The sequence below is a fragment of the Hylobates moloch genome, unplaced genomic scaffold (assembly GCF_009828535.3).
Source record: "Hylobates moloch isolate HMO894 unplaced genomic scaffold, HMol_V3 SCAFFOLD_3, whole genome shotgun sequence".
NCBI lineage: Eukaryota > Metazoa > Chordata > Mammalia > Primates > Hylobatidae > Hylobates > Hylobates moloch.
This window is the reverse complement of record NW_026652278.1, coordinates 37328700-37572548: the sequence shown is the minus strand read 5'-3', so window position 1 is coordinate 37572548 and position 243849 is coordinate 37328700. Positions and strand designations below refer to the sequence as shown.

Sequence of the window (243849 nt, the reverse complement as noted above, 5' to 3'; positions counted from 1 at the left end):
AAGCCAACCATATTAACTGTCCAGCCCTGTTGTCAGGTAGAGGAAGTATTCGTTTGAGGGAGATGCGAGCCTCCCTCATTGTAAAGACAGTTTTTGATCAATTATTCAATATGTACATGTTTGGAGTTCAGTATGTCTTCTAGAACTACTGGCGGCAGCTTCTTTCGTTGACATGGGCTACAACGGTTGCTAAAACCTGCGTGCCAGAAGCCAGAGGTGGGGAGGCGCCATTTGCTAAACCGGAACTGGTTAAAATCTCAGGGTGGAGACCATTCCCAGTCAGCAAGGGCTTGCGAAGTGCATACAGTTCCTGCTCCTGGTGTCTACTCTGAAGAGCACAGAGTAGACGTTTGTCTGCCATTTCACCGGCAGTAGGATCAGCAGCTGCTGGTGAGCAAAGAGGTAGTAGTGAGTCACTGGAGTGGTAGGCGCCGGGGCCGCGCTCTAGGTGGAGAGGTCAGCGGCGAGCCCAGCTCCACGGCCTAGTCTCGTCAGACCGAGCGCGGACCCTGCCGGCCTCCGTTCTCTTCCGCTTGTCTCAGGTAAAGCGCAGATCCCTCCGCCGCAGCGTGCGCTCCCGGTAGCGCTGCGATCAGCTTTTCGGCAGTACCCGGATGGAAGTGTAATGGCCGCCATCAGGGACTCGCAAGCAATGGGGACTACGACAGGTATTCCCCGTGAGCGGGACTGTCCAGACCTTTTAGGATGTCAGAACTTATAGAGGGCCACCCAGCAGGCAAATGGCGAGTTCGTGGACCGTCAGGGTCCCCCAAACAGGTCCAGGGATCCGCCTCTTGTGAGAGGAAGCGCGAGTTAAATAGTCCCGGCCATTCAGCGCTTCCGCTTAACTTGCCGCAAAGTTTTTCTGGAGAAGTCGGGTTTTTTTTTGCCGAGCGCTTTTGCCGACTGCTAGAGTTGACCCTTACTTTCTTAACCTGGGGTTGTTTTACGTCCGGGCTTTTTGAACTGTACACTCTCCTACATTCTAGGAGCTGGGTGGGAGTAGGAGACGGTGTGCCTCCGCGCTCCCCGCGGGGCAGCCGAACCCCGGAGGAAGGGGCGGATCGGGCGCGGTGTTTGGGGCGAAGCTGGGCGCGCGGCGCTCGAAGCATTCACTCGGCGGGTTTCGTGGTTGGTGGAGACAGCAAGGGCGCCCCGCAGACCGCACCCGTCGAGCTATAGGTTGGCAGGCCCGACTCGACGGCGTCCCTATTGCTGGCCCAGCCTATGGTCATTGGGGGCCATTTCTTGCAGAGATGCCCTGCTCCCTGACGCGCTCGCTCTTCTCCAGAGTTGGCCAAAGGTGCTCTTCCCCGCAGACCCTAACCACACCCAGTGGTAGTTGGATTTCTTTGTAACTGGCTTTCTCACATGTAGGGTTCATTTTGACTCTGTTCTTTACATGGTGTCCTCTTTGTCAAGTAGTCTCTTTCTAGGTGGCTGTGGTAATTGAAAAGTACATAGAGCGAATGTATATAAGGAAAAATGTTTTAACTCTTAAGCGGACCGATCAAACAGATGTAGCTTTAAAGTTCAGAATACAACAGTTAAGACTCAGTTTTCTTTTTAGGTTTAAATTTGAGAGCAAGTAGTGTATGTGAGCTGTTTTAGTGCAAACATTGTTGAGTATGTTGTCAAACGTCTAAAAAACCCTAGAAAAATAAAATAAGTCAATGTTCAAGGAATTCATAAGAATGTTGGAATTTGTACGGTTGTCACAGTGATAAAACATGAAGACACCAAACTGTCAGGATAGGAATTCTATTAACTTGAAAGTGTGCATGTTAGATCTAGTTACTGGTAATTGTCGAATTGCTTTTTCTGCAGCAAGGGGTCTGATAGGAGTGTACTATAAGGTTGGTATCCTCAGGTTTAATTTAAAACATTTAAATTGATTCAGTGAAATTTCCTAACATTTTCAGAGTTTAACTGCAAATTTATAGAAGTGCATTCACTACCTTTCAGCAAAATTATCTTTTCTGAAATTTATAAAGAGACATTGCGTTCTGTTAACACTTTGAGGGTGTTGGGATTTCCTGGGGAAGGTAAGCATAGTAAACGATGTTGATTTTTGCTATAAAAACTATAAATTAGATCATCCCTAGAAACAGAAAATTGTCAACAAAAGGGGAAGGAGAATAAAATGTAGGTATGTTACACAACCAAATGTTTCCTGTTTGTTGCAGTGAAATTAAGTATGATTACCCATTAAAACGTTTTATATCTGGTTTTATGGAAGGACAAAAGACAGTAACCACAATGAACACCCACTATGTGCATTGATAATGTATGAACTTGTAAATGCTTCAATTTTTTGCCATGGTCACACTTCGGATTCTGTTCTAGTCTCTCTGGTAATAGTATGCTGTAATCCCAGAAGTTTCTATATTTTGAAATATTACAGAGGGACTATACTTTAGCCTAGATCTATAATTTGACTTCAAGATACGCTTTAAATGCCCTTTAAGTGTATTTTTATTGTTTATTTTTCTGTTTATAGTTGTTTAGAATTGTTCTCATTGAGGCATTGTGACATTGCATACTTCAGAGCACTTAATACAACTTTTTTTTTTTTTTTAATGATAGGAGACTGAATCTTGCCCACATTCCTTCAGGTATACTACTGAAGGTTTTGTGGCAAAGTGCTATTAGCAGAAGAAAAAGGTTTTAACACAGTCTTGAGATTTTTATTATCTGGTCCCAGGTGTGTAGGCTGTGAGTATTTCAGTTCTATGTGGGGTATTGGCTTCTCGTGGTGAGCAGTTCTCATGGCATGTTAGATACCAGAAATGAGCATTAAGGGTTAGTATTGTGGTGGTAAGATAACTGAGTTGGAACCAGATCCAGATATTATTTCTAGTTTTGTGACTTTGGGCAAGGCTCATTTTCTTTTTCTTGTAATAAATGAAGATACTGAGTTAGATTGATTCTAAGCTTTAGGTTGTGACTTTTGCAAATTTATGAGATGTTATCACTGGTCATCAATGATGTATGCTTAAGTGTATAGAAGTTTTTTGTTAGTTTTTTTTTTTTTTTTAGATTTCTTTATACACCTAAGTTGAATGTGAAGTGTAATTGAACAGTTTTTGTAGTCAAAAGTTTTAAAATCTTGGTCTTCATTTCCAGATATCATCTCTTCTTTTGATCACTGTTCCTGATTGTGGCATTGTGCAAGTGTTAAATTGTGTGCCTTTTGTTCCTGAGGAAAGAGGTATGGTAAAGATTGAAATACTGGAGTATATAGTCTGTTAAGTAGTAAGTTGGTGTGCTTTAATATTGGACTAAATAAAGTAAAATACAGGTTAAGTATCCCAAATCCAAAAATCCAAAATGCAAAATTTTTTGAGTGCTGACATGATGGTCAAAGGAAATGCTCTTTGGAACATTTTGGATTTTGAATTTTTGGATTTGGGATGCTCAACTGGTATAATGCAAATATTCTAAAATCCTAAAAAAGAAAAAGAAAAGAATGAAACCCTTCTGTTCCCAAGCATTTCAAATAAGAGACACTCAACCTGTAGTTTACATATACATGAGTTTTCATAAGTTATATAAGTTATAGTTCTATTTTTTGGCTAAAATAAAATACTTAAACATGAGTTTTAATTTTAATCTAAGCAAAAAAAGTAATTTTTGGTTTCATAGTTTATTACTTAACACTTTATTAGAGATCCAAATATGATTTTAACTGTATCATCCTTCTAAATAGAAAAGTGGCATTAAAGCCTTCTGGATAATGAACAGTGGAGATAAAGGTGGTAGACAGATGTTTCAAAGCTATATGAATGGCCAGAAGAGTGTGGTTTTGGTCTAGTAAGTGCAAAGCAATGTACCTAAAGAAAAATTATCTGATATGTGTTTGTATTATGACTAATAGCATCTTCATTATGAATCAGGAAAGGGACTTGGGAATCACTATAGTGTTATGATTGGTTTCTTGAAGACAATCATGTGAATGTCTGGGTGTAGACCAAAAAGGAGGAAAAATATGCCAACAGATCTATGGTATTATAAGGAAAGCTTTGGAAATGTAGTGGAAAATATTGTACCCATGTAAAAAAACATGTTTTTTCTACCCTCAAAACACAGATGTCTCTTACTGTTTGTGTTGGATAGGTCCTGGGATCTTTGAAATCCTAAGATTCTTGGATACCACAGTATCATAAAATTCCTCTAACTGCAGTAAGTATACACATAAGTATAATCGTAAATTAGGAATAAGATTATTTGTGTAACTGCTGAAATAGCTGACATAGACTATATCACGGTATTGCTTTAATTATCATCATAACCGTGTTCTTCCCTGAACTTCACCAGCAAATGGATTTCTGTTCAGGGCCGTTTTTTACAAAGGCATGAATTTTTATTTTGTCAGAAAATAATGTACATTGAGTAGAGAGCAGTAGAGCTGAGTTGAGGTACCACGTTATCGTTTATGTCGTTAAGTAACTTTTTCCTGTATAACATTTGTTTGACTTCCTACGACGAGATTCACATGGGTACTGTGTTATTCCTGAAGAGATGAAGTATTCTGAATGCTAAGAATTTTCCTAAAGGTTGAGCATCCCAAATCTAAAAACCTGAAATCCAAAATACTCCAAAATCTGAAACTTTTTGAGTGCTGACATGAAGCTCAAAGGCAATCATCATTAGAACATTTTGGATTTTGGATATTCAGCCAGTAAGTAATGCAAATATTCCAAAATCCACAAAAATCTGAAATCTGAAACACTTCTAGTTCCAAGCTTTTTTGTTTTGTTTTGTTTTTGTTTTGTTTTTTTGAGACGGAGTCTCATTCTGCCATCCAGGCTGGAGTGCAGTGGCGCGATCTTCTCGGCTCACTACAACCTCTGCCTCCCGGGTGCAAGCAATTCTTCTGCCTCAGCCTCCCGAGTAGCTGGGACCGCGTGCCACCATGCCTGGCTAATTTTTTTTTTATTTTTAGTGGAGATGAGGCTTCGCCATGTTGGCCAGGCTGGTCTCGAACTCCTGACCTCGAGTGATCTGTCTGCTTTGGCCTCCCAAAGTGCTGGAATTACAGGGCTGAGCCACTGGATTACAGGCATGAGCCACTGCTCCCGGCCTACTTCCAAGTATTTTGGTTAAGGAATATTCAGTTTGTACTATTCGAGCCAGACTACTCAGAAAAAGTAATGTAATGAATAGGGAAAGCTTTAGTTGTAGTGAAGTAAATAAGAGACTGCTATGTGATGACTGACCAAAACGATTTGTATTAATTTATCTTGAAAAGTTGTGAGTAAAGTCTGACTAAAAATTTAAAGTTGTGACTGGTATGGCTGCATGAAACAAGTGTCAGAATATTAGAATGAAGGTACATGATGTGAAGTTTCAGAAAATTAAGTGGGCTTCACATAGGTCTCATTTCATAAGGAAAGTCAAATAATTTCAAAATGTAGTAAGCTTATTGTCAATTCCTGATTAACATTGGTTTGTTGAAGGTTGTGGCTGGTGAAAGACATATCATATATTGTTTTTGTCAACTCAATATCTCTTCATTTAGAGAACCACCCCTCCCCTATTCTGAGTGGTTGGTGGGCTGTCTGTCAGTCCTACTGTCTTATAACCTGAGCTTGGTCATCCCTATTGCAACAGTGATTGCTGTTACTCATGCAGAGCCAGTCAGAATCCTTTTTTGAAATTTATGGGTGAATGCTAGGACAAAGATACTACCTTTTCACTGAAATTGTTAATCTGGGAAGGTGCTGGTGACATTCTTTACCACGTGTATGAAAAGCGCATCTGTGTAGTGGGAGAAAGTGAAGCCATAAGGAGATGGGAGATGGATGGTGGTAGTGCCAGTTTCAATCTCAGGGAACATGGTAAGTGGTACCTACTTTTCTTTTGATTTTGTGAACTATCCTGGTGTCCTCAGTCCTTGTGCCAAAATTCTTTGTGTAAATTGGTTTGAATTGGATTGCAGCAGAAAGTGTTCTGATGAATATGTGGCCCTTATGAATTTAAGGTCTAAAGTTTCAGGTTGATCATTCACATCCTTCGGTAGTTTGCCACTTTCCTATACCTTATAAAAAGTTCCCTTTATTTATTCATCATTTGTGCATGCATTCAATCTACTTTCACTCAACCTACAAACATTTTTTTGAGTGTCCACTATGTACGAGTATGTGCAACTGCCTGGATAGGCAAGATTATGTGTACTAGACTGAGTGTATGGTGGATATATAGCATATTTTTATTTATTTCTGGTGCACAGATCAGTAAGTGTGTGTTGAGAATAATGACTATGGTGCTTGGCATCTAAGTAATATGTAAGAACAAGAAGAATTCCTTGTCTTGGAAGTGCTTCTAGTTAAGGAATTCATATTACTATACAGCAAACACAACAGAAAAAAACAGATAAATGAATGCACAGTTTTATTTTAAGTCAGTTTTGATGGGAAGGAAGTGAGCAGGTTGGCCCATTTAGGAAGATTTCCTGAAGAATATACAACTTTAAATGTATTTCTGCTTATGAATATGGCTTTGATAGGCACAGAGAATAATTGAAGAAAGGATGGAGTTAAGAATGATTGTAGGCTGATCCAGGTTGGAGTGGAGATTGGTTTCACTGTAACAATCTGTGTTCTTTGGAAATGAGCTAGTGGAAAATAAGCTGACTGTTTTAGGTAAATCTATGTATGAGGCATTTGGAAAGCCAAGCAGAAATTTTGGGCCTTTCTACTAAGATGGAGATTTCTTTGAAAAAATGTGTGTATTTCTTTTCATATAATTTCATTTTTGTATGCTAAAATATAAATTTAAGTGTGATAAAATACTGTAAAATTACTCATTATGGCAAAAACCTTTGTTTTATTCATCTGTCTTGAAAAATTTTTAAAAATACCAATTAACTTGGAATGCCAATTTATAAATATGTATGTATAACCTTTCTCAAAAAGGGAAAGGTAAGAAGAAATGTTAGATATATTTATTTATTTCTTCTTACCTTTCCCTTTTTGAGAGATCTCTTAGTAATAGTCAAAGCCATACCCTATTCCTTAGTGATAAAGCTAGTTTGAAACGAATGTAGCAATAGATGTAAAAACATTTAAAGGCTGGGGAGGTGGCTTATGCCTGTAGTCCCAGCACATTGAGCAGCTGAGCTGGGAGGATCGCTTGAGCCCAGGAGTTCAAGACTAGCCAGGGCAACATAGTGAGACCCCATCTCTATTTAAAAAAAAGTTTTTAAAGATAAGGAACAAACTTAAAGTGATGATTGATTGCTCAGAGAATGTTCATTTTGGGCTCCAGAAACTAGGAATGATGTAGAATTTATTGTTGTGTCATTGTCTCATTAAATGCTGTAGTTTTCTATGTCCTTGCCTACCTTCTTTCCTCATAGCCTCGCATCTGACCCTCAACTCAGAGAGTAGCAGTTGGATTATTCCATTGTACCAAGGTTGGCAAGCTTTTGCTATAAATGGCCAGATAGTAAATATTTTAGGCTTTGTGGGCCATATGGTTTCTGGTGCAACTATTGTAACAAAAGAAGCCATAGGCAATATGTAAATGAGTGAGTGTGGCTGTATTCCAATGAAACTTAATTTACAAAAACAGGCAACCGGCCAGATTTGGCCCGCAGGCTGTCATTTTCATTCCACAAACTCTCTGAGTCACATCTGCGCACCTGCTAGCATCTTTATTTATCCTCCCCTCTAGTTACTATAGATGGATCATGTTTGCTCCTTTCTAAGTTCACGTCTTCAACTCATTCACTAGATTCCGTCCATTCTAACCTGAAGGGCTTCACTGCTGCATTTCTTTCCTATCCTCCATCATCAATTTTTTTTATTTTTACTAGATCATTTTAATAAGCATGCAGTCATACTGTAATTTCTCCCACCTTTAAAAAACAATAAAATGAAACAAAACAAAACAACTCCTTTATCTTAAAACTCCTTGAAAGAGTTGTCTGCACTACATCACTACTTCCTTTCTTCCCATTTTGCCTGACATCCAAGCTTGTCAGCCTTTCTCCTCTATAACTCCACTGAAACTGTTCTAATCCATGGTACCAGTGATCTTCACATGAAGTCTAGTTAGTCGTCGTCTTACTTGAGAGGGTTGTTCAATCCCTTACCCAGTAAACATTTTCTTCATTTTGCTTTGAGGATACCACATTCTTGATTTACCTTAAGTCTTATTGGTCATTTCTTTTCTGTCTCACTTGCTGGTTCTTTTTAATCTCTTTCTGTTGAATGTGTTATAGAATCTTGAGGCTCGGGCCTTGGACTCCTCTTTTTGTTTATTCCCCCTGGTGATTTCATCCTGCTCCAAGTACTTAAAGGTACATACGTACATATACACACACCGATAACTCCCCAAATTTCATCATCCACCTAGCCCTCTGTATTCCATATCCAGCCACACAGTCCACATTTCCTCTTGGATGTCAAATAGACATCTCAGATATTACATGCCTAAAATGGAACTTTTGCTATACTTTCCTACTACTTTAACAATCTTTTATATCTCGGTAAGTAGCAACTCAGTTCTTTCTATTGCTGTCAGAACTTCTAGAGTTATCCTTGACATGTCTCTTTCTTTCAGAGAAAGCATGTCAGGATATCTTGTAGGTGCTAGCTTCAAAATATATTCAGTCTGACCATGTCTCATTGTCTCAGCCAAACCACCATCAACTCTTACTTGGATAATTGTATTGTGTTTCTTTGTCTTTACTCTTAATCCCTCCTGAATACTCTGTTCTTAGCATAGCAGCCCAAGTGATAGAAGTAATTCAACTCATGGTAATTCTCTGCCCACAATGCTCCGGTAGCTTCCTCTCTGATTCAGAATAAAACCAAAGCCTTTACAGTTTCTATTAGGGCCTGTTTCTGTCCCCTTGTTACTTCTCTGACCTCATCTTCTAGCTTTCCCTCTAACACTTTCTGTTGTGGTCATACTGATTTTCTTGCTGGTCCCCAAATGTGTTAGGCACATTGCACACTCAGGGTCATGGCACTTACTGTTTTCTTTTCTTGGATGTTGGCTTCCTCAGCTCTTTAACATATTGACTCCAATAAGACCTTTTCAAGTGAGGGCTCCCTGACTTAATATTTAAAATTACAACACTCTGATTCTGCCTTTCTGTCTTTGCTTTATTTTTCTCTGTAGCAATTGTTGCCTTTGAATATACTTTATAATTTACTTACTTTGTTTATTACCTAAATAATCAGTAAAATGTTATCTCCGTGAGGGGAGGGATTTTTGTCTGTTTTGTTTACTGCCATATTCCCAATGTTTAGAACATAGATGTGGTGCTAGCTACAAGCCTGGCACCATCCCACATGCTGGTGATATAGTAAAGAACATTACAGATGTAGTTCTCACCCTTACGCAGCTTATATTCCAGTGGTAGAGACAGATAGAAAATAAATTGGCAAATAAATAAAATATTGCCAGAGATATTAAGTGTTACAAAAAAGAAATAGAAAAGGATAATGTGGCAAATAATTTTTTTTTTTGAGGAAGGGATGGTTTATAGGGAAGGGCCCTTCTGAGGTGGTGGCATTTGAGCTGAGACCTAAAAGATGAGAAGGATCTAGCCTTTTGAAGAATGGAAGAAAGCACATTTCAAGTAGGGAACAGCAGGTGCAAAGGCCTGAGATAGGATGGATAGGAAGAATATTTGAGGAGCTGAGAATCTGTGGCAGCTTGTTGGAGTATATGTACAATGGGGAGAGTGGTGTGAGATGAAGTTGAAGAAAAAGGCCCAAGACCAGATAACGCTGTTTCTTGCAGGCCTTTGTAAAGAGATTAAATTTTATTTTAAGTGCCTTGCTGCTATAGACTGAATGTTTATGTCCCCCTTCCCCATCCTCAAATTGATATATTGAAACCTATTCTCCAGTGTGATGGCATTTGGAAATGGGGCCTTTTTAAGAGATGATTAGGTCATGAAGGCAGAGTCCTTATGAATGGAATTAGTACCCTTATAAAAGAGACCCCAGAGAGCTCTATTTTGTCATGTGAGGACACAGTGAGAAGATGGCCATCTGTGAACCAGGAAGTAGGCCCTCCCCAGGCACCAAATCACTAGTGCCTTGATCTTAGACTTCCTAGCCTTCAGAATTGTGAGAAATAAGTCACCCAGTCTATGGTACTCTTTGTTACAGCAGCCAGAACAGAGTAAGACACTTGGGAAACTACCAAAGAGCTTTAAGCAGGGGAGCTTTGTGATATGTTTTATTTTAAGAAGAACATTTGCTCCTGTGTGGAGGATGGACTCAGAGGAGGGTGGTGGACAAGGTGGAAGCATGGATGCCAGTTAGGAGGACATTTTCATTTATGTTAGAAATGATGGTGGCCTGGACTAAGATGATGACAGTGGATAGGAAGAGAGGAAGGGAAATACAAGATCTGTTGGTTTAGTTTTTGTTTTTGTTTTTTCGAGACGGAGTTTTGCTTTTGTTACCCAGGCTGGAGTGCAATGGTGTGATCTCGGCTCACTGCAACCTCCACCTCCCGGGTTCAAGTGATTCTCCTGCCTCTGCCTCCTGAGTAGCTGGGATTACAGGCGTGCACCACCACGTCTGGCTAATTTTGTGTTTTTAGTAGAGGCAGGGTTTCTGTATCTTGGTCAGGCTGGTCTCAAATTCCCGACCTCAGGTCTCAGCCTCGCAGAGTGCTGGGATTACAGGCGTGAGCCACCTCGCCCGGCCCAAGGTCTAGTTTTGAGATAGAATTGACCAGGCTTGCTTATGGATTAATGTAGGGAGTAAGGGATGGAGGAATCAAGGATGAGTCTTGATTTCTGGGTCGTGAAACTGTATGGATTTTAGTGCCATATACTAAGATGGGGACATCCAGGGAGTGGAAATTCTAATCATGGAGGCAGGTGCTGTATAGACTTAGAGAAAAATTAAACCATTTATATTATTTTGTGAAGCTGAGTAGGAATGGATCACATAATAACATGTTCTCCCAGCAAACAGCAGTACATCTTTTGATTTTCTTCCCTCCCCTCATGTATTCCAAATCAAAATCTGCCTATTCTAAATCACTGTCGAAGCGAAATGACAAACAGAAAAAGAAAAGAGCAAGAGATGAAAATAATCCCTTTCCTATACTGAATTCAATGGTCCTTATGTCACTTTGGACAAATTAGTTCAAATTTTTCTCCCAATTCCTACCTATTAAAAAGGTGATTTCTGCCAGAGTGTGGTGGCTTATGTTTGTAGTCTCAGCACTTTGGGAGGCTGAGGTGAGCAAATTGCTTGAGACCAGGAGTTCAAGACCAACCTGGGCAACATGGTGAAACCCATCTCTTAAAAAAAAAAAAAATTGGAAAAATTAGCTGGGCATGGTGGTGCACACCTGTAGTCCCAGCTACTTGGGAAACTGAGGTGGGAGAATCAATTGAGCCCAGGAAGGCGAGGCAGTAATGAGCCATAATTGTGCCATTGCACTTCAGCCTGGGAGACAGAGTGAGACCCTGTCTCAAAAAAAAAGATGGGGGGGTTGTGGGAGTGATTTCTGACTTTGTGTTTTAAACCAAGTTCCAAATTATTGCAGCAAAAAAGTTTACATGCTCTTTGAAGTTTGCTAGAAAGTGGTTTAATCTAAAATCATAGTCATATATTTGATTTGAAAATGAGAGAATGAATCACTTAAAAATATATGGGTTAGCTACCGGTGTACCCAGCCTTCTGGTTTTTGTGAGAGAAAAATGAGAAATATTAAGTAAAACTTGCATTTAGGAAGCTTATAAATTATCTGGGGAGGTAAAACTTAAATAATGAAATTATGTAATAGTATAAAGCAATTTGTAATAAATGGTGAGCACTGGCTACTCTTTAAGTGGATACTCAGAGAAAGAGATTTAGTGTGTATTGTAGAAGGTTACATGTCCCTATAGGAAGCAGAATTTGAGAGGAAGTTTGAATAGTATTGAATTTAGATAGAAGGAAGGAGATGCCATGCCTGGTGACCGAAAACTGTATGAACAGAACAAAGGTAAATAAAGGTGTATGTGTGGGTAAGCATCTTTTATATTGGGCACAGTGAGAAGTCATAGTTTCAGGGAGTAATAAAGAATAAGGCTGAACCAAGAACTGCTTCTGTATTTTAATTTTTAATTTTAAACTCCTTTATAATTGTATACCAATATCAATTGCATACCAGAATGGTATGTGACTCACAGATACACTAGAATTTTGAACGTTTCTATATCTGTATTTAATTACTTTTGCATATTTAACCCTACATTTCTTTTTTTCTTCTTCATTTTTTTTTTTTTTTTTTTTTTTGAGACAGGGTCTAGCTCTGTTGGTCTGGAGTGCAGTGGTGCTTGGCTTGCTGCAACCTCTGCCACCCAGGTTTAAGTGATCCTCCCACCTCAGCCTCCTGAGTACCTGAGAATACAGGCACATGCCACCACACTTGCCTAATTTTTAAAATACTTTCGTAGAGATGAGGTTTCACTATATTGCTCAGGCTGGTCTTGAACTCCTGGACTTAAGCAATTCTCCTGCCTCTGCCTCCCAAAGTGCTGGGATTATAGGCCTGAGCCACCGTGCCCAGCCTACATTTCTTTTTCTATGTTTAAGTTGTTCATTAGACCACAGTGATTTGGAAGGAGCTAGCTTTGGTTACATATGTAAACTGTATACAACCATTTCTTGCACTCTTAAAATGTGACAGGCATTAGTTTCTCAGGTAAACTTTTTGAAAACTTAAAACAGCTACAAAAAAAAGTAAGCCCAAAATGTTTGTTTCAAGTCATGAATAGATAATGGTTATTTTGAGGGCACTAAAATAGATTCTGCTTTGAAAGTAATATTCTTAGGGGTGTGTGTGTGTGTGTGTGTGTGTGTGTGTGTGTGTGTGTGTGTTTCTAGATTCCTTTTAGCAGAACCTTATATTTTTCAGTAAGCTTTTACTGTTACCTGCTGCTTTGGTTTGATCACTCATGTATTCATTCATATGACTTTTTTGCCTGTATTTATCTGCAGAAAAAGGATTGAATGACTTAAGGAATGCAGTAGTTTTTTATGTGATGAGACAACTTACAGAGCTACATGCTGAGTCACGAATATAGCTAAGCTAAAACTAGAGTTTTTTAGTTTTTTTTAGTGTTTAAGCAATTTGAATATAGTTAAGTAGCAGATAGATTCTTCCTTTTTAGACTCTATAGAATGCCTTTGACTTTTAATTATTTTAGAAAGCAAATATAACTGTCTAGGAATGTTGCCTTTTGATGAACTCTTCAAATCTTCCTTATCTTTGGCATTTTACTTTGGGAATTATCTTTTAAAAATCTTTCTGGACCCAGTGTGTGATTTCTCTTTTTTTTATTGCGACAGTCTCACTCTGTCACCCAGGCTGGAGTACAGTGGCGTGATCCCGGCTCACTGCCAACCTCTGCCACCAGGGTTCAAATGATTCTCATGTCTCAGCCTCCTGAGTAGCTGGGATTACGGGCACCTGCAACCATGCCCTGCTAACTTTTTGTATTTTTAGTACAGATGGGGTTTCGCCATGTTGGCCAGGCTGTTCTTGAACTCCTAACCTCAGGTGATCTGCCCGCCTTGGCCTCACAAAATGCTGGGATTATAGGCGTGAGCCACTGCTCCCAGCCCTGATTTCTGACCTATGTATGTTAACATTACCAGTTCCTTGGCTCCTCACTTTTTATTTGGATTGTCACTCTAGTCATTTAATTTCCTCGTTTCTATTTTTACTCTTTCTCCAGTTTATCTTGCTGTCTAGTACCCTTCTGGTATTTCTAATGTACTGCTTTTATAACTTTTTTCTGTTCTTAAATTAACAGTTGCTTCTGTTTACCTTTCATTTCCAGTTCAGATCTGTCCACTATAGTCTGTTCTCACTTAACCTCCCTATCGTGCATTCTCTTTTTGATCTAGACCCTGTGGTACCTTAGGAGAAAAATACTTTTCTTCCATTGTTTCTTTATTCTGTTCTTCTGGTTTAGATTGCCTTTGCTCCTTTCTTACATGTTTAAGTCCTGCTACTCTTTAAAGGGTCCTCACAAAACCTACCTTTCTGTGAAGTAAACACAGTCATCGTTGATTTGTCGACTGTCTTCTTTTTTTTTTTTTTGAGACGGAGTCTCGCTCTTTCACCCAGGCTGGAGTGCAGTGGCGCGATCTCAGCTCACTGCTGGCTCCGCCCCCCCCGGGGTTCATGCCATTCTCCTGCCTCAGCCTCCCGCATAGCTGGGACTACAGGCGCCCACCACCTCACCCGGCTAATTTTTTGTATTTTTAGTAGAGACAGGGTTTCACCGTGTTAGCCAGGATGGTCTCGATCTCCTGACCTTGTGATCCTCCCGCCTCGGCCTCCCAAAGTGCTGGGATTACAGGCGTGAGCCACCGTGCCCAGCCAATTTGTCGACTTTCTGTAGTACGTAAGAAGCCTTTAATTACAAGCAGTAGAAACCAATGTGAGCTAGCTTATGTTGAGAGGGGGAATTATTTGAAGGATACAGGATTTCCTGGAATTCAAGAGGGGGAATATATAGGCAGACCTCATAAAGGCTTGTGGTGGTGACATTGCCCTCTTGGTTTCAGTCAGAGTTCTTAGGAGAGCTGATGTTTTTTTCTTATTGATTTGGTTTTCTGGTTTGTTTTTTGCTATATGCCATGCTGTCATTTCTTTAAAAAAAAAAAAATTAAACAATTGTCAGTAGTTTGGAGGATATCCCTCTGCAGATCTGTGCTTATACACATGTATGCTTACAAGATCTTTCCTCTTAGCATGAAAACGAGGATCATTTCTCCTAATTTAAAAATGTATTCTGTGCCTCAGTCTGCAGCTTCCTTCGTTGTTGTTTTTTTAGACAGGGTCTCGCTCTGTCACCTAGGCTGGAGTGCAGTAGCATGATCACGGCTCACTGCAGCCTTGACCTCCCAAGCTCAAGCAATGCTTCCATCTCAGCCTCCCAAGGAGCTGGGACTACAGGCGCATGCCACCACGCTCAGCTAATTTTTGTTTTTTTTTTGTAGAAATGGGGTTTCGCCATGTTTCCCAGGCTGGTCTTGAACTCCTCAGCTTAAGCCATCTACCCGCCTTGGCTTCCCAAAGTGCTAGATTATAGGCATGAGTCACCATGCCTAGCCTACAACTTCCTTTTTAAAAATTAAAAAAAAAAATTACTTAGAATAAATACTATTCCAAGTCAATTCAGTACACATACTTCTTTCTGTATAACTTCATGTGAATGTTCCGTAATTTTATAATTTTCCTATTCTGGGCATTTAAGTGATACTGATATATCCATATTTATATGTTATGCTTTTTTGGTTGAGGGGGAGGATATTCTTAAAAGTGAGGTTTTTGTGAGTATACAAAATTGAGTATTTTCAAGGAAAATATAAATTACCAAAGTGCCTCAAGGAGTAGAAAATCTGAAGAGCCCAGAAACCATAGAAGAACTTGCAAAGATTGTAAGGTCTAAAAATCTGAATCGTTACTAGGTCCATGTGGTGTTCTTGGTGCAGTCTGTATAATTTTAAGGAAAGAACAAAAATTAAACTATTGTCAGTAGTTTGGTTAGTGAACTATTTCAGAGCAGATGAAATATTGGTAAGTACTCCAATTCATTTTACAAACCCTCTGTAATACCACTACCAAAACTGTTATAGATAGCAAAAAAAAAATTCTAAGTACCATTTTGTCAGACGAAATTCAGCACTTTATTAAAGAATAATATGCTGCATATTGCAAAAATAGTTCAACATTATAGTTGCTATTCATTTCTTTGTATAGCATATAGAAATATATAGGCAAAATTAGGTTGGTGTTACAATTTTTAGTATTTCTTTTAACAGTATCAAGATCAGGAAACATATTATTAGTTGAATACCATTTGTTTTTGTATAAAATACATGTATCTTTTTATTTTTTTATTTTCTTGTTGAGATGGAGTCTTGCTCTGTCGCCCAGGCTGGAGTGCAGTGGCGTAATCTCAGCTCACTGCATCCTCCACCTCCTGGGTTCAAGCAATTCTCCTGCCTCAGCCTCCCGAGTAGGTGGGATTACAGACATGCGCCACCACACCCGGCTGATTTTTGTATTTTTAGTAGAGATGGGGTTTCACCATGTTGGTCAGGCTGGTCTTGAACTCCTGACCTCAGGTCATCCTCCCACCTTGGCTTCCCAAAGTGTTGGGATTAAAGACGTGAGCCACCGCTCCTGGCCGCATCTTTTTATTTATATAGCAACACTGCATACATAACTGCTATTCTGGTTGTACTAATTCCCATTACTTTTTGGGTAGCCTCATTCCTCACAAATTAATTGTTAAATAAACCAACTAAAAACACTTCTCTTATAGCATGAATTTATATAGCATGAATGAAATTCAGTAACATAATTCATCATTCTCTTGAGTGTTTACCATTAACTTTGACGCTTGTGTTAAAGTGTTCTCTGCGGTGGTATGACTGGGTACGTGTGTGTTGATATGGAGAACACAGAATTGAATGATACCTATATTGTTTTGATCTCTTCTTCACCTTTAGTGTCAACATTGATCTATTTTATACTGGCAGCAAGTATATTATTTTGAGTTTGTTTAAGAAAAACTCGGTTTACCACAGAAATCACTTGCTTTGTTTGAGAATTTGCATCATGCCACTTTTTCATAAAGTTTCATAAAATTGCAGTCTAGAGGCAAAAAGATTGCTGTTCTCACAAAGTCCAAATGTAAGGTGTTTGCTCGTGCTATCATAAGGTGGTATGCCAGTGTGGAGGCCATGGTGATCTAAGATAGCATTTTATGAAACACTGACCTAAGAGTAACCAGTGATCACTAGAAACATTTTTGTATGTGTATTCTTCTTGACTTTTAATTTTTTACGCATTTGTTTATCCATTCTCTATCCATCTATCAGAATTTGAATAAATTAAACTCTATATGTCTACTGTTTTTTTTTTTTTTTTACTTGAAGTGTGTTAGATATCATTGTGTTAATAAATGTGAGTTTACAGTATTGGTTTTTAAATTGCATAATATTCCTTTAAAATACTGTAATTGATTTAATCATTATTTATTGGTGGACACTTATTTTTAATTTTGTGATTTTATAAACAATGGCACAAATAATATTTCTGATTATTAGCTTTAGGATGCATTTCTAGAAGTGAATCAGAAGTTGTATGCCTTTTCTCCAGACTTTTTATGTATGTATTGCAAACTGTTCTTTATAAAGGTCATGCCAGTTTTTATCTCCATCATTAGTATATCATTATGCCTTTTTTCCCTCACTGACCAACACTAGGTATTAGAAATATGTAACATCTTTTGCAATCTGATTGGCAGAAGTTTTCTTATTTTCATTTGTTTTGAATTCTAGTGAAGTTGGGCATGTTTTCACTTATATTCCTCTGTGACTTTCTTCTTTGGGTCTTTTGTCCAGTTTGTAACTTGTTTTTATTTTTATTATGAAATGTGTTTGTGTACAAAATGCACATTATGTATGTGGTTTAAAAATAAAACAAATATCTGCATACTAACTATTTAGGAAACAGAAGCTCCTTTCCTCTACCCTCATTGTGTTCTGTCTGGTCATATCCTCTTCTCTGCTCCTAACGAATATGAAACTACCATTCTGACTTTTGGTATTTTGGTGACTATAAACACCAAATTGTTTAGTTTTGAAAATTTGGTAGCAAGCCTAAATCTGGCTATACAGTGAAAAGGTAACAGTGCCACTAGTAGATGAAGGCTCCCAGGAGAAGTTAAGGTAACAGCATACCTGGATCATAGTCTGGTTTTAGCTTCTCTGGAGTTTATCAGAGCCGCTTTTGGGGAAGTCTGGGTAAATCATGAGTGAATCCTAGCAACCTTAGGGCTCACTGTAAGCAGAGAATCTGGCAGGCCCAGAGTGTAGACCAGATAGTGGATGTCTGAGAGAGGCTGCTCTGTAATTTTGGTTTCTAAGCTCACCATGCAGCTGATCTGGATACAAAGGTATGGAGGGAAAAGCAGGAACGTCATGAGTTTATGTCAGCACAAGCCAAATACAGATGAGAATCTGGGCCAGGCTTACCTGGGGATTCTGTCCAATGGTTGAAAAGATGGTAGTATCAGTGACGTTTTTGGTGATGGAAGTCCTCAATGTGTCTTTTGATGTCAAAGATGTCTTGTCTTTGGACTGACAGGAGCATGTGATCTGTGGTCCAACTGTTTGTTATCCTGGTATTTCCCTTTACTGTCATCTTGGGGATATTATTTATTTCTCTCTCCTCCATTTGATCACCCAATGCATATTATGTCATGTCTTTTTCTCTCTTGGTTGATTCTTTTATTTTGCTGGAGTATGTCTTATAGTAACAACTTGGGGAAGGATATCTGGCAGGTAAATTTTGAGATTTTGCATGTCTTCATTTTACCCTTATACTTAGACCCTTGGCAAAATGTAGAATTCTCGGTTGAAAGCTTTATTCCAGAATTCGAAGGTATTGCCCCTTTGTCTTTGTCCATCTGTTATTGTTGCTGAGAAATATAAAGTCATTTGATTTCTAATCCTTTGTTTTCTGACCTTTTTTGTTTCTTTTTAGAAACTGGATTTTGTCTCTACTGTTATGAATCTTTGCAATGATATGCCTGGGTACATTACACTGAGCACTTGGTGGACATTATCATCCTGGAAACTGATTTCCTACAGCTCAGTACTTTAAAAAGTTATTTTATTGATGATTTCCTTCCCCTTTTTCTTTGTACTCTCTTCCTGCCCTCCTGTTAGTCAAATGTTAGACCTCCTAGATTGCTCCTCTAACTTTCTTACCTTGTTTCTCCTATTTTTCATCTCTGTGTTTTGTTTTTTTCTGAGAGGTTGTTTGACCTTTACCTTACAGCCCCTCCGTTGCCCCTTTTTGGTTCTTTATGTTTTCTTATTTCTTAGAGTTCTTTTTGTTCTTTTGATGTTCGCTTTTTGTGGCATCCTGTTCTTATTTCTTATATCCCTAGAAATCAATGAGTTTTAAAAAATGTTTTGTCTTGGCCGGGTGTCGTGGCTCACGCCTGTAATCCCAGCACTTTGGGAGGCTGAGGTGAGTGGATCACCTGAGGTCAGGAGTTCGAGAACCAGCCTGGCCAACATGGAGAAACCACTTTTCTACTAAAAATACAAAATTAGCCTGGCGTGGTGGCACATGCCTATAATCCCAGCTACTAGGGAGGCTGAGGCACGAGAATCGCTTGAACCTGGGAGGTGGAGGTTGCAGTGAGCCGAGATCGTGCCATTGCACTCCAGCCTGGGTAATAAGAGTGGAACTCCGTCTCAAAAAAAAAAAAAAAATGTTTTGTCTTAATACATAGTCTCAGTTTCTAACAAATTACTTTTTTTGATTTAATTGGTCCGGATCTTGAACTAATATTAGAGGGTTTTCTCAGATGTCCAGTAATCCTTGGTTGTCTGCTTGTGTCTCAGAAGCTCATGGAAAGCCCTGTCTGAACCCATAGAAGGGCTTGTAACACAAGGTTTTGACTCTCACTGTGGGGAGCTCTTTGGGCTGGGCCAGGCACCAGAATCTGGCCCAGTGCTTCTCCAACTGGTGAAGCTCCAGGATTTTTTGTTTGTTTGTTTTGAGACGGAGTCTCGCTCTGTCGCCCAGGCTGGAGTGCAGTGGCATGGTCTTGGCTCACTGCAAGCTCCGCCTCCCGGGTTCACACCATTCTCCTGCCTTAGCCTCCCGAGTAGCTGGGACTACAGGCTCCCACCACCACACCCGGCTAATTTTTTGTATTTTTAGTAAAGACGGGGTTTCACCGTGTTAGCCAGGATGATCTTGATCTCCTGACCTGGTGATCTGCCTGCCTTGGCCTCCCAAAGTGCTGGGATTACAGGCGTGAGCCACCGTGCCCGGCCTGATTTTTTTTTTCTGTTACCTCAATCTATTACAGCTGATAGTTTTAAAGCATAATAAAAATAAATTGCCAGAATAATGAAATTTTTAAAATGAAGACACACAAAACACAAGTACATATTTTTATTATTAGATTCAACAGATAAGCCTAACCCTGAAAATTCCTGTAATAGTTTATAAATGTTTATTTTCGGTTTCGGTACTTACCTTGTCATGGACTGGTGACAGATGGCTTATGGACCATCAGCAGACCATAGTTTAAGGAGCATTGCTGTTGCCTAGGAGCCAATTAGAAGCAGAAAAAAAAGGGATATGAGGTGAGGGTTTGTGTCTCATGTATATGGTCATTTAATCCTCTTGGTTTTGGCATAGTGCCTACACTCTCCCCTGTGCCTCATCTCCCCTAAAACAAAGATTCTGTTTTACCCACTATAGAGAGTAAGCTTCTAGACTTCTGTAGTGGGGAAACAACAGTAACCGATAGCATGATAGAGTGGGGAAGAGAATCTTAGCATCTAACTAAAAGTCAACCAGCTTTCTCCAAATTTCTTTCTGTTTTAGCTTCCCCCTCCCTCCTTCCTCCCATTTCAGAGTTGCTTGGTGCTGCCAGTTCTTAGGCCTCGTAAAGATTCAGAATGTAAAATGTGTTAGTTCCTAGCTTTCCCAACTGTCTGCAGGGTCATTTATCTGCTTTTCAGTATCCAAAATTTTGTTGCTATTGCTTCCTCTTCTGTTTTCCATTGTGAATTTTGCTGTAAGGGATTCTAAATATTTGATGTCACAGGTGTTCTTTTTCTCCATCCAGTCTTTTCTGCTTTCTTAACTATATTAATAACAATGTTTATATTCATTTCTATGTTGTAGGTTATGTTGTTCACAGATATTTCTTCTATATTACATTTTTTTGGTTTTCTTTGTGATTTAAATTTGAATTTGCTGAAGTATTTACTCAAAACTTTTTTCCTCAAAGAGTACATATGTAGTATGTTTTCTGAATCTTTGCATATCTAAAATTGTGCTTTTCCCTCACATATGGGAGCTTTTCTGGATGTGAAATTAATCTTGGGTTACCTCAGAACTCTATATAAATGTTATTCCATTGTCTTTTCATGTTTAGAGTTGTGAATAAAATGTCTGATTAATATTGGTGTCTGGGCCGGGCGCAGTGGCTCACGGCTGTAATCTGAGCACTTTGGGAGGCTGAGACGGGCAGATCACGAGATCAGGAGATCGAGACCATCCTGGCTAACACAGTGAAACCCCGTCCATCTCTACTAAAAATACCAAAAAAAAAAAAAGGTTAACCAGGCATGGTGGTGGGCTCCTGTAGTCCCAGCTACTTGGGAGGCTGAGGCAGGAGAATGGTGTGAACCTGGGAGGCGGAGCTTGCAGTGAGCCGAGATTGCACCACTGCACTCCAGCCTGGGCGACAGAGTGAGACGCCATTTAAAAAAAAAAAAAAAAAATTGGTGTCTGATTAAAGGTGGTGTTGCTGATGAAAAATCCCTTTTTTAAAGGTAACTATCACCACCTTTTTGGATAGCATTTCATTTTTATCTTTTAAGCTAAAAATTTTTACAAGAATAAATTGTAGATACTGAGCTTGTAATCTTGCCTGGTATTTGGAGAGCGTTTGATTTTACAAATTCAGATCTTTTTGGAAAAAAAAAACCCTAGGTACAATTTTTTCTCATTTTCAAAATCATTATTCCTCCTGCATCTGCTTTGTTCTCTCTTTTATGACAGTCAGTATGCTCTTTTTTTCAATATGCTAAATCTTACTGAGATTGCTAGTTATTACCTGATTTTTTTTTTAAGTTTTCTCTTTTTTTTATTGCAGCACCTTTTTTTTTTTTTTTGAGACAGAGTCTCACTCTGTCACCCAGCCTGGAGTGCAGTGGCGTGATCTCGGCTCACTGCAGTCTCTACCTCCACGTCCCAGGTTCAAACAATTCTTGAGCCTCAGCCTCCTGAGGAGCTGCGATTGCAGGCACCCAACACCATGCCTGACTAATTTTTGTATTTTTAGTAGAGACGGGGTTTCACCATGTTGGCCAGGCTGGTCTCGAACTCCTGACCTCAGGTGATCCGCCCCGCTCGGCCTCCCAAAGTGCTGGGATTACAGGTGTGAGCCAGCACGCCCAGTTTTACTGCAGTAACTTTCATTATGGTCATTGCTGGATGGGAGAACAGGGGAGAGGTTTCTCTGAGGGTTCAGATTATTTTCTCTTTTTAGAGCTGCTGCATCCAGTGATGTTTCTGCCCACTTATCTTTTTTGTTGGCATTGGTGGTTGAGATGAATTCCTAAATAATACACCAAGATTTTCTCAGTGTTTTTGTTAGGAGAAGGGGAAGTTGAGGGTTAACCACATTTATTTTTCTTACAGTGTAGAGATAATTGAGTTATGTGGCGAAAGGACAGGGCTCTTAAACAGAGGAAGATAGCCATGGGTGTAGGAAGATTCGTCTTTGGTCAAAAATAATATCCTCTTTACATCTCTCCTGACAGTTGGTGCTAGCAATCCCCTACTCTGGCCTCTGGACCTAGCTTGAAGTTCTGGATTCATTTCCTTCTTCCTTGTACCTCAGCCTGAGCCTTCTGTCACCCAAAGGGCTCCAGCTGGTTTTTCACTCAGGCCTCACTTTATCTTCCAAGGTATGTTTAGGGGAAGGAGTAGGCAGAATTATGTCTCTCACTTCCTTACTTGGGCATAATGGGCAGATCCTCATTAAATACTGATTGGATGAATGTTCCTAGTGAACTCCCTCTTTAAAAATGGTGGTTGGCAGTGGGTCGGCATTTTGTTTTTACTCCCCTCTCACCAGACTGTTTCCTGTCAGACACCTTGCCATATGTATATGGAATGTTTTTCTAGTTCCCAGCCATTTTGTAGGAGTTTTTAAATTATATTTTTTGGTTGTTTCAGTGGGCAGTTAGGAGAAGGAGGAAGTCAGATATTTTCAGTTGCCATGTTCATATAGGAAACTACAGATTATTTTAATACTTTTACAAAATTGTATTATTTCAAGACTTTCTGAGATGTTGGTCAAGTCTTATGCTGTAATAATACATATATAGAAGGCAGTAGTTTAAATAGCACATTTAAAAGCAGTAATCTGGGCTGGACGTTGTGGCACACACCTATAATCTCAACACTTTGGGAGGCCAAGGCAAGTGGATCGCTTGAGCTCAGAAGTTCAACACCAGCCTGGGCAACATGACAAAACCTCATCTATGCAGAAAAATACAAAAATCAGTGGACTGTGATAGTGTATACCTGTAGTCCCTGTTACTTGGGAGGCTGAAGTGGGAGGATTACTTGAGCCCGGGAGGTTGAGGCTGCAGTGAGCTGAGATCAGCCACTGCACTCCAGCCTGGGCAACAGCGAGACCCTGTCTCAAAATAAATAATAAATAAATAAATAAATAAATAAATAAAACCAGCAATCTTTGTTGGTGGGTAGAGATTGGACTGTAGTAAAAAGAGCATTAGCTCATAGGTTGGAGGATTACAACTGTAATAAAATTTTTCTTTTTTTATGTTGAGACGTTCACAACATGCCAACATTTTTTGTCCATACGTGGCAACCTTAGTATAAATTGCTGTCAGATATCATGTTTGTGTATTAGTCAGAGTTCTCCAGAGATGCAGAACCAATAAGATACATACACAGTCATACCTTGTTTAACAATGGGAATATGTTCTGAGAAATGAGTCATGAGGTTATTTTGTCATTGCGTGAACATCAGAGTGTACTTACACAAACCTAGATGGTAAACGTGTTACACACTTAGGCTGTATGGTATAGCCTGTTGCTTCTAGGCTACCTGTATAGCGTATTACTGTACTGAATAGTGTAGGCAAATGTAACACAGTGATGAGTATTTATGTATCTAAATGTAGAAAAGATGCAGCAAAATTACAGTATTATAATCTCATGGGACCACGTTTATTTGGTTCATTGTTGACCAAAACATAATTATGCAGCATGTGACTGTATATAGATTGATTGATAGATATATAAATACATGAGAGGAGATTTATTAGGGGAATTGACTCATGTGATTATGGAGGCTGAGAAATCCTGTAACAGGTTGTCTGCAAACTGGAGACCCTGGGATGCTGGTAGTATGATTCAGTCCAAGTCCAAACCCCTCAGAACCAGAGAACCCGATGGTCCAATTCTCAGTCTGAGGTTAAAGGCCTGACTAAAGCAGGGCTGCTGGTCTAAGTCCTGGAGTCCTAAGGCTAGAGAGCCTGGAGTTCTGATGCCCAAGGGCAGGAGGAAGAGAGTATCCGTTGCTCCAAGAGAGAGGCAGGGGAAATCCTTTTCTCTCCTTTTTTGTTCTGTCAAGGCCCCTGGCCGATTGGATGGTGCCCACCCACACTGAGGCAAATCTGCCCCACTCAATCTACTGACTCACATCCTGGTCTCTGGAAACACCCTCACAGACAAACCCAGAAGTAATGTTTTACTGGTTTTCTAGGTATTCCTTAATCCAGTCAAGTTGATACCTAAAATTAACCATCACGGATTGCTTCACCATGCAACAAGTTGAACATAATTGAAGACATAATAGACTCTCTAGAGAAACTTAAAATTTGAGGGCAAATAACAAACCCAAACTACCTAAAATACAAACTCCTCTAATGCCATATTGTATATGCCATACATTACATACAAAAAAGATTGACATTCAGCTTTATTTAACAGTTACCAAGCTTAAGTAAGAGCTAAGTGGATTTCTTAATAAGATGGCCTCTTTTATCCTTATTGTTATGCCATTTTTTTGACTTACAAAAATGTTCCCAATGAAGCTCTTGAACCTCTTGTATTTGAAGTTGAAACTAGTGAAAACACATGAAAACCCGAGTAGCGCAGAACAGGTTTCAAATGTGAAATGGGACATAAGCAGTGTAAATACTGAGTTTCCATCTCCTAGGCATCTAAAATCTTTTGATACTCAGAAACAGAAAAAGTATGTATTACATTTTAATAATCCTATTCTCAAGGTCTAAGTGAGGCATTATTAGAGAAGGAAGCCAAAGCTGTCTGTTATATTTTATTTCACAACCATTTTGACTCCTGAGTCACATATTAGAGTATCTTACGAGATTAGACAGTTTGATTTCCTACCTCTTCATATGTTCCATTTCCCCACTCTTGCCCTAGTCCCTGAAGGAGAACTGAACACATGATTTAGTAATACTGTTTTCTTTTTAATCAACTCATATAATTCTTTCTACACCCAGCCTGGGCAACATGGCGAAACCTCATGTCTACAAAAAATACAGAACATTAGTTGGGTATGGTGGCGCACGCCTGTAGTCCCTGCTGCTCTCGGGAGGCTGAGGTGGGAGGATCACCTGAGCCTCAGAGGTCAAGCCTGCAGTGAGCCGTGATGGTGTCACTGCACTACAGCCTGAGCGACAGAGTGAGACCCTGTCATCAATCTTTTCTTTCTCTTTCTCTGTTTCTTTCTTCCTTTCCTTTCTTCTTTTGTTTCTTTCTTTCTTCTCCCTCCCTCCTTCGTTCCTTTCTTTTCTTTTTTTTCCTTCCATCCTTTCTTTTGTTTTTTTTTTTCTTTTCTTTTCTCTTGACAAAGCAGTGAGTTAAAACCTGACTGTTGGATTGTAGAGCCTTCAATTAGTGTCTAGTTCATTCTCCTAGAAAGACAAGTGCTCTGCTTGGCTAGTCATTCTGAAATCATCTGTAAGCCCCATCTTAGTTTAAGAATAGCCGTCAGATAATTCTTCTCAGCCTTTTCTCCTGGTTTCCTGACAGTTCCAGTTACTTTTTCAGCTTTTCTTCTTTTAGGGCCCTAAAAATCCTTTGTGAGGCCTTCATCTTGTATTACCTTTTCTTTGTAATACTAAAGTTTTATGACAAACATCCCATTCTGGATTCACATTTTACTGTATTAGTCATGGCATGTAAAACAATTCAATAATTGGTACCCTTCTGATTAATTTATTGTAGATCTCTTAATATGTAAGTAATTCAACTTTTAATCATTCCCTCAGTAAAGGATTTCTAAAACAGTAAAGTTCGTAGGTATTTAGATTAATTGAAGTTTAAAGCTGAGACCTTTGGATAGACATTATGGATGAGGAGCTTAATGTGATTTGTACTATGTTTTGTTTAGCTTATCTGATTTTGTCTTCATATATACATATATATATATATAAAGCACAAAATTAAAAACATGTAACTTTTCTAATAATACAGTTTGATATATTAATGACTGAACCTTCAGTATTCAGATTCCTGTCTCAGCAATATATTGTTATGTCCCATACATGGTAATCACATAGAGTAATAGTGGTAGCTGTGATTTATATAGCACTTTAAAGGATATTTTTACATATATTTTCTCATTTTGTCTTCACAACAACCTTGTGAAAGACATAGGGGAAGTACTAATTTTTCCCCCCATTTTACAGATGAAAGAACTGAGACACAGAGGTTGAGACTTGTCTAAAGTAACATGACCAGTAAGTGCTTGAATTAATGCAGGTAGGTAGTGATGGGTATGTTCTAATCTGCCAAGGTCTTTTCGTTGCTGTCATCTGGCTTGAGTTCTAAGGATATAAATTCACATAGCCAAAATGGCAGGGAACCAGAAAGGTAATGAGTAGATGGACTTTAGGACTACACTAGAGAAATGGTGCCGCTGTTCTTTTTAATTTCTTCCTTTTTGTTCTTTTTGTTTGGTTTCTAACCTGTTAGTAATGATAAGCAGATACCGTCTTTGGTTGTTTCTGTTAGATGAATGAAGCTTTTGTTTTAACTATAGATTATCCCTGAGGAACTAAGGAAATAGAAAATCTGGAGAGAAGTCTGTTAGGATTCTCACAGGGAATAGCTATTAGATAACTAAGCAAATGAAAAAGTTAATAGTATATGGGTAAACCACATGTGTGTAATTGGAACTTTTTAGGATTCTAAGATTTTTAAAATCTTGTTTAAAAACTGTATTATCACCTTAATATAAAAATCTTAGCGCTTGAGCGTACTTACCCAACTGTGGTTTTCTTTAGATGAGGAAACTGAGGTCCAGAGAAGTTGAAGCTTTCCCAAGGTCACACAGCAGAGCTGGAACTAGAGCTTGCATTTCCTGACTTCCAGATTAGTGTTATTTTTACTTCAAACTATTACTTCTTGGTAAGCTGTTCTTAAAATACTTAACAAGTCTTTTGTATATTTAATTTATGTTTTTGATTAACGTTCCTACTTTATGCCAAAATGAACTTACAGATACGAAATTTACTATTATTTTTGTGATGAGAATTTCAATTCTTTGTTTAATTTTAGGTGAGTTATTGTGGGAAAAATCCTGTATATTGAAGATGTCTCTACACAGTATCGTTTCCTGTTTAAATTACAGATAACTTCAAGAGTTTTCAGAAAAAAAGAAATTGGGACTTTTTTGGTTAAATCATGCCATCTGAACAGAAACAGTTATTTTGTGATGAAAAACAAACTACTTTAAAAAAAGATTATGATGTGAAAAATGAGATAGTTGATAGGTCGATACCTAAACCAAAAATTTCAGAAAGTATTCATTATGAACTAAAAAATGTGAAAATTGATTTGCCAAAAATAAATATTCCAAATGAAGTCCTATTGAAACATGAAGTTGACAAATACAGAAAATTATTTCAGAGTAAACAGCAGACTGCAAGAAAATCTATCAGTATAAAGACTGTAAGCTGTGTAGAGGAGTGTACATTGCTTCATAAGTCTGAGAGAGCTGAAGAAGAGGGTATAAAAATGTCTGCAAAAATACTCAATTTCAGCTGTTTAAAATGCCGAGACAACACTCGATATAGCCCAAATGATTTGCAGAAACACTTTCAAATGTGGCACCATGGCGAATTACCTTCATATCCTTGTGAAATGTGCAACTTTTCAGCAAATGACTTTCAGGTATTTAAACAACACAGACGAACCCATAGAAGCACTTTAGTAAAATGTGACATTTGTAACAATGAGAGTGTATATACTTTACTGAACTTGACAAAGCATTTCACATCCACACATTGTGTTAATGGTAATTTTCAATGTGAAAAGTGTAAGTTCTCCACCCAGGATGTTGGCACATTTGTTCAGCACATTCATAGACATAATGAAATTCATTATAAGTGTGGTAAATGTCATCATGTATGTTTTACCAAAGGAGAGCTTCAGAAGCACCTTCATATTCATTCTGGTACTTTTCCCTTCACTTGTCAATATTGTAGCTATGGTGCCACCAGGAGAGAACACCTTGTAAGACATGTTATAACTTTGCACAAAGAACATTTATATGCAAAAGAAAAACTGGAAAAAGACAAGTATGAAAAAAGAATGGCAAAGACTTCTGCAGGACTTAAGCTAATACTGAAAAGATATAAAATAGGTGCATCAAGGAAGACATTCTGGAAACGTAAGAAAATTAACAGTGGAAGTGACAGAAGTATAGAAAAGAACACTCAAGTGCTTAAGAAAATGAACAAAACACAGACTAAATCTGAAGACCAGAGCCATGTTGTTCAAGAGCATTTAAGTGAGGAAAAGGATGAAAGACGACACTGTGAGAATAATGATAAAGCCCCTGAATCAGAGTCAGAGAAGCCAACTCCTCTGTCCACTGGGCAAGGTAATAGAGCTGAAGAGGGACCAAACGCTAGTTCAGGTTTCATGAAGACTGCTATACTAGGATCTACACTGTTAATGCTGAAAAGTAATAAATTAGCAGTTCCCCCTAACTATAGTGCTAAGTTTATGGGCTTCAAGATGATGGATGGAAGACAGCATATTGTATTAAAATTGGTGCCTATCAAACAAAATGTATGTTCACCAGACTCACACTCAGGTGCTGCAAAGGACAGTACTGCTAATTTGCAGCCCCAGACTTTGGACACTAATGGATTCTTAACAGGAGTAACAACTGAGTTAAATGACACAGTTTATATGAAAGCAACTACTCCATTTTCATGTTCATCTTCTATACTTTCAGGGAAAGCAAGTTCAGAAAAAGAAATGACTTTGATATCTCAAAGGAATAATATGCTTCAAACAATGGATTATGAGAAAAGTGTATCTTCTTTGTCAGCAACGTCAGAATTGATTACAGCATCAGTGAATTTGACCACAAAATTTGAAACAAGAGATAATAATGACTTCTGGGGAAATCATCTCACTCAGAGTCACCCCGAGGTATTAGGTACCACCATTAAAAGTCCAGATAAAGTCAACTGTGTTGCCAAACCAAATGCATACAACAGTGGAGATATGCATAATTATTGCATTAATTATGGCAACTCTGAATTACCTGTTGAATCCTCCAACCAAGGATCATTACCTTTTCATAATTACTCAAAAGTGAATAATTCCAATAAACGTCGTAGGTTTTCAGGAACAGCAGTGTATGAAAACCCTCAAAGAGAATCTTCATCCAGCAAAACAGTTGTCCAACAACCAATTAGTGAATCATTTTTATCACTAGTGAGGCAGGAGAGCTCAAAACCAGATAGCCTGTTAGCATCTATTAGCCTTTTAAATGATAAAGATGGAACTTTAAAAGCAAAATCTGAAATTGAAGAACAGTATGTTTTAGAAAAAGGACAAAACATTGATGAACAAAACCTGTACAGTAATGAAAATCAAAATTTAGAGTGTGCGACTGAAAAATCTAAATGGGAAGACTTTTCTAATGTCGATTCACCTATGATGCCTAGAATCACATCTGTTTTCTCTCTCCAGAGCAAACAGGCATCAGAATTTCTGCCACCTGAAGTAAACCAGTTGCTTCAGGATGTACTGAAAATAAAACCTGATGTAAAACAAGACTCTAGTAACACTCCAAATAAAGGCCTGCCACTTCATTGTGACCAGTCATTTCAAAAACATGAGGGAGAAGGCAAAATTGTTGAATCTTCGAAAGATTTCAAAGTGCAAGGCATCTTCCCGGTTCCACCTGGCAGTGTGGGTATTAATGTGCCTACAAATGACTTGAATTTGAAATCTGGAAAAGAAAAACAAGTGTCATCAATGCCACAAGATGTGAGAGATTCAGAGAAGATGCCTAGAATTTCAGGTTTTGGCACATTACTTAAGACTCAGTCAGATGCGATAATAACACAGCAGCTTGTAAAAGACAAACTACGAGCCACTACACAAAATTTAGGTTCTTTTTATATGCAGAGTCCACTTTTAAATTCAGAACAAAAAAAAACTATAATTCTTCAGACATCAAAAGGATTTTTAATACCATTGAACATTACTAACAAGCCTGGGCTACCGGTTATTCCTGGAAACACACTTCCAATGGTTAATTCACAAGGTATCCCTGCTTCTCTTGTTGTAAACAAGAAACCTGGGATGATTTTAACACTTAATAATGGGAAATTTGAAGGTGTTTCTGCTGTCAAAACCGAGGGTGCCCAAGCTCGTGGAACTATGACTAAGGAGCCTTGCAAAACACCTATTTTGAAGGTAGAACCAAACAATAATTGTCTTACACCTGGACTGTGTTCCAGCATTGGCAGTTGTTTGAGCATGAAAAGTAGCTCAGAAAATACTTTGCCATTAAAAGGCCCTTACATTTTAAAACCAACAAATTCTGTGAAAGCTGTTCTTATTCCTAACGTGCTATCTGAGCAACAGAGCACTAAGTTGAATATCTCCGATTCAGTAAAACAGCAGAATGAGATTTTTTCAAAACCACCTCTTTATACCTTCTTGCCTGATGGCAAACAAGCTGTTTTTTTAAAGTGTGTGATGCCAAATAAAACTGAGCTGCTTAAGCCCAAATTAGTCCAAAATAGTACTTATCAAAATATACAGCCAAAGAAACCTGAAGGAACACCACAAAGAATATTGCTGAAAATTTTTAACCCTGTTTTAAATGTGACTGCTGCTAATAATCTGTCAGTAAGCAACTCTGCATCCTCATTGCAAAAAGACAACGTACCATCTCATCAGATTATAGGAGGAGAGCAGAAAGAGCCAGAATCTTCTAGAGATGCCTTACCCTTCTTACTAGATGACTTAATGCCAGCAAATGAAATTGTGATAACTTCTACTGCAACATGCCCAGAATCTTCTGAGGAACCAATATGTGTCAGTGACTGTTCAGAGTCCAGGGTATTAAGGTGTAAAACAAATTGTACAATTGAGAGGAACTTCAATAGAAAAAAGACTTCCAAAAAATTTTTTTCAAAAACAAAAACTCATGAAAGTAAAGACTCTGAAACTGCCTTTGTATCTAGAAACAGAAACTGTAAACGAAAGTGTAGGGATAGCTACCAAGAACCTCCAAGAAGAAAAGCAACATTGCATAGAAAGTGTAAAGAAAAGGCGAAACCTGAAGATGTCCGTGAAACATTTGGATTTAGCAGACCTAGGCTTTCAAAAGATTCCATCAGAACTTTGCGGCTTTTCCCTTTTAGTTCTAAACAGCTTGTGAAATGTCCTAGGAGAAACCAACCAGTTGTAGTTTTGAATCATCCTGACGCAGATGCACCAGAAGTAGTAAGTGTAATGAAAACTATTGCTAAATTTAATGGACATGTACTTAAGGTTTCATTGTCAAAAAGAACTATAAATGCTTTACTGAAACCAGTTTGTTATAACCCTCCTAAAACAACTTATGATGATTTTTCCAAGAGGCACAAAACATTTAAACCTGTTAGTTCTGTGAAAGAAAGATTTGTGCTAAAATTAACACTCAAAAAGACAAGCAAAAACAATTATCAGATTGTGAAGACTACCTCTGAAAATATTTTGAAGGCTAAATTTAACTGTTGGTTTTGTGGTAGAGTATTTGACAATCAGGATACTTGGGCTGGTCATGGGCAGAGACATTTAATGGAAGCTACTCGGGATTGGAACATGTTAGAATAGTTTACCATAATTACCAAGGAAAAGAAAAGTAAAATTACCTTAGAAGAAAACAATGGGTTGAATTACCATAATGCAGACATTTTCTACTTCATTATAGTACCTGAAATCAAACATTTTAAAAGTTGATTATATTTCTGTGGAAGAGTAAAAGTTGTATGTATGATATTTGAAAATGCTATCCCTGCACTCAAAAGTTTTGAAAGAAACTAATCACAGCACAGAAGTACCTTGATTTAATTTTTTAAACATGTGTTCTTGGGAAGTTAGGGCTAAAGAAAATTTTGATAAAACAATTTTCCCACTTTAGTTCTTTAGTGACTCTTAGTAGAGGGTAATGGCTGACACCCCCATTCTCTCTCTTCTTCCACCAGCCTTATGCATCTAAGTGTAGCTGGAGATGGAGAGCTCTTTCATCATAGAACTGAAGGAGTTTCTCACATTTGTGAACATACTTTGAGAGAGCTTGGGTAAAGAAGTCACTCTATATCTGCTAAATAATAGTTATTTTGAAGGATATTAGGCTCCTTGAAAGTACATTTAACTCACTACAGTTACACCTCATACAATGCTTGAAGAGTTTTTGGCAAGTACATTTTTTTTCCAGTTGAACTCTGTCACTTGTTAGAGATTGGGAACACTCTCCTAAGGTGATTTTCTTTTTCTAAATGACTATGTCAAACGTTGCAGTAGATGGGCAGCTTCAAGAGAAGAATTTAAACTCTTTGTCTCATTGAAAGTTTGGTTAAAGAACTTGAACATAGTTCTGAATTTGATTATATTCTCTGATGATCCTCTTGCACAGAACTATGCTTATCTCATTTGTTTGTCCTCCATAAACAAATGGCCATTTTTTTCTTCTTGGTTCCCATCCCTTTAAAAAGGATGGAACGTAGGAGCACTTCCAAGGGAGTGGCTTTTCTTGAAAGTTAAAATTTTTTACCAAAACAGTATTTTGAAGCAAGATCATATTTTTGTCTGTATTCACTTTATTATTTGAACATGTCCAAATTAGGACAAAGCATTTCTGTTAGCTGCTTCTCAGTGTGAGTGACAACCCAAAACATATATACAGGTTGTTGGCATTTGAAAAAGGAAGCATCAATAGTGGACCCAGAGGCAGTGCATAAAACCTTAGGATAGATTCCTAAGGGATATGCCCAACAGAGTTTTAAAATGGATGTTTTCATGATGACGACAGAATCATAGATTTAGATTTTTCACTTTGTAAGTTTGGATCAAATTTTGTTGGATCTTTGGATAATGGAGTTCTTGTGTTAAAAAATTACGTGCTATATGATTTTTTGTTAACATTGTTACAAGTGTTAATGACATTTTCATTAATTGGATGAAAACTTCAGGGCTTCTTTTCTGTATATAACAAATTAAGTCTGTACATATTTTTGTACCTTTTATGTAAATTTTGCACAGAAAGTTTTGGCATAAGTTTATTTTCTTTCAGTTTAGTTCAGTGCATGCACTAATAAAACTGGTTGTTTAATTTAAAAGGAATATATAAGACTTTACCCATGTTATTTTCTTGGTTTTTATTTCAGATGTAGATTTTGTTTTTGAGGTAAATTCATTCTTCAGGGATTGAACACTATTGTTAGCAAGTGCCTAAAAAAGATGTGAAACAGTTTACATATGTCAGCTGTAACAGTAGGTCCCAAATGGGCCCATTCCCCTAATAGTTTTATTTTAAAGAAAGCCATACATAGAATGCTTCAAGCTATCTTGCTATGCACATTATACTTGTACTGTTTTGTGCAGTTTGTCTACTTTCTTAGTGAAGTATTTTTTGTATAAAATGTTAGAATTGTGTTTCTTAAATTGAGCCTAAGAATGGAGTTAATTGGAAATATACAGTATATATTAATAATGTATATGGTGTTTAAAGAATGGTAAGCATTGTTAATTTCTGTAATGAACATTTTCAATTAAATTTATCTTGTTTGTGTTTACACAAGAATTTTTTTACTGTGCTAAAATCTAATGGAAATTTTATTCTCTAGGAAATACAGATTTTAAAGTGTATGTGTTTTTTCAATGCTCGTTAACTATACAAGATAGATAAAGTGTGGGATTTTTTTTTTCTTCCCAAAATCATAGATGATATATTGTTTAAGAAAGGTAACATATACCATAATTTTACTATGGTTATGCTGGCAAGGTAAGCCATAGAGTGGCTTATAGTCTTCAGTACCCTAACAGCAATAAAATTAAAATGCTGTGTTTGTTACATATAGATCTGTTATGAGGCATCACCTGCTGTAAATAGCGAGGAGAGAGAAGGAACTTTCCTGCTAATATTCACAGCACTATAAAATTACATTTCAGAATAGCCATATCAGGAAAATAATGTCGAGATATGTACTTCTTGCCTTAAAGTTTTAACAGCCATTTAAAGTAAGCTTTGTGCTCCAGATATTCTAGTTGGAACTTTTTCTGATTTTGTGAACTTAGGTTATTCTGAGGGAGGCAAACCTGCTTAGAGCTTCGTTATTGCCATTGCAGAAAATCCAAAACAAAAGCCTATATCCTTTATTTTATTTTTATTTTTTTTTGTGGCTTTCCAAAGAGGGCTTTCCAAAGTATATTCAGTAGTTCAAGGTTCTTATTACAATTGAAGAGTTAGTTTTAGTTTTGCAGTTGAATTTCTGGGTCAGGAATTTGTTTTATTTTTTCCAGTTTGTCCATCTCCACTGAAGTGGGTTTCTCACTATTTGGCAAGTACTTAAAAAACATAATTCACTTTTCAAAGAATTTATCTTGTTAAGTATTCAGTAACACAATTTGAAATGTAATAGTTTTTTTAATGGAAAATATTTTCATCGAGGGATTAGCACATTTTTTCAATAAAAGGTCAGATAAATAAGCTTCGTAAGGCCTTCTAGTTTCTGTCCTAACTACTCAATTCTCATAATGCAGAAAAAACCATAGACAATATATAAATGAATTAGTGTGGCTATGTTTTAATAAAACAATTTACAAAAACAGGAAGTGGGCTGAATTTGGCCCACCAGACATAGTTTACCAACTGTTGCTTGAATTCCCTAGAGTCTGCTTTCAGAATGGGATTTTTATTTAAAAAATACAAGCTTGGTAAGTTTCGTGATGTACCTCACCTGTGTAAAAGAGCTACAAAGTACGAACTAAAATGTATGTATATAAAGTTTCCAGTATAGATGTATTTGTATAACAACGAAGAGACTGTAAATGTAATGAAAATGGTTAGTGGGTAAAATAGGTCATTTGTGTGCTAAGAGTAGTGCAACTTATGAAGGGATTAAAAATGAGATAGCGCAGAAATGCTGTGAGAATTTATGTCCAGGTTAGATGGGAAAAGGACTTAGATATTCTTTTAGTGATTTGAAATAGCTGTTAAGAAAAAGTAATAGACGTTCTTGGGATGGGAGAAAATGGAGGTGAATTAAAAACAGAATATTACATATTAATTCCATACAGCTTATCTTGATTTTTTAAAAATAAGATTCCTTTTCACCGTTGACATCTACTTCCTTCCTTAACTTTCTTAACAAAGCCATTTGGGGCATTGGCTCTGTTCTTTACCTTAGCAACTTGTTAGGATCCTGACTGTCAGCATACTACCTTGACCCATTGGGGATCTCATCTAGCAAAACTTACTGGGGGGATTTTTCAGGGTGGTATTTGTTGCTAGTTAGCAGAGTATGGCATTAGTGGAAACTTTTCCCTGTAATGGAGAGTTGAAATGGTTGAGTTTGATGTTTGTTAATTTATGTATGCCTCTCTTAATAACTGGAGAATTGAGAAGTAATTAGTATCTTGGAGGAAGTATTTCATGAAGTCATCTTTGAGGTGCTTTTTGACTAGTTTAACAAAGCTTCTGTTAATGCCTCCAAATTTAGGAATCTTTTTAAAACGAGAATAATTGTTACAAGAGTGGAAACTTTCAAGTAAATAGTGTGGAAAAAATATAATGTACATCAATTTTAGAAGTCATGAATTTAGGAGATGCCAAGAATGTGCTTAATTTAAATACTTATTCCTAGTAAAGAAATTTCTAATGTGTTAAAATAAGAATTTTTCCATATACTTTAAAGTGCTTAAACCAAAAGTGAGGGTTATGTTTGTGTGGCAACTCTTGAAATAACATCTTTCAATTAAGAAGTGAAATGTTACCTGCGATCATCAATTACATCATAAGCTATTGCTAATGTCAAAGAATAGGAAAGCAAAATGAAAGTTAAATTTGGGAGAGAGACCAAAATACTCTTGTAGATGACTTGCTTTTAATATCTTGAAAGTTTAAAGGAGTACACTGAAAATTAGTTACTTTCCTGAACAATTAACAGTAATCAACTGGGAAACAATAAAAGAAGACCCATTTATTTACTTTGTGAGATGGAGTCTCACTCTGTTCCCCAGGCTGGAGTGCAGTGGCGCAGTCTTGGCTCACTGCAGCCTCTGCCTCCCGGGTTCAAGTGCCGCTCCTGTAGTGGGATTGCAGGTGCCCACCACGATGCCCAGCTAATTTTCATATTTTTAGTAGCGATGGGGTTTCACCATGTTGGCTAGGCTGGTCTCGAATTCCTGACCTCAAGTGATCCACCTGCTTTGACCTCCCAAAGTGCTGGGATTATAGGCATGAGCCACCACGCCCAGCCAATAAGACCCATGTATAATAAGAGGCACAAAATAATACAAGCCTGCCAAAAAACAACCACCACCAAAAAAAAACCAGACACCAAACCAAACCTGTAAGATGTAACTGGGAGATACATAGTATTTCTGAGTGGAAGACTAAATATACCCACTTGGCAGGTTACATTTTTAGAACTTTGTCCCCCACCCCCACCCCCATTACCCTCTTCCTCCAACAGAGCTGCTCTACAGGGAGGATTGTGGTTTGGGCATTCACTGAAGAGCTGATTTCCCATTCTTTCTATCCTCCAGCTGTTCCATAGCATAAAGGTACAGAGGTTCTGTTCAGTGGAGGGTTGGAGTAAGCTTCAAAAACTGAACACATCATTACAAGAGGCCTGAATTAGGGTTTTTCAGAGATACAAAACCAATGTAAGAGGGCATGTCTTGAGGGAATTAGGTTACATAATTATGGAGGCTAGGAAGTCCCACACTAGGCTGTCTGCAAGCTAGAGACGTAGTGATGGTGGTAGCATGACTCAGTCGAAGTCCAGAAGCCTCAGAACCAGGAAAACTGATGGTGTAACTCTCAGACTGAGGTAGAAGGCCTGAGAACCAAGGAGCCACGGGTGTAAGTCCTCGAACCCAAAGGCCTGAAAGCCTGGAGTTCTGATGTCCAAGGGCATGAGAATAAAGCTGTCTCATCTCCTGGGGTATGGGGTTAGGCATGGGGGGAGAAGATTAGGGGAGAGAGAATTAGCTTTTTCTCTTTTCCTTCTGTCCAGGCTCCTAGCTGTTTGGATTGTGCCTCAATCACATTGAGGGCAAATCTTCCCCATTCAGTCTAATGGCTCACATGCCAGTCTCTGAAAACACCCTCACAGACACACCCAGAAATAATGTTTCACCAGTTCTCTAGGTATTCCTTAATCCATTCAAGTTGGCACTGAAAATTAACTGTCACAAGGCCTGACTTTATTTGTAACAGACTTCAGAGTATTGTAGAAAACAGTAGAGCAATCAGTAACAGTGGAGGTTAAACAGTTGCCAGGTCATTCCAATAGATAACCAGAAGCTTAAAGAAAGGATCAAGGAGGCCAGGCGCAGTGGCTCATGCCTGTAATCCCAGCACTTTGGGAGGCCGAGGCGGGCGGATCACAAGGTCAGGAGATAAGACCATCCTGGCTAACACGGTGAAACTGCGTCTCTACTAAAAATACAAAAAAATAGCCAGGCGTGGCAGCGTGCACCTGTAGTCCCAGCTACTCGAGAGGCTGAGGCAGGAGGATGGCGTGAACCAGGGAGGCAGAACTTGCAGTGAGCTGAGATCGCGCCACTGCACTCCAGCCTAGGTGACAGAGCGAGACTCTGTCTCAAAAAAAAAAGAAGAAAGGATCAGGGAAAGAGACAAAGGACCTAGATAAAACTACAGACATCGCTTGTGATTAGGAAGACTGTGCATGCTGAAGGCTGCCATCTCAGAGGAGTGACCAGAGAGAACTTCTAAACTACAAGTTCCTGGCCAAATGCAGGGCAAACTTGTAAACTCCCTAAGTAGTGAAAGCAGTCTTCAAGCCATACATTAATTAGTCAAGCCAAGTCACTAAGGGAAGATGATCAGTATGCAGAGATCTGTGTTACCTAAAATGGCCAGTTTCAACACAAAAATTGAGATATGCAAAGAAACAGGAAATTATGTGTCGTATATGACAGAGAAATGTAGGAAGTATAAAGTTGTTTTGAGGGATACTAAATTTAGGATAAATGCTAAGCAGCTGTTATATGTTCAAAAGGCTGGGTGCAGTGGTTCATGCCTGTAATGCCAGCAGTTTGGGAGGCTGAGGTGGGTGGATCGCTTGAGGCCAGGAGTTTGAGACCAGCCTGGCCAAAATGGTGAAACCCCATCTCTACTAAAAATAAATTGGCCAAGCGTGGTGGTGGGCGCCTGTAGTCCAGCTACTCAGGAGGCTGAGGCAGGAGAATCGCTTGAACTCAGATTGCAGTGAGCCAAGATCGCGCCATTGCTGTCCAGCCTGGGAGACAGCGAGACTCCACCTCAAAATAAGTAAACCCAAAGAACTAAAGGAAGCCAGATGTAAAGAATTAAGGAAAGTATTCTAATGTCTCACCAAGTAGAGAACATAGAGATAGAAATTTTTTTTAAAGAACTAAATGAAAATTCTGGAGTTGAAAAGTACAATAACTACAATTTTGAAAGTTACTAGAAAGGCTCAATACTAGATTTGAGCTGGCAGAAGAAAGAATCAGCAAACCTGCAGATAGACTGATAGAGGATATGCAATCTGAAACAGAAACATAAGTTTGAAGAAAAAGTGTTCCTCACATTGTGTACCCAAAAATTAACTCAAAATGGATCATAGACCTAAATACAAGCAAAAACTGTAAAACTCTTACAAAAAATGTAAGTAATTATTTGTGATAATTCTCTAGGCAAAGCTTTCATAGCTATGACACCAAAAACAAAAAAGTGCAATAGATAATTTGTTTTAAAAGACAGCATTTTTATTACAGGAGATTGTAAAACTAGTCTTGTTTTATCTGTTTCAGATTAATCTCAACTTAATTTCAGTAATGAAAAGTTTGCTCTATATGCCTTCATTCTGCCCATGCTGTTATTGTCACAAACCACATCTTTATAATAATTATGTGTCCATCAACATAGTTTTATAATTATGCAGTTTTAAAAATCAGGTAGGAGGGAAGAACAAGAGTTACAAACAGATATACATTGTCTTGCTGCTCCAAAATCTGCAATGTAAAAGGCCTCATGCACAAGGGCGATGTGCTAATTCTGTTAGAGTCATGAGTGAGAGGCCCAGAGGTTGCGCATCACTTGGCTGCTCACTGGGTCTTGGATGCAGGGTTCAACCACTTGGCCAGTGGGAATGGTGTGCCACGATCTGCTCCTTTATTTTATTTTTTGCTCACCACACGGGAATTGAGATGCACCCTTAAATAAAGCATTTGTGTTCCAAGTTAAAAAAAAAAAAATACATTGTCTTATGTTTATTTGTGCTGGTGAATATATTTACCTTTCCAGTGTTTTTTTTTTTTTTTTTTTTTTTTTCCTTCATGTGAGTTTGAGTTACTGTCTAGGGTTCTTTCATTTTAGCTTGATTCTCCCTTTAGCTTTTTTTTTTTTTTTTTTTCTTGTAGAGCACTTCTGCTAGCAACAAACTCAGTTTTTGTCTATCTATGAACATCTTAATTTTTCTTTTTAAAAGAATAGCTTTGCTGGATATAGAATTTTTGGTTGACAGTTTTGTTTTGTTTTTTTAATTTTCCATTCAACACTTCTAATATGTTATCCCATTGCCATCTGGCCTCCGTGATTTCTGATGAGAAATCAGCTGTTAATTCTCCTGAGGACCTTTGGATGTGATGACTCACTTCTTTCTGTCTTGCTGCTTTCAAGATTCTCTTTTTGTCCTTGTCTTTCAACAGTTTGATTATGATGTGCCAGTATCCATATCTTTGAGTTTATGTTACTTGGAGGTTCTGGAGCTTTGTAGAATGGTAGATTAATTTTCATTAAATCTCATTTTTATTTCATTAAATTTGAGCGGTTTTCAGTTATTCAAATATTCTCCCTGATGAATTCTCTCTTTTTTCTCTCTTTCTGAGGCTCATCTTATGGGTATGCTGGTACTATTACTAACTTATCTATTTAGAGAGGCAGGTTCTTGCTCTGTTGCCCAGGCTGGAGTGCAGTGGTGCAGTCATAGCTCACTGCAGCATTGAACTCCTAGACTCAAGCATTCCTTCCACCACCACTTCCCAAATAGCCCAGCTAACTTTTAAAAAAATTTTTGTAGAGATAGAATCTTACTGTGTTGCCCAGTCTGGTCTTGAACTCTTGGCCTCAAGGAATCCTCCTTCCTTGGCCTCCCAAAACACTGTGATTACAGGTGTGAGCCGCTGTGTTTGGCCATATGCTGATATTCTTCATGGTATCTTACAGGTCTTTCAGGCTGTGTTCGTTTTTTGGTTTTCTTTCTGTTTCTCAGACTGTATGTCAACTGATCAATCTTAGAGTTCACAGATCTTTGTTTTGCTAGCTTACATCTACTGTTGAGCCGCTTTATTGAATTTTTATTTCAGTTACTGTGCTTTTCAACTGTAGAATTTCAATTTGGTTCTTTTAATAATTTCTATCCCTTTATTGATGTTCTCTATTTGGTTGAGCTGTAATTCTCTTTAGTTATTTAAACATGGTTTCTTTTAGTTCTTTGAACATATTTAAGATAGCTGAGTTGAAGTCTTTGTTCAAAATGTACAATGCCTTAGGGGTAATTTCTACTGAATGCTTTTTTCTCTATGCATGGGTCATACTTTCCTCTTTGCATGTCTCATTTTTTTGTTGTTGTTGAAGAATTTAAAAGTACAAATTTTGTAATGTGACAACTGAAAATCAGATTCTCCCCTCCAACCTCTCAGGTTTGTTATTCTTACCGTGTTTTGTACTTGTTGTCTAGTGACTTCTCTGAACTGATTTTGTAATGCTTGTATTCTTTGCCATTTGTGGCCACGAAAGTCTTTGTTCTGTGAGTTTAATGGTCAGCTAATAAGTAGACAGAGATAAACACCTGGAATGAATAAATCTTCCAGTGTTTGCTAAGGGACTTGTGTGTTTTCATGACACATCAACATTCAGCCAGGTGGCTTACAACTCTGCCTTCACCTTCAGCCTCCAGGTTGGCCATTGTGAGAGTTTAGTGCCTTCTCACATCTTTTTAAGCACACATACAGTCCTGGGCATGAGTGTGACCTTCTAGATTCTCAGGAATATGTTAAAGCTTTACAAAGTCCCTATGGACATCTCATTTCCCAGGCTTTTCTTCCAAGCTTTTTGGTTAGTCTATCGCCTGCCCCAGTTTTTATCTGTCACCCCAGGCAGCAGCAAATAAAGCATTTGGCTGCTTATATTTTAAACATTACCCCTAGTTAGCAACTTTAACTCTGGACCAACTCCAAGTTAGGCAAAATAAAGACAGCCCTTCTGAGCTGGCCTTCCAGGGAGCCACCAGACAGGTCAGTAGAAATAAAGTATTTTGTGATTGAAGACTGTTCTTCCTCTAGTACTGGAAATGAGGGCTGTTATTTTCAGTGCTGTTGCTGAGGTGAGTGGAGAATGAGACTAGAGTAACTTAAAATACCACAAAGCTGTTCTGAGATTCAGCCATTTTTCTTGGGTAAGCACTTCCTGGGATGCTAAAAACTTTTGATTAGTTTCAAAAGTTCCAAAAAAGTTGATTGTGACAGTTTCTTTGACAGACTTTTAATTGCTTTTATGTTAGGGCAGAATTTCAGAGTCTTTGCTATTTTCACTGACACCACATTATAGATAAATTTAACTTCATCGAAATTTGAAAAAAATTATTGCTTCAATGGATATCATCAAGAAAGTGAAAAGACAACCCACAGATTGGGAAGAAATGTTGTATATCATACATCTGATTATGCATTTTAATTTAGAATAATGAACCCTTACAACTTAGAAGATGTAACCCAATATAAAGTGGGCAAAAGATCTGAATAGCATTTCTCTAAAGAAGATATACAGATGGCCAAAAAGCACATGAAAAGATGCTCAACATCATTAGTCATTAGGGAAATGAAAACCAAAACCATGTGAGATACCATTTTATACCCTCTTGGATGGGTATTAAAAAAAACCCAGATGATGAGGCCAGGAAGAGTTTGGAACCCTCATACACTGTTGGTGGGAATGCAAAATGGTACAGCCATCTCGGAAAACAGTATGGGACTTTCTCAATAGGTTACATGTAATGTTACCCTGTGGCCCAGAGCTGCTTCTCCTAAGTATATACCCCAAATAATTTAAAACAGGTGTTCACACAAAAATTTATACAAGGATGTTCATAGCAGTATTATTCATAGTGGCCTTAAAGTAGGAACAACGCAAAGTCCATCAACTGATGAATGCATAAATAAATGTGATACATCTATACAATTGAATATTATTCAATCATAAAAATAAATGAAATAGTAATTTATGCTACAACTTGGGTGAATGTTGGAAACATTAGGTTAAGTGAAAGAAGCCAGTAACAAAAACATGAGTCCATTCATATGAAATGTCAAGAATAGGCACATTTACAAAGAATGAAAGTAGATTAGTAGTGGTTACTTGGAGCTAAAAGTGTTTAAAGGAAATACAGAGGGAACTGCTAAAGGACAAGGAGTGATAAAAATGTTCTAAAATTGTGATTGTTGTGTAATTCTGGGAATTCACTAAGAAACCATTGAAGTGTACATTTTATATGTGTGAATTATATAGTATGCAAATGATATCTTAGTAAGCACACATAGACACATGTATAATGTGGGACACCATTAAGGGCAACATATGTGTAATGAAAAATTTTTTAAGTAGTCAAATAACGACTAGAAACTTCCCAAGTTTGGTGAAAAACGTATTTCCAGAAGCTCAACATACTCCAAGTAGGGTAAATGCAAAGAGATTCAAAAGTAGACATGTTATTATCATAATGTTGAAAGACAAAAAAAATCTTGAAATTATCATAAGAAAAATGATGCATGGAACCCCCAATAAGATTAATAGCTGACTTCTCAGCAAAACCAAGAAGGCTAAAGGGAAGTGGATAACTTATTCAAAGTTTTGAAATAGAAACAAAACTGTCTTTCAAAATTGAAGGCAAAACGGATATTCAAAATGAGATAAATAAGCAAAATGAGATAAATAAGCAAAATGAGAATTCATTGGTTGCAAACCTACCTTTCAGCAAATACTAAAAGTTCTTAAGACTGAAAGCAAATGACACCAGAAAATAATTTGAATTCACAGGAAAAAAGAAAGACATTACACGAAAGTAATTAAGTAAGTATAAAAGAGAATATAATTGCATCTTTATTTTCCTTTCTCTTAAAAGGCCATCAAATAAAACATTATGCATATAATTGTGTTTTGGGGCCAATAGCAGAAATGTTATAACAACACAAGGAAAGTAGATGGGAACAAAGCTATTCTGCAGTAAGGAAATGACACCAGATAGTACCTCAAATCCACAGGAAGAAGTGAAAAGAACCATAACAGTAAATAAGGCTCATATGAAAAACTCTATAAATATATACTTGTTCTTTTTAAATTACCTTTAAAAGACAAAAACTTATTAATAAGTATAACAGTTTATTCTCGGGTTTGTAACATGTAAACCTATTGTGTGTAACAATAATAAGGTGGGTGTGGGAATAGAGCCATATAGTAGTAAAGTTTTGATATTTCACTGGAATTAAGTTTGTATTTATCTGAAATAGATTCTGATAAAGATGTATATTGTAAGCCCTAGAGCAACCACTAAGAAAATTCCTCAAAAATAAAACATCATTAAAGGGATTAAAATTTATTTTAGAATAGCCAAAGAAGACAGTAAAGGAGAAACAAATTAATAAAAAAGGAATGAAACCTATAAAAAACAAAAGCACACTGATAGACCTAAATCCAACCATATTAATATAACATTAAATGTGAATGGATTAAACAGTCCAATCAAAAGGCAGAAATTTTCAGACTGGATAAATAAGATTCATGTGCAGTAAACTCTCCATATCTGTGGGTTCTGCATCTGCAGATTCAATCAATCACGGATCAAAAATGTAGTTAGGCTTATGATGATTGTGTCTGAACATCTACAGACTTTTTTTTCTTATTCCCTAAACAATACAGTATAACAACTATTTAGATAGCATTTGCATTGTATTAGGTATTATAAGTAATCTGGAGATTAAAATATACAGGAGGATATTTGTAGGTTATGTGTGAATACTATGCCATTTTACATAAGGGATTTGAACATCTGTAATTTTAGTTTCCACAAGAGCTTCTAGAACCAGTCCCCCATGGAGGCTAAGAGACAACTGTTTATATTATGGAAATTGGCAACAGATACAAACCAGGGCTTTTTACAACCCCTGACCAGGAGAGCTGATTTCACCAGCACCCTCTGTGGAGATCACAGTTCTAGTTTTTGTCCCATGAATCTGAACAAATCATTCTGTCAACAGGAGCTACATTTCAGACTCAAAGATATTAATAGGTTGAAATTTTAAAAATGGAAAAACATGTTGTCTCAGTCATTTTGGGCTGCCATAACAAAATACCGTAGACTGAGGGGATGAAACAACAAAAATTTATTTTCAAAAAACATTACTAACTATAAAGAGGGAAATTTTATGACAGTAAAAGTGTCAACTCATCAGGAAGCTATAACAATTTTAAACATATATGCACCTAATAACAGAACCACAAAATCCATGAAGAAAAAACTGACAGAATTGAAGGGAGAAGTAGACAAGTAAAGAATAATAGTTGGAGACTTTGATACTCCACTTTGCATAAATGAATAAAATAACAACAAAAGTTTGGCAAGGAAATAGAAAACTTGAACAGCACTACAAACTAGATCTACTATATCTATGAAATCCACCCCAAAACAGCAGAATAGATATTCTTTTCCAAAGTACATGGAACATTCTCCAGGATATACCATATAAAACAAGTCTCAATGAATTTGAGAGGATGGGAATGATACAAAGTATCTTCAATAGAATTAAATTAGAACTTAAAAACAAAGGAAATTTTGAAAATTCATAAATATATAGCAATAGAACAATACTCATAAATAATCAATGAATCAAGTAACAAACTCTCTTGAGGTTAATAAAAGAAAAAACATAACCTACCAAATCTTGTGAGATGTGACTAAAGCAGTGCTTAAAGGGAAATTTATATCTGTGAGTACATTTAAAAAATAAAAAAACTTACTGCAACAGAACTGTACAATTAAAAATGGCTAAAATGTTAACTTTTATGTATATTTACCACAATAAACAGGAAGAAAGATTTCAAATTAATAGCATAACTTTATACTTTAAGGAACAAGAAAAAAAGAGCAAAGTAAACCCAAAGCAAGCGAAAGGAAGAAAATCATAAAAAATGAGATGGAAGGAAATTGCATTGAGAATAGAAAGACAATAGAGAACATTAAGGAAACCAAAATTTGGTTCTTATCAAAGGTCAACAAAATTGACAAGCTTTAGCTAGACTGGCCAAGAAAATAAGAAGACTCAAATTACTAAAAACAGAATGAAACAGTGGACAATACTACTGCTCTTACAAAATGAAAATGAATGTAAGGGAATACTATGAACAATTGAATGCCCAATAGTTAGATGACCTAGATTAAATTGACAAATTCCTAGAAAGACACAAAAACTATTTTAAAAAATGTCTTAAGAGGAAATATAAAATCAGAAGAAACCTATGACGAGTAAGGTATTGAAATGATACCACAAAAATTGTAAGAAAAACCCAGGTTTAGATGGCTTCAGAATACATTAGTAAACTCTACCAAAAAAATTATAGAAGATAGATAGATAGATAGATAGATAGATAGATAGATAGATAGATAGAAGATAGATAGATAGATAGATAGATAGATAGATAGATAGATAGATAGATAGATAGATAAATAGACTTACAAACTTACAAAACATGGAATAGATGTTATATATTGAATGTTTGAGTCCCCCACTCCCCCAAACGCATATGTTGGTGCTTTAACCTCCAATTAAGTTATTAGGATGTGGGGCCTTAGGGAGATACTTAAGTTTAGATGAGGTCGTGAAGATAGAGCCCTCACAATGGAATTATTCCCTTATAAGAAGAGTAAGAGACAGCATAATTTTTTTTCTCTGCCATGAGGATACAACAGGAAGTCCCCATTTGTAAGGCAGGAAGAGTGGCCTCACTAGAACCCATCTATCCTGGCCGCCTGGTCTCAAACTTCCCAGCTTCCGTAACTGTGGGAAATAAATGCCTGTTGTTTGAGCCACTCAGTCTGTGATATTTTTGTTACAGCACCCAGAGCTGACTAAGAAATGTACACTTCCGAGGTCATTCTATGAGGCCAAAGACATCTAAAGTAAATTTCCTTATGAATATAGATGCAATAAAGACCAGTAAATCAAGCCTGGGGACATATAAAACAAATCACTGCAAGACATTAGTATCTGGGCCACCACTTTAATTGGGGCAATTCATGCCTTACATACCCACAGGATGGGTCCTGGTTGCCAGCTGGGTGATGAGTAATCTGGTCCCCAAACCTCATCTTTACTTCCTGCTTTCTTGGACTACTTTAGGTACTAACTCTGTCAGTTGAGTCTTCTGGATAAGATGCTGACATGGAGTTTGGAATGCAAGAAGTTTATTGGGCAGTAACGCTTGGGAAAATTTAAAGGAGAGGGAGGAGAATTGAGTAAGAAAAGCCTGCAAACCATAAGGCAGGTCTGATAACTGGAGAGAGAAAGGGGTTGGTGAGTGGAAGCCACATTGGTTATAGAGAGCCTCAGATTGTCATGCATCTCATATACAGTCAGCCAACCCAGTGGGTATTTCAGGTCAAAGTCTGTCTTTTAGAAAAGTTCCATGTTGGGCAAAAATGTAGACTGAAGGGTGCTCAGGAAGACCATATATTTGTCTTGAATCCTGAGACAGATTCTGAAAGCCCTAATAGCTAGTGGCTGTCAACCTAATTGCACTCCTTGCAGCTGAATTACAAGTATTCCCTCCTTCCCTTCCTCTCTCCCTCCCTCCTTCCCTCCCTCTCTCCCTTCCTTCCTTCCTTTCTTCCTTCCTTCCTTCTTTTCTTTCCTCCTTCCTTTCTTTTGTTTTTTAGAGATAGGTCTTATTCTATCTCTCAGGCTGGAGTGCAGTGCAATCATTGTAACCTCAAATTCCTGGGCTCAAGCAATCCTGCCTTCTGAGTAGCCAGGACTTCAGGTGCATGGCACCCTGCCTGGTTATTATTATTTTTTAAGTTTTTGTAGAGACAGGGTCTATGTTGCCCAGGCTGGTCTCAGACTCCTGGCCTCAAGTGATCCTCCTGCCTTGGCTTCCCAAAGCAGTGTTGTAGATGTGAGCCACTACACTCAGCCTATAAATTTTTTCTTGAAGGGAGATCCAAGCTGTACACTTCCATGAATGCCACACTATAGGGCAATATTGAGTAGGAAAACATTTATGTAACTTGAGTCCCAGAAAAGGAGGAGAAAAGGGAGAAAAAATATTTGAAGCAATAATAACTGAAAATTTTCCCTAAATTTTATGAAAATGATAAACTTAAAGGTCCAAGAAGCTACGTGAAGCCCAAGCAGGAAAAGCATGAAGAAAACCATCCCAAACACATCATAATCACATTTCTGGCTGAGTGCCTATAATCCCAGCATTTTGGAGGGCTGAGATGGAAGGATCACTTGAGCCAGGAGTTTCAGACTACTCTGGGAAACATAGTGAGACCTTGTCTCTATGAAAAACAAAACAAGGGTGGGCACAGTGGCTCATGCCTGTAATCCCAACACTGGGAAGCCAAGGCAGGCAGATCACCTGAGGTCAGGAGTTTGAGACCAGCCTGGCCAACATGGTGAAACTCCATCTCTACTAAAAATACAAAAATTAGCTGGGCGTGGTGGCAGGCACCTGTCATCGCAGCTACTCAGGAGGCTGAGGCAGTAGAATCACTTGAACCTGGGAGGCAGAGGTTGCAGTGAGCTGAGATCGTGCCACTGCATTCCAGCCTGGGTGACAGAGTGAGACTCTGTCTCAAAACAAACAAAAAGCAATAAAAACAACTTAGCTAGGTGTAGTTGTGCATGCCTGTAGTCCCAGCTACTTCAGTGGCTGCAGTGGGAGGATACTTGAGCCCATGAGGTTGAGGCTGCAGTGAGCCATGATCATGCCACACTGCACTCCAGCCAGGGCAACAGAGTGAGTCTCTGTCTCAAAAAAAAAAAAAAAAAAAACACACATTTCTGAAAGCAAGTGATAAAAAATGTAACAGAAGCCAGAGGAAGAAAGTATACATATGTGTTGAGAAACAAAGATAAGAGTTACTGCAGATTTACATCAGAAACTATGCAATCCAGAAGATAGTGGAATGATATTTTTAAAATATTGAAGGGAAAAATAAGTCATCCTAGAATTCTATATCTAGTGAAATCATCTTTCAAGAATGAAGACAAAACAAATACAGTTTAACATAAGAGAAATCTGAGATAATTCAGCACAACTGCGCTATCTTAAATATTAAGAGAAATTTTTTAGATAGAAGAAAAATGGTATCTACACAAAGGAATTAAGAGCACTGGACTTTTCCCTCATTGTTTAATTTCTTTTAAAGAAAATCATTGAAAGCAAAAATAATAACATATAGGGTTTATTACATGTAGAAGTAAAATGTATGACAACAGTAGCACAAAGGCAGGGAAGGGGAAATGGAGGAGTACTGTTGTATTTGAAGATAGACTGTGATAAGTCACATATATGTATTGTATAGCCTAGAGGAACCATTGTAAAAAACATGTAATTACTAACAGAATATTGAAGATAAAATAGATTTTAAAACCTGAAGCCAACAGAAGGCACAAAATGGAAAACAAAAGCTGGTGAGAAAATATAGAAAACAGAGATGGCAGCTTTAAACCCAATTATATCAAAGTTATAAACACTCCAATTAAAAGGCAGAAATTTGTCAGGATAAAAAAATGTAGACTTCAGAAAAAAATGATACTAGGGATAAAAAGAAATACCTCAGTGATAAAGAGTTCCATTCATTAGGAAGATATAACAATCCTAAAAGTCTATGCATATAATACCAAAGCTTCTCAATACATGAAGTAAAAGCGACAGAACTATAGAGAGAAATTGACAAATCTACAATTATAGTTAGCTATTCCAATACTCCTCTCTCAGTAATTGATAGAACAACTAGGCAAAAAGAAATCAGTAATGACGTAGAAGACTAGAGCCATATTATCAGTCAACTTGAACTAAATGATTTTACAGAACATTCCATCTAAAATTAGCAGACTATGCCTTCTTCACAAGTCCATGTAGAACATCCACTAAATTTACAATTTTCAATAAATTTAAAAGGATTGAATTCATGCAGAGTATGTAATATCCTTAACAGAATTCAATTAGAAATCAATCTCAGAACAATCCTTGGGAAATTCCTGAATGCATGGAAATTAAACAGCCCTTTTATGATTAACCATGAGTTAAAGAAGAAGTCACAAGGGAAATTTAGAAATATTTTTAAGTGAATGAAATTGAGAAATCTATAATACAATTCATTGAATTTTACTAAACCTGTGTTTGGAGGGACATTTTAAGCTTCAAATACTTGTATTAGAAAACAATAAAGGTTTATAGTCAATTATGTAAGCTTCCATCTTAAGAAAGTATGTAAAGAAGAGCAAATTAAACCCGAAATGAGCAGAAGAAAGGAAATAATAACATTATTTATGGTAATCAATGAGTAGAAAACAGACAAACAGTAGGGAAAATTAATGAAATGAAAACTTGGTTCTTTGCAAAGGTCAATAAAATTGATAAACCTTTAGCTAGATGAATCAAGAGAAAAAAGTTAAAGAGGGGACATTACTACAGATCTGACATATCTTAGAAGCATTATATTAGAATATATATTAGACTATGTTATACAAATCAATTTGGTATCCTAGTTGAAATGGACAAATTCCTTGAAAGACAAATTAACAAAACAAGAAATAGAAGATCACAATAGCCTATATCTATTAAAAAATTGAAATCATAATTGAAAACCTTCACACGAAGAAAGCTCCAGCCCAGATGACTTCATTGGTGAACTCTATCAAATGTATTAGGAATAAATAATATCAGTGCTGCACAAATTCCTTCAAAAAATAGAGGAGAACATTTTTATGTCGTTTTATGAGTCCAGCACTATCCTGGTACTAAAATTTGATGAAGACATTGTAAGTAGAGAAAACTACAGACCAGTGTTCCCTGTGGATGTCTATGTTAAAAATCCTTAATATATTAGCATTAAAAACCCAGCAATATATAAAATGGATACTGTATGTTAAATAGGGTTTATTGCAGGCAAGAAAAATAAAATATTCACAATACATATGTCTGCCAAGGGACTTATGTCTAGAAAATATAACGTTTTTACCATTTAATAAAAAGACAACCTAATTTTAAAAATAGACAAAGGAACAGATTCCTCAAAAAAGAGGATATATGGGCACATGAAAAGGATACTCAATATCATTAATCATCAAAAAATTGCTAATTAAAGCCACAATAAGATACTACTACACAGCTAGTAGAATGGCTAAAATTAAAACTGACAATATCAAGTACTGATTAGGGTGTAAAGCAACTGAACTCTCATACATTGCTGATGTCCCCATAGAGTTTATGCAAAGTACATCGACTTTATAAACATTTTGGCAGTTTCTTATAAACATGTACTTTCTATGTGACCCAGGATTATACTCCTAGATATTTTTTCTAAGAGGAATGAAAACACGGAAACTTCCACACAAAACCCTAACACACATACTGACAGACATACAGCAGGCTCAATAAATGTTCGCTGGTTGAATGAAAAAATAACACTTTTGAACCTTTTACAATTCTTTTTCCTCCTCCTCCTCCTCCTCCTCCTCTTCTTCCTCTTCTTCCTCCTCCTTCTCCTCTCCTCCTCCTCCTTCTCGTCCTCCTTCTTCTTCTTTTTTTCTTCTTTCTTTCATTTCTTTTTTTTTTTTTTTGACATGGAGTCTCACTCTCTAGCTCAGGCTGGAGTGCAGTGGCACAACCTCGGCTCACTGCAACCTCTGCTTCCTGGGTTCAAGTGATTCTCCTTATTTGACCTCCTGATTAGCTGAGATTACAGGCACCTGCCATCACGCCTGGCTGATTTTTTGTATTTTTAGTAGAGACGGTTTCACCCTGTTGGCCAGGTTGGTCTCGAACTCTTGACCTTAGATGATCTGCCTGTCTTGGCCTCCCAAAATGCTGGGGTTACAGTCATGAACCACAGCTCCCGGCCTTTTTTTTTTTTTTAATAGAGATGAAGTGTTGCTATGTTGCCCAGCCTGATCTCAAATTCCTGAATTCAAGTGATCCTCTGCCTTGGCCTCCCAAAGTGCTAGAATTACAGCTGTGAGCCACTGCACCCAGCCTTGAGCTTTTACAATTTTTTTCATCTTTTTTTATACATATACTTTAAGTTCTAGGGTACATGTGCACAACATGCAGGTTTGTTACATATATATACATGTGCCATGTTGGTTTGCTGCACCCATTAACTCATCATTTACATTAGGTATTTCTGCTAATACTATCCCTCCCCCATCCCCCCACCCCACAACAGGCCCCAGTGTGTGATGTTCCCTTCCTGTGTCCAAGTGTTCTCATTGTTCACTTCCCACCTATGAGTGAGAACATGCGGTGTTAGGTTTTCTGTCCTTGTGATAGTTTGCTCAGAATGATGGTTAACATCTTCATCCATGTCCCTACAAAGGACATGAACTCATCCTTTTTATGGCTGCATAGTATTCCATGGTGTATATGTGCCACATTTTCTTAATCCAGTCTATCATTAATGGACATTTGGGTTGGTTCCACATCTTTGCTATTGTGAATAGTGCCACAATAAACATACATGTGCATGTGTCTTTATAGCAGCATGATTTATAATTCTTTGGGTATATACCCAGTAATGGGATGGCTGGGTCAAATGGTATTTCTAGTTCTAAATCCTTCAGGAATCGCCACACTGTCTTCCACAATGGTTGAACTAGTTTACAGTCCCACCAACAGTGTAAAAGTGTTCCTATTTCTCCACATCCTCTCCAGCACCTGTTGTTTCCTGACTTTTTAATGATGGCCATTCTAACTGGTGTGAGATGGTATCTCATTGTGGTTTTGATTTGCATTTCTCTGATGGCCAGTGATGATGAGCATTTTTTCATGTGTCTGTTGGCTGCATAAATGTCTTCTTTTGAATAGTGTCTGTTCATGTCCTTCACTCACTTTTTGATGGGATTGTTTGATTTTTTCTTGTAAATTTGTTTAAGTTCTTTGTAGATTCTGGATATTAGCACTTTGTCAGATGGATAGATTGCAAAAATTTTCTCCCATTCTGTAGGTTGCCTGTTCACTCTGATGGTGGTTTCTTTTGCTGTGCAGAAGCTCTTTAGTTTAATTAGGTCCTATTTGTCAATTTTGGCTTTTGTTGCCATTGTTTTTGGTGTTATAGTCATGAAGTCCTTGCCCATGCCTATGTCCTGAGTGGTGTTGCCTAGGTTTTCTTCTAGGGCTTTTATGGCTTTAGGTCTAACATTTAAGTCATTAATCCATCTTGAATTAATTTTTGTATAAGGTGTAAGGAAGGGATCCAGTTTCAGCTTTCTATATATGGCTAGCCAGTTTTCCCAGCACCATTAAATAGGGAATCTTTCCCCATTTCTTGTTTTTGTCAGGTTTGTCAAAGATCACATGGTTGTAGATGTGTGGTGTTATTTCTGAGGCCTCTATTCTGTTCCGTTGGTCTATCTGTTTTGGTACCAGTACCGTGCTGTTTTGGTTACTGTAGCCTTGTAGTATAGTTTGAAGTCAGGTAGTGTGATGCCTCCAGCTTTGTTCTTTTGGCTTAGGATTGTCTTGGCAATGCAGGATCTTTTTTGGTTCCATATGAACTTTAAAATAGTTTTTCCAGTTCTGTGAAGAAAGTCATTGGTAGCTTGATGGGGATGGCATTGAATCTATAAATTACCTTGGGTAGTATGGCCATTTTCACGATATTGATTCTTCCTATCCGTGAGCATGGAATGTTCTTCCATTTGTTTGTGTCCTCTTTTATTTCGTGGAGCAGTGGTTTGTAGTTCTCCTTGAAGAGGTCCTTCACATCCCTTGTAAGTTGGATTCCTAGGTATTTTATTCTCTTTGAAGCAGTTGTGAATGGGAGTTCACTCATGATTTGGCTCTCTGTTTGTCTGTTATTGGTGTATAGGAATGCTTGTGATTTTTGCACATTGATTTTGCATCCTGAGACTTTCCTGAAGTTGCTTATCAGCTTAAGGAAATTTTGGGCTGAGACAGTAGGGTTTTGTAAATATACAATCATGTCATCTGCAAACAGGGACAATTGGACTTCCTCATTTCCTAATTGAATACCCTTTATTTCTTTGTCTTGCCTGATTGCCCTGGCCAGAACTTCCAACACTATGTTGAATAGGAGTGGTGAGAAAGAGGACATCCCTGTCTTGTGCCAGTTTTCAAAGGGAATGCTTCCAGTTTTTGCCCATTCAGTATGATGGTGGCTGTGGGTTTGTCATAAATAACTCTTATTATTTTGAGATACATTCCATCAATACCTAGTTTATTGAGTTTTTAGCATGAAGGCTGTTGAATTTTGTTGCAGGCCTTTTCTGCATCTATTGAGATAATCATGTGATTTTTGTCTTTTGTTCTGTTTATGTGATGGATTATGTTTACTGATTTGCATATGTTGAACCAGCCTTGCATCCCACGTATGAAGCCAACTTGATCATAGTGGATAAGCTTTTTGATGTGCTGCTGGATTCGGTTTGCCAGTATTTTATTGAGGATTTTTGCATCGATATTCATCAAGGATATTGCTCTAAAATTCTTTTTGTTGTGTCTCTGCCAGGCTTTGGTATCAAGATGATGCTGGCCTCATAAAAAGCATTAGGGAGGATTCCCTCTTTTTCTATTGATTGGAATAGTTTCAGAAGGAATGGTACAACCTCCTCTTTGTACCTCTGGTAAAATTCGGCTGTGAATCTGTCTGGTCCTGGACTTTTTTTGGTTGGTAGGCTATTAATTATTGCCTCAACTTCAGAGCCTGTTATTTGTCTATTCAGGGATTCACTTCTTCCTGGTTTAGTCTTGGGAGGGTGTATGTGTCCAGGAATTTATCCATTTCTTCTAGATTTTCTAGTTTATTTGTGTAGAGGTGTTTATAGTATTCTCGGATGGTACTTTGTGTTTCTGTGGGATTGGTGGTGATATCCCCTTTATCATTTTTTATTGCATCTGTTTGATTCTTCTCTCTTTTCTTCTTTATTAGTCTTGCTAGTGGTCTATCAATTTTGTTGATCTTTTCAAAAAAACAGCTCCTGGATTCATTGATTTTTTGAAGGTTTTTTTATGTCTCTATCTCCTTCAGTTCTGCTCTGATCTTAGTTATTTTTTGCCTTCTGCTAGCTTTTGAATGCGTTTGCTCTTGCTTCTCTAGTTCTTTTAATTGTGATGTTAGGGTGTCGATTTTAGATCTTTCCTGCTTTCTCTTGTGGGCATTTAGTGCTATAAATTTCCCTCTACACACTGCTTTAAATGTGTCACAGAGATTCTGGTACTTTGTGTCCTTGTTCTCATTCGTTTCAAAGAACATCTTTAGTTCTGCCTTCATTTTGTTATTTACCCAGTGGTCATTCAGGAGCAGGTTGCTCAGTTTCCATGTAGTTGAGCGGTTTTGAGTGAGTTTCTTTTTTTTTTTTTTTTTTTTTTTTTGAGATGGAGTCTCGCTCTCCCCCAGGTTGGAGTGCAGTGGCGCGATCTTGGCTCACTGAAAGCTCCACCTCCTGGGTTCACGCCATTCTCCTGCCTCAGCCTCCCGAGTAGCTGGGACTACAGTCACCCGCTACCATGTCCGGCTAATTTTTTTGTATTTTTAGTAGAGACAGGGTTTCACCATGTTAGCCAGGATGGTCTCGATCTCCTGACCTTGTGATCCGCCTGCCTCGGCCTCCCAAAGTGCTGGGATTACAGGTGTGAGCCACCGTGCCCGGCCTTGAGTGAGTTTCTTAATCCTGAGTTCTAATTTGATTTCACTGTGGTCTGAGAGACAGTTTGTTGTGATTTCTGTTCTTCTGCATTTGCTGAGGAGTGCTTTACTTCCAACTATGTGGTCAATTTTGGAATAAGTGCGATGTGGTGATGAGAATAATGTATATTCTGTTTATTTGGGGTGGAGAGTTCTGTAGATGTCTATTAGGCCTGCTTGGTGCAGAGCTGAGTTCAAGTCCTGGATATCCTTGTTAACCTTCTGTCTCGTCGATGTGTCTAATATTGACAATGGGGTGTTAAATTCTCCCATTATTATTGTTGGGTGTTTAAGTCTCTTTGTAGGTCTTTAAGTACTTGCTTTATGAATCTGGGTGCTCCTGTATTGGGTGCATATATATTTAGGATAGTTAGCTCTTCTTGTTGAATTGATTCCTTTACCATTATTTAATGGCCTTTTTTGTCTCTTGAGTTGGTTTAAAGTCTGTTTTATCAGACTAGGGTTGCATTTTTTGCTTTCCATTTGCTTGGTAGATCTTCCTCCATCCCTTTATTTTGAGCCTATGTGTGTCTCTGCACGTGAGATGGGTCTCCTGAATACAGCACACTGATGGCTCTTGACTCTTTATCCAATTTGCCAGTCTGTGTCTTTTAATTGGGGCATTTAGCCCATTTACATTTAAGGTTAATATTGTTATGTATGAATTTGATCCTGTCATTATGATGTTAGCTGGTTATTTTGCCCGTTAATTGATGCAGTTTCTTCCTAGCATCTATGGTCTTTACAATTTGGCATGTTTTTGCAGTGGCTGGTACTGGTTGTTCCTTTCCATGTTTAGTGCTTCCTTCAGGAGCTCTTGTAAGGCAGGACTGGTGGTGACAAAATCTCTCAGCATGTGCTTGTCTATAAAGGATTTTATTTCTCCTTGACTTATGAAGCTTAGTTTGGCTGGATATGAAATTCTGGGTTGAAAATTCTTTTCTTTAAGAATGTTGAATATCAGCCCCCACTCTCTTCTGGCTTGTAGAGTTTCTGCCGAGAGATCTGCTGTTAGTCTGATGGGCATCCCTTTGTGGGTAACCCTACCTTTCTCTCTGGCTGCCCTTAACATTTTTTCCTTCATTTCAACCTTGGTGAATGTGACAATTATGTGTCTTGGGGTTGCTCTTCTTGAGGAGTATCTTTGTGGCGTTCTATGTATTTCCTGAATTTGAATGTTGGCCTGCCTTGCTAGGTTGGGGAAGTTCTCCTGGATAATATCCTGAAGAGTGTTTTCCAGCTTGGTTCCATTCTCCCCATCACTTTCAGGTACACCAATCAAATGTAGATTTGGTCTTTTCACATAGTCCCATATTTCTTAGAGGCTTTGTTCATTTCTTTTTACTCGTTTTTCTCTAAACTTCTCTTCTCACTTCATTTCATTATTTCATCTTCAATCACTGATACCCTTTCTTCCCTTGATCGAATCAGCTACTGAAGCCTGTTCATGCATCACATAGTTCTCATGCCATGGTTTTCAGCTCCATCAGGTTATTTAAGGTCTTCTCTACACTGTTTATTCTAGTTAGCCATTCTTCTAATCTTTTTTCAAGGTTTTTAGCTTCCTTGTGATGGGTTCGAACATCCTCCTTTAGCTCGGAGAAGTTTGTTATTACTGACCTTCTGAAGCCTACTTCTGTCAGTTCATCAAAGTCATTCTCCATCCAGCTTTGTTCAATTGCTGGCGAGGAGAGGAGCTGCAATCCTTTGGAGGAGAAGAGGCACTCTGGCTTTCAAATTTTTCAGCTTTTCTGCTCTGGTTTCTCCCCATCTTTGTGGTTTTATCTACCTTTTGTCTTTGATGATGGTGACCTACAGATGGGGTTTTGGTGTGGATGTTCTTTTTGTTGATGCTGATGCTATTCCTTTCTGTTTGTTATTTTCCTTGAACAGTCAGGCCCCTCAGCTGCTGGCCTGCTGGAGTTAGCTGGAGGTACACTCCAGACCCTGTTTGCCTAGGTATCACCAGTGGAGGCTGCAGAACAGCAAATATTGCAGAACAGTGAATATTGCTGCCTGATCCTTCCTCTGGAAGCTTCGTCTCAGAGGGGCACCCGGCTGTATGAGGTGTCAGTCGGCCCCTACTGGGAGGTGTCTCCCAGTTAGGCTACACGGGGGGACGTTTAAGTCTGCAGAAGTTTCTGCTGCCTTTTGTTCAGCTATGCCCTGCCCCCAGGGGTGGAGTCTACAGAGGCAGGCAGGCCTCCTTGAGCTGCAGTGGGCTCCACCCAGTTCGAGCTTCCAGGCTGCTTCATTTACCTATTCAAACCTCAGCAATGGCAGATGCCCCTCCCCCAGCCAGGCTGCTGGCTTGCAGTTGGATCTCAGACTGCTGCGCTAGCAGTGAGCAAGGCTCTGTGGGCGTGGGACCCGCTGAGCCATGCACTGAATATAATCTCCTGGTGTTCCATTTGCTAAGACCATTGGAAAAGTGCGCTATTTGGATGGCAGTGTCCCAATTTTCCTGGTACAGTCTGTCACAGCTTCCCTTGGCTAGGATAGGGAAATCCCTGACCCCTTGCACTTCCTGGGTGAGGGATGCCCCACCCTGCTTTGGCTCGCCCTCCATGGGCTGCACTCCAACCAGTCCCAGTGAGATGAACCAGGTACCTCAATTGGAAATACAGAAATCACCTGTCTTCTGCATCGATCACACTGGGAGCTGCAGACCGGAGCTGTTCCTATTCGGCAATCTTGGAATGGACCAGCTTTTACAATTTTTAATATGCTCATGGAACAATAACATAAAGTAGGTTGCTTTTTTTTTTTTTTTTGATGGAGTCTCTCTCTGTCACAGGCTGGAGTGCAGTAGCACGATCTTGGCTCACTGCAACCTTCGCCTCCTGATTCAACTGATTCTTCTGCCTCAGCCTCCTGAGTAGCTGGGACTACAGGCACGTGCCACCATGCCCAGCTAATTTGTGTATTTGTAGTAGAGACAGGGTTTCACCATGTTGGCCAAGATGGTCTTGATCTCTTGACCTCATGATTCGCCTGCCTTGGCCTCCCAAAGTGCTGGGATTACAGGTGTGAGCCACTGCGCCTGGCCTAGGTTGCATTATTATCTTCATTTTACAAATGGAGAAACCAAGACAAATAACTTTCCCAAGTTCACACAGTCTGTTATTGGTAAAGCTGGGATTAGAATTATTGCAACTCACACCAAATAACTTGCGCTAAACCACAGCAATATCCTTCTCGTCTAATGGAGGAGTTACTTTTAGGGTCATTCACATATTTAGTAGAATAATATGTCCATCTTGATGCATTAAAGGTTAAGAAAAATGTTGAGTCCTTAGTTTTGGATGTTTGGATCTTTTGTCCACGGATAGGCCCCAGAGGCCCAGGAATCTCATGATATTTGCTGTGAGTTTCTGTGTATATACATAAATGAATTTTTCCTCAGGCCAAAGACCCATAGTTCTCATCAGATTCTCAAAGAATTTTGTAACTACTAAAAGATTAAGAACCACAAATGTAGAGAAAATATTTGAGATTTTCCTAATACACAATTATAATTACTAAGTGTTCTAAAATATTTATAGATGGGTTCATTTGAAGAGTTATCCACAGATCACTTTTTATGTCTGCAAAGAAGATTTTGGTTAGGGGACTAGGAGGTAATGTTTATCAGGCACAAGTAGCTTACTTTAGCTCTTGAATCATTACCGGAAAAATATTGTTTACCCTTACCTAGAAATAGAGGCTGAGTTATATGGTGTCTTAAGACCATTTTGAAGGAGAGGAATTCAGTCCTGTTTTAAGAACATGTCTCAGGTGGTGCTGGTTTTGCCTCACATCACTGAATTCTGTTCTCTGGGACTTCCTTTTAGGCAAGACTATCCCAGCTACTACAGTAAGAGTAGTTTAGCTCCCAGAGTGCAAGGTCTCCAAACCATTGCCCTGGCTAACATGATAACACAATTCAGGCTTGTGCTGGACACAGGCCTAGCTTTTTCATGTCTATTGTCCTTTTGAACAAACTTGAACAGCCTTCCTACTACCATAGCTGCAATCTAATTTGCAACAGAAGACAAGAACTGGGGTGTGTTTATTTTCCTTCTTCAGCTGCTACACATGTACTTCTTGACTAATGTCTCCTATTCCACCACCTAGCTTGCCTGAAAATTTCTTTATGCAAAACCGTTTGTTTGTCAGCCATTAAGACATTGAGATCACAGACAGGTGTTTTGAAATTTCTTATTTATTTTGAAACAGAGTCTCACTCTGTGGCCCAGGCCGGAGTGCAGTGGCATGATCTTGGCTCACTACAACCTCCGCCTCCCGGGTTCAAGTGATTCTCATGCCTCAGCCTCCTGAGTAGTAGCTGAAATTACAGGCGAGTGCCACCATGCCCAGTTGATTTTTTCTAGTTTTAGTAGAGATGGGGTTTCCGTGTGTTGACCAGGTTGGTCTTGAACTCCTGGCCTCAAGTGATCCACCTGCTTTGGCCTGCCAAACTACTGTGATTATAGATGTAAGCCACCATGCCCAGCCTCTTAAAGACTTTTCTAATCTCATCAAGAATACCACCTGCAGAGGTGGGCTTTAGAGAAGCAGGTAGGATCACCCTCAGTGGACTCTTCTGCAAGATGAGGGAAAAGACTGGCATGTTGGATTGGGTATTTCTCCCAGCTTTGGGGAGGAGTAGAGCCCTTAGCAGAGAATGGCCTGTCTCTCAGAAATTCTCCCAGCCTCTGCTCCAAGAAATCCACCACACAGTACTGTATATCAACCAACTGAGGATTAGTATAATCTTAACAGCTATGCTGATCACCTAGCTGGAGTAGGACACTTGGAGGAGGAGAGGAAGAATGAAGCAGAAGAGGTTGTTATAGAGCCAGGGTTGCTGTGGTAGCAGTGGAAATTAATGAGGATTTACTTAAATAGAAAATAATTCCATGTAACACTGAGGAAAACTGAAACTAGAGAGTTGATACCACATACTACAAACAGATGCTTTGCTTTACCAAAAAATTACCCCAGTTTCCCAGTTTAAATTGTGAGTCATCCTTTCTAGTACATTCAAAATGATTCAATGGTTTTCCTAAAAGGAGAAAAAAAACCTTTCCATACGAAGTTTCCCAAACCCCTATATACCTGAATGTAAAAAATGCATATAAATTTTATTAGGTTTCTATGGCCGCCATAATAAACTGGGTGGCTTAAAAAGCCAGAAATTTATTGTCTTCAAGTTCCGGACACTTGAAGTCCAAAATCAAGTTGCCATCAGGGCCATGCTCGCTCTAAAACCTGGAGGGAAGTCTGTTCTTGCCTCTTCCTAGCTTCTGATGGTTTGCAGGCAATCTTTGGCACTCCCAGGCCTACAGATGCATCACTCCAGTCCCTCATCTTCATGTAGTAATCTTTTTTTTCAATAGAAACTGTGCTACTTTATTAAAATGCCGAGTTTTAGTTCACATGTATATTTCATCTCCCCACCATTTCCATGTCTGACCACTGCTACTACTATGTCCTATCATAACATTCCATAAATATTTAAAACCAAGCAAAGGGTGGAGTTCCATCTTTAACAATGAAACAGGCATTTTGGACAACACATTCTTGGCAATGGAACCTGGACAACATTTATTAAATACAGTAGGGAAAGTTCTCACTCTGCATTATAGAAAGGACAGCCAGATATTGACTGTTACAGAAATGAAATAAGATGGAAAACTTTTAACAAATTGTTAACTATTTTCTTAAAGAGACTTCCTCCACTGCCAGGATCTTGAATAGCCTCCTGGTCAGTTGTCCAGAAGCAATTCTTCACATAATTGATGAACTTGGCTTCCACTTTGGGAAGAGAACCACCTTTTTCTATACTTGCTTGCATTTTTGCTTTAATGTCTTCTACAGAACTAGACCCTTTTGGTGTTTTAGGAGTTTTTCCTGTTTTTTGAAGGATTCTTGTCCTTTTGATCTTGGTGTTGATGATGGGTTTGAGTGTTTTCCATTCTGATTTGACTTTTGTGCATTTTTGGCTGGAGTATCTCATATAGATTTCTTCACTGGTGCTTTTTCTTCAGTTTCCTCATCATCACAATCATCATCATCATCATCATCTTCATCAGCAGCAAGTTTTACTTTTATTCTCTGGAACCTTGCTACCACCTCCAGAGACAGATCACTTTCTAGATATCCTTAAGAGTTTCACACCCTCCTCCTCTTCATCTTCTGACTCTGCATCTTCCTCCACAGCTACTAAGTGCTGTCCACTAATATGCACTGGCCGTGAACCACACTTCAATCATAAAAGCACTGGTGTTATTTCAAAGCCCCCAAGGGAAACCGTTGGCTGTACAGACATTTTCAAAGTTGCCAGTGTTACTTTAATTGGACTGCCTTCGTAATTCATTGCCTCTGCTTCAACAATATGCAATTCATCCTTTGCACCAGCCCCTAAACTGACCGTTCTTAAAGATAATTGGTGCTAATTTTCATCATTATCCACCTTAAAGTGATAATCTTTGTCAACCTTTAGTTCACAACTGAAAAGATAGTTCTGGGCCTCAGGGGGTCCACGTCCATTGAATCTTCCATCGGGTGGCAGCACACACTTAGGTGGGAGAGAAAGCAGACAGAGATAAACAACCACTGCTCAAGAGAACAGCCATACAGGATGGAATCACACCAGTAGTATTATTCCTGTGTGTCTCTTCATATAGTCTTCTCTCTGTGCCTGCATCCAAATTTCCTACTTTTATAAGGACACCAGCCATTGTATTAAGGCCCACCCTACTGACCTCATCTTACCTTGACTACATCTGTAAAGACTTCATTCCCAAATAAGGTCACATTCTGAGATATGTGGCCTTATGGATTAGGACTTCAGCATATCTTTTTGGGGGGACCACAATTCAATCCATAACATAGGTGGTAATTATGAAAGTGTATGACATTTAAATATACAATTATCTTTCCAAGTGAGTCATGAGTTACTCTGAAATTATTACCTTCTGGCCTTTCAAAATACTTTCATAGATTTGATATCTTATGCAGTGGCCAAGTGTGTTCCCCATTTAATTATTAGACTTAATTAGCTGCTTTATCATTTCAGTGCTGTCTGAAATACAGAGTAGAAATATATGACAAAGTATGATACATTTCTGGGATGATCTAAGACCTTGGACCTGATTCTCCATGATGGTATCTCTTTTATTCCTTGGTGTTCACCAATGTCTGCTTTTCTGCTCTTGTTTTGTGGGATATTTCTCTAGGAACTGGCTTTTAGTCTAGCTTTGCTGTCATTCCACTTTGAAACTTGATGTGGTTTGGCTGTGTCCTCACCCAAATCTCATCTTGAATTGTAGCTCCCATAATCCCCACGTGCCATGGGAGGGACCTGGTGGGAGGTAACTGAATCATGGGGGCAGGTTTTCCCATGTTGTTGTGATAGTGAGTAAGTCTCATGAGATCTGATGGTTTTATAAAGGGCAGTTTCCCTGCACATGCTCTCTTGCCTGCCATGTAAAACATGCCTTTGCTTCTTCTTCACCTTCTGCCATGATTGTGAGGCCTCCCCAGACATGTGGAACTGTGAGTCCATTAAACCTCTTTTTTTTTTTTTTTGTAAATCACCCAGTCTTGAGTATGTCTTTATTAGCAGCGTGAGAATGGACTAATACAAACCTCATATCAAGTTTAGGTTCTATTTGATAGACATACAGATCAAAGAGGGTATAATTATCTTTAGTAAGCAAAACTAACAGCATAATCCTAGACATGAACTTATAGAAAGTTCACATCCATATATATCTCCCATGGTTGAGAGTGCTCACAAAAAGGAACCATTACATCCTTCTTGCCTATACTTACAGATATAATACATTACCTGTAATACCTTATTTTCTACAAATTAAAATTTTAACTAAGACTTAATTGTCAAGCATTGGCAGTGGAGAGCCCAGCTACATTAGTGTACCAATGATCATTGTGGAGGTTTAAATTTCCAGCCACTTTGTTTTATGCAAGAGAATTATTTTCTTATTTTGATAATATACTTTACACTTATTTTTAAAATAAAGATATTTATTTGGAAAATATTAGTAGCATGATAACTCAATCTCACCAGATATTAACAGTTCATCAGGTCAGGCAACAGGTAGAACAAGTCCATGTGAGCTTCTTAAAAAGAAATGGATGACCACCTCAATAGCTGACTCCACCTTCCATTTTATTACTGGATGATTCATAATCCAAAATATGAAGTTTTGGGACTTTTTCTCAAAAGGAGAAACTTGGGGAAAGTGTCTGAAGCAATGGTATTGATCTTTTTTTTTTTCCTTTATGAAACTTTAACTGCATACTTCAGTCTGGTGGAATCTTTTGTGTTATTCTGACTGTCAATAAGAACCAAAGGACTATGTTGATGATTCTTGATGATTTCAGCAACACTTCCAAAGTACTAGAGGAAGAAAACATAGATGAATTATACACTGGCATTTGTGTTAACTTTGAGCTCCATTCCTCCCATCTTCTCTCATTCTCAAGTTAGTAAAAGTTATTACACCCCAGCTGATATTCTGCACAAAAAAATCTAGTTTAACAAAGCCTGTAACCTTCAAGGTGGCAGACTTTGGACTTTGCTGTATTAAGTATGAAGAAAAACACACTGACAGCCTCAATTAGCATAGCTGCTTAGAGAGATTACTTCACTGTTATGATAAAATATTACAGTATATTGCTTTTTATTTACTGTTAAATGTAAAACTATCATACAACGCATTTTTCTACATTCTTTACAAAACATAGATCATCTCTTACTTTGCACAAGTCTCAGATACAAGAACTGATGTAATAAATTAACCTTAGAATTTAGTACAAGGAAACAGTCATCTCCTAAACAAAATTATGTTTTGTTTTCTTTTTTAAACAAATAAAGCTTTATAAACCTTCATATTTCCATTTTTACTTGGTTTCTGGTAAGCTTAGAGTTAACTTAGTGCCTAATTAATAATGAAATTTCATGCTAGGCTCTCTCCATACATACTTATTTTTCCAAGTTTTGATCCTTTTTGTCTATGGGTTCTAATTTAAAATTATCACAAATTTTGTTCTGAAAAATAATTAAAGTTTTGAAGGAAAGATAAAAACAAATGTAACACAGATCATGAAATTAAATTCATTGAGTATACAAAAGTGCTACAAGTTCACACTCATTAAATGTATTTAGAATCACTTTTTAAAAGTGGTGAGTGTTTTACAACAGTGCCATGAGTTTAGCAGTTACTATAAATTGATTTTACTTTCTCGATGTTTTTAGATAAAGACAAACATCTGCAGTAAAATTTTTAAATGTTCATTAATTGTTTGGATGACTTCCAAGTATCTACATATTGAATAAAGTAAAATATTCAGAATATTGGCCAACATTTTCAAATGAAATACCAGTTGTCTTTTAGATAATTGGCTAGCTGAATATTCAGTCAGGAGAGAGGTAAGAGACAGGGACTTTCAAATACCTTTAGTCTTTATTCTTTACTTCCTATTCAATCATTCCGCCATCTTGCAATTGCCAATGAAATTCTTTCATTATAAATCCCATAAAACATTCATTCTGCTTGTTTGGCATAATATGTTGCTAAACCAAATGCAGTTGAAAGTTAAAGTTATGGACTCAAGGGCCAGAAAATGAAACAGCACAATCTCTTTGAAGTGGATTACAAGGGAAAAAGTGTGTCCTGAACCTAGGAAGCATAGGAGAGGATTGCTGTACTTATACAAACTAATATCTCATTCTGTCCCTCTAGTCCCTGAATATTTGTGAGTATTGCCTTGTTGTGGTGTTTGGGGATTGAAGTGTTTGCAGTAGGGAGTTGAGCTGAGTTGAAACATTTGAAGTAGGGAATGAAGTTGAAGAATATTTGTGATTTAATTTAAAAAAGAATTGGGCATAACATAGTTACAGCTTCCCCGCACTCTCCTTTTTTTCTGTTTTTATTAATTCAGTGTATTTGAGACAGATACATTCAGTGTATTTGTGGACAGAAAAACAACTTATTGGCCAATAAGATAAAGCAGACAGTTGTCAAACTGTAAAATTACTCAATGTTGTACCATACAATGCCAAAATAGCTGCATAAACAGTTAAATAGTTAATGAATTGGTTACTTTTTCTGGCCATATACACACAAATACACACAGACTTTTTAAAAAACATCCACATGATTGACATAATGTAACCAACACTGTAATTTTCCATTCAGATGTTCAGTGTATAGGGGACATAATCTTTTTATTATAGATACTTTAAGTAAGAGTTTTAATTGGCTGTCAGTACCTCCAGATGCTATTATAGTAATATATTACTTATTTTGGAATCCATAGGCTGAATATGTTGGAAGTGAGGTGAAGCTCTAGTCTATTCATTCTAAAGTGGAGATGAAGATTCATTAGGCCAAGAGGAATTCCTGTTTACCAGAGTTTCCTAGCAGGACAACGAAATCCAGAGCCCCTCAGGGAGTTCAAAATTTGTGAGAGAATTTCAGGACCTCGAAATAGGACAGCTTCTTCACCCACCCTTAAGCCTCTTATAGAAAAGCTAGACTGCTGGAGAAGCTTTAGGATGTTAAATGATAATGCAGTCTACATTTTAAAACCAAAGCTTGGTCTTGATTAGTGCTCTCAGATTCAAGAGTTTTGCATTTTAAAATTATCTGAGACTTCTTTGTTAAAAGCAAAATAAAATTCCCCAATATAAAAATTCTAGAAGAAAATGTAGGGGGGAAACACCATGACACTGGATTTAGCAATGATTTTTTGGATATGACATTAAAAGCGTAGGCAAAAAAAGCAAAAATAGACAAGACAATATCAAGCTTAAAAGCTTTTGCTCAGCAAATAACAATCAACAGAGTGAAAAGGTAACCTATGGAGTGGGAAAAATATTTGCAAATCATTTATCTGATAAGGGGTTATTATCCAGAAATATAAAGAACTCCTAAAACTCAGCAACAACAAAAATCAAATAACCTGATTATAAAATGGAATAAACATTTCTCTGAAGATGACCTACAAGTAGCCAAAAAAGCATATGAAAAATGTTCAACATCACTAATCATCAGAGAAATGCAAATTAAAACCACAATGAGTTATCACCTCACAACCATTTGGACAGCTACTATAAAATAACAACACGATTCAGAATGTAACAAGTGCTGGTGGGGATGTGAAGAAGTTAAACCCTCGTGTGCTGTTGGTGGAACTGTAAAATGGTGCAACTGCTATGGAAAAAAGTTTGGGAGGTTCTCAAAAAATTAAAAATAGAATGCCCATATCATCCAGCAATCCCACTTCTGGGTATATACCCCCAAATAATTGAAAGCAGTGTCCTGGAGAGATTTGCACACCCATGTTTACAGCGGCACTATTCACAATAGGCAAGAGGTAGAAGCAACACAAATGTCCACTGATGGATATCAGACACACAAAATGTGGTATATAGATACAATGAGATACTATGCAGCCTTAAAAAGGAAGGAAATCCTGAGACACGCTACAACATAGGTGAGTCTCAAGGACATCATGATAAGTTAAATAAGCTGGTCATAAAGGACAAATACTGTGTGATTCCACTTGTATGAGGTATCTAAAGTATTCAAATTCATAAAAATAGAACATGGTTGCTAGGGGCTGGAAGGAGGGGGAAACGGGAAATTGTTGTTCAGTGGGTATAGGGTTTTAGTTCTATAAGATGAACAAGTTCTGGAGATCTGTTTTACAACAATGTAAATATACTTAACATTACTGAGCTGTACTTAAAATGATTAAGATGGTACATTTTATATGTGTTTTTTTTTGTTTTTTGTTTTTTGTTTTTTTGAGACAGAGTCTTGCTGTCGCCCAGGCTGGAGTGCAGTGGCGCGATCTCGGCTCACTGCAGGCTCCGCCCCCCAGGGGTTCACGCCATTATCCTGCCTCAGCCTCTCCGAGTAGCTGGGACGACAGGCGCCCGCCACCACGCCCGGCTAATTTTTTTGTATTTTTAGTAGAGACGGGGTTTCACCATGGTCTCGATCTCCTGACCTCGTGATCCGCCCGCCTCGGCCTCCCAAAGTGCTGGGATTACAAGCGTGAGCCACCACGCCCGGCCTGTATGTGGTTTTTTAACCACAATTGTCTAAAAGGCAAAATAAAGAATACATATGACTTTTTCAGTTTGTTTTGCAAATGCTATTCTCCTGCCTGTAATCACTCAACCAAATCAATTCAGTCGCTTAATAATTATTTATCAAGTGTACACTGAAGCCAGTTACTGTGCTCTGATTCTGGAAATACAGAGATGAAAAGACATTGTCCTTGGCTTCATGTAGTGGGGAAAACAGACACTTCAGCAATCATGACACTTTCCAACAATTCAAATATTTTCTAACAGGTGCTGGGTTTGGAATGGTGTACCTTTTTCTGAAGGAAACTTGAAAGTAAATATTTCTTACCTTGAATTTTGTTTATGCTGTTTTCTCTGCATAGATTGTTCTTCCCATTTTTCTCCTTCTCCTTCCCTCCAACTTACATTCTACCCATTCAAATTCAACCCATAATTCAAAACCAGAATAAGTATCACTCCATTTCTAGACCATTCATGGGTTACTCCAGCTCATATTTCAGGGTTCATTTATAGGAGCAGGCTGGCTAAACTGAGATATGGTAAGCATTGAGTTTGATCCAGATTAAAGAGGCATTAAAGTTAATGTTTGGTTAATATTTAAGACCCATGTGATTTTTTTTTTTCTTGCTCCAGGCCCATAAGCTCATTCTGGTACAAGGGCTATAGTCTAATGTTTTAACTCAAGTTTCTGCATCTCTTCTGGATCCTTCCCTGGTAATCTACCTTGGTACTTGAGTTGAGATTTTAGGTCTTGACTTTGGAGGTCTGAAACTTGACCTTAATTCTTACAACCTTAATTCAACTTGACATTTCAACCTTGATTTATATTTGCCCCTGGACTGAAATCTTGGGTCAGACTGACCTCATTAAATAACTGAATGAAAGGACTAGGATGTACATCACATGACTTTTTCCTTTTCTGTGTTCTTGTAGGATATACTGCCTAAATATAGTATTTTATCTTGCTCTCTATGAAATTTATGCAAGCATTAGAACAAGTACTTTTGTATCCTTTCTCCTCATCTCTAGCATCTAATACAGTATTTGATGTCATTATACTCAATGCATAGTTACAGAATTGAATTTAAAAAGAAATCACTGACCTCTTCACCATTTTTCTTTCTGCCCAAGGCATATTGTTTCGTTGCTTCAATAAATCGCACAGGAATATTATATACTCGCTTATTAAAGAATACAACTAGTGTATATGGTTGTTTGGAATCATGGCCAGAGCTTTTCCGAATAAGAAATGATCCATCCTGTTTAATTTTTTTAAAAAAACATAATTACAGTTAGTATTAATTATATTTCTACAGGTTCAAAAAATCATTTTGTGAAGAACACCTATATTACATTCCAAAGGTAAATTATTTAGCTACATTATTTTTACTATTGATTAGCACTTGTCCTCTTATTTTCTAAGAAAATAGTCCAGGAAAATATATACTCATGGAAAATCCTGAGTGAGATCAATGCTTGCCTTTTTTGAAAAAAAGGTAATAATTAATTAATTATTTTGAGAAACAGTCTTACTTTGTTGCCCAGGCTGGTATGCAGTGGTGCAATCACAGTTCACTATAGCCTGGAACTCCTGAGTTCAAGCGATCCTCCCACCTCAGCCTCCTGAGTACCGGGGACTACTGGCATGCACCACCATGCCCAGCTAAATGCTAGCTTTTTAATGTGCTAAATAAGGTTTTATGTTTATAAAATTTAGAAATATGTGAAGGGACACATTAAGATCAAATCTAGAGGACTCTCTTGAACTGGGAATCATAGCCACCAGTTGTCTATGAAAAAAATATATCAAATTCCATTCATAAGTACTATAAGAAGAAAACAGAGGTTGGGAATCAAAACTTTCCTTTTATATTTGCCCCTGGACTAAAATCTTGGGTCAGACTGACCTCATTATGAAAATTCTCTCCTCAAAGAACTTTTATAAGAAAAAAATCCCTCGCCGGGCATGGTGGCAGGCACCTGTAGTACCAGCTACTCGGGAGGCTGAGGCAGAAGAATGGCGTGAACCCAGGAGATGGAGTTTGCAGTGAGCCAAGATCGTGCCACTGCACTCCAGCCTGGGTGACAGAGTGAGACAACATAAAAAAAAAAAAAAATCCCAAAACTGTAACACAGTAATTCAAATTTTATTAAATATTTTTATAAAAATATTTAGAATCATAAAATAAAGAATTACAAACAAAAGATGGACAAAAAGCAGAATGAAATGCAACAAGAGTTGATCAAACTCAGGAAAGAAATTGAAGAAAAAGACAAACCTATCTCAACAAAGAAAAAAATTACAAGATGTCCAGGGACGAGAGCTTCAAATGAAGATTTAAGAAATGACACTTGAAGGAAGGTGTGGAAACAACCAGGAGAGAAAATGGGATTTAATAAAATAAGTACCATAGAATCAAAGACAGTGATGGGAGAAAAAATGACAAAAAAAGATCCAAAACGCATGTAAATTGAGTGCTTACAGAAGAAAAACAAATAAGGGAACAGAACTACCCTTTAAGACTACGATCTAAGAAAACTTATTGAATATAAGAGAAAACTTAAATCTACATATTGAAAGGGCTTCTGTCTACTTCAGAAAATTGATTTGGAATTATCAACTCAGAGATACATTCTGGTAAAATGATTAGATTTTAAAAACAAAAAGTCTGCAGAGCCACCAGACTAAAGTATCAAATTACATAGAAGGGCAAGAAAGTCACAATGGTATCAGACTTCTCAAGAGCTTCATACAGAACAACACGATCTAGTGCAGCAACACTTTTCAAACTCAAATTAAGGATTTTATAGCCAGCCAAGGTTTCTCCCAACTACTAGGATATGAGAAAACAGTTTTTTAACTCTTTCTCTTTTTATTCCCCCACAGCAGTCTCACTCTTGTTGCCCAGGCTGGAGAGCAGTGGCACGAACTCGGCTCACTGCAACCTCCGCCTCCTACACTCAACTGATTCTCCTGCTTCAGCCTCCTAAGGAGCTGGGATTATAGGCGCCTGCCATCATGCCTGGCTAATTCTTGTATTTTCAGTAGAGATGAGGTTTTGCCATCTTGGCCAGGCTGGTCTCAAACTCCTGACCTCAAGCGATCCACTCACCTTGGCCTCCCACAGTGCTAGGGTTACAGGCATGAGCCACTGCGCCTGGCTGAGAAAACAGTTTTGAATGTGCAAGAACTCAGGGAATAATGTAAACACGGTTTTTCCTCAGAATCTACTACAGGTACACTTCATCAAAGGAAAGAGACAATGGTGGAAGTCCACCAAAGGACTGACGGAACACACTAATATATTTACTTGTAGAGCTAGGACTAAAACAAGGGTGAGGGAGAACAGTATGTAAATGCTATATATTCTGACAAAGTAGGGTGCAAGAAAACAAACAAACAAAAATGGGAGGAGAAGAGAGAAAGAAAAAGTGTCACTTTAATCTTGAATTGTCCAAGCTGTCCCTGGTGTTCCTACATGATTGAAGTTGAGCTCTCCAAACATTTACTTCCAGGTATTTTTTGTTTGTTTGTTTGCCATCTTGACTCAAATTTTTAATCCTGCACATTGATCCAAAATAGCCTGTCACTGTTCACTCCTCAGTGGAGCTCATGCAGCACCAAGCCTTCCATAGACCTCCCCTGGAGCTTTCTTCTCTCCCACTGTTTGGAGGGCAGTGGAGGCTGTGGGTCCTTGAGGAGATGAAAGGACAAGTAGAAATGAGATGGAGGAACTTGAAAGAGAGGAGGGGATAGCAGTTTCTCTTGAGTAAGTAAAGGAAAAAGATCCTTGCATCTACACTTGTTGCAATTATTCAATTACCCTATCATAAGGACGACAACTGTGTCTATTACAGGCTGAGGGCAAACGTGTGATTTAAAAATGATCAGACCTTGGCCGGGTGCGGTGGCTCATGCCTGTAATCCCAGCACTTTGGGAGGCCAAGGCTGCCAGGTGGATCAACTGAGGTCAGGAGTTCGAGAGCAGCCTGGCCAACATGGTGAAACCCCATCTCTACTAAAAATACAAAAATTAGCTGGGCATGGGGGCACACACATGTAATCCCAGCTACTTGGGAGGCTGACGTATGAGAATCGCTTGAACCCAGGAGGCAGAGGTTGCAGTGAGCCGAGATTGAGCCACTGCACTCCAGTGAAACTGTGTCTCAAAACAAATAAATAAAATAAAAATAATAAATAATAAAAATGATCAGACCTTGTTTGATCTGTGCAATGCCTCTTCAGCAGACTTTCGATCACAGGCACCAGCATACCATGGCTTGCAGAGAACGCCAGCTTCCTGTGAAATGGAGGGCACTGGTCAGCATGGGCTGGTCCCTACTTAACTCTAATTTCTGTGTACTAGAAACGAAGACCCATTTGCATTATCAAGACAGGCCTCTACATTTAGACCAATAATTCTAAGATGAGTTTTATTTTTCCTTTGATCAAACACAAGGATTATACCGTTAACTTGTTTTTTGTGTTTTTTTTTTTCATTTGGCCTTAGCTAGGTTCCTGAATTATTTCTTTCTTTCTTCTAAGTAAGTAATAATCCCCCTTTCCATTGTGCTCTTATTGCTCTTACTTTGTGGAGTGCTTTATAATTTCCAAAGCATTTTTACAAATATTATCTTATTTGATTCTTGCAAGAAAAGATATATGCCTTCTTTGAAGGCAAGAAGGACACATGCTATTATCCGTATTTTATATTTTTACATATATTTTTATGGAAACTTAGAAAGACTTGCCCAAGGGCATGCAGAGTCCTTTCTCTGTCCCTTTATAAACTGTGCCATCTTAAATGTGATTTAATGTCATCAGCCTCTACAGATCTATTTGGAGGAAATCACAAAGTATAAATAAAATCTATGTGAGAACAATGAAAACGCATTTCCTTGCTAGTTTTGAGGAAACATTAACTGGAGCAATGTCTTAGTCATTGAAAAAAAACAACAACTGGGTATTCTGTCCCTATTACCAAATGACAGTTCACATAATGATGTAAAATACAGTCTCTGTTCTCAAGGTTCACTCCAAATGCCCTCTTCCCAGAAGACATGCTCTTTCCTGCAGTTTCCTGGTAACAATTTAGTGACATCAAGAGTTCATTTCATACCTGTTCTGAAATAGTGGAATTAGATGAAAAGCTGGGTAGGGGCCCATCCACAGTTGGGTTTCCCCCTTCTGTAAATCCTGAAAGGGATCAGAAAAGTCCTTCAATTAATCTTCATATTTCTTGAACTCTTTCTATGCCTATACCCTAACACTAGGTGCTGCCAGGGACACATGCACCAAAAAAATCCTTAAGGCAATGGTTCCAAAAGTGTGGTCCAAGGACCCCGGGAAATCCCAACAATCCTTTCAGGTGGTTCAAGAGGTCTTTTCTTTTCCAATTACCTGTCACTACGAAACCCAATTTTCTTCATGTAGTTCCACCAGAAAAACATTGCAACAGATTAAACATAGAAACAGAGACGAGAATCCAGCAGTCTCTGTTACGCTGCAGTAACATACATTAAAGAGATTTACAAAATGTAAACTAATGCCACTCTTTTCCCTAAATTGTTTTTGTTTGGAAAATATAGTTATTTTTCATAAAAATATTATTTATGTTAACATGTAATGAGTTTAATATTATTTTTAAATGGATTAATAAATGTTTTAAATGTCTCAGTTTTAATTCTTAAAATACTAGGTATCAATAGAAACATGTAAACTTAAAGCTCTTTGGCTCTACAATTATTTTAAGAGTGTTAAAGTGGTTCCGAGACCAAAATGTTTGAGAATTGCTGTCTTCAGGCATCAACTCCCTCAGAGTTTACAGTCTAAATGTGGAAACATGTGAAATATGGAAAAGACTTATCTGCAGTCATTCATTCATTCTTGTTTCTCTGCCATGGATCAAAGGCAGTGGGGATATACAGCAGTTAACAAAACAGCAAAATGCCCTGCTCTCCTGGAACTTAAATTTTAATGGATTGAGATTGGCAATAAGAACATAAGTTAAAAAATATATATATAATATTAGAGGGTCATAAATCCTATGAAGAAAAATAAATCAGGAAAGGAAGAATATTTGGGTGAGATCTGCAGGTGGAGAGGGAGGAGGCAGTGGACATCCCAGGAAAGAATGTCCCGGGTGCAGGGAGCTGTGAAGGCAAGGTCTGGCATATTTAAGGAATAGCAAGGGCACCACTGTGCCTGGAGTACAGTAAGAAAAGGGGAGAAGAATAAGAGATACAGTCAGACAGGAGGCAATGAAGGGACCAGATTTATAGGACTTGGTGGACCCTTAACGTGACTCAAGAGCTGTAATGAATATGATAAGGGAAGCTTTTGGAGGGTTTTGAACAGGAGGGTAACATGATCTGCCTGTCTTTTAACAGGGTCATTCTGGCTGCTGGGCTGGAAACGGAGGGTGGCAAGAGCAGAGTGGGGGAGGCCAGTTCGGTGTTCTTGCAGGAGATGACAGTGGCTTGGACAGATCACAGCAGTGAAAGTAGAGAGAGTGGTTGGATTCTGGATCTATTTTGAAGGAATAGCTGGAAGGCGTGTAAAGAAAGCAAGTGAGAAGTCAAGGGTGACTCTAAGGTTTTTGACAAGAGCAACCAGAGTTGTCCTTTATTAAGATGGGGAAGTCTGCAGGAGAAAGAATTCTGGATAAACTAAGTGCTTCAGATAATAGTGCCCTGGATGTTCAGAGAAAGCAGCCACCATTGTAAGAGGAGGGGGCAGTGAGGGCTTGGCAGGCCCAACAAAGATGGGCCAAAAGGAAGGATGTATTCTAATAGGAGGGGAACAGTACTCCCAGGTGAGAGCAACAAACGTGAGTGAGCGAACAGACTTTCCCTAGGTGCACAGTGCAGGGCGGTTGGTGGTTTCTGCAGTTCTGGCAGTTGGAAGAGTACCCATGGCTAATATTTTCTGACACCCGAATGTGCTAGGCCTATTCTGTTTTCAACATGTGCGCATCTCGTCCTTTTACCAGCTCTTTGTGGAAGGAGCTATTATGCCCATTTTATAGACTAGGCCTTCTCAGACCACCCTGTCTACAGCAGCAGCCCTCCCTGCCTCCGTTACTCTCTGCCACCTGCCCCTGCTGCTGCGCTGTATTTTTCTTTATATCACTTCAGCATTTACCTGATATGATATTATTTGTGCGTTTATTTTTACTATCTGTCTCCTTCAATAGAATATAAGCTTCATGAGGACAGGGTCTTCATTTGTTTCGTTCATCCTTGTATCTCCTGTGCCTAGAACAGTGCCTGGCACACGGCATACAGTCACTAACAACTGAATGAATAACTTGGTTTGAAAAATGGTAAAAGGTATAATAAAGCTTTTTGAATAATGAAAAATACATTTCTGTAGCTAAATCATTTTCACTTTGTGTTGTCAGAATTTTTTAAAAAACTAGTAAAAGTTGCAAAAATTTTCTCCCATTCTGTAGGTTGCCTGTTCACTCTGATGGTAGTTTCTTTTGCTGTGCAGAAGCTCTTTAGTTTAATGAGATCCCATTTGTCAATTTTGGCTTTTGTTGCCATTGCTTTTGGTGTTTTAGACATGAAGTCCTTGCCCACGCCTATGGCCTGAATGGTATTGCCTAGGTTTTCTTGTAGGATTTTAATGGTTTTAGGTCTAACATTTAAGTCTTTAATCCATGTTGGTGGGACTGTAAACTAGTTCAACCATTGTGGAAGTCAGTGTGGCAATTCCTCAGGGATCTAGAACTAGAAATACCATTTGACCCAGCCATCCCATTACTGGGTATATACCCAAAGGACTATAAATCATGCTGCTATAAAGACACATGCACACGTATGTTTATTGCGGCACTATTCACAATAGCAAAGACTTGGAACCAACCCAAATGTCCAACAACAATAGACTGGATTAAGAAAATGTGGCACATATACACCATGGAATACTATGCAGCCATAAAAAATGATGAGTTCGTGTCCTTTGTAGGGACATGGATGAAACTGGAAAACATCATTCTCAGTAAACTATCACAAGGACAAAAAACCAAACACCGCATGTTCTCACTCATAGATGGGAATTGAACAATGAGAACTCATGGACACAGGAAGGGGAACATCACATTCCGGGTACTGTTGTGGGGTGGGGGGTGGGGGGGGCGGGGACAGCATTAGGAGATATACCTAATGCTAAATGACGAGCTAATGGGTGCAGGAAATCAACATGGCACATGGATACATATGTAACAAACCTGCACATTGTGCTCATGTACCCTAAAACCTAAAGTATAATAAAAGAAATAAATAAATTAAAAAAAAAAAACTAGTAAAAGTTTCATTTAGGATGAATATTATTAAAAATCTAAAAAGCCAATTTATGTTTAGTAAAAAAAATGCATATAAATTTTGCATGTGGACAATTACTGTTTATTTAAATGGATTTAAGCTTGGTTATTTTGGAATATATCCCAAATTATCTATGTAAAGCAGAGTTTTTTTTCTTCCTTTTTTCCCACATGGAGTTGAAGGCAAATTAAGGTTTGGGCAGCTATGTTCTGTGAGCCTGACTTACCCGATTAATATATTTTTAGGGTGATGTTTGCCTTGGAAAAATTATCCAGATATTCGCCGTATCTTCTTTTTAAGGTACCTTTTGTAGATATATTTTGTGATCTTTAAAATGTATTTTAGACTTAATTTAAATCGGTATTGTTTGTTTAGAACCAAACACTATAGCTGGTGCTTCCCATATGTTGTTCTACTTGATCTTATTATTTTGAAAACAGCTGTATTGTTTTTGTAAAAAAAAAAAAGTTAGAAAAGGATGCATGACCAGTAAAATATTAAATCGCTACTAAAAAAAGTAAAAATTGCCTCAAATATATTTACTTTTCAAAACAACTCTGTGAAATAAACACTCTTGGCCCCATTTTACAGGTAAGGAAACAAGTGGGAGAAGATGCCAGGATAATGCAGCTGGAAGTGCCAGTGCTATGTTAGAATCCAGGCCTATCAGACTCTAAGATCCAGCCTCGACCACACCCTGATACACTACATGGCTTCGTTGTACTTACTTGGCAGAGGTATGGGTTTTTGTTGGATTTGTCTGCAAGGAAGAATTTCAGATAATTAAAGGACAAAGCACAATATGAGTAAGTTTGACTTTTTGTTTACACTGATGATGCTGTGAACAGGCACATCACAAATAAATCAATACAAATGGCCAATAAAATGTATCTAAAGATAAAAGAGGCAGCAGAAACTTAAAGATAAGTAAGACTCTTCCTTTTAGTTTTGAAAAAGGAGGAAATCTTGACTAAAGTATTGTATTTTAGTCAAGTTCAATAATTAACCCAATTAGTAGGTCTCTGCAACTCTACACAGTTATTTTAAAGTTGCTTAACACCTTTTAACATGTAATTGCAAAGCAATGAAATGTTGGATTTTTACCTAGCACTACAAGTCAGTGTCACTGTGCAGCAAAACAATGCACATGTTAATTCCTGCAGCAACAAGAGGAAATCGATTTTTAAAGGAAAGGATTCTTACTTCTGGGCAGGAGGAAACACTGGTGACTGCACAGCTTCTTGTCTGTGACTTGACCCTCGGTGGCGTTCAGCAGGTATAGGTTTTTCTGGATCAGGAAAATTATCATATTAGGATTAGAGTGAAATGTCTGTCCTCATCCCCAAACCCAGCAACATCAGCTGAGAAGAACCAAATTTGATCAGTAGTCTTCCCGGGAACATGTCTTAGTTACTGAGATGTCATGGATCTGTGCACTTGCCAGTCTGTTGATGTGGTTGTGCTGTTAGGACCAGGACTCCCTCCCAGCAGTGTTACATGTACATCCTACCACCTCTGCATTCAACCACTGGCAATGTACATAGCGACTGAACCCACGGGCCCTGACACTTTAAGTGTGTGAGTATAGGTGGAAGCCAGAAGATGAGAACATTTTAGCCACCCTCTAAACAACTCACCCTCTACTTTCCATGTGGCCTCCACACAGGTGGAGACAACACCCTGGTGGGTCTTGATTAGTCATAAGATGTGGTATAAGCAGTGTGTTACTGATAAGAGGCACACTACTGAGTTCATAAATGATCTCTTTTTGCAAAATTAACTGGATCAAATTCAAGGTTATCCCTATAATAATGTAAATCTCACTTGCATTTCAGTGTTTTCCTGAGCATAAGAGGAAAGGGTGGGAAATGAGCATAAACCTGAAGTGTAAGAAGTTTATGTTGAAGCCCATAGTGAACTCTACTGCTGAACCATTAATAAATGTGATCACAAATTCTTTTAATACTTTACTCTCCCTCAAATTTGTCCTTGGGGGGTGGGGTGTGTTAAAATCTTGGTATGTTCATGTGTGAGTCTGCATGGAAGAAAGGCTGAGAACTATAGAAACCTCAAAGAAATAAAAGTAGTAAGAACTCAAAGATTCAAATAAATGGTAAGATAGATGTCAGGGTTTCTTACCGTTCAGTGGTACACTAAAGCTTGGGAACCTTGAACCTCTGAAGATTGTATTTTCAATTTGTGGCAAGCTACTTCAAACCTCTATGTTAGACGTTTTGCTCATGACATTAAAACTTGGTAATTTCAGAAGGAGAAACAATGAACACCTTAGGTCTTGCCAGCCTATAAGCTTTGACCACACCTGCTCTGCCCCCGCCATCCTGATTCCTTCCTAGGCCAGTAGAGGCCACTCACTCGCTTTGCATTTGGATGGCAATTGCCTATGCTCTTGAAATAAATAACAAAGCATGCCTGGCAGGCTCCTGTACTGAGAGCCCTTTGAGAATGAAGACAACTAAGCAGCAGGGGACATGCCTTGGACCCCGCTTCTCTCCTGGGTTTTGGAGGCTCTTGTAGCCATGAAGTCTGCACAGGGTTGTACTTACTTCCTACAGATGCTCAGAGCCCCTGAAGTCACTATCACTCCACAACCCGGATTCAGCAGGTCTGAGAGGCTGCAAGGAACGGAAGGACAGAAAAGACAAAAGCCTCAAAGGGAAGGCAGAAGAAAGCAATACAGCAGAAAAGGGGTGATGCCTCAGAAATAGCCTAGGGAAGCAAGATATGGGAGACAGGATGAAAAAACCTAATGGCATCATTAAAGCAGAGAGGTGAGTTGTAGTGCATGCTCAGAAAAGATCCACTGTCCATCATCAGAGAAAGGAGAGTGCTTTATGTAGATATATGCACATCACCTCAGGGAAGAGGGAGAATACTCACTACATTTTTAACCCTGGGTATCTTCAAGTATGGAATTAAATGGGTACAGGGCATGAACTTCTGTATAATGTTTTAAGTGCTGATATTATAGATGATTCTTCTATTTTTTTCTGGTAATTTCCAAACACAATTTTTTTTAACATGAGCAGTTTCTAAAAATATATATAAGATTTTTGAGTGATGATAAAGGAAGAAATTCTAAATTACTCAGGAGGCTGAGGCAGAAAGGCAGCTTGAGCCCAGGAATTTGAGGCTGCAGTGAGCTATAATTATGCACCACTGCACTCCAGTCTGGACTACAAAGTGAGACCCTAACTCAAAAAAAAAAAAAAAAAAAAAAAAAGGAAGCAATTGAAGATGTACTAAGAAGACAGACATTTGAATTTTGAAAACATTATCTTGAAAACTTAGCCAAAGAACTTGTTCAAATAAACAGATTTTTAAAATTTTCATTACTTTAAGTAAGCTAATAGTTCTAAAACATGTGAATGGCCCTACATTAGTTTTCACATCTATGTAAGGTCCTAGCACTGTTTCCTGGCAAGTCATATCTGTCTGCCAACAGGCAGGTTTTTGCATGCATTCTGTAGCCTACTCTAAAGATACTGAGGTTCTCCGCTAGTTTTGCTGCTGTTCATTACTCATTGCAAAAACTATTTTGTTTAGAAAATTGAGTTTTATGTTTACAATTGCCCCAGAAATAATGTAATAAATGTGTATATACAAATCCTTAATTAAAATAACTTTTAGAGGACATGCTCATCCTTCAAAATAATAAGACTTTACCTTCACAAACACTTGAGGCATTCTGTTGAGAGGCAACTGGAGTCTATGTGAAAGAAAAAAAGGCAAGGATATTCGATATAGCAGAATGTGGAAATAAATGTCAGAGCAATGTTATTAAAATAAATATTTTCGGAGCACTCTTCTTTGATGCATTGCTATTCTTTCAATCACGACAACAATTACAAACCCACAGTCCCTAGCCCAACCTTTGCATTAAGCAACAAACAGCCAGAAGTGTCTTATGAAGGAGCAATGTCACTGTGATGCAGAAACCTCCCTGCCTTGTTAACAGGTTTGATGGAAATCATGACTCCCCAGCAGCTGCCACATAGTAGCCCATGTACAGCAGGCATCTGGCATCTGCTTTGGTCTCATGACCCCTCCTTCTGTGTGTTTGCTAAATGATTGTAAATGTCAGGCTTCACAGTAGGGACTAGGTCCAGGTGGGCTCCCTTACGTAGTGTTGTGGCCCAGGTTCACCGTGTTCCAGCCAGAATCTGAGTTTAGTGAGGCCTATGTGTGCCTGATACGCAATGGTCTACCATTAGCTGTGGTGGGGAGTGGACACAGGGGCTTCCTGTGGGGAGGGCAGGGAACCTGGCTGCCCCTCTGATCTGCTGCACACACTCAGTGATGCTGCTGGGATCAAGTGAGGATGAGCTCCTTCTATGCTCCAGGGAGGAGCATCCTCCCTGGCTACCTGAGGATTTGAAGCTTCTCTTGGACTGCTTGGGCAGCAACTTCAGTTGCTAAGATTGCTGTGTTCACCATAGCTGGAAGCATTTTCAACTTTAAATAAATGGATAAGAATAAATAGTGCAGGAAATATGAAGCACTTTTAAGTGCAAAATTAACTTACTGTCTTCAGTGGTTTCGTTGGCTTTTTCCTGGGGAATAAAAAGAGATGAGCTTTGTTAAAACATAACGAAGACAAAATGGAGCTATTTACCAATTTTAGTCTCAAATTTAAGCTAGAATTATGAAAGTGATACGAGTGTGTAGAAGACTATCCTGGCAGGGTGGAGAGGGATGGAAGTGGGATTTAGTTATGATCCTCCTAGGCTCAGATGGAGTCTGTTGACAGATGGGGAAGGGGTCAACTGGGGATAAAGTAGGGCACCAGTTGCCAGGGAACCGGCAGAACTGGACTCTTGCACCAGTTGCACTAATTACTCCGCGGGTGACCTTGGGCCTCTTTGTCTTGGGTGTGAGGTTAGATTCCTCACCTGTCAATTGAGAACCAGGATCAGTATTTTCAGTGTTTCTGTGGAGTCCCCTCTTCCCCAGCAGCTCCCTGTGGGGGTTACTGTCCAGGACAGAGGGTAGAGGTAAGAGGGTGGTCCAGCAGGTGAGGTTGCAGCCGCACTTGCCCACTCCAGCTTCCTCCCTGTCTCTAGGGACTATTCTCCACTGGTCTTCTGTGCAGGCTTTCTTTCAGAGAGATCCGAGACCAAAACAGGTTTGAAAACCACTGATGTGTGGTCCTGAAGGTACTTGCCTGCACTAACATTCTAGTTTGCAAAGTGATTCAGGTGCTGGAGCTTCTGAAAGTCGGGGTGTCTTGTGGAACACTGTAAGTCAAAAAGAACACTAAGAATTCCTGAGCACCTGTAAGATGCCTGGCACTGGGTTAGGCTCCTCACATGTTATTTAAACCTTACAGAGACATTTTAAGGGGAGGAAACTGAGGCTCAGAGAGACGAAGTAATTTGCCCAAAGTGATACAGCTGAACTAAGACAGACGTGTGCAGAGTTTTGGTTAATAAACCTTCAACATGGAGGCTTTCTTTGGTTTACACAGAGGCAGAAATAAGATTAGAGCCATGCAGGCCAGTTTAGACATATTTAAATTTGCTTTCCAAATAACCTGTTGAGCCAACATAATTTTACGGGGTGACGTTTGTAATATGAACACATTACAATCCTTACCTGACTGTTTACAAAGCCCTTCTAAATTCAATAAGAAAGAATGACTGTCACTTTCGAGAGGAACTTCAGTCGTATGGCTTTGAGGGAGTGCCCTGGTATGACCAGCACATGGTATATATCCACACACTTATTTACAGACCGTAAAACTGAGCAGTAGTAAGTAAAGACAAAACCTGCTAGAGGCTCTGAAAATGATTCAGGTGCTGGAGCTTCTGAAAGTCGGGGTGTCTTGTGCAACACTGTAAGTTAGTGAACTCAAGACTTCACTAAAACTTCACAGGAGGAAATACTTCTAGATTTATTTATTTATTTATTCATTTATTTATTTATTTATTCATTTATTTATTTATTTGAGATGGAGTCTTGCTCTGTTGCCCAGGCTGGAGTGCAGTGCTGTGATCTCAGCTCACTGCAACCTGCAGAGGTTCAAGTGATCCTCCTGCCTCAGCCTCCCAAGTAGCTGGGATTACAGGGTGTGTGCCACCATGCCTGGCTAATTTTTATATTTTTAGTAGAGATGGGATTTCGCCATGTTGGCCAGGCTGGTCTTGAACTCCTGGCTTCAAGTGAGCTGCCCGCCTTGGCCTCCCAAAGTGCTGGGATGACAGGCCTGAGCCACCATGCCTGGCTCATCTGATGTTAGCCGGGCTCCTTACTCTTGGTCCAAGTTGCAGCCTGCCATGGGGAGAACTTCTAATGAAGTCAACAGGGCAGTAGGGTATCACCATCCTCACTCCCCAGATCTCAAAAGCTGCTTCCTGCAACAGGTACTTACCCGGCCCGTGGCAACGGGGATGGTGCAGCTGGTGAAGGTGACTTGGTTTCCCAGGCCCCACTGTTTCGACCTGCACAAACATATACACTACTCAGTCCCCAAGTCCTGAACCGGGGGCTGATGGTCACAGTGAGGCTGGCCTTTCTGGCAGGCTCAGAAATATTTGCACGTATTGTGTTGCTTTCAGTTAAGCACATATAGGTAGCTATACTGAAGCTATTAAGGAAAACCTGTGGGCAAAGGTGATGACACATTTTAAAAGTGTCAGTGTATAAGCTCAGAGCTGGGATAGGGGTTAGGGACTCCACCTTAACATTTCTAAAGGACCTTCTCCTTACCTGACCCCTGCCCCGTGGGGCAAGTCCTGAGCCCATTGATTCTGAGGACTCAGTGAGGACCCCCACAGAGGTCCTTCAGGAAGTGAGCCAACAGCTCACACCTGCATCTGTGCACGCTGCACAAATGTGCACGGCAGAGGTGCCCAGAGACAGAGGCTCCAACCCACCGCTCCTGACACAGACCTCAGACACTGCTCCTTTACAAGCACACTTAAATACAGTAAATGCCTCTAACTTCACATTCAGAGGATATTTACTCATTCATCTCTGAGTTCTCAAGGGCTTTCGCCAACAGGTTTTCCTTAATGGACAAATTGAGACAAGTGCAGGCTGCTGCCCAAATCTCATCTTCTCAAGTCATAGAAGGGACCCAAAGGGTCTTGTCCCCTGCACCCAACCTCCCTTCCTGTACCTGAAGATAGATGCCAGACAGTCGTTATGAGGGAGGAAGTGAGAGAGAAGCAGGATGGATCTTCACTGTGGGACAGAGGGCAGGCCAGGAGGGGAGAGGCCAGAGCTGAGCCAGCCCCCTCAGCATCCCCTGGCTGCCTCAGACATGATGCTCACCTGCTTGGACACCGTTACTCAGTGAGACCAAGGGGGCCCTTCATTAATTTAACTGAACTGAATAAATGTTTTGTTAAGAACTTACTACACATACAAGTCCACAATTCCCTTTTTTTTTTTTTTTTTTTGAGACAGAGTCTTGTTCTGTCACCCAGGCTGGAGTGCAGTGGGGTGATCACAGCTTACTGGAGGCTCCAAACTCCTGGGCTCAAGTGATCCTCCCTGCTAAGTAGCTCCTGAGTAGCTGGGACTACAGGCGCGCACCGCCACACCTCGCTAATTTTGTGTCGAGATGAGATTTTGCCATGTTGCCCAGGCTGGTCTTGAATTCCTGGACTCAATCCATCCACCTGCCTTGGTCTCCCGAAGTGCTGGGATTACAGGCGTGAGCCACGGTGCCCGGCCTACAATTCCTAATGTATTTATAGGGCATACTCTGTAAGTACAGGCTGGACCTGCTGCCCTCGGTCTGTACTTTCTTAGTTTATGAGATCGAGCACAGATAAGCACACATTGGAGTAATGATCCATTACCAAGGATTATTGAGGACTTGGTACATGTAAAGCACATGAAGGCACCATGTTAGGGGCCGAGGAAGAGGTGAGGAAGCAGACATAGGCCTCTGCCCTCTCAGAATGTATCACAGGGAAGATACATGCACCCCCATATCATCTCATCCAAACACAAACAAGAAAAAGAAAAGGCCTCAAAAAATACTGAAATAGAGATCAGGAAGTTCCTTCCCATGTATGTCACTGGAGAGAGGCCCCCAGGCTTCCACTCAGAGCCCACTGACTCTTTTCCTAAACCCTCAAGGGTGGGAGCAACAGCAAAGAGTGGGTGGTGTGGATTGTACCTGGCGGCCTTCCCCAGCACCCTGGGAAGCAATGCCCCCTCCATGACAGCTGTCTTCCATGGTACCTGAACTGGGTCTGATTTTTTGAAACATTTTGGAAAAGAGATTGCATTTGGAATGTTTACATTTCATGTGACAACATGAAAACAATAAACTGAAATGTCACCTGAATGTGTAGTAGGAGTCTCACTGTGTTTAAGTAGCTGGTGTATCAAATTGAATACTTAAGACTGACACTGTTAAAGTACCCTTGACTACTCATAGAATTTGATGGAAGATCTCGGGGAAGTGGAACAAAATCTTGTCTGAAAAATAAGGAAGTAGAAAGAAGGTCTAAGTCTGAATTTCATCCCAGGGGTTTTCCCTCTTCTGAAATGTTAAGGGCTCCTTTGGCCACTGTATTATCTTTGTCAGACCTTCCGCCTGGCTTTTCTACTATGCTTCCTTTTCTTGAATATCTCAAAATAGTCTGTCAAAACCTTCCTTTTCCTTTCCCTCCCTATAAATAACTTCTGGCAATCAGAGGACAGCATGAGCACTGGTGGAAAGCCTATGGTCTTGCCTCAGGAAGACAGAGTTCTAGGGAAGGATGGAGCATGACTCCTCTATTTCATGGGCCAGTAACCCGTGAAACAATATTGTTCCCTGATAATATCTGCCAGAATGGTCATGGATCAAGGCAGGTTGAACAAGGGATTCTGAATAATAACAATAATAATAACAAAGCACTAGCATTTTATGAATGCAAGTTGTCTATATTGAGTCACTTAATTCTCATGATATCTACTCATGATACCCCTAGGCATAGGTGCCATTTTTTCAGAGGAAGAAACTAAGAAACAGAGATGACTTCACTGTTCACAGTCCAGCACCTAGCAAATGTCAGAGCCAGGACCTAAACCTCTGGCTTTGAAGTCAGCTAAATCCATTCTACTGGTTTCTCAAGCACAACAGGGAGGGCAGAGGCTGTCACTGCACCAGATTTACTGTGTCATCCTCAGCAGGCACCTTGCTGGCTATCAAAGGACCAAGAGCAATATTGACCAGAGGAAATTGATGTGGTGTGGTGCCTTGACAGAAACACCAACTAGGCACCTGATGGACACTTTTGTGATGCCCATTGGGGGACTATCTGAAGCCTTTAAAGGGGAATGGATGGTTATTCAAAGACACAGGCTAGTAGTCTGATCATTTCTTTTGTAAAAATAATCTCTGAAGGTTCCACTGTTTGCACACTTGGAAACTCACTGTTTAGGCTTGTCCCTTCAAAACTATTTCACTTCTTCCCCCATCCTGTAGGTGCTCCCACCTGTATGTGACAATCACATAACCAGGACATTATTTTCTTGTTTAGATTTGCTTTCTTCATCTGATGTCTCTAGTATTAAAATACAGCTATACCAGGTTAATAGCAAACTTATGAGTAATAAATCCAGCTGGCTAATGCCCCCTTGGTGATTCTTTAAATATTTAATACAACCAGTGTTTGAGGATTCATTCATCCTCTCAACCAACTGACCCCTCCACAGTCTCAGCACCTCCCCTGAGCCAGATCCTGGGGTAGGCCCTGGAGACAGCTGTGAGCAAAGAAAGAAATCTCAGGGCATGTGCAGGGCACTAGAGGGATCTGTCCCAGCGTGGGGCCAGGTAAAGCCTCCTGAGCAATGATATTGAAGGCAAGGTCTTCAAGGAGCTTGCACTGTACTTAGGAAGCGATTAGACTGAGACACAAAGTAATTAGGGAATAAGTACGGGCTAAGTGTAAGGGGGGAAAGAGACTTCCTGCAAAGGAGAGCTCTCTGAGGGCTACAGAAACCAGACGAGGCTTCCTGGAGGTGGAGACCTCAAGCTGGGCCTCGAAGGATGGGTAGGATTAGGTGTCTTAAAAGTGAAAACACAAAGACCAAGAAGCAAGACCCGTGAAATACAGGCTGATTGGAGTCCTGGGTGTGTTTTAGGAAGAGGAGGTCCTTGCAAGGCAAGTAGAGCTTTGTAAGAGGCAAACACCAGATATTAGTAACCTATTTCTCTAAAGGAGGGTTGAGGTCTTCATTAATTTATTTGTTAAAGGTTTTCTCTTCCAGTAACAACAGCCCTCATCCTGAGTTATCGGGAGTTAGGAGTCTCCATTTCGGCTGGGGCATAAGCAACCTGGTCACAATGTTTTAGATTGGCATGTTGGCCTTTGTCTCTCCAGAGGGTAAGATGAGCTGGCTAAGATGGCTCTGAGCTCCACTCCCCACTTATAAAGCGCTTGTGGCTTCTGAGGAGAGAATAAGTAAAACCAGAACTTGTGAAGAAAGTGAATAATTTCACAAGAAATGAGTCCAGAAAAGATTTTTAAAATTCTCGACTCTTCTTTCATTTTCTGTCAAGGAACCTGTGTCTGGAAGCAGAGCTCAGCCTCTCAATGACTTGTGTTCAGCTCTGTGAGAGAAGAGTGTGTGTGTATGAATGTGTGTGTGTGTGTGTGTGTGCGTGCACACACATATGTGTGCCTAGGGGAGAGGACAAGGGGAGAGAGGGAGAGGAAATGCCCGTGAGAATGCTGGAGAGCAGGCTCCTACACCGCTCTGTGCTGTTAATGGGGGTCATAGGCACCCCTCAGTGTCTTGGGCTCAGCCTTGGGGGTTGCCAAAACCTATAGGAGCAACCAGGAACATTCATGGTTTGGGGGTAGGGGTGACATGGCAAAAACTAGCTTTGTGGTGAGATGAAACTGGTAACATCTGGAGGAGTTCAGCGGCTCAGTCCTTGTCACTGAGGAGAGAGCCGAGAGGCAGAGGTGTGGCTGGTGGACGAGAAGGTGCAAGGTGGCTGACTAAAGAAAGCCTGGACTAGGGTGGTCACAGCTAAAATGGAACAGCAAATTCAGGAGAAAAAAAAGCAGGATTTGGAGCATGTGGCCTAGAGGCTCTACGCATTGAGAAACAGGGGTGCCCGCATGGGAGGGAGGAGTGAGTTTAGAGTCCTGCGTGGGAGCATCAGGGTGTTCAGAAGGGAAGTCAGGTCGGGGTTGGATGCCAGGGAGTTACCAGTGTAGACTTGAGACATGAAACCAGATTAATCGATGAACGCTACAGAAGTGAAAAATCATTCTCTCTCCTCAGCACTCAGTGTGTACCAGGCACTCATTAAGAGTTTCGCATTCACATTTGCAGAATTCTCCTGTCACAGAGTAGGGGCTATGAGCACCATTTACAGACAAGAAAATCTGATGCTTGGAGAGGTGAAGTACAAGCCCAAGGTGGCATAGCTGGTAAGGGGGCACACTGGGGTTCCAACCGAGGTCTGTCTGGCTCAAAACCAAGCTTGTAACCATCATGATGTTCTGAAAGAACTGTGGGTTGAGGGCTGAGGGCTAAACTCTGGGACCCCCTCAGTCAAGGGAGGGGACACGGAGAAGCCAGCAAGGTGCCCAGGAAGGTAGGGTGAAAACCAGAACTTGTCTAGCAGATGCCAAAAGGCCTGGGGAAATGGCCGCTTCCATACACGTGCCACCAGACAGTGCATGAGGATGAGGACTAGCTTTCTGTTCCCATTATTAAGACATTTGGAAATACAAGTGATTACTTCTTCATAGTTGATCTGAGTCGTTTTTCTTATTTGAAAGAGACATAAAACCAAACCAAATCACACATACACTTTACCTGAAGCTGTTCCTGGAGGAGAGGCAGGCGTTGACGAATTTGGCTTGGTTGATCTATTCACCATGGGAGCTTAAACACAGAAATGTGTGTGTGTATATATATATACACATTATTTTTTATATATATGTATATATTTATATATGTATATATTTTATATATATATAAAACCATTACAGATACATGCCATTGAGGGAAATTCACACTCAGGGAAAAATGATGACCAGACCAGAGAATTTGCAAAGAATTGGAGACACACTTATTAGACACACAAACCAATAAAAGAAGTCTTCTCAGAAGAAATATCTTTAGAATGGAAATATCAATGACAGATTCATAATCTGATATATTATTATTTGATTATTTGATGATAGAGATCTTGTTAAAGTGAATAATGGCTTCAAATTTCATTTGCCAAATGGGAGGTCTAACAGATAAAGGAGTTTTATTGTTTTTGTTTTTCATCAAGAGTGTATTGAATACTGGAGGGGCCCAATTAATAGCTCCACCTCCCCTACCAGATGCAATACACACCATTGCTCTGGGATTTCATGGGTTCTTTTTTTTTCTTTTTTGTTTTTTTAAAGAGGGATTGGTAAGGAGGGAATGTGTATTTGTTGTTTTGTGGTAACGGGTGGCTTGGGAGTTCAGGTGGGTCTTGAAGCTGTTGGTGATAGGTACGGAGTACGGGAGAGGGTTGCTACATGATGGCAGACTGAAACCTGAATATGGCTACCATGGAGTTGAGAGTAGTAGATGAGTAATGTTACCTGAAGAGGTATCACTTGTACTGGATCATATTCTCCATAGTGACTATATTCAGAGTGAACTTACCCTGTTTCCATGCCTAATCTTATGTAGCACTGGCTTTTTCAGGTAATTCATTTGTCATAGCATTTGTTGTTCTGTGAAGGGTTTACGGACGAAATGTTTCATAGGCCTAACATACTACTAAATTTAAAGAACCAGGACTCAGGGCATATTTCACTCTTTCATTTTTTCACTCCTCTGCAGAAACTGTTCTTGGTGCAATGTTTACAAGGCCAACATGGTGGCTTGCGACATTGTATTAGGTTTTATGAGAAATCCATTTGAAGCAAGGGCAGCTGAAGAGAACTACCCAGGTGCTTTCATAATGTGAGATGGGAAGATTAAATCATGGAAGAGGAAGGGGAAGGCAGGGAAGGGCTATGACACACAGAGATGGCTTGCCACTGATGCTGTCTGCCCAACCAGCCAAAGAAGCACACACTATGGCCCAGAGGAGAAAGTCCTGGGCACTGTCATTTCTGAGCCTCTTAGTGCTTACTACCAAATACCCTTGTACATCCTGATCAACTGCTAAAAATTTTCAGGTGCTTAAGGCGACAAACTCTTACCTTTCTCAGGTGGAGGTGAACTGCTTTCTGTGGGATGAATATAGTTTTCATCATTGTCTTCCACGGGGACCACATAATCAGCCTAACAGAAATATAAAACTGAATGAGAAGAATGCTGTACATTCATAGTTGACTGTACGGGAGGGAGTGATTTTTTTAAAAAGCATTATTGAGATGCAATTCACATACCATAAAATTCTACTATGTAAATTGTACAATTTGGTGACTTTTAGTGTATTCACAGACATATACAACCATCACCACAATCTAATTTTAGGACATTTTTATGACCCCAAAAAGAAACCTTGCACCCATTAGTCACTCCCCATCCACCGCTCCCTTGACCTAGTCGACCACAAATCTACTTTCTTTCTCTATAGATTTTGCCCATTCTGGACATTGAATATACACAGACTCACACAATCTGTAGTCTTTTGAGACTTCTTTCACTTAGTATAATGTTTTCAAGGTTTTTCTGTGGTATAGTATGTATCACAACTCCAGTCTTTTTAATGGCCAAATAATATTCTATTTTATGAGTATGCCACATTTGTTTATCCATTCATCAGCTGATGGACATTTGAGTTTTTTTCCACTTTTTGGCTGTAATGAATAATGGTGTCATGACTATTCATGTACTAGTTTTTGTGTAGACATGCATTTCTCTTGGGAATATCCTAGAGGTGAAATTGTTGAGTCATATGGTAGCTCTAAGTTTAACAGTCGGAGAAACTGCCAAACTGTTTTCCAAAGAGGCTGCACCATTTTTCATTCGTGCCAGCAATGTATGAGGGCTCCAGTTTTTCCATATCCTCACCAACACTTGTTATCATCCTTTTTATTACAGCCATCCTTGTGTGTGCAAAATGATATCTCATTATAGTTTTGATTTGCATTTTCCTGAAGACTAACGATGTTGAGTATCTTTTTATATACTTGTTGTCAACTTTTGTATATTCTTTGGAGACATGTCTATTCAACTCTTCGCCCATTTTTAATTGGGTTGTTTATCTTTTTATTGAGTTATAAGAGTTATCTATATATTCTAGTTATAAGTTCTTCATCAGATATACAATTTGCAAAACTTTTCTTCCATTCTGTAGGTTGCTTTTTTACTCTCTTATTGGTATCATTGGCGGCACAAAATGTTTAAATTTTGAAGTCTGTTTTATTTATTCTTTTATTGCTTGTACTTTTGATGTCATATCTAAGAAACCATTGCCTAACCCAAAGCCATAAAGACTCATACCTGTGTTTTCCTCTAAGAGTTTTATAGTTTTAGCTCTTACAGTTAGGTCTATGCTACATTTTCAGTTAATTTTTGTGTATGGTGTGAGATTAGAAGTCCAATTTCATTTTTTACCTGTGGATACATCTAACACCATTTACCTAGCACCAATTTGTTTTAAAAAAATATTTCTCCATTGAATCATCTTAGCACTTTTGTCAATAATTAAATGATGATAAATGTAGGGAGGGAGAGATTTTATATTGACAAGACACAAATGAGGTAACCAGATCTCAAAACTGGTTTTTACCACCTTCCCTGGTGGGCAGCCAAGAAGGGTACTGGGAGAAACAAAAACAAAAATTCATTGCTAGGTGTTCTTCTAAGTACTTTACATGTTTTTTTTTTTTTTTTTTTTTTCTCATTTAATCCTTCTAACAACACAGTAAGAGAGATACCACCATCGGCTCCATTTCCAGATGAAGAAACTGAGGCACAGAAAAATTAAGTAGTTTGCTCAAGTTGTCAAGTTTAAAAGTGGTAGACCCAGAAGGGCACAGTGGCTCGTGCCTGTTATCCCAGAACGTTGGGAGGCTGAGGTAGGTGGATAGATAGAGTCCAGGAGTTCAAAACCAGCCTGGGCAACATGGTGAAACCCTGTCTCTACAAAAAATATAGAAAAAATTAGCCAAACATAGTGGTATGCACCTGTAGTCCCAGCTACTCCGGAGGCTGAGGTGGGAAGGTTGCTTGAGCCCAGGAAGCTGAGGCTGCAGTGAGTTGTGATCGCGCTTGGCAACAGAATGAGACCTTGTCTCCAAAAAAAAAAAAAAAAAAAAAAAGCGGTAGATCCAGGATTTGAACTCAAGCAGTTCAATAATTTAGCACCCATACTTTTATCCACCACATTCTAGTACCTTCCATCCTCCCCCTCCTCTTTCTGTCTTATCTACCCTCTCTTTATTTAATTGCTATTTCTTATCTCTTTCTTCACCTCTGAAGCTGGCCAAGAGGCACCAGAGAGTTCTACTCACACATCTCAATCTGCAGTTATATTTAGAGATGATCTGGCTGAGGGAGATGAGGCTTTGGAATCATGCAGACCTGGGAGGAAATCTGTGCTTGGGTCTTTTCTAGATGTATGACCCGTGGGGGAGTTAATTGCTGAATCATCAGAAGTTCTCCTGGATTCTGCCATTCAGAGGTGGGCACTTGCACCTCTGTGGCACAGGGAACCTGGTCCTCATCTCTGCTTCGTCTCTGGCCCCACAGTGTCAAACTATGAACTCCTGAAGGACAGGGCCTTCTCCTTCTCTGTGTTTGTGTTTCCAGTGCCTGGCCAGTCAAATGCCTCACTGAATTGAATTGAAGTTGCCTAACCCAATAGCCAAGGCTGGGATGGGCTGACTTAGCAGCTTTGAATAATGGGATGTTGAGTGGCTGCGGTATCCCTGCAGGACCTTTTTGGTTCTATGGGTTCACCTTTCTGGATTCATTATTAGCCAGAGTGACATGCTTTATAGGAACCCAACTTCTCTTCTAGGCGTTAGTTCCTATAAAAGGAGAGGCTGAGCCCCCAGGAGGCATGCCACCCTCTTAAACCCTGTAGTCAACAAAATCCTTAAATATCCTATATCTGAACACAGAATATTGGTATTGACACTCGGCAATGATGCCTGAATGGATATAGGGAAGTTGGAAGCTCCAGGCCCTAACCCAGTCCTACTTAACCACTTCAAAATTTATTCTTTCCTCTGTATTCTTAATTTTGTACTTGTTTTGTTCTGCAGTGCTTGATTACAGAAAATGTTTTTATCTGCAGTGTTTAGAATCGAGCTGTTTAGAGTCATGATGATATAGGAGTTAAGAAAAAATTACTTACTCAGATAGTGAGGGTAAGATGTCCTTGGTAAGGTTTTCCTTTTAATAAAAAGCAGCCCCAAAATCATTTTCTTTTCTAACAAAGAGCAGCTTATAAAATCAAGCTGCTGGTATAGACAAGCAAGCTGGAAGCTTGCATGGGTGAATGCTGGCAGTTGTGCCAATAGGAAAATGCTACCTGTGACTAGGCATGATCAAAATGGTGGCTCTGTCTTCCCCTATCTTTGCCAGCCACCTGTACAGTAAGGAGCAGACAAGATGGCACTGGCCAAGTAGAAAACCCATTTGTATAATAAGATTAGGGTGGGGCGACCAGCCTCTTCTGCACCATGTAAATGTCACTCCTGATCGAACCAATCTGTGGACCCTATGTAAATCAGATATCACCTCCTGAAGCCTGCCTATAAAATCTGCTATGGTCCACTGCAGGCCTGGTTTTCCCTTCAGATTCCACTGTCTTGCAAGAGAGGGAGAGATGCTCTCCTCTCTCCTTTCTTCTGTCTATTAAACTTTCTGCTCCTTAACCTACCCACAAGTGTCCATGTCATTAATCTTCTCAGTGCGAGACGACGAACCCCAGGTATTTACCCCGGACAACGATGCCACTTCAGTGATATTTCTGGAATGGAGACATTTGTATTCCCAAAGAAGAATGATAGGAAAAAAGACTTGATCCAATCTTAACAAATTCTGTTTGTAGTGTCTGCCCAACTCTCTCATCTTTATAGGGTTTTAGGAGAAGGAATATACAATGTATATTCCCAGCATTGCAATTCAATGCTTTAACGTTGTTATTGCTGAAATAAGTAAATGACCAAGAACCATCATATTTTATATCCTTTATTAGGACATAATGTGGTCTTATTGACCACTTTGACATTGCTGCAGTGTTTAATATCAACCCCCTTATTTCATGAACAAAACACAAAAACTTGACTTTAGTGAATCAGTGATTGGTCTTTTGAAGCCAGGTAGATTATTATACTACCATGACCTACAGGTATTAGAAATCCTTCTTCAGTTATTACAATGACATGATTCAAAATTAAAAATAGATTAAAAATCATCTTAGATCAACTCCAATGTTTAGATGTTTCAGTATTAATAAGACACTTGTCACAAGTGTTTACATGTTTGCCTCCCCCTAGGACTACAGACTTGAAAAACAGGAGTAGCGTGAATTTATCTTATTTTCACTTTCCTATTGCCTCATACCCTATTACTTAGCAGGAGTCATTTCGATTAGCTATTAAATGCCCATACAAGCTGCATCCTCATTACCACTCATATGAGCATTTAAAAGCTTTCCATTCATTATTTTATTGAATTCTTATAAAAATACCCTCTAAGTATATTCCCTCTGTGACCTTGGACAAGTTTTTTTAGCCCCTTTACACCTTCGTTTCCTCATCTGTAAAGTGGGGCTGATGATAGACTTCATAGGGTTAATGTGAGGATTTAATGAGATAATGCATACAAAGTGCTCAGAACACCAGTGGATACACAGCATTCACCAAGTGTTAGCCTGTCTCATTATAGCACAGATGCTTCTTCCCCCTGAATGTCTTTGCCCCACCTCCAGCTCTCTGTTTAGCCTGTATCTCTATATTTTGCCTATAACCTGTAGAGCAGGGTTAAACACTTTTATTTATGCTTGTACTTGACTTCTTCTTTTCCCAACTAATGGTTCAGCCATATCTTAATGTTGGCCTCTGTTTGTTTGTTTGTCTATTTGTTTTTACACCTCTTTCTTATATTGGCTCTCTATCTGCCCATTCCAGAATGCCCCCACCTTTATACTTCTCTTTTTCCCACTGGTGCAGACTTGCCTGAGCCACCTCCATAAGGCTGCTATTAGCAAACCTCTGCCCTGCCTCCCTAGGGTCCATTCTCAGTTATTTACAGAAATGAAGAGCCTTACATAACCCACAGTATTCATTTGCATTCTATATCTGAATTTGTGCCTTCATGTGGAATTGCCAAATGCTGAAATAATTTACAGTGAGACCCTAACAGCTGGTCTTCCCGTCCTGTCCCCTCCCCTGCTCAGCTTCTCTTTGCCACCCTATTCCCACCCTTGAAAGGACAACATCACCTCTCAGATGGGTAGGTAATAGTAGGAAGGAGTGTGTGCAGGGTGAGGGTGTGTACATGCACTGTATATTGTGGGAGCTATGACAAATCAAAAAAGAGACCAGGATTCACAGCTGAGAGAGAGGGGGATGCCCTGGGGCCCAGTTGCTTTGAGGCCATGGCTGGCCTGGTGTTCCCAGATCTTCGGTTTTCAGAAGAAACTAGAAAATTGGATTTTGTCAAGACTCTAGAATATGGTAGAAAGGAATCTGACATATATTAAACCCCTCTGTGTGTGAGGCACTGTATTTAGTGCTGTACATGTGTTCTCTTATTAAATTCTCAAAATAACAGAGATGAAAAACAGACTCAAAGAAGTTGTCTAGCTTGCCCTAAATCACACACCTAGAAGTGCCAAAGCAGGAATTTGGGCCTAGATGCTGGGTCTATTTTGATTTAAAAGTCCATCTTTTCCATCTCCTGCTGGGCTGCAAATTTTATAAAGGCGGAATGAAGGTCATTTCACAACATGTGTGTAAGCCATAAGTTTTATCCTCTATAGGCAAGTTATTTCTTAGAGAAGCTGCAGGCTGGTCTCTGTCCTTATTTAAAATGCAAGGACCTCTGGGAGCCATAACACATTAGGCTTTATCGGTTACTACAACAGTTTGGATGAATTTACCTATTCATTTTCAAATAGGAGCTATTTCATAGGGAAAACGACACACCAGGGCTAGGTGCTGAGGGAGGGGAGATTGAGGAGGTAAACCCAGAGTTGGATGCTGGGCCATCTGAAAAAGTGGGTCTCTGGACACCTGGTGGGGCAGGGCAGCTGTGGGGAGGGAGGAAGTGAGAAGCAAGAGCTGTCAAAGGGAAGTGAGGGATTAGCTCCTCCACAGGTTGTGGGGGGTACCTTACAGACTAGCCATCTCCATTGTACATCCTGGCCCATGTCCCCTCTGCATCTGAGAAGAGGAAAGTGGAGGAGCAAAGAGAAAAGAAGGTGGAGGAAAGAAAGCAAGGTGGCGACAGTGTTACAGTGGGTATAACATCTAGTCAGGCATGAGCAGGGCAGGAGACGGCTCCCCTCCCCCAGGAATGTCAAGAGATCATCAGGTGATTGTCAGGTGGTTGTTAATTGTCTCTCTAAAATAATAATTGGTTACAGCCAGCGCCAGGGAAAGGCAGTCTCCCAATAGATAGAAAAAACCTGAAACTGGTGATGAGCCGTTTCCTGATAAGATCTCAGGAGTTGGGCAAGTGGGCTCAAGCATGCGCATTAAGAGGCAAAATGGCAGAGTTTAACTGGTATTTGACCTTCTAGAAACATTCAGCTGGTAAGGCAAGAATGCTTCAAGGGAGCGTGCATACAACTCCGGTAAGCACACTGCACATGCTCACCTCCCAAATGCTAGCAGGGCACTGCACAAGTGGACAGCCCACACAAAGGAAGAATCAGGGGAGAAGGGACACGAGACCCCGGCAGTGTGCCAGTGTATAAAACCCCAACTCAAAGGTCAAACAGCGCACTGGATCTCTCAAGTCGTCCACTTGGCCCTCTTCTAAGTGTACTTGACTTCCTTTCATTTCTGCTCTGAAACTTGCCTTGGTCTCTCCTTCTGCCTTATGCCCAGGTGGCAAGAACTGAGGTTGCTGCAGACCCGTATGGATTTGCTGTCAGTAACAACAGGACAGAGAAGCAAAGGAGAATAAAGAGAGGGGAAGAACATCTTAGGAAGGAAAGAAGAGATTCACAGGAAACCACAGGGAAGGAGGGGATAATATGAGGGTCACAGACTCAGTATTGATATTCTACCATACACCTCTAGTAAACTGACATATTTACAATAAGCCATTTTGGAGAAAACCAAGTCCCTTTGGTATAATAGTGGAGAGTTAGAGGGGGCAGTCAATAGCAGGTTGTAAAGAAGGAGGACAGCCAGCGGGCAGGCTGTCCTGGTCGCTTGCCCCACCCCCCTCTGTGTCCTGGGAAGCCTTTGGCACAGATTTACTTTACCTCATCCTCAAGGAGGCCTTTGGGTTTGGGTGGGACTTGAGGTTTCTGCAGAGCAGTCAGGGCTGGCAGGGTGGAGGTGAGCCTTGCTTTCTCTGAAGGCCAGCTGGACTTACTGGGAAGTGTCTTGCTGAAGGGTGGGGAATGCCTCTGGCTTGATCGATTGTCTTGAAAGGAACAAACAAAAAACATAACATAAAAGAGGCTCTGGATCATTTCCTGGGTGGAAGCCATAGAGATCTAGAAAGTATAAAACCACGGGTGTCTATGTAGCCACAAATGATCCACGGGGCATTCCTTGAAAGAGTAAAGTGAAATGTTAGGCCAAAAATTTCAACTGCTCATTGACTTAAACGACAAAAACTGGAAGAATGTCCTCATTAAAAACATCCTTCCGGGGCAGTGATGGACACCCAGAGGTTCAGGAGAGCCAACAACCCAACACTTGGCCACACGGAGGGGATGGAAGCAGCACTGGAGGGCGCAGGGTGGGGGTGAGGTGCTCCTGGCTTTTAAAAATGCCAAGGCCTAGGCTCCACCCCAGCCTGGCAATGTTTGAACTCCTCGGGAGGAGCCTGGCATTACAGGTTGGAAAAGTTCCCCAGGTTATGCTAAAGTGTATCCAGGTGGTGATTACTCATGTGGATCAACTTCCATGCTCCTTCCCTCAGCGATTGCGCTCCATTCACAGGGAATCTGTGGGATCCCTTTGGTTCAGGACTGTCCTTCTCAGCAGGTATCAGAAAAGGAGTCAGGCTCTAAGGCCAGCTGGATCTGAGTTCTGTCCCTTGCTCTGCCACTCACTAGCTGTGCTCTTTGGGGCTGGTTATTCAACCTCTCTGGGACTCACATTCTTCATTGTTATTTTTAATTTTTTAATTTTTTAGTTTTTTGAGACAAAGTCTTGCTCTGTCGCCCAGGCTGGAGTGCAGCAGCATGATCTCTGGTTACTGCAACCTCCGCCTCCCAGGTTCAAGTGATCCTCCTGCCTCAGCCTCCGAAGTAGCTGGGATTACAGGCACCCACCACCATGCCTGGCTAATTTTTGTATTTTTAGTAGAGATGGGGTTTTACCATGTTGGCCAGGCTGGTTTTGAACTCCTGACCTCAAGTGATTCACCCACCTCAGCCTCCTGAAGTGTTAGGATTACAGGCATGAGCCACCACGCCCGGCCAACATTCTTCATTTTTAAAATGAGGATCCTAATATCGATCTTAGAGATCTTGTGGGGATTAGGAAGATGGCAATGAAGGCAGGAGGTACGGTGTGTCTGCCTAATAAGTAGAACTTATATCACCTGTGCCATGTGAGCGAGGCCTTGGGCAGCCTCAAGTCTACCCAGCGATTCAGTGAGCTGAGCATAGATTCAGACTGATGTGTTTTAGGAAAATCTTAGCATAGGAATAACCTGGCGTGTTCTTCATACTGGGAGCAGCACAGGTGCTAGCACTGGCCCCTGGATTGCATCACTGGCTTCTTGCTGCTTCTTCCTGTTACAGCCCCACCTCACCTGGTGCAGCTGTCCTTGCTTGTTAGGCCCCTGCCTCTATGCTCCTGGTGCCTGCCACTGCCCTCGGCCCTCACTCCTTGTTGAAGGTATGTGGTTAACTTCACCTCCACCGCCTCCTCAGAAGCCTCTTTCTGGTGGTGTGGCTGTACTCAGGCCATGAGGGCATCCTTCCTTCTGTGCCTATAACTCTTGTCAGTTTTATTTGCAGCTCCTGGAGTTTACTCAGATTTCTGAGTAAACAAATATTTAATGTAATATTTAAGCCCATCAGAAGTAGCAAAACACAGGAGACAGGCTTTGAAGAGTCTGATTTTTGTTTTGTTTTGTTTCGAGACAGAGTTTCACTCTTGTTGCCCAGGCTGGAGTGCAGTGGTGCAATCTTGGCTCACTGCAACCTCCGTCTCCCGGGTTCAAGCGATTCTACTGCCTCAGCCTCCCTAGTAGCTGGGATTACTGGCATGCACCACCATGCCTGGCTAATTTTTTTGTGTTTTTAGTAGAGATGGGGTTTTACCACGTTGGCCAGGCTGCTCTTGAACTCTTGACGTCAGGTGATCCATCCACTTTGGCCTCCCAAAGTGCTGGGATTACAGGTGTGAGCCACCGCACTCGGCCAAGAGTGTGTTCTTGAATGAGCCACTTAACCACCCTGAATTGCAGTAGCCCTTTCCTCCCCAGGGTTGTTGTGATGATTGAAAAAGGTCATTCACCAAGTACAGTGGGTAGTGCATAGAGCAGAGTTGTGATGATACCTGGCTTGTATCCCAGCTCCATCACTTAGAGAATCTTGGCCCAGTCAGTTCACTCTCTACTAAAAATACAAAAGTTAGCCGGGCATGGTGGTGGGTGCCTGTCGTCCCAGCTACTCGGGAGGCTGAGGCAGGAGGTTGAACCCAGGAGGCAGAGGTTGCAGTGAGGCGAGTTCATGCCCCTGCATTCCAGCCTGGGTGACAGAGTTAGACTCTGTCTCAAAAAAAAAAAAAAAAGCGTACTCGGCCAGACCCAAGCTGTGTCCATTTAACCCATTAGGCTGATTCCAGGCTTGGGGCTCCTGAGCACATGTACTGCCTGGTAAAACCCCGCAGACTGGACTAGGCATGGGAGGAAGGTAAGGCAGACACTGGGATCCTCGAAGATTATTGTTCTGTACAGACTTCTTAAGATAAATCCCAGAACCTTGAGCACACAAAGCCCTAAAAGTGGGACTAATCTCAGGGTTGCTTTCCCTTGGAGTGTTGGGCGGGGGCGCAACCATCAGGGTATGCTGGGTTTGTTTGTTTGTTGGTTGGTTTGTTTGTTTGTTTGTTTATGCCTGCTTTCAATGTTCCCGATCTAGGAAAGACGCCTCTTCCCCTGGAATGGGAAAGCCCTACAGCTTGGGATCCTTTACCTTGGAGCCCAGATCCCCTGCTTGGAGGTGGTGGGAGCTGGAGGCACGCAGAGGCCCGCAGGCAGAGGCCCTCAGGCAGCAGCCAGGTTTGTCCCCACCCTGCAATCTTGGCCACCCCCACCTCCCCATGGGCCTGGAAGGCAGAGTGCCCGGGTCTGCGGGGGACCTCACCTATATACTCGCCCCTGGCGAAGGGCAGGGCTGGGTGAACCGGCCTGGTTTCCTGCTCTACTGGAGGCGGCTCATAGCTGTCATCAGCATTCTCCTCGGCGGGCATCACGTACATCTCTGAGTCCGAGTGCTCGTCTGGATTTTCATAGTCGCTGTCCTGCAAGTGCAGATGCAGACACTGTGCTCAGCGTCCCTGTCTGTGCTGCCTGGCCGTCAGGACCACTCCTGCCTTGGGAGGCCAGAGCAGTGACAGGAGACAAGGCTTGGAGAGGTTGATTTCACAAGGCTAGGCAGCCGATAAGAGGCAAAGGTGGGGTTTGAAGCAGGCCTTTCTGCCTCCAAAGTTTATTGTCTGCACCACTGCCCTGTCCTGGGAGTACACAGGAACTACTTAACGCTAACGGGAACGGACACTCTGTAGATCCACAAAGAGTAACAATAGGAGATAATAAAACATATTTTTAAAAGATAGAAAAAGGACCCAATAAAATAGAATAACCAATGGGTTTTATCTATTATGAATGCTGATCACTGAAGAGAAAGTAGGTTTAATACGAAGAGGGTGAGGAGACACACAGGGCCAGCTAGATAGCTTTCAGATGAGATTTTTTTTTAATTTCAAGCAGAGTTGGTAAGCTGCAGGGTCAAGGCTTCAAACGGACTCTTTGTTTTTGTTTTTTTTCTTTTTTTGAGATGGAGTCTCGCTCTGTTGCCCAGGCTGGAGTGCAGTGGCGCAATCTCAGCTCACTGCAGCCTCTGCCTCCCGGGTTCCAGTGATTCTCCTGCCCCAGTCTCCCAAGTAGCTGGGATTACAGGCATGCACCACCGTGCCTGGCTAATTTTTTTTTTTTTTGAAACCGAGTCTTGCTTTGTCACCCAGGCTAGAGTGCAGTGGCAGGATTTCAGCTCACTGCAACCTCTACTTCCTGGGTTCAAGTTATTCTCCTGTCTCAGTCTCTCGAGTAGCTAGGATTACAAATTGCACCACCACGCCCGGCTAATTTTTGTGCTTTTAGTAAAGATGGGGTTTCACCATGTTGGCCAGGCTGGTCTCAAACTCCTGACCTCAGGTGATCCGCCAACCTTGGCCTCCCAAAGCGCTGAGATTACAGGCATGAGCCACCGCGCCCGGCCTGTTTTTTTAAAATCCACATTTTATTTAAGTCCACACTGAAAATACATCGTCATGGTCTGAAGTCCAAATGGCTTAGAAGGATATAAAGTGCAATCTCCTTCTCAGCCCCTCTGCTTCTCACCGCAGAGGCAAAAAGAGTTACTAGGCTTCTTGTGCATGTTTTTCACATACATTAATGTGGAGGGAATATTTGACTCAGGACATAAGAGGTCCTCTGGCCTCTGTGTCCACCGCCCCCACACTCTGCCTATCACATTGCATGATCTGTACATGACTTTCCACTTGCTCTTTGGCCTGTCGCCTTTCATGAGCAATTTTATATGGCAGGATTCTTTTTTTCCTGTTCGTCTTTTAAAAAAAAGAATTGTAGGGGTACATAGTAGGTAGATATATGTATGGGGTATATGAGATATTTTGAAACAGGCGTACAATGTGTAGTAATAACATCTGGGTAAATGGCGTATCCATCACTCAGGCATTCATCTTTTTTTGTGTTATAAACATTCCAATTATATTCTTTTAGTTATTTTTAAATGTACGATAAATTATTGTTGACTCTAGTTACCCTGTTGTCAAACACTAGGTCTTATTCATCCTAACTATATTTTTGCACCCATTAACTGTCCCCATTTCCCTCCCCCACCTGCTGCCCCCTCGACCACCCTTCCCAGCCTCTGGTAAACATCATTCTACTGCCTGTCTTTATGAGTTCAAGTGTTTTAATTTTTAGCTCCTACAAATGAATGAGAACATATAGCAGGATTTTTTTTTTTAAATCAAGAAATCCTGGAGGCTTCATTAACAAGCCTGGATTTCATTCTGCATGCAGTGGGGATCCATCTACTGAAGTCAAAAGAGTTGTGAGTGAATGCTTATTCAGTCTTTAGTACAGCTGGTATCTTCATTTTGGTTGTTTGATTTTGGGGCAAGTCATTCCCTCCTCTCCAGGCTGATTTTATTTTGTGCTTTCTAAGTCCCCTTGTGTGCTCTTTTTCATCCAGCCAGCTTGCTCAGTTTTCTTCTCTTACCTCTGGATGTGGAACCAACCAATTTCTTTGCTTTACATGTGGCCCTGTGTGTGTGTGTGCAGCCAGCAGGGGGCGCAGCTGCAGTGCATCTCAGGGAGCTGCGGCTGCTGGGCCCCAGGAGGAGCTCCATGACCAAGAGATGGGCAGAAAAGTCACCACTTCCCCTCATTTTTCTTTTCTTTTTCTGCAGTTGAGGAAGGAGGAACTCCTGTCTTCTGAGACTCTGTATAAACTCCAGGTAGTGTGCACAGCCCAGGGCTGGGCACAGGACTGGAGGTCTGAGTCCTGGGTTCTCATTCCACTGAACTGGGTGATTTTCATTCTCTTGGCCTCAGTTTTCTTACCTGTGAAATGGGTAATTGGTTGTATAGAAGACTTCTTGGGCCCCTTCCAGATCTAAAACTCACAGGTTGGAGCAGGCTAACATTCTGGATGAATTTGATGTAAGTGAAGAATAATTATTGTGAAGAAAAGTTTTTAGGATATCGGGCCTTGCAGATTTCAGAGCTACCTCAAAGAGGTAATTCTGATACAACATCCCCAGTGTCATCATGGCCAGGTCCCTCTCTCTGTGGCTCTGGAGCTCTGCTAATGTTCTCTTGATCACAGCAAGCACCTTGGTGGCAAAGAGCCTGGTCCTGAGATCTGAGGGCCTGAGTCTGAACTGTGGAACTGCAAATGACTGAAACTTTCTATACCTTGGTCCTGGAGGCCCCGTGATGTGCCAGACACTTATTCTTTAGTTGTTGGTTTGTTTAGGGCTCCTGGGCAGGAGTCAGGCAGTGATGGGCACTGGGGAGTTTAGGGCAGAGGCATTTGCTAACTGATATGGAAACATTTAAACATTTTTACACCTGTTTTGGATGTGCTGGTGAGTACTCTGAACACCAGCACTGAAGGTGGGCATAAGAACACCTACCTCAAAGGTTTAAATGGGGTTATGTGTGGAAAGCTCTTAGCCAGGCACACACTGAGTGCCAATCAAGTCAGCTGGTATGCAGTATGCCTTGCCTGTAGTTGACCTTTCCGAGTCTTCCCTCTTGGGACATGCGGCTGACCACCAGCATGTAATTCAGAAATAAGACCGTCAAAAGGCCTCCCATAGGACCCTGATGCCCTCCTGGTCCCAGGAGCAAATACTTACAAAGTCATCGGACCACTGCTCCTCTTCGTCAGCGGGGCTCTCTGCAACAGCAGGGGAGAAGCAGAAGGCACAAGTGTGAGCCTCAGCTGGCCAGCCCCAGCCCATCCACACACACTTTGCACCTGCCTTCCCTTCCCTTTGGGCTTTCTGGTGCCATATACTTGACCTTGGGTTGGTTACTATAATCATATGTTCACTTGCTTTTGACTTTTTAAAAAATATTAATTCTCAAAGCATAGAGAGAAGTCCCACTGGGCAGAGCAATGTGCGTCTGATCCATGTGTGGGCTTTGTTAAGGGACATTTCTGGGTCCCCCAGTAGAGACCTACAATTCATACTATGTGGCTTCTAAGGACTTCAGAGGATGGTGTAGTAGGAACAGCACCGGACAGGGAATCAGACAGACCTAAGTTCTTACCCAGGCTCTGTTCCAAATGCGTTGGAGTGTGGGCAAGACCTCTAACATCTCTGAGCCTCAGTTTCCAGATCTACACAATGAGGGGATCATTTCTGTGATCCTCTCTGGCTCTTACTTTGACTTTTCTTGTTAAAAAAAAAAAATTATCCAATGCCTTAGTATGTGCCAGGCAATATTATCAGAGCTTTGCCATCTTTTAGCCCTCTCAAAGACCCTGTGAGGGGCTGGGCATTGGGGCTTATGCCTGTAATCTCAGCAATGTAGTCCCAGCACTTTGAGAGGCCAAGGCAGGAGGGTTGCTTGAGCCTAGGAGTTCAAGACCAGTCTGGGCAACATGGCAAGGCCCCATCTCTACAAAAAATAAAATAATTAGCTGAGTGTGGTGGTCCACATCTGTAGTTCCAGCTACTTAGCAGGCTGAGATGGGAGGATTGCTTGAGCCCAGGAGGTCGAAGCTGCAGTGAGCTGTGATCGTGCCATTGCTCTCTAGCTGGGGTGACAGAGTAAGACTCTGTCTCAGAAAAAAAAAAAAAAAAAAAAAAAAATCACCTAAACTTTGTGAGAAAACTGAGGCCTAGAGCAGATAAGTCACATGCCCAAGGTCAGATAGTGTAATAAATGGCGGAGCCAGGAGTTGAACCCTACAGGTTGCCTTCCACGGGCATGCGCTGAGCCCCCACATGGTGCTGCCTCGCTCCAGGGGCAGGAGGTGCCGTCCTGGGCTCTGCATGGGCATAGAAAAATGTATATGACAGGTTGTGGCCCTTAAGTAGTTTATAAGCTTGTAGAATAAAATAAGTCTGAATTATGACAGCCCAGGCGAATATATGACCCCTTTCCCTCCAAAACACATTTAGAATATGAGAAACTTAGCGTCTAGTCTATCACATAAACTGACCTTAGAGGTTAAACGGGATTCACTCTGCTGTGTAGGAATCAAGCAGACACAGGCCCATGTGGCAGAGTGGCTCCACGACAGCACCACAGAGGGTCCCAGCTCCCTCCTGCCCCGCTGAACAGCCACTGCCACAGAGGACCCAGTAGATGTTCCTAAATTCCCAGAACCTAACAGAACCTTTTCTAGTTTTATTTTTCTGTTTTTGCTATTCCCCACTGAGCAGCCACTGCCACAGAGGACCCAGTGGATGTTCCTAAATTCCCCAGAACCTCAACAGAACATTTTTTAGTTTTATTTTTCTGTTTTTGCTATTTCTACCCCTGCCACAGCAGACCACCAGACTCCAGAGAGTCAAACATTTGGGGTCTCCAGAGGCACTAGCAAGGAATTGCAGAGGTCAGGAAGGAGACTGTGGGATCGGAGTGGCCACATTTTAAGCAATGGCGGCAGCAGCACCCTCTTTTGGGAAAAACATGATAGGTGCCAAGAAAGAGCCTCACTCTATAAGCCAAACATGGGTCACACTTTGACGTGAACAGAAAAGAATTCTTACATTATTCTTTGGGTTGACTAATGCTGAATTAGAGTGTACTGCAATCATTGGTGTTGGCCAAGAAACTCTAGAAGTTTGGGTGAATAAATCCTCTTCCCAATATGATTACCTGGCACAATGGGGGAGTACATTTCTTTTTCTTTTCTTTTCTTTTTTTTTTTTTTTTTTTTGAGACAGTCTCACTCTGTTGCCCAGGTGGGAGTGCAGTGGCACAATCGTGGCTCACTGCAGCCTCAACCTCCTTGGTGCAAGCTACCTCAGCCTCCTGAGTAGCTGGCACGTGCCACCATGCCCAGCTAACTTTTGTATTTTTTGTAGAGATGGGGATTTGCCATGTTGCCCAGGCTGGTCTTGAACTCCTGGGTTCAAATGACTCACCCTCCTCTGCTTCCAAAAGTGCTGGGATTACAGGCATAAGCCACCACATCTGGTCAGTGTGTTTCTAATACCTTAAGTCTGGGGATCACTGAAGATCAACACTTAAGATGGCAAGAGTTTTTGTAACAACCATTTAAATAGAAACCTTTATAAAATGCCTTTATGAAACCCACTTCCCTGCGTGGATAACTGCATTTGCTCCACCCTTCCTCAGTGAGTGGGGGCCTACTTTATGATCAGTCACTGGTGAAAGTAGCACATTAGCTATCTAACTAGTGTCCCTATCTCCATTATCTTTCTTCTCCAATCCATCCATCCTACTGTTTGTAGTTATTTTATTAAAATAAAGTTTGGATTATGCTGTTCCTTTCCTTAAGAGTCATCAGTGACTCCCTATGGAATCAAGTCGAGGTTCTGTGTCAACACATTCCAATGCCTCCACCTTCTGTCCCACCACCGACTTCTTGCGGCAGGCTCCCACGCTCACTGGCAGTAACATCAGATAGCTTCCTCCTCCCGTCGTGCACTTTGCTGATTCTCTGCTCTGCTCGTGCCGTTCCTGCAGCCCATCTTCCTTCTTCCATGGAAATCCCTATCACTCCTCCTCCACAAAGTCTACCACAGTCTCTTGTCATAATCAATCACTTCTTTGTCTGGGCCCTCGTGGAAGCTAGTGGCACCGTGATGTCACATGTATTTCGTTCTGTCCTGTGCTGTGATTAAGTCGTTCATGTCTCTCTGTACTGAAAAGTAGGGCCTATCTAATTTATCTTTGCATCTGGACAGAATTTTGCATTTGTAATTAATGTATTAATAAAAGTGTGAATTAATAAATGACTCAAATAAAGGAACATTAGGATAGCAACAATAGATTTCATTTACTGAACACTTGCTGTGTGCTGGGTGCCAGGCTAAGTGTTATAAAAGTATATTCTTATAACAGCACTATGTGGTAGGTGTTATCTTTATCTCTATTTTACAGTGGAGAAACTTGGTTTTGAAAGAGGTTGTAAAACCTGCCTGAGGCTACTTGGCTAGTGAGTCTGGGAGCTGGGTTGGAAGCCAGGCTGTGTTGGCTCCTGCAGCTGAAATCTCATGTGAGCCACTTAGCCCTCTGCTGAGCACTTAGATAAAACCTTGGTGAAACGAGAATGACCTAATCCAGACATCTTGGCACATGGAGACAGAAAAGAGAGAAAAGCATCATATGGTATGGGATAGAGGTTGTTTGTTGGTGCCCCATCGATCCCTAGCTAGACTATCTACTTCAGGTCCCAAGTGCAACTCACAGCATCATATTCATAAAGTTACAGCCTTGCAGGCAATTGCCAAGACTAAAAAGCATGGGAGTCCAAGGTATTAGGTCCAAAACAGTAGTCAGTTTTCCAGTATCTCAGGGAGCTTCCCAAAGTGCACAGGTGATAGTCTAGAGCCAGGCTTTCTAGGTTCAAATCCTGGCTCTGCCCTTTACAAGCTGCTTGGTCTTGGACCAATAATTTAATATTGTTTAAAGCTTCATTTCCTCACCTGTAAAGCAAGGATAAGAACAGTGCCTGCATCATATTTTTGTGAGAATCAAATAATAAAATATATCTGAAGCTCTTAGCAAAGCCTGGCACACAGTAATGCTTTAGTAATGTTACCGTCATCTTAAGCATTGCAAAGAATGCCTCAATTAACACTGAAAACACCACTGATTCTAATTTACTCCCACGTCAATCACACACTCTGGCTACCACAAAGGCATGGATCCAAGAAAGCCTCTATTGTAGTGAGTAAAATTTGGGGGAGGAGAAGTTCAAGCTTCACGTAGGCCAGGTGGTTTGATTTTGTGTGTGTGATTCCATGGTCTCTGCCAGGAAGCTGAGATCCTGGGCGGGCCCTCTTGTCAGGTAAAGCCTTTCCTATGGTGTGGTTTACCTGGTTTGGGGCTTATGCTCCATTTACCATGTCACAATCCCATGCCACACAATAGAGGGACTCCTCCCTTTGCCTGACCCAAGTTTTAAGATTCATGTAGCCCTCCCCCGCCTGTGGCCACAGCAGCAGACGTGAGGAGATGTGAGAATGGCCACAGTGGCCTACATTTGGGCTTAGGCTCTGGGGTCAGACTGCCTAACTTAGAATCCTTATTCTGCCATTTTCTAGGAGTGAGATCTTAGCTGAATTGCTTCACCTCTGGGCCTCAGCTTCCCCTTTGCTAAAATGCACATTATTAATCGTGCTTAGAAAAGTATCTGACACAGAGTAAAGGGCTCAATGAATGTTAGCTATTACAATGAACTTACAGTCTCTGCAATTCTCAGAACAATCTAAAGGATAGGTATTCTTATCCCCAGGTCAGAAATTGTAGGCTCACTGAAGTTACAAAACTGTTCCAGTTCACACAGTGCTTAGGGAGCAAAGCCAGGATTCCAACCCAGGCCTAAAGGACCTTAGAGTCCAAGGTCTTCTCACCAAGCCACGTTGCATAATATAAATAAAGACTAAGGGCCAGAAGAATGACCACATGAGACTGAGGACAACTCAGGGCCATGTAGTTTTCTGAGAAGTGTCCCCACATCTGGAATTATTGCCAGGAGCAGGGAAAGGTCAGAGAAAGGTGTGCCCAGTGACAGCCAAAAATTTGCATGAGGCCATGTGCCCGAGGTGGGGCCGAATGGGGCCTTGAAGGATGAGCAGGATTTGGGTGAGAGAATAAGGATGAAGGAGTGTGTCCTCCTCCATCATCTGAGAGAGGGGCTTATGTGTCAGCCCCAGAAGCAGGGCTTAGAGGCAGATGTGTGCAGAATGAATGTGCTGGGCTGGAGAGGGACAGGAGATTCTGCTGAGCGCTCACACAAATCTGATGTGCTGCCGGCCAACGGGGACTCCAGCCATAGTGGACACCACAGGCTCCAGTGACAAGCTGAGATGGGGAGCTGATGAGCTTGGTGTTTAGGAACTCAGGCATGGAGAGACGAAAGCTGATCCAGACCAGGGGGTCTGGGAATGGGAAGGGATGGCTGGAAGGACAGTACAGGACTCTGTGGTGGTGGCTGGGGCAAAGGGAGTATGAATCCAGCCTCTCAGTTCTGAGTCAATAGGAGCACCAGAGCCCCTGGGGCAGATGCTGGTGGCATCACAGCATGTCTGACATTCTGCCTCAGCTGCAGCCCGGGTCCTGCTCTGGAGGCTACCCGGCTGCCAGACCCTGCCCATCTCTCCCCCGAAAGAGCAGGTGGTGGCATGCAGGGAGCCAGCGGGAAGACTGCAGCGGGACACAGAAGGAAGGAAAGAAGGAGGGTGGGCCGGTTGTGGTGGTGGGGACAGACACAGAAAAGGAACAGAAAGCAGAACTACAGAGGCTGCAGGGGAGGCGGTGGGTGGCCAGTCCCACCAGTGCCGCCCTAAGAGGAGAAAGGGACATGATTTAATATGGGGAACTGAGGACAAGACCCAGATTCAGGCTGGCTGGGAGAGGTGTTCTGAGTCTAAATACTTAACATCTTAGGCTGAGCACGGTGGGCTCACACCTGTAATCCCAGCATTTTGGGAGGCCAGGGCAGGAGGATCGCTTGAGCCCAGGAATTTGAGAACACCCTGGACAACATAGTGAGACATTGTCTCTACAAAAAAGATTTTAGAAAATTAGCCAGGCATGGTGGCACATGCCTGTGGTCCCAGCTACTCAGGAGGCTGAAGCAGGAGGATCACTTGAGCCCAGGAGGATGAGGCTGCAGTGAGCCATGATTATACCCCTGGACCCCAGCCTGGGTGACAGGGCGAAAAAAGAAATACTTATCATCATAGAAATTCCCTTTGTCTGTATGTCTATTCATCCCTTCACAGGATCATTAACAGAGGGTTGGGGGTACAGCAATGGCAGACATAGTCCTGGCTCAGCCATCACCTCACTGCATGACCTCAGGAGTCACTTTGCCTCTCTGGTCTCCAGTTATTCCTAAAATGAGAAGCTTGGGTTGGACAATCCTTCAGGACATTCTAAGCTTTAAAATACCTTTGAGCCCAAGTGTCATTCCTCTATTCTTAGTTCCCTGTGGCAGGACTGATGTTGGATATAGCTCTCCCATGTCAGCGTAAGACCAGTACCTCCAGGGGAATGTGAACAGGGAGACAGAAAACTAGGTAAATGCTGGCTGCACTAGGAGCACCAGGCCCATGACAAAAGCAATGTTAAATCTCACTTCTTTCGTGGACAAAGGATCGTTATGCATACCCCATATTTCTGTGTGGGCATTTACCCAAGAATCCCTGTCCAAGTGCCTTCTTTGCTCTGGATTTTTATTTTTTCCATGTAAGTGAGTTTCCCGCCCCTCCACCACATATTTGCTCTGATCTCCTCCCTGCGTGATAGCAGAGCCAGAGGAGGAGTCACAGGTGGACCTCCCAGGGGTGCCACCCCATCAGAGCCCTGGACATCAGAGCCCAAGGGTACAAGAGAGGGGCTCTGTTCAGTTCTGACTCCTCAGGGACTTGTGGGGTAACCAACGGGGCATCTGCGGTGATCCCAGTAGACTCTCGGGCACCATGACTGGTCTCCCCCTGACCTCCATCCCCAGCCAGACCTCAGACTTCAAAGATACCGAAGGCTGTTCAACTGTGAAAGCTCAGGAACTGGGAAGCGTGTTCTTGCGTTAATGTCAGGAGCTCTAGTGCCTTCAGAATAAGAAAAAAATTTCCCCCAAAAGCATAAACACTTGAGCTTCGATCAAAGCAAGGAGCTGCAAAATGGGAGTCTGGGATGGGTTTTCCTCTTAGTGGCTGCAGTCACCTTGGACAGGATACTTAATGTCCTTGAGACACATTTTCCTCATCTGCAAAACCGAGATCATAATTTCTATATAACAGTGCTAATGAGAAGATTAAATGAGATATGTCTGTGAAGAGCTTAGCTTAATGCCCAGAACAGAGTCAATACTCAACAGATTTTGGATATCTTCCCTTCCCACAGCAATGCCAGCTGCTTGGGGCAATGCATTCTGCCCAGTGGGCCAGCAGTTCCTTAGCGGCGATGTTTCCTCCTCAGGGAAGGACTGAACTGGGATTGCTGGGTCTGAACTGAAGGCAGCAGGCTCCACACTGGCCTGATCTGCATCCCTGGAGGAGACCCAGGTCTCCATGCTTTGTGTAATTCAAGCTTTGTCCTTCTGTACTCTAACTAGGGAAGAGGGTATGGTGACTCTTTGACTGACCTCCTGCAGGGCAGTTGCTGGTCCTCTCTATCCTCTGCTCTCTGAAGGTCAGCATCACCAAGGTCAACGCACTCTTGGCTTAGAGGGTTTTGGGAAGCCATTTGTTTCCAGAACTGGAAAGAGGACATAAATCCAACGTGTGGGGGGAAAATAGCTGGAGCATTTCAGGAGGCTTTGGTGGTTCAAGTGCTCCATAGGACACATGATTGGCCTCCCAGGCTCAGGAGGTCTGGTGGGCTCTGGCCTCCACACACTACGGTTTCCAAGATCCTAAAGACTCCCCAGGTTCGGGAGGAGCTCTCAGGGCTGATTTCTGAGGCCCTGGACATGCAGCTGCGCAGAAACCTCAAGGCTCAGGGGAAGCAGCTGGAAATGCTCCTGGGACGTGAGCTAGGGTGGGGGAGAGAACGGCAAGGAAGGATGCTAACTGCAGGTGGTGATGGTGGTTTTGGACCATTTCCGGGGATTGAGTGTAAGAGCAGGGGAAACCGGGCAAGGCCCCAGTCATCTGGCAAAGCAATAAGATGCATTTCTGAGACCCTGGAACATCAATGGATTTGCAGGGGTCAGGGATTGAGGGAGTAAAATCTACTTGTCTTTTAGTTCAGGAAAGGCAATAGGGACAGAGATGGTGGTTTATAGCAGGGTTTCTTAAGTGTGATTTACATTCAGATCCCCGAGAGATCTTGCTCAAATGTAAATTCTGATCCAGTAGTTCTAGGGTGGGGCCAAGATTCTGCATTTCTAAGAAGCTCCAGATGAGGTTGATGCTGTCTAGCTGGGAACCAAACTTTGTGTTGCCAAGGCTTAGAAGATCCTGTTGGGCCACACTTCTGCATTCCAGGAGGGATTAAATGTTCTGACATCAAGACTATTTGATAGGGAGCAGGTGTCTGAGGACAAAAAAGAGAACACTTCAGAGCATCAGGGAGATTGGAAGATGTGAATTCCTAAAGCCAGGGAATGTTAGGAGAGGCTCACTTCATCACTGGGCCCTGAGCCCCAGAGATCTGTGTTTCTGCAGGAGTGCAGAACAATTAGTATTAGAGGGGACCTGACAGATCTTCTAGTTCAGGCCTGCATAATATAGATGAGGAAAGGAGCATGAGATGCCCAAGGTTACACAGCCAGTTAGTGGCTAAGCTGAAAGACCTTGTATGTGGGCTCAGTGGTTTGCAGTTCCTCTTGTTGGCAATGTAGAGCCATGAAAAGATTTAAAAAGAATTTTATTTCAGAACAATTTTCTGGTGGAATTTGAGAGGACTACATGCAATCAGGAATTAAGCAGATTACTTAGAGCCTTCTACCCTAGGACAAGCAAGAGATGATGAAGGCCTTAGCTGTAGCAATGGGAATAGAGAGGGAAAAAATATTTAAGAGGCATTTAAGAGCAAATCAATGAGATTTGAAGATTAATTTTTGTAGAAGGTGAGGGAAAAGGAGGCATCAAGGTTGATCCCAAGTGTGTGCGTTAGGCAAAAGGATGAATAATAGATGGATGCTACCTCCCTTTTCCCTAAGCAGAAATAGATGGAAAGGAGAGGGCCTGGGTGGGTGGATGAGCAGGCAGACAGGTGAGTGTGAGGGGACAATCAGGAGAGATGTCCGCCCTGAAATCAGATATGTCAGTCCACTTAGGTTTCCAACAATTGACTCTGAACTCCTGGCATCTGTGTCCAGTATCTCTGATGCTGTTGGTTCATCTAAAAGTGGCAAATATTCCTGCACATTTGTCCCCAAATCCTCGAATTAAATGTCACCTTCTCAGACAGACCTTCCCAGACCACCTAAGCTCTTCTCCTACCCCACACTGATTCCCCATCATTGCACCCTTCCATCTTCCCTCACAGCAGGTACCATGTTTGCTAATTTATATTTACCTGTTTGCTTTCTTGTTTCTTATCTGACTCCCCACTAGTCACTCAGCACTGTAAGGTCAGGGGTTGTATTTTGTTCCCCACTCCAGATCTAGCACAGTGAGAGTCACACAGGACACACTCATGAAACACGTGTTGAATGAATCAGAAAATGTGCGAAAGAGCTGAAGCACCTGGAGATGTTTATCCCAGAGAAGAAACCACTCAGATGGCCTAACTTCTTAATTCTCTCCTTTGAAGTTGCACAGGACAACTCTTTCCATTTTTCTTAATATTTTTTTCTTATATTTTAAGAGATGGGATCTCACTATATTGACCAAGCTGGTCTTAAGCTCCTGGCCTCAAGTGATCCTCCCATCTTGGCCTCCCAAAGTGCTGGGATTACAGGTGTGAGCCACCGTGCCTGGCTCTACTTTTCTTAATATTTAAAGGCTTGAACTGTGTGGCCATCAGGAGAGACATAGGAAGCCATAAGGAAATGGATTGTATCTATATCCAGCCAGGGCTGTCTGTCCCTTGCTAGACCATGGGAAACCATCACAGAAAGTGTCCAAGCAGAAGCTGGGCCTTGTGTGTGGAGGTGCATGGTGGTGGGATAGGGGTTAAGCCCTGGATCAGATATTGATCTACATGACCTCTGAGGTTCCTTTTAAACCCAAGACTCCATGATTTTATAATTTTCCCATCAAACTTCTTTAGTTCTTTAACAGGTTGAGTCTGCTTTTGTTTCTTTTCTTTATTTAGAACTTGGAAGGAGGAATGTGTTTGTTCTCATGTAACTAGGAAGCTTCCTTGACTTATTGATTAGGTAGATATTAAAGCCCAGAACAGGGTCTCTCTTTTAGTGCCAGACTGTACTGGCATCCCCTGACCGACTGTCTAAACTTGCTGACTGATTGGCAGGGTGATGCCAATAACTACTCTGTGAATTAGTGAGTGGTCCAACAGGCCTGTAACCAGACTTGGGCAGGTTGGTCAGCATTTCTCAGTGTGATAAGATTCCCTTAGGAGGAACTGCACTATCTGACTTATTGCTATCTTGATCAGTGGCAGAAAAAATAAAATAAAATAGTAAGCTTCATTTAAGGTTATGGTTCGGTTTTAGGCTGTTGCCCTGTTGAGAATCATCAATGATGTCTGTAGCTCTGTGGTTTTCACTAAGGGATATTCAGGAAATCTTTATAATTAACACTATAGAAAGAGATTTTAAAACTATCCTCCAACGTATTTGTTCTAATAAAGAAACGTGTATTGAATATTTTACTTGGCTCACCACTGCCAGAAACACTACAAATCTCAACCTTTCTTTCCTGCCAAAGTTGATCCTAGTTGGAATGAGGTTGCAGGCTAAACTTGGAGAGGATTGAGTGTCAGGATTGAGTGTCAGCAATGTGCCAGCAATAATTTATTACCCCCACCCCTTCAACAATCCTCAAGTATCAATTTAAACAGCTTTTGATGGAGGAAGTAGTCTCTTCCCCACTTCCCCCACACTCCCAGCCACAGATTAGATTCATTAGTGCTGCTGTGGAATTCCACAGAACTTTGTGCTTCCCCTATCACTGAATTGTAATTACTTTTCTTTTCTTTCTTTCTTTCTTTTTTTTTTTTTGAGACAGGGTCTCACTCTGTTGCCCTGGCTGGATTGCAGTAGCATGATCACAGCTCACTGCAGCCTTGACCTCAGTGATCCTCCCACCTCAGCATCCTGAGTAGCTGGGACTACAGGTGCATGCCACCACACCTGGATAATTTGCATGTTTTGTAGAGACAGGGTTTTGCCATGTTGCCCAGGCTGATCTCAAACTCCTGGGCTCAAGTAATCTGCCTTCCTCAGCCTCCCAAAATGCTAGGATTGCAGGTGTGAGCCACTGCACCTGGGCCTATAATTACTTTTAACATAATTGATATGGTTTGGCTTTGTAACCCCCAAATCTCATCTTGAATTGTAGCTCCCATAATTCCCACATGTTGTGGGAGGGACCTTGTAGGAGATAATTGAATCATGGGTGCAGTTTCCCCTATACTGTTCTGGTGGCAGTGAATAAGTCTCACAAAATCTGATGATTTTATCCAGGGTTTCCCCTTTCTCTTGGCTCTCATTCTACCTTGCCTGCTGCCATGTAAGACATGCCTTTTGCCTTCTACTATGATTGTGAGGCCTCCCCAGCCATGTGGAACTATGAGTCCATTAAACCTCTTTTTCTTTATAAATTACCCAGTCTCGGGTATATCTTTATAAGCAGTGTGAAAACGGACTAATACAATAATCTATCTTCCCTTCTAAACTATAAATTCCTCAAATGTAGAGTCTGTCTTTAACTTTTAGCACTGTATTCCTGCCTCAGATCTGCATGTGCCTGGCACATGGAAGATGTTTAATACGTAACCAATAAATAGGTGGGTGGATGGATGGATAAAAAAACTACATCTCCACTGTAGTCAAAATGCCTAATAGATTTAGTCATTCTTGAAATTAGAAAAGATACCTTTTGTTTCCAAATGAGGATAGCATATTTCCCTCTCCATAAGCATCAATGTAAATATGAACATTAAATTAGTCAAGAGTCAGTTAAAGTATCTGAGAAATACCTTACCTGAAGCGTAGTCCCTTCGAGGAACACTTGGAGGTGCTTTGACTTTTAGCCTGGAGGTAACAACCGTAAGACAAAAGGTCAGTGAGCAGAACAATGATTGTCAAAGCCGATGCTAGAAGCTGATATAGAGAGAATAGATAGACAACTAATAGCATAATGGCTTCTCTTGGACCCATCAATGCACAGATCTGATGTATTGTAAATGTAGTGAAGCCATTAGTCAGGGGTTTTCCACCTCTCCCCATCTCCCCAGTGCATGCACAATGTGGCTAAGACTTGGCAAAGGTGAAGTCAGGTGGAGAAGGGCTCAGAGAGGTCAGAATATGATAATAGTAAGCACTGAGTTCAGAGGTTCAAGGAAGATAAATTGGTTGGTAAGGTAAGTGTTGATAAGAAGGTTAGATAAGATGAACTACATTTTAATGACTTACAAATGTTTAACAGGAAAAAATCAGCTACAGTAAGCATTTTGGTTGTAGGTTGGGCTAAAATTACGTTTGCACCATTTTAAAAATGCAAGTAAGCCAGACACACTGGCTCATTTCTGTAATCCCAGCACCTTGGGAGGCCAAGGCAGGAGGATCACTTGTACCTAGGAGTTCAAAACCAGCTTGGGTAACATAGTGAGACTTCATCTCTACAAAAAAATAAACAAAATGAGCCAGCCATGGTGGCATGCACCTGTGGTCCCAGCTACTTGAGGGGCTAAGGTAGGAGGATCACTTGGGCCCCAGAGGTCAAAGCTGAAGTGAGCCATGATCACGCCCCTGCACTCCAGCTTGGGCGACAGAGCGAGACACTGTCTTTAAAAAGAAAAAAAAGCCGAACAAGTGAACAGTGAGTGTCTCAGGATTGGAGATTATGAGACTTAGCATATTTGGTATTCAACTTGTTTTAAGCACTCTCAAAACTTTACTAAAATAATGCTCATATGAAATGTGCTAAATAGTCACGATCCTTCTTCGTTCAATAAAAGAAGAAAATTGAAATTACATTTTAGAAAACTATTCCAAGTTTTGTAAGTTCTGATACCTCCCTTTCCACTACTTGAAATGAGTAAGGTTTATAGTCAATTATTTTTGAATAATTATTACCCATTTTAACTAAGAATTATTTGCTTAATGAAATTTAAAATATACATAAATAAAACTTATATCCAGTAGCCTTTATTTACTAAAATATCATATCCTTCAATAGAAGCAGTATAACTGCTATTATATACAAACTTTTCATGTTTTGAAAAAAAAAGCATAGAAATTTGTGTTTGATTAAAAAACGCACACAAAAAGAATTTACAAACCAAAATTGTAATTTGCAAAAATATACATATATTTACATAGAAATTCTGGTTTTCTTTTTCTCATTGGCTCTCAATATCTATTATTTCATTCAATTCTCCTCACAAGCCAGCAGGGTGGGCTGGGAAGATACTATCATTAGGCACATGATGAGGCACAGAGACAGAGATCATCCAAGGTGTTGCAAGGAAGAAAAACAAAAACAAAACTGGGTCTGGTGCCCAGGTTGGTTCAAGGAATAGTAAAATTTCCAAAAGCACAAACCACCTGTTATCCATTATTACTATCATTTCATAAAAGAAAAGGAAGGGTATTTTAACACCCCCAAATCATCTCAGAATGAAGGAAAAACTCACTAAAGGACTGCTGGCCACTCAACACTAGGAATAAAAGGCGTAGTTGAACTTTGCTCTGTAGCTGGCTGCTGCACACAACCCCCAACACTTCATGGTCCTTATTTTCTCACGCGGCCGTAGACCAGTGAAAACTCTGTCACAGTCTTGTGTTAGGGAACCAGCGTGTTCAAGCGTGCTTCCTCCATTCAGGGTAGCACCTGTGGCCTGGCTTCAAGTAAAAGTGTAACTGCAAGTCACTTTGAGCTAAAGGGCCCCTGACGTCACCCGGGGTAATGACTATGGTGGCCATAATTTCCAGGCTGAGAAGAAACATGATTTGTCATGTAAAAGTGCTTTGGTCATCCAATGGGCAGAACGTTTGAAATAGAGGCTGTTAGAAAAAACTTGAGCTCCACAGCTGCTGTAAATATGACTGGCCATGGAATAGAGAGACATTTTATGCAGAGGCTTCATGTTACTGAGAACTGGTGTATTGTAAAACTGGCAACTGGGGGCCATGGAATAGAGAAACATTTTATGCAGAGGCTTCATGTTATTGAGAACTGGTGTATTGTAAAACTGGCAACTAGAATTGCTAGTGATTGTAACAAGGACTGTCTCATAAAGAATGAGATTCTATCTGTAGCAGAAATAATAAGCGAAAATCATCACACACCTCTCCCACTCATCAGACAGAACATGAAGCCAAATTCTCCTCCTCTGTAAGACGACCACCACCTCACAAGCAGAAGGCCATTTATGTTTTATGATGATCACTTATGCATAGAGACTCATTTACATTTCATAGCCTGGAAATACCACCAAAAGTGATTTCTTACTTTTAATTTTAGCATAGATTAAAAAGAATAAGGATGCTCTTTTGAATGCATAGAGAAATGAACTTCTATAAACTATTTTTTGGTCCAAAATTTGGGGAGAAAAATTTGGTAATAGCAATCAAAACTTTAAGGACACAACTTCTTCCATTTGGAAATTTCATTTTAGGAATTTAGCCTACTGGTATATTCAAGGTCTGCAATGAACATTTATTAAAGTATTATTCATGACATTTAAATTGGAAGAAACAACCAGAGAATTTTGATTGCTATTATCAAATTGCTATCCAAAAATGTTGTACCAGTTTAAATTCAAATCCCCCCTTAAAGATGGCCACCAATATATAGCTAGTTAATTGAATTGTAATACATTTAAGGTAGACTATTTTTTTTTTTTTTTTTTTTGAGACAGAGTCTCGCTCTGTCGCCCAGGCTGGAGTGCAGTGGCGCAATCTCGGCTCACTGCAAGCTCCGCCTCCTGGGTTCACGCCATTCTCCTGCCTCAGCCTCTCCGAGTAGCTGGGACTGCAGGCGCCCGCCACCACGCCCGGCTAATTTTTTGTATTTTTTAGTAGAGATGGGGTTTCACCGTGATCTCGATGTCCTGACCTCGTGATTCGCCCGCCTCGGCCTCCCAAAGTGCTGGGATTACAAACGTGAGCCACCACGCCCGGCCTAAGGTAGACTATTAAATCATCTGTCCAGAAAAGAATATGGTTAATTTTTACTTACTAACAAATAAAGATGTCCATGAAATAGCTTAAGTAAAACCAACAAAGCAAGTTGGTAGAATGGTGTATGCACTATTATACCATTTATGACAAAAATGTATGTGTATAGTATGTACATGTCAGTGTATGTATGTATGTGTTTAAGCATACACATACATACATATATACATACTTATACACACATACATACATATATACACACATTGAACTTACCATGACAATGTCCCTTTCTGGGGAGTGGGTTAAGATGGAGATATAAGGAAATGGGAGATTTTGACTTCATAAAATTCTGGCCTGTTTGATTTTTTTTCCCTGGTGAATATGTATTAGTTTTATTTTAAAAATTTAAAGACTTAACAGAATACCATTTCCCATTTTCTCTTGAAAGAGACTTACCTACTAAGGTATATAAGACCTACTAAGGTACGTCTACCTCAGATTTTGAGTGGCAAATGCAGATATGTACAATTTTTATTCTCTTTTTTAAAAAAAAGCTTAAGAGTTTTTGATGTACAAGAAGTTTTGAGATGCTAGCTTTCCCTCTCCAAGTGCCAACCGAAAAGTTCATTTTCAGGTAATAATTCAAAAAGCAGAAATCAAAATATGGAAAACTGGCTGAGGGCAGTGGCTCACACCTGTAATCCGAGCATTTTGGGAGGCTGAGGCGGGCGGATCACCTGAGGTCGGGAGTTCAAGACCAGCCTGACCAACATGGAGAAACCCTGTCTCTACTAAAAATACAAAATTAGCCAGGTATGCTGGCGGGTGCCTGTAATTCCAGCTACTCGGGAGGCCGAGGCAAGAGAATCGCTTGAACCCAGGAGGCGGAGGTTGCGGTGAGCTGACACTGTGCCATTGTACTCCAGCCTGGGCAACAAGAGTGAAACTCCGTCTCAAAAAAAAAAAGAAAGAAAGAAAACCAAAAAAGGAAAACTTACATGGCATCTTGAAGAAGCTAGGGCTGTGTTTTGTAACTTTTCATTTGGATTTCTCCATACGTGTTTTCATAGCGCTTAGCTGAATGGTTATATAAATGATTTTCCTGCTTTGACATTTGTTAGGTACCTTGAATGGGCATAGCTCACCTTCCCTGCAGTGAGAAGGAAAATCAAAGTCCACTGAGTACCACCGTACTCACTTGTCCTGTTCCAGAATGTAGACCCGGCCACCATGGATTCCAGCCAACAGTAAAGAAGGGTTACATGCTAAAGAGGCTGAAACTTCTCATCCAGGTAACAGAGAAATTTGTTTTCTTCCATGTAGCACATGTTGACTTATTTTATATAATTATTTAAATAGAGTCGAACTTACTTTTTAATTTTATTCATTATTCCACCTTCATTGTTTTTAATATCATGGACCATCTTTTGAAGCTGCCTGTAAAAAACAAAATTAAACATAAGATATTAATAACCGGTCTGACTTTTTAAAAAAGTCTTCTACTCTTCTCGAATACAAAAAAGAAGGGGAAAAAACCCTACCAAAACAACCTCCAAATAGGATGAATTATATTGTATTTAATTAAATTGACCATCTGCTACTTTAGCAAAGGAGAAGCATGACTGATTCTATAAGGAATGTGGTCACTGGGCTGTGTCCCCCTCCGTTGGGATGTCTGGACCAGTCTCAGGCTGTGACGAAAGATATTCTGATTCCTTGCTCATTGTCTTAGAGCATCCACATTACGAATATAGATGCTACTCTGTGGACACAGCAGAGGCTTCAATCAGGCCCAAGGTTCTTTTTTGTTAAATGTTAGTAGGTAGCATCTATTAAAACTTCCATTTAAAAGTTACTCCTTACCTAGGAGTCATAAAGAAAATGACTATTAAATCTGGCTGATATTTGAAACTTCTGTAGCACAAAAAGTAATATTGAGGCAGGAGAATAGGGTCTGGAGGCAGGGAACCTAAGGCCAATTTGCACTGACTTTCTAGAACTGAATCAAATGGAAAACCCCACCTCTCCATGCACAAGTAACAAAAGGATCAGAGGCTACTACCTTTGCACTGTGTTATAGATGAAAAATGGAAAGTGCTTCTGATTGATCCCCTCCTGTAACCAATCAGACTGGTCCCAGGCCAAGTCTTCCTGTGTAACTTTGTACCTTAACTTCAGCCTCTGATTGATCAACTTCTGCAACCAATCGGACTGGTCGTAGGCCACTCCTTCATTTACATAGGATGTAACCAAGTAACCAATGGGAAACCCCTAGAAGGAAAATACTGTAACCAGCGCTCTTGAGCCACTTGGTCAAGCCCATTCCCACTCTGTGGAGTGTACTTTCATTTCAGTAAATCTATGCTTTCATTGTTTCATTCTTTTGTTGCTTTGTTTGTGCATTTTGTCCAATTCTTTGTTCAAAATGCCAAGAACCTGGAAGACTCATAGTCAAGACCCTCCACTGGTAACAATATGTATCAAGACCCTCCACTGGTAAGAATACGTACAAAATCAAAAGATAAATGACATGCTGAAAGAAATATTTGCAGTATATAGTAATAATAATAAGAACTACATATGAGTTTGCTACAAAAGTAATCACGGTTTTTGCCACTAAAAGTAATGGCAAAAACTACGATTATTTTTGCACCAGCCTTTCTTGATTTACAAAGAAATCTTACCACTCAGTAAGAAAAAGAGAAATAATTCAATAGAAAAATGAGCAAAAGATATGAACACACAGCTAACAGAAAACAAATACAAGTGGCCAATAGACCAATGAAAAGACATTGAACATCACTTATATTTAAACAAATCTAAATCTAAACAACAGTGAGATGTCTTTTCGCCTGTCAGACTGGCAAAACATAACAAGTGTGATAATATCCAGTGTTAAGAAGGTAAATTGTTACAACCAAATCTGTCAAGATTTAAAACATCCATGACTTTTGACCGAGCAATTGGACTGCTAGGAATTTGTCTTATGAAAATGGTCACAAAAATCAGTATATACATATAAGCATGTTTATTGCAGCATGATGTGTAAGAACTCTCTAATCTTCTCCCTGCTTCTTCTGCCCTCCCCCCACAACCATTAACTCTGAAAACAACCCAATGCTCATTAATCATTAAAAGGGAACTAGTTAAATAAATTCTGATAGATCCATGCAATGGAATGCCACAGAACCCTAAAAAAAAGAGGAATATACATCTATATTGCTGCCTGGAACTTCTACTTTCTAAAAAAGGGATTATTACTTTATGATGTTTTAAAATATTTGAATTTTTATAGCATGTGTAGATATCATTTGTATTATCTGTGTTATATACAAATATGGAGAAAAATATTAAATGGGAGGATAGGGCCATGTTATGTTTTCCTCATAATAATTTTCTGACTTAAAAAATGTATAATAAAATTTCACATGGTTCTTCCCTGAAAGAGTAGGATGTTTTAATTCACCTTTCAGGTAAATGCTTCCTTTGTTCTGAGAAAACCATTTGACTGGACCCTTGAGATAATGAGCTGTACACAGCTATTGTTCTTGTAGGAAATGGTGATTTTCCCATAATCCTGAAAGCAGATTTCTCTGACTCTGGGAGCTAGGCCTTGGGTTAGGTAGTAGAAATAGTTTAGCATAGGTCTAGGAAACTGTCGGTTGAGGACATCTGGGAGAAATAATACCTTGGCCCTTTGTGAATTTAGAACGCCCGTGCGGCAGAAGGGTTACTTTTTGGTGCAGCAGTGGAGCAGTTTAGAGGGTAAGAGGACAGCTTCTCAGAAGAACTCTGCCTGGGCAGGCCTATGGCTGTCCTCTACCAAGTGTTAATTTAAAGCTAAACAGTGCAGTGATGCTGGTGCTCTGCTGGGGCTGCTCTATTGAGGGCAGGCCATCTAGCACTTAGGGAGTGGAGTGAAATTTACTGGATAGGGAATTGGGAAAAGGGAGATTGCTCAAACGTAAAATGGGAACTTAAGCTGCGGATTTTGGGGCGATCTCTCTCCTTCTAGGGCTAATGGCTGTTAGGCGCTAGAATGCTGAAGAGCACAGACAAACCTGAGGGATTTTCAGTGGTGGGGGTTGGGGCGATGGCAGGGGGTGATATCCCTGAATCTGAGGCTGGGTCTGCGCCTCTGCTCTGAGAAAAGCCATAGCCAGAGCCATCGCTAGCTATTTTCAACCACATAATCCCTCTCTGCTGTCCCTGAATCTTCAGTAAGATCTTGTAGTAGCTGCAGCCCGGCCTCAGCTGGGCCTTGGGGAAGAGAGTGTTCCACTGGCATGGAAGGGTGGAGGGAGGACAGGCTGGAGTGTGAAGTAGAAGGATAGGAGAAACTTCTTTTGGGACAGCCGTATGGCTGCATCTTGGAGAATTATCTACATAAGTGAGGGACCCACTGAGGGGCCCACGTTCAAATGTATGTGTCAGGGGTCTTGTGCCAAGTCATTGTAATTTGGGTAACAAAGGAAATGAGACCACATCTTATACTCCCTAGCTAGGGAGGCCAGGCACACTGATGATACAAGTGTAAGAGCTCAGGAAAGAGCCAGGCACATATTATGGGCTCAGTAGCAGAGAGAAAAGGATGGTTGAGAGACACACAGAGGGTCCCTCAGATGGGCCCTTGAGTTGCCTCAGAACGCTACAGTTTTCTAGAATTTGTTCACATATACTGTATGCCAAACCCTTTTCTCCTTTTCCTGAGGAATTATAGAGAATCTTCGAGATAGAGGAAAGAAGGAAATGAAAACGGATCTGGCAGTGGGGAGAAAGAGAGATTGAGAGACAGACAGAGAGAGAGGGGGAGAGAGAGAGAGAGAGAGGAAGAGAGAAAGAGAGAAAGAGAGGTTGAAGTGGATTGATTGGAAAAAATTCAATAATTTCATATGGAGGGCAGAGGGCAGCTCTGGTTGTAAGCTGACTGTAACTGGATGGAGTATCTTTAGCCTAAGTTAATGCTTAACCAGGTTGAGGAGCAAAATGAGCCAGCAGTGAAGAATCCGATCAGAAATTTGTCAAGAGTGGGACACAGGCAGAGTAATAGGGAACCAGGGGCCAATTTGCATAAGTGATTTTGCTGTGGATGTAAATAAACAGATGCAAAATGTTGCAAAAGAATTGGATGCAATTTTGTCATTTGCTCAATTTGGCATTTGGTGCTTCTTGGCATTTCCTAATTACTTTTTATTGTGTATTATTATAACAATAACAATTATACTATGTAACTATATAATTACAGTAAGTTACTGAAGTGTTACATAAACTATACTTTTTAAAGTTGATGCATAATAGCAGTAGATATTTATGGGTGCATGTGATATTTTGATACATGCATACAATGTGTAATGATCAAATAAGGATAATGGGGAAACCCATCACCTCACCTCAAACATTTATCATTTCTTTGTGCTGAGCACATTCCAAATCTTTTCTTCTAGCTATTTTGAAATATACAATAAATTATAGTTAACTATAGTCACCCTAGATAAATTATACTTTTTATATTTTAAAGTTTTCTTTTCTCTCTGTATCTCATTCACACAAATTCTGATGTCTATAGACTGCTTTGTTACAACTGCCAAACTTCTGTGATCTGGGAAGACATAGTGGCCCCAAACCAAGATTTACTGTGATGCTGTTAGCTCATTATATCAACTGTCCATGCATCTGGTGACGCACAGCTCTGCTGCTCTCTAGCATTGGCCATTTCATTTTGAAGTGCTTTTTGCTCCTTATTACAACTTATAGCACATGCCATAGCAAAAGAATGCACAACTGGTCTGTTCCAGGAGGGGTTGTTCTGGATTCAAACAGCAATCCTTTTACTGAGATGAGTTGTGTGTAGGTAAAGATAGGTAAGGCATAAAACAGCTTCACTTTGATTATCTCATTCAGAGATATCCTTCCATGGTGGGGAGATGGATAATAAGGTCACAATGTCCTAATCTTCTAAAGTCATAGAGAGACAGCCATGCTCATGTAACAAAATAAAATGAAGAACAAAGCTTATCTAATACATGTTTTAAAATATATGTTAGTATTGTAATTTTAAGCAGTATGGCATTTTGGTATTTAAAAATGGTGAGCAGGTCATATAAATAATTATAATACTTGTGTAAACCAAATCAAATTTTATATTCTCTCTTTTGTTTTTAATTTTCAAGCTTTTGAATTAAGACATGTAACTTAGTCACACTGTAGTAGTGTGACCCTGGGTAAGTCTGAATCTTGAGAGATTTAAATTCCAGGATGCACTGAGAGTAGAAAAGTCACCATTTGAAAGTTACAGCGGTTTTTTTGCCTTTAAAGTGCCTTACTTTAGAATCCGATAGACCTCAGGAGGGCTATTGGATCACAACTGGCTGGGCCTCACCCCTGGAGATTCTCATTGGGTTGTCTGTGGTGCGTCAGAAAATCTGCATTTATTTTTTAATTTTTGTTATTATTATTATTTTGAGACAGAGTCTCACTCTTGTTGCCCAGGCTGGGGTGTGATGGCGCAATCTCGGCTCACTGCAACTTCCGCCTCCCGGGTTCAAGTGATTCTCCTGCCTCAGCCTCCCGAGTAGCTGAGAATACAGGCGCCTGCCACCATGCCGGGCTAATTTTTTGTATTTTTAGTAGAGATGGGGTTTCACTATGTTGGCCAGGCTGGTCTTGAACTCCTGACCTTGTGATCTGCCTGCCCCGGCCTCCCAAAATGCTGGGATTACAGGCATGAGCCACCATGCCCAGCCCCTGCATTTCTAACAAATTCCCAGGTGGTGCTGATGCTACCAGTTGGGAGACCATCCTTTGTGCATGGCTATGATAGATCATGCCTTTTTCTATTGTGGGCCTTTTAGTTGTGCGCAAATAAAGCAAATACCTGTTTGGGGGAAAAACTAAGTTCTCATTAACTCAAGTGCAAAGTTTCAGACAAATAAGTTGGGTGGTCAATTGGAAGCATAATTTGGGTGTGTGCTTTTCAGTCTGCAGCTTCTTTGCAGGACTGCTGACTTTTCTCTGTATGAATTCAGACAAACCTATGCCTATATATTGTAATTTATTTTATAGTCATGTACTTTCTTCTTGAGCCACAGTTTGCAAAAGCTGTAGAATGGAGATGAAGTGACTGCAGGCAGAACGTGCCCCTCTCCTTGCGTGACAATGGAAAAGGGACTGGCCCTTCTTGGAGCAGAGTGCCACGGTCGGGACCATTTTGCCATTGCTATTATAATATCGTGCTCTAAGTGACCAACACAGAATGCAGTGGCAGTGGCACTAAGACTCGACCTCATCCCTGTTGGTGGGGGGTGGGCTGTCTTTACCATCACTCATCCTGCAAAGACTCCAACCTAGAAAAAGGATGTAAGAAAATGAGGATGTGGCAGGCAGGCCTCAGGCTTGGTACTGTGATGTTTCCTGTCTTCCCAGGGCCTCCTGGTTGTTGGTCCCTCTGCTGCAGGTTGAATAGAGGAATCTTCTAGAAGGATTCCCATTGAATAGCTTTCCAATTTTTACTACCCATGCATAAGATGTACAGATTTTACACAACTAAGATCACTCTTGATATTTTGAAACCTGTGTGTTCCACTTACTACTATATTGTGAATATTTTCATAAGTGAGCACCATCCTTAGGCTTTACCTGCATCTTTCCTTCCTCTGCAAACTGAGAGGCTTTTAAATAGCTGAAACTCTGATCCAAGTAGGCGTGACAAGAAGCGGTGAATCAGGACCCCTCAGCTTGAGGGAGCAGAGAGATGACCAGACCACATGGCAATCTGAGACCAGGAGAAGCAAAGGCTGTGTGAGAATAAGTGCCGAATGCCTTGCTTCTGGGAGCCTGGGATCAAGAGGCTTGGACCTGAGGGGCAGGGAGGGAGGGGACAATCTCAGGTTCCCTCTTGTGCCTTCAAACCCAGCCTCTCTTCCAGATCACGCTCAGAAACAGTGTTTTCTGGAGTAAGGTCTAAAGATTGCCTGTATTTATTTATTAGAAATTCAGATTGCTGGACCCTAAACCATATCAATAGAATAAAAATTCCAGGTAGGGCCCAGCAATCTGCATTTTAACAAATTTTCTAGGCCTAGTGACTCTTACGCACACAGAAGGTTGAGAGCCATTTTTAAAGGATTAGGCCAGGCTGGTGCAGTGGCTCAAGCCTGTAATCCCAGCACTTTGGGAGGCTGAGGCGGGTCGATCGCGAGGTCAGGAGATCAAGACCATGCTGGCTAACACGGTGAAACCCTGTCTCTACTAAAAACACACAAAAAATTTAGCCAGGCGTGGTGGCGGGCACCTGTAGTCCCAGCTACTCAGGAGGCTGAGGCAGGAGAATGGCCTGAACTCAGGAGGTGGAGCTTGCAGTGAGCCGAGATCGTGCCACTGCACTCCAGCCTGGGCGACAGAGTGAGACTCTGTCTCAAAAAAAAAAAAAAAAAAAAAGGGAAAAAAAAGGATTAGGCCGGTTTATCTCCTTCTAGGCTAAGTTTAAATGGAAAGAGCAAAAAGATGACTCCCCAACCTCCAGAGTATCTTCCCCCATCCACCATAGCCTGGAATAGCTTCAACAACAAATCTTACTCTTTTCTCCATAATGAGTGGCCAAAGGCTTACCCAGGCATTTTCCCAGGAAAGGAAAGACTCTGGCAATGGAATTTTAGTCAATGGTATGATGTCTGCTTTCAACAAGGGGAAGACAGCAGAAGGAATTGGCTGTAGTTGCCAATGGCCAGGCATTCACCTTTACCTGGACTCAGATTAATACAAGTCGGGCACAGTGATGCTTCCAGCCTGCCTGCCTTCTCTTCCCAGGCAGCCTGGTGGCAGAGCAGGGACTCTGACCCCAGGAGCTGAATGTATACAGCCCAGCCTTCTTCAATGAGTCTTTTTTTTTTGAGACGAAGTCTCACTCTTGTCCCCTAGGCTGTAGTACAATGGCGTGATCTCGGCTCACTGCAACCTCCGCCTCCCAGGTTCAAGCGATTCTCCTACTTCAGCCTCCCAAGTGGCTGGGATTACAGGCACTTGCCACCACGCCTGGCTAACTTTTGCATTTTTAGTAGAGACGGGGTTTCACCATGTTGGCCAGGCTGGTCTCGAACTTCTGACCTCAGGTAATCCGCCCGCCTCGGCCTCCCAAAATGCTGGGATTACAAGCGTGAGCCACCACACCTGGCCCTTCAATGAGTCTTTTATGAATTGAAGTTTAGACCTTACATCAATTGGTAATCTTTCTGCATCTCCTTCTTGGATGAAAAGGTAGGTTAAAGAAACGGTCTTGACTTTGGCTGCACATTAGAATCACTTAGGGGACTTTTAATAATCTTGATACCCAGGCCTTGCCCCCGACCATTTAAACCAGAATCATTGGTTCTCAGGGGATCCGATGTGCAGCCAAGGTTAAGAACCACTGACAGTGTTATCAGGATAGGAGAACTTTGTACATACCCCAGGGAAGATCGTCTGGCCATGAGAGCACAAGAGGAATCCATAGAGAGAATCCACAGAAGGGTATCTGCAGGCTGAGAACAGCCCTAGGCACGTAGAAGAATAAACAAGTTCAGGAAGGATGGAGTTGAAGGACAGCGAGCTCTTCCAGGGCCAAGAGGGCATGGGGAGGGCAGCTGCATGCAGATATTTCGGCCAGATCACAAGAGGTGTCCAAGAAATTACATATTTGACAAAAACACTTTTCCAATAATTTTTATTAAATACAGGAGATGATTTAACAGATGATATTATCTGTAAGAAGTACTTTTTTAAAAAGTTTAGTAGAAATAAGAAGATCAGAAAACATCTTGTTTTCCTTGTAGCTCTTTAGTGCTGTCACAGAGGAAAATGAAAGGCAGGTTTCAGGATTTTTTTTTTTCATTTGTCTTTCAGAAAGGGTGGAATGCAAAGCATTGCTAATCAGAGAAAATCCCTGTTTAATTTGAATGTAGGAATGGATTAAAGAGTGTCTCAGGTGAAAGTGACTCTTTGTAAACAAACAGAACAAATAAATCCTTCCTTCTTCATCCCCGCATCTTAACCTCAGGTCCAGTTCTTGAGTTTCATCCTTTCAATGTTCATAGGGCTGGTCCTCCTCTCTGAGCCAAGACCTAAGCCTACACTTTCCCCTTTACAACAGGCAAATGCAGCAGCTGGCAGCAGGGCCCTCCCATACATGCTGTGAGGGCTTGTTAGGGCCTCTTTCAGCGAATGTTTCTAAAACCTGGATTTCAACAGATCACTCCCTCCTCAAGAGTGCAGCAGCTCCCCGTCGTCTACTGAATCAAGCCTAAGCTTTTTGTCATGGCTCAGAGTCACTCAGTCTCACCCTGAGCTCCATGCTCATATAGAAATTTTACTTTTGTTACTAAATTTTAAAACAGCTCGATGATAGAAAATTGAAAACTGCCAATAAGAAAAAGGAAAAGGGCCGGGCGTGGTGGTTCATGCCTGTAATCCCAGCACTTTGGGAGGCTGAGGAGGGTGGATCACTTGAGGTCAGGAGTTCAAGTACTGCAAGAACCCCTGGGAGCTGCTGGCTCAGCCCTTTGCTTTATCCACATATACTTGGGTATCCTTAGAACATCTGTGCTGGTACAATTGACCTGGTATCTCCAATTTATGTGTTTCTAAAATCAATTTGGAGTAGAAATCTCTGTAATGTTTTCCTTGGCCTATATAGAAACAAAAATGCATCCATGAATACTTTTTACTATGAATGGATTTTTAAAAACACTTTTTTAAACTTAAAATTTAAATACATTTAAATGCATTTAATTTAAAAATAAAAAAATTAATGTTCCTCATTAGGTCTGCTGATTCTCTAGTTGACTTCCTCCTTTTTTACGTGTTTAATATAATTGACTCTGGGTTTCTTTTTAAGATGCTACTAATATAGTATATTTTATTTTTGTTACTAAATTTTAAAACAGCTGTATGATAGAAAATCGAAAACTGACAATAAGAAAAAGGGCTGGGCGTGGTGGCTTATGCCTGTAATCCCAGCACTTTGGGAAGCCAAGGAGGGTGGATCACTTGAGGTCAGGAGTTCAAGACCAGCCTGGCCAACATGGTGAAACCCTTGCTCTACTAAAAATAGAAAAATCGGCTGGGAGTGGTGGCGTGTGCCTGTAATCCCAGCTACTTGGGAGGCTGAGGCCTGAGAATCACTTGAACCCGGGATGCAGAGGTTGCAGTGAGACAAGATTGCGCCACTGCACTCCACCCTGGGCAACACAGTGAGACTCCATCTCAAAAAAAAAAAAAGAAGAGGAAGAAAATGGAGTTTATAAGCTGGCATCCTTGGATCTTCAGGCTTGAAACTTCTGAATGTTCTTTAACCCTTTCTCTTTCTCTTTGACTCTTCATCTCACATCTCCAGTCACATCAAAAGGGTGAGGAACAGCAGCCAGGTACCAGGAACAGCAAGTGCAAAGGCTCAGAGGTGAAACTGTCTGAGATGTTTTAGGTCCAGTGAGCAGCTGAGAGTGTCAGGAAAGTAGGTGTTGAGCGGACGTTTATAAGACAAAGATGGGAGGAGAGACAGATAGTCAAGGGACGTGTTAGGCCAAGGAGATGGGGGGTTACAGGCTTCCTGCTGGAAGCCCTTGGAGACCTTTCCTCGGGGTGTGTCATGATGAGGGTGGAAGAATGGAGGAGGACCTCAGCCTGGGACAGTGGTGGCTGGGACACCAGTATGGGGACAACTCTGCCAGGCCCAAGCCTCAAGCTCATGACAGCGTGGTACCAAAGGCAATGGAATAACGCTAGGAGTGCCCTGTGGGCCTCAGCTGTGTGAAAGGACCAACAACTCTCAAAGAGGACATTACTGAGACAAAGTGCCGTGTTGACCATACTGGGGCCTGAGACAAAATAAATCAGCAGGACTGATTCTGTCTTCCTTTAAAATTCCAGTAGTTTCTTCATCATGGATTTTTGGGCATTCATTTTGATTTTTAAAATATTATATTAAATACTATTTGTATCAATTTATTAATGAGGGTTACCCCTTAAAATTTAATATCATGATTTGCTGTTTTATACATGACTCGTTTTGTTTTATTCCACAAATATTCAGTGTGTGCACACTGGGCATGGCACATGCAGACGACAGAGCTAACCTGAACACAAACCGACCCTCTTGTAATGCAGGAAAGGGGCCCCTTTTACCACCTTATCACATGACAGAAACCTTCTGGCCTATGTGAAGCCAGAGGACAGATATAGGCAGACTGGAGAATTCTCTGATTCACACAAAACATCCTCCTGTCAGGTCACTTCTGTCTTAAAGCTGAAGTCTTTGGCCACCAACCCATCGTTTTGAAGCAGCATGATACTTTTTAGTGACTATCCTGTTATTTGCATGCAGCAGGACTCCTATGACAACTTCTCCCCCTCCACTCTTTCTAAAGCCTTGTCCATTTCTGGCACCGGCTTCCTAATGCTCACTTCCTCCAGCCTAGCCTTGCTATGAAATAACAAGAATTATATTTAGATTTGCAAATTCAGCACTAGAGGCTGCTTCCTTCTGGTGAGTGAGCTCATGGTGGAGCTGGCAGAGTTTTGACAGCTTTGGCAGTCCCTTCCATGGTGTGATAATATGAACAAACCCCTCAAGGTCGAGTTAGTGGCCTTCTCCTCCATTTCACAGATGCAGATACTGAAGCCCAAAGAGATCAGAGATCATGAGTGTCTCAGACTATACAGCTGACTCTGAATTTTGCCTATAATTAAGGTAGTCACAGCAATTTGGAAGTGAGAGAGACTTTGGGAATATCCTGGGTCAACCTCCTCTTATACCAAGGGAGGAAATTAAATTCCAGGGAAATTTTGTGATTGCCCTGAGGTTAATTTAGTTGAGGACTCCTCCAACTCTTTTAGTCATACTGGTTCCTTCCCCTTCCACACAAGGCTTGAGCCCCCTGCTAGAGAAGGTGGGGGATACCTCCATGGCCAGAGATACCCCCCACCTTCTTATGCCATAGTTCAGAGCTGTGATTATAGTACAAGCCCAGTAAGCCATTGTTGAAAGAAGCATCATGCATGCCAGTGATCAGACTTGGAAAATCAATAACGGCAAAAGCCAGCATTTATTGAGCATTAACTATGTACTAGGTACTTTGTGAGCATTATCTCATTAACCCTCACAACTACCCTGTGAGGGAGGTCCTATTATCCCCATGTTTATATTGTGATAAAAAACACATAACAAAAAATTTACCATCTTAACCATTTTTAAGTGTCCAGTTCAATAGCATTAATATATTCACATAGTTGTAGTTATCCCTGTTTTTATAGATGAGAAAATTTAACTCAGAGAGGTTAAATAATTTGCCCAGATCCTACAGCAAATAAATGATAGAGCTGGAATTCAAAATCAGGTCTGACTCCAGAGCCCATGCTCTCAACCCACTCTGGATGATACAGGCTAACTTGTTTCAACTTGGCCCCTCACCAGGGCAGGTGACTGGCTTCAGCACCTACGTACCTCTCTGTATACCTTCCTCTCTGTCCCTGGAGACAGCATTCATTCCCTCTACCAGCCCAGTAATCTTTACTGTGACACATGTGCCCCCACCCCTGCCTTGCTATTGGTCCCCAAGGTTAGACGTTTTTCTAGAGGGGAGCGTTGGCTCTTAAGCGCCTGTTTCAGACTTTGGGAGGAAGAGGGAGAGTAAAAAGAAGAAGGGACAGATGGCAGGGGAAATGGGAAGGAGAGGGGGTAGGGCACGTGGGAGTCAGGAGGGAAAGCGGTAGCAGCCGTCTAGGGTCTGGAATGTGCTCAGAAGTAGGGTGGCTGAACAGAGCAGCTGGAAGGACACCACCATAATCCATGCATCCTTTCTCAACACCTGAGGCAGAAAGGCCCCCTGAGGGTCCTGGAGTGGAGGGGCTGTGTTCCCTTACACACGAGCATCTTGCTGCCAGGGCTGTTTCTTACTATCCACTTATTAACCGTATAAAGTAATTTGTAAGTTTCTCCAAGCAGTTCACACCCTACCTTTTTTTTTTTCTTGTTTCTTTTTTTTCCTACTGAGATCTGCAGATATTTTGTGGTAATCTTTGGCATGTCTGAACAGCTGAGCTTGGTTATAAGCAGTCAGAAATTGGGCTGACTTGGCACAAGCAGGAGTAGGGATGATTCCACTAATACCCTGTGTCCTTCAAAAACCCTGGTAGGATTTACGCTATCAGAGGCAGTTAGGCGTCAGGCACACCACCCTGAGACTGATGAGATGGCAAGGAAATGATGCTATACCTGCCTTAAGAAGTTCTTAGAAGCTTTGCCACTTGATTTGACAGCTGAAATTGGCATGGCCCTTCCCCTCTCTGACTTCAGGGGCCAGTAGTCCTTGGGGCCTCCAGGGATACAACACCTTCCTTTCCTTTAGCACATTGGAATGCTTGCTGGACCCTGCTGCCACCACCCACTTTGCAGAGGTCTTGGATAAAGGGAAACTTCCTCATAACAGCAGATTGCAAAAACCAAAAAAGTTAAGGGAGACTCCCGTGTTCATAGATGACACAGACTCTTAGGTTTGGAAGAACGCTAAGAGGTTATGTCATTGAGTCCCTTCACTGTGTCTGACTCTGATGTGCTCATTGTTCTGATGAGGGGCTGACAGCTGCACTGTGCCTGTGTTCACTGTCTGTCCTCTACCAGCATAAAAATGCGAAACTGACGTCTCTTAAATCGAACCAGCTGCCAATAGGTTTGTAAAACCAAGCGACTGATAAGTAGTTCTAGTCATGTTTCTGAAAATGCAATTCTACATAATTCCAGAAAATAAAAGTGTCTTAAGAATTTGAATATGTTCTTTTAAAAATTAACTTAATGGGGGAAAAAGGAACTTTGGCTATATCTACATGGCATGATATATATAGTATTGTCCTCTACTTGTCCTGACATCCATTTCTGCAGGTAAAAGCAAAGATATTTTCAGGAAGTAAAGAGTGATTTTGAGGGATGGCATTTCTTATCTATTGAAAAAGTTTGACCCAGTTAAATTCTTCTTGGCTCTGAGAAAACAAAGATATTGGGAATGTCTTGTATGTAGGGGTAGGGGTGAAAGGAAGCATTGTAATTCATTAAAAGCATCTACAAATGTTTGTCAATAATACATTTAAATAAAAACTTTGAAACAATATCTTTTTTTTTTTTTTTGAGACAGGGTGTCACTCTGTCATCCAGGCTGGAGTATAGTGGCATTATCTCGGCTCACTAAAGCCTCAACCTCCCTGGCTCAAGTGATCCTCCCACCTCAGCCTCCTTAGTAGCTGGAACTACAGGCGTGTGCCATCATGCCCAGCTAATTTTTTGTATTTTTTGTAGAGACGGGGTTTCGCCATGTTGCCCAGACTGGTCTCAAACTCCTGAGCTCAAGGGCTTTGTCCACGTTGGCCTCCCAAAGTACTGGGATTACAGGTATGAGCTACTGTGCCTGGCCAACAATATCTAGTGGGTCAAAAAAATATATAATCATGGGTCCCCAAAATACACTCATTTATGGTAAATATAGGAAATTGTTTAATTATCAATTTTTAAATTGTGATAAAACATACATAATGTAAAATTCACCATTTCACCCATTTTAAAGTGTACAACTCAGTGGCATTTAGTAAATTCGCAATATTGTGCAATCACCACCACTACCTAGTTCCAGAATATTTTCGTCACCCCTAAATAAAACCCCAGACCCATGAAGCAGTCATTAGCAATTTTAAAGCAGATTTTCAAAATAATTTACTTTTGAGGTATTTTCATGAATAGCTTTTGTTTTCATCATGCTACAAGGTTGTTAACAGAATTTACCCTAATAGGTAGCATCGGGTATATTAAGCCCAATCATCTAAGATTGGTTTGGCAACTGTGATGATCTTCGAGTATGAAGATGACGTGAAATCAGAAGTCCTGCCATGGTAAAAAAGAGAACTTTGACCCTGAACAGGCTGTAAAGATCATCTAAAAGCCGAAACAATCATATATATGTAGAGAGTTCATTTTTTTCCATGATTTTGTATTACATTTGCCATTTTCTTTTCTGAAATTATAGTTCTCATGTTTGTATGTGATTCTCATAGTTATTTGCACTAAAATGAAATACTCTTTCCTTCCTGGTATGTTCAATATTGAGTAGGGACATTAATACACTTTTTATGCTTAAAAATTATTTTTCATACTGAAGCTTTTTATACTTTGAACCAAGTTAGGTTGTAAAATGAAGGGGTAAAAAAATGGAATGGGGCTGGGGGTCATTTCACTCTAGGTATGAGCTCAGACTTTCTTGTCTTCTACTCCAAGCGCCCTTGGTCATAACCTCCCTCTGGGGAACTCCCGTTTACTTAGGTGTGGTCTCCCACCTCTGGCCTTTCCCTCCTTCTTATCACCATGTTCTTGAACAGTGTTCCATTTATCCAGCTAGACTGTTGATTGAACCACCTCTGTGAGTGGGTAGGAGAGCTCTCTGCCCCCTTGGTCTGAGTTGGTTATCAGATAAATGAGTCCTGCGTGGGTGCTAGTGACAGATGACTCAGTGCCTGAACCTATTACACTTAATGATGTTTAATTTTGAACCAGAACATTGAGACACTGCCGTATCCCACGTAGATGCCTCTCTAACAACACAATCCAGGGCACCAGGGAAGCACAGACCAGGAGGAAGTGGGCATTCACTGAGCTCTTACTCTCCAGTATACAGAGGTACCGTTCTAATACCCCTGCTTTATGTTATATATTATTGAGATATTATTATTCCCATTATTCAGATGAAAAACCTGAGGCTAAAAGGGATTAAGTGATCTTCTCAAAGACCATGAGCTGGTAAGTGCAGAGCAAATGTTCAAATCCACATCTGCCTGATTGTTTCTTTTCAGTAAGACAAAAACACCTTCCAGGGGCACCTCTTAAAATACCACGTTGGTGCTGTATGCCTGGTCTTTATATAAGACCAGCTCTGCTCTTCATAATTATAACTCACTCTCAGATTACATGAACAATTGTGGGAGCATTCTTTGCAAAATATATAGCAGTAGGATACCAGACACGCCTGAGTCAGTGTGGAATTCAAGTTTGGGCCTGGAACACACAATTGCCTGAAATACTGACAGCAGGAATCCTCAGAAGGCTTTCTGACTAGTTAAGTGACTGCTTTTTAAATTTTAAAACAAACGTCTATGAAAAGTAAAGAACACAGACAAAGCCTGAATGTTACATTGGCCAGTAAATTACACAGGCAGACATGGAGGGGTCGTTCTAGAGCTTGAACAGGTGACCTGGCCTCTGTGGGCCTCAGCTTTCTCACCTGTGGAATAAAGGAGCTGGAGAGGTGTCCTTTCAGTCCTCGCAAGGCGAATCTCTGTGCTTCTCCATGGAAGCCTGTGTCTCTGCACATTGTAGAAGCAGGCAAGGCCCGAGTCCTCATGGAACTCCCGACCAGCACTGCCTGCATAATTTCTGGGGCCCAATGTAAAATGAAAATGCAGGGACCCTTGGTTGAAATTGTTAAGAATTTCAGGACTGCAACAGCAGAGCACTAAACCAGGCACAAGCTCTGAGCACAGGACCCTGTGCGACTGTATGGCCACATGCCCAGGAAGCTAGGGACCTGTGCTGCATGTTCCCTACAATGTATGAAGGAAGGGAATCTGGAGTAGGTCTGGGGCCCCCAGCCAGCATGGGAGGCAGGGATGCTCCTGGGGTAATGAGAGCCTTCCTTAGGAAATGGGTCAACAGAGAAGTGTGGCTCAGCAAGCAGTCACCCCATGTCCCTCAAGCTGGCTTCTTTGTCTTGCTTTTGAAAGAAGCATTGAAATAGCCATGCTGGGCTGAGGGAAATGGTCTGTTTGGAGGCCTAGACCATAGTGCTGCAAAAGTGTTGTGAAAACATCAGGTTAAAAAATAAGGCTGCAGGTGTAGCTTCCGGTGGACTCCCTTTCAGAAGGGAGGTGAAGGCAGGACAGGTAGGAAAAGGTGGCGAAATATGGAGGAGGAGGGGCTTGTGGGGAGGGCTCTTTATGAGGCAGCAGATAGCCCTCAGCTGTGGAACAAAGCACAGGGAGGAAAGAGGTGAAGTCAGACTTTCTTGCTCATTGCTAGATGGAGACAAATACACCAGTAATGAGGAGGCTCAACACACAGTGAAGAGGAGCAACCTCCTGAGAGAGGGTTTCCGCCGCAGCAGCCAACCCCAGTGTCCAGTGTCAGCCCAACACAAAAGCTGCTTCCCTACAGCTGTGCTGGGGAACCCTGAGGTCATGTGGGACCTAGAGGACGGCAGCCAGCATCACACTTCAGGGTTCTCTGCTCCCTTGATCTGGAGCAGGGACTTGGGTAGGAGCTGGAATTCCACCCCATAAGCAGCTGAGGCCCATTTCTGGAGCAACAGGTGAATCATACTCTTAATTCTTAATAATGTGCATGGTTCCTAGGGGCCTAGGAAGCCCAGCACAAACTTGGAATGAAAAAACTAAGGCTGCCTTTGAGCGCTTAAACCTCAACATCTGACAGAGCAAACACAGAGAAGCAAGGTCACCCTCAAGAAGCAGAATGGTCCCAAGTCTGTGAGATTTAAGGGGGACCTGATGGAATGTAATCACCAATCCAGAGACACAGGGTGTCTCCCACAGAGACACAATGGGAGGCAGTAGCAGTACCTCTCTGACCTCCATTCTGCAGAGACGGAGTCTTGGTTAGGTGGACTTAAAAGGCCTCCTTAGTGAGGCTCTGTCTACAGTGGGCAAGAGCACCACAGCCCTGCAAGCCTGGAGGCAGGATTACCCAAAAGCCTTGAGCATCTGACATTAGAACAGACAGCACAGGCTCTTCTGAGCACAGGACCCTGGGTCCTTCACATAGACCTCCTCTCATCATTCCTAATATGCAGAACAATCACACAAAGCGTTTCCTGAGATCCAGATACAATCAAAACCAATTTAAAGAGTTATTTTGGAGGGGGGCAGGGGAGACATAGAAATGCTTAATAGAGCTGGAAAAAAGTCTTTAATGAAAAAGATTGAACCCTTAAAACCTACCCATCGGTTTCAAAAAAATATATACACACTGGCCACAGGGAGAACAGACAAGACAGGGTGAATCCTGCTCCAGAAACTCTCCCAGCTCATGGAAGAATTATTCCAAATACATGCCTCTTGGATACTGCCACAGAATTTTCACATATAACCAAGAAGATTAAAGGATGGACAAGCAAACGCATTTCGTCTCTCCTCCACCAGCTGCTTTGTCTTTTATCCAATGTCCTCAGGCAACATATTCTGCTCTAGGACAAGCACAGTGTGTGCACCTCTGTCCAGAATTCAGCCTTATTATTATTATTATTTTTGAGACATGGTCTCATTCTTTCACCAGGCTGGAGTGCAGTGGCATGATCTTGGCTCATTGCAGCCTCGAACTCCTGGGTGATCCTTCCATTTCAGCCTCCTAAGTAGCCAGGACTACAGATGCATGCCACCACACCAGACTAATTTATTTATTTATTTATTTTTGTAGAGATGGGTGTCTCATTATGTTGACCTGGCTGGTCTTGAACTTCTGGCTCCAAGCAATCCTCCTGCCTCAGCCTCCCAAAGTTCTGGGGTTGCAGGCACGACTCACTACACCCAGCCAGAATTTGGCCATTGGATCAGACTCACAAGCCCTTGAACTTCTTAATGGCTTATTATCACATAATATGCTTTTTACCTCAACATTAAGAATTTCCACTCAAGATTTGCTCAGTCTACTTGAAGAAGTGGAAACAGACTATTTATTCCAAGATGACCTTATGTCTGGAAATCTTTTCCTGCTCTCACTTTTCTACCCAGGAGAGAGCAACTTATACCTCAATGGTGCATGTAATTCATGGGATCTAGTTTTGTTTGACACAACTTTTTAAAAGGAACATCAAATTGAAAGGCAGGCCTAAGGATTTATTGCCCCTCCTCTAGGCAATCCCTCATCCAAACCATCCCAGACAGGAAACCCAGTGTGATCTGAGCAAAGACCACAACAATGGCAACGATATGTATTGCCTATGCTGAACTTTAAATACATATTGTCACTATAAGCAAATAGAAATGAATATTTGCTTATTGTTCTGAAGAGAACATTCCACTTAGTCTGAATCAGGGTTTCTCAACGTGGCAATGTAGACATTTTGGGCCAGATGATTCTTTGTTGTGGAGACTGCCCTGTACAATGTACGGTATTTAGCAGTATCCTTGGGGACTAACTACTAGTGTCTGTAACACTCCCCAGTTGTGACAACCAAATGCTCCCTAGGGGACAAAATTGTCCCTGATGGAGAACCATTGATCAAAATGATCCAGCTATGTCTTGCAGGAGGCTGGGGAAGGATGCTTCCGTGGAATCTATTAAGAAGCCAAAGAAAGCCAAGTGTTTTAATTTCCCTAGAATAAGCTATCCTTTAATTTTTCTCTCCCTTTTTTTCTTGCTCATGTAAGACCTTCTTTGAAAATGAACCAAGCTGATAAATTCTCCCAAGAACAGATGGGGTTAAATCACCTGTAGGGAGAAAACAAGAGATGGTCTGTAAATACATGCCTGAAGAGTTTGGCACTAGTCCAGTTCTTTTCAATCCAGTAATCAGGAGGCAGGGCTGGAAAATAACTGTGATTTGGTCCTTGGAAACCAAATCGATTGTATCATAGTCCATTTGGAAACATATTGTGTGAAGAGGAGGGTGTTTTTCAGCCATGGTACACAATCACTGGGTCCAGAAGAGAGAGAGGTTCTTCGGACATGTGGACTCTGGTTTAGGGTTTTCTTAGCACAGCCATGCCCATAGTGGGTGAGGAGGTTGCCTTGCATTTTCTTGGCTGATGACTCTGAAGTCCACTCGCACTAAGCCAGTTTCTGATAACGTGGCTCCCATGTGGCTTGCGCACAGGGAGAAAGAACCCTTCTCAGCTGCTCTGGGTAGTCCAGCCATTGGTGTGGTGCAAGATGGCCCAGTTAAGTGGCTTCTCATCCAATGGGATGCAGATAGGCAGTGTGAGGGGATGGGAAACCAGACTGTCCAGGAAGTGGATCTAATCTCCACCACTAGATGCTGCGCCTCCTGCCTGCAGCTCCTCTGAACTTTGCCACCCCAGTTAAAAGGAGTTGGAACCACAAATATGAAGAGCAAGAGAGACAGCAAATGCCACTCAGCATGGGTGGGTTGAGGTACTGGTGGTTGTGTTTGCTTTTTATTGACTTGGTATACTGACTAAGGGGCAAATACTGTTCTGGAAACTTCAGTCCATGTTGTCTCATTTGGTCTTCACACAAGCCTGTGAGGAAGGCATCTCTAGTTTCGTTTGGCAGCTGGGAAAACTGAGGTGTAGAGAAACTGAATGGCTTCAGCTAGTAACTGGCCATGAGAATCAGCCCTGTTGGGCCCCAATGGCATGGTCCTTCTAAATATATCAAGAAATGTTTCCTGAGAGTCCTGAGACAAAATGGTAGCCTTCGAGAATGTAACATATGTCAAACGTGGTCTCTGTGCTTAAAGGATCACAGCATCAGAGCTGAGAGGGACTTTGGGAAATGTTCTCATTTTGTAGTTTGAACCAAACAAACATAGGGGACATGGGGGAGCTAAGAACCTATCCGGGGTGTTGTGGAAGAAAAGGAAAGAAAAGGCATATATGGAAGAGCCATAAAGAAAACCTGCAGGGTGTGGTACGTGAGTGGGTGTCAGCTGAGGTGGAGAGGGAAGGGTGAGTCTGTGTGAGGGCTGACGAGGATACCATCGACCAAACAGGGAGGATCTGAGAGGCAGCTAGTTGTGGAAAGGTGAAAAGAAGGTGAATTTGTTTCTGAAGAACTGAACCAGAAAAATCAAGGAACTAAAAACTCCAGTTGAAAACTCCAAGCCCTGAGAAGAGAAGGCATGTCCCAGAATCCATTAGATAAGGTCTCAGTGAGACCCCTACCAGGAAGACCCAGACACCCACGGCAGGGCTCTGTCATGCTTAATATTATCAGTCACTTAGATGAAGGCAGAGAAGGAATGTTTGTCACATCTGCAGTCCGTGCAAAGCCAAGTGTCACAGATGTCAGAATCGATAGACAAAATAGTCAAAATAGCCAGAAAGAAGAAATGGAACCAACATGAAACTTATCGGGGATCAATGGAAAGCCCCTGTTTATCTTCAGAAAATCAATTACACAACTATAGAATTAGAATAACAACAGTAATGATATTAATAGCTACTATTTTAAAAATCCTATAATCACTATGTGCCAGTTGCTTCACAGAAAAATTTATTTAAACCTCACAATAGCCCTATGACATTGGTACTGTTATTATTATCTTTATCTTACAGGTGAGGAAACCAAGGAGATTAGGCAGTCTTGCCTAAAATCACACAAATCTTGATTTTTCTAATGGAAAAATGCCATATTCTTTAATCAGTAAGATAACTGGGGAGACCCAATTTGACCGCACTTGTGTCAAAGACCTTTTCTAGTTGTAAAAATGAGGAGGTATGTGTTTGTTTATGCTACAAAGAAAAATACACAAGCACAGATGATGAGTCAATTGGGAGGTTATTAAAAACTAAACATGTCATTTTCAAGTTAGTTTTACTAATTTGAAAAGGGATACTTGCAAAGTGATTCAGGATTGTAAATTTTGAAATGTTCCCCTAGAAAGGTGAAATCTTTATGATCATAGGAATGTTTACTGTGGAACGATTGAGAACCCAGGTCTAGCTGGGTTTCTGATGATATCTTTACCTTATACAATTAAGGGAAAATCATGGCTAAGAATCAACAAAAAGACCCTAAGTGTCTATGGACTCCTACTAACAGAGAAGCCTACTTTAGCAGACCTCGGTGGGAGCAAAAACATGAGAATCTGTGCTCACACCTCTCTGTGGTCACAAGCAACTTAGCCATCTCACCTATCTCTATTCTTATACAGCAGAAACTCTCAAGGTGATGACCTGTCCCCAACTGGGTTCATCCAGAACATTCCCTTTCTTCTTCATTTTGAGAATTCCTTGTCTCCTTCCAATCCTGCATGCCCTCCTTTCCTTGGACGACTCTGCTTCCCCTCTCCTCCTAGTAATTCCTTCTGCTCCACTTTCTTGTCAGTCCTGGGAATATACTCCCTGGATCAAGGTCATTATTTTCAGTCCTCTGGTTAGACACTCACCATCTTTCTATTTTTGTGGCTAAGAATTTGAGCAAATTCTCACCTAAGCCTAAGAGTATAAACATAACTGTCCACTTTTATGGTCATCTGGTGCCAAATAATTACATGGTTAATCAACGTTCAGAATTGATGTCAACCAGTCAGCACAGAGGACACAAATCACAGGAGGCAAGTATTTCATCTATTGACTCCTCACCATCCCATCTATCTGATTATGGAAAAGAGTTAAGATGGTGCTTTGAGCCCATTGAGTTTACAATTTCATTTCTTTGAAAAGTTCCACGTCAACAGTACATTTTACCACGACAGGATGATTCTATAAAGACAACTGAGTAATCAAGTGGAAAAAAAGTTACTTTTATGTAAGCAGATGAGTGTAGTGTATGATTATCCATGGTATAATTTTGGTCGTCTATCCCATAATCTATGGTTGTATATTGCCCATCAGCTGCTCTGTGATCAAGCTGGACTTTGTCCCAAAGGGAGGAATCATAAAATGAGTTTAAGTTCTAGCACCTTTACTTAAATTCCCATCTAGATTCCCTGAAAGAGAATACGTTTCTGTATAGTTCTACATTATGGAATACGTCTGAAAAAAAAAAACATTTGGAATCCTCCTGTTCTTTCAGAGGAGTGTGCCTAGTTAGTTTCTTTGCCATGTCTTTCTGCCCTCCCTTTCCCTCTTCCTTCTCACTGCCATGTCCCAAGTCCAGGCCTAGAACCCTGGATGCTTGGGTTACTTAAGCGCTCCTCCCTCCCACCAGATCCCTGCCTCCAGTGTCCCTCCCACTCCAACACATCCTACCAGGCTCTTTTAAGCCTACTGTCATGACATCGCTAACAACATAACCTGTTCTCCAACTTCCTTTGGTTAGGGCACTCACCATCCATTGCAACCTGGACCCACCCTATGTGTCCCATCATACCAGGACCTTCAGGTTCCACATTCCCTACTCTTTAGTTTCCGCTGGACAGAAAACTCTCCTCACCATCCCACAAATGGACCATACTTGTGTTAAGCTTTGAGTGACAGCCTCTGTATTTCCTCCCTCCCAGCACATGTTTCCTCCAATTCTCCGGTATTTTATAATTTTACCCACCTCTCAAAGCCTACCCCTTAAAAGTATCTTCTCTATGAAACCTCTTCCCGCTACTCTGTCTCTTCTTATATTTCTTCAGTCACTTACAGCTTCCATTGTATCACCCCCACCCCTCATGAGGGTGTAGCTATTTGAGACCAAGGGCAAGAATGAGGTGCCTTCTTGTCCCGTCAGTGCTGATCACACAGCAGCACTCAACAGAATGTTCTTGAAATGGTTGAACGCAGCTGATGTTGCCTACTGATCCCAGACCATTGGTGCATTTCACATTACCTTTTACCAAGCACCTCCTACGCATAAGACCTGTATTCTACTGTGAAGGGCTGTCCCTCTGCCAATTCCAGACTTTCTCTTAAATATTGTCTCAAAAGCTTCAATTCTCTGGCTCCTTGTTATCTGTGATTACTTGTCTGCTACACGTGTCACATCACCCCCTGAACATTTGGCTAATTTCCAATATGTAGTCAGAATAGAAAACACTCCCTGAACGGAGGGGAACATCACATACCGAGGCCTGTCAGGGTGGGGAGCTAGGGGAGGGAGAGCATTAGGAGAAATACCTAATGTAGATGATGGGTTGATGGGTGCAGCAAACCACCATGGGACATGTATATCTATGTAACAAACCTGCACCTTCTGTACGCGTACCCCAGAACTTAAAAGTATAATTTTTAAAAACTGTTAAAAAATGTGAAAAAAAAAACAAACCACTCCCTGAACTTTAAAAGTTCCAGTCTCTGAAAGCCATGATGCTATTACAATGAGACAAAAAGAAGACCTTCAAAAGCAAAATTTGGGGAAGTTGTCTTTTCCATAGCTCCTTGACTCACACCCGTGGGGCCGCTTCTGGTTTATTCTTTTTGAGAGGCTTGTTATAGATCCTTGTTACATTGACATGAAGGCGTTGGAAAGACAGATCTAATCCCCCCAAACACACTTGTAATATACACCCACAAAATAAATGAGACAATAAAACAATGAATAACAAATGATTACAGCTATCCTTAAAATTAAATAGTAACCTGCAATAAAATGGGTGAGGACTCAGTTTAGAGAAACCCTTCCTTAGAAAAGTTGGTTGCATTCAGATTCTAAAAGTTGACCTTCAGTAGAATCTAAGCCCTTGGCATTTGTTTTATTGTCTTTCCAGAGCTTTACACTTTATTGTAAGAGGCAGCTAAAGCAAGTCCCTTTTGTTCCTACACATTCCTTTAAGAACTCAGTCCACTCCCCTATAGCAAGTGCCACCCAATGCTTTTCCCAAAAGCTCAGTCCACTTCCCTATAGTAAGTGCCACTCACTGGAAACTAGCAAAGCATGCCAGGATTTCAGTATTTCTGAGATGCCATAAGAGCATTGGGGGAAAAAAAAGGAGATGAACAAGGGTAAGTATTGGGTGGGGAAAATCTTACCTCAACTTCTGACTGGCGGGGACGGTTATTTTATTAAGCTTGTCCATTCTGTTTGGTAATTGTAAGAGACACGAATAACTGTCCAGTGGTCACGTCAGCAGTTCCTGGCCCTCCTAGGGAGCAGCATGGTAAGCCTCTGGTCTTAAGGGTTCCGGCCACTCAAGTCTGATTTCTGAGAGTGCAGGCTGCTGGCAAACACCCCTGCTCTAGGGAGAAGTAAAACTTGCCCGAGCACATAATCAAGTTTCATGTTTCTACATAATCATGTGATCTGGATAGCCAGCCTGCTTGGTGATTACTCCACTTTGTGTAAACTTTAATAATGAAACCTATTGGGCATGCAAATTTCTTTCCAGCTGCTTTCTTTTACAATCAGATTTGTAACCAGGTTAGGACAAGTTTCTGGCTGGTCACTACTTCCTGTTTGTCCCAAACACATATAGTCTGTTTCCAGCAGGTGCGTGCTATAACTGGGAACTTCCTGGGCTCAAGGAAAAGCAGAGTAATCAAGTCCATCTGAACCTCTCTTGGAGACTTTCTGCTTATTTGCATAAAGTCATGGATAAGCTTTTTCTACTTACAGAACCATTACATTAAAATGGCATTTTTGTGCTTTTTCCTACCCCCCGATGCGGGCAATACGTTTAAAAATAAATATCAGGTTGGCAGTGGCATGGTGGTAACAGTTTACTCAGAGAATTAGAGTCTCTCTTTTTCTGGAGCTCTATTTAAAATGGGATGGGCAATTCTCTGTTCATCTGGGGGTAGGGATGGATGACTCAGGAAAGGGGAGATGAACTCCATTGTAAGATATGCAGCCTCCTTATTGCCTGATAGAGTCAGGAGTTACCTTGCCGATAGCCAGTTGCTTTCAAACAAACCAGGATGTACCCAAAAGTCAGATGAGAACAAATCTAACAGTTTCACAACGCAATTCCTACATCAGGCCATTCTGAAGTCCTAAAAGCAGAATGCCACTCCCCTCCTTGCATTTGCCTCTTCCTGTCCTGTCCATCACTTGCTCATCACACCCAGTGACACGCCAGACACGAGGCCATCTCGAGCTCGGACAGGTGGGGTGAGGCTGGGAGGAGGGAGCCATACCTGTAGGGGCTGAACCTATTCACAGAACTCTACTTCCCTCCTGGAAGACTTTGTATTTCCTTCTGCCTAATCTGAAAAATGCTGATTTATCTGTTGTTTAAAGAGCAGCCCGCAGTCTAGGCTCAGGGAGGAAGAAAATGGGAGGGAAGGGACCTTTTGTACCTGGACACACTTTTCTGCAGCCATCGAGAATGCCCTGCTCACGCTTGTGGAATAAAGTACACATTTCCAACATTTATCAAGGGAACCAGTCTTCTCCTGGGTCAGAATACACAGCGGGACAAAGTAAAGAGCTCTCAGTTACCTCTCCTGTTGCAGACCCAAGATCTGGCTGAAGACAGTGGGGAAAGAGGAGAAGACAGAAGAGGAGAAGGAGGTGGAGGAAGAGGAGGAGGAGGAGGAAGAAGCGGAGGAGGAGGAGACAGAGGGGGAGAAGGAACAGCTGCAATGGTAGAGGTGGAAACCGTGGATGGATTTCTTCCCTCCTGTGCCTCTTCTTTGCACAAATGGATGTTCTGTCTTTCTCCAGGTAACCTTGATTATTCACATTCATCACTGCCTATGAATTTCTGGTTTGACCAGATGTTTAGGAGCAGAATCTTCAGAGCTGTTGAAGGGTGGGGCCCTTCTGCTTGGCCAGGCCGCTGACTTGGCCAGGCCAGCAAGAGAGCAGACAATGTTGCATGAGAAAAATGCAAGTGCTTGTCTCCTGCCATCATTCATTTTTCCCCAATCTGGCTGCTCAATTTTCTTGCAGTGCATCCTGAAGGAGCTCTAGACCCTGCCTCCTCTTCCTCTCCCATAGTTCCTAACTGAAAGAAACAAGTAGACTAGGATGGTAAAAGCACATACAGTGTCATCAAAGATCAGGAAATTCAGGCTTCACTGAATGAGATGATAATAGTCAGCTCGTTCTTTCTGAATTATTGTAAAATGCACCCCATAAGTCACTTGACTTTTCTCTCCACCAACAACTTTGCTCAACACCTGGCTGACAACTTCATATTTCCCCAGAGAAAAAGACCAGAGGCAAAGGTTACACTTCTGCTTTTTCTTTTTACAGCCACTTGTCTTTCTTCTTTTTACTGTATTTAGTCTAACATGATGAAAATGAGAGACCGCGTTTCCAGACTGGACATTTTGCCTCATGTGAAGTACAGTGTGACAGCCTAATGTTCCAGGCCTGCCACAACTGCTTTGGCTTCTAAGTTGCTCCATGACTAAATGAAAATTTTAAATTATTTGACTCTAATTTTGAAGTGCAGAAAACCTTTTTTTTTTTTGGGGGAGGGGGACGGCCCAGGCTGGAGTGCAGTGGCACGATCTTGGCTCACTGCAAGCTCCGGCTCCCAGGTTCACACCATTCTCCTGCCTCAGCTTCCTGAGTAGCTGGGACTACAGGCACCCACCACCATGCCCAGCTAATTTTTTGTATTTTTTAGTAGAGACAGGTTTTCACCGTGTTAGCCAGGATGGTCTCGATCTCCTCACCTCGTGATCCGCCTGCCTCGGCCTCCCAAAGTGCTAGGATTACAGGTGTGAGCCACCACGCCCGGCTGGGGAAAACCTTTTTAAGCAAAACACAAAAAGGAAAAACAGTGATAAATCTAGATATATATAAATTTAAACTTTTATGTGACAAATGCACCATAAATGAAAGTCAAAATACAAATGACAGGCCCCCATAACTGGATTACCAAAAAGGTTAATGCAAAGATGGAAACTGATGATACCAAGTCTTAGTTGGTAACTTATGAAAGGAATGAGACCACACAATGTGGTTCCACAGCACACACAGAACAATACACCATGATAAGCCTTCAAGGTAGGTCTACATAGCGCAGTGGACATGGAAATTAATGAATCACTAGATTCACAGATGAGAAATTGACAATCCCAACCTTAAAGAAAATTTGGAGTGCCTATACACTGTTGCTAAAAGTATAAGGTGCAATCACTTTGAAAACAGTTTGGTATTTTCCAATAAATTTGATGGCATACATACCTATGACCCAGCATGGACCACAGATGTTGCGGAGCACTCCTAACTGTGTATATCAAAGGCATGTGCTAGAATTTTCACTGAAGCACCATTTCTTTTCTTTTCTTCTCCTTCTTCTTCTTTTTTTTTTTTTTTTTTTAGACAGAGTCTCGCTCTGTTGCCCAGGCTGGAGTGCAATGGTGTAATCTTGGCTTACTGCAACCTCTGCCTCCCAGATTCAAGCAATTCTCCTGTCTCAGCCCCCCTAGTAGCTGGGAATAGAGTTGCATGCCACCATGTCTGGCTAAGTTGTGTATTTTTAGTAGAAACGGGGTTTCACCATATTGGTCAGGCTGGTCTCGAACTCCTGACCTCAGGTGATCCACCCGCCTCAGCCTCCCAAAGTGCTGGGGTTATAGGCATGAGCCACCGCATCCAGCCTAGCCACTGTGCCCAGCCACCATTTCTAATAAGGGAAAAAAATGGCCCTGGAAATAATCCAATTGTCCATCAACTGGAGAACAAATAAATTAATTGTGACATCTTTTCATAATGGAGTACTATTCAACAGTGAAAATGAGTGAACTCCAATTGCATCAGTATGGATAAATAACAAAAATAATTTGAGCAATAAAGGAAAGCTAAAGAAGTGTATGATCCCATTTATATTAAGGTTAAAGACATGTAAAACTAAGTAATATGTTATTTAGGATAAGTACATCTATGGTAAAACCAAGCAAGGGAATGAAAAATGAATAAGTCACCAGGGAGCAGGATTGGAGCAAAGGGACATGCAGGGCTTCCAAGCAATTGTAGTATATTTCTTAAGTTGAATGGTGGGTATAAATGTTCATTTTATTGTTATTCTTTATATCTTATTCATATTGTAGGTATTATATACTTAACACAAATTTTAAAATATCTGATCTATCTTTGAACTTGTGTTGTAATAACAACAACAAAAAAAAAAAAGAAAAAGAAAAAATATCTGGTCTAGAATTATGGGGCAAAGTCAAGATAGCATGCCTAAACCTAAGTCAGATGGTGGTGATCCACCATCTCTGTGAGATGATGAGACTTGAGAACAAGAAGTCGGATTGTACTGCTTCTTGGGGTTGAGACCCAACCAGCCCTGGTTTTTCTTGGGCTCTTTGCCTTGCATCTGTGCATGACAACTACAACACCATGTTTATTGAATGCTTTCTGTGTTTCCTTTACTATGATGACATTCATTTTACATGTGAACAAATTGATTCTGAGAGAGGCTAAGTAAACTGGTCTAAAGTACACCACTCATCAACGGAAAAGCTGGGATTCAAACCCCAGTCTGTTTCCATAGTCTAAGCTACTAATCATAGACTCTGCCACTGCAAGAGAGATTTTCTGTGATTCAACAGACAGCCCTGCTCTGGCATCAGGCACCAACTTAACCATGACCTTGGGCAAATCTTTTAGTCTCCCTCACCTCAACTTCTTACCTCTAGAGCAAGGGATTCAAAGAGGGGCTGGGGATCCATCTGACTTGGAATGTGGACATTGCCAATGTGCACAGAAACTGGTTAGTGCCAGTGGAAACATTCTCAGAGTTTTTAGAAGAGAAGTCTTGAATTCTCTTTACTAGACTGCTTCCCAAAGAAGGGCTCAGTGGCTGTGGAGTTTACAGTGCCTTGGAGGGAGTCCAAGTCCTCACTGGGACTGGAAAGTCAGGCACAGTTCACTATCTTCTCTGCTACCCACGCACTGATGGCTTTTCCCTTGCCAAGGCCTGTTTAGGCAAACTGCCACAGGAAGTTGGCAAGGTGTGATGTTGGTGCTATGCAGTCTGGTTCTGTGCAGAACTATAACCTGTTTCCAAGAGGCTCAGCTTCACAACAACTCCATGGGGGCAAAGGGTACTATGGTCATTCCCGTTTTATGATGTGAAGTCTGATCCTCGAAGGGGGACAAAACTTACTCAAGGCCGCCCATCTTCTTGACATCTGAGCTAGGGCCTTTAGCCCCCAAACCATTCACCCTCCTTTCCTTTCTTGTACTGGCCTCCTTTCTCAGGGTTGGGACAGGGATGCATCCTGCAGCAACCACAGACCCAGTAGCTTTCTCACACATGCGGGCCAAAGTGGCAGGAGCTTGCGGATGGTCAGGCCCATGCCTGGTTTTCTCAGCCAGTGCCAGTGAAGAGCCAGAGGGAAAAAGGTTGGGAGGAAGCTAAGGAGCCTGGGTAAACCAGTGGAGGAAAACAGCAGAAGAGACTAGGGAAAGGCAAAGACAGACAAGGAAGTGTGGCAGATGCTGGCAGTGGTTTCTCTGTTCTTCTTTTTTGTGGAGACAAGGGGTAGGAAGGGAGAAAGAAGGAAGAAGAGAAGACATCTGAGACTTGAGCAAATGGGCAAAGGCCTTTTAGGCTCAAGGCTTTACTTTCTGTGAGACAAACTGGTTCCCTATTTTATCTGTTCAGTAAAGTCAACATTCCATACATCAGATTGGCATGGAGTGAGCATCTGTTTTATTAAGAGAATGGCTCAGATAAAACACCGTTTACTCACTGCATCCAGCCCAGCCTCTATTGGCAAGAACATTACAATAGCCTAATATTGGGATGGACAACTCCTGGCCTGTGTGTCATCTTTACCTCCTCCCTTGCCTTCTGTCCTCAGAGCCAATCTGCCAACAAGATTCTCCTTGGAAATATTTCCACATTGACTCTGCTCTCACTATAGCCCAGGCCCCCACTTGGTTCATTGATCAGCCTCTTGCTACTTCTCGGTAGTGAGATCCACCCCCAATCTCATCCCCATGCCTCCAGCTACTGACCCTTCTTAAGGACCTCAGAGGAATTTCCTTTCTTCTAGAACCAAGTACCAATGTCATTCATGCCTCACTGTGACTGAGTCTCCTCGATGGTCCATCTTATTCCTCACTAATTCCCAGCAGGTAACCATCCCTTTAGTCAGACGGGTCATCAAACACTCTTTTCTCCTCATCAGTCACATGGCCCAGCCGCTAGTCAGAACCACCACCCAGAAGTGAAGAAGCAGATACACAAGGCCTTACGAAATCAGGAGTCCAGGTAATTTCCATCAGTCAGGGCCATTATGGAGCCAAAGAGCAGGCAAGGGTGGAGAGGCAGTTTTCGGTCCAAGGAATGGGTGTATCAGAGATGAGGAAAGCTGAGATAACACTCATGGCCTCCAAGAGGTGAGGGTCTATGATATGGTTTGTCTGTGTCTCCACCAAAATCTCAACTTGAATTATATCTCTCACAATTCCCACGTGTTGTGGGTGAGACCCGGGGAAAGTAACTGAATCATGGGAGCTGGTCTTTCTCATGCTATTCTTGCGGTAGGGAATAAGTCTCATTAGATGTGATGGGTTTATCAGGGGTTTCCACTTTTGCTTCTTCCTCATTCTCTCTTGCTGCTGCCATGTAGGAAGTGCCTTTCGCCCTCTGCCATTATTATGAGACCTCCCCAGCCATGTGGAATTATAAGTTAAATTAAACCTCCTTTTCTTCCCAGTCTCAGGTATGTCTTTATCAGCAGTGTAAAAATGGACTAATACACTCTATCTGCCCTATGTCCTCAGTAGCAAATGCTGTGGCTGTTGATTATCATTTTCTGTTACCTTTTATTTGATGAAGCTTGACTAGTCTCCCAGTCTTTCTACTTAGGCAGTCCATCTGGATTCAAAGGGTCCCCAAACAAAAGCAGAGCAGGCTTGAGCAAATATTTTATGTTCTTAAAGATTCCATTGTCTCCAATTCAACATATATTTGTGATCCCAATCCCATCATAAAGATATCATAAAGATTTCCCTTATTTCCAGTTCAATATGTAAATTTAACGTGATCCCAATAAAAATACCAAGAGGATCCTCTCCCTCCTCCCAAGCCAGATCTAGACAACTTGGTTCTAATGTTTCTGTATAAAAATAAACAAGCAAGAATAGCCCAGAAACCCTTGAAAAACAAAATCAAGGAATGGGAAGGGACTAGCCTTCCTAGACATTAAAGTACAGTATGAACCCTCTCTAATAAAAACAGCATGGTATTGCTGCATGACCAATGGAAGTAATGAGAAAATATGTAGATAAATAGAAGATTATAAGCAAATTAAGTATATTATGAATGTGGCATATCTAATGGAGAAAAATAGGCTTTTCAATAAACAGTACAATTGCACAGCCATTGGGAAAAGTACAAAACTTAGATTCATACCTCAAATCACTTGCAAGAGTGAACTCCCAATGGATCAAAAATCTAAATGTAAAACATGAAGCCATAATATACCTGAAGAAACCACAGTTAAATTTCTTTATAACCTTATCTATGATTTAAAATCTTAATAAATTTAACCGGAGAAACATAAAAATTTTTTCATAGCAAAAAACACCATAAGCAGTATCAAAAGATAAAAGATAAATTGGGAGTCAAGAGTTGCATCATATATCACAGAACCAAAGGCTAATATCTCCTTAATAGGTAGAGATCCTAAAATTTGAGATTAAAAAAAAAACCGACTAGACAAAAAGTGGGCAAAACCATGAACATGAAAGGCAGGAGGCCTTTAAATGGATGAAAAGTATGCTTAACCACACTCCTATTAAGAGAAAGATTATTATAATCATGCTGAAGAAATATTTCAGATAAGCAAAAATCTAAAAGTCTGATGATGCTGTTGTTAAGGCTGTGAGGAAAAGACACCCTTTGCTTGCAAACTGTTATACTCCCCTAGGAGGGGATTTGGCAATGAAGTAGGAGGTGGGGCTTGGACACCAGACCAAATTGAGGACTAAAACAAGTCAGGCTGGAAGCACCTCCCCATAAGACACACCCACCAGTGTGCCATGTCAGTTTACCATTGCCATGGCAACACCCAGAAGTTACCACCCTTTTCTGTGGCAATGACCTGACAACCTGGAAGTTACCACCCTTTTCCTAGAAATTTCTGCATAAACTACCCCTTAATTTACATCTAATTAAAAGTGGGTATAAATATGAGTGTAGCTCTGCCTGTCAGCTGCTACTCTGTGCACACTGTCTATAAGTAGTCCTGCTCTGCAAGGAGCAGTACTTCTGCTGCTGCTGTAGGCTGCCGCTTCAGTACAAGTTGCTGTTTAACACTATTGCTGGCCCTTGAATTCTTTCCTGGACAAAGCCAAGGACCCTCTGGAGCTAAGCCACAATTTTGGGCTTGTCTGTCCTACATCAGCAATACCTAATAAAATCACTTGAATTTACCTTATAACCCAAGCAACCTCAATTCTAAGAACCTATCCTGAAGATACAACTACATATGCAACATCTGCACACATTTATTGCAGTTTTATTGCAAGAGCAAAAGATCAGAAACACCTAAATGTCTAGCAATGGGAGACTGGTTGAATACATTTTGTGTATTCACACACACACATACACAGGCACTTGTTATTGCAACAATAAACACCAGAAGGGTAAATCAGAAGCTAATGAAAGTAGTCACTCATGGGAGGCAGAAGGGAGCTGGAAATAGTGGGGACGTGATAGGGATTAGATAGATTCTCTGGATCTATCTGGATCTATCTTTTTTTTTTTTTTTTTTGAGACAGAGTCTCATTTGTCACTCTGGCTGGAGTGCATCAGGCTCACTGCAGCCTCAACCTCCTGGGTTCAAGCGATCTTCCTACCTCAGTGCCCGAGTAGCTGGGACCACAGGCAGACACCACCATGCCCAGCTACTAGTTTGTGATTTTTGTAGAGATTGGGTCTCACCACGCTGCCCAGGCTGGTCTCAAATTCCTGGGCTCAAGTGATCTGCCCGCCTTGGCCTCCCAAAGGTATGATTACAGGCATGAGCCACCGTGCCCTGCCTGGATCTATCTTTTTATTAAGTTTTGTCTTTTAAACTAGGTAACCGGTTGACATAAACTAAAAAAAAAAAAAAATTAAGGCAAAGAAAAAAAGGCAAATCTTAAAGACAAAAATGAATTTAGATGGTAACATATCACAGAGGAGAGAATTATTTCAAGTGACTCTTGAACACAGTCCTGTGAGCATTCTCTGTGAGACTTATTCTAAGAATAAAAATAACTGCAAAGAAATCTTGAACTTTACTCAGTATTATTTTTATTTTTAGTAGTAAAACTGAGTTTTGCTGTTTGAAGTGAAATTTTGTATATGGTATGAAAAATTAGTAGGAATGAAGATTTTTGGTATAGGAGAAAAAAGTAAAAATATAAAATTAAAGAAGAAAAAAGTGGTAATTTCAAATTTAATGGAAAATGTCAATCTGAACTTATGATTTTTCTAGCACTAGACACTGAAAAGTCCTAGAAGTAATGATGGTCCAAATTTTACATACATCAAATATGTTCAATTACAAATATAGTAAGAAAAGGATTCTCCACTAAAAGGAACCAGGTTCTCCTTGAAGAAAGGGTTGATTTCAGGGAAAATAGAAGGTGAACCTGGACTACCTTGTGCCATAAAAGTAATCACTCATGGGAGGGAAAAGGAGCTGGAAATAGTGGAGAAGTGATAGGGATTAGATAGAGACCCTGGAATTTTTTTTTTCTTTGTTTATTTTAAGACAAGTTCTCACTTGTCACTCTGGCTGGAGTGCAGTGGCGCCATCATGACTCACTGCAGCCTCAATCTCAATCTCCTGGGCTCAAGCAATCCTCCCACCTCAGTAGCTGAGTAGCTGGCACCACAGGCACGCACCACCATGCCCAGCTAATGTGGTGCAGATCTTTGAAAGAGGCACATAGGAGCAGATCCTTGAAAGAGGGTCCAGTAGACAATTTGGGGACAATTTGAGCATTTATAAAAAATGACTGTAATTTATTTTAAAACATGGAACAAATAAAAATCCACCAGTCCATAAAAACATAACCCAAAACCAAAGTCATTTGCCAACACTGAAGGTCACTATTCCATCAACTTTTTAATTGAAAATTTAAAAAATTAAACCAGTTGGAAATTAAAGAATAAAGCAATTTTCTGATGTTTTTAGGAGAAATTGAAAATCCTCAATTTTCACAGAATACTAGCTAATAAATGTAGAATGAATGATAGAATTAGAAAACTACCATTTTGCAACCCCAAATGAAGAATTTGTTTAGGCAAGGATCATCAATTAATGCTAAAACCAGTAGGTAAAATGTTGTTGGGGAGCATCATATCCTTATGACATCACAAGGTATCAAAGTCCCATGCCCGAGGCTGCTGGCTGATTGCAAAGCTGACCTTTACAGAATTGACAGCTGACTGATGATACGTGATCAAATTCAGCATTGTCCATATTGCGTCCTGTTGCAAAATGAAGTACATCTCATCTATGAAATATCTCAATTTAATCAACTTTTAAATCTAACTTCCAGCTTATACAGAGTGAACATATAATGAATTATCCAAAGTAGGGCATCTCTGGGAGTGAAAGAAGACTCAACCAACAATTATAGCAGGACCGCAGGTGTAAACAGAGAGGACATTCCTAGGCAAACTGGAATGTGAGATCCTGCCAGGTTTATAGGAAATAAAGGGGATACAGGAACAGGTTGAACAGCATTAAGAGAAAACAATTATAATAATTTGAAAATCCAGATGTAGAAATTCTACAAGACTACCACTTGGTCTTCTTAATGTTAGAAGATCAAGAATGCTAGATGGTATTAGGGAATTGTTAATGTTCTTAGGTATGGTAATGGTACTATGGCAGTGTAGAGGAAGATCCTTATTCGGATAGTTTTGGGAGGTGCACACTGATGAATGTAAGGTTTAAGTGTCATGATGTCTACAACTTATTTTCAAATGGTTCAAAACAATGTTAGCAATGATCAAAGTTGGGTGATGAGTGTATGGGTATTCATTGTACCAGTCTTTCAACTTCGCTACATATTTGAAAATTTCATGTAAGAGTTTTAAAAATGGCAGGACTTGAAATGTCTCTAACCTTCAACCCTTTCTAGAGAGCCATCTGGGATATTGGAACTGCCTGGTGCCCCAGGCCTCCTCATCAATGCTGTTTCCATCAAGGAAGAATCCTGGCTGGGGCTCTCGTGTCATAGTCATCTCATCTCCCAAATATTGTTCCAATCTTGACCATTTTCTTATATCTCGTGGAAATCTCACTCACCATCAAGGCTCACTCTCTTTTGGAAGCTTTTCCTGTTTCCATCTAGTCCACTTGGGCCTCTACTCTGATCTCCTCTATCTCCCTGTCTTTTGACCATAGTTTTGACTTATTTTTTATAAGTATATGTCCTGTTACCATGATAAAATTATAAACATCCCCTCGAAACGACTATATTCTATTTCTTTGGTCTTTCTCTATGGCAAGCACAAAACTAGACCATTCTTTGTATAGAATAAATATTTTCTGAATTAAATGTGGAAGTTATTAAAAGACATCAACAAAAAAAAATAGTTGTGAGATGCAACTACTTTTCAAACTCAGGAACTGAATTGATGTTGAAAATCATTGAAATTCTAATAGTTTACCTATGCCGAATGGGGAGCTACATGGCCATGGAAGCCCTGCTTTCCAGTCACAGTGTTTCTTTCAACTGAGCCTGGTCATAAACTAAGAGTCCTTTTCAAAACGTGTTCAGGAAGTCACTGCTAAGTTCTCAGAGCAGACAGTCCAGCAGAAATGTATTTGTCAGACTGTCCAAAGAGAAGAGTAAGGAATCAAACTTCCATCTCCTAGAACTCATCATCTGTCATTAACGCCAGTACTATAGTCTCTTTCATATTGTCTTTCTGACTCCACTTGCACGTCTTACCTACCTCCAAACTCTACTTCTAGTTCCCTAACTGTCCAAACGGATCCCTGGACTCTCCAGGCTTCATCAGCATTTCCTTTGCTATCATCCCTGGAACAGTCTCCATTGGACGATGGTATCCCCTGCAGTATGGGACCCAGATTCCCTCGGCTTCAAAGTGCTGTGATATTGGACTACATTTTATGCCCAGCATTCAGTCATAATTTGACAGATCTGGAATAGGCCTTTGAGAGAAAGCTGCCAGATTTAGCAAATAAGAATACAGGATGCCTAGTTACACTTTAGATAAACAATGCTTTTTCAGTAAAAGCACATCCCAAATATTGCATGATGTCCTGTCCTTTATCTGGCAAATCCGAGATGAGAAAACCAAGGCCCAGAGAGTGAACTGACTTTCAAAATTCTGTTTTAGAGAAAAACCCCAAGCCAGAAAAAAACAAGAGCAGAAAGAACTAAGATCTCCTTACTCCTGACCCATGTATAATGTTTTTTTGTGTGTGTCTGTGTAAAAACAACAACGTCTGTGGTCAAGATGTGTTGAATCAGTACAAGGAAGCAAATTTCTCATGAAAAAAAAATTTGTACATGTTTTCTATTAATTATTTAGCCAAATAATTTGGGCCCGTAGGATGAAATGGCTTAAGGAAATTCTCAGATCTCCAACCTGAGATTATCTGAGTGGAATAATTCAAATTCCTTCTTAAGAAATGGCAAACCAAAGACTGGACAGCCTGGAAATATCAAAGAATGTATGGGGAGCTGGAGTGAGGGAACTGAATGCGTCACTACCATCCTTCCAGACCACAACTGCCAATCTGTGTGATTTCAACGTTCTGCTTTTTTACAAATGAGAAGACCCTGTATATAAAGTGTAACAAGTGTTTATAGAAAACCACTTTTTATGAAGAAATCTTTTTAGATATTCTATAACATTACTGTCTTTCAAATCAGTAAGTAACTGGCTAATATTCCAACAGAAAAATGAGCAAAGAACACAAAAGGTTAATTCACAAGAGAAGAGATCCAGATGGCTGATAAAAATATAAACTAGCTCACAATCCCACTAAACCAAAGAAACACAAATTAAACCAAGTATAAAATATCACTGACTTTTTAACCTACCAAAGTAAGCTTTTAAAAAGTTATAAAATTCAGGTTTGGCGAAGGCATCGTTAAATGGGTGCTCTTGCCACTGACAGGACAATAAATTGATAGAAACTTCCCAGAAGGCAGTTCGGTTCTAGGTATCAGGATTCTTAAAATGTTCATATGCTTAAAAGAAAAATATAAAATTTTATTAATTTTTCCTAAGTGTAGAATTATTTATACCAGTATAGAATTAGAAACGATGTAAACATTCAAAAATAATATAACTTCATAAATTATGATATAGCCATAAGTGGAATGTTCTGCAGCCATTAAAAACAATGTTTTCAAATAATCTATAACCATATAGGAAAATCTTTACAATGGACAAAAAAAAAAAAAAAAAAGGGCAGGGCCTGAAACTGTCCATATAGTTTGATTCAGGTTTTATAATCTCACACACAAACACAAAGGAAAACACACTGATATATTAAGTCTAAGTGTGATTCTCTCTGGGTGATTATCATATCCACTTAAAAAATGTTCCAAATTTAAAGAATCTTATAATCTTAAGATCTTTGGATTTATTTTTAAATTACAGTAAAAATTTGAAACATACTTTGTGTACAGGTAAAATATAACTGCTTTGTATAAGTTCCTTACAGCTGCCATAACAAATGACCACTGATTTGGTGACTTAAAGAAACAGAAATTTGTTGTCTCACAGTTCTGGAGACCAGAAGTCTGAAATCAAGGTGTCAGTAGGGCCATGCTTCCTCCAAAGGCTCTGGAGAAGAATTCTTCTTTGTCTCTTCCAGCTCCTGTGGCTCCAGCCACTCCTTGTCTTGTGGCTGCATACCTCAAATCCCTGCCTCAGTCTTCACATGGTCTTCTCACTTCTTTCCAAGTCTCTCCTCTGTTGCTTATCAGGACACTTGTTATTGAATTTAGGGCCCACCCACTCAATCCAGGATAATCTCAAATTGGCATCCTTAATATAATCAAATCTGCAAATACTCACTTTCCAAAAAATGTCACATTCACAGGTTCTAAGGGTGAGGGAGTAGACTTATTTTCTGGAGGACTGTCATTCAACCTGGGGTAGGAAGCGAGACTGGACTCCGGAGGCGGGGCTCTGACACCAGACCAAATTGAGCGACTAGCTAAAACAGGTCCGCGGCAGAAGCACCTCCCGCTAAGGCACGCCCAACAGTGTGCTGTGTCAGTTTACCATTGCCATGGCAACACTCAGAGGTTACTGCTCCTTTCCATGGCAATGACCTGACAACCTGGAAGTTACCATCCTCATCCTAGAAATTTCTGCACAAATCGCCCCTAAAAGTGGGCATAAATATGAATGCTGCCCTATCTCTGAGCTGATGCTCTCGGCACACTGCCTATGGGGTAGAACCTCTGCTGCTGCTGTACACCGCTGCTTCAATAAAAGTTGCAGTTTAACACCACTGGCTCATCCTTGAATTCTTTCCTAGGTGATGCCAGGAAGGCTCCCAGGCTAAGCCCCAATTTGAGGGCTTGCGTGTCCTGCATCAAACCCACTATATACCATAAGATGGTAGTTTTACTTACAAATGTCAAATATATAAAAAATATTTGTGTTTCATTTAGGACTCTTTTAACTGCAAGTAACAGAAAGCCCAACTCAGGCTGGATTAAAAAAGAAAGGAAATTGTTGGTATATCCAAATGTGCTGCATGTGAGCAGGCTGCAGTAGGACCCAAACGCTATGGCTAGGACCATTTTTTTCACTCTCTGTGAGTCTTAGCTAATTTATTCCTTAAAGGTGGCCAGCTGGCTCTGGCTCAATGGGCTGCTGGATCTAGCTCATATCAACTATTCAGAGAAAATTGTTAAATTTTCAGAAATTTTGTGAATCTATTGTTAACACAGCCATTATTTGTAAACAATAAATTATATGATTACAATTCAATAAATTATATTTTTAAAATGTAATAAATACTCAAAATTCATGTCTTCCTATTTTACATTTTATATTTTCTATGCTCTTGAGGTGAGTTTCATCTATTGTACTTATGTCTACAATGGAAAGACTATAATGGTTGGCAACATTATGTTAGAGCTTGAAATCAGCATGGTGGAGGTGTTTCCACCACATGAATTGGCAAATGCTACAAATCAGAGCTGTTTTTTGAGAGCCAGTTGTTAAATATTCACCACCACACCACCATTCCAGCTGCCCCAGACTCACAGCTCCTCAGGTTCAAGTACAGCAGGATAAAGACGGCACCCTCAAAAGTAATGAGATTCACCCTGATTGGATATTTTGTCCATCTTTCCATCTCCGAGCCAAACACCAAAGCCAGAGGGAAAGTGATACCCTGTCCTCCATCCTGGAGCTAGGTTAGCACACACCCAAGCCTATATATTTAGGGTGATCACTATCAGGAGATGTCACTGGAAGAAGGGAAAAATGGCTGCTGGGGAAACGTCAAAGTATATCCACCATAGTTGTCAAGCAGTAGCTTACACATGGTCTCAAGGTCTCCTTCTTTCATTCCTCACTGATAAGAGGTACATGGTTCTGGACCAATGAAGCTCTGGTAAATGGGGCGAGATGGGCAGGTTCTGGTGCAAGATCTCTTCCCCATAACCCCCAAACCTCTCTTTTTGGTGGGATGATGTCCCCACTCTCTTCTCCCTCAGGCCTGTTTTTTTTAATGCTCACAGCCTGGCTCCAACTTAGATGAATGGAGCATGCATTTACAGGTTGTGTAGGTTCCTGAGATTTTTTAAAAAATGAATTTATTTCTTCCTTTTGAGGGGTTCCTAGTCAAATGGAGGAGACATATACAAATAAATAATGACCAAATGATATAAAGTGTGCTTTCACAGACATATGAAAAACCTGCACTGAGGAAGTTCACAAAATTAGGGACAGACTCCCAGAGAAGAGGACATGTGTGAGCTGAACCTTTACATCCAAATAGGAGGTTTCCTGCCTGGCTAGAGGAGCACAGAGAAGACGTTCCATTCCAAAAGAACACAGAGAGCTAAGGTACCACAGGGTCACCTGGGTTCCTTTACTCCACCGTTTTTCCAACACCTTAGACACCCCAGAAAGATTTCCCTTCCTCTCTCACTCTTTTTACCATTCTGAGCCAAAAATGGAACCCAAACATGGGAGTGACACAAAAGCACTGCTGGATGCAGACTGGCGTGGAGGATGAAGAACACGCCTAGGCTTTAAACTGAACACGCAAAGAGCCTGGTTCATTGGAAAGACCCACAGGCACGTTGGAAATCTCCAGGTGTCTCCACCACCACATCAGGTGAAATCCATTCCTCTTCCAGCGTAAGCACTCAAGGCCAACCATTCCTTGCTTTGTTAGCTTTTCTTTTTGGATCAATTACTGTATCAGCACAGAATCATTTTCTATTTTCATCTCCAGGGCAGACGTTTCTCCAACAGTCTTTTGAGCCTGGGGACCAAAGCACCATTTATAGCTTTGCTTCTATGGGAAAAAGTGCTTTTAAGTACCAAACAACTGACTTACAAATAAATGATTAAACTCAACTGCCCTTAAGCAATGAGCTTCCTGTAATGTTTTGCACAGTTCAGTGCCAAAGGCTAATGTGTGTGTGTATGTATGTGTGTGTGTTTTAACATTTCTAAATATGGGCGCCAGGTGTTGCATTTTCACACTGACCGGGTGTAACTTCTTTCTTCTTAAAGCAACAGAGTCTTTTTTTAGTGAACGTGTATCTGTTTAAAAGAAAAGGTGAAAGAAACGGCAGGGGCCACAAAAGAAAAGCAACACTGAAACTTTAGTGGAGAAAGATATATTTGCACAATATAAGAAAAGAGGTCAACTTATTTTTAAAACTTTATTATTACAGATTGAGGCAAGCCTCCAAGCATAGGGAAAGTTCAGAGATGAAAGCCTCCTGCGCAGCTTGGTTTTACTTTAAGTCCAGCAACCTAAAGAGATCTCCCCAATGAGGTTTCTAGTCTCTTTCAAAGCAAGCCCAGATGAACAAAAATTTTAAAAGCACACAGTGAAGATAGTACATAAACTGTGTCCCTGATAAATCAGTATCAGGGTGACCCCATCAGAAGGAGTGACCATGCAAATTGCTTTTTTGCATCAGACGACAGGGCTTAGTGCTTGATTCATTTCAATCTCCCACTCCTTGATTCCTCTCTATTTCTTTTCTACACCCTTGACTGATCTTCTGTTCTCAGTCTTTTCGTTTCTCTCTCACTTCCTCTAACAAGAGGGTATGATATAGTGAGAATTAATACCCCCAAACAAAAAAAAATTAACTATAGTTTTTTTTTTTTCCTTTCAAAACAAAACCATTTCTTTACTGTTGTTCTTTCAAGATTCATGACCTTTGTGTATACTGTTGTATATTGGTATATGATTTTCTAATCCATGAATGGTATTTTTTTTGTTTTTTTCTAATTTTTTTTTTTTATTCTACTCTCAGGTTTTCCTGTGTCCATGAGTTCTCATTGTTCAATTCCCACCTATGAGTGAGAACATGCGGTGTTTGGTTTTTTGTCCTTGAGATAGTTTACTGAGAATGATGTTTTCCAGTTTCATCCATGTCCCTACAAAGGACACGAACTGATCATTTTTTATGGCTGCATAGTATTCCATGGTGTATATGTGCCACATTTTCTTAATCCAGTCTATCGTTGTTGGACATTTGGGTTGGTTCCAACTCTTTGCTATTGTGAATAGTGCCGCAATAAACATACGTGTGCATGTGTCTTTATAGCAGCATGATTTATAGTCCTTTGGGTATATACCCAGTAATGGGATGGCTGGGTCAAATGGTATTTCTAGTTCGAGATCCCTGAGGAATCGCCACACTGACTTCCACAATGGTTGAACTAGTTTACAGTCCCACCAACAGTGTAAAAGTGTTCCTATTTCTCCACATCCTCTCCAGCACCTGTTGTTTAGGTATTTTAATAATACTGATAACTATCAAATTTTTTAAAACTTGCTTGTGGCCAGGCATGGTGGCTCACGCCTGTAATCCCAGCACTTTGGGAGGCCGAGGTGGGTGGATCACCTGAGGTTAGGAGTTCGAGACCAGCCTGGCCAACAGGATGAAACCCCATCTTTACTAAAAATACAAAAAACAGGCCGGGCCTGGTGGCAGGCGCCTATAATCCCAGCTACTCAGGAGGCTGAGGCAGGAGAATCACTTGAACCCAGGAGGCAGAGGTTGCAGTGAGCCGAGATCAGGCCACTGCACTCCACAGCAAAACTTCATCTCTAAATAAATACATTAATTAATTAAATTAAATTAAATTAAACCATAAAAACTTGCTTGTGCTTTTGAACAAAGTCAAATATTTCATGGAGAGCAGGACCGGCTATGTATGTTGTGAGATCCAGTGCAAAATGAAGACGTGAGTCCCCTTCTTCGAATTGTGAGACAAGGCGAGAGTCTTCTGAATGTAGGGCCCTCTGTGACTGCACAGGTCCAGGTCCATGGAGCGGGCTCTGCGGATGAGTTTTTATTCATGAGAGCACATACACATGGACACACGTACAATTCTCTAGACTAGTATAGAATTAACAAAAATTCACCGTGAAAATTAAATCACGTGACCCCCATCAAAAAGGCCAAAGTATCCTGTGCTGGTTTCTAGTACACTTCCTGAGAATTCCCTTACCATCACTGACAGAGAGAAAATATTGTTGTAATTCGTTACAGCACTGGGACCAACTGATGCGTGGGGTGTTTTGGGTAACTTGTTTTCAAATTTTTAAAACTTAATAAGCATACGCAAAATGTGCTCAACAGAAAAGGAATTATAGAGCCACCTTTCCCTCAGGGCTGGGAGCATTTGTAATACTGTGTGTGGAGGGCTCCAGCTCAGGGAACCATGATTGACAGCAGCCACCATGTGATGGATGGATGACCAGATTGATGTATTGATAAGGCCAGGCTTGCAGAAGAGAACTCTGAAGAGCAGGTTTTTCTGGTTCCAACAAATTAAATTACAGTCACATTTTTCTTCAATTAGTGACCCATATCTGTTTTCACTTTCTCCCAGTCCTTCTGCTGGTCCCATGGATGCCCCCTCCCCCTTAAGCCCCCACTCATTGTCCCCACCCCTTGTCATCTGGACACTTTTCCTTCCCATCATCCCATGTCCTTTCTTGCAAACTTGACAGGGTATTAGAGGCATCTTCTTCCTCCCAGGCTTCTGTTGCCTTCGAAGTGGGGAGGAGCATTTGTCTATGGGACGGGGAAGAGTGAGTGTCCGGATTCCAGTTGCACCTCTCGATTGCAGATGGCTTCTACTGCATCTCCCAAGGGCAAACACAAGTCACCATCATGAATTTACACTTTGTTCTCAATTGCCCATTCCAACCTCCTATCTAGAGTCACATGAGCATGAGAAATGAATGTTGTCTCATTCAGTCTTTATAATCCCTTGGGCACAGATGAGAAAAAGGCTTTGGAGAGGTTAAATAACTATTAATAAGAAGAGGGATTGTGATTCGATCACTGCATTAACTGACTCTCACCATTGTTCTGTACTGTCCACAAAACTTTGCTATAAAGTAAATTATAAAACAAAAGTTTAACTAGGTAATCATTATATATACAAGATTCTAAATAAGCTAATTCATTCTCCCTATGGTTTCCTATTTTCTACCTTCTTCCAGATCATTCTTCCAGGTGCGGCCTCAGCTCCCTCTCCCTCGAAACCCAGTGGATGATTCTAACTTCCCAGTCACCTCTTCCTTTCCTACCAACCCCCCACTGCCACTCAGATGCTGTCAGAAAACACATTTAACCAAACTAAAAATAGCAAACCCAGAATACTCCCCAGCAAGGAGAAAGAAGCTAACCATCTTCAAAGAAGCTGAAAGGATTTCAAGAATGGTGAAACATTCACAAACCTAGAATTGTGTTGTATAAGTTAACTGGAAATGCCGTACCACCTTGTAAAAATTCAAATAACAACTCATGTGCCTGTAGCCCTGTATAGTTTATAAAGCACTAATGCACTTTAACTGCACAGCATATTATGGCATAGATGCCATTATTAGGTCCATTTTTACAGAGGCGAAAGCTGAGGCACACAGCAGTTGCATAACTTCCCCACAATTAGTCAATATGAGAAGTGAAGTCAGGTTTTCTAACTTAAGAGCCTGTGTTCTTTCCACTCTCCCACACAGCTATTTGTTGAATTAAATTTTCAGATCAATGCACTTTTATTTCTTCTTTTTCCAAATAACAAGAGACACAATTCAGAAAGAGCTAAGAGCCTCGTCTAACATTCTGCAGCTTAGACATCCTCCTGCTGCCAAATTTAGAAGTCATGGACCTTCGTGTATTCTTTCAAAAGTTAACTAGGTTTTAAATAAGTGGAGAAAATATGGATTATTTAATAAAAGAATCTAGGACAAGTAGGAAGCTACTTGGGGGAAGAGAAACTTGGATCCAATACCTCACTTGATACACACAAAAAAAATTCCAGTGGATTAAAGATTTAAATGTGAAAATAAATCCCTAAAATACCTAGAAGAGAACATCATTCCCATCCCTCACCATCCCACTCCACCCCATCCCACCCGCTGCTGCTTAGGGTTTAGAATCTCTGAGTGGGAAAGGGCTAAGTATGACACAAACAGAGAAGCCACAAAGAATAAGATTGATATATTTGACTACATTTAAAAGATCTGCATGTTTAAAAGTCACCACCATTAACCAAGTCAGAAGTCAGAAAACAAATTGGGGGAAGTATTTGAAACCTATACGCAGGAAGAAGACTAATTTTGTCATATATAAGCAAATCACACAAATCAATAAGGAAACACCACACACTCAATAAAAAATATGCAAAAGATAGAAAGGATGGTTTATAGAAATACTCATAGCCCTTAAATAGATGAAAAGATGCACAACCTCACTCATATTGAAGAAAAACCAAATGAAAACTCCACTGGGATAGCTTCTTCTACATTTCATATTTGCAAACAACCCAAAGTTTGACAGTACACCGTGTGTGATGAGCGTGAGACAACGGGCCCATCACCTCTCCAGTGTGTAATCTGAGTGTAAACTGGTACGTTGTCAATGGAGAGCAATTTGCAGACTGGCAATAGCTATACAAATTTAAATGCACATATAGAAGATTTAAGCAAATGATCTGTCATAAAATGCCATCAAGTGTAAATGATGGAACTTAGATTTGACTCCAATCCCCATGCTATTGGCACAGCCCAGAGCTGGAAGACTACACAACCAGAGCAGCCTCTACCTACACATTAAACAGCTATTTAATATGTACCTATGAATGCAAGTAACATTTTCCATTTTTAATGTTTAAATTTTTCTATAGATTTAGGGGGTATAAGTGTTGTTTTGTTACATGGATATAATGCATAGTTATAAAAAGCCCAGGCTTTTAGTGTAGCCATTACCTGAATAGTATATATTGTACTCATTCCGTAATTTTATAATATCTCCCCCTCTGTCCCACACCCTTCCAAGTCTCCAATGTCTATTATTCCACTCTTTAGGTCCATGTGTACACATGATTTAGCTCCCACTTATAAGTGAGAACACGCAGTATCTGACTTTCTGTTTCTGAGTTATTCACTTAAGATAGTGGCTTCCAGTTCCATCCATGTTGCTGCAAGAGACATAATTTCATTCTTTTTTTCATGGCTGAGTAGTACTCCATTGTATGTATTATATATATCACATTTTCTTTATCCAGTCATCCGTTGATGAACACTTAGGTTGATTTCATATCTTTCCTGTTGTGAATAGTTCTGCAACAAACATACCGTTGTAACACCTTCAGTTTTTTAAAACAGACTTATTTTTTAGAGCAGTTTTAGGTTCACAGCAAAATTGAGCAGAAGGTAAAGAGCTATCTTACACACCTTGTGCCCTCACAAATGCATAGCTTCCCCCATTCTCAACATCCCCCACCAGAGTGGTACATTTGTTACAATCGGTGAACCTACGCTGATACATCATTGTCACCCAAAGTCCGTAGTTTACACGGGAGGGTTCGCTTTTGGTGTACGCTCTACGGGTTTGGGTAAACGTATAATGACCATTATAAGTGTCATACAGAGTAGCTTCACTGCCCTAAACATTCCCTGTGCTCTGCCTAGGCATCCATCAACATCTTTAATTTTCATGATAAAATTGGAAGAAAAGTGTTTATTATGTATGTTTTATGTATGAAGAGACTGCAGCTCAGAGAGGTCAAGTTTATTGCCCACAGCCACATAGCTGCTAAGTGGCAAAACCAGGCTCAAAGCCACGGCTAGCCTTTCTTTCTAAAGAATTGCTGCCTCCAACAGCTGCCTCTGCCCTGAGCATGCTGCCCTCTAGAATCCGAAAACCTCTGTAGGCGGAGGGACTTGTGTTACAAGATACTGGTCTTCAAGATTTGTTGGTCAGATGAATGAATCGTGTAATTCTGATGTTCGCCTTTGCAGATAAAGAGAATGCTGCCTTTTTTCTGCACAAAGAAAAACAATTACAAAGCAGAAAACAAAGCAGTGAAGGCTAAAAAGAATATTAAAATCTTCTGAAATAAAGTTACTTATTCACAGTAAAATACTCCAGACTTTCTCCAACAGGGCCTTTGCTTTATAACCCAGAGGCCTTTTAGGATAGAAAATACTGACACCAAATGGTGACAAGTAGAACTCCCATGTCTGGGACAATAGAAACATCGGAAATGAACTCTGCTGTCTGGCCAGCTCACTGAATGACTGCACTAGTTCCCAGAAAAATTGTCTTGTCAACAGCGCCCAGCGAGTTTCATTTTGCAGCATTTCCCACACGTGTATGTCAGGATTTGCTCCCAAGAATCCGGTATTCCTTCTCTGCCACCAGAATCCCAGAACATGCCAGGTGCGGCCCACTGTTGGCTGCACTCCTAAGTCCTAGTTTTCTCTGCCTTGGTCTACAGTGCATGGATGTGCATATCCACATATGCACATGCAAATGGATGTATGCATGTGTATATTCATAAACTCATGTTTCAGGTCCAAAATCCCTTACCTTTCCTTATGTATACAGAGAAAATGTGAGCTTTGTTATTTTGTCTATAGAAGAGCTGATTTACTTTCTTCTTGCTGGGATGTGGGAAAAGAACTAAAGCTTAGTTCCATCTTGCCATTTCAGTCCAATCCAATAATTTTAACTGTCCCATCAGATAATTCAGTTTTCTCTGCTTTGATAACTTCAGGAAATGTAATATCTTTCAAAGTTCTGTCCCCTCCCTTCAAGATGGTATCCGGGTACATGGGAGATGCATGTGGCTATTTGTCTTTGTGGCATTGTAGAACACTGTCTCATGGGTTGGCTGGTGAAGTGGAGCTGGTACTCAATGGGGAGGCAATACCTTCCAATGCCCTGCTTTCTGCCAACTGGCAAGGGCTTGGTGGTGCAAGTTTGAGTTGTCCAGACTATAGAGGAAAATGCCCCACCAATTAACAGTAGTTGTTTCATTTAACAAACCCAAATATCAATAGAGAGTAGGGGAGGAGTCTATGCCTCTCTATCTTTTTAGCTTTACATGAAGGAGGACAAGTGGAGTTATCCATCTCAGCCATGCTCAACAAATATTCTAAACCAGTGGTTTTTCAAGGTTGGTGGCACAGGAGGATAACTACGGAGTTTGTAAAAAACATGAATTCCACCCTACCCCCACCCTTTGGGATTCAGATTCTATTAGTGTGCAGTGGAGCCTGTTCACTGATATTTAAAAAACTCAGGTAGTTTATTGTGTAGCCAGCGTTGTGAACCAAAGTTCTACATAGAGAACAAATATTTATGTAACAATGTATTCATGTAACAGGCAAACTGGTTTTTTGTTTGTTTGCTTTTGCTTTGTATCCATTGCTCTGGACTGAATGTTTGTTTCATCCACAAATTCACGAGTTGTTGCCTTAATCCCCCATGTGAGATTAGGAGTATTTGGAGTTATGCCTTTGGGAGTAATTAGGCCATGAGTGTGGAGCCCTCTTTAACGGGATTAGTGCCCTTAAAGGAAGAAACACGAGAGAGATGATCTCTTTCCCCACCATGTGAGGATACAGCAAGAAGGTGGCCATCTGCAAAGCAGAGCCAGAGCCCTCACCAGGAAATTTATCAGCTGGCACCTTGATGTTGGATTTCCCAGACTCTAGAATGGAGAGAAATAAACTTCTATGGTAATTTTGTTATAGCATCCCGAAATGACTAAGACACCCTGGTGATCTAGGAGACTCCAATGTGTGGAATTCACCTAGTTTTCCTCTAAGAGCTGCCAGCCTCCTCTTGGATTTTCCTGGCACTCTTCCCCTTCTCTCCCTGTGCCCTCCTCCTAAGTTGTCTAAGGCAAACCTCTTCCTCCAGTAGAAGTTCTTTCTGTTGGACACTCTTCTGCCCTTTCTAATAGAACTGAGATTTACTAGTAGTACATAGGTTTACTTCCTCTGTGAATAAGTAACTTGCTCTCTCAGAAGCTTTGGAAAGGAGCTAGGCCCTTTTTTACCAAGTTAAAACATTTTGGTTAAATATAATCACACCATTTAGCACCTAATTATAAACTATTACCTCCACAATTTAAAAATATTGAATATGAGATTTTGTTATTTTTAAAAAGTGAACAATTACTCACAGAGCTTTATAAAAACAGATTACTATGTTGAAAGTGAGTCCCCACATCCCCCTACCCCCATCAAATTATTCTCTCTGAGAAACACAGGTTTAAAATAAATCTCAAATTCGTTACATTGAGAGCTGAGTTTGGTACCAAATTCAGGATGTGACATTGTTTCTGCTGGGCCGTTGAACCCCTTTTTCCTCCCAGGTGGTGATGAAAGACTTTCACTTCCTGGCAAAGAATAAGAGAGAGTTTTGGCTGCATCCCCAGCAAAACCAGCGTTAGATAAATGGTTTGGCACAAATACTTGTGGGCCTGAGCTCTCCCCTTCTAAGCATTAGGGGTGTGTCATTGACAGAATTCTCACTGGTCTCTCTGGATGGAAGAGGAATGCCGTTCACAGCCTACACTTCGGGCCGGTCATCTATGTACAAAGACACGTGCTAAGCCCTAGAAGGCATACAAAGAAGGTTACACTCTGAATGGGAAGACGAGCCATACTTGTCTACATAAAGGAAGGTGGTCAGGGGCAGAAGGCAATTAAAATAGGGTAAGCATCAACCATGTGTAATTAGGGTGAGTTCCCAGGAAGCGGCCCTGAGATAGGAGTTTGTGTGGAGAAGTCTATTGGGGATGCCCTTGGGATCATCATCTATGGGGGCATGAAGGAGTAGATTGGGCAGAAAAAGAATTGAACCACGATTTGATTATAGTATAGATTTCAGCCAATCTAATAAGATGCTCTAGAGTTAGGCTGGCCCTTCAGAGTTGTCACCCCTTGAAATGAGATGACCTGGCCTTTGTAACCTTCCCCCAATCATTGACCAATAAGTGGTGGGGCCTGTCCTTAGGCAGATGTCTCTCTTTGTCAGTGAGCCATCAGCTCTGCCATTGTCGGTGGCAGAAGGAATGGTGACTCCATCCTGAAGGGGTCTCTGGGCAGCTCACCACAGCATCCACTACAGTGGGAGATCTGTGACCTTAAGGATAAATGTGGTTTTTTGTTGTTGTTGTTTTGTTTTTTGTTCTTTGAGACGGAGTCTTGCTCTGTTGCTCAGACTGGAGTACTGCAGTGCGATCTCGGCTCAGTGAAACCTCTGCCTCCTGGGTTCAAGTGATTCTCCTGCCTCAGCCTTCTGAGTAGCTGAGATTACAGGTGTGTGCCACCATGCTCAGCTTATTTTTGTATTTTTAATAGAGACAGGGTTTCACCATGTTGGCCAGGCTGGTCTCAAACTCCTGACCTCAGTTGATCCTCCTGCCTCGGCCTCCCAAAGTGCTGGGATTACAGCTGTGAGCTACCATGCCTGGGCCAAGGATAAATGTTTATAGCACGAGGGGAAAAAAAGTACATTACTAAGGCACTGGGAGTAACTGGGGAATCTAAAGCATATTGTTATGATCAGTCTCTATTTGCTATTCATTTCACTCTGATAAGACCATCTCAATCCCCTAGTGTTATAAACACTACAAATACTACTATAGCATAAAATGTCCTCCATAAGATCCAGTAAAGAATAGCTGAAATATTTAACTGATTCCTTTCAAACCATAAAGGTCAAACACATTTCAGGTTTGGTTTAATTCTATTTTGCAATTTTGGTTTTATAACCCAAAACTATTGTTTTCCAATTCACTGCCTAAATAATTGTGAGATTCTGTCTGTCTCTGTCTTTATTTATTTATTTATGAAATAGGATCTGGCTCTGTTGCCCAGGCTGGAGTGCAGTGGCACAGTCATGGCTCACTACAGCCTCAACCTCCTGGGTTCAAGCAATCCTCCTGCCTCAGCCTTCTGAGTAGCTGGGAAGACAGGCATGCACCACCACACTCAACTAATTTTTTTACTTTGGTTTTGTAGAGATGGGGTCCTGTTTTGTTGCCCAGGTTGGTCACGAACTCTTGATCTCAAATGATCCTCCTACCTCAACCTCCCAAAATGCTGGGATTACAGGCATGAGCCTGGCCTCAATTTTTTTTTTAAGGTAGACTTTTTTTTTTTCCAGTAGTTTTTGGGGAACAAGTGGTGTTTGGTTAAATGGATAAGTTCTTTAGGTGTGATTTCTGAGATTTTTGAAGTACCCATCCTCTCTCCTTTTACAATGATTTCTTTATGATGTGCCTCCTTGGTCTGGCACATTTATGCCTGTTTCCATAGCTACCATCATTAGTTTCTTTCAGATCTTTGCTAAAATGTCACCTCCTCAATAAAGCCTAATTGGATAATCTTAGACTGCCACCCAACCCTGTCATGGCATGCCCTGTCCCCTTTATTTCTCTCTACAGCGTTTATCACCATCTGGCCTGCTTGAGATTCTTGAATAATTTTATTTATTGTCTGTTTCCTTCTAGTAACAGACAAGTATGTAAGTCCCATGAGGCAGGGGTTGTTTTATTCACTCTGTATTACTAATGCCTAGAAGTGCCTGGCACATAGTAGGCGCACAGTCAATATGCGTTGAATGAATGAATGGTCCCAGCTGAGGCTTCCATGATTCTCTTCTGGCCATTTGCAATAGTGACCCAGCTGGAGTAGCAGTTTCAGCTCTCTGCACCTTCAAGGCGTCCCATTTTGGACCATGGTACATACACATCACTGCAGGGCTGCCCCTCTGTGGCCCTGCCTCGGGCCTACCACTGTCCTGCTTAGAAGCTCCCATGACTTCTCAGTGCCAGCTCAGGCTCTGGGTGGTCTCCGAGGTCTTCTCCAAACCTAGCTTCTCTCGGTTTCCACCATCTGCTCAAATCCTTCTAGCCCTCCTGGCCCTTGACAGGCTCCCTCCCCCGTGAGTGCCGTTCCTGCCGCCCTTTCCCGCCCTCCTCTGAATTCCTCCAGCAGATGAGTGTAACGGGGCAAGTTAAACATCCTCCAGGGTCTTCTGAGGAAGGTGAGGATAAATGGTAAAGCATTTCACAAAGCCTAACGTCTTTAGAGATGACTATTATTACCAGTATGTCATGATAGTATTTTTGTATCATAAACTTCTCAATTCAGTAATACATGTCTGGAAGATTGGAGCTAAAGCATCAAGCCAGATTCTCCAGTTTACCATTAATAAAGCTGATCTTGTGACTCTGGTCACAGTGGTGTGCTGGAGTCAGCTCATGCCAGCTCACAAGAACCCATGGCTAAATGTTCTGGAACTCTGCGAGCCGGCTGCTAAACATTCACATGCACCCCACTGCCAACTGACCCCTGCTTGTTTTGCAGTCAGTTCATAAGCCGCAGGAGAGAAAGATGTGTTTAACTGCTTACCTTAGCGGCATAATCGGTCAAGAAAAAGAATTAAAAGGATCTGGTGACAGAAGTGAAGGGGCAGTTTGGGGAGTGATGATGAGTAGTTCTGTTTCAGGCATTTTGAATATTTTTCAGTGGAATGTAAATGGGCCTGGTGCTCAAGAGAGAGAAATGGGCTAGAGATAGAGATTTGGAAGTTATGGGGTATTGGCAGGACTGGAGGATTTTACCCCCGGATACCCAGGACCCATGGCCCCAACCACTGATCCACAGCACAATGTCTATCATCTCACCCAGGCTCTGTTCTCATTCTCTCCAGGGGCCCCAAGTCACATCTTATTATAATTGTCTCCTGATTCCTTCCCTTCTTTCTCCCTCTTCAATTCACCCCATTCATTATTGCCTGATTAATTTCCCTAAGGCACCATTTTGATCACTTTCTGTGTTTGCTTAAACACCTACAGCAGCTCCTAACTCTTTGCAGATAAAATCCCAACTCTCCTATTCAAATTTGTCCTTGAGGCAAATCCCTGTACTTTCTCCCCTCCATGGCTGATATTCCTGCTCTCACCCATAATTTTGTATACAGCTAAGTTTAATAAACATTTTGGAATAAAGACTAGAAGTCACAAATAAGCTGCTGTTGTCCATCAATTCCATTGTTCTATCACTTCTCACGTTGTAGATGAAGGTGAACCCCTGTTATAACTAAAACATAGAATTTCTTGTACTTGTTAGGCACCCAACGTATATAGCCATCAAATGCTTCTTAATGACAATAAAACAAATTTTCCAAGGTTTATTTTTCATTCAAGACACTCTACACATGTTCCTGGCAAGGCAGTTCTAAGCTCCAGAAGACACTTGCTGCCAAGAACCAACCAAACACAGCTGTTCAGGCAACAGAGGAAGCTGGTGCTCGGTGAAAAACCAAAACAAAACAAAACCCTGCCCGCACATTTGAGGATGGCACAGGTCCCAGATCTACACCTTGAAATGAAGAGATGATACAAGATATTTGAAATAAAAGAAAATAAAAGTGCCGGAAACAGAAGTTTTCTCTCCCAAACTGACTTCCTCCAGTGTGCACAGAGAATAACAACAGGACTCCTAAGGATGAAAATAATGTTTGCTGATGGGAAGAGGCCTGCTTCTCCACTGAACCATGGAAAACCTGAAATCCTCCCCATTGTTTCCTGCCCCATACACTTGTACTCAATAAAGATCTCTAAGAATGATCATGTGGAGACTAAATATTACCCAAAATGGAAAAAATTTAAAAACAATCCCGAACAAAGGGGAGAAGAGGCTGCCTGGGAGCATCAGTATGGAAGCCAGTGAGCAGCTGTGTTCTTTGTTTCCTCATAGCCATCATCACCTGAACAGGCAGGAGCATTGGTCACATCTGCCAGCATCATGGGAGTGGCAGCATGAAGGGGAGGACAGAACAGTGGCCCAGCTCCTATGTGGACCAGGCAGGCAGTTGTCATGCTATCTTATTCATCACTTATAATGTGAAGAAGTTGGCGCTATGACTGCTATTTTACATGTTGGAAGCTGTGAACCCCCCATGGGGTAAGGGAATGGCCCGGGCTCATACATCTGGTAAGTAGCAGGTGGTTCAGGCTTGTGTAGCTCCTGAGGCACCAATACTTCCAGTTGCATTCAAAAGGGTGCTGTAGGTGTTCTACAAAACAAACAAAGAAAAGGCAAGCATGTTGAGAATACAGTGGGTGAACACAGTTTATTACAAACCTTTAATGTTCTAACACACATTGTATAGAGTTTCTCTGGTTTCCCTACACTTAATTCACTACAGAATTTTTGTTTTGCCTGGAACACTTCATGGGACCAGTGTTCTCATGAATCATTGCAGGACACCCCTCTGGTCTCATTAGTCTTGGGTCTGTTTTTTTTTTTTTTTTTCTTTTGTCTTGTTTTGTTTCCTTTTTGGAGACAGGGTCTCACTCTGTTACCCAGGCTGGAGAGCAGTGGCATGGACAGGGCTCTCTGCAGCCTCGACCTTCTGGGCTCAAGTGATCCTCCTGTGTCAGCTGTTTCTAAGCAGGCTGGCACCACTTTTGGAAGAGTCTAGGGAAAGCAAAAGACCATTGGGAAGGACTGTGACAGGATTACCTACAAAGTATATGGGAACACAGGGAAGGGAAGGGGGAACAAGGAGAAACCCGCACTATTACAATAGCAATGGACAGTTCTTGGAACTTGCATGCCAGTGGTCTTTGAAGTGCTTTAGTCCTCATAGCCACCTGTAAGATAGAAATCATTCTAACCTCCATTGCAGAGATAAGGGAAATGAAGCAAAGAAAGGTTGGGTTTTGAATTCAGGTAGTCTGGCTCCTAACACCTGTATTCTACTTGCTCATATTGAAGAGTCTTAAATGGAGCAGAATTCTCCACCAAGTAGCATAAACAAATAAACTTTTGTTAAGACACTGAGATTTGGAGATTATTGACCAATCTAGTAGATCAAGGAGAGTGCTCAACATCTGATGCAAAGAGCTTCAGAAAATTATAGTATAGTAAGAAGAAATCAATTCCTGCTATTGGCAGCAATACCAAAGAGGATAAGAGAACTCTGTATAGTGTTGTATTATTTTCAAGGCACTTCATGAGCATGATTTAATTTAGTTCCTGAAAAGGCAATGAGACATCTGTGCTCTCAGACCTTATTTCACACCTCCCTTCACCACAGGGGACTGGTTTAACAGACATTAATGGCTGAAAAAGCAAAAAGAGGACATTGAGGTAACTCAGAGAAAGAAACTGCAAGAAGCACACTACACCACTGGGCTGGAGCAACAAAGAGATGGAGCTGGAATTGTTGAAAACTGGAAGTTTGGAGCAGGGCTCCCATGGAGCTGGAACACAGATCTTTAACAAGGAAGTGCTGCCTGTTGCCCCTGGTGCCATAGAAGTTCATAGGGAAACCTCTGCAGAGCTGGGACTCAGATCTTTGAGGAGATGTCACCTAACTGGTATTCATACCTCTGAAGGGTACAGTAAGGCTAGGTCTGGTTGTGCAGAAAATAAAAAGAAAAAAGCTAAAGACTGGAACCAACCACTGCTGTCTCAGTAGAGAACCATTACTGCGAAGACCCTGACCTTTGTAGCAGCAAGCAAACAAAAAAGGTCACCTCTTTCCTCTTATCCAGCCTTTCGGTCTCCCTCTGGTTTCACCATTGGCAGAGCCTGACATAAAGTCAGCCGGCAAATGAGAAAGAGAATTTGCTCAGTCCTGGCCTCAACCTCATGGAATCCACCAGAAAAAAAGGTAGATTTGCAGCTGAGAGATGATAGCCTGATAACCAGACAGGCATCAGTACATTTGAAATTTTTGTTGATAATCTTCTCAATACCAGTGACTCAAAGCAAATTAAATATGACATTGGTTAATATGATATTTTGATGATTTAGTAGTTTTACAAAACATATATATCCGATTTCAGATTGAACTGGAATGTCTCTAAAAACAAAACATAAATTACTACTAACTGACATTTATTGAGTGCTGCCTTTGTGTCAAGCACTCCGCCCAGCAGGTTATGTGGGCTATCTCAGTCCTCATTTTACAGATGAGGTAAAGCTGAGGCTTAAAGAAGTTAAGCAACTTGCTTTGAAGCTTCAAAGCAATAGAGACAGAATTTTTATGGGCAGCCTGATGAAGCCTGAGCTGTTACCCACATCTCAGTACTACCTCCCCATTCTCTTTACTGCTTAGGTGGCGTGCCTTTACCATTAGGTGGCTATACCTTGGGAATGAACACAACAATCCCAGACTCTTGCTAGAATCATTTACTTACTCCCTGCTGCAGCACCATTTGGTAGCTAAGACTGCATTCTAACATGAAGCATTCAGCTCTTCAGTAACCAAATACCTAATAGTGATTGTCAAAATGAACTTTCATCTCCCAGTTGATCTCTAGCAAACAGTCACAGCATCCGGGAATTTCAGAGCTGCATTATAGGCCCTTACCAGATGTCTGAATTCCCTTCTGTTACAGCTCAATAAACAGTTATCCAGCATCTGTTGAATACTTTTCATGACTTGTAACATACAACTGTATAAAGCTGCTCTCTGTATATTTTTAGACAGCTGAGTTACTAAACGATTCTTACTTGCAGAGAACTGGAATCTATTACTCTACAATTTCCATCTGAAGATTTCTGATTTTGCTTTCTTGAGCAACACAGAGTGCTTTGCCCATGCCTTAAGGCAGCTGTCACATCACTCTTCCCCTAATATGGTGGTGAGGTGCCCGCGTGCTTTTGGAGATAGCAAAAGCCTCAAATAATATGGCACAGTTGGCCAGGCATGGTGGCTCACACCTGTAATCCCAGCACTTTGGGAGGCCGAGGTGGGCCAGTCACCTGAGGTCAGGAGTTCGAGACCAGCCTGACCAACATGGTGAAACCCCATCTCTACTAAAAATACAAAAATTAGCCAGGCGTGGTGGCATGCGCCTGTAATCCCAGCTATTCAGCAGGCTGAGGTAGGAGGATCGCTTGAACCCAGGAGGCGGAGGTTGCAGTGAGCTGAAATTGTGTCACTGCACTCTAGCCTGGGCAACAAGAGCAAAACTCTGTCTCAAAAAAAAAAAAGGACAAAAGGTAAGCAGAGCTCAGATTAGTTATTGGAGAAGACAATACAGAGGAAGGCTCCTTGGTGGTTAAGAGTATGTCTTTTAAAATCAGACAAATCTGAGTCCAAATCCTAGCTCAATCATTTCTCATTTGTGAAAATTCAGTAGCTCTGTGACCTTGGGCAAATTGTTTAGCCAAATGAGAAAGGTAGGACCACCTGATTGTGGTATTGTGAGGATCCTGTCAGCTAGGGCTGGTAGGTGCTTGCCTTGGCCATGTAGTAGCTGCTCAGGAAATGAGATCTATAGAGCGTATTAATGAAAGACAAATTTAATTTTGCACATAAAGTTATGAAAATGTCTCCTTATGGTAGTGATTCTTATCTAAAAGTCATACCATCCCACTGAAGAAGATCTATTTTAGGTTTTATTACAGACTACTCTCTGGACAACTTTAATCCACTTAAAAAACTAATATATGTATACAGCATTTGGAATCCAAAGAACTAAATTCAAGATCTGGCTTGGCCCCTTATTCTGTGATCTTGAATAAGTGAGCCTTGGTTCTCTTGTTTATAAAATGTACCTATGTAAGTGAACAGGTGGTAATACCCACCATGAAATACTACGGAGCAGTTAGAAGCAACAGAGCAATTAGAATACGGACCTGTAAAACATAGTTCAAAGTGAAATAAAAAGGTGATTGGCAGAATGAGAAATGTAACAATGCCATTTATGTAAAATCAAAACAACCACAAGCAGAATGTAATACCCATGCAAATTACAGACATCCAGTACAGTGTAATGATTGTCTACAAAAGGAGGAGAATGCAAGTGAGTTGGGAGGTTTAAAAGGCATCAACAAATAAAGACCACAGAGGGGCCTCAGTACATTTAGAAATAAATAACATGCAAACAATGATGCTTCCCTACCTTCCTCACAAGGTTACTCTGAAGAGCTAATGAGATTGTGTGTATGAAAACAAAAGTTAATTGACTATCTTCATTATGATCTCCATATTGGACAAAGGAACTGAACAGAGATAAAAATTCCCCATCATACTTTGGCAGGAAGCTGTTGCCAGAGCAGCACCCATGAAGCCCTGCCCTGGCTTCAGAGTCTGGCGGTGAGATGACATCAAAACCCTTCGTGTAGAAGGGTGGCAGTCTCCCTCCCTTCTGGAGACACCACCTGCTGGGCCAGCCAGAGGCAGCAGCAGCCTCTTCCCATGGATCCACCACAAGCGTCCCACTTGAGCCCTCGGAAGAAGAGACCCCGGCAGACGGGTGCCTTGATGGCCTCCTCTCCTCAAGATATCAAATTTCAAGATTTGGTCGTCTTCATTTTGGAGAAGAAAATGGGAACCACCCGCAGAGCGTTCCTCATGGAGCTGGCCCGCAGGAAAGGGTTCAGGGTTGAAAATGAGCTCAGGTAGGACAGCATCGATCTCGCTTTGTAAATAAGCAGGGGCTTTGTGAACAGCTTCTTGGGAACCCAAGGAACCTGTGTTTTCTTCCAGGTGAGGAAGAGGTGATCTTCCCACTGGGAGAACAGCCGATTTGAAATCAAAGAACAACTAGTTAAGGAAAATGAGATAAGTGGGGACTGAATACAATTATATTGAAACTAGTTGACACCAAAAGATGGGATAAATTTTTTGTTTTTTGCTTCTCACTCCGATAAGATGCGTTATTTAGGGATGATAAGCAGAACACTAACTGGAAAATTTAATGCTGAACCACTCAATTCTATTCTTGACCAAATTGAACAAAGTATCACTGAGTTCAATAAAAAAGTTTTGGCTACTTTGATGCAGAAAGCATGATTTGGTTGCTTGGTTCTTACCTATACATCTGGGCGTGCTAAGGCAACTAGCATCTGTGGTGGGCTAGGATGACTAGCCAGCTTACCACAGGCACCCAGATGTGGCCTTGATCACATTTTTCCAAAGAGTGGTCCTAGTGGGGTTCTTAGAAAGAGAGATGCTAGGTAAAGATGTATTATTCACTGTTAAGACAGCTCTGTCCAGGGGTGACAGACATCACGCTGAGTGAGATGTAATCAGAGCCCAGGCAACGAGGCAATAGAAGCATTTGGACCACCTAGATTGGTTCACTCACTAATCCACTCACCTTGAACAGCAATTATTCTTGTTGTTTTTCTAACTGCTATATAAGCTCTTCACTGGTCTCAAACAGATGGAGAGAAAACAAACAAAATCCAGAAACAAATGGTATTAGAACCTTGACATAAGTGATGGTTCTGGATTAAACTGTTAAGGGGCTTGCAATGAAGGAGTAACCATTTATGCAATTGACTGCTTTGACTGTGCAAGGAATAAATTGACCACAAATTTTCAGGCAACACTACAAAAATGTTACGTGAAAAGACATTTTGATTGTAAAAATAGTCTTTGATATTTGAAAATAAAACTGACAAGCATGTCATGCAGAAGAAAATGTCAGCTTCCAAGTGTTGAGGAGACATATTTCAAAAGTCAATTTTCAGATATGTTAATGTTCACAACACCATGATTCATACGACGTTGGCTTTTCATTCATTTTTTGCTAAAATGCCCCATTCAGAAATTCCTGAGTTTCCTATGGCCTTTCTTCCACCTGATTTCTCTTTGCAAGGCCTCCTTTTCTCTCTTGCTGCCTCTTTGTAACCACCTACAGCCACTCTGAATCTCATTTTCTAACATCCTTTCCAAGAAAATCCTAGATTTCATCTAACTGTTAAGCCTGTCTAATCTTACAGACTTACATAGAAGGCTAGAGTTGGAGAAGACAGGAAGATTATATAGGTAAAGAAGCCAAAAAAAATAGATTTGTTTTTTTTTTTTGAGACAGAGTCTTGCTCTGTTGCCCAGGCTAGAGTGCAGTGGCACAATCTCGGCTCACTGCAACCTCCACCTCCTGGGTGCAAGTGATTCTCCTACCTTAGCCTCCCGCGTAGCTGGGACTAGAGGCACGTGCCACCACAACCGGCTAATTTTTGTGTTTTTAGTAGAGACGGGGTTTCACTATGTTGATCAGGATGGTCTCTATCTCCTGACTTTGTGATCTGCCCCCCCTTGGCCTCCCAAAGTGCTGGGATTACAGGCATGAGCCACCATGTCTGGCCAAAAATAGATTTTTAAAAAAGAAATTAAAAGCCTTAGCAAATATGGAACTGCTTTTCATGGTAAAGAAATTTGGCAAGGGTTAGGCAGGAAGGAAAGAACCAGAAGCACCACTAACTGGAAAGCTCTCCATTGAAACGTCCAAGCTTCCAGCAAGGACCAGCAATGAATACATACATGGTGGCTGAGGCAGGCACTCAGGGAGATGATGGGAGGTAAGTTTCTTCTGTTGGCAGGACAGCTGAAGAGGCAGCTACATGCCCCAGATGCCTGCTGCCAGGGACCAAGCCCAGGTGGTCAGGCGGCAGAGGAAGCTAACTGGTGCATGGTGAGCAAACTGCTGCTGTGCATGTGATGATGGCAAAGTTCCCAGGCTGGTAGCTCAGAAGACACATTAAATACAAATGTGCTCTATGGCGCAAAAATAAACCACAGGAAGTAGAAGTCCTAGGTCTCAAACGGAATTTCTGTGCATAGATATATAGACTTTAATTGGATAGAAAAATAAAAAGTATTGTTGGGGAAAAATCTCTAGATAAGAAATTCAGAAACCTCAAATTCTGGCTCTGAGCCTCCCCAGCCATGGGGTATGGGACAAGGTCCCCTCTCCCCCCATTGATCTTAATATCCTGATAAATGGCCTGATGTGATCACCAAATGAGATAATGCATGTCAATGTGCTTTGATAAATTAAAACAGTTAAACAAATGTAAAGTGTAATTATTTTCTTGTGAATTGCTGGATCCATTGACCTTTACAGCAAAACCCTAAGGAATTGGGCTCTCCCTCCACAATATGAACTAGGTCAAATGATATCAACAAATAGAACAAAGATAAGAAGGAAACCCATCAACATGTTGTAAGTGGTTTTTTGGGGGTGGGGGTTAGTAGGGAGAGATTATGGCTGTTTTTTTATTTTCTGTGTTTTCCAATATATTTATTTATTTTTTTGATACGGAGTCTCGCTCTGTCCCAGGCTGGAGTGCAGTGGCACAATCTTGGCTCACTGCAACCTCCACCTCCCAGGTTCAAGCGATACTCCTGCCTAAGCCTCCTGAACAGCTGGGACTACAGGTGCGTGTCAGCACACCCAGATAATCTTTTTTTATTTTTAATAGAGATGGGGTTTCACAATGTTGGCCAGGATGGTCTCGATCTCTTGATCTCGTGATCCGCCCGCCTCAGCCTCCCAAAATGCTGGGATTACAAGCGTGAGCACCGTGCCCGCCCTCCAATATATTTTTTACAATAAGCATATATAATATATATATATATATATAAGCATATGTGTGTGTGCGCATATATATATATATATATATATATATATATATATATATATATTTTGTTGTTGTTGATGTTGTTGTTTTTGAGACAGGGTCTTGTTCTGTCACCCAGGCTGGAGCGCAGTGGTGCCATCTCGGCTCACTGCAATCTCCGTCTCCCAGACTCAGGGGATCCTCCCACCTCAGCCTCCCAAGTAGCTGGGACTACAGATGCAGGCCACCATGCCCGGCTAATTTTTGTAGAGATGGGGTTCCGCCATGTTGCCCAGGCTGGTCTCGGACTCCTAGCTCCTGCCTTCGCCTCCCAAAGGATTACAGGTGTGAGTCACTGTGCCCAGGCTACAATAAGCATGTATTTTAAAAATAAAAATAACAAAGAAAGCTGTTTTTTCAGCAGATAGGCAACAGTTTTCATTGTTCCTAACACATTCTTTGGCTGCCAGGAGGATTAAATTAGAGAAAAAACCTGATTCCTGCTTTACCTGGGCCTGAACACACAAATTAGAAATGGTGTACCTCAAAGTGTTGCACTGTCTGGAGCTATTTCATTCTGCAACATGCATGCAACATAATTGGGTGGAGCTTCGCTAGCATTTATGCTATATTGCAAAATACGTGCCATTCAATGTGCCATAGGAAGCTGGTCTTAAAATGTAGATCAGGGAAAGTATTAAAACCCTTGAGGCATTTTTGCATATTTATGAAAAGAGTAGTGAATTTTATTCCATGGCTAACTTCCTAAATTTTAGAGCAATTTGTCACCCAGGTCAAGCTGGAGAAGGATCAGAACCTACTGCTTGTCACTTTCTTATTTCATCCTGGGTTCCAATACATGGAGCTATTTTAAAATTTCATTCTGTCATCAACCCTCCTCCATAAACACATTAGTGTCACGTGAGTCCATGTGAAGAGACCACCAAACAGGCATTGTGTGAGCAACAAGGCTGTTTATTTCACCTGGGTGCAGGCGGGCTGAGTCTGAAAAGAGAGTCAGCAAAGGGTGGTGGGATTATCATTAGTTCTTATAGGTTTTGGGATAGGCGGAGGAGTTAGGAGCAATGTTTTGTGGGCACGGGGCGGATCTCACAAAGTACATTCTCAAAGGTGGGGAGAATTACAAAGAACCTTTTTAAGGGTGGGGGAGATTACAAAGAACATTCTTAAGGGTGGGGGAGATTACAAAGTGCATTGATTGGTTAGAGTGGGGCAGAAACAAATCACAATGGTGGAATGTCATCAGTTAAGGCTATTTTCACTACTTTTGTGTATCTTTAGTTGCTTAAGGCCATCTGGATGTATACATGCAGGTCACAGGGGATATGATGGCTTAGCTTGGGCTCAGAGGCCTGACAATTAGTTAAGCTTACTCTCTGTGTCTAGACCTAAATCATTGATGTTGAGGAAGAAAATGCACGGCCAGGAAGGTTGGCTCTCCACCTTTGCATCTACCTAGCTGTTTAACACAAGTTCCATTGTTCAAGCAGCTTGACACCCACCAGAGGATGACAATCCTTCCTAGACTTCCATAGTTTATCTACAAGGGTGCCACTCGAAGGCATTGTCTTCAATGAAAGCAAGATGCAGCATCACGTCATCACCAATAAAGGGCTTTGTTAGTACCCACTCTGTGCAGTATTTGTCAGGTTGTGGAGACACAAAATAGTGGAAGACATGAGTCCTGCAAACAAGGAGTTTACAGTCAGACAGGGAAGTCAGGAATTGTACCTTTGTTGTCACCTGGAATTAAAAAAGTAGCATAGCATATATTCCAAGTTTGAACAAGTTTTCTCTAAAAAAAAAAAAAAAAATAGAATTTACCTGCTCATTTTTTACTTTTAGTCTTCTAGTATTATTTTGGTCTAGTTTTATCTAAACTGGCTGCTTGCCCTTTCCATACAGTCATTATATAATGTTTGACATGTGGATTCTGTCTCACTCATTATCTCAAAACCATTGCCTCCAAAAGTCCCTGGCAATCTCATGGTAGTAAAATGCATTATTTTTTTCCACCTGAATGTTGGTAAAGACTCTCTCCTTGACCAAACTGTAGCATGGCTTCTAGCAGTTAAGGCCATGTGCCTAGGATGGCCCCCTTTAAAATGCCTGCCTGAGAAAGTTCATCACTGCCGGGAGAATGTCCTGTTTATTCTAGCCAAACGCTGGCAATAGGCAGCTGGCCCGTGAACCCTCTCTTAAAGCAGTTACTTTAGAAAGTTGCAATGATAAATCCTTTCTCTGTCCCTTTGAGATGTAAATCTTCTAACCATCCAGAACTGTCTTCCAAGGATCTGAGAAAAGCAACCCTTCAAGGAGATAACTCTGACTTTCAGATTCTGTGGGAGGGAGGGCCTAACTTCAGAGGACTTTGCTCTAATTTACACCACAAAAGTTTGCTTCTCCTCCAGATAAGCTCCAATTAACAAACCCAGATGGCCTAGTCACAGGGACTACCCCCCTACTACCCCTCAGGGGCACACCCTTCCCCTAGCAGCATACCCCAGTTTTTAAAAGTCTCATGCCTTTTGTTCCCATAAAGTTGAGTTCACTGCACACTGGAGCCTCTTTCCTATTGCCATCATTATGACTGAATATAACCATCCTTCCCACTTTAACTAGTGTCAGCTTTGTTAATCTTTGGCAATGTTCTATTCTACACTTCAAATTTATGGTGTCTGAAATCAAAATATTCAAAGTCATTGCAAAATAAACAGAACATCAGTTGAAGGAGGTCAGTTACCTGCTCTAGAAAATAAAAGTTGAACTGGCCACTCTCCAGGCCAGGCCCAGAATCCAAATACAGATTCCCTGGTTTTCTTTACAGTTTTTCTTGCTTTTTCCCCACCACCTTGAGTGCCTTCTCCCTTTACCTCTCTGCTTCCCAGACCTCAGACTCCTGAAAGCCCCCAGAGAGAAGCCTTCCTCCCTAGAATGCTGGTGGGAGTCACTGCCTAGGATGGGCTCCCAGCTTTTCCTTTTGATGAGCAAAGGCTCTTAATCTCATCCAATTACCCCTCTCTGACTCCACAAGGCCACGTGTAGACCTCATCTACAGACATTAGACAATTTTCTTTCACATAGGAGGCCTCAAGAAATATTTGCTCAGAGAATGATTTATCTGGTGAATATAAAACCAGCCCAAGGAACTTGTGTTTACCAAGAGTAATTTTTGTAATGAATTTTTTTTCTGCAATGCATGAGTATTACTTTTGTCATCAGCAACATAATAAATATTTTATTTTTATAAATTCAAGAGCATGAGCATGGGATGTAAACTTTTTTCTTGCTCTGATCCAAATTACTTTGTATTTCAAAATTTGTGGCTTTCAATTAATAAAAATTTTCTTAATCCCATTTAAGGTGGGCCTCCGTCTCAGTCATAAGTACAGCAGGGCTGGAGACAGAAACCTGTCCTTAGTGGTGCTAGGTGCTAGTAAGAGTTTGCGATAAAACCAAACAAAACTGCATGATCTTTCTGTTCCAAGGATCCTGAAACAGATCAGTTGCTACGTGAAATTGGTAGAAGGGTTTTTAAACTGTAAACAGGTCAGTTTAACTGTAAATGACCACTGAAGACATTGTTTACAAATAAGTTCTATCTCAGATGGGAAGAATCAGGAATGACCTCTCCCTGGGAAGAAAACAGCAGGTGACCAACCACGAGGATCCAGAAAGTCAGACAGAGGGTGGGAAGGAGTCTATACCCAGGCAAATAAAAATAGCTGCCACTTTCCTCGTGGAGGGTTTTTCTAATTATACTTCGTGAGAGGCAGGACCAACTAGGAAAAGAAAGACAGGAAGAACAGGGAAATTGTTGCCTGAAGAAAAAAATGCAGAACTGAAGTCTGTGAGTTAATTCCATAACCCAGGAATTTTTCAGACATCTGAGTGCCACAGTCACGATTCTCGTAATATCTTTTACCACATCTGTTATTATAATATATACGTAATCTGTTTCTTCTGTTTGTTTTTGTTTGTTTGGGGGGAGACAAGGACTTGCTCTATCACCCAGGCTGGAGTGCAGTGGCGGGATCTCAGCTCACTACAATCTCCACCTCCTGGGTTCAAGCGATTCTCATGCCTCAGCCTCCCGAGTAGCTGAGATTACAGGCGTGGGCCACCAAACCCAGCTAATTTTTGTATTTTTAGTAGAGACGGGCTTTCACCATGTTAGCCAGGCTGGTCTTGAACTCTTGACCTCAAGTGATTCGCCCACCTGGGCCTCCCAGAGTGCTGGGATTACAGGCATAAGCCACCACACCTGGCCAGTGTGTTTCTTTTAATTGTCCCTAAACTGAGTCATTTCAAATAAAATTAGCCTTGTTCTAAGGAATAATATCCATAAAAACTATGATCTGAGATGCATAATTTAAAATATAGATATAAATAAACACATAGGCCTTTTAAATGTTCCGTTGTATATCTCCTAAAATTATGTCACGTACCTGCAGAGAAATGAGTACCATTTGGAAAACACAGCAGCCATTGAGGCCAAAGACTCGAGTGGGAGTCAAATCTAGGCTGGGGCAGCTCAATAGAAAAGATCTTTCTCTACACTGGTGTTTCTCAAAGTGGAGTTCTTGGGCTGTGGGGTGGTTTTAAAACATAGGTCCTCCTGTGGAGAGGGAGGGGCGATTTCCCTGTCCTTTGCGTCTGAGAGGGCTGGTGACTGATTCAACCAGTAAGGTACAGTGGAAGTGACACTGTGTGACTTTCTCTGGAACACAAGCTCTGGGACCCCAGAGACTCATGTAAGACATTGGTGTCTCCTCTTAGACCACATAAAGTTGCTTGGGTCCCCAGTCCCTAGCTGCACTGAGCCCAGCTTGCCAGCCATCCTCACCAAGGTGGCAAAATGTAGAACCACAGGGAACATCAGCACCTCAGGAGAACAATGCAGGGCAGAGAGATCACCCAGCCAAGCCTGCCTGAAGTCCTGACCCACAAAATTGTGAGATATAATAAAGTAGATGCCTTTTTAAGCCATTACATTTTGGGATCACTGGTTATGCAACAGTAGATAACGAAAACAGACTGACTATATCAGAATCACCAATGGAGCTTGTCAAAATGCATATTCCTGGGCCCCAGGTGCAATTCCCCAGGGATTCTGAAGTCTGGTAACGGGACCCAGTAATCTGAATTTTAACCTAGCTTCCTGGATGTCTCTGGTAGACACTAGAGTTTGAGAGACATTCCTTTAGAGCTATTCATTCATTCATTCATCTATCCAGTCTACCATCATCTTTTTACCATTAGTATAAATCTGGCCATGTGCTGGGCTCCAGGCATAACCCAGAGACCATGCCACTGTCCCTGCTCTCAGGGACACCAAGGACCAAGCTGGGCACCTGACAGTCAAGCACTAGTTGAAGGAGGAGACCCTGAATCTTCTTCCCTGTAGGAGGCTGAGGGACCAATGCCACTTCCCTCAGAATTGCTATAATTGGTTCAAGACCTCCCAAACTTAGTCCAAAGCACTAACAATTGGTCGTGGCCAAGAAATTAGGAGAAGATTGAATTCATTGATATTTCAGAAATAGCCATCTCAGTAGAACCTTGGAATCTCTGAGGTTGAGGTTGGCTGCTGGAGGGTTTCTGTCATCTTTTATTATAAGAAGGAAGCCAAGGTCTCTGTGGGCAAGGCAGAAACAACTTCAGCCACAATCACAGATTTATTTGCCCTTGAAAATGACATTCATGTATATTTTCCCCCAACTAGAAAAGTGACCATAGATAGTTCATTACAGAAAATGAGAAAATAAAGAAAAGCATTTCAAACACGCAAACAAAGCCCCCCTCAGGCATTTAACCACAGTCTAGCAGAACGTTAAGAGGTTGCTTGAGTCAGGCACACCTGGGTTTGAATCCCAGCTTCATGTAAGCTCCCCCAGGCTTAGTTTTCCCCTCTGTGATTATATTGCCTACTGTGCAAGACTGTTGTGAGGATTAAGTAAGAATATCTGCACGTGGGTGTATGTCGTTATCATTATCTTTGCTAATAGTCACGAGTATTTCTTTCTAGTCTGATTCCCTTTATATGCCAGTATTTATTGTTGGTTACTTAATAGTGCCTTGAGCCCCCACCCCTCTGTACCCCCCAGCATTCTAATGTTCCCATCAGAGGCAGGGCTGTGTCCAGAGGAATCCTAGGTGAAGAGATGGTGGCGATGGAGCCGGGGGGGTAGGAGTGGATGGTGACAGGCCAGAATTTGGACAATGAGTCCAGGGCTCCCCCTTGGCACATCCATCTCCCTCAGAGGTTTAGGGAAAACCTAGAGCTCAGAGAGCCTGACAGCCCCCCGTGGCTGCTCCGTCTTGATGTGTGGCTATGGCAACTATTCTTTGAGGTTTTCTGGGGCAGTTCTGCATGTCCTGTAGTCTAGTTTAGTCCATATAATATTGTACATAAAATAGCAAAACACAAATTCTACGTGGCAGCAGCAAGGCAATACATTTACTGGTGTTACATAGGAGGTGCTATTCCATCTGTATTTCTGCCCTTGGGAGGAAATCGGTTTTCTTATTATTATGATACCCATCCAGATGTTACTCCCTCTGCAACAAGAGGAAGTGAGCAGCTCCCTCCTTTTCCAAAGAACACAAAGTCATGGATGGCCAAGCACATAGACTTTGATGAGAACAGCCATAGGATCAAATCCCTGCTCCACCAACTAATTATTCACTGGGTGAAATTTTTAACGTCTCCAAGGCTGTCTCTTCCCTTTTTTTTTTTTTTTTTTGAGACGGAGTTTCGTTCTGTCGCCCAGGCTGGAGTGCAGTGGCACAATCTCAACTCACTGCAACCTCTGCCTCCCAGGTTCAAGCTATTCTTCTGCCTCAGCCTCCCGAGTAGCTGGGACTACAGGTGTGTTCCACCACGCCCAGCTAATTTTTTGTATTTTTAGTAGAGACAGGGTTTCACCGTGTTAGCCAGGATGGTCTTGATCTCCTGACCTCATGATCTGCCCGCCTCAGCCTCCCAAAGTGCTGGGATTACAGGCGTGAGCCACCGCGCCCGGCCTCTCTTCCCATTTTTAGATGGGAATGATCATATCTATCTCATGGCATTATTGATAATTAAATGAAGTGATGTATAAAGTGTGCCTACCAGAGTATCTAGCACATAGTAGTATTCTAACATTGTTAACATTTTCAGTATTGGAGGGTTCAGAGCAGAGAGAAAACCACTGTACCAGCAAATAGACAAACAGCTGCCACAAGACAGTGATAAGAAAGTATCAGTAGAGCACACTAGAGGCTGTGGGTCTCCTTAGTAATACTGCTCGGTAAGGGCTCGGAGCTGAAAGTGAACAAAACACAGAGACTGTGAATTGTCTGTGAGCGGCCGATGGCAACCCCGACACAAGGAAGCACATCACAGCCCAGATCTAGCTGGCCACGTGCAGAGGATCAGCTGAACTCAGGCAATACAAGACGATGGGAAATATCGTCTGGGCCACAACAGAGATTATTCTCTCAACAAAATTCTTTAAATCACTTTTGGCAAAGGACCAATTTTCAAAAAATGTTTTGAAGACCAATGCTGCTTCTTTTTTTTTTTTTTTTAAGCCACAATGAAACTATTTTGGTGATGTCAAATTACAGTTAAAGTTCCTAAATGCTGACTTACAATTTCTGAACTTACCTTGTTGGGAACTAGTGGCAACCAATATTGAGCTCTGAGTAGCATTGGCTTAAGAGGTTTTGTTTGACTTTTTGGTTTTTGTGTGTGCTTAAGATTATGTTGCTATTTTGTTTTGTTTGCTAGTTCCTTAATGAGCAGGAAGTGGGTGTTTGAATCAGAGTCTTCCTTCATATGACGTACAGCCTGTCATCCATAAATTTGCTTGTATTAATTAAGAAATGCATATGGTTCTCACCCAACAATGTGATCGCGGACATTCCCACACTGTCTCAGAGAATCCTAGGAGAAGGGGCAGTAGGGGAAGTGGTAAGAGTGTAGGTGGTTAGGGGTCCCAGGGTTCCTCTTTAACATGCCCTTCTCCCTCTCAGGGTTAGGTAAAACTCTATTTATTGTAATAACATTATAATAAATAATAATGTATCATAAGTATAATAATATAATAATAATTTTTCCCTCCAAAGGGCAGAAATATAGATGGAAAATATAGATGGAATAACACTTCCTATTAATCCTTGATCCAAAGAATCCTTCAGGAATTTTATTATAAATAAATTTTGAAATAATATGGATCTACAATAGGGAAGTGGTTATCCGTCTTCCTTTAATCCTTGTAGAATGTTGCTTTGCCATGACTTATTTCTGCTTGGGCCTGCTGCACATCCTGCCGTCCAGATGGTCTCAGCTCTGACCCCAGCCCCACACCTCTCTCCGAGCACCAACCTCAGATCCCAACTGTCAACCAGATAGTTTAACTTGGATCTCCTGCTGTCCTTCAAATGCAGCATGCCTGAAATAAACTTCAATTCCACCGCTCCACCCCTTCCCTCAAAGAGACACAACTCCCTAAATCTCGATTTCTACCAAAAGTGCCATTACTTTACTGTAATTAACATGCTGGAGTAATATTTGACTCCCTCCCTGACTTCATCTTTCATAGATGAGCTGATGCAGATGTCCACCATGTTTCTCCTCTGCCTTTCTGTGCCAGACTGGGTTAAAATCATCTCACACTTACACTATCGTTTCATCTTCCTAAGTAGCTCCCCAACCCTCCTTACCTCATTATGCTCCCCTCCAAATCATTGTAGGTACCAGACTTGTCTTTTAAAATAACACTGTAGTGCTATCAACGTTCTGCTCACAAAAGCCTTCACTGGCTCCACAACCCCAGAAAAGAAGATCAAACCTCCTCAACAGGCTTCTAAGACCCTCTAGAATGTAGTTGTCCCTACGAATTCAGCCACATCTACAATTACTTCCCAATATAAACTCTCCACTCCAACCCAGGCCATTCTCCTCCCTGTCCTTCTGGCCCCTGACCCTTTTCTTCCAGGAGAACCCTAAGTTCTGCCTTTTAAGTGTGTCATTCAGGACTAGACACGATCCCAGCTCTTCCACCAACCAGCTGCCTCTCCCAGCTCACACCGTGTTCTTTTTCCTTCTCTGAACACGGCAGATCTTCATGCCTCATGTCTTGTCATAATTCACATCATAAGCCATCTGTTTTGTGTAACATACTAATGTCCAGGAACTTCCTTTTTCTTCTTTGGTACCCAACCTCCTACTACCGTCACCACCACCACTATCACAAGGAATCTAGGGTTGTGCATATAATAGTAAATAAAAAAATACCTCATGAATCAGATTCTATCAAAAAAAAGATGGGCCAGGCGCGGTGGCTCACGCTTGTAATCCCAGCACTTTGGGAGGCCGAGGCGGGCGGATCACGAGGTCAGGAGATCGAGACCACGGTGAAACCCCGTCTCTATTAAAAATACAAAAAAATTAGCCGGGCGTGGTGGCGGGCGCCTGTAGTCCCAGCTACTCGGAGAGGCTGAGGCAGGAGAATGGCGTGAACCCGGGAGGCGGAGCTTGCAGTGAGCCGAGATTGCGCCACTGCACTCCAGCCTGGGTGACAGAGCAAGACTCCGTCTCAAAAAAAAAAAAAAAAAAAAAAAGAAGATGGAGAAAGACGAAATCAAGAAAACGAAATAGGAGGAGGAAGAGAAAATATTGCTATGTTTTCTCTTCAATGCTTGGGTATGTTGTGTGCTCATGCTATTGCTCAGATTTATAGACTATTTGAACTGAAAGGATCTTAAAAATCACTGGGTCCAATAATATAATGCTGACCGTGAAGATTTATTAAAAGCTAGAAATAACATACCTGGCCCAGAGAAAACAATAAAAAAAGATGAGTATCATTTACCAGCTGTGTGACCTTTAGAATGTCACTTGACCTCTCTGTTCCTCAGTTTCCTCATTTTTGAAGTGTGAATGATGTAATACTTATTGAGGAGCTAAATGAGATGATGTAGGTAAAGCACTTGGCCAATGCCTTAAACATGGTAAGTGCTCAGCACCTGCTAAGAAAAAGATCCCTGTCCATGCTTTGAAAACATGTAAAGCAAAATTTCTTGAAGGCTGGTTATAAATAATTAATTTATTATTAATAATAAACAGTGAGATCATTTAATGGGGTGTTTCTATGGTCTGAATATTTGTGTCACCCAAAATTCATAAATTGAAACCTAATCCCCAAGCCGATGATATTAGAAAGTGGGGCCTTTGGGAGGTGAGTAGGTTACGAGGGCTCCACCTAATGAATGAGATTAATGTCCTTAAAAAAGAGGCCAGAGAGCTGCCTTTCCCTTCTGCTATGTGAGGACACATAGCGGGTGCCATCTATGAAGAATGGGCCTTCACAGGACACCAAATCTGCCGACCCCTTGATCATGGACTTCCCAGCCTCCAGAACTGTGAGCAATAAGTTTCTGTTGTTTATAAATTACTCAGTCTAAGGTATTTTGTTATAGCAGCCTAAATGGATTAAGACAGTTGCTTAATCCATATAAGCATAGCTATATCTGTACCTATTTCTATGTCTACTTTGGATCATGATATAAAATGTATTTCTAACTGTGGATCACAGTCAAACAAGTTTGAAAGCCATTAGATTATTAAAGTCCTCCACTAGTAAAAATGGAGGAGCATGCCAAAACCTCATGTGAAATGCTAGGTGCTACTTTAAGAGCAATTTCATCTTCCATCTTCTCTGGACCTTGGTTTTCCACCAACACCTCAGTCCTGCTAATGTTGTCTTTATTTTTCATGCATCTGACATGTAACCCCCAGACCACTGTTGCCATACTAATTAATGTAGAGAGAATTCCCTTGCATGGAGGCCTAAATTCTCCACACCTATGGTTAGGTCTAGCATGTGTCTTTTTCCATCTGATGGAATGCTCGGAAACCTTGAGGAAAGAGGGGAGCTTCTGATTTTGAAAGATGCTTCAGCTGGTAACTCTGTCTTGCATTTTGCAGTGATTCTGTCACCCACATCGTAGCAGAGAACAACTCCGGTTCGGATGTTCTGGAGTGGCTTCAAGTACAGAAAATACAAGTCAGCTCACAACCAGAGCTCCTTGATGTCTCCTGGCTGATAGAATGTATAGGAGCAGGGAAACCAGTGGAGATGACAGGAAAACACCAGCTTGTTGTAAGTGTCATGGATGTGATTTTCGCTGTTCTTTGCTTGATGGTTAAGAACATAGGCTTAGAATCAACGGAGGTGGGGTAAACCCTAGATTCTCTGCTTACTTCCTGTGTGACCTTGGGCAAGTCACTTAGCTTTACTGAGCTTCAGTTTCTTCCTTTATAATATGACATAACAATAATGCCAGCCTCACAAAGTGGTCATGAAGATTAGAATAACATACATGTAAAGCACTTAACACAGTGTGTTAAGTATAGTAGGCATCTAATGAGCGGTAGCTATTTTCCTTAACACATTTATACAAAAATATTTCAAAACATTTAAGCCTTGATATTCTGGCTTAAATTGATATTCTGGCAAGAAAAGCAGGAGATTCCTTTTTTTCTCTCACTGTGATCGTTCAGAAAACAAAACAAAACAAAACAAACAAAACAAAAAGTTAAGCTCTCAATTCCAAATATTTGAGCAATTGTGCTAGAATCTTTGGGAAGAGGGCTTGGACCATAACTACATAAGTTCATAGAAAAGGAAGATGATATTTAATTGATAGGTCTTTTCATGTTATTTTTCTGATTTCAAAAATAATACATGTTGATAATAGCAAGTTCAAATATTAGAGATGTATATAACATAAATTTTGAGTCTCCTATAATTTTATCCTCCAACCACAGACAACTACTTCCAAATTTTTTCCATACATATCTATTATTACTATTAATTTTTATTGAAAATGGATGCTTATGCATTTGTCTAGGTGAGAAGAGACTATTCAGATAGCACCAACCCAGGCCCCCCGAAGACTCCACCAATTGCTGTACAAAAGATCTCCCAGTATGCGTGTCAGAGAAGAACCACTTTAAACAACTGTAACCAGATATTCACGGTAACGGGACTTTACATCAACACCCAGGGCAAACGAAGGGCTTGCAGCTTCTTTCTGTGGACCGCAAATTAAATTATAAATTTTTCTGAAAACCTGGGAAAGTTTTCCTCCCGTCTACCCACAGCCCTAGCCTGATCTCTGATCCTTCTATCCTTCTTCTTTCTATCGAGAATGGGTCTCCTTCCTTCCTGGAAATGGACAAATACATTTAAGTTATATTCTTTAGAGACAGCGGATTACTATTTACAGAGAGTTGTCATTAATGGGCACAACACTTGTCAAAGGCAAATATTCTGAAAAACCAAGTACTGGAATTAGTCCAAAACATAGCAAGAGCAAATTACATAGAAATGGTAACAATGCATCAACAGCCTTTGCGGAGAAACCAAAAAATTGAACAAACCTAGCCTTTCTGATATTCACTAGTTTGGGCAAGTCAATTTCTCTCTCTGAGTCTGTTTCCTCATTTATTCAAAAAGAAATTGGAAGGATCATATCTAAAGCTCCACTCAGCCCTCATATTGGTGATTGTGTTTTGAATGGCCCTAAAACCCACAAGTGCTTGTCTGCTAGCCTAGAGTAAGTGGTTAGCTGGATGAAACATGTAGTAGTAGATCAATACAGAGCTTCTCATTTCTAGACTTCCAGCTCCATGTCTGTGTTGGAAAGACCAGGAAATTGTAGCTACTGGATATGCCGAGCATGAGATCACGCAGCTACAGCTGCTTCCTCACCTGCTAGAAATACAAACATGCCCTACCTTAAATAATCTTGGCTCTGGGTCTGTGTGACCTAGGACTACACTCATTCATTCAACAAGCCTGTGTTAAGTGCTGTGTTTTATGGGGATACTCAGTGATCAAGGCAGAATTCCAGCCACAGGCTAGTGGGAAGATACTACAGAAGGAGGGATTATGCTGAGTCATGACTAGCAAGATGCTGTGAGCACCAAAGCATTTTTTAGTTAAATCATCTGTGAATGTTTAATAGCAGTGTACTCCAAGTTTCCGTATAATGCACTCTGGTACCTGTCTTTTCAATTCAACTCTACTCCATGCCACCAGAGAGGAATACAAGGGTATGGGAGACCCCCTCCTGACCTAGATGGAAACATGCAAGTGGTATTCCAATATTTAAAGGAGGGCAAGAGGCGTTTGTGAGTGACCACTGGCTCAGGGGCTTGGAAGCAGATCTCTCGCTTATCTGGTTTTATCCTTCAGGATGCCTTTGATATATTGGCTGAAAATTGTGAGTTTAGAGAAAATGAAGACTCCTGTGTGGCATTTATGAGAGCAGCTTCTGTATTGAAATCTCTGCCATTCACAATCATCAGTATGAAGGACACAGAAGGAATTCCCTGCCTGGGGTCCAAGGAGAAGGGTATCATAGAGGTAAGTGTGAAATGGGATTTGTCCCACTTCCCAATGGGTAGGTGGGGATGGGGGAGAGAGAGATGTAGCTAACGGATTTTCCTGTCAACTATGTAGATGTGGTGTACATCACAAATTTTCCTTTATACATATTCCTCTCTCTCTCCTCTGTCTCTCTCTCTCTCTCTCTGTGTTTATTTATATATATATACACACACACACACACATATATATATATATGTTAGGGGTTGTGAATATCCTAGTCACGTGGCACCAAAATACGTTAGTGGTGGCAGGTGTCAGAGTTACTGATAGTGAATCCGTTCGGGTCTGCAGCAACCCCAATTATTGCTTCCGCAGAAGAAAGAATTCGACTGAGGGGCATAAGGCAGAAAAAGAGACTGAGGCAAGTTTCAGAGCAGGAGTGGAAGTTTATTAAAAAGCTTTAGAGCAGGAAAGAAACGAAAGCACACTTGGAAGAGACCCAAGTGGGCAACTTGGAGGACAAGTGCAGCGTTTGACCTTTTGACTTGGGGTTTTATACGCTGGCATACTTCCGGGGTCCTGCGTCACTTTTCCCATGATTCTTCCCTTAGGGTGAGCCACCCGCATGCACAGTGCCCGCCTTGTGCTTGGGAGGGGAGCATGCCCAGTGTGTCTACTGGAGTTGTATGCATGCTCACCTGAGGCATTCTTCCCTTTTCCCGTGGAATGCTCCGGAAAGTCATACTCTGCCATTTTGTTTCTTAATGTGCATGCTCATGCCCACTCGCCCAATTCCTGAGATTTTAATGGAAGCTGCTGATTACCAATTTCAAGTGTTTTTATCTATTGGGAAATTGCCTCTCCCTGGCACTTGCTGTGACTAATCATTTTATAGGGTGACAACTGCCAGACCATCAGGGAATTGCCTCTCTCTAGCACTGGCTGCAACTAATTACCATTTTAGAGAGATACTGTGATAACTGCTGGACCATCACCTGATAGTTGCCTGACATTCCTGGTTTGGAGGGGGGAGCCCTCTCCTGCCCCACTCATCCCTGACTAGCTACCTACTGTAACATATAAATAGATAAAGGCATGTCATTTATAATCCATACCCTAATATTATCACAGCTGGAGCTACACGGAACCAGCTAGTAGAAAGGGAACTCTCCCATATTGTTATTAATCATAGTGAAAGTTTCAAGTGGCCTAAATTTTGACAGCAGGGAAATGGTCTGATTTCCGTCAGTTCCACCTGGGGGCGCCACCTTAGAGCAGTGGTGCGTTTGACATGAAGTGGAGGTGGTTCTACAGCTCTCCAGGGAGAGCGCCAGAGGTTGTGCTTATTTAATGAACGGTGTTTAGGGATTCCCCAGGAAAGCAAGTTGGTCATCTGGTAGTAAGTTTCTGTATAGTCAAGTGCAAGGTATATTATTCAAGGACAATTATCCCAACTCTACTCAGAGGAAGGGGGCTCTGAGCTAGACATCACAAGAGCTTGAATGTAGATTGGCTTTTTTGTGGGTCCAAAATTAACCTTCTCAATGGAAAAGTCTTCTTATTTCAGTAAGGTCATATTCACTGAAGAGAAAATTATCACTAATATTTGGACATACATTTTTCAGTGAATATTTTGGTTTGGGATTCTGTAGATCTGGATCCTAACCATTTGTATCTTTGTTCCCAAGGATCGTAAAGGGGTCCTTGGATATATGATGAGCTAGCATTTTCAAGATTTTAGGGAAATGTCTTGTTTTTTCCAGATCAATTAGGGAAATACCCCTGCATGTGATGCATGCACACTTCATGAGAAACCAAACTACTAGGTCCATGAATTTGAGAGTCTTAGACAGTAATTGTCCAACATCACTAATTTAAAATATTTTTCAACTGTCCATTAGGAGATTATTGAAGACGGAGAAAGTTCTGAAGTTAAAGCTGTGTTAAATGATGAACGATATCAATCCTTCAAAGTAAGTGATTTTACATATATTTATTGAAAATGGTTTTTCAGTTAATCTTATTACTTATTCTGGCTGGTTGTATTAGTCAGCTTGGGCTGTGATAACAAAATACAGAGATGGGGTGGCTTAAACAACAGAAATTTATTTTCTCACCATTCTGGAGGCTAAAAGTTCTGGATCAAGATGTCAGCAGGGTCAGTTTCTGGTGAGGGTTCTCTTTCTGTCTTCTTGCTGTGTCCTCACATGCTCCCCTGCTCACGTGGTGAGAGAGAGACAGAGAGAACAAGGAATCTTTCTGGTGTCATAAAGACACTAATCCTGGGCCGGGCACCATAGCTCATGCCTGTAATCCAAGCACTTTGGGAGGCAAAGGCGGGTGCACTTGAAGCCAGGAATTCGACCAGCTTGGCCAACATGGTGAAACCCCATCTTTTTACAAAAATATAAAAATTAGGTGTGGTGGGGCATGCCTGTAATTCCAGCTACTTGGGAGATTGAGACATGGGAATCGCTTGAGTCTGGGAGGCACAGGTTGCAGTGAGCTGAGATCACACCACTGTACTCCAGCCTGGGTGATAGAGTGAGACTGTCTCAAAAACAAAACAAACAAAAAGACACTAATGCCGTCATGAGAGCCCCACTCTCATGACCTCAAAAGCCCTGTCTTAAATGCCGTCATACTGGGGATTAGGACTTCAACATACAAATTGGGTTGGGAGGGGGAATTCCGTCCATAGCTTTGGTCTAGGAAGAAAATGCCTAAATAAATTCACGTGCCCAGATTATTGCCATGCTGTCGTGATGTACAAATTGCCTTACCCTCCAAGAGTCTGTCACTCATGGGTACAAACATCATGGGACATGAGGACCATGGGGGTTGGTGGGGACAGGACGGAACTGCTCTTAAAGAGCAGATTTGTGTCTGAAAATCTCCTTACTGCATCTCCATTTACTTGGAAGCAGGGTTTATTACCTCCCAATTTTCCCTACCTTAGACTTGCAGGTGGAAGGGACTTCCACCAGTTCCTTCAAAGCAAAAGTGATGTACAGGCCTAAAATATGGCCATGCGCAGGAGCACAGGCTTAGAGTGTAAATAGACCGGGGTTTAAGTTTGGGCTGTGCCACTTCCCACCTGTGTGATGGTGGAGAAACTATATAACCTACATGAGCATCTCTTTTCAAAATGTGAGGGTACCTATGAAGAGCATGAGTGTCTGTAAGAGACCCAGCAAAGGGGAGAGCCCTATAGAGATAGCGTATCACTCATGGACAGTACAGGCAGGCCGTCAATTTGACTATACCTAAGCCCTGCACAGGTGCCAGAACCTGCTTGTTACTTCTGGGTTTCATTTTGCAATGCCACATGTCAAGAAAGGACTCACCTGAAATAAAAAATGCCCTTAAAAATAACCATCACACACCTGCTCGTCATATTCAGGAGAAACTAGGTCAAAGATTTGCTTATACTTTTTCTTCCTTGCCTGAGACCTAGAAAGCGTCATGACTCGGATGTCATAATGATTATCTTAGAGACTGATGGCATGCCTTTCTCCCCATTTTAGCTCTTTACTTCTGTATTTGGAGTGGGGTTGAAGACTTCTGAGAAGTGGTTCAGGATGGGTTTCAGAACTCTGAGTAAAGTAAGGTCGGACAAAAGCCTGAAATTTACACAAATGCAGAAAGCAGGTAAATTGTCTCTCCTAAAAGTCATTATTGCTATGGGCTGGTCAGGTCGTGGTGGAGCTCTAAGTCAGTTACACTGCAACTCCAATCTGGGAGAGCTGGGACACTTCTTTGAGGTCCGTTGATGCTTGGATCTAAATCTTAGCTCCAGCAGTTTCAGCTGTGTGATCTTGAGCAAGTTGGTTAAAATCTTTGAACCTTAGTTTCCTAATCTATGAAAGGGAGATAACATTGATACTTAGCTGAGAGGTCAATCAGATAATGCAGGCAATGCCTCAGCACTGTGTCTGGCACTGAGCAAAGGCGCCCTCCACGGTGGCTGTTGGTGGTTCTTCACCCAAATGTCAAGCCAGGTTGTGCTGCTGATCTGGTCCTTACTGACTTTTCTGGACATTGGGTTCTGGCTGTCTCCCTGGGTAAGAGTTGTGGGTGAAGAGTCAAAGACAGAAGGGTTGGCTGCTAAAGAATACTTGAACAAACTAGAGTTGTTGCCTGGCACAAATGTGAAGATGCTCTAGAAACTGTAAAACACCAGGAAAATAGAAGGGAAATGGTGGAAATCTAGGCACAGGGTTGATATACCCAACCAGGACTCTTTAGCCTAAGAGAAGACCGTGGTGGGACACGAGTGCTGTCGTCACCCACCTGAAAGCCTGGCACGGCCTCTCAGAGGTTGAAGGTAGCCTGGTCACTTCCATTTATGAGGCTCCCAGTAAGTTTTTTAAAAATGAAGGAATGGCAATACAGTGTGAAAACAATTGTGTGTTTAAAAAAATGTTTACTTTTAACAAGCAATAAAAATACAATACAGTTGTGATTCAAAAGTGAATCACAGCCACAGTCCCTACTCATTTTTTGTAAAGTTGCTAATCTTTGAAAGATTGCTAATAATACAATGCCACATAGGAAATAAAAGAGTCTAAGAAAAAAAGATCCAGTATTTATATTCCAGGACCCAGAAAGCACACGTTTAATAAGCATGATTTACACCAGTTCTCAAGATGCCATTCAAAAGAAATTTAAATAAGTATTAAACATAAGTAGCAAGTAAATGGTTTGGAATGATGAGTAAAGACTCAATGCTTACAGAGAAATTGGGAGGCAATATAGTGTTTCATTTGGATGAAACCCTTATCAAATGACGTCTGGTGCTCTCAGGATCTAAGGGCTTCCAATTCCCTAGCTTTGTAAACTGGATTTTTGCTCTTCCTGTTGAGCTTTTCCAACCCTTTGAATGAAGCAGCTTTATTCATTTAGTCAATCGGTGATTTCCATCGAACTGTTTAATGCTACCAGTTCTATGCAGAAATCAAGGGATGCCCTCCCATTATACTTATAACCCCACAAGTAGTTATAGGCACCCCTTGGAGCAGCACTACAATGAATGGAATTGCCACTATAATGGGAATAGCTTAGAATACTGTGAAGGGTAAGCTAATTGAACATACTGAAAGGACAATTCATGAGTCAGATGGATAACCTGATTCGGTTTTACTTATATTTGCACATGATTGCAGTTCTCTGAGGCTTGAGCATGCACATGCCACGTTTGCCTTGAAAAGTCAATTTATGAACTATAGCAGCATATATTTAACCTTATACTGTGTGACAAGTTTCCTGTAATAAGTTAGTCGCCCTGCCATACCAAAAAGGAGAGCCAATTAAATTACCTTCATGGATGTCAACAAATCATCATAGTCTTACATGTTCATTCCTGATAGTTGCATATCTTCTTAAAGAAATAGTTGTGAGGCCGGGTGCGGTGGCTCACGCTTGTAATCCCAGCACTTTGGGAGGCCGAGGCAGGTGGATCACGAGGTCAGGAGATCGAGACCACGGTGAAATCCCGTCTCTACTAAAAATACAAAAAATTAGCCGGGCATGGTGGCGGGCGCCTGTAGTCCCAGCTACTCGGAGAGGCTGAGGCAGGAGAATGGCGTGAACCCGGGAGGCGGAGCTTGCAGTGAGCCGAGATTGCGCCACTGCACTCCAGCCTGGGCGACAGAGCGAGACTCTGTCTCAAAAAAAAAAAAAAAGAAATAGTTGTGAATCCTGACTTTTGGATCATGCATATCACTGCATAAGCACAGGCGTTTGTGGTTACCCAGTGAGTTGTACTTTGAATATTAGTCATGATGACAGTTTCTGTATTAGAGCCTAATAGAGCATTGCTTCTTAGATCAAACTCCTCATGCTCACAAAAATGGCCATGTTGCAATAATTTTTAGAAATGTGGCTTTTTAATAAAAATAAAAAATAAGTATCATATTGAAATAAAGAAAGTAGTGTTCCACAAGTGGTGTGGTTTGGTATTGGACACAGTTTATAGGTGTATTCATATGAATACCGTTTTCTCTTGGTCTTGCCAGCATGTTTCTGTGACTATTCCCATTAGAGATAACATGGGAAATTTGGCAGGGTGTGCAAGCCAAATGCAACCCTGCTGCCTCCCTTCCACAATCCCAGGGTGAGAAACAAGGACCAATAGCTTTACTCTTGTCATTTCAGAGGGCCAGTGGTAGGTGAGATCGCAAAGAAGTGTACTTGGGCTTTTCAAAAGAAAGAACTGGCACAACGGAGTTTACAATTAGGAAACAGGCTCCTCTGGAGGTATCAGAGTTCCCCATTATTAGAGTCAAGCAGAGTTTGAATGGCCCCCTCTTGGAGACCCTAGATAGGAAAGCAGTGATGCTGACGCTTGATTTGATGTCCCTCAGGCTCTATGGATCTAGTCACCGGGCTCATCTCCTCGCCAATACTTCACCCCAATCCTTGGAGATAAGCCTCCCTTCTCCTTTGCTCTTTCCCTCCAAATCTCCCTCCACACCACTCTGTGGGAACCACCAAGTTAGCTTTTCATCATAACAACTCTGAACTTTCATTAATTCATGCTGGTCAGGCAAAGAAGCAACAAGCTAAACCACCTAAGATATTTCCTGCCTTGCTTCAGACACACATCTACCGCGCTCCTATTCTTGACTTTAATTTTTTAATGGATCCATCACCTTCCAACTCTAAACTTCCTCATCCCAAATCTTTATGCGTTACCTTTTGAAAAATAGTAGGACACAGCTTATTGATCAAGAACGCTGGTTCTTCAGTAGGACGTCAGATCTGAACAGTTTGGATTCCAGAGGGATGTGATATATTGTCTCCTTCTTAGGAAATTGTAAGCCTCTGGGTTAGAAAACAAAGAACCATTGTTACCCTGAAAAATTCACAACCAGGAGAACCACATGGATTATTCTGTCTCTATGGGAATGGAGTTTGGTGTTGATGCCTGTAGTCATGTTAGCTCTATTGTGGGGACAGAATCCCCTTCTACTGAGGGCTGGTTGTTTCACACACGCATCACTCTCTCCATTGACCTGTCATATGGCCTCTCAGGATTTCTGTATTATGAAGACCTTGTCAGCTGTGTGACCAGGGCAGAAGCAGAGGCCGTCAGTGTGCTGGTTAAAGAGGCTGTCTGGGCATTTCTTCCGGATGCTTTCGTCACTATGACCGGAGGGTTCCGGAGGTAAATAACTTGGGTGGCTTTGCCTCCTCTGCCCTAATACTTCAGTGGCTCCCTGACTCGGACAGGCATCTGAAATGGCACAAAAGGCTTTTTGTGATCTGGTGCCAGCTTCTTTCTGCAGCTTTATCTCCTGCCCCTCACATTTCATTTCGGCAACCCCAAATGGCTTGTCATCCCCTGCACATTCAGAGCTGTTTCTTGCCTTGTTGCTTTGCTTACCCAGACTTTTCTGCTTTGACTGCGTTCCTCAAACTTTCGCTTGGCTGACTTCCCCTCATTCTTTAAGACTCAGTTTAGATGGCACCTCCTCCAGAAAGCCTTCCTTGACTCCCTCCTTCTCCATGCTGAATTAGTGCCCCCTCTTCCATGCTCCCTGAATACCTGCAAAGCCCTTGATCCACAGAGTTACAGTGATTTGTTCCTGTGTATGGTTTCTCCACTAAGTTTGTAGAGCTTAGTTCTCAGCAAGACTAGTGCATGATGCCTAGCACAAAGAAATCTTGAGTCAATAAATGACTGACTGAATGAGTTCATGAATGAGTGAACACTTCACAGGGATGTGTGTGTGTTCTGACCTACATTTCAGAAAGGGATTTCTTTCCTCCAACAGCCTCCTCCACCTCTTTCTCCAGCCCTCTTACCTGGTGGCTGTTGGCCATTCTAACAAAATAGGTTTGGGGCAAGGAAGAAAGTAAGAGAAGATTAAATCTAAGATACCGCCTTTACTCCATGTCATAATTCCAAGAATACTACCTTGTATTATGTGAATACAATTCTTGGTTTGCTTGTTGTCATGCTTGTCTCCATGTGTGTATGTGTGGGTGCATGTAGGTTTGTGTGAGTGTGTAGAATAAATAATTTTTTGTTATTTTTTGCCCAGATATACATAATCACATACATGCTATATATGACTTTTTCTGTGTCATAAATTTATTTTGTAAGGAATAGAGATGTGTAACCAAGGATATTTTGTTTCTTAAAAAAAGGTCAAGATCCTTCTATGTTGCAAATCTTAAGCATAAGGCATAGAAACGAAGGTGATTTTTTAAAAATGAAGACTAAAATCTAATTGATTTCCATTTTATACTGCTTTTGAAAATTAGGGGTAAGAAGATGGGGCATGATGTAGATTTTTTAATTACCAGCCCAGGAGCAACAGAAGACGAAGAGCAACTTTTGCAAAAAGTGATGAACTTATGGGAAAAAAAGGTGAGAAGAAGAAAGATGAAAAATACATGCACACTCAAACATTATGTTAACACTTGAATTTTGCACATTACTTGCCTTATAATTGTGTAATGACCATCTAATCAATTGCAGCAGCTTATACAAAGCCATATGACCTACAATAAGACTTTCCTGTTCTGGGTCCCAGAGTACATGTTATGAATATGTCCTGTATTCTTGTTTATTTATACTTATCCTATTGCCAACAGGGCCAAGGGTGGCTATGCATTTGTGTTTGACATGCAGAGGCATTAAAGTACCCAAACAAAGTGAAAAGTATGCACTATGAAGACCTGGGAAATGTGAGCCGGAAAGCTGCAAGCTTGGGTGAGGGGGCAGGACTGCAAAGACTGGGATAAAATCAGTCTAAAAGGTGTTGATAGTGCCTCGAATTCTATGCTGGTCAATTACCATCTTGACTTTGTGCTGAGATGGAATGAAGGAAACTAATGAGGGCAAGCTGAGCCCTGCAGAGGTCATGGCTCAGAAGCCCCCATACATTGCAGAGATCAGACTTGTGACAGGCCTATTGCCTGGTGTAGGAAACCAAAGTAAGCTAAGCTAAACCTGCAGCCAGAGCCACATACAGGCCCTGACTCCTGTCCAACTCTAGTGAGAGCCTCACTTCCTGGAGAGACCAGAGGGTCCTACCCTTGGGACCTGTAGATAGGTCTGGGTGGGCTGGTGTTTCTCCTCACAGCTTCATCCTTCCTGAGTAGTTTGCATCTATTGGGTGTGGACCAAGCTTACTGATATCCCAGAAAAGGAAAACCTCAGGTAAAGTGAAAATAAAAGCTAGAAACACAAACCTAGGGCCAGGGGCACTGGAAGTGAAGACTCAACTTTAGAACCAGATCCAAATTCATCTCTGAAGCCATCCCCAACCCACTCTGTCCCTCTCAGGAGAATGAACACAAGGTAGCCTGTGGCCCTAGGAGTGAACATAATAGACAAAGCCAGGGGATGGCAGCACAAGGAAGGGTCAGAGAAGTGGCCCACCGGTCTGCTCAAGATTTCATTTATAATCTTTCTTATCAATGAAAGATTCTCACTGATAGACAAGGGAGCATGGCTTGTGGACCCTGCTAGCTGAGGCCTGGTGGAAAGTGGGCTGTCTGGCTCCTTATGTGGAGGCCCTGCAAAAATGGACCTATCTGACCTTGGCTTATAGGCACCCTCCCCTCCCCAGGCCGACACTATTAAAGACTGGAATGGGGTAGAGATAGCAGCAGAGAGTCCTCTTTCCATTGGTCTTTCCTTAGTTTCAACGAAGTCATGCTTACTGCTGGTCCCCAAGCAGGGATGGGCATTTTACATGCAGGTGCTGCAGCAGAGGCTGATGTCAATGTAAGCACGTGGGTTTTAGATTTGGGATTTTAAAAGCATGGCCCCACCATTCACTAGCTATATGAGTTGGGATGGGTTACTTAATCTTTCCAAGTTTCACTTTCCTTATCTGTAAAACAGAGGTAACAAGCTTCTTTCATTCATTAAAGGAGCAGATTAAATGAAAGAATTAGATAAAGCACTTGGTGCAGTATCTGATGAATGGTAAAAGCCTAACAAATGGTGCTGACTGTTATCATGATCTTTTATGCACAATTGTTTATTGAACTCGGCCTGAAAGCCTGGCACTGTGCCAGGCAGAGAGACTCAGGAATGTGCAGGGGCTTACCCTTCCCCTTCACTCACTGACAAACATTGACAGCAGAGAGAAGCTGTTTGCAATTTGCTGTCTCAGCCCTGACTAGATCCCTGCAGCTCCAGGCCTGCCCACAAAACCTCGGTTGTGAAATCGGCAGATGAGTTCTTCTTATTTAATTTCCCCCTCTGCCTCACTCCCATGCCCTGCCATGCTTACCAAAAGCTGTGCTTTCCAGATTATAAAGTCTATGCAGGTACACACATGCACATTCTGTCACAACATGCATAACATGTGCATCCAATGTTTCAAAACACCTGCGGAGCATAGTGAATAACCAATGGTATCTGGTCAAGTCACCCATCAGATAAGTCTGAATGTGATCTTTGTAGGAAACCCCTTGGTCAGGGGTGGGAGACAGGGAAGCAAAAATCTTGGAAATATTGATCTTACGGGGAGGGCTGCCATCCCCAAAGACTCCATTAGCCTGAGTTCTCAATAGCACCAGTGTTTCAACCCAAAGAGAGGAGGTTAAATGGCTCTGGTCTTGGTTCCCGCCCAGTGGGTGAGACCTTGGGTATAGAACCCTAACTGTTCCATGTGGCCACCTCTCCAGTTCATGGAACTGCTGGGAGGTGGAATGTATTGACAGACATTAGAGGGTAAAGAGTATATTCACTTTGAGAAACTGACATGAGTTTGAATACTGGGCATTGAGTCTTCCCAGAAGGAGTTGGAGGGAATTAGAAGCGAAGGGCAGGGAAGGGATCCTGGCTAGAGAGCCTCACACTCAGCCTTGCAACCCTCCTCAGAAGGCGCCTGAGACTAAATTCGGATGGAGCCTTCCTGTGGGAGTTGAAGCTGAGTGCATCTCCCTCCTGCCCCACAGCTCTCTTCCTGAGAACTGGCCGCTCTATACCCTGGGGAGGATGGGAGGGACGGAGAGGCAGGGAAATGCCTCCTCCTAGTCAGGAGTTCCTCAGTGTCCAGTAGGAAAAATAAAAGAACATGCTGATGTAAATATTCAGTCAACCAGTGGGTATTGATGGGGAAGCCAGAGCCCAGAGGGCTGCCCTGTAGATAGCCAGGGCTGGAGATCTAGAGGTGGCAGCAGGGGTTATGTGCATGTTTGACAACTGTGGCCTGTTGCAGACAATCTTCTGAATATGCAGACAGGAGCATTTCGTTCAAGGATGCATTCTCAAACACCTTGCAAAATTCAAGACAAAACCCAATAAAGAATGGCCCATTTCTCTCTTAGCCACCAAGTGACTCCACCATGTGGCAATAGCACAAGCACAGTTTACTGTTAGGAATCCAGCTTTGTGGGCTTTTTTTTTTTAAGGGAAGGTGTGTTATTACAAATTTGGCTTTCATGTGAGACTTGTTCATATTTTTTATATCTCCTTTTTCAAATTTACATAATTGAAATTTACACAAAAAGCTGCTATTCTGTACTAGTTTTAGCAAGTTTCCTTAAAAAGTGGAATTGTGTTTTCCTGAGCTGGTGATTAGAGGTTAACTACGGCAACATCTACCACCTCCTCCAGAGGTTCTTCCTAACATTAGTGCTTCCCCCTTCAAATGGTGTTTTTTCTTCAAGGCGGTGAAGGGTGAAGAATTCCCTCTATTGAGGTCAACAAAATAAAAATTATCTTTTTTAATTGAAATAATGTCTTGTGCAGGTTTGTAGAAGAAAGGCAAAGCATGATTCCTAACAATAATCAATTTACCAATGATGCTCAAAGTGTGGTCCCTGGCCCGGGAACACCAGCATTGCCTGGGAACCTGTCAGAAATGCCCTCCCTGCCCCTCCTGCATCACTCTGGGGACAGAGCCCTGCAAACTGCGCTTTAGCAAACCTTCCAAATGCTTCTGATGATAGAGCTTTTAAACATCTAACCTAAAGAGTACATGGTAACAAATCACACATCCCAGTAGCTTGATGACATTATTTGAGGGTTACTTGCTGTTTTTGTTGCCAGATTTAGTGGTTGCTAGCATGTTTCTCTCTGCCGTCCCCACATCTGCCCTGTGCCATCAGGAACTCCCACCAAGAACGGCAACCTGATTGGGCACGTCTTAGAATCACTTGTCCACTTTCTGGATAGGCAACTTTAGGTGAAACATGTGTCGTTAACTTTATCCCACTTTCTCCAAGGCAGGTGGAGTAACACTCTCATGAGAAAGAGCCTCCCAAGTGCTACCTAGAAATAGCAAGTCATCCTGCCCCAAAGTTAGACTCAGCCTCCAGCCACAATGCTTTCAACTTGTTAAACCTGGTCATCAGTATAATATAAAGGGACACTGCCTTTGTCCATTTACATTGCTATAAAGGAACACCTGAGGCTGGGTAATTTATAAAGAAAAGACGTTTCCTTGGCCCATGGTTCTGCAGGCTGTGTAAGAAGCATGACACCAAGCATCTGCTTCTGGTGTGGCCTCAGGGGGCTTACACTTAAGGCAGAAGGCAAGGAAGAGCTGGCAGGTGCAGAGCTCACAGGGTGAGAGAGAAAGCAAGACAGAGTGGGGAGGGGCCAGGCTCTTTGCAACCCCCAGCTTTCATGGGAGCTAACAAAGTGAGAACTCACTCATTACCGTGAGGATGAGGACGGCATCAAGTCATTCATGAGAGATCTTCCCCTATGACCGAAAGACCTCCCATTAGGCCCAACCTCCAACATTGGGGATCAAATTTCTACAAGAGGTTTAGGGGGACAAACATCCAAACTATAGCAGACACTAACTCAAAGCTGCCCCCCCAGAAACAATATGATTTTTTTAATTTTATTATTTATTTATTTTTGAAACAGGGTCTTGCTCTGTCTCCCAGGCTAGTGTCTCCCAGGCTATAATCTCACTGGTGTGATTATAGCTCACTTAAGCCTCAACCTCCCAGGCTCCAGGGATCCTTCCACCTCAACCTCCTGAGTAGCTGGGACTATAGACACATGCCATCTTCCCTGGCTAATTTTAAAATTTTATGTAGAGATGAGGTCTCATTATGTCACCCAGGCTGGTCTCAGATTCCTGCAGCATGGCTTTTTTGTTTATGGTTGGTTTGTTTTTAAAGGACTGAGGAGAGCCCAGAGCACTAGCTGAGGTGGAGAAGTGGAGAGGGAGATTTTCTTGCAGTTTTGTCATTAAGTGGCTTTGCCTCAGCCTCTCTCATCGCTAAATTCCTATTCCGTAAAGGGAAGATAATGCAACGACTTTCTTAGTGTTTTCTCCTAGTGTTTGCAGGTGGGCCTTTAATGCAAGCCCAAACACATATCCATGTTCTGCTCAAATCTGTGAAGATTTCATTAAGAATCCAGTGTTAAATCATAGATCCTCTTCATCAGGGCCTTTTCCTGACACCATTCTGTTTCTTTCCAGGGATTACTTCTATATTATGACCTTGTGGAGTCAACATTTGAAAAGCTCAGGTTGCCTAGCAGGAAGGTTGATGCTTTGGATCATTTTCAAAAGTGCTTTCTGATTTTCAAATTGCCTCGTCAAAGAGTAGACGGTGACCAGTCCAGCTGGCAGGATGGAAAGACCTGGAAGGCCATCCGTGTGGATTTAGTACTGTGCCCCTACGAGCGTCGTGCCTTCGCCCTGTTGGGATGGACTGGCTCCCGGGTAAGTGCTACATGGACCCATGGGATGACGTTAGCTTTCTGAAAGACGTAAGTCGAGTCTACCTGGGCCCAGGGGAGAGATGATGGCAACAGGGGCCGGGTGACAGGGGAGGGGCCAGTACCAGAAAACTCTTAACTCAAGGCGTCCTGTCCACACATGGTAAAGTATGACAGATTAATTTAGAACAGTTATTCCCAGTGTGTGGTCCCCAACACCAGCAGCAGCAGCCTTACCCAGGAACAGGTTAGACACGGAAATTCTTCACCCCACTCCAAACCTATGGAATCATATCAGCATCTCTGGGGATTTCAGCCCAGAAATTTGTGTTTGGAAATGGCCTCTAGGTGTTTCTGATGCAGCTCAAGTAGGAGAATCACTGAAGTACAGAAACCAGCAAGGGGTTGAAATAGGAAACAATTAATAAAGTGGAGAGGCAACTCACAGATTGGGAAAAAATATCTGCACATCATACATCAGATAAGGGCCATAATCCAGCACATACAAGGAAACCAAAAGACTCAATAACAAGAAAACAAATAACCCTATTTAAAAATGGGCAAAGGACTTGAATAGATATTTCTCAAAAGAAGACATATAAATGGCAAACAGATAGTGCCATCTTGCTTAACATCTCTAATCATCAGAGAAATGCAAATTAAAACCACAATAAGATGTCATCTCACATCTGTCAGATTGGCTATTTTCAAAAACATGAAAGACAACAGGTGTTGGTGAGGCTATGGAGAAAAGGGAACCCTCTTATATTGTCGGCGGTGTTGTAAATTACATATTTTGGAAAATAGTATGGAAGTTCCTCAAAAAACTAAAAATAGGGCTACCATATGATCCAGCAATCTTACTTCTGGGTATATATCCAAAGGAAATGAACTCAGTGTGTCAGAGAGGTCTGCACTCCCGTGTTCATTGCAGCATGATACACAATAGCCAAGATATTATATAAAAACAACCTAAGCATCCGCAACAGATGAATGGATTTTTAAAACGTGGTATATACACAGCAGAGTATGACACAGCCTTTCAAAAACAGGACATTCTGTCATTTGAGATAGCATGGTTGAACCTAGAGGACATTATGTTAAGTGGAATAAGTCAGGCACAGAGAGACAAATACTGTATGATCTCGTTTCTGTATATGTAGAATCTAAAACAGTCAAACTCGTAGAAGTAGAGAATAGAATGTAGAATGGTGGTTAGCAGAGGCTGGGGGTTGAGGGCAGAAAATGGACAGGGAAAAGAGTCAATAAGTACAAAGTTCCAGTCAGACAGGTGGAATAAACTCTGTTCTATTGCACAGTATGGTGACTATAGTTAATAAAAATGTATATTTCAAAGTAGCTAAAAGAGAGGATTTTTAATGTTCTTACCACAAAAAAATGGTAGATGTTTGAGGTGATGGACATGTTAATTAGTCTGACTTTATCATTCTGCAATGTATATATATGTATCAAAATATCATATTATAACCCACAAATGCATACAATTATTATATGTTAATTAAAAATAAAATCAAGCTATAAAATTTTTCTGAAAGAGCACAAGTTGAGTTCATCCCAGACCTGGTTGCAAGCTCCTGCTCTGCTTCTTACTGTTGGGTGATCTTGGACAAGTTCCCTATATCCTGTAAAACTCAATTTTCCTATCAGGAAAATGAGGACGATGACCTTAGCTACTTCCCTGGGTTGCAGAGACATTAGGTGACATGATGTTCTCAAAGCCTCAGCACCAAGCCAGCACGTGGCCAGTACTGGATAAGCAGTAGCTCCCATCTCCTGTCACTCACAGGAGAGGACACCTGTGATTTGAGTCCCATTCACATGTGTTCCACCCTCCCAACTAAACACCTCACCCTGTTTCTCCTGTTTTCCCAGGTAGCTGGTTGTTGCTTTGAGTGTAATGAGTTCGTAGAGGGTTTTTTATACAGATGAATGACACAACACAAATTAATTGTTCTCAGCCCTGGGTTAAATGTCAGGTGTCTTTGCTTTGGACTGGAACTAATTCAGCACAGCATCTTAGCACTGGGATTTCTTACTCTAATCGCAAATGTTGACTGACAACTAAATGCTTCTTTCATTCTTAAAAAAGGGGGAAGAAAAGAAAACATATATCATAAATGCAACTTGTCTGATAGACATAAATCTTTGGGAACACATAGTTGACTGAGAAAGGGGAAAGTTCCAGAAAGAAGTCCTTGGTTATGCAATGTCATGCCAGTTAAGCATCACTGGCTGAAGTGGTTGACCTTTGCCCATTTTATTTTTAAGATGGACATGTTTTCAGCACATTCGAGTCTCTTTTCTCCAAGTTCTCAGAAATTGTTGCTGTTGATTCTGCAAGGCACTGGCAGAGCACTAAGCTCTTTTGCTTTTTAGCTGGCTGACTTTAAACAAATAAAGGACTTCTGATTGCAAAGTCCATCTCCTCACCCATCCAGGGTTAGCTTTCCTAAAATAGCAAATTGTTCCTTACCACTAGAGGGCACCAGTATCCCAGGCTTGCTCCCTAATCCCACATGAAGGGGACAAAATTTCTAGATTGTGTTTCTCTCAGGAAAACTAGTCTTGATGACAATTCATTGCCCTCCTTTCCCAAGGTGTTCCTGTCCTCTGTCTTAGGCTTCATGTATTGCTCCCTTCAGTCTCAGCGCCCATTCCTGACTGTGGGAGATGTCATCCAGGAGCAGTTGACTTAGACGATCAGTTTCATGGCATCTCAGTGTGAAAGGATGTTAAAGCCAGAGGGAGTCTTAATCATGTCCTTCCTCCATCCTTTCATTCACTCAACCAAGATTCAGGGAGTCTGGATGACTTGACAGGAGATGCACAGCCAGGTAGGGACAAAATCCAGGCTGGAATGGGTTCCCTGACTCCTCCATTCTCTTTTACAATAATAATATTCCAAATCATTCAAAACCCACCAAACTAGTATTTATCCAGCATTCACTCTGGACCAGGCATTATTCTGGTACAATGCTCATGCTATTTATTTATTCGTTCAATAAAACATTTGCTATACATCTTCTACATGCGAGGCACTATTTGAGGGAATATGGTTGTGGACAGAACAAACCAGGTTCCTGCTCTCACAGAGCTTACATTCTAGTGTGCTCATGGGAGCACGGACTTCTGTCACCAGAGAACTTGGCCCTGGGGGAGGAAAATCACTTTGAGAATGTTTAGTGGAGTTAGATATTTCACTAGAGGGATGTAGCCACCTAATACTGAAGACATTCTAGATGTGTTAATAATTTATTTTAACTATCTCCTGTCCAGCAGTTTGAGAGAGACCTCCGGCGCTATGCCACACATGAGCGGAAGATGATTCTGGATAACCATGCTTTATATGACAAGACCAAGGTACAGTTCTCTTCCTAAAATGGGCTACTTTGATCCTCATCCCCAAGGCTGGCCCCCGAGCTCTTTTCATGAACTGATTTTAGTATCCAGGTATGGTTTCCTTTGTTATGCGTGTTCTATTTCCAGTTGATCGTAGTTGAGGGCAGCAGGAAAGATTTCCACAGATTCATAGTTTCCACCCGGCCCAGAATGCACTTTGAGAGCTTTTGGCTGAAAGATGATGAGCTAATTGGGCTTCCAGAACAAGTCCAGCAGTGAACATTAACTGGGTTTGGTATATCCTTGGTATTGGCAATGAGTAACTCCAAAGTAAACCAGAGATCCCCAGAAATCACAAATACTACTTGTGTACCCCTCAAATGCAGGGGGCAGTGGCATTTTGAGTGGCCATGTAGGCCATTAACAACAGTCTCCTGCAAGAAAGAGAGCAACAGAGCTACCCTGAGACATAAATGAGTATCCAGCTAGTCTCATTCACTAGCCATGTCACTCATTTGGCGTGCTAGTCTTACCATGGTCATGATCCAATTCATCCCTCAGCAAAACGATAGATGCCTGTAGAAGTTATGAAGAGTTAAATATCCAACTGTTAAATCCACAGTACTAAGGGCTACTCTTCTTACAGTGATCAAGGACACCAAAATAGGCTCCGGGGGGAAGAAAACTCAAAATAACTAGAAGTAATGGTACTGGCCAGGCGCAGTGGCTCACGTCTGTAATCCCAGCACTTTAGGAGGCCAAGGTGGGTGGATCACTTGAGGTCAGGAGTTCAAGATCAGCCAACATGGTGAAACCCCGTCTCTACTAAAAATACAAAAAATAACCAGGTGTGGCGGCTCTCACCAGTAATCCCAGCTACTTGGGAGGCTGAGGCAAGAGAATCACTTGAACCCGGGAGGCGGAGGCTGCAGTGAGCCCAGATCATACCACTGCACTCCAGCCTGGGCAACAGAGTGAGAATCTGTGCCAGAAAAAAAAAAAAAAGTAACGGTCCTTTCCCTCTAGGAGCTTGTAGTCTAAATGAGGTGTATTCAGTTAGAGTTGTCTCAGTTACAAATGTCAGAAATCAAATCTAAAGTGACATAAACAAAAAAGGGAACTTGGGTTATATACTACAATATCTAAGGGTTCAGGGGCAGCCAAATATGGGTGCTCAGGCAGGCTTCCCTCAGTATTGCCTTTATTCTCAGGCAGGTTTTCCCATAAGTCCCACTCTTCTAGTTACTTCAACAGAGAAGAGCCTGTTTCCTAATAGTTCCCCCAAGAATCCTACCTGATGCTCATTGGCCAGGCCTGGGTCATGTGCCTATCCCTGAAGCCATTACTGTGGCTCTGATTGGCCAGACTTGGGTCATGTGCTTCTTCTTGGACTTGGGAGCAGCTCCACCTAACCCTCCTGGACTAAGAGTCAAGAGGAGTGGTTTCCCATAGAAAAATCCAGGTGCTGCTCACAGAAGAGGGGGCTGTGGATGCTGACAGGAAAGCCTCGGATGCTAAGCGTGTGGGTGAAGGCAGATTCACAAAGTACAATGAAGGAACACTTACAAATTAATACATTCTAAATAGTTCAATGTAAGCAAGTACCTTCTCTGTGCCTAGCACTGTGCTATGTACAAGAAGGGATGGAGGAGAAGAGCTGCTCGGTCTTAAAGAGATCACAGGGTGGGATCCTGCTGGGGTTAGAGGCAAGCATGGAAAGCTAGAGGAAAACCCAACACATGCAAGTATCCTGTAATTACCAGCACTACATAATTATGACTGCATGTTAGAATTACCCAGTGTGTTCAAATAGATTGATTACAAGACCTCTCCTGAGCTTCTGATTTCACTGGGCTAGGATATGGCTCAAGCTTCAATGTTTATTTTTTAAACTCCATCAGGTTGTTTTAATAAACAGCTGTGGTTCAGAACTACAGCCCGTAGAAAAAATATCCAAATGGCCTTTGCTGAATATGTTAAAGCTGTTATGATTTTACTTTAATTCATTTAGTGCCATATTTTGGAAAGTCAGTTAAAATGACTTTTTATACTCAGAAGCAGGGAATTATGTTTGGGCTGTAATTCATTCTGACAAGGCAGTTTTATAAGTAACACTTTCACTGTGTCCACACCATGGTGCTTATGAAAAATATCTGAATGCACATATTTCTTGTTATGTTTTCAGAGGATATTCCTCAAAGCAGAAAGTGAAGAAGAAATTTTTGCGCATCTGGGATTGGATTATATTGAACCGTGGGAAAGAAATGCCTAGGAAAGTGTTGTCAACATTTTTTTCCTATTCTTTTCAAGTTAAATAAATTATGCTTCATATTAGTAAAAGATGCCATAGGAGGGTTTGGGGTTATTTAGGTCTTATTGAAATGCAGATTGCTACTAGAAATATATAGCTTTGGAAACATGGGAAGGCGCCACTGGTAATGGGTAAGGTTCTAATAGGCCGTGTTTATGACTGTTGCATAGAATTCACAATGCATTTTTCAAGAGAAACGATGTTGTCATTGGTGGCTCATTCAGGGAAGCTCATCAAAGCCCACTTTGTTCACAGTGTAGCTGAAATACTGTCTATCTCTAATAAAAACACGAGGAAACAAGATGATGGAATCTGTTTTTCTTCACTCAAATATTATAAACTATTTTAAAACACAAGTGTAACCAAGTGGAAGAATAAAGAGCTTACAGTTTGTCTTAAGGGGACAAACAGGTTTAATTAGAAGATGCAGAGATTCCAGAGGGGATTTGGGTCCTTTCTGGAGCTTGTGGAGGAGGAGTGCTGCCTCTGGACTGGCTCAGCTCGGCTCAGTGCCTGCTCCTTCCTGGCCATTGTACAGCTGGTTCCCTAAGCATCCCAGCACAGGACCACATAAAGGATGTATTCTCCCTGCCATCGTGCTGAAGGAAAGACAATGTCCTAAACCACCAAAGAAAGATCTCCCTCTTTTTTCCATCTTGGAGCTTCTGTCTACACCTTATGGCTCAGTCTGTCTCAGGAAGTCAATCTCTCTTGGCTTCTTCATCTGAGGGCACCCAAGGGAAGGGAGGGAGCCCTGGCTGAGGGAAATTTTGGAACTCCCAGGCTCCAGACCCGTTCTTTCCTCCTGCCTCCTCCAGGTGGCATAGACCCTTTGCCTTGAAGGGAATTAACAGGTCATCTGTTCCAGCTGCATCATGTCTTCAGCCTGCTAAAGAGCTGGGAGGCCCAGGACAACCCTTTTCCCTTCCTTCCAGTCCCTCTGGGAAGAGGATATTGGGAGATACAATACCTTTTGGCTATTGTGACTAATGCTGCAGCGAACATTGGCCTACAAGTATCTGTTTGAGTCCCTGCTTTCAATCCTTTTGGTAGGGACCTAGTAATAAAATCGCTAGATTCAATGGTTATTCTTACTATGTTTAACTCTTTGTGGAACCACTGTACCGTTTTCTATAACAACTGCACCATATTACATTCTTAACCAACAGTGCTCAAGCGTTCCAATTTCTCCACATCCTCAACACTTGTTATCTTCTGCATTATCTGTTTTATAATAATAGCTGTCTTAATGGGTGTGAAGTGGCAGGTGAAAACTTTTGCCCATCCTGGAACCCAAAGACAGTCCAGGCTGAAACTAACACACTGAAAGGGCCTCAGGTTGTGCGTGTGTGTGTGTGTCACATCTTGAGTTGACGGCTAAAAAAAGCTGGGGACAACAAGAGGGTGGACAGCAGCCACCCCCACTGGCCTCAAATCCCAAAATCCACAAAGTATTCTAGTCTTTTCTGCTGCCCAGTGTTTCCCAGTTATGATATTCAGGATTATTCCAGGTGGTAAGTAGATGAATATTTTCATACTGACATGATCAATAAATATTTATTGAGTGCTTACCATGTCAGTCATTTTTCCAGGCACAGGGCATAGAAAAGATAACAAAACTGTCAAAAATCTCTGCCTGTATGATTATAAGCATAAAGCTTATGTTCTAGAAAGGTGTTTATTTGTGTTCGAAAGGTGTTAAGAAAATGGTTCCTTATTGATGGTAGTGATATAAAGCTTCCTTTTTGGAGTAGGCTTATTTATATAAGAAAAGCGACTGAAGGTCGGGGAAATCATTTCGGAAATATTACCAGTGGAATGGAGGGTGTGGCAAGAATGAGGAGAGAGGGACGCAGGTGGCTGACATTTGGGAAATGTGCAGGTGGCCTTGTCACCTTCACTGAGCAACTCCCCAGCCCTGTTCTCTGGAGGTCCCCCGCACACAATAGCCCCAGGAGGTCCATGCCAGAGGAGTTTCCCCATCAGAGAACCTCACAGATTCTAAATGCTGCTTTCCTTGTTTGAAAAGGCCTGTTGGAGATTCCACAAATGCCCATGCCTTTTTTTTTCTTTTTTTGCTGTAAGCCAGAATTTTTATCAGTTCTGGACATGTTTTTTTTTTTTTTGCTGTAGGCCTAATTTTTTTTCAATTATTGTGACTAGTTACCAGAACTCGGCCTTCGCCAGTGCCTCCTACTTTGGGAGTAGAGCGCCCTCTGATGGCTGACAGAAGAACTCTTGGAGGCAAGCACAGTATGATACAGCAGATCAAGTAGGAAGCGGATTATCTGTTAAAAACATTGGAACTATATGTAAGAAGCCATGGATCACCGATGCTCTTTTGTTCACTTTTTTCCCAGCCTTTTAAATCTGTGTTTTATTTGGGGTAGTTTTTATTGCTGTATCTTCAAGTTTACTAATCTTTTCTTCTGCAATGTCTAGTTTCATTAATCCTCTCCAGTATTTTATCTCACACATTATAGTTTTCATCTTTAGATGTATGAGTTAGGTTTTAAAAACTATCTTCCATGCTTCTATTTAACATATTCAATTTTTCCTCTAGCTTATTAAATACATGGAATATAGTGTAACTATTTCAATGTCCTTGTCTACTAATGATATCATCTGTGTCAATTTTGAGTCAGTTTCTATTAACTGAGTATTCTCCTCATTATGGGTCACGTTTTCCTCCCTCTTTGCAAGTTTGGTAATTTTATATTGGATTCTAGACATTGTGAACATTGTGATTTTTTTTCCTGGATATTTTTGTATTCCTGTTAATATTCTTTAACTTTGTTCCAGGATGTGATTAATTTACTTGGAAACAGTTTGATGTGTCCTCATCTTGCTTTTGAGCTTTGTTAGGCAGGACTCGTCTTACTTTGGAGCTTTGTTAGGCAGCACTAATGTAGTCTAATCCGGGGTTAATATTCTTCCCCACTACTGAGGCAATACTTTTCTCAGTGTTCTGCCTGATGCCTGGTGAATTATGATGTTTTCTACTCTGGCTGTTTGGGAACAGGCACTGTTTCTGGCCTCCCACTGAGAGGCCTGGCCCATTAGAGCTTAGGGTATTGTTCCCTCTCATCCCTTTGTGTGGTTCTTTCTTCAGCCTTGGGTAGTTTTCTCACATGCATATGCTGATCAATAGAATAATCAAGAGGTCTCCTCTGTCTCTGTGCAACTCTCTCTCCAGTACTCTGCCCTGCAAATTCTATTCACCTTGGCCTCCATGGACTTCCAGCTCTGTCTCACTAACAGCATGTGCAAAGGCCATGTGGTGCAAGGACCATGGTATCAGAGAAAAGGCCCACATGGCAGGAGGGCCATGGCATAAAATGAGCAGAGAGAAAGCTCTTGCAGTTGGAGGTTCCCACGTGTCTGAGTTGCAGAGAGAAAGCCTATATTTGTGAACAGACCATGGCATCTGAAGGGCAGAGAGGAGGCCTAAGTGGTTGCAGCAGAGAAACTAGAAGAGGTGGGACACAAGACTAGACTCTCCCCAGCTCTCAAAACAAAGACCCATATCCTTACCTTGGCTTGCATAAGTGGGTAATCCCTGGCCAGGTGAGTCAACAGTAATCACTGTTTGACATTTCATGACAAAATCAGTCACATTTATGGTAGAATTTTTTCAACATGGTTTGTTCTCCCTCACAATCAAATCTTTCAAATCATTTTAGCCTGGAAATGAAAGTCTATGATAAATTGATTCTCTGTCATTACAAATCAGATTTTAAGCCCCAGGTTACACTCAACCTGTCCTCCAGAGGCCCCCTTCAGTTTTAGAAATAGTTCTACAGCCTATTGGACAGACTCAGCCAACTTCCAAAATGTTCCCCAGTCTCACCTGTCCAGTTTTAGTATTTTTCACCCCTTAACTTATTGGAGTTCAGGTAGCCTCTCTATAGGATGGAGGAGAGAGGTTTTTTTCTGAGTTTTACTTGGAGGTACAGCACTTTAATGTACGCCCTGACATAACCAGACTTTTCAGCCACTTGGAATTCTCAGAGGATTGCAGTGCTATGCCCATTTCTCCTTCTCCTCTAACTTCGGGTAAAGGAAAAAGAAGGAGAGTATAGATTCTTATCTCATTTGAGCCCGAGAGAGAGAGTTTTATGTCTTTGAGCTTAGAGGCAAAGCACCTGTATAAAGGCTTTCCTGATATTATTTCCTTGGATGGAGAGTCACATTCAATTGGGTAGAGAAACGTTTCCACAAACACCCAGTTTAGCATTTTCATTATGCCCCCAACATTGTCTTAGGACCTGGCAGATTGTCTGACATTGGAAGGAAGCCAGTGCACATTTGTTTTTTTGTTTTTTGTTTTTTGTTTTTTTTTTTTTTTGAGACGGAGTCTCGCTCTGTCGCCCAGGCTGGAGTGCAGTGGCGCAATCTCGGTTCACTGCAAGCTCCGCCTCCCGGGTTCACGCCATTCTCCTGCCTCAGCCTCTCCGAGTAGCTGGGACTACAGGCGCCACCACCACGCCCGGCTAATTTTTTTTTTTGTATTTTTAGTAGAGACGGGGTTTCACCGTGGTCTCGATCTCCTGACCTCGTGATCCGCCTGCCTCGGCCTCCCAAAGTGCTGGGATTACAAGCGTGAGCCACCGCGCCCGGCCTACATTTGTTAAATCAATTCACACATTAAGCAGTAATTTTCATCAAGATGGTGGGAGTGCGAAGATTATATGACTTTGCAATCTTTCAAAAACTAGTTATCGCTTTTTTGTCTTCAATTAACATCTCAATGTTGCAGGGAGAAACACCTTAAGCAAAACTAATAATTGTTATTTCTTGGCAAAATAAAGAAGAAGTGAGTATCTGTCTCCACCAGCAAAGTCAGGAACTGAGAAGAATCACAGAGTGTATAGAAGGCTGTGCTGATGGGAGTGAGGAACAGGCAGGCAGAAGGAGTGCTTTGCAGGGTTTGGGGAAAATCAAAGTAGAATGTTTGGACTGGATGGATGTAACGTTAGAGATAAACCAATTCAGACACCAGATGATACAGGAGGAAATGAGACCCACACACATCGTGCAACCTGCATAAGGTCACTCTTAACTTACCAGCAGCCCTGGGTTAGGGAAGCAGAGCTTCTGACTTTGGGTCTCATCATTTTGCTTACCACACAGGGCTGCCCTCCATGAAAGACTGAACGTCTTCTAGCCTGGCAGAGAAAGTGCCAATATCGGGAATATCCCTGGGATAATCTTGGTTCCAAGCACAGGGCCAATGTTCTCTAATATAAGCAAAGAAAAGCCACAAACATTTTGTAGGTTCATAAGAATGGCCATTTTACTTTTCACTTCATTCCAACATAAGTTCTTGTGTATCATAGCAGAAGTAAATGACAGAAATGCTGGACCTTTCTAGTTTAATAGAAACAACGTTTAAATAAAGATTCTAAGCCATGAATTATAAGTAGAATTAAAATAACTGATCTAAAATACAAATCATCCCTCACGTTATAGCTACATGGCTTAGTCACATGCATATTTCAATCCAGCTTCACAACCACCCCATGGGCTAGGAGGATGAGAACTGCTGTCTCCACTTTACAAGTACAGAACTGAGGCTCTGGATGATCAACAATCAGCCCAAGGGCTGACACCTATAAGTATCAAAGCTAAGGCCACGGCTGAGTTCTCAGTAAATCCAAGGTCTGTCATGACACGTAGGAGAAGTACAAGCACCAGGATGACTGGGAGCGTCTGTTTAAAAATGGCTAAATCTGCTTGTTTAAGGTAATTAGATCCAGAGGACTTGGCACAAAACTGAGTTTCAAAAGGGGCTTTGAAGAGCAGGTGTTGACATGTGGCAGAGATTGGATTTATAGAACATGTTTTTGGTTATTCAGGGAAGAGGGGCATGTTTCTGAGTAATCAGAAGCCCTGTGTGAGAAAGGAATATTTTCTAGGATATCTGTGTGGCTCATGGAGCTGGTGGATGAACTTAAGATGCCCTGGACCCAGGCCTTCCCACTGGGAGGCCTGGCCTGCTCGAGGGCAATGGCTATACATGGGGGAACCAGGCTGCCTGGAAGCCTCCTCATGGGAGTGAAAGTGAAAGCTTGTCCCAAGCTGGCTGAATGGCAGGCACGTTGGTCCTTGGCCCATTCCTGTGGTCCTGTCTCCATCCACTTGGGTCCTCTTGATTTTTCTTTCTGCCAAACAGCTTTCCCCATGATATCCAAGAACTTGGTTCTTTTCTCCATTCCCACAGAGTAGATACAGCCCTCATTTCTAATAATCTCTTGGGGAAACTCTTGCCTTCCCCGCCCCCCCATCTTTACTTTCAACACACACACAGTCCAAGGCAGAACTGCCCTCCTTAAATACTCTCTGATTACAGACACAAGTAGGAGCAATGAATGATGCGTCTCCTAGGCCAGGTGGGTGGTAGGGTAGCTGACACATGCTAGAAGGAAGTCTGCCCAAAGTCACTGAGGAAATGAAATTCATATTGAAGGCAAAAGAAGAGTACAGAAGAAAAAAAAAAAAAGGCTGGGGACGGATTGGAAAATGGGAAGAGGAGTTACTGGGATAAGAGAAAGCTGGAGGGTGGCCTATCCTGGAGTAATCCACACAAAATAAGGCAACCTGGTTATAGTTTGCCCAATAGGCTCAATGGGCCAACACCACTTGAAGTGGCCTCTCGTTTTCCATTTGGCCTCCTTGGAGAGAGTCCTCAGCAAGCTGAAGCGGCAATGCTATGCATGGGCTTAAGGGCTCTTGTTTAATCTGAAGCCTTTAAAAAATTAAAATAAAAGAAGCTGTAACTTTAACAACTATCCCTAAAGCACAAAAGTTAAAGTTATTTGAGGAACTGCCATCAGAGGTATCATAATGTCTTACTTTAAAAATTAAGCAAAATGTTTCATTGTAAAGACAAAGTGTTGTTTTAATATGAAACATGAATTTCCATCAATATTAACATCTTTAAGGTTAAAGGTAACACCACCAGTCTCTGTATTTGGAATTTGGAACTTGAAAGAACGTGCCTTTTCCTGATTCATATGAGGACACGATCACACCGAGATTGGAAGATTCACAATTTGGATCACAGGCCACGGAGAAAATTTGCCCTAAATGTTCCCTTGTGTGACCCTGTGACTATGAGGAACAAATGCTGGTGATTAGCTATTTTACCAGGCAAGCAATATGGGAAGAGGTAGGAGGAAGGGGGTAGAGAGAGAGAGAACTAACATTTTGACTGGCAACTAAGTAGCAGATACTTCCCTTTATTTCTTATTTAATCTTTTCAATTATGACATGAGGCAAATATTTCCCTCCTTTAAAAAAGCAAAAACTGAGGCTTGGAAATGTTAAACAACTTCTCCAAAGTCGTACAGCTGCTCAGTGGTAGGTGTGACTTAAGAGTCCATATTCTTTCCGCTGCTGTGTGGCATGATTGAGCCATGTGCTTCCCTGTGGTCGGGAATGTGTGGCTCCACATGATTTCTACCCTGAGATATTCAGAAACAATTAACTGCTTCCTCTCACACATCCTGCGTAAGTTTCATTTGTATCCCAACTTGCACCAGGCTGACCTCGGTAACACTTCCATGAAAGTCAGATCTGATGGCTTTTTTTAGAAAAAGGATATGAAAAAAAAAGATGAGAAGGCAAAACACTCAGAAACCAAGCCCCTTTCCCAAAATGACAAAGAAAAGCAAATTCCCATTGGGAGCTGGAACAGGATCTAAGGACCCCATCTGGTGAGTCACATGTACTAACTAAAGCACAAGATCTGAGAGTTGGAATTAACCGTGTTGGGGATGTCCCCTAAAGAGACAAATCAGCCCCAAAGTGTTCCAGAGCTGTAAATGAAATTTGGATTGATTAAGAAGCAGCTTGGCATCTCTCCTCTCCAAGTACAAAACCCTGGGTTTTCAACCCTGTTCCAGTGCCAGGTCTGCTCCTTGACTGAGCTGCATCATTCCAGGCTCAGTCTGGGCACAAGCCACCACAATCCCCTCCTTCTTTCCATTTCTATAGTAGGACGGTAAGGGTCATGCACAGGTTCCTCTCTTCCTGCTACAGTCTTCACATATATGTGGGCCTCTTGTGCTCCCATTGGGTTCTTCTCATGTGTGGGTGATCTCCTAGGATTCTTAAGGAAACAAATAGGTTTTTTAAAAACTACAACAGACAATTCTTCCATACAAGATGGACTAATAGCAACCACATTGACCCTCCCACCTGAAATAACCAAAATCAGACACAACATTTGAAGCAATAGTTTTCAAGACACTAGACAACAGGCAAGGAGGGACAATGGTCCTGGAGAGACAGAAAACAAATGAGGAGAGACCCACAATTGCCTGATCTTACTGCTTTGGGAGAGCTTTCAGGCCACTCAACTATCTTTTGTTTATTGTTAACAAAGTTTTTCATTTTTTGCCTTTTAACTTTTAATCTATTTGTGTATTTATATTTAAAGTGAGTTTTGTAGGCATCATATGATTGGACCTTGTTTTTATAGCCAATGTGAATGTCTCTTCCTGCTAATTCGGGTATCTAGACCATTTACATTTAATGTGATCATTGATATGGTTGGGTTTAAATCTACCATCTTGCTATTTGTTTTCTGTTTGTTCTACCTATCTGTTTGCTGTGTCTTTTTAACTCTTTTTCTACTTTATTTCATATAGATTTTAGAAGAACCTCATTAAGTTCCATGAAAAAAATTGATTGGGATTTATATTGAAATTACATCTGTTATATAGATCAACATTGTTTGACATCGTTATGTTATTAACACTTTCTATCCAGGAGCATGGTATGTAACCCCCATTATTTAGGTATTATTTACTGGGTTTTTTAACCAAAGTTTTATTATTTTCCATAAAGGTATTACCTATTTTTGTTAGATTTATTCCACAGCATTCTACATATTTTAATACCAATTACCATCACAAATGGTAATTTTTAAAATCACTTTTTCTAATTGTTGTTGATGTTGAAAGTGTAAATTACTTTTGTATATTGATTTTTGTATCCAGTAAACTTGTTAAAATTTCTTGTTAATTCAAGTAATTTGTCTGTAGATTTAGCTTTTCTTTTCTTTCTTTCTTTCTTCCTTTCTTTCTTTCTTTTTTTTTTTTTAGACGAAGTCTCGCTCTTGTCCTCCAGGCTGGAGTGTGATGGCGTGATCTCGGCTCACTGCAACCTCCGCCTCCCAGGTTCAAGCAATTCTCCTGCCTCAGCCCCCCACCAAGTAGCTGGGATTACAGGCACCTGCCACCACACCTGGCTAATTTTTGTGTTTTTAGTAGAGATGGGGTTTCACCATGTTGGCCAGGCTGGTCTAGAACTCCTGACCTCAGGTGATCCACCCGCTTTGGCCTCCCAAAGTGCTGAGATTACAGGCGTGAGCCACTGCACCCAGCCAGATTTAGCTTTTCTATGTCGACAATCATACCATCTGCAAATAATGACAATTTTGTTTCCTCCTTTTCAGTGTTACACTTTCTAATTTTTTTTTTTGAGATGGAGTCTTGCTCTTGTCACCCAGGCTGGAGTGCAATGATGTGATCTCAGCTCACTGCAACCGCCACCTCCCAGGTTCAAGCGATTCTCTTCCCTCAGCCTCCCAAGTAGCTGGGATTACAGACGACCACCACTACACCCAGCTAATTTTTTGTATTTTTAGTAGACACGGGGTTTCACCATGTTGGCCAGGCTGGTCTCAAACTCCTGACCTCAGATGATTCACCCGCCTCAGCCTCCCAAAGTGCTGGGCTTACAGGTGTGAGCCACTGCACCAGACCTATACTTTCTAATTTTTTAAAATCCTACTTCATTAACTAGGATCTAAAGTATAATATTGAATAGAAGTGGTGTTAGTGAAGATCCTTGTTTTATTTCTGATCTAAAGAGAATGCTTTCAACATTTTACTGTTAGGTATGATGTTAGCTGTAATTTTTTGAAAAAGACGTCTTTCAAGTCAAGGAAGTTCCCATTCTATTTTTAGTTTGCAGAGAGTTCATATCACTGTTAAATTTTTTTGAACTTTCTTCCCCTATTGAGATGGTCACATGAGTTTTCCATTTTAGTTTGTCAGTAAAATAAATTACATTAAATTGATTGTCTAATATTAAAGGGAGCTTGAATTTCTGTTCAGCCAATAAAAATGCACTGAAAACCTCCATTGTGCTTGAACTTCCTCTTGGTCATCTCTTTTCCACATGTGCTCATACTGTGCTTCTTTTGGTGAAAGGCTTTCAAACACTTAGCTTGTTTACTGTGTGAATGGTATATACAGAGTATAACCAAGAGTTCTTACCTCAGATATCTTGGGATTGTCATCAATTTCTGAAATTTCACATGGTCTGTCACTTTCCTAAATTGGAAAAAATAATAATAATAAAAGAAAGAAAGAAAAAGAAGTGAAGGGTTATAGCATTTGACCATAACTATGATTAAAATCAGTGGTTTTTAAATCTGAGTGTACATTAGAACAAACAAAACAAACACAGAGGCATCTAATAACATCCCCCCTCAAACCAAACCAAACCCATACCTAAGCCAAGAAATATCATTGTGAGTTATCAAAAATAATCCAGGGTGAGAGTAGAGATGAAACGATATTGGCCATGAGTTAATAATTGGGTTCATTACACTATCCTCTCTACTTTAGTATATGTTTGGAATTATAATTAAAAAGTTGTTTTTGTTTTTTCAAGATCAGTGCCACAGCTTTGTCATCCAGAAATTCTGATTTAATTGGCTATGGTGATTGAAAATTTTGAGCTTCCTAAATAATTTTAAAGTGCACTAGAGGTTGAGAAACTATTACTTAAACAATACCACCACTAACCACAATACTTCTTGATGTGTTTAAAATTTACAGCTTGTCAACACGTCTTCACATGTAAAGCTGTTCATCATCCATTATCTCATTTCATCCTTATAAGTTTCCCTACTTCTTAAAATAGGGAGGGTAGTTTCCATGACTCCTGTTTTGGAGTTGAACTAACCAAGACATATTAAATGTTAAGTCACTTGTCCAGGATCATATAAATCATAAAGTGGCAGAGTCAGGTTTAGAACCTCAATTTTCCATCCCTTAATTAATGTTTACCCATATGATAACAACCATGAATGTCAATAAATAGAGAATGGAATTAGAACCCAGAGTCCACATGACACAGTTGTGTCACAACCATGGAACCTTGTTGGATATGGGTCTAGGTGGCCTTTGAATTCTAAGCACAGTCCCCAGAACAGTCTGGCATTGGAGGGGTGGATTGGATGGGGAGGATATAGATTCCCTTGTGAATGATACATTTTCAGATGTGTGAAAAAGACAAAGACAGATAGAGCCACGTACTTCTGGATACATCCCTACCATGGACACCTCAGCCCCTCTTCATCTCCTATCTTTCTTAACGTTATCTCCATCCTCTCTTTGTGAAGCTTGTGTGCTTTTGTTTCTCAACTTTAGAAAGCACACCCACTGTACAGACATGTGTTTGCCATGGCAACAGACATCCCTCTCCACTGCTACTTTTTGTTACCCCAAATACCATCCTTGCCAGGAATTCCTCAACTGACCTGAAGGTTTTATGACAAATCAGCTCTGTCTGGTGCCTAATGTCGTGTCTGCAGTAGAAATTATGACCCAGAAACTTCCAGCATCCTGTCCTCAGGAAATAGACATGGGCCCCGAATTCTGACACCCTTAGTCCAAAAGCCAGTTCACTGAAATACTGATGCCTGCCTATACATCTGGACCCAAAGAAGCTGGTAATCACCTCCATGGCCTCAATGCTGCTTCTTCTTCGGTGAATCAAAGTAAATAGTAAAGCCACCAGCAGGGCTGTGGCCACCAGGGATGGGATGCCCGCCGCTAATCCAAGAGAGGGCCTGCAGTCCTGGCACAGAATGAAAAGCACAGGGTCAGGGGAAGCCCAGAGTCTTCAAGAATAAAGGAAAAGTTCAATAGAATAAAAATAAAACAAAAAATCTGCATGGATCATAAACGTCACATACGAAATCAAAAGGGTAATGAAATACTGTGCAAAAATGTTTGTAACACGCATGACAAATGACTTACTTTCATAGGACTTAATTTAAACAGTTTAAATCTATTGGAAAGGGTAATGATCAAGTAGAAAAATCCGCAAAGGATATGAACAGGTATTCTTTAGAACAGAAATACAAATGTCTCCTCAACATAGGAAAAGCTGAGATACAATTCAAAGCAAGAATTAGATGCCATTTTCACCTGTTTGACTAAAAATAAAAACTTTTATTACATAACACACTTTTTTTTTTTTTTTGAGATGGAGTCTTGCTCTGTCGCCCAATGTGGAGTGCGATGGCACAGTCGGCTCACTGCAACCTCCGCCTTCTGGATTCAAACGATTCTCCTGCCTCAGCCTCCCGAGTAGCTGGGACTACAGGTGCGTGCCACCATACCCAGCTAATTTTTGTATTTTTAGTAGAGATGGGGTTTCACTATGTTGGCCAGGCTGGTCTCTAACTCCTGACCTTGTGATGTGCCCGCCTTGGCCTCCCAAAGTGCTGGGATTACAGGCTTGAGCCACCGTGCCTGGCCATACCATACTATTTTAATATGAATTTTAAAAAATTTATTTGCACTTAATGTAAATGACGAGTTAATAGGTGCAGCATACCAACACGGCACATGTATACACATGTAACAAACCTGCACGTTGTGCACATGTACCCTAGAACTTGAAGTATAATAAAAAAAAAAAAGGGAACTTTAGCCTTTCAAAAAAAATGTATTTGCGCTAAATGCATTAACCAATTACTTTTCAAATTCCTATTTTGCTTTGATCAGAGTGGAAATAGTCATGATTTTAGTCACATAAGTTTTCAGATTTGCAGACTATCTGGAAATATTGAAGATAATCAGCAGAATCCCTATAAAAATGCAACTCTTATTTAATAATGGATTCACCTTCACTTTTGGGGGTAATTGATTTTATTGAAGAATAATAAAAGTATATGAATCATAAATATATAAGTTGATGAGTTTTCACATGAGGAATACACCCATAAGATCAACACCCAGATCAGGAAACAGAACATTAGCAGCATCTCAGGATCCCCCTCAAGTCCCTTCCAGCCAACTTGTGTGTGACCACTATTCTGAAATCTATTGCTGTAGAGTAGTTTTGTCTGTTTTTCAGCATCATATAGATGCAAATATAAGATATGCACTCTTTGTGTCTGGCTTCTTTTGCTGAACACTTTGTGAAATCCATCTGTGATTTTGCACGTTCTCCCTCACTTTTGAGCTGAGCTGGTCAAGAATAATTGTTGAGCCAGGTTCTGTGCTTAGTGACAGTTCACCTATCAAACTTTAAAGCTCAAAACAAACGCACAAGATGGATGGAGCATTATTATTATCCCCATTTTATAAATTTAAGTGATATAGTTACCGTTTCTTTCCCACCTGTAACAGGAGAGGAAGTCTGCATGGAAAAAGAAAATATATTGTAAAAGAACAAAAAGTCTATAGAATACACATTATACAAGACAATCTGACAAAGGTTAGGCTATAAGGCCTAAAGTTTATCCCTTTGCTAAACTTTCTGTTAACAACTACCAAACAGAACCTAACTTGATTGCCTCCCAGGTAAGAATTGGAATAAAATTTGGCTACAAGGAGAAAAGAATTAGGAAATTCAGGCAATGTCTTCATTATTCACCCTATGGATGTGCCGTGACACATTTTACAACTCAAAAGGGCTTCCTCGTGTCCCTAGTCAGCACACCTGGCACACTTTGGGCCTACTTGTCCCCATTGCTAGAAGGGAAACACATATAAATACTGGTGGAAGCAAGGCTGTTTAAGGAAGCCTTGCTTGTTTTCAAGTAAGTATGTGATGAAACAAATGGAGGAAGTTGTCAAATATCCATGCTCCTGGGGATAATTCCACATGAAATGAATGTATTACATGTTTCTGGTCCACCTTTTAAGCAAGGTTATTGGATTTCACTCATCAATAAGATATTTCAGGCAAGAGTTTACCTTGATTAAGAAATCTAAAGGAACAAAGTTCTGCATGAGAAACTATGTGAACTACACCAAGTGGTATGCTGTGGGATTAAGAGCACAGGTCCTGGGCTCACACTGCCTGCCATAGAACAGCCTTTTCTCCATTCACAAGCTAAGAGGCTGCATGTCTCCATCTACACAATGTCTACAGGGATAGTAGTAGCTGCCTCTAGAGTTGTTAGGAGGATCGAATGAGGAGCAGAAGTATGAACTCTTGATATCCCTTTACACTTTGCAAAGCTCTGTCCAGATCTGTTATTTATTTAATACTCTCAGCAATCTCATCGAGTATATTGGAGTCCTGGGGCTTGGACTTTTGACAATTATTAACTCCATTTTACCAAAAAAAAAAAATTAATAGATCTCAGAGAAGTTATGGGACTTGTCCAAGGTTTCATAGATAATCATATCTCTAATCTGAACTTGGGTATTTGACTTCCAAGCCCAGACCTCTTTCCCAGAGAGCTCCCATCAAAAGAAGTTCGGATGACCAGGCACTGGTACTTGGTACTTAAATGGTTGTACTTTGACCTAATCACAATCTCCCCTACCCCCACCCCCACATTACTTTAATCCTGCATTTCCCTAAGGTGTTCTGTTTCTAAGGGTAGTAGGGAGAATCAGCCATTGTTTCAGGTAAGGCTCCCTGTCTTCAGAGTATAGAAATATACTTAAGGTGGCTTTGACCAAAAAAAAAAAAAAAAAAAAGGAAGTCGTTAACTCTAAGAATATGGGAGTGTCCCATGGAGCCCAAGGACAGGTGGGAAGCTGGTTTCTCCAGGGACTGGAGCTCGGAATGGGGAACTTGTGTGAACTGAAGGCACCCTCCTTTCTCCTTCACTCCAGAGCAGCATAGCCTCTGCCTGTACTGTTCTCTGATGTTTGCTTCTCTCTTTCTCTCCAGATGGATTTTTCTGCCCTCATAAACTCCTGTTAATTGTACCAGCTAATGCCATGGAGCACTTAGGATGTGCCAGGCTGTTCAAGAATTTTTCCCATATTGACTTATTTATTGTATACAACTGCCAGTGAATAGTAATGGGACTATGATGATCTCATTTTACAGACGAGAGGAGCAAGGCACAGAGAAGTGAAGTAACTTGTATAAGGTCACACAGCCCTAGGTGACACCCACCCAGGCAGTCTGGCTCTGGGATCCATGCTGTTAACCACTGTGCTACATGGCCTCCATGGCCTAATGCAGTCTTAGCCCCATTTTTCATACTTGACAGTTCAGTATAGACTGAACTGACAAATTGACTGAACTTGACATTTCAGTCCTCAGCAGGGACTGGCCAGCAGGGAGCCCTGTTCCAAACTCTCCGCAGAGAGAGATCCAGATGCCCACCTCTGTCCCACTTCCCAGGGCACTGGCATTCCCAGGCTACCTGGCTGCACTGAAGTGGAAGGGTTATGCAGCTGAAACGTGACTTCCAGGCAGGATGACCTACCACCCCATTGTCCAGAGAGCTGCCCAGGACTTTCAGTGCTAAAAACAGACAACATCAGGCAAAGCAAGATGGTTGGTTGCTCTACACAGGATCAAAGGGGTGAAGAGACAGTTCTCAGAGAAACGAGCTGTTAACCAAGAGAGTACTCCAAACGGTGATGACTGGCCACTAAGGGCCCTCTTCCACCCCACTCACCCCCACTCCCCAAGAAATGGTGTCTTGCTTCTCTGCATTCTCTTGATGTGATGGGCCAACATAACACAGAACCTGGAGTGTCTATGGACCTGCAGGGTTCCAACAGCCAGAGGAAAGTTCCAGCAGTGATTGAAGGAAAAGGTTTTGACAGGAAAAAGAGGAAGAATTAAGGAATTTGCCTGAAGCCAACAGGCAGAAGCTGAAGCAGGGAAGCAGAGCAAGTTGGGGAGGTTCAGAAGTGCCCCCCACCAGACGCTGGAGCAGGTGCCAGTGTATTCAGTTCACAGAGGTCTGGGCAGACAATGGTGGGCACCACAGGTCCAGCCATAAGTCACAAGGTTCTAACTTTATGCTACTCTCTAGAACTAGGCCCCCATGTTTCAGTAAAATGAGCACTGGCTTAGGAGTCCTCTTACGAGTAAGATTCAGTTTATTCTCTTTGAATAACCATAAAACTTATCAGAAAAACATGGCACAGGCAAGCCCACTAAAAAACTGGGCCAGAAAAATGCCTTGCTCAACCATAGCAGCACTACTGATCAGATAACAACCTTGGCTCTTAGTGTTATCTATACGCAATGTGCAAACAGAAGGAGGATCAACTGTGGATTGAAACTCTACCATTGACGATTGAAAACCTCAATTTTGTCTTGCAACTAAATGCCATAATCAAGAGCCATAAAATGTTCATTCTTGTTGACCCACTCATTCCCGTTTTAGAATACATACAAGGAAATTATCTTAAATGCAGATAAGGATTCTCTAAAATGCCATGTATCACAAAGCTGTTCCTAATGATAGTTAATCCACTAAAGAAATAATTAACTTGAAAAAATATTATGTGATCAACCATATAACAGTTATGGTTATAAAGACTAGTGGAAGACATTTAGATATAAAATTATATGTAGAGTAAGAAAACAATAGTACAAAGGCAACAAAAGTCAAAATTTATGTAGCGCCAAACAGGACAGGAAGGGGTTACACCAGTTTTCTGCTGATGAGAGTTTAGGTGTTTTATTGTTGCTGTTGTTTTCCTATTTTCCTTTTCAAAATGTGTATTTATAAGTTTTACAATGGAAATAAATTCTCTCAGCATCTCTCAACTATTCCTGAGTGCGTTTTGAAAGTCTACGTAAATGGCCGGGCACGGTGGCTCACACCTATAATCCCAGCACTTTGGGAGGCCAAGGTGGGCGGATCACCTGAGGTCAGGAGTTTGAGACCAGCCTGGCGAACATGGCAAAACCCCGTCTCTACTAAAAAGTGCAAAAATTAGCCGGGCGTGGTGGTGCACACCTGTAATCCCAGCTACTCAGGAGGCTGAGGCAGGAGAATCGCTTGAACCCAAGAGGTGGAAGTTGCAGTGAGTCGAGATCATGCCACTGCACTCCAGCCTGGGTAACAGAGCAAGACCTTGTCTCAAAAAAAAAAAAGTCTGTGTAACTTATCACCGTGTGTGAGGTCTATGTGAGTTCTGGAGACCTACTGTAAATTCTGCACTGGTCTTCTCTGCGTTGCCTGGTGAATGGGGGCTGCTGTACTTACTGTGTTCGTCGGCAGGGTGAAGTTCAGTGAAAAACTCTGCAAGATAGAAGTAAACATTAAAGCTCCCAGGGACAGTCAGCCAGCTCCTGACTTCCTCAAACTCACTGACCCTGGTGGATTCCGAGAGGTCATTGATCCTATACACTCAGCCAGCCCCCATCATCATGCACAGTCTTGGTCCCAAAAGAAGGAAGGGGAGGCAAGGAGCCTGTCATGAGTTCCTCCCTCAGCATCAAGTCAGTCTTGCCACCGCCCCCAGCCAGGTGCCCGACCAGGATCAGATGAAGAGGCAGCCTGCAAGGCTATTGCCTGAGGGGTCCCATTCACAAGGGCAGCAAACACATTACTAGAGATTCAGCAAAAGGCTAAAATTATGTTTATTTCCCCTAGAACTCCTCTGAGAGAGAAAACTGTGGAATTTAGAAGTATTTTGTGTTTTCTCCTTGGAGTAGAAGGTAAGACCCCCAAAGGGCATGGTCTAACGAGAACACCTGATCCTTACCTGGGAAAGGCAAGGCTTCTGTTTTTGCTGCAACTGAGGCAGAGGTTCTAGGCTGCTGGAGCTGAAGTGGCCAGGAGGACAGGGGAGCGGCAAACCCTTCTCTTTCCTCCCCTCACTTAGTAGCTGGTCTCACCTCTCCCGCAAATATGGAGTCCAAATTTAAAGATCGTGGGCTCAATGGAGCACCAAGTAGCTTGCCCAGGGCCTCAGGTGGCTCCTTTCTCCTCCCTGTCCCCAGCCCCTGTTACTCCAGCCTTTCCAGGCTGCTCCTTACCAAGTCCCTTCCCTACCTAGATTGGAATGATGAGTGGACCTGTTCTGACTCAGCCGGTGAAACTATTTTCCCTCTTTCCCTGGCGGGAAGTTGTCTTGTTCCCACTTTCTGAACTCTCAGCCCCTTGGGTCCAGCCACCCTGGATTAATGCGTCCTGGCTGGGCCCTCCTTCAGCCTCGGTCTCCCTGACCCCCAGATATTTCCCTGGGCTTGGTCTACACCACAGCTTCCCATCTTTCCAGCATCCCAAGACTAGATTCTGTCATTCTAGAAACAATGCATTTACTAAGTTTTAAAACTAAATGTTATCCAACAATAGGAATGTTGTGAAACATTAAAGAATCCAAAAGGATCATGTTTCACACCTGAATTACCTGAAAGATCATCTCTCTCAAAACCCTCATTTTCCATCAGAGGAAACTGAAACCCAGGGACTCATCAGAAATCACCTCATGGACAAATGAGAACAGTTGGAGCCTATGTCTCAAAACTGGCCAATGGGCCCCAGTCTATGACTCAACCCCAACCCGAAAGATGGTAACGGAGGAGCTTGTCCCGACATATGCAAACTAACAAAACACCTATTTCAGCTGACTTACTGACGGATTGGAATTCAGATGGGTTAATGAACAAGAAAATCTTTTGTGAACCAGAAGTGTTTTAAGCACCTAGAATGTGTAAGTCCCCCTAGCTTTTGCCCCAAATATTATGTCCTTCAATCAAGGTGGCCCTGCTCGGCTACCACGCTTCAGTGGTGACTCTGCTCATTTCTCTGTCTCTTGGCAATAGGACACCCACATTTTATAGAGAATAAACCAAGCCTCAAGAATTTGAACAGGTTTCCCAAGTCCAAACAACTACTTAGCTGTCACCAGAACCTGAGCGTCCTGGTGACAATCTCTTTCCACCACTCTGCAGGGCTTCCAAGCAACTCCAGTAGTCTCTGTGGATGAATCAGAGCACCTAGGCAGACAGCACTGTGCACCTCTGCTTCTGGGATGACGGTGGAACACAGGGATGTCTGGGCCTCTTAGATCAGGGTCCTCTTGCTCAAGGGACCTAACCACTGCTCTTCACGCTAGCACCAGACCAACAGGTGCTGCAAGGACACTGGATGGTCGCTGCACTGAATGCAGCTGCCCAGAACCTTATCTCATCAGTGGGCACTGAGGACTGATGTCAGCAGCCCTAAGACAAAGCTTCCTTTGGGAGGACAGTAGAAGAGGGGGTGCAGCAACAAGCGGACCATTGCATGTGTTGTTTATCAAGATTTGGATGACGGAGATTTTGGCCAATTTTAGAAAGACACTCATATTTTGTAGAAACACAGTACAGTGCTCTCATGGAGAGAAAAACATCGCACAAATTGGGGTGGAGAAGAATCTGATGTAGTGCCCTTCAGAGACACAGCTGAGTGGGGTGATGCAACCCTGAGCTTGGAGCCACCTGATCTAAATTCGAGCCCAGACTTAGCCACTTAGGAGCTGTGTAGTCTTGGATAAGTCACTCAAACCCTCTCGTCTCCATTTTCTCACAACAAATCTATTCTCCAAGGCTCAGTTTTCCCATTCTCAAAATGGGATACTATTAACTTGCCTTGCCCGCTTCACAAGGGAATACCGTAATGTCATCTGCGGCAGCTCCTTTCTCCCAAACTGTAAAACACCCTCTGTGTTTTAGGGATCACGTGGTAGCATATTCTTTATGGCCTGGCCAGCACAGGGCTAAGGATAGGAAAGTTCTTGTGGAACGGAATTGCAAGCATGAGTTAGCGATAATCAAAGTACTAGAATTTGATACAATGCAATTATTGCTTACTGCTAATCTGAGCACTATGCAGTATCTACACGATAACTCTGAAGGCATTTTGGGATCTCAGTGGCTGAACGTCCTTCATTATAAGTTTGCAGTTTGTGAGAGGAAGGAGGAAGAGACAGGATAAAAACTTACTGCTATTGAAGGTGTGCTGGGTATAAGACCCCATACTGACAACCTCCCCATGAAGGGAGCACTATTATTCCTATATTATACCTGTGGAAACTGAGACCAAGATAGGTTTTTGCTCACCAGCTTATAAGTGGTAGAGATCAGGTTAGATCACAGATCTTCCTAACTCCAAAGACCGAGCTCTACTACTTTTAATAATCCTTTTTGTAAAAAATAAACATAAAAAAATAAAAATAAAAAAATTTTAAAAAAAGATTCCACAAGAAAGTGAGATTATGCAATATTTTTCTTTTTGTGTCTGGCTTATTTCACTTAGCATAATGTCCTCCAGGTCCAAACAGGACAAACGTGGCAAATGGCAGGGTCTCCTCCTATTCTAAATCTAATATTCAGTTCTATATATACATATAAACCACAGTCCCTTTATCCATTCATCCACTGATGGACACCTAGGCTGTTTCCATAATTCTTTAGTAAATCACAGAACCCTCTTCTGTTTTCTAACTTAGCAAACTTCATTTGATTGAGTCACAATCAAATATATATCACAAGTAAACAAGAAAGATGGAAAATTTCTGATCAATGATGACCATCCATGCTGCTGATAATGGAACAAAAACCAGATTAAACAAGTAAGACAGATAAAATCATTGATTAGATCCATTGCTTCAACTAGAAAGTGAACATAGATGAAACATCTACTCTGTACTCCTGTATGTGGGGGTTTAAAAACAAACCTTAATATCAAAATAAAACACAAGATCAGCAAACATTAGGTGAGAAGTTTAAAAAATTATTAGTATTTTGCATATAGGAAAATAATTTAAAATCAAGTCCCTTTACTTCATTGTACATTTAATTGAATTTGGAGGTTTTTTATAGTAAGAAATGAAAGTTCGATTGAGAAGAGATGCCAGCTCTCACTCACCATTTCTGACAGTCTCCCAAGAACCTTCTTCGTACACTGCCTTTGGCAAGCTCCTTTCTCACTGGCTTTATTGGCTTGCGTCTTTCATTTGTAGAACAGTTAGCTGACAAAGCTGCAGAGGCAGGCTGAGAGGTGGCTCCAAGAGAACCCTGGCCAAGCCATTTATGGTGAGGGGTGTAGCCAGCCCTCAGTCCATCCTTCAGGAAAGATGGGCTGCCACTCCATAGCCACCGTGTATGGCCTGGTTCACCCACCCTCTTTGCCTTGATTTTCTGTCCTTCTTACTTTTCAGGCTGCTTTCTTGGCTATACCTCCATCTCAGCAAAGAAGCCACAGCTGGCCTGAGAGCTTGGGGGCTTCTGCAGCCTGCAGCCCTTTGGAAACAATGGGTTACACAAGGCTGAGGCTGGCCGCTCCATCCCCAGCTGACAGGAGTCCACATTAACCATGTTACTGATCATGACGGAGTCATTGTGTTACATGGACAACAGCATGGACATTCAGGATGTTTGGAGGAGGGGTGGGGGTCCATTCTGTTGCGGGAGTCACACTGCTGGGGGCTCCAGCCACCACGAGGTGCTGCACTCACTGGACAATGAGCTGCCTGGTGTGAGTTTGGCCTCACCCCCTGTTTTTGTATTTTGGGTGGGAAGCTCTCTAGACCTGGAGGAAGCCATGGACTTGGGCTGCTTTGTAACTTACAATTTCCCTGTTAGGGATTTGCCTCTTTAAAATGGTGAATGAGTTGCTAATAAAACAACAGAATTAAACCAATAATTTGGCCATTGAAATGAAAACCACTGTGAGAGGAGCAGATAGGAGTGTAAGGAGAGAGTGACTCAAGTGACAGAAAAGGCCATTGCTTTAGATGACTCTGGGAGATGGCACTGAAGCTGTGCATGAAAGATGAGAAGAGGGCAGACATGTGAAGGGTTGAGGGAGGAGAGTCCCAGGCAGAAGCCACAGCAAATGCTAAGCCCTGCAATCTCGATGCACTCGCAGAACCGGAAGGAGGCCGGTTGGCTGGAGCAACATAAACCAGCGAGTGAGCCCAGAAGGGGCTAAGGATGGAGTGAGTTTGAGCCCTTTTGATGCGGCATGGAAGGGCATGGTAAGATTTTCATCCTTAGAGCCTTTCCCAAGGGTTTTTCAGTGGGAGAGATGCATGATGTAATTGCTGGTGACCAGGATTGCTAGGGCTTCTCTGCGGAGCAAAGATTACAGGGGAAGAGAATGGAAGCAGGTGGCTGGCTAGTGGAGTCCAGGTGAGCGATGAAGGTGGCTGCTGTAGGAAGACAGCAGTGAATGAGTGTGCGACTTACTGCGGAGGTGGAGCCGCTGGGATTTGATGATGAAAAAAATATGGGGCAGGGGAAGGGAGAGGTGAGGGAAAGAGAAGAATAAAGCCAACTCCTGGGTTTGGGGCTTGACTAACAAAAATGGAGACACTATTGGCTTAGGCAGGTAATACTGGGGAAACAGATTACCCTTACACCTGAGTAGCCTAGGGGCTGTCCAAATGTAGGTGCCAAGTAGGCGATTGGATAAAAGGGATCTGGGGCTGAAGACGTCCGTTTGGGAGTGGCCGGCCTGTGGATGGTTTTAAAGCCACCAGCGTGCAGGAGCAGGTAGACAAGGCAGAGGGCCAGGACAGCTGCCAGGGGTTCACAGACATTTAGCAGCCTGCAAGAGGGGGTGTCACTAGCAAGGAGAGTTGAGTGAGGCAGGAAAATCAGAGAAGTTTGGGGGTCACAGGAAAGAAATTTGATTCAAGAAGGGGAGTGGATGTTGGTTAATTGTATCAACTGCTGCTGAGAGGTAGCCTCCGAAGAGGTCAGAAGAGCCTTCTGATTCCCAGTATGGGGGTTGCTGGTGGCCTTGACAAGAGCAGTTTAGTGGCACAGTGGAGACCAGATTGCCTTTAATCAGGTAGTTTTTCCATCCTGGTTGCACACCTGAATTACCTAGGTGGTGGTAGGGGCTGGTTATAAAAACTCTTGATGCCTAGAATCCGCCCCCAGAGACTCTGACTTAATTGATCAGAGTGAGGCAGGGGCATCCCCAGGAGGTGCTAGTGAGCAGTCAGGGGTAACAGCTGCTGTTCTAATCAGTTCTTAGACTGTGGTAATCAGCCACCTGCAACATGGCAGACACTGATGCTATCCTAAACAAGACCAGTGCGGCCTCTGCCTCGTGGGCTTCCAGTTTCCAAGACTCCACAGTGACAGCCTAAACTGAACCTACTGGTGACAACATGGTCTAGAGAGACCTCTGTTTAGAGCCACAGCTGCCCTACTGGAAGCTGCATGGTTTTAGGCAAGTGAAATAACTTCTTCCATTCTGAGTCTTAATCTACAAAGCGGGGATGATACAATTTACAGCAATTAGACTACTTGAATCAGCACAGCTCGTACAAATGATGCTTTTAATTTTCCTTGACTGGTGTAGAATCAACCTGGACCACAGAACTCCAGTTTATGACCCCAGCACTCTCTGGCAAGGCTGTTTGTGGATGGGGAGGGCCATTGAGGTCCTTTTTGGCACTTTTGTTTGCTGTGCATCCACTGATCCATAACTCTGCCTTCTGATGGACACATTATCTCTTTAGAAGAATTGTTGACATCTTCAGGCAAGTGGTACCCCTGCCTAAGTGTCCATCAGTCATGATTGCCCAGTCACAAGCATCAAAACCAGACTCTGCTTAATTTTTTAGAAAGGAAAATTTGGCCGGGCACAGTGGCTCACGCCTGTAATCCCAACACTTTGAGAGGCCTAGACGGGTGGATCACCTGAGGTCAGGAGTTCGAGAACAGCCTGGCCAACATGGCGAAACCCCATCTCTACTAAAAATACAAAAATTATCTGGGCATGGTGGCACATGCCTGTAATCCCAGCTACTCAGGAGGCTGAGGCAGGAGAATTTCTTGAACCTGGGAGGCGGAGGTTGCAGTGAGCCAAGATCATGCATTGCACTCCAGCCTGGGCGACAAAGCAAGACTCCATCTCAAAATACAATACAACAATACAATACAATACAATACAATACAATACAATACAATACAATACAATACAATACAGGAGAATTTATTGACTGGGTATAGTGGAGCTCTCAGAAAGGAGAGAGGGCTAGAGAACCAGGCTCTGGAAAGACAGAGTGAGGCAGCAGCAACTCCCAGACAGTCTTTTGGAGGTGTCCTTCCAGGGAAACTGAGCTCCAAAATATCTCAGCCCTTTTGCCTCTCTGATCAGGACTCCAGTCCCAGGAAGAGGATTTGGTTGGTCTGGCTTGGTTCATATGGCCAAGGATGATGTACCACCTGGCTAACAGTCCCCCCAGTGAGGGTCCCTCCAATGGAAGAAGAGGTGGTTCTGCAAAATGAATTTGGCATTGTTACCTAAAGGAGAAGAAATGGATGAAGTGAGTAAACTCTCCTTCTTTGGAAGTTGGGCCTGAGAATCATCTCCTTAGAAACCATAGATGGAATGCCCTTAGTGGGTGAAAGATTGGGGCCACCAACTCTGAGAATCTCGGATCATTTATATTTTGTCACCATTTAAATTTGTACAAGCCCAATCACATGGATGGTCTTCCCTGCAACAACTGGTCAGCTTAAAAAGCTGGACCATTCTACAGGAGAATGGCGTGAACCCGAGAGGCGGAGCTGACAGTGAGCCGAGATCGCGCCACTGCACTCCAGCCTGGGTGAAAGAGCCAGACTCCGTCTCAAAAAAAAAAAGCTGGACCATTCTAAATGACAGGTGGCTGTCTTAGTCCGTTTGGGACGCTAAAACAGAGCACCACAGACTGAGTGGCTTAAAAGCAACAGAAAGTTATTTATCACAGTTCTGGGGCTGGGAAGTCCAAGATCAAGGTGCCAGGAGATTCAGTGTCTGGTGAGGGCCTGCTTCCTGGTTCCTAGGCAGCTGTCCTCTGTCTGTGTCCTCACATGGAGGCTGAGGGATCTCTCTGGAGCCTCATAACCTAATTACATCCCAAAGCCCCCACCTCTCAATACTATTACATGGGTGGCTGGGATTTCAATATATGAATTTTGTGGGTATACAAACATTGTTGTGGTGGCCTTGTTCTAATTTTTAGAAATCTTTATCTAAAATATTAATAATAAGGTAGGGATAAAGTGAAATTTTAAAACAAACAGAAGAATTATAGTCATTTTCCTATCTACAAATGTCACACGTGAGAGTCATTACTGCTGCCCACCAATGTTGCTAGTTTGCCTTGTTCTTGTCATGAAGTTAAGGACATCCATGTGACTTGCTGTGATCAATGAAATGAGTAGAAATAATATATCATTTCCAGGCAGTTTTAAGAGCCAGTGTGTCATGTGCCACCCTTTCTTTCCCTGTATTATAAAACCCAGCAATGTTCTGATGCTGCTGCTTCATCAGTCTTGTCCTGACTGAGGATGACATGGAAGAGTTTCCAGATGACCAGAAATGAACGTGTAGTGTGGACAAGAAATAAATCTTATGTAAAGCCCCTGAGATTTGGGGGATAGTTGTTGCAGCATAAGCTAGCCTATGCTGACTGATATACCAGCATTCATACCCTTGCACCACTGGGACTCACTGTTAAGTACAGAAGATAAACCTTGCTGAAGATCTATAGCTTGCTTGCTTGCTTGCTTGCTTTTTCTTTCTTCCTTTCTCTTTCTTTCATTCTTTCTTCTTTCGTTGTCTCTTTCTCTTTCTTTTTCTTTCTATCATCTATCTACCTATCTATCTACCTATATCATCTATTTATCATCTACCAATCATCTATCTATCATCTCTATGTAATTGGTGACTGCAAATGGGCAGAAAAGTCATAAAATCTTGAGACTATGTATAGCACAGAACAACTGCATGTGTTAAAGGATTTTGCATTTGAGAGCAATCTGAGTGCTTCTAAAAACCCAGTTGTATAATTGCCCTTCTGTAATATAACCCACAAAACTCCAAACATACCCCAAAGCCTCTTCATCTAATCAACCTGAAGAGGGTGTCCTTTATCAGATGGAGTCCCTGTCTTTGTGTCAGAAATAACCCTGTATCAGTCAGGTTCCCTGCAGGAGACAAGTAATGTACACTCATTACTACATTCGAAAAGGGTTTATTAAAATGACTACCTATAAAGGTTTCCCTTGGGGGTTAGACAAGCAGGGTGTCATTACCACCCCTAAGCCTGAAGTGGCAAGTGGAAGGAGGAACTTCCAGGGCTCCCAATGGGGAGGGGAGTGTTCACCTACTGGGAGCCATGACCTTCAGTCTCGGGTGTCAGATGTAGTCCTCAGACACATGTCCAGATAGAGGAGGGTGGCGATGGGAGCTGAGGGGCAAATGGAAGATGTCTACCACATCTGGATGGTTTTGGCAGCAGTTATCTTCACAATTAGGTTGTAAGATTTTCAGCTTGTTTTGGTGTAAGAAAGGGAACAAATTTGAAAGCCATCTTTAGCTTTGCTCATGACTTTCTGGGTCCATTAGTGAACCCTGCTCTGGAGTACTTGGGTACTAACCAGAGAGTGGAAGGCTGTAGAGAAGGGCCCCCTTTTAGTACTCTCTCCCAAGCTCTTGTGATATTGGAGAAAACTACCACTAAAAGGACCCATCTGGTCTGAATTAGCAATACAAACGCAAGACACATCAATAAATCCACATTCTCTAATGAAACCATCCTTTCTAGGTAGAGACATATGTTAGGTCCTCTCCACTTTCTCTTTGAAACTGACATCATTTCAAGAAATGTAAAATTACACAAAATAAAAAATACCCATATGTTTACATATAATACTTAAAACAGTTTTCCTTTTTACAAAGAAAACTTTTAGGCATTTGGGATTACTGTTCAGAAGTTCGGTCCACAAAAGAAACTCTAAAAACATCTGCTAAAGCCAAGGGAACATTCGTTCACAAATGGAACGCTAACAATACCACTCTGAAAGCTATCAAAGGGACCCAATCAGTAGAAAATCTCAATGTGAATTTGCTAGTTAGCAGGATTTTACAAATTATTTAAATCAGCTGAGCAATTCGTGAGTGACATGAAACTTTACAGCAGGGGTGTCCCATCTTTTGGCTTCCCTGGGCCACACTGGAAGAAGAATTATCTTGGGCCACACATAAAATACACTAACGATAGCTGATGAGAAAAAAAAAAAAATCACAAAAAGAATCTTAGAATGTTTTTAAAAAAGTTTACGAATTTGTGTCGGGCCATATTCAAAGCCGTCCTGGGCCAAGGGTTGGACAAGCTTGCTTTAGAGAGAAACTGTAAAATAGAAAGAGAGAAGAAACTGTAACTTACAGGTAAATACCTCTAAATATTTACCTTAGAGGAAAATAAGAGGGAATAGTGGATCAATGAACAGCCTCTCTTTCTCTGTTTGAAGAAATTCCACTGGCTAAAGTTAATTCCAGATTTTTTCCTGCCCTGCAATCCAGGCTTAGCTTTTGCTAGACCAGGTTACACCAGAACGGAGCCAGGCTAAAAACCCAGACCCCAAATCCTTCATTAGCCTGTTGTCCTAAGACAATTCTCTGAACTAAAACTATTCTTGCAACTCACTGTCATCCCCAAAGTTTGGTACCCAATTAAAGCACAAAGCAGGCTGCAGTGATATCTTCTACCTCTGTTGTTTGCTTCTGGGGATGCTTGCAGGCAGATCACTGAGCAATTGGAAGCACCAAGGCAGAGGCCTGGGTCTTTCTGCTGAATGGACTCTCTCTAGTGAAGCCAGCCTCTAGTTTCTTTGCAAGAACTTGTGTCATGCCCAAGTCCCCACAAGTGTGGGCTTCCAGAGGAACGGCCCAGCTAGCCCCAGCTGAATCAGAGCTTCTCTTTTCTGCAGATACGTCACACAGAAGGCCTAAATAAAGGTTTTTCACAGGAGTCCCATTGTTGCAAATTGGCCATATGGTGACAATTGTTGAAGCTGTGTGTTTTTGAAAATGTTCATACTAAAGACATAAAAAGAAGTATCATTGTTTCACTGTCCGGCTGAGCAGCACCAACTCTGTTTCTGACTCCATCCCACTTTTCTATGAAATTTGTTAATTTTGCTTAGACTTCTAAAGGTTAAAACTGCAGAATTTTTATTTCCTTGGAGAAAGAACCATAATACCCATTTTAGGTATCCCAGTTCCAGTTTCAACTCTCATAGACAAGATGAGACCAAATAAAACCTCAGAAAGTACAAAAATCAGATAAATGGAATCTACCCTAACAGGCAGGTGGGATTGGAGCCATGAAGTCAGCTGCTCCATTTGCCGTATCAAAGCGCACGCTGGGCAGGGTCTGCCATATGCACAATATGACCGTGTAGGCTGAGCCTCAGTCCAGGGCCGAGAAAGGCCAAAACAGAGCTTGGTGAAAGGAGAGGCAGGAAATGGAGAGCCAGTCCTGCAGGGCCCACAGTAAAGCGAGGACCAGGGGTTGGCATTTTCCACACTGCATTGATTAAGGCTTTGACAGCTGATCTTTTACATACATACATACATACATATACACAGACATATATTATTAATAATACTTTAATTTTTTTCTGTTTTAAGGAAAAAATATTCCCATGCATTTCTCTGACCTTTCTTTGTATCATTCTAGTTTTTGCTCCCAGCAATCACTTTAATGAGACACAGTCCTCTGGTGCCATATTCTGATCTGTAAAAAATATAACCTTTCACCTTTTACAAATATTTTGTCTAAAATGATGCTGATTCATCTCAAAGGAATTCTGGAGCATGGGAGCTATCTTGGCTCTAACCAAAAACACTCATGTGCTGCCCTGCGTCCAACACCAACCAAACAGGACTTACAGTTATGTAAACATTATTTAAAAATTATTCCAACATAAATACTCTTTTAAAGCTAACATACCACAGCTTTTAGCTCATAATGCCCATAGATGCCTTAATGAAATGCCATTCAAAACTACCTCACTGTTTAAATTATACCTTGAGGTGCTAAAATTATGTAAACATCATCCTCTACACTTCTCTAGAACAAGTGCCAAGTGTTATGAATTCTGATTGCAAGTTGGTGATTGAATACTAGTCAATCGGAGCAAAGTTACCAACGCACTCTTTAACCTGATTGGCTACAGGAAGCTAGTCGCTGATGGACTTGTTCCACAAGGCGATGATTCTTACATAACTTATAATTAACCAGTCTTCAACAGTGTTCACCCCATAAGGGACCTGAATTGGTCCCTCATGTCTTTGCACATTTTGCAAATGCAGTTTGAATTGGATGTCAAGGAGTCCAGGTGTGCCACGGCAAGTGCATCCAAAGCTAAAAGAAGAAATGTTCTTCGAAGCCCTTGGAATTCCAAGCACAGGTGGAGTCTTCTCAAAGTCAATGAATGAAAAAATATCAGGACGAGCCACAATATTGTCTTCTCAGCAGACAGGACTCTCGCCAGCAAATGTTCTGCTGTATTCATAATGGATGCCTTAGCCCCCACTGCAATTAGGGAAGGGGGGAAACCAAAGGGACAAGGAGAGCGAATGACTCTGAGAAATGGCTTTGTGGTCTCCTAACTTCATGACAATGATTCTTATACTCGAAACTCCCTCTGTGCTCACTGCTCACTGTGATGCCTTTTTTAGTCCTGACATCCATCCATATTTTCAGGTTTCTTGGTTGACATGTCCCTGGCAGAGAGAAAGAAAATGATTCCAGCCAAAGCTGTGAGCCACACATTAGTCTCAGCTAAGGTTTCATCCCTTATGCCCAACATAGACAGAAGACAGCCTGGCACCTTTGCAAACAAGTCCAGATCAGAGGAACGGCCAACCCCAAGGCTGGCCTTTTGCCACATAGGAGCAAGGGTCAAGGAGAATAGGTATGAACAAGCATAGCTTGAATGGTCAGTGACTTCAATCCAAATCTTTAAGACTTTAACAGTTCATGAGTGATAACATTGCAGACAGAAGCAAAAGAACATTTTCTCTCCACCTTGTTAGCCAAACTTACATGACTTTCATTCAAATATATACCTCTAAGGCTGGATTCTGAGTTTTTGTTTGAGAAAAATACTGTACACTGTTTTAGGGCAGATTTTCAAGGTGCTATTGTTGTAAAAAACAAAACAAAACAAAACAAAACATTCTCAGTTTCTGTCTTTCAAGAACATCAGCACTATTTCTTCATGTGCAGGGCATCCTGGAACTTGGTGCTGGTGTATCGGGCATGAAAGCCTTTCTTGTTGATGGTGTCATCTGTGTGGAATCGAATCATCAGGGAATCGCCTGCAGAGTAGATTTCTTCTAATGGCTGAGGAAAGAAGAAAGGGAAATGAGAAGGACTTTAGCTGTGATTGGAGTTGAAAATGAGGAGGATGGGACAGGATCTTATGCAAGGACACAGGATGTGTCCCTGGTACCAGAGACTCTGAAGGGCATCCAAACAAGCTCCTTTTCAAAAGAAAACATTGCAAATTCTGCTCCAGGGAGCTTTGCAGGCCCTGCTCTTCCAAAGATGATCCTAGGTGCATAGCTCATATAGACTCTATTATTTATTAAGTACGCAGGTGGGTCAGGTGCTGCACTAGACAATTCCAGATCTTATGTGAACTTTACAGCAACCTTATAAGGCAGGTACTATCCCCATTTTTCACTTCAGGAAACTGAGACTCAAGTTCTCGCAGGTAGGCGGGACCCAAGCTTAGGTCCTTCTGACAGTAAAGGATGCACCATGAATCACCGAGCTCCAGGGTCATCATTGTGATGTGTCTCCCAGGAGACCTGAAACAAAGACCATGGTTCAGGCCTCTGCCCCGTCCAAGGACAAAAAAATGGGATGGAGCCACCACATTGGTCAGAAAGGTTTTGCCAGGTGGTCTGTGAATGGGAGCCACGTTCCAAGGCTGTTGCCTGCGAGGTTCTAGTGGAGCCAAAGTGGGCTTCCCCCACAGTTAACTGCTCAGGAACCTCCGAGGGGTCCCTTTCCACAGACCCCACAGTTTGAAAGATTTTATCAAAGGCAGTGTATTGGTTAAGTGCCACTTTGTCATTCTTCCTTTTTTAGAGGGTGAAAGAAGATGAAGGGAATTATTCAAAGAAATATAAATGCCAATTTGAGTTTCTGTTTAGTACAAGGAGCACTGGTGACTCAAAAATGATGTGATATAAGTCCAGCCAATAGCAAAGAAGCTTGAGCGACCAGGCCCGGAGGCAACAGAAAGGAGGGGGCTGGTGCCCAGTATGGGCAGTGTGCAGTGCGGTGCAGCCAGGGGAGTGACCGGGACACTGTACTGGCCAGCGCACAAACTCCCGCCAAGCCCCAACTATATGCCAAGCCCTATGTCGGGTGCTGGAGAAACAGCAAACACAGTAGGCCCACTAAAAAAGTCAATAATGAGAACATTGATAATGACCTTGAGCACAACTGCTGTGTGTATAGTAAGTGACTTGTAATTTTCATAGTCATTTGGT

At 41.5% G+C, this 243849-nt stretch overlaps 5 protein-coding genes and 1 pseudogene across 21 annotated transcripts in view; 2 read left to right on the top strand and 4 right to left on the bottom strand.

Moving 5' to 3' along the window:
- Positions 1-569: 569 nt before the first annotated feature.
- On the top strand, positions 570-76269 carry ZNF518A (zinc finger protein 518A). 11 transcript variants are annotated; one of them, XM_058436148.1, is made up of 8 exons: positions 570-668; positions 3127-3211; positions 4117-4182; positions 22362-22508; positions 26298-26348; positions 26895-27018; positions 27169-31371; positions 76141-76269. In XM_058436148.1, the coding sequence occupies exons 7-8, from the start codon at positions 27295-27297 to the stop codon at positions 76201-76203; spliced, it is 4140 nt and encodes a 1379-aa protein (XP_058292131.1). In that variant the 5' UTR covers positions 570-668; positions 3127-3211; positions 4117-4182; positions 22362-22508; positions 26298-26348; positions 26895-27018; positions 27169-27294; the 3' UTR covers positions 76204-76269. The 11 variants fall into 11 exon arrangements, 10 of the variants coding, with proteins under 10 accessions (XP_058292131.1, XP_031991504.1, XP_058292124.1 ...); XR_009212743.1 differs by lacking the exon at positions 27169-31371 and having other exon boundaries at positions 76141-76266; XM_032135613.2 differs by lacking the exon at positions 76141-76269 and having other exon boundaries at positions 27169-34874.
- BLNK (B cell linker) lies at positions 60448-143258 on the bottom strand. 2 transcript variants are annotated; one of them, XM_032135705.2, is made up of 17 exons: positions 143012-143257; positions 118727-118792; positions 114216-114265; positions 102300-102340; positions 98993-99149; positions 95924-96087; positions 88725-88806; positions 87349-87417; positions 81938-82007; positions 80093-80120; positions 79234-79276; positions 76753-76837; positions 76278-76309; positions 72342-72418; positions 71439-71522; positions 68325-68480; positions 60448-63519 (listed from the first exon to the last, which is right to left on the bottom strand). In XM_032135705.2, exons 1-17 carry the CDS (start codon positions 143056-143058, stop codon positions 63400-63402), a joined length of 1371 nt encoding a protein of 456 aa, XP_031991596.1. In that variant the 5' UTR covers positions 143059-143257; the 3' UTR covers positions 60448-63399. The 2 variants fall into 2 exon arrangements, with proteins under 2 accessions (XP_031991596.1, XP_031991602.1); XM_032135711.2 differs by lacking the exon at positions 87349-87417 and having other exon boundaries at positions 143012-143258.
- Positions 60807-61655, bottom strand: LOC116456866 (nucleophosmin-like; annotated as a pseudogene).
- Positions 143259-176581: 33323 nt separating the features above from the next.
- On the top strand, positions 176582-212832 carry DNTT (DNA nucleotidylexotransferase). 2 transcript variants are annotated; one of them, XM_032135603.2, is made up of 11 exons: positions 176582-176848; positions 190794-190968; positions 191720-191848; positions 193069-193239; positions 195105-195176; positions 196731-196854; positions 200239-200371; positions 201475-201580; positions 206619-206864; positions 210161-210241; positions 212406-212832. In XM_032135603.2, the coding sequence occupies exons 1-11, from the start codon at positions 176646-176648 to the stop codon at positions 212490-212492; spliced, it is 1527 nt and encodes a 508-aa protein (XP_031991494.1). In that variant the 5' UTR covers positions 176582-176645; the 3' UTR covers positions 212493-212832. The 2 variants fall into 2 exon arrangements, with proteins under 2 accessions (XP_031991494.1, XP_031991487.1); XM_032135596.2 differs by having other exon boundaries at positions 210158-210241.
- A 4981-nt stretch (positions 212833-217813) lies between these two features.
- Positions 217814-233790, bottom strand: OPALIN (oligodendrocytic myelin paranodal and inner loop protein). Of its 5 annotated transcripts, XM_032135550.2 has the most exons (6): positions 233416-233790; positions 229765-229800; positions 225951-225983; positions 224292-224411; positions 222821-222877; positions 217814-220644 (listed from the first exon to the last, which is right to left on the bottom strand). In XM_032135550.2, exons 1-6 carry the CDS (start codon positions 233416-233418, stop codon positions 220468-220470), a joined length of 426 nt encoding a protein of 141 aa, XP_031991441.1. In that variant the 5' UTR covers positions 233419-233790; the 3' UTR covers positions 217814-220467. The 5 variants fall into 5 exon arrangements, with proteins under 5 accessions (XP_031991441.1, XP_031991447.1, XP_031991443.1 ...); XM_032135556.2 differs by lacking the exon at positions 224292-224411; XM_032135552.2 differs by lacking the exon at positions 229765-229800.
- Positions 233791-239065: 5275 nt separating this feature from the next.
- TLL2 (tolloid like 2) overlaps positions 239066-243849 on the bottom strand; it is a 150853-nt gene continuing 146069 nt past the window's right edge. The window contains exon 21 of the mRNA XM_032135543.2: positions 239066-242689. Within this exon, the coding sequence (XP_031991434.1) occupies positions 242555-242689 (135 nt within the window). The 3' untranslated portion in view covers positions 239066-242554. The remainder of the gene's footprint in view (positions 242690-243849) is intronic.

Bases quoted from the DNA above. Each gene is read 5' to 3' on its own strand.
- OPALIN (XM_032135550.2), bottom strand. The intron at 225,984-229,764 runs GTAAGTACAGCA...TTTTCCATGCAG, and splicing joins TCACCCTGCCGACGAACACA to ACTTCCTCTCCTGTTACAGG. The intron at 222,878-224,291 runs GTGATTACCAGC...TTTCCAATTTAG, and splicing joins GCAGCATTGAGGCCATGGAG to GAAAGTGACAGACCATGTGA.
- ZNF518A (XM_058436145.1), top strand. From the start codon at position 27,295: ATGCCATCTGAACAGAAACAGTTATTTTGTGATGAAAAACAAACTACT.
- BLNK (XM_032135705.2), bottom strand. From the start codon at position 143,058: ATGGACAAGCTTAATAAAATAACCGTCCCCGCCAGTCAGAAGTTGAG. The intron at 96,088-98,992 runs GTGAGGTCCCCC...GTTCCTTTCAAG, and splicing joins CGCCAGGGGCGAGTATATAG to ACAATCGATCAAGCCAGAGG. The intron at 80,121-81,937 runs GTAAGTACCTGT...TTTATTCCCCAG, and splicing joins TCCCCGTTGCCACGGGCCGG to GAAAAAGCCAACGAAACCAC.
- DNTT (XM_032135596.2), top strand. From the start codon at position 176,646: ATGGATCCACCACAAGCGTCCCACTTGAGCCCTCGGAAGAAGAGACCC. The intron at 201,581-206,618 runs GTGAGAAGAAGA...GTTTCTTTCCAG, and splicing joins TGAACTTATGGGAAAAAAAG to GGATTACTTCTATATTATGA. The intron at 210,242-212,405 runs GTACAGTTCTCT...TTATGTTTTCAG, and splicing joins CTTTATATGACAAGACCAAG to AGGATATTCCTCAAAGCAGA.